The sequence below is a fragment of the Mesoplodon densirostris genome, chromosome 15 (genome assembly GCF_025265405.1).
Source record: "Mesoplodon densirostris isolate mMesDen1 chromosome 15, mMesDen1 primary haplotype, whole genome shotgun sequence".
Lineage (NCBI taxonomy): Eukaryota > Metazoa > Chordata > Mammalia > Artiodactyla > Ziphiidae > Mesoplodon > Mesoplodon densirostris.
Window position 1 is genome coordinate 55,540,435 of NC_082675.1, and position 288,358 is coordinate 55,828,792.

General features: G+C 36.0%; 1 protein-coding gene across 1 annotated transcript; it reads left to right on the forward strand.

The window, feature by feature from the left end:
• Positions 1-140,359: 140,359 nt before the first annotated feature.
• LOC132502499 (peptidyl-prolyl cis-trans isomerase A-like) lies at positions 140,360-141,044 on the forward strand. Its single transcript, XM_060118366.1, has one exon. The coding sequence runs from the start codon at positions 140,360-140,362 to the stop codon at positions 140,900-140,902; it is 543 nt and encodes a 180-aa protein (XP_059974349.1). The 3' UTR covers positions 140,903-141,044.
• The last annotated feature ends 147,314 nt before the right edge of the window (positions 141,045-288,358 follow it).

Consider the following 288,358-nt stretch of genomic DNA (forward strand, 5'->3'; position numbering starts at 1 on the left):
CTTCCGGGAATTTGATGAGTAGAAAAATATGCTGTTTCTTTGTAATAGCTTCATTTGAGGGAAAATGTTGGAAGTGAGCACATTTGCTGGCAGACAGATGTTAAAGGTCGTGGGAGAAAACAAACAAACAAACAAAAACAAGTGGATCCAGCATCTCCTGTCTCCACTTTCTTGCCCCCCTCTTGTTTATTAACCCTTTATTGTCAACAAATTGACACCTTGGACTAATACAATGTTATATGTCAAATATACCTCAATAAACTGGAAAAAATAAAGATCAAGAAGTGATCAATACATTTGGAATCTGAAGATCTGGGTTCAAATTACCCAGCTTTGATGATTTTCCTACAATAACTGAATAGGCCTCTTTATGCTACTAAACTAGGTTCATAATGTCTGACTTAGAGGTTTGTCATGGTGACACTTACCTGGGGCCTGCCACATAGTAAGCATTCCAAAAAATTATATTTAAATCTGAATCTTCATTGCCCTCCATCTCACTCCTTTAACTTATTGAATTAGATATCAGTAATGAGCTATTTCAAAGCTTTCTGCCAACAGCCATTATAAGGATAAAAAGTGGAAGGAAAGAAAAATCGTCACTAACTAGACAGCACTATTCTCTGTAGAAAAGAAGGGCACTCTGACTTAGTGCCCACCAAGCCCGGGGCCATTAATGAAGCCTGGCTTCTTTTTCTCCTCACTGTAACCATTCAAAAGGAGAAAGTTCTTCTTGGCAAGGAAGTGCTATTTTCAGAGACAAGATTAGGCTCATTTTGGTCAGGAACTGTGCTTCTTCAGTCCTGGCATCTCTGAAGATTAGGTTAAAAGGTAAGAAGGAATGACTCAGAATAATTGTATTGCTTTACTTGTGAACTTTAAGATCTTTTAGTGGAGGAGTTTTACAATCAGTGATAGGTAGTCATGGAGAGAGGAAAGGTACAATCCCAGGGGACCAAAGCGGCAATGCCTGACTGAATTTCTACACAAAATGAAGTGTGGCCAGCCTTGCTGTTTTTTTCTACCTCCCCCAATTTCACAGGAATACTTTTAATATACCATCATCTTCCCAGGTTCTGAAAACATATTTTTTTTCTTATTCACCTTCACTGTGTAAGTGCATGTCTTCTATAAAATGGATTTTAGAAATTCCATTCTGAGATCAGGTATATAAAAGTAAAGCACATGTAAAGTTCAATGGTTATTTTATAATTGGGAAAAATACATCCCATAATGATGTCTCTGAAGCAGACCCCAATGTCTTTCCCCTGAGTAATGATCAAGCCAACTACAGAAAAGCATTTATTGATCCCTTATTAGATTTTTAGCTTAATGCTGAGCTACTTGGAAGATGCAGAGAAATAAAACTATGCAGTTCCTAGACTTAGGAGTTTACAGTCTACTTGGATGGAAAAGGCATCGTTCAACTGCACACTTGACAATAAGGAATAATATATAATCATGGCTATTGCAGTGTAATACATAGCTATTTGTTCTTATGGTTTTCATTTCCTTACTTGTTCCCCTCCTGTCCTCTACCTAGGTCCCAGAGTCAGAGACTTGGGGGAATCCTTGATTCTTCCCTTTTTCTGATCTCCCATGTCCAATCAATTTGCTGGGTCCTATGGTTTCTACCCTTAAATATCTCTGGAATGTGTCTACTCTTATTTGTTCCATAATGCCATCATCCTGTTGAGGCCACCATCTACTCGTACCTGGAATACAATATTTTGATAACTGCTTACCTGACTTCCAGCCACATCCTTTGCCAATGCATTCACACAAATGAGCCAAAGTGACCTAAATGTCAAATACTACAATGTCCGAAGTTTCACAGATAACTTCAATCTTTCACACATTTCTTCCTCACGCCTGTTTAATTGATTCTCTTTAAAACCATATGATAGCTCACCCTGGCTCTTAAGGAGACTGGGCTCCTCATCATGGCTTTTAGGTACTTGCTTCTCTGGTCCCAGCTTGACTTACAGGACTTTTCTCCAAACACTCAACAGAAGGGTGTATAATCTGGGCCCACAGACTTCCTTTCTGCTTCTCTCCTGCCTTCCAGCCCCATGCCACTCTAGCCATGTTTCACTTATCTCCATCTTTGGAAGTTATGGCACCAATATGTTGTATTTCTATTGTGTTCTGCCCTTGGTTTTAACGATCATCACTTATGGTAAATTTGTATTCTGGTCTTTGTCCTCAACTCTATAGTTCAGTAAGAGGAGGGCTCAGTTTGACTTATTCATTTCTTACCATATGAGGCTAGATCAGTACCTGGCATTAAGTAAATAGCTGATAATCAATAGTTGTTTGAATAAATGTGGGACTGAGTGAAGGCAAAGATAAAGTTCTATAAGAGAATGGTAACTTTTATCTATAAACCAGCAGCAAAGGATTGAGGTTAGCTGGGGTTCAAGAGAGCCACACAGAGCATTCCATTGTGGGAAACCATATGAAGAAAAGCATTAGGAAAATTCTGTCAGCATAATAACGGAAAGCACTGGTCTGATAGAAGGAGTAGGTGAATGCTGGAAATACTGGGAAATTGACATAGGTGTTAGGGGAGGGGACATAGTTAGGAATACAGAAGACCTTGAAAACAGAACATATATTTATATTTAATGAGGTAATAATATGTAATATTTAAAACATTTGACCTATCATCTGGAACTTATCAGGGAAAGAAGGAGGAAAGCTTGTGTGAAGGGCACTAAAACTCTATTCTTTCCCCTATTCAGATACTAGAGCAGAAAGAGATCCTCTTTCTACAATCCTTGAAGTGGACAGGAAGTTTTCTTAAATCTGTGATTGGCAGGAAGGATGCCTCAAAATGTAAGTTCACAGGCCCTGTGGTCTGATGGATAAATCTAAAGCAATGTACTTCTATATCCCAGCTGTACAATATCAGGCAAGTTATTAAACCTCCCTGAACCTCAGTTTTCTCCTTTGAAAATGGGGATACAAATAATTGAACCTACCTCATACGGCTGTCATGAGGAAAAAGGAATATAGCTCAGGTAAAGTGCTTGACACATAGTAAACATTCAGTGAAAGTACCTATTATTTTCATGACATACCGTACTTCTTTTTATTATTTTGTGTTCGCAGTTTCCATTCTAAGATAAAAAGGTTCAGTATGAGTTATATACCCTTGTTAAATTAGTTTTCTATTGTGGTTTTTGATTAAATGTCATGTAAGAATCAAAGTAGAAATAAATAATCATGCAGACAAGATGTTACACCACAAAAGAGCTGCAGAACACAAATGAGGGAAATTTTACCTTTTGTGTCACTGTCTAATTCACCTGAAGGACTGTGAGACATTCAGAAGAAAATGATACTCTGTGAATTAGTAAGCGAGTTAACTCATTTGATCAAATATTCAAAGACGATAAATCAACAAATGTTCTCTATTCATTTATGACAAATGTGATTCACACAACACACGATAATTCAGATGACAGTAGACACACGTGGAGAGCCTGTTTAGCCCTCAAAGCAGAACTACATATAGGGCTGCATCAAGGTGAATTAACAGAAGCATGCTCTGGAATAAACCACAGCAAAGCTGGAGATTTTGTGGTGAGGACAAGAAAACCGAGACCCAGAAGAACAAGGGAAACAGAGTTGACAGAGAAATTGGCTCTGAAAAAGATGTTAGTTTTCTCCAAGTCAGTTTCCAAAGGAACTATCAAGCTCAGCCACAAGTCCATATGCACCAGTATAAGAAAAGTCCAATGATTGTGCAGAGCAGAGTCCAGGACAGAAATGTTTATTGTAGTTAGGCAGAATACCATCTTGTTGTGGGAAAATAATTCATTCATATCACACTCCCAGCCAATGCCTGGAGCCATGATGAGAGGAATTCATTCCCTTTGGGAAAGATCTAACAGGAACTAGATAGGGAAATAATATGCAATCCAAGTTGACTGACATGTAAGGAAACAGATTAAGAGCCTGTTTGCTTGTTTGTTTGTTTTACTAGGCAGGATAAAAGAGCAAAGAAAAGTATAGGAATTAAGTGTGACTTAGTAGCAGGATAGACCATATATTTCAATAGAATACTTTTACAGAATCTAAAGTTCGTTCTTATTCCACAAGGTATTGCAAATATTTGGTAGCACAACTACCAAGTTCCACTACTATGTTAGGAATTTGTAACTTCCCAATTCCTAACTGATAAACTTTGAATCTCTGTTAACACTGGCTCTTATAATAGGGCCATGGACTTGTGGTTCTATCCATAAGAAAGTTCAACTTCAGGGACGTGGAAAATGGCACAATTAATAGAATCAAAGCAGTGACTAGAAACCTCCAATGTACAAGTCAGCGTGGTCAGACCTATGTGTCATAAGACAACACCATGTTATTCACTAAGGAGAATGATGGAAACAACCATCTCTTCCCTCTATTATTATGAGTACTGGGAACATTTTTATTAAATTGTATGTTGACTTGAAAATGAGATGAGAGCTTCAAATGTTTCTGATTGAACTATAGTGCTTATGCACGGGTAGTTCTTGGAATTGTTATTCTGGTTATTTTACAGTAAAATATAAATTTTTAGAAAAGAAAGAAAGGCTAGTGAAAACCAAAGGACTATTTTTTCTTGTTTATTTGCTTCATTTGCAAATGAATGTCTGTGTTCTTAGGATGGTAAAACATGTTTAAAAAAACCTAACCATTACTTTTCTCTCACTTATTTAAAAACTCCTTTAGAGGAACAATATAGCTTTTGGTTTCTTCTCCATTGCTAGCATGTTTCTTTTTTTTTTTCAGTCTGGATCTGGTTTTTTTTTTTATTATTTTACAAATTTAATCAGTTATACATATACATATGTTCCCATATCCCCTCCCTTTTGCGCCTCCCTCCCACCCTCCCTATCCCACCCCTCCAGGCAGTCACAAAGAACCGAGCTGATCTCCCTGTGCTATGCGGCTGCTTCCCACTAGCTATCTACCTTACGTTTGGTAGTGTATATATGTCCATGCCGCTCTTTCCATTGCTAGCATGTTTCTTAAAAGCATTTTGTATGTGCAGAATATCCAAGTATATCCCTACGTAGTTGATAATTGCTATGTATTTTTACCCTTTATGAGGAGATGCATAATTAGGGCTCCTCTTGAACTCAATGGCTTAATGTAGCATTGAAAATTAAAATAAAATGCTATTGAACACTTGAGAGAAGCTAATTGGTGAAGTATAATGGTTCAATATCAATAAAAATAAATGTTGATATGATCTTTAGAAACCATCTTTAAAAGTAATCTGTCTTCATTAAAGGTCATGGCAATGGACTAAAAGGCAACTTCTAATAATTATTTTTCTTATCTTTAACTTATTTTAACTTTTCTTAGGTGATAATTTGCAAAAGAAGTTCACATTTCTTTATTTAGATATAAAGCTTTGTGAAACAAACAAACTGAAACCCTCTAATTATTTAGGTGTCACGTTCTTTTGACCAAATCTGTCCTTGTACGTCTATGTGAAGAACTTTTCTTATACTAGCAAGGAACCTTGTATTCCAGAAAACAAAATGTACAACTAAAAAAATTTGCAGTTGTTTTAAAGAAAAAACACACTTTCAAACTCATTTTTTTAAACTGCTTTCAATAATCTCCATTTTCAAAGTGTAGGAGTTGAGACTGGATGGGGGGGGAAGGGATTGTAAAAGCTCCACACAACTTGTCTCATTTGGCACATCTACAGTTGAATGTTTTAGCTTTCCTGCCAACATGGTTAAGTTAACACTTAATTAGTATGTGTACAAAGAAAAACATGCTTCTGGGCAGCACAATTTTGTATTTCCCCCCACTGCCCCACAAATAAATAGCCTGGTTTCTGCCCAAAATATTCAAGGAAAAGGCTGTGCTTGCCTGGGGCAGAGGCCAGATGCCTCAACTTCCAGCTTCCTTCCATCAAAGCTGTGCAGTTTGGAAATTAAAATCTACAGCAATAATGAAACATATTAAAATGCATGCAAAGTCTTGAGGGCTTATAATATGCTAAAAACTGGCAATGCATGTTTACATCCATATATCAACTTGGATGTGCTGAAAAGATTTAAAGTGTAAAATATGCAAATATGTGTCATATTGTCACACTTGGTCTCTCTAATGGAACTCCCTTTCATCTCAAGTCGTCTTAATTTCATGAATATTACATGTCCCTCACACCTTTTACTCCTGCTGTTGCTAGGCTGAGAAGATTATGAAAATATGTTAATAGTAACTTTCATCAAATAAAAGTTGCAATATTCCAAATAAAGCATTTCTCCCCTCCTCTCAAAATACAAATGGTGAAGTGTTTCATGCTATTTTGTTTCCCTGTGGGAGACTAGATAACTATAGGCCAATTAAATTAATGAGAAAAGACCATGTGAATAGCAATATTTGTACATAATCCTGGCTGGCTGCACATATAGACAGATATATGGTAGTCTTTAAATATTCTTGAGAAATGAAAAGTCCCAACTCTGGGGTATTGATAGTGTATAGAGATGATTTTTAAATTAGGTTGTCTTACATAAAAGCCCATGATTTTATATTTAATTGTTGAAACACTATGGGAAGTAGAAAGGGGAGGGGAAGTTTGAGGAATCTGTCTTCATTTACAAAAGTGAAGAACAATGATAATATTGGAATTTCAGATAATCCTCCTCCCCCAAAAAACACACATAAAAGGATATACTCTGTCCATTTCGGACACATTGTCCCAAAAGTTTCAGAATGACAGCCTTGTTCCTTTATCCTGACATCTGTTGAAAGGCTCATTTTGATGTGCCTTACTGACATCGTTATACTTGGTGGATGCAAAGCAATAAGAATCATTCTTTTCTAGACCTAATTCTCACCAATGGAGAAGAACTAGTAGCTTTGTATAAATAATAAGAATCTTATACTAAGTGCCACCATGGATTTCATAACAGGGAGAATATAAAAACAACAACTTGGAGTTTATTTAGAACTTTATTTTAGAAGAGCACTTGTTTTAATACATTTGGAGAAAAGATCATTTTTAACCCATGAACAGTTATTCTATACATATTTAAAGGATGGGAAACTAAAAACAGTGATATTCTGACAACAATTGAAATGAGGAAGTTACTAGGTCTCTGGCCCAGGAAACCTTCATATGTGCTCTGGTCCTTAAAAGTGTTTACACAGGTGATGAAAGGAAGGACACTCAAACAAGAGGGATGCAGACAAGAAGCCTGTTCATAAGAGGCTCACAATGAGAAGACTGAAGTGTAAAGTGTGCAAATACGACACATATTTCCTGAGATGCCAAGGAAAGCAAGAAGGATATTGGAAACTATGTTTTGAAAGAAAACTGCAGGAAGAATAAGCTGCAGCCAAAGACAGGTTGTCTTGTGCTGACAGGTGACAAAAAGAAGATAGGCCTCCATTACTGTGTTGTTCTTTTTATGAATTGTTGCTGTTGTTATTGCTGTTTGTGTTTTTTTCTCTTGTATTGTTGCTATCCCCTAAAGGAAGAGTTTATAGATTAGAACTGTTAGACGAAAAAAAAAAAATGGAAAATGCAACCCTTGTTATGTGAAGCCAGAGGAACTAAGCACACAGAACTTTTCATTTGGTTTTACTTTATTTAACAGATATTCCTCTTTTTCTCTTAAATAACATATAATCTTAGTTGAAACTTTGGATATTCCCCCAATTTGGATAGAAAGCGATATTCTCTTTCTCCATCATTCTAAGGCAACTTCTCCATGTATCATGCAAAATTTAGATTATACTCTTTAAACAATTTTATATGCTACATTTTAAAACTAAAGATTGTCTCCTGAATACATCATTAAGAATGGTTTATGTCTCAATCAGTTGCTACATAATGTTTCATATTACATGTTTTTCATCAATATTGGATTCTTTGTTTTAAAGACTTGTCAAATAATATAAATGAAATACAAAATATTGTTTATACATCTTTGTCCATATTTAGTTATAGCTTTGGACAAATTCCTTTTAAGGGGATCAGCACACTTTATAAAATAATCATATTTACTAAGTTTAAAAATGTAATAAAAGAGATAAGGTAAATTATCCTTTAAAATATATTTCACCCTGTATTACTTATTTTTCCTTATTGGCTGAAATGTATGAATTGGATTTTAAAAGAGAACATGGATAAGGCTTCCCTGACTGGTAACAGTGAGGTAGATTTTTTTCAAAATAAACACCTTTGAAAAGCAATGAAATGTAATGAAAAAAAATTAATGACATAAAAACTCATTGAACATGTGTCTAGCATTCTAGTTAAAAATAACACATCACTCAAAAGAACAAAGCAATATGAGTAAGGAGTAAAAACTACAGATAGGAGAAATATACCTACTTACACTTCATATACTGAAAATGCTTAACCCAGATTAAAAAAGGGCAGTTCTCACTAAGTTTAAAGAAATAGAAAGCAGGCTGACAATACCTGCATGACAAAAGACAGTTTATGAGAGCAGATATGAAGAAAACAGAATAGGACAATAGATATAAAATACAATAAAGCAAATTAAAAACTCAGTGGAAATGTTTAGCAGTAAAAATGACACATCCCAATTGAGAATTAATAAGATAGTTGCAAAGATACTGTTCATGAGAAAACACAAGGAGAAACTAAACACAAAATTCAAGAGAGAATATGCTTTCAGAGAATAGAATGAGTATAAGAATGATAGCAGAGAGAAGACTGGGTGGAGGTAACATGCAGAAAGATAAGGGCTGAAAGTTCTTTAGACCTGATAATAAACCAGTTCATAGATTCAACCCTAAGCAAGATAAATTAAATAGAAATTCATACCAGGAGACATCATAGAGAAATTGTTGAAAATGAAAGTCAAAGGAAAACCAAAGTCAGCCAGCAAATAAAACACAGATTTCCTTTAAAGAGTCCAGGTAGACTGACAACTGTCTTCACAAATGCAAGAATTAAAGCAAAAAAAAACATGGAATGTTATCTTCAAAATACCAAAAGAAACCAATTGCACATTGATGCTACATGCATTAAAAATAACTGTAAGGATAGAAGTAAAAATCAGGGCCTTTTAAAACAAAAGCTGAGAGGATTAATCACCAGAGATACTTATTAAAGGACTGTTAAAGTATGGATTTCAGACAGAGAGAATGTGATTCTTGATAAAAATTTCAGTAATATTTTATCTGTGATGTTAAAAAGCAATGAAAGTAGTACACATGTGGATAAATGTAAATAGATATGATATGTAATCAATAATAACGTCTGTTGTAAATTTTTAAATAGAAATAAAATGCTAGACATAATGCCATGAGACAAAAATCACATAGGTTTACAAAGGTATTCATAGGTAATGATAATCCAAAAAGAAAATACAAGATTTTATTAATTTTATACTTTGGTTAGTTATTTGTGCTGCTAAATTTTCTCAGACATAGTCATAAAAGAGAGTGCATAACTAAACAGAAAAAAAATCACAAAATAGGATCATGGATATAAACCTATATTGTATTAAATATAAAAGACAATCCAGGTAAAAGACAATCATATTCATGCCAGAATAAAAAAGCAAATGCTATTTATAAAAGATCCACATAAAGCATAAGATACAAAAAGTTTGAGATTCAAATTCTACATGTCAGACAAAATAGATTGTATAGAATAAAATACACTGATGATTGAGATAATTACTTTATCATGATGAGTTTCAAATGACCAAGAAGATATAAGCATTTAATATGTATGCCTTTAAAAACACAACCTCAATTTATAGAACAAATTTACTAACTTAAAAACAATTAAAAAATTTGAAAAAGTTAAAACTAAAAAAAAAATTAAAATATTATTCCAGTGTGGCAGATTCTTTCTGTGATTGACTGAATGAAAAATTGAAATGTGTCACCTATATTTCAAATCAAAACATGTGACCCAGCGATTGAACTTATTATCAAAGCCTAATGAATTCCCTCTAAACTCATTTTTGACTAATCAAAAAAAAAAAAAAGAAGATAGTACTTCCATCACAAATTAGCAATATGTTGCCTTTGTCATTAAAAATCATCTGTAAAACAGAAAAAAATGCACAGCCTTCGATGACTTGAAATTTTCTTCATCCATTATTATGAATTGCATGTATATTGATCATCTAAATCTAGGTTTGCTGCTTTACATTAATAAATAGACTCAGTATCAGTTACAACATTGACTGCTGGGGAAAAGCTGAAGGCTGCTGATTCTGGGTATCTCTGCTTCTTCAACATTTAGAACCAGTATAAAAAATAAACACGGACAATCCTACTCTTTATCATGACCAAAGTACCTGCTGAACCAGCTAGCCCACTGGGCCTGTTGATTAAGCAGAGATGGTCAGTGATGGCATGGTAGACTTTTCACTTAGAATCATGTACTTTTTCAAAGTGTTCCTTTTATTATCTGTCCTAAAACTTAACTACTTATAACTGCTCAGATTTATTATAAATGGAGTAGCAAAGCTTATAAGGTCATGCAACCCGGATTACAACTGCAGAAAATCAACCTAGATTCATTTTAATGAGATACATAATGTCTTAGTGGATTTTTTATCTTTCTTTTCTCCCTTCCTTTCCTTTCTTTCTTTTTCTCTTTCTTTCTTTCTTTCTTTCTTTCTTTCTTTCTTTCTTTCTTTCTTTCTTTCTTTTCCTTGAGGTGAGGTTTCGTCTCTTCACATGCTTTTCAAAATCAAGGTTTATTAATTGGTTGGAAGATTCTTTAGTTTATGTCTCCTGACCCTGCTCCTTCAAATTTCTTCTTGGAGTAAGTAAAGCGAGAGTCATTCTAAGAAACCAGAACAGACAGATTCATAGTGAATACTCAGAATTAAAAATGTACCTATAAAAAGTAGGTCATAGGTTTTCAGGTTTATTTTCCTTCTGCTAAATCCATCACCACAATATGCAAATAAGAGAGATGACTGCAGTCAAGTGACTTACCACTGATAATGGGAAAAGAGAAAACAACTGTCTGATTATGGAAGGAAGATGGACTGCTACCAGCAAAAAACTGAAAATTTTGTCAATTAATTGTGGGTTTTGTTTGAGTTGTATGAAACTACTTGTGGGGAAGTTTTATTATCCACCATATTAATTTAACTGAGCAACTCATTTGGCTATTTGTTGACACAGGAAATGTGAAAAGAGGAAGTAAAATATTATGCTTATGATTGATGATAATTTTTACATACCCAGAATGCCAGGTAGACAACTGGATGAATGCATATACAATAGTTAAAGCGAAACATATGGGCCAGCTACCAAAACTTTTTACCACAATTGTAGCCTCATATGATCCTAAGGAAAATTTGAATAAATAAGTAGGTGTCAATATATACAAATTATTCCCTTCATGAAGGATTAGATTGTCCCACTCTTTCTGACCACCATATCTCATGAAAAAGATATCAAGACAGACTAAGCTTTACTTTTTAGTGGGGTTTCTCAAGCATTAGCTTTTCTAATAATCCCTCATTTTAACACCAGGCCATACTTAAATAATTATTTCTATTATTATTATTAATATCTCATTATTCTTATAACTTAGCTTAGTATTTCCTTTAGATACTGTATGATAGATGGTACTGACCCAAAGTAAGTTTAGAATTGGTGTTTTATAATGTAAGCACATATCACCTTTTACAGAAGTCTATTATCAACAACAGCAAGAAGATCCTATATTCAATATTTAATTGGTCGCCATATTTGCTATAATTATCTTTACATATAATTCATATATATTTAGTCAGAATGTTATAGTATTGGGAATACTAGATATTGAGTGCAAACATTTCAATATATAGATGAAGAATCTAAAGCCCCAAGAAGTGACACTGGTGGCAAAATAAAAAATGGTACCCAATTATCTTGACCTCTAATCTGGTAATTTTTTAATAAAATATTAGTTTTGGTTATCCACCTAGAAGAGAGTAGCAAAAACAGAAGAAAGACCCAAAATAGTAAATGTCAATCACCCCAAAAGTCAGAGTATGAAGGTGAGTTTCACCTACTAAAAGATAACCTTTTAAAAAAGACCAAAATTATGTGCATGAAGACAAAGATTAACAGAGCCAGATCATAAACTGAAAACATAGAGACAGCAGAGAAAGGGATTTTTATTTTTCTACCCCATTCTAGAATAATACAAACAAGAGCAATTTTAAAATATTAAATAACTTAATTGGAGGCAAGCATTATAGTATACCTATTATTTTAATGGTAAGTATATCCAAGTATAATGACCCATCAAAAAGCAATGCGTTGAGGATATTATGCACTTAGCACTACATTTAGTGGTGGCATGAGTGTGTGTTCACTGGCTTACAATAGATTGTAAGCCAAACTCAAAAAAATAAAAACTTGTGAAATAGTTTTCTAAATAACTGTCAATTCACATGACATTATTTTATTAGAGCCACTGTGGTTCTAAACATCTTATTCAAACAGCTAAAATCAGCCTTACCGAATGATGCAAACAGAAAGGTTTTCAATGGGGACTGATGAAAAGCTATATGAAGGGAGAGAAGAGGATATTCCAAGGAAGGAAAGAGAATGGGCAAAGTTGAGTAGTCAGCAAGAGGGCACAAAGAAGACAGCACAGTTCACAGTAGAAAATATACTCTGAAGGCATTCAGAGTGAGCAATAGAAAAGCAGTTAGCAGGGCAGCCCAGGTAACCTAACTGGAGGTGTTTGTATTTCATATGTGATAAATACCTGAGAGATTAGTAAGGGAGTGAGGATTTTTGTAGGATATTGGTAAGTTTGTGTGCTCAAATCATTCCTTGATAACTCTGTCAGATTTCTGTGCTACATGGATTTTGATACTAAATTTAATGTCAAAGAATATGCTCTTCCATGCTGTCAATTGACATAATTAGCTATCCACTCAAATTTTTCCTTGATTGGACTATTTAAATATCTAAGAAGTACTCACTTTAAGTTGGTGATTATTGTTAGTCTTAAATCAATATTTAAATACATGTATTTAATGTATATCAGAAGAAACAATATCAGTGCAGACATTACACTAAAGTAAGACAAATAACCATGTTGACTGTCCAAACCTCAGAAAACTCAAGCATAGTTTCTCTTTTGTTGTTTTACAAGATACATATTTGTTAAATTAATATTCATAATTGATATATTTGCCCAGATATTTCACTCCTATATGTTTGTCCCATAGACAGTAAAACAAGGGTTCATTACATCTTTGTATAAGAATGTTCATAGCAACTTCATTCATAATAGCCTGAAATAGGAAAGAACACAAATGTGTATAAACAGGAGAATGGATGAAAAAAATTTGGCATATTAATACAATGGAGCACTACTTAAGAGTAAAAAAAAAGACTACTGATACACTCAATACCATTACACAAAAATATAATCTGAGTCAAAGAAACTGGACATAACCATAAATAATGTATATGACATTCTACAATAAAAAAAAGTTACCTATGATGATAGAAATCAGGTCAGTAGCTGCTTCTGTAATGAAAGAGCTTGCCTGAGAAGGAGCACAAGAGGGCCTTCTGTGGGGTTAGAACTCTTCTATGTCTTGATACACATTCATCAGCACACTAAAGATCTGGCAGTTTGCTGTAAAGTAAAATTCACCTTAATAAAAGTTAACATACATAGTTGTTTTTCTATGTGTATTTAACTTCCACTGGAACCTGTATTGGACTAACTATTAGAGGGTTTGCCATTTTACCTTTTCATCACTCTCTGCTTGATGAAGGGCTTGAAAGATTTTCTCTGTTATATATAATGTGTATTTCTTTATTGTTTTGACGTATTTGGGGAAATTGTTGTGGGCTTCCCTAAGAGAATATTTGTTTTTATCAGATATATCTTACAAATGTCTGAATAAAATTTATAATGGGATTTTGCTCTTAAACATAATATTAATACTTCAGTTATGAAGTGGATTATGAGCAAAAAACCTCCTGACCATCCTTAAACTACTCAAATGTATCCACATTTCTCTTAATATAAAATATAGCTTGGTATGCCTTTTCTGTATTTTTCCTTTTCCTCTTCACCACATGATGCTGTACAGTTCAAGGCTAATATTACCTGTAATTACAGTTCCTTTTCTCAACATATTGATCAACAACTTCAATGTTTGGGTCTTTTATTTCCTCAAATTCTGTGAGTTCAGCTCAGAAGGCATAGCCTTACCATTTTGTACTCAAATAGTTAGATTTGGGGAATGAGTCCTAATAGTACTTTTTAATTTTAAGAAATTCGACATGTTCATATTATATGCTATAGAAGATTCCTCACTCATTTAAATGGTTCTGGTTATTAGTGAGGATTAAATAGAATGGCTTTTAGTGTACTCTCTAGAAGCTCAGTGAGAATAATGCCCTAGAAATTAGGACATCAAGCTTCTCTTCCCAGTTACATCACAAATTCCTGCCCAGCAGTTAATTTCATTCCTAGAATAAGGTTTGTTCATATATAGAGAATGCTTGTATGAAAAATAAATCTAGGGTTCCTACTGGCTCTAATTATAAGGGTGTGCTTATTATAGTTGCAGTTTAAAAGTGAAATAAAGCAATCTAAAGTTAAAGACTCCAAATATGCAAACTGTATATAAATATTTTGTGGTTAAAGGTAAAACATGTATTGAACAATGTTTAATGAATTAGATTTTCCCCAGTACAGTGTCACTGTCCTATATAAACCTTGTTTGCTTGCTTGTTTGTGTCTTTCTTCTTCAGTTTTTTGAGATGCAGTTAACATACAGCATTGTGTAAGTTTAAGGTGCACAACACATTGACATACATCATGAAATGATAATCCCAATAAATTTAGTGAATATCCATCATCTCACATTGGTACAAAATTAAAGAAATAGAAAAATATTTTTTTCCTTGTGATGAGAACTCGGGATTTACTCTCTTAACAACTTTCATATATAACATACAGCAGTGCTAATTATATTTATGATACTGTATATTACATCCCTAGTACTTTTTTATCTTGTAACTGGAAGTTTGTACCTTTTGACTGCCTTCGTCTAACTCCCCCACCCCACAGCCTGCACCTCCAGTAACCACAAATCTGATCTCTTTTTCTACGTTTGTTTGTTTTTGAAGTATAATTGACCTACAACACTCTGTTAGTGTTTGTTACACAACATAATGATATGATATTTCTATAAATTTCAAAATGATCACAAAATGATAAATCTAATTATGATCTCTCACCATACAAATATGTCACATAATTATTCTCTACATCCCCCAGACTGTACATTTCATACAGGGCCTCATTTATTTTGCAGCTGGAAGTCTGTACCTCTTAATCTCCCACCTATTTATTTTCCTCCCCTCACTCTCTCCTCTCTGGCAACCACTGGTTTGTTTTCTGTATCTATGAGTCTGTTTCTATTTTCTTATATTTGACTCTTGTATTTGTTTTTTAGATGCTACATATAGCTAAAATCACAGAGTATTTGTCTTTCTCTACCTGACTTATTGCACTTAGCCTAATACCCTCTAGGTCAAATCATGTTGTCATGAATGACAAGATTTCATTATTTTTCATGCCTGAGAAATAGTCCACTCTGTGTGTGTGTGTGTGTCTGTGTCTGTGTATACACATACATATGTGTGTATATATATATGTGTGTGTGTGTGTGTGTGTGTGCATATATGTATGTGTATATACATATATATATATATAAAATATCTTCTTTATCTATTCATCTATTGATGGGCAACAAGGCTGCTTCCATATCTTGGTTATTATAAATAATGATACAATGAACATAGGGGTGCATATATCTTTTGAAATTGCATTTTTTGTTTTCTTTGGCTAAATACCCAGGAGTTAAATTGCTGGATTATATGGTAGTTCTATTTTTAATTTTTAAAGGAATCTCCATACTCTTTTCCATTGTGGCTGCACCATTTTACATCCCCACCAACAGTGCATGAGGGTTCCTTTTTGTCCACATCCTCACCAAAACTTGTTATTTGTTATTTTTGTGATAATATAGCCATTCTAAAAGATGTAAGGTGATATCTCATTGATTTGATTTGTATTTCCCAGATGTTTAGTGATGTTGAGCATCTTTTCATGTGAATGCTAGTCATCTGTATGCCTTCTTTGGAAAAATGTCTATTCAGACTCTCTATCCTTTTCTAAAAATCAGTTTGATTGTTTATTTATTTATTTTATGTTGAATTGTAAGAGTTCTTTGAACATTTTGGATATTAACCCCTTATCAGATATATTGTTTGCAAATATCTTCTCCCATTCAGTAGGTGGCCTTTTCTTTTTATTAATAGTTTCCTTCACTGTGCAAAAGCTGTTTAGTTTGATGTAGTCCCATTTGTTTATTTTTGCTTCTGTTTCCCTTGCCTGAGGAGCCATACTCAAAAAAATATTACTAAGACCTATACCAAAGAGAACACTGTCTATGTTTTCTTCTAGGAGTATTATGTTTCCAGGTCTTAGATTTGCCTTTAATTTATTTTGAATTTATTTTTGTGCATCATGTGAATGAGTGTTCAGTTTCATTCTTTTGCATGTAGCTGTCCAGTTTTTCCAACACCACTTATTGGAGAGGTGTCTTTTCTTCATTGTATATTCTTGCCTCCTTTGTCATAGATTAATTGCTCATAAAGTATGAGTTCAATTCTGGGTTTTCTATACTGTTTCATTGATCTAAGTACCTGTTTTTTTTGGGTTTTTTTGACAGGACCATACTGTTTTAATTACTGTAGCTTTTTAGTATAGGTTGAAATCAGGAAGCATGATACCTCCAGCTTTGTTCTTCTTTCCCAAGATTGTTTTGGCTATTTGGGATCTATTTTGTTTCCATACGAATTTTGGAATTATTTGCTCTAGTTCTGTAAAAAAAATGCCATTGCTATTTTGATTGAGATTGCAATGAATCTGTAGATTGCCTTGGGGAGTATTGTAATTTTAACAATATTAATCATTCCACTCCATGAACACAGTATACCTTTCCATCTGTTTGTGTCATCAATTTTTTCATCAGTGTCATATATAGTTTTCCGAGTTCAAGTCTTTTACATCTTTTGTTAGCAGACCAATATCATTGATGGATATAGATGCAAAAATCCTCAACAAGATATTGGCAAACAGAATTAAACAACACATTAAAAGGATTATACACTGTGATCAAGTGGGATTTAACCCAGGGATGCAGGGATTGTCCAATATTCATAAATCAATCAATGTGATATACCACATTAACAAATTGAAAGAAAAATTATATAATAATCTCAACAGATGGAGAAAGAACTTTTGACAAAATTCAATATTCATTTATGTTAACCACTCTCAATCAAGTTGGTATACAGGGAACATACCTCAACACAATAAAGGCCTTTATGACAGGTCCAAAGAAAACATCATACTTAATGGTGAAAAGCTGCAAAGTTTCCTTTAAGACCAGGAATGAGAAAAGGATGCTTACTCTGACTATTTACTCAATATAGTACTGGAAGTCCTAGTCACAGCAATCAGACAAGAAGAATACATAAAAGAAATTCAAATAGGAAAGGAAGAAGTAAAAATGTTACTATTTGCAGATGACATGATATATAGAAAATCCTAAGCACAACAAAAATAAACTACTAGAACTCATTGATGAATATGGTAAAGTTGCAGGATATAAAATTAATATACAGAAATCTGTTGCATTTATACTCACAAACTATCAGAAAGAGAAATTAAGAAAATAGACACATTTATAATCACATCAAAAAAAATCTAGGTATATAAAACTTGTTGGTCATCAAATATAAGAGTCTGAAAAGTAGACACTAACATCACTTTTTTCAAGGAATCTTACAACTTGAAATGCTATTGATTAAAGATACATTAAATACACAATTGTGGACACATATTTTTAATTATCAATAAATCAATAGGTTAAATTAACACTGAGTGAGGGCAAGAATAAATGTGCATTGTTATTCATGATGTAAAAATTATTAAAGTAACAAACAAACAAATAAAAACTGTATGGTTTGTGTTCTTCAGAATAGATCTTAAACAAAGATTTAAGTGAAAGTAATTCATTTTGGAGTGAATCTCTGGAGGGAACAGGGAGCAGAGAAAGAATGGTAGTTAAACAAATATGCAAAATCAGACCAGTTACTACTGTGGGGAGTGAAGCTCCATCCCACTGGGGAACTCTGGGAGCCAGTGTATCACACACTGCTGAAATATTCCAGTGCAAGTGTAAGGCAGCATCATATTTATTCCTCCAATCTCCTCAGTTGTTTGAAGGCAGATTCTGGAACACTCACTCTTCAGCAGGCCCAGTTTGCCCTGTGATTGTTATGAGAATGCTCTTGTGGCCAAAAAACAGCCTCACAGGCAGATTATCAGGGCTTCACAGCCATCTGCCTTCTGTGAGTAGATGTGACTGCTAAGAGGATATGGTTGCACACCAACAGCTACATCAGAATAAGTCGGTCCACAGCAACAGTTGTCTTGGATCAGGTGAGATGTCAAGTCCATGAATTGATGAAAATGCATAAGTTGATTTTCAGTGAAGAGTTTAAGACTAGTCATAGAATAAGTTTGAAATATTTCAATACCCCAGTTACTGGAAAACCCCAACCCCAGTATATTAGACTAAATCAACTTATTTTTTTCCTCATAGCTGAAAAATTATTGGTGAAAGAAACTCCATTCATTTTCTTGAAATTTATACCAAGCAGGACTCTGTGGGGTTCCTGGACACAAAACCCTTTCTGTGTCTCCCATTTCTTGATTACAGGAAATAGGCTACATTCAGCCTCCTTGACCTTCCCTGAGTTCCAACTAGTAAGTTCAAAGAGGGAAGGAGTGTGAAAACTGTCAAAAAACACAATAGTGCAGCTTTGGGATAGGGTGCTGATTCCCTCTCAGGAGATAAACATTACAATATCTTTAGCTGTTTTGCAGGTTCTGAAACCCCCACTAGATGGAAGAAGTTAAAGGAATGCTGCCCACAAGCACATAGACCCCATACCAGTTGGAACCAGAAGGTTGATAATGCTGACTCCCACTTGCCTCATCACCAACCAATCAGAAGAATATACACAAGCTGATCATGCCCTCTTTGAACCATTACTATAAAACTCCTAATAGGTCAGGACACACAGTTTTAAGGGCATTAGCCCACTGTGTCCCCCTTTGCCTGGCAAAGTAATAAAGCTATTCTTTTTTACTTCACCCAAAACTCTCTCTCTGAGAATTAATTCAGTGTTGGGTACAGAGATCAGATTTGGCTTCAAAATCACACCCCTGTATATTGTCGGTCTGAACTATAATACAAATGTTCTCACTGTCGGGAAAGAATTATACATTTTGTAGCAGAAATACCAGTGATTCTCAAAGTGTGATATCCAAAGTAGTGGCAACAGCATCAACTGGATACTTGTTAGAAATGAAAATTCTTGGGTCCCACTCTAGACTTACCAAAAATCAGGAACTCTGTGGGTTTGTTTTAGCTATCTGTTTTAACAAACTCTCAAGGTGACTCTGATGCATACTAAAGCCACTGATACCTTCTATTAAGATTTTATCTACATATAAATAGGAAATGACATTTCTCTCATTCTCCATCACCAAAAAAAAAAAAAATGCTAAGTAAATTTTAAAAATGCACTACATGCTGTATTTGTACTTTCTGGCTGATTTTTAAATATACATATATAGATAGATAGATAGATAGATAGATAGATATAGATAGAGATAGATAAATAGATATCTATACATACATACATATATATATATAGAATATTATATATACACATACATATATATATTATATATATATATATATTATATATGTAATATATATTATAAACAATGTATATTTTATCCCAATATTTTTACTTATAGGTCAAAATATTAAAATACGTCCCATGTAAAAGTAATCAAATTTGATAGCAAATTAGTAAACTAGATTAAAAACTGTGTTTAAATATATGTGACTTTCTGGAAGCCAATTTTTCTCTTTAGTCCTAAATTTCCTTAACTAAAGAAAAAGAGTCTTGAAGGTCCAGAGGAGGACCTTTAAGATAGCTTAGGAGTAAGACATGGAGATCACCTTCCTCCACACAAATACATAAAAAATACATCTACATGTAGAACAACTCCTAGAGAACACCTACTGAACAGTGGCAGAAGACCTCAGAGTTCCTCAAAGGCAAGAAACTCTACACGAACCTGGGTAGAGCAAAAGAAAGAAAGAAAGAAAGAAAGAAAAAACAGACAAAAGAATAGTGACAGGACCTGCACCTCTGGGAGGGAGATGTGAAGGAGGAAAACATTCCACACACTAGGAAGCTCCTTTACTGGTAGAGACAGGGGGTGGGTGCAGGGGGTAACCTTCAGAGTCACAGGGGAGCCAACAGCAACAGGGATGAAGAGGGCAAGTAGAGAGATTCCTGCAAAGAGGATCTGTGCCAAACATCATGCACCAGCCTGAGAGGCTTGTCTGCTCACATGCCTGGGTGGGTGGGGGCTTGGACCTGAAGCTCGGACTTTCGGAGGTCAGATCCCAGGGAGAGAACTGGGGTTAGCTGAGTGAACAGAGCCTGAAGCAGGCTAGTGCATCACAGATAAGCAGGAGGGAATCCAGGAAAATGTCTGGAACTGCCTAAGAGTCAAGAGACCATTGTTTTGGGGTGTGTGAGGAGATGGGATTCAGAGCCCCACCTAAATGAGTTTCAGAGACAGACACGAGCTGTGGCTATCAGTGCAGACACCAGAGATGGGCATGAAATGCTAACGCTGCCACTGCAGCCACCAAGAATCCTGTGTGCAAGTACAGGCCACTATCCACACCTCCCCTACCAGGAGCCTGTGTAGCCTGCCACAGTCAAGTTCCCATGAACCAGGGACAACTTCCCCAGGAGAACACATAACATGCTTCAAACTGTTGCAATGTCATGCTGGCCTCTGCCACCACAGGCTTGCCCCACGTTCCATAACCCTTCATCCCCCTGAGCATGAGCAAGCCAGAGCACCCTAATCAGCTGCTCCATTAACCCCTCCTGTCTGGGTGAAGAACAGACACCAGAGAGACCTACAAGCCGAGGCAGGGCCTAATACAAAGCTGAATGCCAGGAGCTGTGCAAACAAAGAAGTGAAGCAGAAATTTCTCTATGCAGCTCAGAAGCAGCAGATTAAATCTCCACAATCAACTTGATGTATGCTGCATCTGTGGAATACCTGAATAAACAACAAATCATCCCAAAATTGAGGTGGTGGACTTTGGGAGAAACTGTAGACTTGGGGTTTGCTGTATGTGACTGATTAGTTTCTGATTTATATATTTGTATTAGTTTAGTTTTTAGTGCTTGTTATCATTGGTGGATTTGTTTACCAGTTTTGCTGCTCTCTTCTTTTATTTATTACTTTTTAATTTTTTTATTTAAAAAATATTTTAATTTTTTTATTTTACAAAATTTATTTATTTTATTAATTTTTTTCTTGCTTGCTTTTTTTTCAACATTTTATTCTGAGCTATGTTGCTAATAGGGTGATGGTGCTCCAGCTGGGTGTCAGGTCTGAACCTCTGAAGTGAGAGAGCTGAATACAGTACAATGGACCATCAGAGACTTCCTGGTCCCATGTAATATAAATCAGTGAGAGCTCTCCCAGAGATCTCTGTCTGAATGCTAAGATCCAATTCCACTCAAAGACCAGCAAACTCCAGGGCTGGACACCCCATGCCAAACAACTAGCAAGAAAGGAGCACAAATGTGCCCATTAGCAGAGAGGCTGCCAAAAATCATACTAATTCACAGACACTCCAGAACACACCACTGGATGCAGCCATGCCAGCCAAAAAGAAAAAAAATACATCATCCACCAGAACACAGGCACAAGTCTCCTGCATCAGGAAGCCTACACAACCCACTGAACCACACTTACCCACTGGGGGCAGACACCAAATATAATGGAAACTATGAACTTTTCAGCCTGTGAAAAGGAGACCCCAAACACAGCTAAGCAAAATGAGAAGACAAAGAATTATGCAGCAGATGAAGGAGCAAGGTAAAATCCCACCAGCTCAAACAAATGAAGAGGAAATATGTAGTCTACTTTGAAAAGAATTCAGAGTAATGATAGTTGAGTTGATCGAAAATCTTGGAAATAGAATGGAGAGAACACAAGAAACATTTAACAAGGACCTAGAAAAACTAAAGAGCGAACATTGATGAAAAATACAATAAATGAAATTAAAAATTCTATAGAAGGAACCAATAGCAGAATAACTGAGCAGAAGAATGGATAAGTGACTGGGAAGATGAAATAGTGGAACTAACTACTACAGACCAGAAAAAAGAAAAAAAAGAATGAAAAGAATTGAGGATAGTCTCAGAGACATCTGAGAAAACATTAAACACACCAACATTCGAATTATAGGGATTCCAGAAGAAGAAGAGAAAAAGAATGGGTATGAAAAAATATTTGAAGATATTATAGTTGAAAACTTCCCTAATATGGGAAAGGAAGTAGTGAATCAAGTCAAGGAAGCTCAGAGAGTCCCATATAGGATAAATCTAAGGAGAAACATGCCAAGCCACATATTAATCAAACTATCAAAAATTAAATACAAAGAAAAAATATTAAAAGCAGCAAGGGAAAAGCAACAAATTACATAAAGGGGAATCCCAATAAGGTTAACAGCTGATCTTTCAGCAGAAACTCTGCAAAGCAGAAGGGAGTGGCAGAACATATTTAGAGTGATGAAAGGGAAAAATCTGCAACCAAGATTACTCTACCCAGAAAGTAACTCATTCAAATTCGATGGAGAAATTAAAATCTTTACAGACAAGCAAAAGCTAAGAGAACCCAGCACCACCAAACCAACTTTACAACAAATGCTAAAGGAAATTCTCTAGGAAGGAAACACAACAGAAGGAAAATACCTACAATAACAAACCTAAAACAATTTAAAAAATGGTAAGAGGAGCATACATATCGATAATTACCTTAAATGTAAATGTATTAAAAACTCCAACCAAAATACATAGACTGGCTGAATGGATACAAAAACAAGACCCATATATATGCTGTCTAAAAGAGACAGACTTCAGACCTAGGGACACATACAGACTGAAAGAGAGGGGATGGATAAAGATATTCCATGCAAAATGTAATCAAAAGAAAGCTGAGGTAGCAATTCTCATATCAGACAAAATAGACTTTAAAATAAAGACTATTACAAGAGACAAAGAAGGACACTACATACTAATCAATGGATCCATCCAAGAAGAAGATATAACAATTGTCAATATATCTGCATCCAATAAAGGAGCACATCAATATATAAGACAAGTGCTAACAGCCATAAATGGGAAATCGACAGTAACACAATCACATTAGGGGGATTTAACACCTCACTTTCACCAATGGATATACCATCCAAAATGAAAATGAATAAGGAAACACAAGCTTTAAATGATACATTAAACAAGATGGACTTAATTGATATTTATAGGACATTCCACCCAAAAACAACAGAATACACAATCTTCTCAAGTGCTCATGGAACATTCTGTAGGATAGATCATATCTTGGGCCACAAAACAAGCCTTGGTAAGTTTTAGAAAATTGAAAACATATCAAGTATCTTTTCCGACCACCATGTTATGAGATTAGATATCAATTACAGGAAAACAACTGTAAAAAATACACACACATGGAGGCTAATCAACCTGCTACTAAATAACCAAGAGATTACTGAAGAAATCAAAGAGGAAAATACCTAGAAACAAATGACAATGAAAACATGATGATGCAAAACCTATGGGATGCAGCAAAACCAGTTCTAAGAGGGAAGTTTACAGCAATACAATCCTACCTCAAGAAACAAGAAAAATATCAAATAAACCACCTCACCTTACACTTAAAGCAATTAGGGAAAGAAGAACAAAAGAAAAAAAAAAGACACAAAGATAGCAGAAGGAATGACACCATAAAGATAATATCAGAAATAAATGATAAAGAAATGACAGAAACAATAGTAAAATCAATAAACCTAAAAGCTGGTTCTCTGAGAAGATAAACAAAATTGATAAACCATTAGGCAGACACATCAAGAAAAATAGTGGGAAGATTCAAATCAACAGAAATAGAAATGAAAAAGGAGAAATATCAACTGACACTACAGAAATACAAAGGATCATGAGACATTACTACAAGCAACTATATGCCAATAAAAAGGACAACCTGGAAGAAATGGGCATATTCTTAGAAAAGCACAACCTTCGGAGATTGAACCAAGAAGAAATAGAAAATTTAAACAGATCAGTCACAAGCACTGAAATTGAAATTGTGGTGAAAATTCTTCCAAGAAACAAAAGCACAAGACCAGATGTCTTCACAGACGAATCTATAAAATATTTAGTGAAGAGCTAACACCTATCTTTCCCAAACTCTTCCAAAATATAGCAGAGAGAGGAATACTCCTAAGCTCATTGTACAAGGCCATAATCACCCTGATACCAAAACTGGACAAAGATGTCACAAAAAAAGAAAATTACCGGCCAATATCACTGATGAACATAAATGGAAAAATCATCAACAAAATACTAGCAACAGAATCCAGCAGCACATTAAAAGGATCATACACCATGAACAAGTGGGATTTTTCCCAGGAATGCAAGAATACTTCACTATACACAAAACAATCAATGTGATACACCATATTAACAAACTGAAGAAAAAAAAATCATATGACAATCTCAATAGATGCAGAAAAAACTTTTGACAAAATTCAACACCGATTTATGATAAAAACTATTCAGAAAGTAAGAATAGAGGGAATTTACCTCAACATAATAAAGTCCCTATATGACAAACCCACAGCCCACATCATTTTCAATGATGAAAAACTGAAACCATTTCCTCTAAGATCAGGAACAAGACAAGGTTGTCCACTCTCACCACTATTATTCAATATAGATTTGGAATTTTTTGCCTCAGCAGTAAGAGAAGAAAAAGAAATAAAAGAATCCAAATTGGAAAAGAAGAAATAAAACTGTCCCTGTTTGCAGATGACATGATACTAATCATAGAGAATCCTAAAAATGCTAATCAATGAATTTTGGTAAAGTAGCAGTATACAAAATTAATGCACAGAAGTCTCTTGCATTCCTCTGCAAAAATGATGAAAAATCTGAAAGAGGAATTAAGTAAACAATCCCATTTACCATTGTAACAAAAATAATAAAATACCTAGGAATAAACCTACTTAAGGAGGTGAAATACCTGTATGCAGAAAACTATAAGATACTGATGATATAAATTAAAGATGATACAGAAAGATGGAGAGATATACCATGTTGTTGGATTGGAAGAATCAACATTGGGAAAATGACTCTACTACCCAAAGCAATCTACAGATTCATTGCAATCCCTACCAAACTACCAATGGCATTTTTCACAGAATTAGAACAAAAAATTTCATAATTTTTATGGAAACACAAATGACCCTGAAGAGCCAAAGCAATCTTGAGAAAGAAAAACGGAGCTGGATGAATCAGGCTCCCAGACTTCTGACTATACCACAAAGTTATAGTAACCAAGACAGTATGGTACTGGCACAAACACAGAAATATAGATAAATGGAACAGGATAGAAAGCCCAGAGATAAACCCATGCACAAATGGTCAATTTATTTTTGACAAAGGAGGCAAGAATATATAATGGAGAAAAGACAGACTCTTCAATAAGTGGTGCTGGGAAGACTGGACAGCTACATGTAAAAGATTGAAATTAGAACACTCCCTAACACCATACACAAAAATAAACTCCAAATGTATTAAAGATTTAAATGTAAGGCCAGACACTATAAAATTCTTAGAGAAAAACATAGACAGAACACTCTATGACATAAATCACAACAAGATTCTTTTTGAGCCACATTCTAGAGAAATGGAAATAAAAACAAAAATAAACAAATGGGACCTAAGGAAACTTAAAAGCTTTTGCACAGCAAAGGAAACCATAAACAGGATAAAAAAACAACACTCAGAATGTGAGAATATATATGCAAAGGAAGCAAGTGACAAAGGATTAATCTCCAAAATTTTCAAGCAGCTCATGCAGCTCAATATCCAATAAACAAACAACCCAATCCAAAAATCGGCCAAAGACCTAAATAGACATTTCTCCAAAGAAGATGTACAGGTTGCCAACAAACACATGAAAGGATGCTCAAAATCATTAATCATTAGAAAAATGTGAATCAAAACTACAATGAGGTATCACCTTACAGCTGTCAGAATGGCCATCATTAAAAAATCTACAAACAATAAATGTTGGAGGGGGTGTGGAGAAAAGGGAATCCTCTTGCACTGTTGGTTGGAATGTAAATTGATATAATCCCTATGGAGTAGAGTATGGAGGTTCCTTAAAAAACTAAAAATAGAACTACCATATGACCCTGCAATACCACTCTTGGGTATATACCCTGAGAAAACCATAATTCAAAAAGAGTCATGTACCACAATGTTCAATGCAGCTCTATTTACAATAGCTGGGACATGGAAGCAACCTATGTGTCCATCGACAGATGAATGGATAAAGAAGATGTGGCACATATATACATTGGAATATTACTCAGCCATAAAAAGAAATGAAATTGAGTTATTTTTAGTGAGGTGGATGGACCTAGAGTCTGTCATACAGAGTGAAGTAAGTCAGGAAGAGAAAAACAAATACTGTATGCTAACAAGTATATATGGAATCTAAAAAATAAAAATGAAGAACCTAGGGGCAGGACAGGAATAAAGATGCAAAGGCAGAGAACGGACTTGAAGACACAGGGAGGGGTAAGGTTTAGCTGGTGATGGAATGGCATGGACATAACACACTACCAAATGTAAAATAGATAGCTAGTGAGACAGAGCCACTTAGCACAGGGAGATTAGCTCGGTGCTTTGTGACCACGTAGCAGGGAGGGATAGGGAGAGTGGGAGGGAGACACAATGTGGTGGGGTTATGGGTATATATGTATACATATAGCTGATTCATTTTGTTTTACAGAGAAACTAACACAGCACTGTAAAGCACTTATTCTCTAATAAAGATGTTAAAATATAAAAAAAAAATTCTGTCCAGCTCAATATTTTTCTGCTCCAATGACTAATTGTAATTTTCTATATATAGCCCTCCACAGTTCTGACTCCATTACTGCAGAATTGTTTTAAGGAAGAGAATAAATCAGAAATATATATAATCTGGGGTTTGAATGATAGAAATCTTTTAATTTTTCCTTTATGCATCAGCTAGTATGCCAAAGTCTTGACGCTGATAGTTTTAATTGAAGCTTGTTGACCCTTGGTCTGAGAAGGTGCAATCTGTGAGCTGGCACCCTCCAAGACTCTTTAAGACTGAGTCATCTTCTTAGGGCCAGAATATCCTGGCAGACGAGATCTAAGAATCAGGCAGCTGCAAAGAGAGGCTTCTCTAGGCTCTGCACTGCTTGCCTTGGCAACTCCTTTCCTGACCTATCAGAGCTTAGCTTTTCTGACCTATCAAAGCTACTCCTAATATTTAACTAACATTTTCCCTGATGCAGCTTCAGTACATTACAAGATGTTCTCTTATTTACAGTGTGAGTCACCCTCGCCATCTTAAGGAGGTGTTTAAGGAGGTGCAGTTGCTCCTAAATAAGACACAATCAGTGTAGTTTCCAACTGATGCACTGCAGCTCATTCCTCCCCCACAGAGAAGGAAGTAACTTTGAAAAGGACAGAATCATTCTTCTTGCCACAAAGTGTCATCACAGCAGAGCTCTACGGTAAGCTAGTGGTCAGTCTGAACAATAAGACTCATTTGTTGATTCATATGACTGATTTTCAAATATTACCAGAACTGTTAGAGATAAGAATATATAAGCAAACAAAAAGAGAGCCTGCAGCATGGCAACCTATAAATTCAGCTAATTGTCTATTTTGAGGCAATTGAAGAGACTGTCTCTTAACTAAGTGTTCTCTAGTCAAAAAGCACCTAATAGATTGCAATAACATACTAAATGCTTTCTTAGTAAATGAACAAAATGGCCAAAGCTTGAACACACACTTGACTCCTGTAAATGTCTGAGATACTTCCAAAGAAAAGCCTGAGTTTTATTGGCAGAGGAGCCAGGAAGGGTGGAGATTCTCTATCTCAGGTGGCACGGTCATTTCAAGCCACTCAGATATTCTCTTACATATTTTAAGAGTCATGCATACAAGTAGAGTTGACAGGCAAAATATTTAACTTTATTTTTATTTGCTAAATCTTTCAATGCTAATACAAGTCATAGTCTTCTTACTTAAAACCGAGAAAAGAGAGACAAAGAAAAAGAGCAATCACAGAATAAATAATTTGCATAGAAATACACACTTTATAAAAAAAGTTTTCCAATTATTTATTTCTTCCCGTATGAGGTAAACTTTACTTTTTTTGACAGATGGCAAAATAGAGAGATTGAATGATTTGATAAAGGTCCTGAACAATAGTAACAGGACTAATGCTCATAGCTTTTGATGCTGAGAGAGTATTCTACTCTGCCATGGGTCTCTAAAACCAACTTACAGGTTGTGGATGGTTCTTATCTGCCCAACATCCAATATTTCTTCACCCAGGATATAAGACTGATAGTTTCTATGGAAAGCCATCCTCATTTTATTTTTGAACTGGAAGTTTGGTTGGGACTTGCTCAACTACTAACTCCAGAGTTGACCATTATTAGCTTAATGTATCAAGACATCCCATCACAGTGACCACGACAAATGTTGTAGTGGGGTGCTCATGATCTAAGCTGCTTTAAATGTGAAGTGAACTTCACAACTTTTTTCTGAACTAGAAACAAGGAAACACTTAGCCCCAGTAGATACTGACAGCCAGGTGGAAACCATAAGGGAAAGTGCAGACAATGAAAGGAAGACAAAGGATTTAGAGATGAGAAATGTAAAGAGATAAACCAACTACTCTTCCCAATGTATAAGACCTCACTTTGTCTTGAACATGTTCACCTTAACTTTTACTGGACCATATTCTCACCCATTCTCACCACAGCTTATGTCTTCTCTACTCTGGGGCTTCTTTAAATGTAATTTGCAGTTCTCTTCCAGTTTACTTCCTTTATATTCTATCTTTGTGATGATAACCTCTGAACACTTGAATACAGAAACCTAAAAGGAGCATGGAAAACAATCTTGCTTATAGAACAAAGAAACATAGATTTCATTTTTGCAGAAGGACAGCTAGAGACAGTGTTAGCTTATTGCCAGTTCAAGTTGACCTTACCATACAACACAATCCCTGTTTTAAAAGTCTTTCTCCAGATTACAGTTTCTTCCTCTTCAAGGATTGTTTTCTGGCTGATACCAATTTCAATGACCTCTTGGTCAAACAGCCCCTATTACTGTGTATCCTAGCATAGAAGGAACTGACTTAAGTGCAAACAGGTGTTTTAGTCAGATAGGAAGTTGGTGCTGCTCATGGAAATAACTGACTATGCAGCCATATTTCTGGAGTAGTTGCAGTCAAATGCTCCTCTTATTTGACTAGATAAATGCCAGGACCAAAAACAAAAATTAGGCTGATGTTGGAAGTGAGACACACACACACACACACACACACACACATTGTGTTGGTATGTATATATATATATATATATATATATATATATATATACACATTCATCGTGCTTGTATTCTATTTCTGTTATGAAAGTAAATGCATTAAATAAATTAAATACACTATCCTGAGTTATAGTACTTAGATAAAAGGTACATTTAGATTTCAAGAGATCATATCTTTCTTTGAGCCATTTAACACTATTTGACACTTATTTATATTATATTTTCTTTTACACGTTTGTTGACTTGCATTATTTAAACTTGCTTAGAACAGACATATGCCTAGTACAGAGGGACAAAAAGCATTGATCCTTGTGTTTGAACACCTGAATGTAAATTGTCTTCCTAACACTTATGAGCTCTTACCTTATTTATTCTGTTCTCTCATGTATAAAATGGAAATAATGGTGACTGTTCCTCAGACTTCACTGAGTGGCTGAGGATCTAATAAAATAACACATGTAGGTTTATACTTCAATGCAAAACTGTGTGTTGGTTAAAGCACGCCCTTCTGATCCCTCAGATTATAGTCCAGTTCATTATTTTACACCACTTTGTAAATTGTAGGTAACTGATAAATAGACAAACTATCTTTTGCAGTTGTGTTTCCATTGACTTCCTTCCCCACTGTGGAAAAAAACAGTTTCCATCTATTTGTTGTTCCATGTAAATTTGTGGGTTTCTTTTTTTTTTTTTTTACTTTTCCTTTGAACAATGATATTATCTGCCTGATTCTCTCATTTGAGAAATATCAAATCTTTAACACTGTTCATTTTTTTTATATCTGCAAGAGACTCATAATTGTATCATTTTCTGAAGACTATTTTTTAACAGTTTCAGAGATCTTCCACCGAGGTGCCTAATGGATTCACCTACCACAACCAGGTAAACTTCTTCACCAGAGGAGGGCACCTTGTGGGTAGTTCCTGCCCAGGCACATCTTTTCTTAGTTCTCAGAGTTGACTCCAAAGATGTAATAGAACTTTAATGATGACTCTCTGTTTCTCTAATGTTAATATTACTCTCATACTAAGTTTGTGTTTTCCTTTTCTTTCTTTTTTTCCTAAAAAGTTATTCCCTGTTGCTGGCAGCAATGTTTGGGGATTTAGCTTTATAGTCTGATTATTTGATGATCTGTGTACAAGGATTAATTGTATTTAGAAATGTATTTTCTGTTGGGTAAGAGACAACAGAGACTCTGTTTTACTAATCTATGTGATTAGGAGTTGGGTTTCATGGTTTGACCACTTGGCAATTTCTAGTCTGTTAGATAAGAGACGACAGAGAATCTAGTTTGTATATCTTTTCTGTTCGTCTGTTTTGAGCTAGAATCAACTATGAGATATATATATATATATATATATATATATATATATATATATATATATATATATATATATATATATATATATATATTATTCTGCTGGGAAGGCTCTACAGTAGACTGGTAAGATTTTGTGGTTCTTTATTTACTCCTGATCCTTGGCTGATTTTTGAATTGAAGCTCTATATTTGTCTGTATGTCCCATTGTCTATAACTCAGGCCCTTGTCTCTGATTGTATAAATGTGTAATGTTTTTCTACTTTTAGATGATATTGATAAAATAGACTATAAAATCTCTTAAAGGGGGCTTCCCTGGTGTCACAGTGGTTGAGAGTCCACCTGCCGATGCAGGGGACACTGGTTCGTGCCCCAGTCCGGGAAGATCCCACATGCCGTGGAGCAGCTAGGCCCATGAGCCATGGCCACTGAGCCTGCGCGTCCGGAGCCTGTGCTCTGCAATGGGAGAGGCCCCAGCAGTGAGAGGCCTGCGTACCGCAAAAAAAAAAAAAAAAAAAAAAAAAAATCTCTTAAAGGAACTTGTTCTTGTTGAATTATAGAGATAAATAAGCACTTATATAAACTAAATATTCCTAACATTTCCAGAAAATAAGGAAATTGAACTTTAATAGGCAAAAAAATGTATTTTTACAAAAAACAGTTTAGGAATATTTAAAAAATTTAAGGGAACATAATTTAGACGTCTGGCGAATGAGACTACTTAAATATTTTTGTCTGAATGAAAATAGCTCTATGTTCTCAGATTTATCAGTGTTAAATATAATGCAAGTGTACATTCTTCTTTGTGTTTATGTTTTTCTTAAAGTAATACAATTTACTGATCAAATAAGCTAGGATTACTTTTACATAATGTTCAAGATTATGAAAAATGTAAATCTGTGTTTTGAATCTCTATTCAAATTAATTTTATTCTGACAGTAATTCTGCTTTGTAGTTGTCAGCTTGAAGAAAATTTCCAAAATCTTCAGATGGCTTAAATCCTTGGACTGATATTAGATCAAGTTAATTAGTGCACATTTGTTAGACACTTAGATCATTTCTGAGTAAGACAGAACACTGGAACATTGATTATTAAACATGAGTCTTAAGTTTATGTTCTTTTGCTTCTTATTTTTAGTTACCTAGAGGTTCAATCTTTGGGTCTGTTGATGACTGTGTTTATCGTGCCACTTTGAGTAGTTGCTCTCTGAGAGATATATGTGGCTACAGAAAGCTAGGTTGTGTGTGTGTGTGTGTGTGTGTGTGTGTGTGGTCTCTGCTACTCTGATTTAAATTGCTGGTGTCTGGCAGTTCACAATCATCCACCTCCATTTTTTTCAGTGAACTGGAAGTTACTTTAGTTAAAAGTTCTAGTTACTGTAAGTAAATGAGAGTGAACTAGGATTAATAATGGCAGAAACACAACTTTCTATGTAAAGTGACAAGATGTGTTCTTCTTTAACAAGATAATAGTTTAGTTCTAAAGTGAAGTAACTGTTCCACAATAAAAAGGAGGGTGAAGAAGGACAAAAGTCTCAGTGGGTATAGAAATTTGTAAAACGTTCATAGAAAGGGAATTTTATTTGCTTTGGATAATACTGTGTGCCAATAATGAGTGTGAAAAAGCTAGGAAATATGTTAAAATCTTAGCAAAGTTTGCTCAGTTTTGATGAGCTTGAGTTCTTAAATTGCTGTGTGTTGACCTTGGCCTAAGGTATGTCATTCTGTGTAATCTATACAGATTTTGTGTTTTATCAGAATAATTTTCTGTGCTTTGTGTTCACTTTACTATAATCTTGATTGTTTAAAATAACAACAAGAACAATAACAACAAAGGCTTCTTACTAATGAAAGAGCTAAGGTTCTTTCCAATCATGTTACTCTTTATGTTTATTTTTAAATGTTTCATTATCACTTACAAATGAGTAAAGAAGAATTTCTATCTTAAGTGTTCAAACATCATGAAAACTGTTTATTTTTTGGCATTCCCAAAATTGAATCCTAAATATAAAATGAAATAAAATAAAATAAAACTAAAAAGACATTTTTTGCACTAAAAAATATCATTGTGATTTCCCAGAGGGTTCCTGAAAAATCACAATGATTTGTTGAAGCTTATAAAGTCAGGTGCCAGAAATAATTAGATTTATTTGATATGCTAATATTAATATTTATGGGAGGAGTTGTCAAATCTAAAGAGATTCCTCTTTTTACCTAGATTAAATTTTCATGGGTATATTGTTGTTAATATAAGGAAACTATACCCTGTGTGGGCTGTACCTAGAGATGGTTAATGCCTTAGCTCTTCCAGACTTGTTTCTATTTATCAGAGTTCTAGCTCTACTTTGCCTCATGACATTAGGCAATAATGTTTTCTTATTCTTTGTCTCCATGTCTGGTCCCTATGGACTTTGGAACTACTTACTGAATATTCATACGTCATGGCTGTATGGTTATTTGCATAGATTCAATAAGAATTTACCATCTTTTTCCAGGATATAATTTGAGACATTGGTTACATGGCCAAGTCTTCGTCTAGAGTGTCATATTTGAGAATGTTGCTCATTTAATCAGATCTTTATTGGAGTATAATTGCTTCACAATATTGTGTTAGTTTCTGCTGTACAACAGAATGAATCGGCTATATGCATACATATATCACCACATCCCCTACCTCTTGAGCCTCCTTCCCACCCTCCCTATCCCACCACTCTAGGTGGTCAAAAAGCACAGAGCTGATCTCCCTGTGCTATGTGGCTGCTTTGTACAGGCTGACTATTTTACATTTCATAGTGTATATATGTCGATGCTACTCTCACTTCACCCCAGCTTCTCCCTCCCAGCCCCTGTGTCCTCAAGTCCATTATCTGTGTCTACATCTTTATTCCTGCCCTGCCACTTGGTTCATCAGTACCATTATTTTTTTTTTTTTAGATTCCATATATATGTGTTAGCATATTGTATTTGTTTTTCTCTTTCTGACTTCATTCTGTATGACAGACTCTAGGTCCATCCACCACACTACAAATAACTCAATTCCATTTCTTTTTATGGCTGAGTAATATTCCATTGTATATATGTGCCACATCTTCTTTATCCATTCGTCTTTCGATGGACACGTAGGTTGCTTCCATGTCTTGGCTATTGTAAATAGTGCTGCAATGAACATTGTGGTACATGACTCTTTTTGAATTATGGTTTTCTCAGGGTATATGCCCAGTAGTGGGATTGCTGGGTCATATGGTAGTTCTATTTTTGGTTTTAAAGAACCTCCATAATGTACTCCATAGTGGTTGTATGAATTTACATTCCCACCAACAGTGCAGGAGGGTTCCCTTTTCACCACACCCTTTCCAGCATTTATTGTTTGTAGATTTTTTGATAATGGCAATTTAAACTGCTGTAAGTTGATACCTCATTGCAGTTTTGATTTGCATTTCTCTAATAATTAGTGATGTTGAGCATCTTTTCATGTGCCTCTCGGCCATTTGTATGTCTTCTTTGTTGAAAGGTCTATTTATGTCTTCCACCAATTTTTTAATTGGATTGTTTGATTTTTTTGATATTGAGCTACATGAGCTGTTTGTATATTTTGGAGATTAATCCTTTGCCTGTTGTTTCATTTGCAGAATTTTCTCCCATTCTGAGGGTTGTCTTTTCATCTTGTTTATAGTTTCCTTTGCTTTGAAAAAGCTTTTAAATTTCATTAGGTCCCATTTTCTAATTTTTTTTGTATTTCTGTTATTCTAGGAGGTGGGTCAAAAATGATCTTGCTGTGGTTTATGTCAAAGAGTGTTTTTCTTATATTTTCCTCTAAGAGTTTTATAGTGTCTATTCTTACATTTAGGTCTTTAATCCATTTTGTGTTTATTTTTGTATATGGTATTAAGGAGTGTTCTAATTTCATTCTTTTACATGTATCTGTCTAGTTTTCCCAGCACTGCTTATTGAAGAGGCTGTCTTTTCTCCATTGTATGTTCTTTCCTCCTTTGTCATAAATTAGGTCACCACATGTGCATGGGTTTATCTCTGGGTTTTTTATCCTGTACCATTGATGAATATTTCTGCTTTTGTGCCAGTAACATACTGTCTTGATTACTGCAGCTTTGTAGTATAGTTTGAAGTCAGGGAGCCTGTTTTCTCCAGTTCCATTCTTCTTTCTCAAGATTGTTTTGGCTATTCGGGGTCTTTTGTGTTTCCATACAAATTGTAAAAGTTTTTTATTCTAATTCTGGGAAGAATGCTATTGCTAGCTTGATAGGGATTGCATTGAATCTGTAGATTGCTTTGGATAGTATAGTCATTTTCACAATATTCATTCTTCCAATCCAAGAACATGGTATATTTCTCCATCTGTTTATGTCATCTTTGATTTCTTTCATCAGTGTCTTATAGTTTTCTGCATACAGGTCTTTTGTCTCCCTAGGTATGTTTAAACCTATTCTTTTTGTTGCAATGGTAAATGGGATTGTTTCCTTAATTTCTCTTTCTGATTTTTCATCACAAGTGTATAGGAATGCCAGGGATTTCTGTGACTTAATTTGTTATCTTGCAAATTTACCAAATTCATTGATTAGTTCTAGTAGTTTTCTGGTAGCATCATTAGGATTTTCTATGTATAGTATCATGTCATCTGAAAACAGTGACAGTTTTATTTTTTCTTTTCCAACTTGTATTCCTTTTATTTCTTTTTCTTCTCTGATTTCTGTGGATAGGACTTCCAGGACTATGTTGAATAAGAGTGGCAAGAGTAGCTAACCTTTTCTTGTTCCTGACCTTAAAGGAAATGCTTTCAGTTTTTCACCATTGAGTATGATGTTTGCTGTGGGTTTTTCATATATGGCCTTTATAATGTTGAGGTAGGTTCCCTCTATAGCCATTTTCTGGAGAGTTATTATCATTAATGAGTGTTGAATTTTATCAAAATATTTTCCTGCATCTATTGAGATGATAATATGATTTTTATTCCTTAATTTGTTTATATGATGTATCCCATTGATTGATTTGCATATATTGAGGAATCCTTGCACCGCTGGCATAAATCTCACTGGATCATGGTGTGTGATCCTTTTAATGTGTTGTTGGATTCTGTTTGCTAGTACTTTGTTGAGGAATTTTGCATCTATGTTCATCATTGATATTGGTCTCTATTTTTTTTGTGTGTGTGTGTGATATATTTTCTTGGTTTTGGTATCAGTGTGATGGTGAGTTCATAGAATGAATCTGGGAGTGTTCCTCCCTCTGAAGTTTTTTGGAAGACTTTGAGAAGGATTGGTGTAGGCTCTTCTCTAAACATGTGATAAAATTCACTTGTGAAGCTATCTGGTCCTGGACTTTTGTTTGTTGGAAAATTTTTAATTACAGTTTCAATTTCATTACTAGTGATAGGTCTGTTTATATTTTCTAATTCTTCCTGGTTCAGTCTCAGAAAATTGTACCTTTCCAAGGTTTTGTCCATTTCTTCATGGTTGTCCATTTTATTGGCATATAGTTTTTTGTAGTAGGCCCTTATAATCCTTTGTATTTCTGCAGTGTCATTTGTGATTTCTCCTTTTTATTTCTAATTTTATTGATTTGCGTCCTCTCCCTGTTTTTCTTGATGAGTCTGGCTAAGGGTTTATCATTTTTGTATATCTTCTCAAAGGACCAGCTTTTAATTTTATTCGTCTTTGCTACTGTTTTCTTTCTTTCTATTTCATTTATTTTTGCTCTGATTTTTATGATTTCTTTCCTTCTAGTGACTTCATTTTCTTTGTTCTTCTTTCTCTAGTTGCTTTATATGTAGGGTTAGATTGTTTATTTGAGATTTTTCTTGTTTCTTGAGGTGAGATTTAATTGCTATAAACATCCCTCTAGAACTGTTTTTGCTGCATCCTGTAGGATTTGGGTCATAGTGTTTTCCTTGTCATTTGTTTTTATGTATTTTTTATTTCTTCTCTGATTTACTCAGTGATCTCTTGGTTATTTATTGGTGCACTATTTAATCTCCATGTAATTGTGTTTTTATAGTCTTTTTCCTGTAATTGATTTTCAATCTCATAGAACTGTGGTCAGAAAAGATGCCTGATATAATTTCAATTTTCTTAAATTTTCTGAGGCTTGATTTCTGACCTAAGATGTGATCTGTCCTGGAGAATGTTCTGTGTGCACTTGATAAGAAAGTGTATTTGCCATTTTGGGGTGGAATGTTCTGTAAATATCAATTAAATCTATCTGGTCTATTGTGTCACTTAAAGCTTGTGTATCCTTATTTATTTTCTGTTTGGATGGTCTGTCCATTGGTGTAGGTGGAGTGTTGAAGTCCCCTACTATTATTGTGTTACTGTCAATTTCCACTTTCATGTTTGTTAATATTTGCCTTATCTATTGAGGTGCTCCTATGTTGGGTGCATAAGCATTTACAATTGTTATTTCTTCTTATTGGATTGGTCCTTTGATCATTATGTAGCGTCCTTCCATATCTCTTGTAACATTCTTTATTTTAAAGTCTATTTTATCTGATATGATGATTACTACTCCAGTTTTCTTTTGATTTCCGTTTCCATGGAATATCTTTTTCCATTCCTTAGTGTTCAGTGTGTATGTGTCCCTAGATCTGAAGTGGTTCTCTTGTAGACAGCATATATATGGGTCTTGTATCCATTCAGCTAGACTGTGTCTTTTGGTTGGGGCACATAGTCCACTTACATTCAAGGTTATTATCAATATGTATGTTACTATTACTATATTCTTAATTGTTTTGGGTTTGTTTTTGTTCATCTTTTTTTCTCTTTTTTTTTTCCCACCTGGAGAAGATTCTTTAACATTTGTTGTAAAGCTAGTTTTGTGATGCTGAACTCTCTTAGCTTTTGCTTGTATGAAGGTTTTTGATTTCTCTGTCAAATCTGAATGAGATCCTTTCTGGGTAGAGAAATCATGGTTGTAGGTTTTTCTCTTTCATCACTTTAATATTATCCTGTCCCTTCCTTCTGGCCTGCAGAGTTTCTGCTGAAAAATCAGCTGATATACTTATGGGGATTCTTTTGTATGCCATTTTTTTGTTTTGTTTTTCCCTTGTTGCTTTTAATATTTTTTCTTTGAATTTAATTTTTGTTAGTTTGATTAATACATGTCTTGGTGTATTTCTCCTAGTGTTTATCCTGTATGGGACTCTCTGTGCTTCCTGGACTTGGGTGACTATTTCCTTTCTCATGTTAGGGAAGTTTTCCACTCTTATATCTTCAAATATTTCCTCAGACTCTTTCTTTTTATCTTCTTCTCCTGAGACCCCTATAATTTGAATGTTGGTGTGTTTAGTGTTGTCCCACAGTTCTCTGAGATTGTCTTCAATTATTTTCATTCTTTTTTCTTTATTCTGTTCCTCAGCAGTTATTTCCACCATTTTGTCTTCTATCTCCCTTATTTGTTCTGCTTCTGTTATTGATTCCTTCTAGTGTATTTTTCATTTCAGTTATTGTGTTGTTCATCTCTGTTTGTTCTTTAGTTCTTCTAGATCTTTGTTAAACATTTCTTGTATTTTCTTAGCCTGTGCCTCCATTCTATTTCCAAGATTCTGGATACTTTTTATTACTACTACTCTGAATTATTATTTTTTTAAATTTTATTTATTGTTTTATACAGCAGGTTCGTATTAGTTATCCATTTTATACATATTGGTGTATATATGTCAATCCCAACTTCCCAAGTCATCACACCATCATTGCCCTGCCACTTTGCTCCCTTGGTGCCCATACGTTTGTTCTCTATATCTGTGTCTCAATTTCTGCCCTGCAAACCAGTTCATCTGTACCATTTTTCTAGGTTCCACACATATTCTTTAATATACGATACTTATTTTTCTCTTGCTTACTTATGTCACACTGTATGACAGTCTCCAGATCCATCTACGTCTCTACAAATGAACCAATTTCGTTCTTCTTATGGCTGAGTAATATTCCATTGAATATGTGTACCACATCTTCTTTATCCATTCGTCTGTTGATGGGCATATAGGTTGCTTCTATGACCTGGCTATTGTCAATAGTGCTGCAATGAACACTGGGGTGCATGTGTCTTTTTGAATTATGGTTTTCTCTGGTCTGGGCATATGCCCAGTAGTGGAATTCCTGGGTCATATGGTAATTCTATTTTTAGTTTTTTAAGGAACCTCCATACTGTTCTCCGTAGTGGCTGTATCTATTTACATTCCCACCAACAGTGCAAGAAAGTTCCCATTTCTCCACACCCACTCCAGCATTTGTTGTTTGTAGATTTTCTGATAATGCCCTTTTTAACTGGTGTGAGGTGATACCTCATTGTAGTTTTGATTTGGCTTTCTCTAGTAATTAGGGATATTGAACAGCTTTTCATATGATTCTTGGCCATTTGTATGTCTTCATTGGAGAAATGTCTATTTAGGTCTTCTGCCCATTTTTGGATTGGGTTTTTCTTTTTTTTAATATTGAGCTGCATAAGCTGTTTATATATTTTGGAGATTAATCCTTTGTCTGTTGATTCATTAGAAAATATTTTCTCCCATCCTAAAGTTGGCTTTTCATCTTGTTTGTAGTTTCCTTGTCTTGCAAAAGCTTTAAAATTTCATTAGGTCCCATTTGTTTATTTATTTTTTATTTCCTTTACTCTAGGAGGTGGATCAAAAAACTTCTTGCTGTGATTTATGTCAAAGAGTGTTCTTCCTATGTTTTCCTCTATGAGTTTTATAGGGTCTGGTCTTACATTTAGGTCTCTAATCCATTTTCAATTTATTTTTGTGTATGGTATTAGGGAGTGTTCTAATTTCATTCTTTTACATGCAGCTGTCCAGTTTTTCCAGCACCACTTATTCAACAGACTGTCTTTTCTGCATTGTATATCCTTTCCTCCTTTGTCATAGATTAGTTGACCACAGATGTGTGGGTTTATCTGTGGGTTTTCTATCCTGTTCCATTGATCTATATTTCTGTTTTTGCACCAGTACCATATTGTCTTGATTACTGTAGATTGGTAATATAGTCTGAAATCAAGGAGTCTGGTTCCTCCAGCTCCATTTTTTCCCTTAAGATTGCCTTGGCTATTTGGGGTCTTTTGTGTCTACATACAAATTTTAAGAATTTTTTGTTCTAGTTTCGTAAAAACTGCCATTGGTAACTTGATAAGGATTGCACTGAAACTCTAGATTGCTTTGGGTAGTATAGTTATTTTCACCATATTCTTTCTTCCAATTCAAGAACATGGTATATCTCTACATCTGTTTCTATCTTCTTTAATTTCTGTCATCAGTGTCTTATAGTTTTCTGCATACAGGTCTTTTGTCTCCCTAGGTAGGTTTATTCCTAGGTATTTTATTCTTTTTGTTGTAATGGCAAATGGGATTGTTTGCTTAATTTCTCTTTCAGATTTTTCATCATTATTGTATAGGAATGCAAGAGATTTCTGTGCACTAATTTTGTATCCTGCAACTTTACCAAATTTATTGATTAGCTCTAGTAGTTTTCTGGTGGCATCTTTAGATTTTCTATGTATAATATCATGTCATCTGCAAAGAGTGACAGTTTTACTTCTTCTTTTCCAATTTGTATCCCTTTTATTTCTTTTTCTTCCCTGATTGCCATGGCTAGGACTTCCAAAACTATGTTTAATAATAGCAGAGAGAGTGGAAATCCTTGTGTTGTTCATGATCATAGAGGAAACGCTTTCAGTTTTTCACCATTCAGAATGATGTTTGCTGTGGGTTTGTTGTATATGGCCTTTGTTATGTTGAGATAGGTTACCTCTATACCCCATTTCTGCAGAGATTTTATCATAAATCGGTGTTGAATTTTGTCAAAATTTTTTTCTGCATCTACTGAGATGATCTATGTTTTTATTCTTCAATTTGTCAATATGAGGTATCACATTGATTGATTTGTGTATATTGAAGAATCCTTGCATCCCTGGGATACATCCCACTGGACCATGGTGTATGATCTGTTTAATGTGTTGTTGGATTCTGTTTGCTAGTATTTTGTTGAGGATTTTTACATCTATATTCATTAGTGATATTGGTCTGTACTGTTTTTTGTTGTTGTTGTTGTTGTTGTTGTATCTTTGTCTGGTTTTGGTATCAGGGTGATGGCGGCCTCTTAGAATGAGTTTGGGATTGTTTCTTCCTCTGCAATTTTTTGGAAGAATTTAAGAAGCATGGGTGTTAGCTCTTCTCTAAATGTTTGTTAGAATTCACCTGTGAAGCGATCTGTTCCTGGACTTTTGTTTGTTCAAAGATTTTTAATCACAGTTTCAATTTTATTACTTGTGATTAGTCTATTCATATTTTCTATGTCTTCCTGGTTCAATCTTGGAAGATTATACTTCTCTAAGAATTTGTCCATTTCTTCCACCTTGTCCATTTTATTGACATAGAGTTGCTTTTCTGTTAGAATGTTTTGTATTTCTGTGCTGTCTGTTGTAACTTCCCCCTTTTTATTTCTAATTTTATTGATTTGAGTCCTTTCCCTCTTTTTCTTGATGAGTCTGGCTAATGGTTTATCAATTTTGTTTATCTTCTCAAAGAACCAGCTTTTAGTTTTATTGATCTTTGCTATTGTTTTCTTTGTTTCTATTTCATTTATTTCTGCTCTGATCTTTTTGATTTCTTTCCTTCTGCTAACTATGCTTTTTGTTTGCTCTCCTTTAGTTCCTTTAGGTGTAAAGTTAGATTGTTTATTTTGTGATTTTTCTTGTTTCTTGAGGTAGGCTTATATTGCTATAAACTTCCCTCTTAGATAAGCTTCTGCTGCATCCCATAGGTTTTGAAACATCGTGTTTTTGTTGTAATTTTTCTCTACATTATTTTGATTTCCTCTTTGATTTCTTCAGTGATCTCTTGGTTATTTAGTAACCTATGGTCTAACCTGCATGTGTTGGTGTTTTTTACTTTTTTTTCCCCTGTAATTGATTTCTAATCTCATAGTGTAGTAGTCAGAAAAGAAGCTTGATATGAGTTCAGTTTTCTTCAATTTACTGAGGCTTGTTTTGTGGTCCAAGATCTGATGTATCCTGGAGATTATTCCATGTGAACTTGAGAAGGAAGTGTTTTCTGCTGTTTTGGGATGGAATGTACTATAAATATCAAGTAAACCCATCTGGTCTATTATGTCATTTAAAGCATATGTTGCCTTATTAATTTTCTTTTTGGATGGTCTGTCCATTGGTGTAACTGAGGTGTTAAATTCACCCATTATTTTTGTGTTACTGTTGATTTCTTTTTAGAGCTGTTAGCAGTTGCCTTATGTATTGTTGTGCTCCTATTTTGGGTGCATATATATTTATAATTGTTTTATCTTCTTCTTGGATTGATCCCTTGATCATTATGTAGTGTCCCTCCTTGTTCTTGTAACATTCTTTATTTTAAAATCTATTTTATCTGATATGAGCATTGCTACTCCAGCTTTCTTTTGATTTCCATTTGCATGGAATACCTTTTTTCATTCCCTCACTTTCAGTCTGTATGTGTCCCTAGATCTGAAGTGGGTCTCTTGTAGACAACATATATATGGGTCTTTTTTTTTTTTTGTATCCATTCAGCCAGCCTGTGTGTTTTGGTTGGAACATTTAATCCATTCACGCTTCAGGTAATTATCAATATGTATGTTCCTATGACCATTTTCTTAATTGTTATGGTTTTGTTTTTGTAGGTTCTTTTCTTCCTTTGTGTTTCCCACTTAGAGAATTTCCTTTAGCATTTCTTTTAGAGCTGGTTTGGTTGTGTTGAATTCTGTTAGCTTTTGCTTGTTTGTAAAGCCTTTGATTTCTCTGTTGAATCTGAATGAAATCCTTGCCGGGTAGAATAATCTTTGTTGTAGGTTCTTCCCTTTCATCACTTAGATATGTCATGCACTCCCTTCTGGTTTGTAGAGTTTCTGTTGAGAAATCTCCTGTTAACCTTATGGGAGTTCTCTTGTATGTTATTCATTGTTTTTCCCTTCTTGCTTTCAATAATTTTTCTTTGTCTTAATTTTTGTCAATTTGATTACTATGTGTCTTGGCATGTTTCTCCTTGGGTTTATCTTGCCTGGCACTCTCTGCATTTCCTGGACTTGGGTGGCTAATTCCTTTCCCATGTTAGGGAAATTTTTGACTATAATCTCTTTAAATATTTTCTTGGGTCCTTTCTGTCTCTCTTCTCCTTCTGGGACCCCTATAATGTGAAGGTGGTTGTGTTTAATGTTTTCCCAGAGGTCTCTTAGGCTGTCTTCATTTCTTTTCATTCTTTTTTCTTTATTCTTTTCTATGGCAGTGAATTCCACTATTCTGTCTTCCAGGTCACTTATCTGATCTTCTGCCTCAGTTATTCTTCTATTGATTCCTTCCAGTGTATTTTTTATTTCAGTTATTGTATTGTTCATCTCTGTCGGTTTGTTCTTGAATTCTTCTAGGTGTTTGTTCTTTAATTCTTCTAGGTCTTTGTTAAATGTTTCTTGCATCTTTTCGATCTTTGCCTCCAGTCTTTTTCCAAGGTCCTTGATCATCTTCACTATCATTATTCTGAATTGTTTTTCTGGAAGGTTGCCAATCTCCACTTAATTTAGTTGTTTTTCTGTGGTTTTATCTTGTTTCTTCATCTTGTACATACCCCTCTGCATTTTCATGTTGTCTATCTTTCTGTGAATGTGTTTTTTGTTCCACAGGTTGCAAGATTGTAGTTCTTCTTGCTTCTGCTATCTGCCCTCTCTGAATTCTTTTCCAGGTAGATTGCTTTTTTCCTCTTCATTTATTTGGTGTTGTAGGTTTTTAACTTTCTCCTTTATTTATGATATTTTTTCACCATCTCATTTTTTTTTTTTTTTATGAGTGGTATTGTGTTCCTGTATTATTGGTTGTTTGGCCTGAGGCTTCCAACAATGGAGTTTGTAGGCTACTGTGTGAAGCTGGGTCTTGGTGCTGAGGTGAGGGCCTTCGGGTAAACTCACTCTGATGAATATTCCCTGGAGTCTGAGGTTCTCTGTTTGTCTAGTGGTTTGGACTTGGAGTTCCCACTGCAGGAGATTTGGCCTGACCCCCAGCTCATGAACCAAGATCTTGCAAGCCATGAGAGGCAGCAAAACAAACTAACAAACAAACAAACAATAATAAATTAAAAAAATAAAATTAGACTAGGAAACTAACAGATATGTTTAGAAAGAATATAAAAACGAAAATATAGATGAAACAACAACCGGAAGGTAAAACAGAACCACAGTGATAAAAAAGAGGAGAAAAAAAAAAAGGTGGAAAAGGCCTTAACTGTGGAGAGTGGGGCTTAAACAGCCACAGGATTTGGGTTGTGAGTGGGGCCTATGATTAGGTCCCACAGGCCTTGAAAAGGCCCTGGATGGTGTGGAGGTTGGGGCTTAGGCTCAATGGAACCAAAGGGACACAGGCCTGCCTCCTGCTTCTGTTCTTAGAAGTCAGGGTACCTGGTCTCGTCACTTAGCAGGTTTTCCTGGCTCAAGTGTAGAGGACAAACATCCTCTGGTCTTCTCCTGCTCCTCCAGTCTTGGAGGTCACCTCCTGCCTGGCTCCACTTCTATCCCTTGGCCTCCCTCCTATGCTCCCAGGACCAAAGTGACCCTGAGGTGCCCTTGGAGGGCCTAGGAACCTGCCTGAGATCTGGGCTGACTTCCCTGGGCTGATTGGGTAGGAGAAACGCTTGGAATCCTCCACCCTGATCTGAGCTCCCAAGGGTACCTCCAGGCATGGGAAACCCTCCTCTGTCTCAGCCACCCTTCAGCGGTGCCAATCCTGTCTGGCCTCCACTCCTCTCCCCCACTCAGTCTCCGCAAATCCTACCTGTTTGCTTGGGTGTTCCTTCCATCTCCTTGGGCATCGATGTCCCCCACCACCATCTGGGAGGCACCTTAGTTTTAGGGACATGCAAACTCTGCATCTTCCCACACAGCCATCTTGTCTCCACCCTCATTTAATTAGCTCTGACCAGCCACTTCTAAGTAATTAAGTTTGACTCTATGGAATCAATGTTTACCAATCTCTCTTGGGAAAAGTGGCTTGACACCTGGTTTTTAGAGTTCTCATCCTTAAAAGTGAATATGGAAGGTCACTTTCAGGAAGGCCCAGGAAGCCTAGAATATTATGGTACATGGCAAAGTGATGCATTTACTCAAGTTATAGGTACTCTAAGTGAAATCTGGTAGAGGGTTTCTTGACTTGGCTTTCTAGCCATAAAAGTCTTTTAAAAATCCAATCTGACTCATTGACATAGAAAACAAACTTATGGTTACCAAAGAATAAAATGGGGGGAGGGATAATTCAGGAGTTTGGGATTAACAGATACACACTACTATATATAAAATAGATAGACAACAAGACTTACTGCATAGCACAGGGAATTGTATTCAATATCTTGTAATATCCTGTAATGGAAAAGAAGCTAAGGAAAGAATACATATATATATGTATATATATATATATACATATATATATATATACAAAACTGAATCACTTTACTATACACCTGAAACAACTAACACAGCATTGTAAATCAACTGTACTTCAATTAAAAAAATCCAGTCTGATATCCTTCACAAAAATTTCTAGAAAAGCAAATGTAAAAATGTCCATGTGGTATAGTAACATTTTCAATGTACCTATGTCAGTAGTCAATAATCAGGCCAAATCTAATGAGCTCAGTCTTATTTTGTAATTAAGAGAATTATTTGAGCTTATTTTTTTATCAAAAGATAAGAGACTGTAGAAAAAGATTATACTATTATGGAAAAATATACATTGTCTATATCACACTCTTCTGAATGGTCTGATTCTAGCCCTGTTCATTATATTACTGGGTTCCAGGACTTGCTGCCCCAAAATATGCCTCAATGGCATATTGATTATTTTGAATTAAAGGTACTTAAGAAATGGTTGATGCAAAAGGGCACTTAGACCCTCCCCTCATCTCACTGAAAACAGGAAATAATTCTGCCATGTGAAAGGTACACTCCCTGTACTGGGAGGTAGAAAGACATCCTTATCATAGGGAATTCTGGAATGAAAAACCTGTGTAAAGAAATCATGTTACTTCTTTACTAATTTACTACCCAAGCCCAAACTTTCCTTAAATTTCTTATTAATTAAGCACCCAAACCTAAGTTCCTTTGTCCCGTCAATTCCTCTCAAATATATTGTTTCTTTGTGAAAAAAGTATAAAAGCTGCCTTCTTTGGCCACTCCTTAGGTCATATTTCTATGAATCATTCCTGCTAAGCATTGGCTAGATAATACTTGCTTAATATCTGATCTGCAAGATGCTCTACTGGGTGCCAGGAAGATGGAAATAAAAATGAATTTCAAGGAGTTTACAGTCAAACTATGTAAAAGGACATACACCTTGGAATATTATTAGGTGTTAAATGAAAATAGGTGACATCACTGGATGTTTAATGTTTACTATGAGCCCAGTGATGTTTGGTGTGAGTTATAAGTATTACACCAATTTTCACCACAACTTTATAAGGCAGGTATATTAATGTTCCATTTTACAAATGGAGAAACTGAGGCATAGTCTGTCTATAACCTGTCTAAAGTAACATAGCTAGTGAACAGGCTTGCTAGGGTGTGAATCCAAGAGGTCTGATTGAGAAGCATTTGTTTTTAGCCACTTTACACATGGGAGAGACTATGTCTGCCTGCTTAGGAGTCAGGAGTATTATGTCCCAATGAACTGGGTCTCCCTAAATGGCTTCAAAAAGGAAGAATTGGGCCTCCCTGGTGGCGCAAGTGGTTAAGAGTCCGCCTGCCGATGCAGGGGATACGGGTTCGTGCCCCGGTCTGGGAGGATCCCATATGCTGCAGAGCGGCTGGGCCCGTGAGCCATGGCCGCTGGGCCTGCGCATCCGGAGCCTGTGCTCCGCAACGGGAGAGGCCACAACAGTGAGAGGCCCACATACCGCAAAAAAAGAAAAAAAAAAAAAAAAGGAAGAATTTATACGGGAATTTTAAGAATGGATAAAATATGTGGGAATACACTGTAGGAGGGACAAGGACATCGAGCAACTTGAGGGACAAAATTGTTGGGATACAGGAGTTCATTATTTTGAAATCTGAACATCCATCCTCTGCTATCCTCATTCTTCATCTCCATCTCACTTCATTTCTGAGTCTATGTCTAGTCACAGCTGCAGAATGAAGCTCTGCATCATGAGGGATGATTTAAGCTGCTGTAGGCTGGGTATGAGAGGTGAGTATGAGAGCTTATACCCTCTTCCTGCCATCTTGGGGTAAGGGATTGAGTCCAGAGGAATTGCAATATGAAAAACCATGGGATCTACAACTTTTGTTTCTACCTTATACAATTTCGGTAATACATTAGTTACCTAAAACTGTTAATTTCATATTTTTAAAATGCAAAATAAGAAAAGGTCTCACAAAGAATTATGCTTATATACTTTATAAACCCTGGAAACAGAGAGAGGTGAGGTGACTCATGTGCTAGACTGTGCTTTCTATGTTAAAAGCTAACCTCCTGGGCTTCCTTGGTGGTGCAGTGGTTGAGGTTCCACCTGCCGATGCAGGGGATGTGAGTTCATGCCCCAGTCCAGGAGGATCCCACATGCTGCAGAGCAGCTGGGCCTGTGGGCCATGACCGCTGGGCCTGCACATCCGGAGCTTGTGCTCCACAACGGGAGGGGCCACAGCAGTGGGAGGCCCGTGTACAGAAAAAAACAAAAAAAAACAAAAAAAACAAAAAAACTAACCTCCCTTACTTCAACTTCTTTATGGGAGTGTGGCCTTATCGCCCAGTAAGAATTCTAGAATCCACTTTATCTCCAATACACCTGGTGTAAAATAATCACAGAACCACAAACTTTTAGACCAGGAAGAAACGACAAGAATGATGTTATTTATTATATTAATGAGGAAAATGACTTCTCCAAATCACAGCTCTGGCTGGTGGCAGGCACATGATTGGAAAAATTTCCTCTGAAAATATATTTCTTAATGTATGTAGAGCTTATATGTCACCTAATCATGCATGCCTTGCATGGTGACCCTGATGTCCACTTCAAACTGACATTATTATTGATAACACAGTTTTCAGTAATCCTGTAAACTTCTAGAAAGACTCTACCCATCTGTTTTCATACACCATGGCGTCTAGCTGAGTGTCTTGCACCATCACTGCATTTGAAGAACAGACTGAGATGGGAAGCAGGAGGTGGGGGTTTAGTGGGGAGGGAAAGGGAAACCCGAATTACTTGCTTTTGGATAAAGATGTGAGAATCAGCAGATTCTTAATCTTGTGGCGTTCAATGTCTACTCCAAACCTAAAGATTTCTGTGTGGAGGAGATAGAATTTTAAAATTTACTTTAATCCTGACATCAAAAGGAAATCTGTGGAATGAAGCCTCCTTATTAAACGAAACTCACAATAAAAATAAATAAATAAAAGTTGGCATGAATACCCTTGCTAACAGAAGCTGCTGAATCTCCCACACCTCTTAGAGAGATTAATCCCTTCCTACAGGCCAAAATCTAATTATAAACCATTCTAATTAGTTAGGAAATAGAACGGCTGCTCCTTATTGAGGAAAAAGTCTAGGAAGAGATGCTACTACTGCATGAGAACATCAGAACAAGGCAAAGAATTTAGGTGTTAATGCAAATCTGTTGTCCTGTACCATAAAGCTTATTTGCTTGCATCAGTTGGCTACTGCCTATATATTTTTATGGGGCATCTGCAGTTTACTTTGCTGTTTTAAGTTCACTATAATTCCAGTTTCATTGTAGCAAGCCTTTAAACCTGAAATAAGCATTATGTAAAATATTATTTTGACTTATGTTATTTTGCCTTTACATTAAATGGATCTTCAGAATTTTCAAGTGCTCTAGGGCAAAAAGAAGAAAATCTTCTAGGGAAAAGCCTTAATATTCCAGATATAATGAGTTTGTTTTACATTATCTTGCTTATTTTTTTACTCTAGACTATTTTCACTTGGAATCCTCTCATATCCCAGTCAGCAAAGGAATTGACCAGAACTAAGAACAGCCCTAGAGCAATAGCTAAAATTCTGCTGTGCTTGTCAGATACTGTCTGACCACTGATTACTGCCCAAGGGGAATCTGTTTCCTTTATAAATTTTTTGGTGCATTCTCATCACTGTTCAAACAGCCTTTCTCTCTCTCATGAGAAACTTCTGGATGGTATTGAGGAAAGTGTGAGCTTCTTAATTTTCTTTTTATTATTTTAATCTTGGGTTTGTATGCTATTTTGAAGAGTGAGATGAAAAATAGTCCTCTTCATAATACAGAAATCAGGAAAACATCGTCATAATTGATGATACTAATATGATCTACCTGGAAACTTGCCTCAGGCAAATCAGCATGAATCAGGCTGGAGAAGTACAACAGGAATCTGTCATTTTCCTTACCTTTCACCTATGGAAAATATGCAAATTCATTAATTCTGTGCTATGGGGAAAGCTTGGGATTAAATAGATTGTATTAGTCAGAGTCTTATGAGGAAACAGAATTTATAGGTAATGAAGGGAATTTTTATAGAGGTATAGGCAGGTTTAGGGGAACAGAAAGAAGATAGGAAGGCTCCACTTAGAGAACTGCAACAATCTCTTGCAACAATTGCACAGAGACTGGCAGCCCTTCCTTAGGGCCAAAGGACTTCAGGGAGGCAATAGTGCTAGTGGTGCCCATTAGGAGCTGGAAATATGGAAGAAGGGATACACTATAGGAGCACATGGTGGGGCAGATGGGTATAGAGAAGTGTGTGTGTGTGTGTGTGTGTGTGTGTGTGTGTGTGTGTGTGTGTTGAGGGGTGGGGGTGGTTGTAAATGGAGAAAAACCAACACACAAGAAATGGGTCCATGTCTAGCAGGAATTCCCTAGATAGATTTCCTTTTGTCTATATAAAAAGGAAACTAAGAAATTATGAATTTCTATTTTATGCTTTAAACATTTCAAACTTAAAAAAAAATTTGCATCCTGGCCTTGATGATTCTCTGGTTTGTGCAGCTGCAAGGTTAGTGTCTGAAAGGGGGTGTCTCTTTAAATTTTGCAAACTACATGCCTCACTCTCTTTATCTTCATTTATGTCCTGTGGGATGAAATAGTTTATAGGTAAGGTCAAGTGGGAGTAGACCTAATAGTGAAATTACAGGTGCAAACTCAGGATCCCAGTCACATAAGCCTGGGATGTGGAACTCTATTCAAAAATTCAGACATAAGGATCTGAACAGAAATAATTACTTTAACCCTCCCAGTATTCCTGATGCTGATATTGTAGTCATGTGAACTTCCTATATCCTTCTCCCTGGCACCAAAGATTTCAGGCACTTGCATGGCTTGGCCTTGAAACTCTACTTTTTCTGCTTAATCTTCTCAGAATATTCTGCATCCCAGTTTCCATCCTGAGATTCCTAGTCCTCTTTAGAGGGTCAGCTTGAATGCTCATCCACATCTGTGATTCCTTTCTCAAAGAGAATCCTTAGCTGAAACAAAAATTCCTTTAAGTCTCAGAAGATGCTATAATGAGTACCTATTATGCTAGATAAAAAGTCAAATAACAAATAATCTGAATTGTGGCCTGGAGTGCTGGTCATAATTTATGTTGTAACTTTATAGTTCTTCTCCTTCTAAGACATAGTAGGACTGCACTTCCTTGCCCCTTTGAAATTGTGTGTAGGCATATTACTTTCTCTGGCCAATGAAAGATGATGGTAGGATATATGTGGCATATTGAAGTGGAAGACTTTAGAACTAGTACATGGTTCCCCACATTTCCTTTGCACTTCCAAAGTGTTACAGATGTTGTTGGAGCTCCATAGACCTGCCTGCTTTTGTTTGTTTGTTTGTTTGTTTTGGCCTGAGTGGCATGCAGGATCTTAGTTCCCTGACCAGGGATGGAACCTGTGCCCCCTGCAGTGGAAGAACAGAGTCTTAACCACTAGACCACCAGGGAAGTCCCTGATATGCCTATTTTATTTATTTATTTATTTATTTTTGCGGTACACAGGCCTCTCACTGTTATGGCCTCTCCCGTTACAGAGCACAGCCTCCGGACGTGCAGGCTCAGCGGTCATGGCGCACGGCCCCAGCCGCTCCACGGCATGTGGGATCTTCCTGGACCGGGGCACGAACTGGTGTCCCCTGCATTGGCAGGTGGACTCGCAACCACTGCACCACCAGGGAAGCCCTCTGATATGCATTTTTGAATGAGTAGGATGTGGAGTGAAGCCTCCCATTGACCTGAGATGGACATTTAGGCAAGTGAGACAGAACATTTTGTTTTAAGCCACTGAAATTATCCAATTATGACTAATACAGAAATTTTAAGAAATACCACTGTTATGGACTTAATGTTTGGATCCCTACAAAAGCCATATGTTAAAATTTTAACCCCAATGTGATGGCTTTAGGAGATGGGGCTTTTGGGAGTTAATGAGGTCATGAGGGTGAAACCTTCAGGAATGGATTTATTTCCCTTATAAGAATAGATATGAGAGCTTGCTTCCACTCTTTCTGTTGTCAGCCATCTACAAACCAGGAAGCTGGTTCTCACCACAACTCAACCATGCTGGCACCATGATCACAGACTCCCAGTCTCCATAGATGTAAGAAATACATATGTTGTGATAGCCACCCAGTCTACGGTAATTTGTCCTAGCAACCCAAACTAAGACCGCCTATATCGACTTTGATGGCATACTTTAAACCCCACTGGCTGAAAACAAAGAAAGAAACAAATAAAAAACCTTTATCAAACAACATCACCTAAAAGAGTGAACAAAAACAGCATAGTGGACCCTTAATAGGGACATCCTTCAAAGGTTATTAGTAAAAATCAAATACTTCAGCATGACCAAAGACATGGCTGTGCTTTAGTGTATATGTGGTGAAAGAGGGGAGTGGAGGCCATGAAGGCATCTATTTGCCTGTAAGAGAAATTTTGAGATGGAGAACTGTTCTGGAAATATAATTGCATAAATAAAGCTCTTCCATATTATCAAGTGAGCAGAGTTCATAAAATCCTAGCATCAAAGGATTGAGGAAGATCTTCAAAGGTCACTTGGTTCATTCACCTCCTTTCAAGTAGGATCACATCAAAACCATCCCAGAAAAAATGAGAAGCTACTCTATTTTTAATGCTTTCTCTAGAAAAAGATTTTCTTTGACAGAACTGTTTTTCAGTTAACGTTAAAATCTCTATTCTGAATGATATGCCTTGCTCACAATCAGGATACAATATAACACTCAACATCTCTATTAGTCTCCCAGGGTGGCCATAACAAATTGCCCCAAACTGGATAGCTTTAAACATAGAAATTTATTTTCTCACAGTTCTGGAGGCTAGAAGTCTGAAATCAAGATGTCAGCAGGGCCATGCCCCCTCTGAAGGCTCTAGCAAAAAGTCCTTTCTCGCCTTTTCCTCACTTCTGGTGGCTCTCAGGTCCTTGGCTTTCTTGTTGTGTAGCTGTATCACTCCAGTTTCTGCCTCCATTGTCACATGGCTTTCTTCCCTGCGTGTGTCTGTGTGTCTTCATCTCTCCTTATAAAGACACCAGTCATTGGATTTCGGGCCCATCCTAAGACAGTATGAGCTCATCCTAACTTAACTAATTACAACTGCAAAGACTTGATTTACAAATAAGGTCATATTCTGAGGTTCTGAGTAGATACAGTTTTTTTGAGGACACTATTCAACACAACACAGCATCCTCTGTGGTACTTGTTCAGAGTCTGAGCACATCAGTGATTTTTTTTTAATTGCACCCATAACTGATCTTTCTTGCAGTCAGTGTGAATTTTATAGTGCTGCTAATGGAGATTATTTTCATTTAATTATTTTTCTTGATGGTTTAAATTAACGCAAAATCATTTTCAAATGTCAGCATGAATATGGCCATTGCTGTGATGTTTGGTGGGAGGAGAGAAATAAGCCTAAGACACAGAAATTGAACTTGAGAAAGTAATAATATAGTCACATTAGTTGATTAAATGGATGAAATGAGCCCACTTGATACACACAATAAATCAAGATGTATCAATATTATGACATAATGCATACTGTGGGGTTCTTTTGGCCAAAAGTGATGCAAAAGTTGTGGAGAGAGGAAAAGTGGGACATGCTGAAGTAATTAGAAAGATTTTAGGGAGGAAGGAGAAGACATAAAGGTATAGGATTTTATGAAATGACACATATTATTTTCAGTTGAGGGAACTACATGATAATGCAGTAGAATTGGCAAAGACATAGCAGTCAATAGAATTGATGGGCTACAGAGGCCTGGCCATAGAACATTTGTGATGACAATAGCTGGGCTTTGGTTTATAAAGATAAATCAGGGCCTGAATGTGGAAGACTTTCAATGTCAAGTTAACTTCAAGCATTTTCCTAAAGGTAATGGAGAGGCCCTGGAAGTATTTGAGCCCTTAGAAGGACATGATATAGATGATGGAGGAGACAATGAACTTGGTGATAATAGTAAAGGTTATGTTTTATGTATGGGAAACTAAAGATTGTTGCAATGGTCCAGGAGAGTTATGGGGGCTTCTTTCTTATTGAATAATGGGAAGCAATAACATGGATGTTAGCACATGGAAATTATTTGATCCAGAGAAGATATGCCACTGAGGGATTTGTATTGTTTTCTAGTTATGGTCTATGAGAAAACTCACTTTCCTTTCCCAGATATTCCTTCATTCCTCAAGACAGAACATCAGTATCACTGCCAATATGTGAAATCTGCTGCTTAGGCTGCTCTCCACTAAACCTGAGTTTCATTTAAGAAAATAAAGAAAAGTACATTCTCAGCCTTCTCTGTTGGAAAAAATTTCCTTATTCAGCAAAAGATAATGTAAGGTTGCCCTGTTAACTCAGCCTTGCAGAAAACATTTCTATCAGTTGGCATGAGCTTTGTTCCTTTCACCTCAGGCAGGTGGTAAAGGCATTTTGCAAATGAGGATTCCAAATTAGGTTAAGCACCAAAATAGGGAAATGTCCTGGTTCACCCTGGTGGGGAGAGATTGGACTGCTGAAATATATCCAAATTCACCTCTTAAAGCTGCCATGTTTCAGTGCAGCTCTTTGGAGAATAAAAATGGAGAGAAAGGTTGACTTGATACCTTTAAAACATTCTTTTCATTGGCCATGCCCTAATGTTCTGGGGCCTGGACACCTCTGTAAATGATCACCTGCCTTATTCCAGCCAGACTTTGCTTTCGCTGGGCTGTCTGACACTTCCTTCTAAAAGTAATGGATGCTCTTCATCCCAGGGGCATGTGCACATGAACAAAGTCTTCTTGGAGGTAGAAACTTTCATAAAACACACAAAGATAACATTTAAGTGGTGAAATACCAGATCCTAGAGTGTGTATGTGATAGTATTAGCTATTTTCTTAACTTGATAAAAAATAATTTTCATGGGTTTATTTTTTAGTCATTATCTAAATTAAGTAGACTTACTCAAATTGTGGCATGTGACTGTAGTTCATTTTCACAAACGTATACTATTCCACTGTGTTATTATACACAGTGGAATTGTATTCTCTTGTTGATGAGAATTTGTGTGTGTGTGTGTGTGTGTGTGTGTGTGTGTGTGTGTTTCCCTGGGTTTTTGTTTTTATAAATGGTGCTGATATTAACATTCTGTTGTATATGTTCTGATGCATATGTGCAAGCATTTTCTCCTGGATTATGTATGAAAGAGTCAGATTGCTGGGGTTATATTTTACATAAGTGTTCAATTCTACATGATAATATCAATCCATTTTTCAAAGTGGTTGTAGTAGTTCTTACTCCCACCAGCACTGTTTAAAAGATCCTATTGATTTTTCAACATTTGATAATACAGACATTAATTTTTTCCAGTCAAATGGCAATATATGTCACACTGATTTGTGTTTTATTTGTATTACTCTCATTACCAAGGTATTTGAGTACCTCTTTCATGTATTTAATGACCGTATGTGTTTCCTCGCTGTACCTATATTTCAGTGAGTATACCAATTTATCTTTAGGTCTAATGCTCCTTCTTAGTGCATTGTCTGGGTTACAAAAGGCTGGAAACTCATTTTCATTTCTTTGGATTTTCCCAAACAGTGTCCACAGAAGTCTTGCCAGCAGCAGTTTCCGCTATAAGATGAATGGCTCCTGTGACTTCCTGTGTCTCCCAATCGGAAAGCCGATAGGAAGAGCTAGAGTTTATATGATGCTGTGCTGGGCACAACTTGCTGTGTTACCTAATTCCTGTTTTTTAGGAACTTGAAATTTTGAACAGATAGTCACATTGATTTAAACCCTCACCATTTCACTTACTACTTGTCAGTATATTTTTTTCTTCCAGGTTTTGTTTTATTCTGCCCAAAGTGGAAATGTTGTAATTTTCATTTAAAACCCTCAAAAAACTGAGACAATTATTAACACTTATTTTTAAATATATTAATAATACTTTTTATTTTTAGTAATAAACAAAATGTGGAAAATATTACTCTGACATATTAAAAATGGTCATCTCCAGGCAAACTTTTCAACTGCTTATTTGACTTCTCAGATACAGCCTCTGTCTGACCACTTTCCATATCACAGAGACTGAAGATGTATACCACATTCAAGATTCCTGAATTATACTTCAATTTGAGGCTTTGCAGAATCTAACTTCAAAGCTATTCAAAAGAAGAACTTTGTGGGTTACCCAACTTCAAAGTGTACTTGAGATTATTTAGCATCATTAAACAGAGCAATCTAAGAGACATAGACACAGGCTAAAGTCAAAGCAATTTTAAAGACATCACACAGGATTGTCTTTGCTATTACTTTTCCTCTCAAATTACTAAGGCCTAGAACATGCTACAGGGTGTGTGTGTGGGGGGGGGGCTAGGGGTTGAATGCACAGTTTTTCCTTATCATTTCCTTAGCTTTCTTTGCTCTTTCTTAAATGTTCCTTGATATGTCTACTTCCAGTTCATTGACTAAGCATATGAATTTCTTTTCAAACAAATACAAAAGCCTATTTCCAGAAGTCATAATATGAGGCACAGCTGTCACAACATCTGACATATATTCATAGTCAAGGATACGACCTAGCAGATCTGAATGCACTCTCTCATTTTTCTCATATTTTAACATTTATCTCTCCTTCATTCAGTAGCATTTGTCACCCTGCCTCTATCCATGGCAACTCTTTTTTTTTTTTTTTTTTTTTTTTTAACGGTACACAGGCCTCTCACTGTTGTGGCCTCTCCTGTTATGGAGCACAGTCTCTGGATGCGCAGGCTCAGCAACCATGGCTCACGGGCCCAGCCGCTCCACGGCATGTGGGATCTTCCTGGACTGGGGCACGAACCCGTGTCCCCTGCATCGGCAGGCAGACTCTCAACCACTGCACCACCAGGGAAGCCGCAACCCTTCTTATTTTAATGCTCTCACTCTTAACCACAAACTAAATTTACATTTCTTGCAGTTAATAATTTTTGCTTGTTGAGAAACATTACTTCAAGAAGACTGAAGCCCAATGAACTCTCAAAGACTAGACTTTCAGAAGAAAGAGCCCTCCATTTCTGATAGCCTAGAAAAGACGAGAACAAATGAAAAGAAAAAAATAATAATAAGACTCTACATCACTCTGGGAGGTTGCTCTGCTTAATCTTATCTATCTATCAAAGAGCATTGGTAGAGCATTAGAGGGGGTGTAGAGCAATGAGCCCTCTGAGTTGAGTCTAACTCTGCAAAGGTGTTTGGGGTTGTGAATTTATTGCATATGGAATATAAAACTGTTGGTTCAGTGTGATATTCAAATATATAGTATATGTTTAATTGTGTCTCATTTCAGATGTTTTTTTCAGTTAGTTCAAATTATAGAAATTTATGGAAGCAAAATACTCCATAGATTATTTATTCATGATCCTTACTTGAAAAGTAGGGTGACCATACAATTTATTATCAAAATATGGATACTTTTGAGAATGAAAAGGGATACTATTAATAAGTAGGCATTGACAGCAGGCATAAACAGGCACTATGACAAGCAATAAGGTGCAAATAGTCACCAGGCACTATGACAAGCAATAAGGTGCAAATAGTCACCCTAGTCTTAAGGTATAAGGGAGTTAAGTGGCTTTAGTCCCATGCCTTGTAAGTGACACACAACACCAGAAACCAGGCTCCTAGCATCTTAGGAATACATTGGAACTGAGTGAGCTACAGTCTGAAAATGTGCATTGATCATTTTACCTAAGGTCTGAAGATGAGTCACATCTAACCACTGACCTTAGATAAATGGAATTAATGTTGAAACTGCATTCTCCTATCTTCTCACTAGACTTAAGATCGTAAAGGATTCTGACAGCATGTCTTCCCCTTGGGCAAATCAAACCAAGCTGACATGATCCACTCTGATATGGTAAACTTGTTAATGAGAGGCATGATGACCTTCTGCACATATGTAGTCATCTCACTAACTCCCTGGCTGCAGGATAGTTGTGTCCTGAGTCTGATACAGTGAGGAGTAATCAGTTGAGGTGCTCTTCATTCTTCATTTTTCCTGTTTCCCTATTTAACACTGTTAATGAAAGGTATGTTTGCTATTCTCGATTCTGTTGTCTTTAGCATATACTGAACACCTACTGGGTACCAGAAATATGCTAGGGGGTTTCACATACATCACTGTTATTTATTATATTTTGAGATTTGAATAATTTTTCTTACCAGCAATTCATATGAATATGTTTTTGCATCTTATAGCCTGCCTGCCTCAGTATGGGTCCTAAGGTCACATGGAAAGCCCTCTACAAGGCTATTTCTGCCAGTTTTCTCATAGTCATGGAAAGACTTACTAAAATTTCTGTTTCAGAAATGACTCCAGTTATATTCCTACCTTCACTCACAAAAAGAAAGCAAAAAGTGAAATGCCGGCTATTTAAGAACAGTGAAGACACACTTGGATTTTCTTAGATACATTTTGTCAAAGGAAATTTGTAGAGGAGGAGTGCAGGATGAGTCTTTGGTTCATACTGGCAAAATCTATTGAAGAGTTATGGGGGAAAGCCTTCCCTAGACCTCATAGAGAACCTGCCCGAAAGAACATTAAAATCTGTGAGAAGGAATAATTTAAGGACATAAATGACTGTATCATAAGGAACAGGTATGTTGTAGCATAAAGAAATTCAAATACTGTGTTTTCAAAGTTTCAGGTAGTAACAAGGAGACAAATTTTTCATAAAGAAAATTAAATTTAAGGTGGGACTTGAAGAAATGAGTGAAACTCTGACAGACAAATACAAGGCAAGAAACTTTTCAAGCAGAAAAATATAGCATGCATTGCAGCATCGAAACAGGAAAACATACAAAATATATTATTAGGGAATAGGCAAAATCAAACCTTAGCTGGAATTTGGGGGCAAACAGCAAATGGTGCAAGATTAATGTTAAGTCAGATCACTTGTAAATCCCTTCTCAGGAGAAATTTAAAAGACACATTCTAGCATATTCAAAACAAACACTATTTTTTTTAATACAACTTCTAAGACATGAGGCTTTATTCTTTGTAAATCTGTGTCATGAACATTATTTCATTTAAATTTCATAACATATCTATGGTATAGGCAAGGCAATTATTTCCTTTTTGTGGGTTGGATAGCTGAGATAAACAGAGGTTTATTGCTACCCTGGTGGAGTGGGTAATGCTCTCTCCTTCCTTCCATCTTCCACTAGGAGCAAAGTGCTTAGTCCAAGAGAATACCTTTTCACATGCAGGAGGCTTGTTTTCCTGTTGAGATTTTATTTGAGTTTTGAAAGTGGGACAATGTATTTGTCAGGAAACTTCATTGGATTAAGGCACTGCTTCAACCATGCTAATAAGGCCACTGCACTCAAAATATGAGCAAGACTTTGCAACTCCAAATTGCTGCTGCCCAGCCATCTCATCAGTCCACCTGCTGTGCACCTAGTATTTCAGTCCCAGCTCCTAGGCCCAGTAGAATAAATATCAGCTCTGGCCTCAGGCCTTGGCCTCTTCCACACTGATGCTGCTGCCTACAGGCCCCTTTGCCATCTTCAGGCCCATTATTCATCCCCCTAATGCCATTGACCAGGTTCTGAGCTCACAGAGACCATTGTGCAGATGGGGTCAGTATGAATGTCAAAGTGGCAAATTAAAGCAAATGCAGATGGGAACACAAGGTGTGGATGAGAACCCTGGACCCAAATATAATGGGGGCTCAGAAATATTAAAACTGCTAATTAGTGACATTGGAACCATCCTCATTGGCTAAATAATAAATAAAAAATTATCTGAGTTGGTTTTACTAGTAACTTTAATTCAGGGACTATGGCAAAATGCAATGAATTCACCTAGTTTTAATCCCTGGTGCTCATAAGCAGGTGTATGAAGTAGCGGGACCATATGTTATTTGCATGTAATTAACATGTAAGTTACACTCATTAATTTAGACTTCACAGTTTGTTCTCAGTCTCTTTTTAAGTGAAAACTTCTTTAATTTTCTTCTTTGGGGATGATTTTGTTTACCTCTTCCCATGTTATGTTTTTTTCCCCCAAGTCTTAACAGAAATACTCAGGTGGAAGAATGTATCATGAAATCAACATGATACAGAGCAAGCCTCCTAGGCTTAAGCTCAGAATGTTCTGAGCTCTCTGAATTCCCCCTTCCCCAAATCTATTCAGAGAGCATCCATAAAAGGACATGATAGTCAGCTGGAGTGGGAAATATACTCCTCTGGCATAGGATTATCTAAATTTGCAGTTCTTTATGTTTCAAGCAAATGAGTAAATATCTGAGTTTCAACTGTCCATGGCAATCTCATGTGAGTAAAAATTACTGTCTGTGTTCCTCATATATTGACAGGAGCAAATGAGATAGGACATGAAAATACTTTGATGAATATTGATCCTGTCTTAATTTTATTGATATTTTTTTCATATGGAACTTTGCATTGATTTTTACTTTTTAAAATATTACACTGAAATAAATATTTATCTTGATTACTAAATTTTTTTGTTCCCCTTAAATTTTGTTTTTGAGTAAACGCCTTAATTGCCTCGTTCTAGTCCTCAACCTGGGCAAGCACTACTTGGTGGTACAGCCACAAAAAGGTTTCAACCAACCAGATACTGCAGCAAAAGGATAGCTGAAGAGAGCTATTGAGTGCACCAGATGTCTTGGTCAGTTCAGAAGAAACACTGGCACCCTAGGACATGTCAAAAAAAATATCGACACTGTTAACACAACGTTGTTAATCCTGAAGCCCTCTCCAGAAGAAATGACTAAATCTGGCCACTCATTTCCCTTGAGGATGAAGCCCCAACTTCTTAGTCAAGCTTCCAAAATCCACTGCAGTATGGCCCTCTGCTGCCCTTTTAGCATTAACTCTTAAATCCACAATTGATCTGTCCATTCAGTTGTGCATCATTACTGCTCAGATCCCACTTTTAATTCACATTCTATGTTCTTGACTTCCTTGTTCATTGTTCCTGCAATTTCTCTTTTTTTTTTTTTTGTCCTATTGAGCAGAGAAAAAATACTAACCAGCTTGCAATTTTGAACTGAAACTTTACTTTTCTGCCAGGCCTTTCCAGATGATTGCAATTTAAAATGGCCTCCCTTCCTAATATACACCTGAGTACTGCCTCCTAGTATAGGATTTAGGGACATCAGTTTCTACTGCTGCTTAAATCTTTGTGCATGTGTTTTATTTATTTTTTTTAAGTTTTTTTTAACATCTTTATTGGAGTATAATTGCTTTACAATGTTGTGTTAGTTTCTGCTTTATAAAAAAGTGAATCAGCTATATATATACATATATCCCCATATCTTCTCCCTCTTGCACCTCCCTCACACCCTCCCTATCCGACCCATCTAGGTGGTCACAAAGCACTGAGCTGATCTCCCTGTGCTATGTGACTGCTTCCCACTAGCTATCTATATTACATTTGGTAGTGTTTATATGTCCATGCCACTCTCTCACTTTGTCCCAGCTAACCCTTCCCCCTCCCTGTGTCATCAGGTCCATTCTCTGTGTCTGTATCTTTATTTCTGTCCTGCCCCTAGGTTCTTCATTTTTATTTTTTAGATTCCATATATATGTGTTAGCATACGGTACTTACTTCACTCTGTATGACAGACTCTAGGTCCATCCACTTCACTAAAAATAACTCAATTTCATTTCTTTTTATGGCTGAGTAGTATTCCATTGTATATATGTGCCACATCTTCTTTATCCATTCATCTGTCGATGGACGCTTAGGTCAGTTCCATGTCCTGGCTATTGTAAATAGAGCTGCAATGGACATTGTGGTACATGACTCTTTTTGAATGATAGTTTTCTTAGGGTATATGCCCAGTAGTGGGATTGCTGGGTCGTATGGTAGTTCTATTTGTAGTTTTTAAAGGAACCTCCATAGTGTTATCCACAGTGGCTGTATCAATTTAAATTCCTACCAACAGTACAAGAGGATTCCCTTTTCTCCACACTCTCTCCAACATTTATTGTTTGTAGATTTTTTAATGATGACCATTCTGACTGGAGTGAGGTGTTATATCATTGTAGTTTTTATTTGCATTTCTCTAATGATTAGTGATGTTGAGCATTGTTTCATGTGTTCATTGGCTATCTATACATCTTCTTTGGAGAAATGTCTATTTAGGTCTTCTGCCCAATTTTGGATTGGGTTGTTTGTTTGTTTTTGATATTGAGCTGCATGAGCTGCTTATAAATTTTGGAGAATAATCCTTTGTCACTTGTTTCATTTGCAAATATTTTCCCCCATTCTGAGGGCTGTCTTTTCATCTTATTTTTGGTGTCCTTTGCTGTGCAAAAGCTTTGAAGTTTCATTAGGTCCCATTTGTTTATTTTTGTTTTTATTTCCATTTCTTTAGGAGGTGGGTCAAAAAGGATCTTGCTGTGATTTATGTCATAGAGTATTCTGCCTATCTTTTCCTCTAAGAGTTTTATACTGTCTGGCCTTACATTTAGATCTTTATCCCATTTTTAGTTTATTTTTGTGTAAACATGCATGTGTTTTATTTTAATGTTTCTCCAATGAGATGGTAAAGTCCCAAAAGGCAGAGAACATGTCTTAGGATTTAATTCTCCCTTATGAATTTTTACCTATGAATTCTTATGCACACATTCATTCACTCACATGCACATTTTCTCTCTTTATGAAGATCTATATCTATAACACTCATATATTTCAAGCTTTATCATTCATATCATATATTTTTTATCTTTAAGCATTTAATTTACGTTATGGTTATACCTTGTTCTAAATCTTTCCAGTGGTTTCTTATGAATTAGTTGAGTTCCCTAATTTGAATATTAGCTCTTCTATGGCAGGAAATATGATTTTCCCTTCTCTTGGGTCATCTTTACTAACCTGCAAAGGCCACTGTATGTTTCTGACAATGTACAGCTCAGACTCCTGAGTAAATAAACAGATACCTCTTGCTAGAGTAGGGAATAAAAAAAAAAAAAAGCCGTCATTAATTTTACCATGGGTATTCTACCTAAAGTTGCTCCATATTTGAGGAATTCATTCTTCATAACTTGATTAAATCTTTGCCTTCACTGTGAATTTTCCTGAACTGTGTAGATAGTTGCTAAATGATTTTTATAGGCTAAAACAATTTTCTGATGTAGAGACAAAAAAACAAAAAAAAAACTACCAGGAAACTTTAGAATCATATATCTTTCCTTTATATTCTAAATCTTTTTAATATCCTATTTACAGAGTATAAACTCTCCAGAACTCTTTTGATGTTTCATAACACTTATAAGAAAAGCCATCTTGTAAGCTGTGCCCATTTTCATCAAGAGTTAGCCAAGGCAGAAAAATATTGGAATGGAGGATGTTGGTAAAGTACATCTATAATCAAACATCAAAAAATGTAAGTTATTCTCAAACTGGAATAGGATCTCAACAACAGAACAATGCAGAGGGTTGCAAGAATAGTGGTCAGTCTATTAATACTGTCATGGTTGTCAGGCATTATTTGTATCATGTTTATCTCCAACTTTCTTACAAATTGGTTTTCAGACTCCATGAGTTGCTGTGAAACCATTCTTCTAGAAGGAAATATGATTTCCTAAATCCAGTCAAGTGAGCTCATTTTAACAAGAAATATGAAAGAGCCCTCAAAGATGAATTCTTATGCTGAAATTTTACTTCCAAATTTTCATTGCATCATCTTAAAATATGTAGCTTTTAACTGGAGCATCACTTTTCTCCCATAGTGGGATTCATCTTTCTTATTACTGTGCTCCCATTTCATTATATTTTCAATGAAATTATTAAATGAACCAGTGGTGTATGGGATATACTGTCTCATAAGCACCAATTTTATAATTTTCTGGAATATTGAAAGTCAGTCATTAAAGGCATCTATTCTTAAAAATTAAATTACATTCACTTTTCTTAAATATATTATATTAAAAACAAACAAAAAATACACACCACATATCTTCCTGAATATTTTATTGCATGTTACTATTTATGCTTTTGAAGATAGTTATGTTTATTCTGTCTCTACAGTGGAAAAGCCATATAATGGTGTGTCACTGCTCACCTCTTCCCAACCCCACATTCAGTTGCATCATATCCATAGTTTGAAATTCACAGAAACCAGAAAACACTTCAAATTAGGGCTTGATTTATTGCTTGTTGACTAATAGTCTTGAAATAAAAAAGTGATGGAGCAAGCATTATTAACACAGATTAAACATTGACAGTGTCATGCCAGTAGACTTTATATTGTGAATAGCACAAAAATTGAGGAAATATTTTTTCCAGTATTGAAACTATTATCCAAATTAAATAAAGAATGCCATTTCTGAAGGTGAAGTTTCTGTATGTCTTCATTATTTTTGTTTAGTCTTACTTGTAAACAGACACAACATATCAACCAACAGTCCAAACTGTATTCATTAATCATTTGTAACCATAGATTGACCTCAGCCATGAGAGATCAGCAAAATCAACACACCATTCTAAGAGTATCAGTTGCCTATATGGAATCTGCAATAAGTAGTATATATTTTTTATAATTTGTAACTTACATGCCATATATATTTATTTTTACTTTTAAAATTTATAAGATAAATATGTATGTGTACACACACACACACACACACACACACGCACACAAGGTTTGGGTTTTTTGGAGGGAGAGGAGCCAAACCACATGTTTAACATTTGTCAGAACAGCACTGCTGATAACCAAAGTATTATCAGATAATTAAAACTTTTATCTAATAAAGATATAAGACGTGACCTCCTCATCAACCCCACGGATATATTTTGATTGGATTAGTGAATTTTGGATGTCTTAAAAAGCTTCATATAATTAGGCTTTATTGGTGAAAGCATAGTAGGGAAATTTCCTATTATTGGATAGTAAGATTGGAGACCTCCAGCACCTTAAATCAAACCTTATAAAATTTGACTATGCATATGTTACTTAACTAGTAACAGAGGATCAGAAAACAAGTGTATAATTAGGTGTAATTTCTTATAGAGCAAGAAAAAGACATGATCTTGACTCCCAGCTCAGTTATAGTTAAATGTTGTCTGTTGACAACTAATTTTACTTTTTCTGCAAATGCAAAATAAAGGAATTACATGATTTTACTAGTTCTCAAATAGCACTACATATCAAAATAACCTGAAGCACTGTTCAAATCAAAGATTTTTTTCCTCTAACAAGATCTACTGAAATGGAAACTCTAGAAGTGGTGCAAAGAAATTGGATCATTTTAATGATCCCATATGGCTTTTATGCTGGATCTGGAACCCCTCTATCACCAAGAACTTTGAAATCACACAATTATAACAGTAAGCTGACTAGTTACAGGTGAGGGTGCTAGATATTTATATTTACACATTGTCCTGACTCATGGCTGTTTCTTCTCACATATACTTCTTTTATATTTAACATGCTCTCCAAATAATTTTTGTATCTTAATAATACCCCCACAACAGCAAACATAATCAGTGTTGTTTGTAAGTAATTATTTAGCTACTTATAAAGAAGTTAAATGTATATATGTCAAAATTTCTAAAATCTTATGCATAAAACTATGAGAAATCATGGCAAATCTTTATTAAAACCAAGATTTGCTAAAGCTAAAGTACTCACCGAATCAATAGATTGATAACCATATAAATAAAAGAAAATGAGTTTTGATAAATTTGTTAGTGTAACTTGGTTAGCTCTTAATTCTTTTTTAAATTTTCAGTGCTGCAATCATTCTAATCATTTAAAAAATATTACTAACAGTGATACTGAAAATATCTCTTCATTTTCCCTTAGGTCTTATGATAGAATTCCTCATATTTTTGCATTATCATTATAACAAATATTTAGAAATTACTTTAAAATTTTGCACATATACCTCCAATAAATTATTATATTTATATTTAATTTTATAACAATCTCTAGCCAAAATATTATATCCTATATTTTTTATGAAAGGTAACTAAAGCTCAGATAGTCATTATAGAGAATCAGTTACAGAGATAAACTCAAAAATACGTACATAGCTCCAGATTGTGCCACAGAGTGCCAAGAGGAGGACTAGCAAGATATTGAAAAGGATAGAAAATCCCTTCTAATGGCTCATGAAACTTGTCACAGCCATGTGGCTGATTGGGTCTTGGTGCTCTGGCTGGATGTTAGGCCTGAGTCTCTGAGGTGGGAGAGCCAAGGTCTGGACGTTGGACCACCGGAGACCCCCAGCCCCATGTAATATCAATCAGCAAGAGCTCTCCCAGAGAAAGAATCCTAAAGATGCTACCAGAAAACTACTAGAGCTAATCAATGAATTTGGTAATGTAGCAAGATATAAAAGTAATGCACAGAAATCTCTTACATTCCTGTACACTAATGATGAAAAATCTGAAAGAGAAATTAAGGAAACACTCCCATTTACCATTGTAAGAAAAAGAATAAAATAACTAGGAATAAACCTACCTAAGGTGACAAAAGACCTATATTCAGAAAACTATAAGACACTGATGAAAGAAATTAAGGGTGATACAAAGAGTTGGAGAGATATACCATGTTCTTGGATTGGAAGAATCAACATTGTGAAAATGACTCTACTGCCCAATGCAAACTAGAGATTGAATGCAATCCTTTCAAACTACAAAGAATTTTTCACAGAACTAGGACAAAAAATTTCACAATTTTTATGGAAACACAATAGCAAAAGCACACTCAAGAAAGAAAAACAGAGCTGGAGAAATCAGGCTTCATGGCTTCAGTCTATACAACAAAGCTACAGTAATCAAGACAGTATGGTATTGGCACAAAAACAGAAATATTGATCAATGGAACAGGATAGAAAGCCCAAGATAAACCCATACGCATATGGTCACCTTATCTTTGATAAAGGAGGCAAGAATATACAATGGAGAAAAGACATCCTCTTCAATAAATTGTGCTGGGAAAACTGGACAGCTACATGTAAAAGAATGAAATTAAAGCACTTCCTAACACCATACACAAAAATAAACTCAAAATAGATTAAAGACCTAAATATAAGGCCAGACACAATGAAACTCTTAGAGGAAAAAACAGGCAGAACTCTCTTTGACATAAATCACAGCAAGATCCTTTTTGACCCACCTCCTAGAGAAATGGAAATAAAAACAAAAATAAATAAATAGAACCTAATGAAACTTCAAAGCTTTATACGGCAATGGAAACCATAAACCCAAAAGACAACCCACAGAATGGGAGGAAATATTTGAAAAGGAAGCAAGTGACAAAGGATTAATCCCTAAAATATATAAGCAGCTCGTGCAGCTCAATATCAGAAAAAAAAAACAATCTAATCCAAAAATGGGGAGAAGTCCTAAATAGACATTTCTCCAAAGAAGATACACAGATTGCTGTCAAACACATGAAAGGATGCTCAACATCACTAATCTTTACAGAAATGCAAATCAAAACCACAAAGAGACATTACCTCACACCGGTCAGAATGGCCATCATCAAAAAATCTGCAAACAATAAATGCTGGAGAGAGTGTGGAGAAAAGGGAACCCTCTTGCACTGTTGGTGGGAATGGAAATTAATACAGCCACTATGGAGAACAGTATGGAGGTTCCTTAAAAACCTAAAAGTAGAACTATCATATGACCCAGAAATCCCATTATTGGGCATATACTCTGAGAAAATCATAATTCAAATAGAGACTTGAACCACAATGTTCACTGCTCCACTATTTACAATACCCAGGACATGGAAGCAACCTAAGTGTCCATTGACAGATGAATGGATAAAGAAGAAGCAGCACATATATACAGTATTACTCAGCCATGAAAACAAATGAAATTGAATTAATTGTAGTGAGGTGGATGGAGAAAACAAATGAAATTGAGTTATTTGTAGTGAGGTGGATGGACCTAGAGTCTGTAGTACAGAGTGAAGTAAGTCAGGAAGAGAAAAACAAATACCATATGCTAACACATATACATGGAATAAAAAAATATGGTTCTGATGAACTTAGTGGCAGGACAGGAATAAAGATGCACCTCTCCTTGCTGAGGTGTAGTTTCTTATGCATCTTGATGGAGGTTCAGACTGTCCTGTCCTTTAACAAATTTCAGACAGCCTATTAGCAAGCATGGTAAATAATAATGATGAACTGAATTAGTCCTGTGTCCTTAGATGTAGAATAAGCTCTGATCTTAAGCATTGGGTGCTTCTTGACTTCTGTAGCCTTTGCTGTGTTGGCTTTTACCTGAATTTTCTGTGAAGCTCATAGGTTTCCACTGGAGTTACTTACCTGTGTTGAAACCCAGTTAATTTGACTCACTCCTTGGCATCTGAGTTGGCTTTCTATAATCCCTGCTCTCGCTGTTTTAACTTAAATATAGACTCATCATCTATCACTAGAACTTTGCCTATTTATTTAAATATTGTACCATGTGATACATCTCTCCATGACTATGAAATTTCATGCCTCATGGTACGCCCCTATCAATACAAAATAATGTGGGTGGACTTTATGTCCTCTCCTTGGTCTGATTCAACTGGAACACAGCCCACATATAAAGGGATGCAGAAATTAGGATTATATATAATGTCATTTAATGTCTATTTCCGCAGTAAGACTATAATTTCTCTAGGGTCAGGGACCATGCCTGTTTCTTGTTCATCAGTCTGTTTCAAAATTCTAACATAGTGTCTCTACAGTAGGTTTTAAAAATTGTTGAATGCTATCATAATTAGAAGAAAGTTTTATAATGATGTAATTAATTTAGTCTGTGTAGACATGGAAAATTCTAAAATGTATATATATATATACATCTGTATATCTATGCTTATGGATATACATACAGATATATAAATTTGTTCTCTCTCAGTTATAGGTTATTAGCTAAGCTTACATTTGTATTAATCAGAATCATCTACATCATTACATACCAGCAAACAACACAAATCTCAGTGGCTAAAAACACAGATATAATGTTTTTACTTATTATTCATATTACTCAAGTTGGTTAGAAACTGTGCTGAGTGACATCCCCACTTGGAAGCAGTCTGATGAAGAAGCCACTATTTAAAGCATTGCTATCCCTGTGACATAGTGAATGAAGCTCTGTAGGGTCTCAGATGTATAACTGAGTTATCTTGCCTTTGCTACTCAATGGCCAGAGCTAATTACATGGCCCCAGTGAACCATAAAGCCAAAAATACAATTCTACCATGTGCATAGGAAGAAAGAGAACTTCATGCATTTGGAAAATATCTTAATGTCAGCCAAAACATCTGCTCATACAAAGTAAAGAAGATATGCAACAATTTAAAATACAACTTTAGTTTAAGAAATTTTGTACTGGAATATGCTAATGATGAAATATAACATTTTAAACATCTCAAAAAATAGATATTTACTTTTAACATCTCAACTCTCTAAATATAGATATGAACTGAATTTCAGCTTAAATAAACATAAGATCACTCAAACACAAGTCTTCCATTTTGGGAAAAATGCAATCCAAAAAATAATCATGCACAGGGTTAACCTTCTCACTTAGATCAAGTCCAATCCCAGGGAAATATGAGACTTGGTCTGGAGCAAGAGGAGAAGGTAAAAACATTTTCTGTATACCAAGTATAGGAATAAAACATCTGAAAATGAGTTATACAGAAATGCATGAAGGAATTAATGGTTGTAGTCAGAAGTCAATTTAATACTTATTGAAAAGAAAGCATTATCCTCCATAATCAAAATTTAAATACATTAGGTGTCAGTGTTAATTTCATATTATTTCATAATTCTAACCATTGTTATGATAATTTAATAAAAAGAAAGGTCATTTTGCATGTCTGTGTAAATCAGCAACAGCTCCTATTTGGTTAGAGGGGATTGGGGAGGGGGTATTGATTCTTATTAAGGAAGTATCAAATGTGAGGGGGTGATTTATCCTTTGTTACATAAAATCCTTTATCATTAAGGAGCTCTAGATATCCAAGTTCATCCTTTTTCCCCTTAGTTTTTTTTTTTTAATTACTATGTTGAGGTATGATTGATATACAAAATACTGTACATATTTAATGCGTACAACCTGATGAGCTTGGAGGTAAGTATATATCTGTTAAACCATCACCACAATCTATGCCATGAACAAATCCATCATCTTCAAAAGTTTTCTACTGCTCTCTTTATTCATGATGAATGATAAGAATGCTTAACTTAAGATCTATATTTTTGGCAAACTTTTAAGTATACAGTACAATTTTGTTAACTATGGGCATTTTGCGGCACAGTAGACCTCTAGTTTTTAATTCATCTCATATAATTGAAATATTGTAACCTTTAACTAATACCTCCTCATCTTCCCCTCCTTCCAGAAATTGCCATTCTACTCTATACTTCTGAATTGGACTATTTTAGATTTCTTATATAAATAATATCATGTAGTATTTTTCTTTATGTGACTGGCTTATTTCACTTAGCAAAATTTTCTCCAGTTTCATCCATGTTGTTATAAATGGCAGGATTTCCTTATTTTTTAAGATTGAAAAATATTTTATTGTATGCATATTTTTTATACATTCTTCCACTAAATATTTCAGTTGCTTCGGTTATTGTGAATAATGCTGCAATGAACATGAGACTATGCATATCTCTCTGAGATCCTGATATTAACTCCTTTGGATCTATACTCAGAAGTAGAATTGCTGGATCATATGGCACTTCTATTTTTAATATTTTAAGGAGCTTCCATACTGTTTTCCAAAATGAAGACACCAAATTACAACCCCACAAATAATGTGCTAGGTGTCATTTTCCCTACATATTTGCCAAAGTTTATTTTTTAATTTAATTTAATTTAATTAATTAATTTATTTATTTATTTTGCGGTACGCGGGCCTCTCACTGTTGTGGCCTCTCCCGTTGCGGAGCACAGGCTCTGGATGTGCAGGCTTAGTGGTCATGGCTCACGGGCCCAGCCACTCCGCGGCATGTGGGATCTTCGCAGACCGGGGCACGAACCCGTGTCCCCTGAATCGGCAGGCGGACTCTCAACCACTGCGCCACCAGGGAAGCCCTTAATTTTATTTTTTTAGAATAGTCATTCAACAGATTTGGGTAGGTGGTATCTCACTGTGAGTTTGATTTCCATTTCCCTGATGAGTAGTGAAATTGAGCACCTTTTCATGTACCTGCTGGACATTTGTATGTCTTCTTTTGAGAAATCTCTATTTGTTCCCTTGACCCATTTTTTTTTTTTTTTTTTTTTTTTTTTTTTTGCGGTATGCGGGCCTCTCACTGTTGTGGCCTCCCCCGTTGCGGAGCACAGGCTCCGGACGCGCAGGCTCCGCACGCGCAGGCCCAGCGGCCATGGCCCACGGGCCCAGCCGCTCCGCGGCACATGGGATCCTCCCAGACCGGGGCACGAACCCGTATCCCCTGCATCGGCAGGCGGACTCCCAACCACTTGCGCCACCAGGGAGGCCCCCCTTGACCCATTTTTAATCAATGCTTTTTTGGTTTGTTTCATTTTGGGTTTTTTTTGCTATTGAATTATATGAGTTCTTTATATATTTTGGACATTAACCTTTTATCAAATATATGTTTTGCAAATATTTCCTCACATTCTGTAGGTTGTATTTTCATTTTGTTTTTTTGATTTTTGATTTTGATTTTTCCTTTGCTGTGCAGAAGTTGTTTAGTTTAGTTCAAAAAATTATTGCCAAAGACAATATCAAGAAGCTTTTCTGATATTTTCTTCTAGAAATTTTACAGTTTCAAATTTCATACTTAAGACATTAATCCATTTTGAGTTATCTTTCTTGTATAGTGTAAGATAAGGGTTCTTTTTCTTTCTTCTGTATGTGACTGTGCTATTTTCCCAACACTCTTTATTGAAGAGGTGGTCATTTCCCATCATGTATTCTTGGCATGCTTGTTGAAGATCAGTTGACTGTACATGTGTGACTTTATTTCTATGTTCTCTATTCTATTCTATTGGTGACTATGTCTGTCCTTAAGCCAGTACCTTACTGTTTTGATTACTGTAGCTTTGTAAAAAATTTTGAAATCAGAAAGTAAGATAGCTTCAGAATGTTTTTCTTTTTCAAGATTATGTTGACCATTTGGGGTCTTTTTCATATGAATTTGGGGTTTCATATGAATCTTATTGTTTTTCCTAATTTTTGTACAAATTTCCTATGCAATTTTGATAGGAACTCAATTGAATCTGTAAATTGCTTCTGGGTAGTAAGGATATTTTAACAATGTTAATTCTTCTAATCCATGAACATGGGATGGATTTCCATTTATTTGTATCTGCTTCATTTATCAGTGTTTTATAGTTTTCAATGTACAAGTTTTTTACTTCCTTGACTAGGTTTGTTTCTAAATGTTTTATTCTTTTCTTTTTGAAGTTACTGTAAATGAGATTGTTTTCCTAATTTGCTTTACAGATAGTCCATTGTTAGTGTATAAAAATGCACTGACTTTTGTATTTTTATTTTGTATCTTTAATGTTACTGAATGTATTTATTAGTTCTAACAGTTTTGTTTTTGTTGTTGTTATTGTTATCTTTGTGTGGAGTCCTTAGGGTTTTTTATATATAAGACCATGTCATCTGCAAACATATAATTTTACTTCCTTTTTTTTTGACTTTTTTTTTTATTTTATTTTATGTTTTTTACATCTTTATTGGAGTATAATTGCTTTACAATGGTGTGCTAGTTTCTACTTTATAACAAAGTGAATCAGCTATATATATATATATATCCCCATATCTCCTCTCTGTTGCATCTCCCTCTCACCCTCCTTATCCCACCCCTCTAGGTGGTCACAAAGTACTGAGCTGATCTCCCTCTGCTATGCAGCTGCTTCCCACTAGCTATCTATTTTACAATTGGTAGTGTATGTGTGTTCATGCCACTCTCTCACTTCATAGCAGCTTTCCTTTCCCCAACCCTGTATCCTCAAGTCCATTCTCTACATGTGCATCTTTATTCCCATCTTGCCCCTACATTCATTAGAACCTTTTTTTAAATTTTATATATATGTATAAGCATATGGTATTTGTTTTTCTCTTACTTACTTCAGTCTGTATGACAGACTCTAGGTCCATCCACCTCACTACAAATATCTCAATTTCATTTCTTTTTATGGCTAATATTCCATTATATATATGTATCACATCTCCTTTATCCATTCATCTGTCGATGAACAATTAGGTTGCTTCCATGTCCTGGCTATTGTAAATAGTGCTGCAATGAACACTGTGGTACATGTCTCTTTTTAAATTATGGTTTTCTCAGGGTATATGTCCAGTAGTGGGATTACTTCTTCCTTTCTGATTTGGATGTTCTTTCCTTTTTTTTACCTAATTATTCTGGTTAGGATTCCTAGGATATGAGCTATGTGAACAGAAGCAGTGAGAGTGGGCATGCTGCCTTGTTCCAGATATTAGAGGAAATATTTTCAGTTGTTCATAATTAAATATGATATTTTCTGTGGCCTTTTCATAAGTGGACTCTATTTTGTTAAGGTAAGTTCCTTCTATATCTAATTTGTGAGAGTTTTTATCATGAAATGGTGTTGAATGTTACCAAATGTTTTTAATGCATCTATTGAGAAGATCATATGATTTTTATCCTTCATTCTGTTAAAGTGTGCATTATATTGGTTTGCTGATGATGAAGCATTCTTGCTTCCCTAGGGGTAAATCTCACTTCATCATGGTGCATGATCCTTTAATGTGCTGTTGAATTTGGTTTGCTAATATTTTGTTGAGAATGTTTGCATCCATGTTCATCAGGGACATTGGCCTATAGTTTTCTTTTTTCATGGTGTCTTTATCTTTCTTTTGTATCAGGGTTATGCTGGCCTCATGAGTTTGGAAGCATTCCCTCTTCTTCTATTTCTTTGGAAGAGTTTAACAAGGTTTGGTATGGGACTTCCTTGGTGGCACAGTGGTTAAGGATATGCCTGCCAATGCAGGGGACACGGGTCCGATCCCTCGTCCGGGAAGATCCCACATGCTGCGGAGCAACTAAGCCTGTGTGCCACAACTACTGAGCCCACATGCCACAACTACTGAAGGTTGTGCAACTAGAGTTTGTGCTCCATAACAAGAGAAGCCACCTCAATGAGAAGTCCACGCAGCACAATGAAGAGTAGCCTCTGCTAGCTGCAACTAGAGAAAGCCCACACACAACAATGAAGACCCAATGCAGTCAAAAATAAATAAATAAAATAAAGATATATATTTTTTTAAAGAAGAAAGTTTGGTATGAATAATTCTTCTTTAAATGTTTGGCAGAATTCATCAGTGAAGCCATCTGGCCCTGGACTTTTCTTTTTTGGAATATTTTTGATTACTGATCCAATATGTTTATTTGTTATTGGTCTGTTCATGTTCTTTTTTATTTCTTCTTGAGTCAGTCTTGGCAGATTGTATGTTTCTAGGCATCTATTTTTTTTGATTGTCCAGTTTGTTGGTATATTATTGTTAATAATAGTTTTATGATATTTTAGAAAATTATGTACCTTCAGTGATAATGTCTCCTCTTCCATTTCTGATTTTACTGCAAGCCTGATAACTGTCTTCAATAGGAAAACAAATAAGAGCTGCATTTTTGAAAATGTGTGAGTATGAAATGTAAGGCAGAAAAGTGTGGAATTCAGCCTTGGACAAAGGGATTAAAAAGTTTTAGAAATTTCATCATCAACTTTTGATAAAATTTAACACCAGTTCATGATAAAAATTCTGAGTAAGCTAAGAATAGAATGGAACTTCCTTTACCTGATGAAAAACATATTAAAAAAATCTACAGCTAATATCATACTTTACTTTAAAATATTGAATGTTTTTATCCTAAAGTCTGGGAAAAAGGCAAGTACATGCCTTCTCAATCATTCTATTCTTTGTTGCAGTGGAGGTATTAGCTGTTGCAATAAGAGAAGAACAATATATAAAAAACATAAATATTTAAAAGGATGAATTAAAATCATTTCTATTTGCATATAACCTGTTTATTGGTGCAGATAATCCAAGGAAAATCTACAAAGCAATTATTAGAACTAATAAATGGATTTATCAACATTATACAATATTAGCTTAATATACAAAAAGCAAATGAAGATTTTTTAATTAGTGTTAAAAACATAAAAAATAAACTTATAAAATATTCCATTTATAATAGCATCAAAATACATTAACAGTGTATGTATAAATTTAACAAAAGATGTACAAAGCCTTTCTACTGAGAGCTACAATATATTATTAAATAAATTATGAAGGCCTGAAAAAATGGTAAGACACATTGTATTCAAGGAACAGAAGACTCAATATTGTTCAGATAAAAATGCTGTCCTATTTGAATGTAGATTTAACACAATTCTGATAAATATTCTAATAGGAACATAAAAATTGACAAACTTATTCCAAAATTGACATGGAAAGAAAGGAACCAAGAATTTACAAAGCAATCTAATTTAGAAAGAAAGGAAGAAAGAAAGAAAGAAAGAAAGATAACTTACACTACCTGATTCCAGTACATCATATAAAGCAGCAGCCTTCAACAAAGCGTGGTATTGCAATAAAGATTGACTAATAGATAAAAGTACTGAATAGAGAATCCAGTAATAAGTTCACATTTATATGGGCATTTGCTTTGCAATTGAGGAGCTAAAGCATTTCAGTAAGTAATGAAAATCTTTGTCAACAAATGATGCTGGTATAGCTAGATATTCTTAATAGAAAATATATAGAGAAAATATATATCTATACCTATATATATATATACATATATATATATATATAGAGAGAGAGAGAGAGAGAGAGAGAGAGAAATATATATATCTATATCTCATACCATATATAATAATTAATTGAGAATGGATTCTAGAGGTAAACACAACAGCTAAAATCACAAAGATTTTAGACAAAAATAGAAGGGACTATTTCCTGACTTAGGAGTAGTCAAAGCTTTCTTCAGCAGGACACATACCAATAACGATAAGATTAAAAAAAAAAAGAGAGAGAGAGAGAAATTATTACTTTTGGTTCATCAAAACTTACAGTACTATTAATCAAAATACACTGTTAAGAAAATACATCAACAAGTCACAAAGTGGGGTAAAATATTCAATAGAAAGATATCTGCCAAACTACTGGTATCAAGAAGAGATAAAGAACTTCTACAGCCCCAAAGTAAAAGACACAAAACTTAATTTGTTAGATGGCAGAATCTTAAAAAAATTATATATATGGGGTGCTTCCCTGGTGGCACAGTGGTTGAGAGTCCGCCTGCCGATGCAGGGGAATACGGGTTCGTGCCCCGGGCTGGGAAGATCCCACGTGCCATGGAGTGGCTGGGCCAGTGAGCCGTGGCCACTGAGCCTGCGCTCCACAACGGGAGAGGCCGCAACAGTGGGAGGCCTGCATAACGCAAAAAAAAAAAAAAAAAAAAAAATGGAAATGGCTTATAAGCACATGGAAAAGTTCTCGGCACAAATTAGTCATCAGAGAAATTAAAATCATAATGAGACACCAATACTTATGCACAAACATTAAAGAGATAGTAAACAGTGAGTGTTGACAAAGATGTGGAACAGCTAGAACTCATTGGCTTAGAGATGGGCGCCCTGGGAGGGTTGGGATAGAGGCAGGGGTTGACTAAGGAGGGTGTGGGGGTGCTTTCTGGGGTGTAGCTGATGTTCCATGTCTTCATAAGTTAAGGGACTGGATTACAAAGATGTATCCATTCATCAAATCCAGTCAATGTATACTTAAGATCTGTTTAGATGTCTTAGCTGAAAAGGAAAAGTCTATTAAAAAATTGAACTATAATTAATCATTTGAATGATGAAATACTTGGGGAAAGTGTATTGATAATTGAAATTTACTTTAAAATGCATCAAAATCTTGATGGTTGATATAAGGAATTCACTGTAAAGCTCTTTCAACTTTTCTTTATGTTTAAAATATTTACACTGGAACATTTTAAAAAAGCTAAATATATAGCTGTAGCTAACAATCAATAGATCACTATATGTCCTTCATTATCTAAATGCTTTATATATATAAGCAATTTTAAACCTTACAAGGATACTTTAGGATGGAATCTGTCATTATTCACTTTACAGAGGAAGAAACAGAAACATTGTTTAAATGAAAATTAACAGGGAATTCCCTGGTGATCCAGTGGTTAAGACTCCGTGTTTCCACTGCAGGGGTCACAGGTTCGATCCCTGGTTGGGGAACTAAGATCCTGCATGCCATGTGGTGCACTCTCCCTTCTAAAAAAAAATAAATAAATAACAAACAAATATAAGTCTTCATCTTTGTGATAAGGAATCTACATGAAATGGTATAGGATACATAGAAGATCAACGTGTACATTAAAGAGGTACATATACTGTAAATAAAGAAATATAAGTTATTTTCTATTTTCTCTACATTGCAACTAGGTAACATAAGAGTGGATGATTCTCCCCCCGAGAGCATAATAACATGGGAAATTCAGACAATGGAGTGTTTGTTAGTTCTGAAATATAGTACCCTTAGACATATTAGGATGGTTTTCTTTTTAGAGATACCACCAACCAATTAATCTCCTTAACAATTTTCTTCCCCATTTCACTGTCCCACTGGTTTACTTGTAACCCAACCTATTACCTGGAAAGTTTTGCAAAAATAGAAGGAGTGCACTGGTTCATCCTGGATAGAGTGGCCTGCAAAGAAATCTTTCCTAGGTTTCATTTCCTTACATGACTATCCATGTGTCCTCAATATTCTAAATATCATCAGAAAAACCACAATAAGCAATAACATGAATGTGCTTCTCAAAATATGGTATCCAAACCAGCAGCAGCAGCAGCAGCAGCTGTGAAACATGTTAGAAAAGAAACTCTCAGACCCTATTCTAGACTTACTAAATTCTGGGAGTGGGAATCTGTGTATAAGCTCCAGAGATTCTGATGCATGTTAAAATTTGAAAACCACTGAATATGAGAATCCATTAGAGCTTTCTGTACTCTCTTTCGGCTGTCATTCAGAGCCATTCAACTTTACAATGGAAGAAGTTTCTAAATCTGTAAGAAAATGACTGCAAAGTCAATTAGCAAGGCCTGGTCCGGTATAATTTCTCATATCTTTTTTTACTTTTCTTCAACCTGTGCCACTCTCAAGGTATTTACCTCAAAAGCCAGTTTCTCATTTTGGGCAATACACTTTTAGATAACAAAGGTTGTATCTGCATCATTGTTGTATTCTGTAGAGTAGAAAACTCACAGTAGGTCATCAATAAATATCAGTCAGATTAATAATTGAACCACTTAATAAATGAGTGAGTGAGTATGCCTGCATGTGAGTGATGAATTTCTGACTGGGAACTTATTACTTCTCAGGAGATAAAGAAAACATCTCCCATTGATTGGATCCATCCTAGAGAATAGCTAAGGTGTGAATAAATGCATGACACCTGGTAATATCAGCTTAAGAGCTTTCCTTTATTAGGGATAAATCAGAAAACATATGCTTTGGACTATTGATCTGACCCTTCTCTCCACACAGTATGTCACCTGCATGAGAGGAAGTATAACTGAAGAAGAGGGTATGCCCACTTAGAGGTGGATCAGAGATCCAATCACACTAGGGATTCTGACACCCAAATGCTGTCACATATAACCTGGGTTCTGTTTGTCAAGAAAAAGGTTTTGTTTTTTATAACTTTCTTCTATTAATATAAAATTTAAATTATTTCATGTAATTTGTTATAGAACCAAAACTACATTTTAAAAATCAAGCTATACTCTCAATAACACAGTATCTATTGATGTTAAAAAAGTAAATTATTCATTTTTAATATAGCACATACTTTCTTAAAAGGAAGAATAAAATTAATATTTCTAAGAGAAATTCTACCTCTCAACCGTAATCTGCCCATACCCTGTTTCTTTTCTCACTTTTAGAAAGAAACTAATTGAGTTGTCAGGTTGTGTAAGGAAAGAGAAAAGAGTCACCTTATACTTGCCAATCAAATCAAAGTAGGTTCCTTTAGTCAATGCTCCCTTCTCTTTCTCAGATACGAAAGGAATATAAGGGCTGGGGAATCATATAATAGTTAATATTTAATGACTTTATAACAATAAATATAAATATGCTGATACACAACTTGATTTATATTTCCCAATATTATTTCAAACATTCTGATCATAAAATAGCCTGCATCACATAGGTCCAGAAAAAGTGGGAGAGAGTGACGTATTACATTGTATATAAAGCCAGACAAAACTACAATTTAATATAATATACAGAGATTCATTGATTTGTATAAATTCAATTAATTTTTAATTAAATGACATTGTTATCAAGAGCATATACTGTTATATTTTTGACTGGTATCTACTAAACATCATAATTCTTATTGTTCTAACTTTAATTTTGAGAAAGAACATCTGGAAAGGCTTTCTGGAATGTTTTTCCACAGAAATTGCCCTGTATATACATGGTTCCAGAGTTTGCTTACTGGTTCACCAATATCTTTGTTAGAGTCTTGTTCCATCTTCCCATTTTGTCCTCATAATTGAGTGATAACTTCTCTTGGTCACTAGACAGCTTCTACAGCAACCCTCATCGTGGGTGTGTGAAAATGTCCAAAGAAAGGGGCATGGGGAGAGTTCTTTTGTGTTTTTAATGGAGGTAAGCTTTTTCCAGAGACTTCCAATAGACTTTGCCCCATGTCTTGTTGACTAGAATTGGTTCATATGGTCACTACTACAGAAAGAAAGGTCTGGGAACATGAGTATTTGGCATTTTCAGCCTCCATCTTGGGAGGCAGACTTTGAGAAGAAAAGAGAAGGGAATGGTGCCTACAAAACTGGCCAGTAGTAGAATAATGTGTCACATTTCTTACTTATAAGAATGAAGTGACTACTGGTGCAATTTCAAGGTTAAAGACCATGAAAACATATTTTTTTAATAAGGAGGACTTCCTAGTAACCCTAAAATTATCTATTACATTAGTCCTTCAATGGATCATTTCCTTTCTATTACTGATTTTCATTTCATTATTTTTTCTGAGTTCTCCTTAATTCCTAGAATAAAAATGGAAAAGCAAAGGAGATGAAATGTGATTATGAAACTACAATAGGCAGTTACAAGTAAATATAGACTTAAAATTATGGCAAAAATTCCACTCTTGCCTCCCCCAACAGAATAGTCTCTGGATTAAGGCAAGTTCCCGATCAGTAACTATAATTGATAAGTGTAACAGAGAGAAAGAGAATATGTGAGTTTTCTTCCTTTGAGTTGAGATTTGACCCTCAGTTTTTGAAAATATTTAAATATTATGTGCTCCCTGAAAGAAGTAAGAAAAAACTTAACTATATGAAAGCAACTATATATATGTATGCACATATCCACGGAGACATAGTCTTGTGTATATATATATCAACAAAACGTCACTCCCTTGATGACAGCTTGGTGAATATTTCTTTCCTTTAGCAAAATTCTGATGAACCGACATTTCAGGTTCATGCAAACAAATTCCCCATGGAATTAATTTATTATTTGTATCGTGATTCATATTACTCAGCCTGAGAATGATGCCTTCAAAATATTCCACTGCCCTTTGTTGTGTGCAAGTGTATGTGAATTTGATTAGCAAACCTGCACACCTAATCCAAGTTTCCTTCTGAGCTTGTGCAGTTAAAATAATTATAATAAAATCTATTAACTGCTTGTTACTGCAGGGGAAAAAGGCACTGCATCCAAGCTTCCACCTGCAACCATTGATTCTGAAGAGGTGAGTGACAGTTCCCTACTGCCTAAGTAGGTTATAACAAGCTAGCTTCAGGCTGCAACAGCCAGTAGAGTGCAGAGGAGAAACGACTGGCCTCCAAACTTGTCTTAAGCCTCAAGAAAGAAGGAAAAGGTGGGGGGAATCTCTGCCAATAACTGCAGTGCCTATTCTCACATTCAGCAGTGGGAGCTTTGTAATTGCTAACTCACTTTAATTCCCGCTCACACCTTTGGGGGACAAGGCAGAGAACTCTCTCTAACGGATAGTAATAAAACTATTATTCATCTAATCATCCACAAACATATGTGTTTCTTTTGTAATGACTCAGTCACCCTCATCCCCATAAAACACATTCATACACATCAGCCAACTCATGCAAATGAGAACACAATAATGCAGACAACTTAAACCAAAAAACACACTGCTTTGCAAACATACAAAAATTCCACCTCACATTCATTATTTATACATATAATTCCAATGAATTCCTATCTACCCATCCACAATGGATAATGCCCCATATGTAGTGATGAGGAGAATCGACACTATTATTTATATCTTTCAAATGAAATCACCCCTTTTGCTTTAGTGACCTGGAAGTTAGAGATGAAAGTGCATTTCCAATTGGAAGCTGGCCTCATTTCTCTCTTAGATTTTTCATTGGCCCATCTAGATGAGCTATAAGTCACACATCATCACTACTTGATTACAACCTTCTTTTTGTGTTTCATTGTGTGTATATATCATGGTACAAAAAAAATCTGATTTATCTCTGTCCATTTCCGTCAAAGAGACCTACACACATCTCTCCTTGTACCATGCTCCACAGGAATTGTATGTGTGCACACACATTATTTCTCCAGTATTTCTTATTAAAGAATAATAGGTCAATTCTCTCAACAGTGTGAGAGTATAAAACAATCAGATTATGATATGGTGTGGGCAGGGTACCAGATACATCAATACAGATTAGTGCTGCCCTCTAGAAAACAATTGGGGAAGATTTGCTTTTGTTACAAAACTAAAGTTTTATATCTTCGGTTTATTTTTTACAAATGTTTTTAAAAATCATATTGACAAAAAAACTGACCAACTAAATTAAATTTGATTCAAAATGATATACCTTGTTAGTTTTAAAATTTGTCTCTTAATAAATGTTCAGAATTTTTAAATGAAATTTATGTTTAAATAATTTTTACCATTGTGGTTTCTCAAGGGAATGTGCCATTGACTGTTACATAAATTTAATTGTATGCAACTATAAATATATTTGGATTGGACATTTTAATAGGCATATCTCTATGAGAATAACATTCTAGAAAATTGGTACAGTTACATGGATAATTCAAACAAATTATAACAACAATCATTATTACAATAATCAGTATTTTAACCAAGAGTAGGTTTGTAACAGAGGTTTGAATGGGCCAGTTAAGTTCTGTAAACATATTATGACTTTTTCACAGGTAAACACACATATTCATACCTTTGGACTATCTACACTATCTTAGAATTGTTGAAAGTTTTCATTATCCAATACTATTTCCATTGTTGTGTTACTATATTGTATTGAATGTAATTTTACAATAGATATATCAGCAGGATAAATTTACCAGAAATGAGGCTTTCCATTTATTTTCCTGAACTCCAGGAGGTGTCATCTATTTGAGCATATCCTGACCTACAAATCTAGGAGAGTTAGACAGTACACAAAAGGAACTCATAGGCGGTTCAATATCTTTTGTTTATCTTTGATAAGACCAGCATGACACCCCTATTTCCCTCCATAAGCATATGGAGCTTTACAGCTCAGAGTTTGGGATACATTGCAGTACTTGTTGCTTCCTATTCAGCCTTGGTCAAAGGAAACCAGAGGTTGATACCTTGATCAGTACAGTTGGGTGCACAAAGGAAAATTCTCATCTTAAATATATCTATTAGACAGTGAGCAGAGATAATATAGGTAATAAATAAACCCTACAAAAACCTGTGGCTGTAGACAGTATAACAATGGTTCATATTTTCATACATACATATATTTTAAAGGTACTTCTGCATTGCCTTAATAAGATTGTTTTGCCCAATTTCGAATTATGAGAGAAATTATGACAATAATTACCATCTAATCTAATATTCACTGAACTCAGCATGTATTTGCCATTCATTTTGCCAAATGCTTCACAAGTGTTATTTTACTAAGTCCTCACAAAATAATCTGTGAGGCAGGTATTATTGTCGCTTCCATTTTAAAGATAAATAAATGGAGGTTAAGAGTAAGTAACAATCCCAAGGGCACACTCCAGATAACTGACAAATCCAGACTGTCTTAATTTGTGTTCCCCTACAAAGAGACCCATCAAAGATTTGAGTAAATGTAGTCAACTGGGAAGTGCAGGAAATAGTATTAGAGGAGAAGGGAATTGAGAAGATGAAGGGAAGGTGGTCAGTAGTAAGTGCCTTATCTAATAAGCCATCACTATCCTTTACTGGAGATTTATCTTGTGGGGGAGCTCTTGGAAACCACAGACTACTTTCCTCAGACTTATCCAGTCGAGGTGGATGGGAACTGGAATGTGTATACATCAATTCTGCTGAGTTATTACTTGAGGGTTACAAGGAGGAGTGGCAATTCCCCATAACCATAGTCAGAGTAACCTTTCTCTGCTCCAGAGAAAGCCTCCAAACAAATGATGTAGATCCTGGTGCTTAGTTGCCAATCTTCCTATCAGTACTGAAATGGCAAGTTTCCAAGTAAATGGATCGGGGCATTGCAGTCAATTAAAATATAGATTTCAACAGTGGCTCCATGATTTTATCTAGGACAGAGTTAATCTGGTTGGTGTACTGGATGGTACATGTGTCATAAAACTGCATTTGCATAACAAACATACTGTTTTTACTAGTATTTTTATTGGAGTTTGTTTTGATTATGAGAAAAGAACTAATAAAGATTTGGGAATTTTCAAAGTTTCAAGCAACACCTTGAGCCATTGCAGCTTGGTTTGTGCCCAGATCTGTCTACAAAGCTCAAGCACTTAACTACCTTACAGATATCTCTGATAAAAGCACATCTCTCAACTGGGGAAAGTTGACTCCAATATCTCCTTTCAGAGGCTCTCAGGCTTCTGAGAGCACGATGCCCTTCAGGCTTCCCTGCATGCATTAAAGATCCTAAAGCACTTTAGGCAGTGACTACAGTAGAAATGTACCCATTTGATCTGTTGGGAGAAGAAGAGGTCAGTGGCCTCAGGGGAAGACACTTGTTAGCAAAACTAGCTCCCCTACTGGTCTGACACAATACTTGAAAATTCACCAGCTGGGTTTGGGTTCTTAGGGAAAAACATGTTGTCTGTGGGATTCCCTTCTGCCTGGTTAGTAATACTTTCATTGTAACTTCTTCCATGGGAATTTGCATTTTATCACTTTATTGTAAATTAGATTTTTAGGTTAATAAGTTTCTATAATTGTCCTGATGTCAAGAAATAAAAGATGGGGAAATTATGATGGAGGTTACTCAAGAAGGAAAACATGGGAAGTGGCTCAAAGACAGTGAGTCCTGCATTTATGGTAATATATGAGCTCTTAGGCAGAATTAGAGCAAGAAGGAATTGCATCCAGAACAATGATTTCAGAACAAGAGTCTGGAAAATAATTGGGAAAGGTAGCCCTAAAAATAAATTCCACCTAGCTTTCAGGTTTTCCCAAGGGCAAACCTTTCTTTAAGGTTTATCCTAGAGGTTACTTATACACACGGCAACTTAGACTCATGGACCACTGGGCATAAATATGACTTGAGACCACGAAATTCAACTGTAATTACAGAAGAAACTGAAACCTTGAGAGGGTAAGTTAACTGTTCATAAGACTGGCATAGATAAGGATTCCAGAGAAAGGGGACCCTAATATTTCTCTGGTCCTTCTACTCATCTCTGTCCACGAATAGAATTACAAGTTTTTTTTTTCTTTCAGATTTTCAACATAAATATAGGGGGAGATAGAAAGAAAAAATAAGTAGGAGCAATAAAAAGAAGAGAGATGGACAAAGAAAGAAAAGGATAAACAAATAATGCATCATGGCATGGTGGCTGTTCTGTTTGTAATTAGTAATTAGTGTATACTGCCTTTGAAAGAGCCTCAGATGAAAGGACTCTTGAGTAAGCACCTTATGATCATAATATTAGAAATCAGCTACTGAAAGCTTTCAAGAGCAGGAGTCTCCCCTTTGGCTTTCAGCTGTATTCAAGGTTGAAATATCAGAGGCTGTATATTAGGGAGATGGGGGTCATCAAGTAGGTATTGAATAACTAATATCCTATAAAAGGTCATCTCAGTCAAGTATCAGAAAAACAAAAGGCTAGATGACTTCTAAATCTCACATATATACAGATGTTTGAGCTAAAGGAGATTTTCCACTCAATGTAAATATTTTCTCATTTTGCTGTATTTTCTGGCTATGGATTTCTCTAGGGATTTTGATCCTATGGTGAAAGAATCAATTAAAAAATCATACAAAATGCTTACTGGTAGGAAATTTACTTACTCTAGAAATTAAAATCTGGAAAACACCACTTACAAATATTCTGGAAAATAAATGTCTCCATTCAATTCAATTATATCTCACTCAATTTCATTCAGTTCACTTCTTCAACTATGTATATCATGACATATGACCATATTTGTGTTATGTGCTATGAGGGCCAAAGAACAAATACTCACCTAATACCTACTTTTGAGGAGGTGTTAATTTAATTAGTGGGATCAGACACAAACACAGCAACCACCTGCCCAACAATGTGAAGTCAACATCATAGACTAGGGGACAGATGTCAAGGTCAGAGCAATGAGGAGAATACATGGAGATGGTGGGCCTCAAGTTGACGTTGAAGGATGAATTTTATTTGAAGGATGGAGTGAGGTCTTTCTGGATTGGGAGAACATGGCCAAAGGTAAATAAATCCAAAGAAGGGATAAGAGTGAGATACAGCGGAAGTGAGTTATTAACATTAGGTCAGTTTAAACGTCAGTACCACTGCATACGAAGGTCCCACGTTTTAATGAAAGTCAAATTAAGCACTTTTTTTTTTTTTTTTTTTTTTTTTTTTTGCGGTATGCGGGCCTCTCACTGTTGTGGCCTCCCCCGTTGCGGAGCACAGGCTCCGGACGCGCAGGCTCCGGACGCGCAGGCTCAGCGGCCATGGCTCACGGGCCCAGCCACTCCGCGGCATATGGGATCCTCCCAGACCGGGGCACGAACCCCTATCCCCTGCATCGGCAGGCGGACTCTCAACCACTTGCGCCACCAGGGAGGCCCAAGCACTTTTTGAAAGATGCACAAAATGAATGTAAAGACCTGAAAAGATATTCATAAGTTAACAATATAGTGATTCAATATGAACTGTTTCTTAGAATTGTGCAATTAACAGTGGAGTGTGAAAGTTGGATAATTATACCTTTTCAAAAACAGCCTGATGACATGTGGAATCTTCTTAGAGGATGGAAAATATCTCTTGCTTTTTGCTTCATGCACCTCACAATAAACCACTGAGAACTGTGGCATTTTGATTTAGATTCTTAGAAACCTCAGGATTCATTTCCAAATTTCACAGCCTGTGCTAGCAATGGATAACCATTAATGAAATATAGATATTAGGATAAAAATGCCTTTCAGTACAACATCTACCTGTGTTAGGGAAAGAACTGTGTCGTTTTTTTTGTTCCTGTATTTCAGAATTGCTCAGCATTTCTGGGCATCTTTTATCTAAGAGCTATATCTACACAAACACTGAAGTGAAAAGTTGGAGCAATTGCCCAGTATTTGAGACAAAACAAAGGACAGCAAACTCAAAATAAAGTTTAAAACAAACATTTTTAGATTGACTGTCCAGTCACCTTGGATGAATTGCCTACTTCGCAATGGGCAAGTTCATTTTGTCTCTCTAATTAGGCACAAGTGAAAGTTCACCATTATTAGTCAATGGCAGCAGAGAGCTATTAAAACTTACTAAAATAAATCCTGAAGAAAAGCAGTATTGAAGCACAAAATTTATAACAAATCTAAATTCAAAATTTCATGCAAACTCTAGACTTCTCTAATTTTACTTTTGCTAACTAGAGTGATTATTAACTAGGAACACTTAACCCCTAAATCAGAAGCAGCCTACAGAGCTCAACAGCACTGGGCTTTTATTAATTTTGTTTGTTTACTTTTCATTTCTTGCCATAAGTTTTTTTTTTCTCTTAATAACATTAATAAACATTAAATTGGACATTGTGATTGAAAAATAGTCTCCTGCTTTGAAAATAAATGTGACCGCTTCACCTTGATACTTATTTTCACCAACTATAGGAGATCATTATCTGGTCAGAGTATTCAGTTCTGTCCTTGTTACACAAGCTATTTTTGGTCTTCGATTTTAAGGAAAATTAGTTGTCAGAAAATCTGTGTTGACCAGGTCTCAGCAGACCATGGAGGGAAGATCAAACATGACAGTGTGCTTAAGAATCATGAATTAAGCTTTACACAAAACACATACTTTACAGCTCTTTTCTGAATTCAATTAAATATAGACTTTGAGAGCCTCTCACCAGTAATAGACCTTTATATCATGTGATTAAACCTGTTGAATCTCTACTGTCTCTGATTTGTTTCAATAAATATCTTTCTAATTTTAACACTGTATTTCTGAGTTATTTTGGTTTGCAACAATAGCACAATGTTGAATAGATGTCATATTGGTGGAATTTTTTATTTCATATTTTTCTGTAAACATTCCATGCATAATTAATTCATAATCTATTCTAATATCTTTAATACATAAAGTCCTTATTAGAGTCTACATTGGTTCTGTTATTATTGTTGTTATTGTTATTACTCTTGTTGCTGGTGACATGTATGTTTGGTGATTTTGAGTTGAGAATTATATTTTCTTAAAATTAATCTGTGGAATTCTGTACCTTTTACTCCAGAGAAGTTTTGCTTTGAGTTATGTTGGCAACAAGAGTGTGACACTGGACTTACCACTACTTTTATTCCCTTTGAGTAAACCAGATTAATTTTTCATCTCAAATTCAGCCCCTTAACATCACAGAAACCGTACACTTTTTCTGTGACTCCCAGAACTGGTGTCGCTTACCCTAGGGCTATTGTCTCCTATGTGTGCAATTCCTTCTTGCTTCAAGTCACTATCATTTATTTATCTAGTTAATTTTTAAATTTATTTATTTTTCCTTAGAGATTCCTTTTGCTTTCTTGTGAGCTCAGCAATACTTTCTGAATTGTTTGCAGGAATTTTTCCAGAATATTTCTTCAAATTTCTTAGTCCTCCATGTTTCTGCCATACACGTATACAGATTCATTATTCTTCCTTAAAAAAAAAAAAAGTTCCTAAATAGTCTTAATCACCTGGTCCTTGGAAGATGCTGAGTCCTTTTGTGTGCCAAATTAGTGATGACTGGGGAAAATGTTTGTTTATTTTGAATTATATTGAGGGCAAGTGTGTACTTTCTGTGTCTTAAGCTAAAGACTCAAACTTAATTTGCATACAAATAAAACAGACAGTACCTTTAGAATTCTGATTTTTGAGTATACTGAGAGAGACACATTGAATAGTTTTAAGGACAACTTGAAAATGTACATTTCTCATTAATACAGGTGATTCTGATCAAAAGTTTGTCCAAAGATCACACGTTGAGGGCCAACAGAATATACCTATCACATACCTGTGCTCTCTTTCACTGTTCCTTTACCTAGAATACCCTCAATTCCATCTCCTCATTTTCCTATTGTTTTTCTTAACTCATCACTCCATTTTTCATAGTTAATTCTACTTACCTGATACCTCACCTCAAATAACATCACCTCCAGAATGCTTTCTTTCAACCCCTTCCAAAAAGTGATATAATGTCTATAGCACCTCATTGATGCACTTCTGCATTGTACAGGTTATTTAACAATATATGTTTATTTACTTGGTTCATCACCAGGTAAAGTGTTCATAGCGGACTTGATTTTCTTGTATTTAATTTCTTACACTCAAACTTAGCAGATTGCACAATACATTGCAGACACCCAATAAATTTATTGTCATTGTGAATACTCCTGACAGAAAAATAAAACACATAGGACACATTTCTTTGTTTGAAAACCTAATTCCATCCTAACAAATTGAAGTAATTTTAATATCAGAGACATAGCTATAGGAGATCCTAATCCTAATTTGTATAGCTCCTGCAAGGAGTACACCGTATCTGTCTTTAGTCATCTGATTTTCTTAGAAACTATTGTAATAGGGAAAAAAAAAGAGACCTCTGTAAAACTGGGCTTAATTCTGAATACAGCAAGCACATGTGGGATTAATAGCCAACAAGCAAAATTAGGTGGTTAGTGTATGGAAAATTACTAAGAGGATACAGGGAAATTCTTGCTAAACAAATTTAATAAGATTCTTGCTGAAGATAACAAAGTGCTATCAGATATCCAGGATGGGTGATGAGGATTTTATCAGATATCAAGGGTACGGAATTCCTGCTAAACTGACTTCTAAAACTGCACTCAGCAGGCTGAAGAGAGGATTCAAGGATAAGGATAAGGCCTAGTCAAAAAGAGGACTTAGAGGAGCTTTTCTAAGGTTTGGTGGAAGAGAGACTCTTTTTCAACTTTACTGATTTTTTCTTAATGCTGCTTATTATAGCTGCTATCATATTATATTAAGCATCTAGGAGAAAAAATTACAGTTAAAACCATTACATATTTGTAATGGTTGCATCTATCTGCTCCCAAACACACTTACAGAAAAACTGTAGCCAAAGGCTAATTTTCTAGGTCAAAGGTGAATATTAGCTCTTTAAATTAAAGCATTGACAGTATATTCAGCATAGCTGAGGCACACAGTCTTTCATCTCTTTGCTGCTGCTGCATGTAGCGGCTTCCTTTGTGTAGAAAGATGAGTGTCTGACTTCAAAGGACTAGGATTCAGTAGGACTTCAAAGGTGATGTGACAGATGGTACATGAGGAAGCATGGCCCAATGCCTATTCTCACATTAAAAGGTGTTTTTTTTAAACATGAACTCTGTTGACATTTATACATGATAATGAATATGGCATTTCATCTGCCCATGCTTCTCTGTTGTAGTCCCACGTTAGTTATCCACTGAACACAAAATAATGCTGGGAGCCATCTTGAATAAATAGAAAGTTAGACAAAATGACATTCAACAACCTTTCAACAAATATCAGGCTTCATTTATGCTAATGTCTTCTTATCAATAAGGCAGACAATTCCAGGGTCATAAATAGTAATTCTATTTAATTGATCCAATTCAATACCTCTTTACTCAATGCTGGTCATGTATGCAACATTATATTAACCACTATTGGAAAGATATTTATTTGAAAGAAAGATATTACATAGTTCCTACCTAAGGATATCTATGTGAGATTTTAAAGACACATACATGTGAAGAAATTTGGGGACTAGCCAAGGTGCTCAAATCCATGATACACTCACTGGGACTTCACCAAGGGGAGGTGTATACAAAATATATTTGTCAGAGATTTCACAGAGAACCCTCTGCTAGAAATCTCATATCAGGCAGCTGCTGAGTTACTCTCTATCCTAGGCAGGTAGAATTCATGAGGGAAAGAGAACTGGAGCAGAACCCAATAGAAAGGAAAAGATGTAAATAATGATTCCTTAGTTTTCTGCAAAATCACAAAAAGAAAATTTAAAATTGTTGACCCTGTTTTTACTTTACATATTACTGAATTCCAAGCTAAAAGTTTTCAAAAGGAAAGAAAACAAAAGAAAATATAACTTTCTATAATAGTACAATTTTAAAGATTAGAAATTTAAATAAACCTTCCAGTTGTGTATTCTTATTGTGTTCCTGGCCATGGTAGGTTTGTAGGGAAAACGGTAGCTGCAAAGTCTCAGTGTGCAGTTATTTCCCCTCCTTCCCTACACATAAACACAGCAACGGTAACTAACACATTCTTCATTTTTGTAAAGCATGAAATGAAAAGATCATCCATGTCACAGAGCTTATGCATATGGACTATTTAAATTGTTTTCAGCTGATATTAAAAAAATAGCATTCTTAATTCATTTGGCATTTCATTATTTTTGTTCATCTAAATAAATGAATTCTGAAAGGTTACTGTGGCGATACCTATCAAACACCTTATCTGGAGATGAATTGAAGAAAAAATGGAGGCTGTGTACATTGCAAACTCTAATATAAATGTGTCATAAGACCAAGAAAAAGTTGTAGTGTCACCCTTGAAGTCAACCTTGTCAGAAAGAAATGTAGACAGTGCTCCATAATCTTCAGTCTGAACTATCTTCCAGACATTCCCATCACCCTTCTCCCAATGTGGAAATACATCACTACACTTAGCTAATGTTCAAAACATACCAAGCACACACAGTTTTTCAAACCAAGGGAATTATTGTGGCTACAATGGCCAGGAGGTGACACTGTCTTGAAAGGCTTATTTTGCTCAATGACCAAAATAAACAATCACCGTCTATGGAAAACTCCTTGAATATATTATAGGATTATATTATGAAGGAAAATATACCCTATATTCATATGTAAAGCCAGCCTGAGGTTAAAGGAAAAAGTTTGTGGCAGAAAAAACTTTAAAATGGTCGTCATGCTTGAGCTGAACAAGTGGTCCAGCTGGGAAAGAAAATTGTGTGTCAACTGACTTTTCCTGACTGCCATTGAAGTATTTGGGCAAAACACATCCTCATACATATTAGAGAAACTGAATCTGAGGCATAATCTATCCAGGATGAAGACTGAATCCTCTCTAAATAGAACTAGTGAGTGTTTTCTTAACATGTTAACTATTTTCAAGTTGCTGTATGTTTAAATACTGATGTACATCTGAATGTATTTATAATTTTAGCCACTGAAACTTCTTGATGAAGATTTATAAAATTATCTAAAACATTGAAGGAGTAGTCGGCAGATCTGGGTTTTAGAACCTTTTCTAAACTTTAGAACTATATGAATTGAAAAAGTAAATTATAATGTGGCTTCTGTTTAATCACTAAAATTGTGTGGTCATATTAAATCTCCCTAATCCTTTCACTCATTTCTTTAACAAATATTGTATTGTACACAAAGTAATGAGCATAATTACAAAATAAATATACATAAAATTTGTTTTCATGGAGCTTATAATCTAGTGGTGGAGACTAACATTTAAAAATCATACCTATAAACATATAAATATGTTATTGCAGAGACTGGCAAACTGTTCACCAAGCAATTTTCTATTCTTACTAGACCATCAGCTAGATCATGTACATATTACCTTGCAGTTAAGTGGCCAGTATAATATAAATGAAAGCAATATACACAACTTCCATCCCTGGCCCAAATAACTTTCCCATGCATAAAATTGTGCACATAATTGTGATTTTTCATGATCTCTCAATATTTACCACATTCACAAAAATGATATAGTGATTTTGGAATCATGTGTAGAAGATAGATGGTCACAAAATGAAATGACCCTGTGTCTTTAAATTACTGCCTGGAGAAAAGACACATGCAGATAGGAACATCTACTTTGGACTTCATATTACTGGAAATTTTGTATTAGTATAAACAATTATAATTTTGAGTTAGATTGATTCTGTAGGTAATATTCAATAATCAGTATATTACTTAGCAAAATACAGAAGTTTGTACCTTCAAGTCAGTAGCTGACATAATATAGAAATAAGAATAGTAAGATGTGTGGCACAGGCTTAGAAGCTGAGTACTTTTGTGCTGAGCAGTGATAGAACATGTTTCACAAACTAAAAAGTTGGAGATCCATTCTGTGCAGTGGCAAAATATTTGGTAAACTTCTCTTTGAAATAACTTGTAAGGAAGATCATGTGTGTATTGAGACTGCAGCTGTAAGGCAAGTTGTTAAAAAGAGCCTGAGATCTAGTGTGGCATAGCAATTATTGCCTGCCTCCATAAGATGTTATGATAAAGATGAGTTCAGGCAAAAATTCAGTGATTTTCCAACAGAATTATAAATGAATACAGATATTACACTCCTTAAAGTGTTGGAAAAGCCAACAACTTCTGGACTCCGAAGAGAAAGAAGGAAGATTGAAAGTGAACAGTGTACCATAAGACTTTTCAGCTGAAATAAAAGACTCAGCTCTGGATCAAATATCAAAGTAAGAGTATTATTTTCATAAGAAGCCTTTTATTTCAGATAGTTTATGTCACCATTAAACTGAGACAGTGGTAAGGGAATGAGGAAGCAAATAAATTAATCAAGCACAAGAAATGTGTTAGAGAAAAACATGGGCAGAATTATTGTCTACAACTGAAGGGTCTGAAGTTTTATCTTACTTAGAAGCTGACAGGTTGGTCACAGTTTCATGGATGCTAACAGAAGATGCAAGAATTATGAGTCAAAGGCAAAGAAATGTTTATTTATAGCAATAGCTATAGCTAAAGATTTAGCTTTTTTTTTTTTTACACCAATTCCCTGTGTCTCAGTTGCCACTAGGCAATGTAAAGACATCTGCATGCAAAGTGGGTTGCATTACAATACAGGAACCCTGAGCTTTGGGAATCCAAATAGTTTATAATGGGTAATAAGCATGCCAGACCTGTGCTTGGAAAGAGATACTCTATCTTTAAGGCTATAAATAAGCCTGTTCTTTGGTTCAGAGCTGGACACTATCTCCAACTGCCAAGGCTCTTTGCTATAAAAACATCCTTGAAGAGACAGGTCAGGAGCAAAGGCAGTCCATGACTCTGGTGGCAAGATGTGTAGAATCATGACATTCTTATGGAGAATGATTTTCCAACATGTAATGGTACATGAAAGTCTCTAAAAGTAAATAGATCAGAAACCTACCAAATTTTTGAGTGAATTATATTAACAAAGAAGCAACAAACATAGATTGAAAATGAAAAAAAAAAATATTTTCATCCATTAGGAAAAAGCAAACAAAAAATAAATAACAACATCAAACTTTAAGCCATCAAACTTTTGGAGTGTGAAAGTTCTGTGGAGATCCAAGGAGGACTTTTTGCAAAATTCCTACGTTTGATATGATTATGGGAATTAATGAAGAACAATTTACCTCCCAGAGTACAGACATAAGAGACATGATGAACATTAAAAAGAGTTCCACAAAAGAAACAGAATCAGTCTAATTAGGAAGTATCTCTACCTTTTGAACTCTTATATTTTCAAGATTTGTTTGTAAAGAAATAGCATTTATTGCAACTTTGATAATCATTACATTATAAACATAGAAATTGAAATGATATTATAACTGAGGGAAGTGATTGAAATCAGGGGGTCAGATTCTTCTCCTCTGAAAACTAGCCCTGATCTTAGAAAGGTGAGTAGGAGTTGGCAAGAAGAACAGAGATAAAACTACTAAAGGTGACTAAATATACTGCATTAGAAACAATCACAAATAAAACAGAGATGAAAAATAATCAAAAACAGAAAAAAATGTAACTGAGCTGTAGGACATATTCAAGTAGCCTAATATATATGGAATTGGAGTCCCCTAAGAAGAGAAAAGGAAGGGATTCAGAAAAATATTTGAAGAAATAATGGCCAGAATTTCCCCCAATTTGTTGAAAAATATAAAGCCACAAATTCAAGAAGTTCAATGATCTGCAAGCAAAATATATATTAAAAAAATACATTAAGAAATATGATTATCAAATTGTTCAAAACCACTTATAAAGAACAAGTCTTAAAAAGCACCTAAAAAATGTTACTTCTTCCAAGAGGAAAAAATAAAAGGATGACAAAGATTTCTCTTCAGAAAAAAGCAGTTGAGAAAACAGGGAAAGCATCTTTAAAGTATTAGAAGAAACACCCTCAACCTAGAATTCTATAGTCAGCAAATATATCTTTCAAAACTGCTGGAAATGTATAGCACTAAAAGACTATATTAGAGCAAAATCATCTTCTCAGATTCATAAGATTACCCCTCAAGAAACAAACAAACAAAAAGGAAAACAAATTAAAAATAAACAGAACAAATGAAATAATAAAAAAACCCAGAACTGAAATATAAAATAGAAAGCAGAAAAACAATAGAGAAAATCAGTGAAACCAAAGGGCAATTCTTTGAAAAGAATCAATAAGAATGATACACCTCTAGTCAGACTAATCAGGAAAAAATTAGAAAAGACACAGATTAACTATATCAAGGATGAGAGATAGAAAAACAGGAATCTTTCTAGTGTTTTTTTTAGACAAAAATAAGACAATCATTATAAAAGAATAGAAAATATGAGGAGAAAGTTTAAGCCAATATTCAATAATGTGGGTGAAATGAAAACATTTCTTGAGAAACATATAATACCAAACTAACTCAAAAACAAAAAGAAAGCTAAAACTGAATACCTCTATTTCCATAAAATAAATTTAATTTACAGTTTAAAACTATGCCACAAAGACACTCTAAGCTTAGATTTTATTGGCAATCTCTACCAAACATTTAAGGAAGATAGAATATCAATGCTACACAAACTACCAGAAAAATAGAGAGAAGGGAATAATTCTCAACTTATTCTATAAGACTAGCATTACCCTGGTAGCAAAAACAAACAAAGACATTATAAGTAAAATAAAGTACCAATCAACATCCCTCATGAACACAGATGAAAAACTTCTAAACAAAGTTTTAGCAAATCGAAGCCAAAAATATATAAAAATGATAATATAACATGACCAAGGGAGTTTTATTCCAGAAGTTCAGAATTTAACACTTGAAAAGTAATTCAAGGTAATTAATGAAATTAACAAACCAAAAAGAAAAAAGGAAAACATATAACTCAACATTCATTAATGATAAAACTCTGTTTCCTAAGGATTGAAGAAACTATCTTTGACTTGATAATGAAAACCTATATCTAACATTATACTTAATGTTTAAAGACATATATGACCTTTAAAGGGTAATACTTTTTTAAAGACTAACGTTTCCTCTGATGATCAAAATAACTTCTAGGGGAAAAGAATCTGAAAAAGAATATATATATATATATATATATATATATATATATATATATATATATATATATATACACACACATATGACTGAATCACTTTGCTGTACAAAATTATAAATCAGCTATACTTCAATAAAAAATGAATTGATAATTTAAAAAAACAAGAAAAAACGTCTGTTTCACCACATATATTCAACACGTGGTATAAATTCTAACCCATGCAATAAGGAAAGAAAATGAAAGACACCCAGATTAGAAAGGAAGAAATAAAAATATCTTTATTTACAGAAAGCTATATATCTACATAGAATATCTGATATTACTACATAAAAGTTACCAGAACTAATAATTGCAGTTGGCAAGATTACTGTAACTAAGATTAATATACATTTAATTTTATTTATGCATAATAGCAATGAAGAAACAAATTTAAATAAAAATACCATTTACAATAACATCAAACATATGAAATATTAGGAATAAATCTGATCAAATGTGTGTCAAACTATACATGGAAAACTTCAAATCTTTACTAACAAAAATTTGAAAAGTCCAAAATTATTGGAGAGATGCACCTTGTTCATGGATTGCAAGGCTCTCTATTGTTTTGATGTCAGTCTTCCCAAATTGAACTATAGGTTCAACACAATGCCCAACAAAATCTCAGCAACTTTTTTTTTTTTAAGAAACTGATAAGCTGTTTCTAAAATATATCAAAATTAGGGGAGGACCTTCAACATGGTGGAGGAGTAAGCCATGGAGATCACCTTCCTCCCCACAAATGCATCAAAAATACTTCTACAAGTGGAACAACTCCTACAGAACACCTACTGAATGCTGGCAGAAGACCTCAGACTTCCCCAAAGTCAAGAAAATCCCTATGTACCTGGGTAGGGCAAAAGGAAAAAAGAAAAAACTGAGACAAAATAATAGGGACAGGATCTACACTTCTGGGAGGGAGCTGTGAAGGAGGAAAAATTTTCCACACACTAGGAAGCCCTCTCACAGAAAAGAGAGTCTTGTCTGCTCACCCACTGAGGTGGATGGGGGCTGGGAGCTGAGGCTCAGGCTTCAGAGGTCAGATCCCAGGGAGAGAGAGGACTGAGGTTGACTGCGTGAACACAGCCTGGCGGGGGGTGGTTAGTGTGTCACAGCTAGCAAGGAGAGAGTCCAGAAAAATGACTGGAACTGCCTAAGAGGCAAGAGACCATTGTTTTGGTGTGTCAGAGGAGAGGGGATTCCATTCCCATGTGCCCCAAGTAGGCAGAGCACTGACTAAGCAAGCTCTAGAGAAGGGTGCGAGCTGTGGCTATCAGCTAGGACCCCAGAGATGAGCATGAAAGACTAAGGCTGCTGTGACTGCCACCAAAAATCCTGTTTACAAGCACAGGTCACTATCCACACCCCCCCACCCCTAGGAGCCTGTGCAGCTCCCCACTGCCAGGGTCACAAGTTCTGGGACAACTTCCCTGGAAAAACACAGGGCATGCCTCAGGCTGTTGCAATAGCCTGCTGGCCTCTGCCACTGCAGGCTTGCCCCGCATTCCAATTATAAGTACCATACCCCTCCCTCCCACCAGCCTGAGTGAGCCAGAACCCCTTAATCAGCCGCTGCTTTAACCCCCTCCTTTCTTGTCAGGCCACAGATGCCTGAGGGCAACCTACACACAGAAGTGGGGCAAAACCAAAGCTGAAAATCAGGAGCTGTGCAAACAAAGAAGAGAAAGGGAAATTTCTCCATGTAGCCTCAGGAGCAGCTGATTAAATCTGCACAATCAACTTGATGTACATGGCAGCTGTGAAATACCTAAATAGACAACAAATCGTGCCAAAATTGAGGTGGTAGACTTTAGGAGCAACTGTACACTTGAGGTTTGCTATCTGCAACTGATTTGTTTCTGATACTTATGTTTATCTTAGTTTACTTTTTAGCACTTCTTATCATTGGTGGGTTTGTTTATTGCTTTGGTTGCTTCTTATTTAAATTATATTTTTCATGTTAAATTTTTTTCTTTTATTTAGTATTTTTTTAATTTTTATTTATTTTTATTTATATTTTTCTCCCTTTTCTTCTGAGCCGTGAGGCTGACAGGGTTTGGGTGCTCCAGGCTTCTGTCATGACAGAGCCTCTTAAGTGGGATAGCCAAGTTCAGGACCTTGGACCACCAGAGACCTCCCAGACCCACTTAATATCAATCCACAAGGGATCTCCCAGAATTCTCCATCTCAACATTAAGACCCAGCTCCACTCAATGGCCAAGAAGCTGCAGAGCTGGATGCCCATGACAAACAGCTAGTAAGACAGGAAAACAATCCCACCCATTAACAGAGAGTCTGCCTAAAGTCATAACAAGTTCACAGACACCCCAAAACACACCACAAGACAGACAAGATCCAGCTCCACCCATGAGAACACAGGCAGCAGTCTCCACCACCAAGAAGCCTAGACAAGACACTAAACCAACCTCACCCACTAGGGGCAGACACCAAAATAAACAGGATCTATGAACATGCAGCCTGAAAAGGAGACCCCAAACACAGAAAGTTAAACAAAATGAGAAGACAGAGAAATACACAGCAGATAAAGTAGCAAGGCAAAAACCCACCAGACCAAACAAATGAAGAGGAAATAGACAGTCTACCTTGAAACAAATTCTGAGTAATGACAGTAAAGATGATCCACAGTACTGGAAATAGAACAGTAATAGAAATAGAAATAGAAGAGGAAATACAAGAAATGTTTAACAAGGAACTAGAAAAACTAAAGAGCAAACAAACAATGACTAACCACACAATAAATGAAATTTAAAATTCTCTAGAAGGAATCAGAAGCAGAATAATGGAGGCAGAAGAATGGATAAGGGACATGGAAGATAAAATAGTGAAAATAACTACCACAGATCAGAATAAAGAAATAAAGAATGAAAAGAAATGAGGACAGTCTCAGAGAATTCTGGGACAACATTAATGCACCAACATTTGAATTATAGGGCTCCCAGAAGAAGAGAAAAAGAGCAGGTATGAGAAAATATTTGAAGAGATTATGGTTGAAAACTTCCCTAACATAGGAAAAGAAATAGTCAATAAAGTCCAGGAAAGACAGATAATCCATTACAGGATAAATCCAAGGTGAAACTAGCCAAGACACATATTAATCAAACTATCAAAAATTAAATACAAGGAAAAAATATTAAAAGCAACAAGGGAAAAACAACAAAAAAACATACAAGGGAATCCCCATAAGGTTAACAGCTGATCTTTCAGCAGAAACACTGGAAGCCAGAAGGGATTGGCAGGACATATTTAAAGTGATGAAAGGAAAAAAGCCTACAACCAAGATTACTCTACCTAGCAAGGATCTCATTCAGACTTGATGGAGAAATTAAAGTATTTACAGACAAGCAAAAGCTAAGAGAATTCAGCACCATCAAACCAGCTTTACAACAAATGCTACAGGAACTTCTCTAGGTAGGAAACACAAGAGAAGGAAAAGACCTACAAAAACAAACCCCAAACAATTAAGAAAATGGTAATAGGAACATACATATCGATAATTACCTTCAATGTAAATGGATTAAATGCTCCAACTAAAAGACAGAGATTGGCTGAATAGATAAAAAAACAAGATCCATATATATGCTGTCTACAAGAGAACAACTTCAGGCCTAAGGACACATACACACTGAAAGTGAGGGGATAGAAAGAGTTATTCCATGCAAATGGAAATCAAAAGAAAGCCAGAGTAGCAATTCTCATATCAGAAAAAAAAAAAACAGACTTTGAAATAAAGACTATTACAAGAGACAAGAAAAACACTGCATAATGATCAAGAGATCAATCCAAGAAGAACATATAACAATTGTAAATATTTATGCACCCAACATAGGAGCACCTCAATACATAAGGCAAATGCTAACAGCCATAAAAGGGGAAAATGACAGTAACACAATAATAGTAGGGGGCTTTAACATCCCACTTTCACCAATGGACAGATCATCCAAAATGAAAATAAATAAGAAAATACAAGCTTTAAATGACACATTAGACAAGATGGACTTAACTGATATGTATAGGACATTCTATCCAAAAACAAAAAATACGCTTTTTTTCTCAACTGCTCATGGAACAGTCTTCAGAATAGATAATAACTTGGATCACAAATCAAGCCTCGGTAAATTTAAGAAAATTGAAATTTTACCAAGTATCTTTTCAAACCACCATGCTATGAGACTAGATATCAATTATGATTTAAAAAAACTAATAAATCCAAACACATGAGGGCTAAACAATATGCTGCTAAATAAAAAGAGATCACTGAAGAAATCAAAGAGGAGATCAAAAAATAACTAGAAACAAATGACAATAAAAACAGGATGAACCAAATCCTATGGAAAGAAGCAAAGCAGTTCTAAGAGGGAAGATTATAGCAATAAAATCCTTTCTCACAAAACAACAAAAATCTCAAATAAACAAACTAACCTTAAACTAACCTAAAAGCAAACTAACCTAAAGCAATTAAAGAAATAAGAACAACAACAACAACAAAACACCACATCTAGCAGAATGAAACAAATCATAAATATCAGATCAGAAATAAATGAAAAAGAAATGAAGGAAACTATAACAAAGATCAATAAAGCTACAAGTTGTTTCTTTGAGAAGATAAACAAAATTGATTAACCATTAGCCAGACTCATTAAGAAAAACAGAGTAGATTCAAACAAACAGACTTAAAAAAGAAAAAAGGAGAAATAACTACTGAGCCTGTAGAAATACAAAAGATCATGAGAGATTACTACAAGGAACTCTATGCCAATAAAATGGACAAACTGGAAGAAATGGACAAATTCTTAGAAAAGCACAACTTTCTGAGACTGAACCAGGAAGAAATAGAAAATATAAACCAACCAACCACAAGCACTGAAATTGAAACTGTGATTTAAAATCTTCCGACAAACAAAAGCCGAGGACCAGATGTCTTTATGCATGAATTCTATCAAACATTTAGAGAAGAGCTAACACCTATCCTTCTCAAGCTCTTCCAAAATTTAGCAGAGGGAGGAACACTCCTAAACTCATTCTATGAGGCCACCATCACCCAGATACCAAAACCAGACAAAGATGTCACAAAAAAAAAGAGAAAACTACAGACTGATATCACTGATGAACATAGATGCAAAAAACCTCAACAAAATATTAGCAAACAGATCCAACAGCACATTAAAATGATCATACACCATGATCAAGTGGGATTTATACCAGGAATGTAAGGATTTTTCAATATACACAAATCAATCAATTTGATACACCATATAACAAATTAGAAGGATAAAAAAAAACATATGATAATCTCAATAGATGCAGAAAAATCTTTCAACAAAATTCAATACCAATTTATGATAAAAACTCTCCAGAAAGTAGGCATGGAGGGAACCTCCCTCAACTTCAAAAGGTCATATATGAGGAAACCATAGCCAACATCGTTCTGAATGGTGAAAAAGTGAAACCATTTCCTTTACGATCAGAAACAAGACAAGTTCACCAATATTATTCAACATAGTTTTGTAAGTTGTAGCCATAGAAATCAGAGAAGAAAAATAAATACAATGAATTCAACTTGGGAAAGAAGTAAAACTGTCACTGTTTGCAGATGACATGGTACCATACATAGAGAATCCTAAAGGTGCTACCACAAAACTACTAAAACTAATCAATGAATTTGGTAAAGTAGCAGCATACAAAATGAATGCACAGAAATCACTTGCATTTCTATACACTAACGATGAAAAATCTGAAAGAGAAATTAAGGAAACACTCTCATTTACCATTGCAGCAAAAACAAAATGCCTAGGAATAAACCTACCTAAGGAGACAAAAGAACTATATGGAGAAATCTATAAGACACTGATGAAAGAAATTAAAGGTGATACAAATAGATGGAGAGATATAACATGTTCTTGGATTGGAAGAATCAACATTGTGAAAATGACTATACTACCCAAAGCAATCTACAGATTCAATGCAATAGGTATCAAACTACCAATGTCATTTTTCAGAGAATTACAAGAAATTTCACAATTTTTGGAAACACAAATGACCCTGAATAGCCAAAGCAAACTTAAGAAAGAAAAATGGAAATTGAGGAATCAGGCTCCCTGCCTTCAGACTATACTACAAAGCTACAGTAATCAAGACAGTATGGTACTGGCACAAAAACAGAAATATAGATCAATGGAACAGGATAGAAAGCACAGAGATAAACCCACGCACATATGGTCACCTTATCTTTGATCAAGGAAGCAATAATATACAATGGAGAAAGGCAGCCTCTTCAATAAGTGGTGCTAGGAAAACTGTACAGCTACATGTAAAAGAATGAAATTAGAATGGAACACCATATATAAAAATAACACCATACACAAAATAAACTCAAAATAGATTAAAGACTTAAATGTAAGGCCCGACACTATCAAACTCTTAGAGGAAAACATAGGCAGAACACCCTATGACATAAATCACAGCGAGATCCTTTTTGACCCATCTCCTAGAGAAATGGAAATAAAAACAAAAGTAAACAAATAGGACCTAATGAAACTTAAAAGCTTTTGCACAGCAAGGGAAACCATAAACAAGATGCAAAGACAACCCTCAGAATGGGAGAAAATATTTGCAATCAAAGCAAATGACAAAGGATTAATCTCCCAACTATACAAGCTGCTGATGCAGCTCAATATCACAAGAACAAACAACCCAACTCAAAAATGAGCAGGAGACCTAAATAGACATTTCTCCAAAGAAGATATACAAATTGCTAACAAACATGTGAAAGGATGCTCAACATCACTAATTATTAGAGAAATTCAAATCAAAACCACAATGAGGTGTCACCTCACACCAGTCAGAATGGCCATCATCAAAAAATCTACAAACAATAAATGCTTAGGATTGTGTGGAGAAAAGAGAACCCTCTTTCACTGTTGGTGGGAATATAAATTGATACAGCCACTTGGAGAACGGTATGTAGATTTGTTAAAAACTAAAAATTGAACTACCATATGACCCAGTAATCCCACTACTGATCATATACCCTGAGAACACCATAATTGAAAAAGAGACATGTACCACAATGTTCATTGCAGCTCTATTTATGATAGCCAGGACATGGAAGTAACCTAAATGTCCATCGAGAGATGAATGGATAAAGAAGATGTGGCACATATATACAATGGAATATTACTCAACTATAAAAAGAAATGTAACTGAGTTATTTGTAATGAGTTGAATGGACCTAGAGTCTGTCATACAGAGTGAAGTAAGTCAGAAAGAGAAAATAAATACCATATGTTAACATATATGTATGGAATTAAAAAAGAAATGATGCTGATGAACCTAGGGACAGGATGGGAATAAAGATGCAGAAGTAGAGAACAGACTTGAGGACACAGTGAGTTGGAAGGGTAAGCTTGGATGGAGTGAGAAAATAGAACTGACATATATACACTACAAAATGTAAAATAGATAGCTAGTGGGAAACAGCTGCATAGCACAGGGAGATCAGTTTGGTGCTTGGAGACCACCTAGAGGTGTGGGATAGAGAGTGTGGGAGGGGGACTTAAGAGGGAATATGTGGATATATGTATACATATAGCTGATTCACTATGTTATACAGCAGAAACTAACCCAAAATTGTAAAGCAACTATACTCCAATAAAGATGTTAAAAATAATAAAATAAATAAAAATTAAAAGGGTACAGAATATCCCAAGCCAATCTGGTTAAGAAGAACAAGATGGGAAGGTTAACAGTATCAGATTTCAAGGCTTATTATAAAGCTACAGTAATAAATACAATGTGTTATTGGTAGAAAGGTAAAAAAAAATAAAACAATTGAACAAAATAGAATCCACAAATATACCCACACATATACAACAATTCAATTTTGGCCATACTGCAAATGCAACTCAGGGAAGAACAGATACTTCTTTCAACAAATAATGTTTAAAAAATTGAGTATCACTATACAAACTAATAAACTTTGATCCATATCTTGCATCACATACTGAAAATTAATTCAGTGTCAATCATAGATCTAAAAGTAAAGCTAAACTATAAAACTCCTAGAAAGAAAAAAATTATGTCTACCCCTGGGTTAGGCAGAGATTTCTTAGCTATGACACCAAAAGCATGATACATAAAAGAAAATATTGATAAACTAGGATTCATCAAAATAATTAACTTCTGCTCTTTAAGACACAGTGAGAAGAATGAAAAGATAAGGTATAGATGGGGAGAGAATATGTACAAGCATATATGTGAGAAAAAAAGATTTATTCATAATATAAAATCTCTCAAAACTGAAATACAAGAATACAAATAACCCAATAAATGCTTAAATGTTTTGAATAAACCCTGCTCCAAAAAAAGATATATTCTCAACATAATTAGCCATTACACTAATAGTATAATTAACAACACAATTATGTATCTCTACCTACTTACTAGAATTACTAAAATTAAAGACTAAAATACATGTCTAAACATCAACTATTGAAGAGAATATTGAGAAACTAGTGTTCTCATATTCTGCTGGTGGAAATGTAAAATAATGCGACTACTCTAACCACCCTGAAAATAGTTTGACAGTTTCTTAACAAGATAAACATATAACTATCATATGACTCAGCTGTTCCATTCTTAGTTATTTACTCAAGAGTAAAAAATATATATATCCAAAGACTTATGTATGAATGCTTATAATAGCTTTATTTTTGATAGACAAAAACAAGAAAAACACACAGATGTGTATCAACAGATAAAGAGATAAACAAATAGTGGTATATCCATACAATGAAATATTATTCAGTGATAGAAAATACTTATTGATACATACACAAGTGAATCTCAGAATAATTGAATAAAAACCACCAGTCAAAAAAAAAAGTCCCTATTGTATGATTACATTTCTATAAGCTTTAGAGAATGCAAATTAATCTATATTGACAGAAAGCAGAAAAGTGACTCCTTCGGATTGGAAGAGGGGCAGGAAGGAAGAATTATGAATGATCACAAGGAAACATTTGTCAGTGATGAATGTGTTTATTATTTTGGCGTGGTGATGGTTTCAAAAGTATATACACATCAAAACTTATTAAATTGTGTGCTATATACAGTTGAGGGTATGTCAATTATACTTAATAAATATATTTTTTTTAAGTACAAAAAATACACAGAATAGCAGTTGCTATAAAGAGTAGAATCCCATAGTAAGATTTTTTACACTGCTGATCACCCAGTTTGGGTTGGAGTTTATTAATTTTACAGTGATGATAAATTTCACATTTGTTTACTTTTCTCTAGTACAAAAAAAAATCAGATTGGAAATTGCCAAGGAGAAGGACATGGTTTCATAAATTCATAGTTAAGGTTTCTAAAGGGCAGTGTATATAAATCAGTGGCTTACAATAATAGCTGGTAGATACTCTAATATCAGGCTAATGGAGCATCTTCTAGTGTTGTGACAGAAGTAAAAACAGACTATGTGACATGTACTCTTAAAGCTTCCATTCAGAAGTGGCTTCTGTTCTCATGGTATTTGTCAAAGCAAGTCACCTGATTAAGCCTAACATCAAGGGTAAAGATAAATATAAACTCACAGGATGGAGCATCATATAAACTCACAGGTTAGAGCACCACAAGTCAGATATCATGCCAATGTGACAGGAATATATAAATAATTACAATGCATAACAGAACATGGTTTTAAACCTGATCTTCCCTTTTAATAAAAACTATTTACTTACCCCATCTCAAGAAGAAACCACAACTATCCAATCCAATTACAGTGTCAGATTCAAATCCAGGATCTTAGGATAGTATCTACATTAGACTCAGATATGTTTCTTTTGGCTCCAAAAGTCATCTAGTCCCCTCATATGCATTGTTGAAATGAGAACATAATAACTGCAGTAAACACCCCCATCTGGAGAGGGGGAGTGGAGGCATGCAGTGTCAATGCTCTGTAGTAGCTCTGACATTCTGCTGAGCAGAATTATGAGGGGGCTTTGGGAGGATCCTTAAGTAGCTGATTTTGCTGTCTGAAAAATCTCTCCCCATTTTACTTTTCTTTGGGGAGTACATAATTATTGCTGGCTGAAAAGCTCTCTCATCCTGCTTCTTGCATTTAGAAGGTCAGAAAACCCAATGGTCATTTTCAACCTCTAATATTTAATCAGTGTTTCTTTAAGTTGTGGCTCTTTTTCAAAAACTTATGTCTCAACTCTAATGTACTAGACAAATCTGTTCACCAACAGTCACACACACAATTCTTTTTGTAATGTTTCTCTCTCTTTTCACTTAGTTATGAGTACATTTTGATTTCCAAAGGCCTCTTTAGCTTTTATTTACTTGTATTGGTGGAAGTTGGCACCCTATTGCAGCTTCATTATTAGAAGCTCTTAAGTCTCTGGACACTTTCTAGTTCCTTTTTCTCCTTTTGCATTCAGCCCTTTTTGGTTTGTTTGTTGTTTCTTAAGTCATTTCTTTCTTGTAGTCACTTGTCAATTATAGCTCATAGCAACCAAAGCATGCTAATACAATTCTAACTCCCAGAATCAGTTTATTTCAAAGACCAGGATCATATCTTCCAAGGTGACAATTTTATCATGTTTTATCATTTCATAATCACTTTTATTTCTTCAATAAGTGTTTCCTTAACTTTGCTACCATGTCCTGAGAGCAATATAATAGCTTTTAGGTATTTGGCTATAGCACAAGAGCTTTCCTCTCCTGTTATCAATTTATGCAGCAGTAAGCATAGGCTAAGTGATGCTTCAGTAGCCAACAGCTCCTCTGTGCTCAGCAGCCTGCAATGAAACAGTTTACTTATTCACTGTAGGTCCAAGGTGGCTGTGTTTCTCAGTGTCTTCACTCAGATGATGGAGTAGTCTGCCTATGACATTGCCAGGTTCATGGCTGAGGAAAAATGAGTATAATGCTGTACATAAACAAACAAACAAACAAACAAATATATATATATATTTACACACACCACTTTAGTTTCCATTCCTTGGCCAAAAGACAACAAGGAGGGAAAATAAAGTAAAACATAACCATTATCCTAGGAGAGTTAGCAAATATTGTAAACTATTAAGCAGTCTACTGAAGGGTATTTTGGAAAGAAAGATCATCCCCGGATTGTAATGATAGAATATGGAATTTAAGTTGGGTAAAAAAGGATGTAAAGCAAGCAGGTGGAGGCATCTTAAATCAATGTATTGAGAACTATACTTGTCCTAAAACTAGCAGGTGTTATAATAGGGCTATTTGAGAAAAGGAGCTAGAAAATACATGATAATTTGATTAGGAAAAAAAAAAAGTTAACATTTTTTGGTGGAAGTATTCTCTGATTAAATCATAATATCTTTCTCTTGGAGTTGGCATTCTACTATTTGTCACTATCTTAGAAAATCTGATGTTTAAAGTATGTCAATTTGAGTGCAATTAATGCACATTGGCATGCTGTTGTTATTTCCTAGTGGTTTTCAGTGACTCTTAACAATCAATATAGAGCTCTAAATATCTGTTTGAATGGACTGATAGATATTAATTGTAAGGACAACTGAAATTAGTGTATTGATCAGATAGAATTCTTTTTCATTTTTGAAGTACATTTGGCATCCTGATTGAGTTAATCCTACAGAAATCTCTAGAGTATAATCAGGTTGATGACTCTCCATTTCTTTTTCACTCAATTGTCCCTTTAAAAAATAAATAAAATTAAAATGTGAAGGTAATGCCCCAGAAATAATCTGATTACTAAATCAAGGGCTAGCTTTAGAAATTTTCTTAAGGCATGAGGTTTTAAATCTTATTCAGCAAACATAATACAAGTTTGCTCCAAATTTGCACTTCCTGAAAGACATAGAAATGCAGCACTAGTTTAAAAAAATTAATCCATAAATGTCAGAATAAAGTCACAAAATAGCTTCTTTTTTTTCCATAGAAAAGATAATTGTGAGAAAGAATAAAGTAACTGAGAGGAATTCATTGTATTTCAAGACCAAGAAAACTTCAACTGTGCTATTTATTAGTTTACACTGTGGCAGCTCTGCCCCTATTTAAAAGGACATAGAACTCATTGTGTAGCACCCCAGAAACATGGGACACTGGGAGAAAAAGGCAACCATCATCTAGAAAACAAACACTGAAATGAATTGCTATTTGTCACCTTTCTAACTGTTCTATTGACCCTTAGTCCCCATCTACTCTGAGTGGTTTCATGCATGATTCTTAATAGAGTACAAAAGAAAAAAAGCAATGCCTGTATTTTCAGAATGAGAGAGTCATCCTGCAAAGGTTGCCCCTTAAAGGTAAAGAATTGTAACTGTCATCTTTGTGGTTAAATTATTTTTCCTCTTGGAAATAAAAGAATGCTCTTTGAATGCAATTTTCTTTCTTTCTCATAAGCCATGAATAATGAATGACAGATACTAACAAATGAAATTACACTCATTCTGCCTATCCTTAGATCAAAAACTCCAGAGGTAAATCAGTTTGCTAGTCATTTCCTCCCGCTTAGAACAGAGAACGTAAGCTTTACATAATTCCTGATAAACTGCCACCTCAGCATAATTAGGGGTACGAATAACCAGCTGATCAGCTCGACAGTTTTGACATGATCTGTAGAACATATCAGTAATCCTGCCTGCACACTACATCCAATCCATTTATGTAATCCTTTTCAAGAAGGTGTGGACATGGGTAACTGGTGCATGGTATTTGCTTTTCATCAAAATATAGAATTTTTAAAGGTCTATCATGAGCCAAAACTTTGAAGAGTTATGTAATTCATCAACCTACATTTTTAAAATCCTACTAATGGGCAGATCATCAGGAGACACGTAGATGAAGAAAAATTTTATGGATACTTTTCGTTTCTATCAATTGTCCCATAGAGCCCAGCCTATAAGTATATCTTGTGGATGAAGGATGGTGAAGGTCTCAATTCTGTTCACACAGGTGTAGGATGCTGGTTAAATACCCACAAAGAACTGAAGGACATGAGAGATGACATCTTGTGAAAGCAAATTCATGTAGGAGAGATATTTCCTAATGTTAACTATATTACAAGTAGTGAGAGTTTTTTTTGTTTGTTTCACATTTATTTGTTTTGGTTTTCCTTCTTTAATGGAAAGAATGACTATATACTGAAACCACACTTTCTTCTCTTATTGACCCATACACTTCTGTGAGGTTTCAGACTTGGTTAAAGTTCAGTTTTACAGGCAAAATTCACGTTTAAGCTTAGAAATATATTTTGACTGAAATTAGAGACATAGTCTGTAAATGAATTATAGTAACCTGTATGGATATTCAATCCAAGATTCAGAAGCCATTTATGCTATCGTATAACCAAACTAGATACTCAGTCATGCCCTGTCAATTGACACAGTGATCACTTTCTAGGGTTAGTTCACAGTGACATCTTACTTTAGGTGATTTTTTTCTTCCTTATTTTCCTTTTCTTTTTTCTTTATTTCTTTTCTTCTTCTTCTTTTTTTTTTTTTTGATGATCAATTTTAAGTGAATATTCCCACTCCAAATTAATTCTCATTTACTTAACAGACTGGTCAGTTGAAATTAAAAATGGTTAAAAAAATCTGTTCAGCAACAGACCTAGATCATTTTTATTATATTTTAGAGTAGTAATTCTCAATATAAACTCCCATAGAAGGGATACCTACTAAAGGAAGTAATTCAAATAAAGACCTTCATCTAATTCTCAGAATATTTAATAAATGTAAAATTTTTCTTAATTTTAACATTTCTTTCCATAATTTCCCCCTTAAAACATTAAAGTTGGCTATACCTGAACAAGTCTCTTAAACATATTGTGTTTCCTCTCTTGAGGGAAGCATGAGTAATTGGTTGAGATGATAAAGTACATATACTAATATATGGCCATATGTATTTTTTTGTTCTTATAAATATACTTAAATTCATATAAAATATTGATTTTTATTATATTGAATACAAATCAAAATGAATTTAAGGCTGGCTACATGTCTAATTTGAAAGGATTTGTTCCAGTTTTCCAGGTATTTGCTTATCTAAAATATGTCTTCCAATTCCTATTCCTTTATATGTGTGGTCCAGGCTAAAACTATCTGAGTATGTTCTTTTTGAAATAGCATTTAAATTAAAAGTGCTACATATAAAGATGGGCATAGTCATACAACATCTCTACAAAGAATGAAATTTTCAAGATCAAACTGGTAGGATTAATATAATCAACATTACAATACATTTTGAATAGTCATGATTACATTTTCACTCATGAGAGTAACAAATTATGAACAATTGATTGACCACCAGAAATTTCCCTTAAAAAGAAGGAGAAAGAGACATAGCTAGAAAGAGGGAGAGGAGCTTTTTGGAGACACAATTCATTTCTATTGTCAATAAAATCTATTGCTATAATGTACATAGTCTACAATATTTTACTTTTTAAGAAAATTTAGTAGCTTACATTAGTATAGTTCTTGTATTATTACAGTTACAAAAGCTGTGAAAATACATTATGTGATTATGTAAATATTGATTAAAATAAATAGACATACACCAACATTTAAAATGTTTCTTCTCTTTTTTTTTCTTATAATTCCAAATGCTTTTTTTGTGATTTTGTGATGACATTTGTTGTAATGATATATATATACACACAAGAAAATTAAGGTACTTACTAGTTTTTAAAAAGTGTCAAAAGTGAAAATTAGACACGTTTACTTTGCCTGGAGAAGTTGGCAGGAATTGATCTAAATTCTTGGAAGCATATATCTTACAAACAAACAAAAAAACATATTAACTGGTGATGTGGTCTGAAAATATGTATTGGCAGATCAATTTAGCTCGGTAACTAGCCAGGAACCCAAGGTCAATAAAGAGATATTTAAGTTTTTATATCTTCTTAAAATTTGATAAGGTAATCTGCAAATTCACATTAGAAATAATAGAATATACTGGTATGTCACTCCTCATCTATCCTACAAATCTAGCAAATTAGTTTGTGATAACTTTATCTCCTGATTACATTATAGTAAGTTTTTGAAGCATATTCCTATAGCACAAAAAACAGAATGATACTTAAAAAGATGTGTAGTATGTAAGACACACACACACACATATATATATATGTGTGTATATATGCATACACACACACACATACATATATCTGTGTATATCTCACACATTTATATACACACAATCCTGAAGAAAAAAGTTTTACACGTTAACATACATCATCCATATGTTTTTATCATGACACAGAAAAAGACTGGGCCAAAGCTTTCAGAAATCGAATGTGAACTCATTTTGAAATACCAGCAGTGTTTGAATTTTAAATTAACCTATTTACAATGAAACTATGCCTGCTGATTGCCATCATCTTCAGGAAAATTAACAGTAATGATCAATGGTGTCATAATGCAATTTCCCCGCAAAAATCACATAGGCTTCATTACTGTTTACATAAATTGTCATAAATACCAATTATGGCTGAACATAAAATGTAATGCTCTTTTTTTAAATCATAATCAGACAATTGTTCTTCTAATTCATATGCTAAGGGAATAGGATTTTGATTCAACCTTTGTTGTGGAGGCAGTGTTTCAATGGTAGTTAGCTTTGGTCAAAGTGCTGGTTGGCTTCCTGTCAAATCACTCACTCTCCATTTGGATCATGTAGTCCTTGTCCCCGTTCAGTATGTCCTCTAATACACTGGGAAGAACGTGGAGCTGTGCTAATGGCAGATGAGGGAGATATACACTGAAAGTGGCCTCTAGACTTCAGCCGAGACGTGGCTTCCTGTGGGATTTATAACAACATTTGGTGTAATTACGCAGAGGCCCCCATAAAGGAATAATGCAATAACAGACCTGATAGAGGAGCCCATTTGCAGTGCTGATTCCAGCTTCCCCCATAGGTCAGCAGAACAAACAGCCAGTAAAGGCAATGCCCTGTTAAATGGCTAATTTCAAAACAAATAAGTGTTAAGTTGCTGGCAGGGGAGTAGAGGAAAGGCCAGGAAGAAGAGATTCAACATCCTCATCATTCTGGTCTCTAAGAAGGAGATAAATCAGCTAGAAAGGTTATTCAAACAGAAAGTCAGAGCAGGAGACAATTCTCTATGAGGACAGAAGCCTTATCTTTGCTTTCTATCATCTGGCAAAGCAAAGGTGAGAATCACGCTGTTTGGGTCTATTTTATCTCACCATAGAACACTTTCTACTTGTCTCCTTGGTTATTCTTTGGCCTTTCTTCTTCTCCTCTTGTTTACTCCTAAAATTTTAAAATAAAGTCTGTGTGAAGTTTCCACCCTTTTCTGATTCAGAGCAATCCTTAACAATTAGAATCAGAAGAAAAATCACTCCATTGATTCTGTGAGCAAAGCTATCCATGTGTGTTGATGACCGCACACAATTGCACATGTCTGGGAGTGGTAGTGTTTGATCTGTCCCTCCCCACACCTCAAGATTGGGCCATCTCTGTTATTTTAATGAAGCCTGTCAATTTGTCAAAGTTCTACCTGATTCTATCCTAGTTGATTAAAGCAGGTTAAAGTGATACATCTAGTCAAGTTTAATGAAACAAAATTACAATTCTTGATCTAAGAGGAAAATAATAAATAAAACTGGTAGGGATTTCATCTGTGTGAGAAATCAAAGTGGAACAAATAGAAGTCCAGTAAAATTAGCTGCTGTTGTTTCACTGTCTAAGCTGGGGAAATGTAAGAGGTAAGCAAACAGCATCAGTAGGGAATAGAAAATGAGACTTCTACTTTTTTTTTCATCTTTCATAATCTCATGCACTATCAGTAACAGGGTGAGACATTTTAATAAGGTGTGATCATCATTAAAAGGCAGATCTTTATCTTATCAAAGTGCATTAAACTCCCAAAGGAAGCAGGAAAAAAGAGAGAGCGAGTGAGAGACTCTCATGAACTACTTAATGAAACACTATGGTTGTAGCTTTTCTTGATCATTTTTCTTTAAAAAACACACAAAAAAAAACCCCTGATGCTCGACAAAACTGGTTCCAAACACAGACTGCACCCGGGGCCCATGCATTTTGAGAAGTCTCTACTGTGTTCTGACTTTGTTTAATAAATTCTAATTATGTTCTACAACACAAAATTAAATATTTCTATCTCCATTGTGTGTACTTATTCATGAGCTGGGCATTAATCGTAAAACAATGTATCTTGTTTATTTATACCAGATATAAGAATTTATGTTGCTGTGTTCAGGGTTCCCATCTAGGTCTTTATTTGTATATTGAGCCGTCTGGTTTTGCATGGAAATGGTTTCTGAGCTCTGGAGTTCATCTCCACCCTTGTGTTTAAAACAACAGCAGCAACAACTTTTTTAAAAAGAATAATTTATGAATAACTAAGAGATTTCTGCTGTGGCTCCCTTGGTCTCTCACCAGCAGGTCAGTAGTGTACGTTTTGTGGACCAAGAAAATTCAGTTTGGGATTTGCTTTACAGTTTAGGATGCTTGCTTCTTGCAAAAAAATCTGCCTGGGCCATGGAGAGCTTTTCTTCTAAAATATATTTGCATACTGCTAATTTTCTATTTATTTACTGAGTTTTAGAAACATATGAGTTTGTTGGGGTTAGAGGGAAAAATACTTCCAGTATGTCTTTCTGTGTCTGCCTTCATGTGATCAAAGTCAGTGATCATAATAATCCATGATAGATTTTTTTATAAAGGATATCTTGTCTTGATCATTTTATTAGTATAATTGACAATATAATAAACATAACTTATGGGATAAATTTATACAAATTGTAAAAAGCCTTCCTCCTATGATGTCCCTTACCTTCCCAATTCTCCTGTACAGAGAAACAGTTTTATCAATTTCTGTGTTCTTTAAGTGATTTTTAATGTTTACAAAAACTGAAAATATATATTTCTTTTCCATTTTAATGAAAATTCAGTATATTTACATTCTTCACTTTTGTCCCCACTTGACATTATATCTTGGAGATAGTTCCATATCAGGATATATAAACCTCCTCATTCTTTTTTTACTGCCATATAATATTCCACTGTATGGATATGTTTAAAGCACTTAATAAAGAGCCATGTTTTATTTCTAATCTTAAACCTACTATACAGAGCACGATGATTGTCCCATAGGACTTCTTTAATTACCATTTGCATAGCTACACAGATGAACAACTGGTTATGCATAGGAAATCTAGTGACAAGCTTCTTTGCCAGTGTGATTGCAAATCAGATAAACATGGACCATTCTTAAGTCCTGTGCTTAAAGATAATTATTTTCAACATGGAGAAATAAATTAGTCTGTAAAAAGCATCAAAGTGGGGAAAGTACCTACATCTTTGCTATAAAACAGAGGAGGCACAATGGGAGCCCCACCAAGGCTTGTTGTACCTGATGATCTAGCAAGAACTGGTCTGACTTCTTTCAAAACAATAACCACCTGGAGCTGAGTAGTACTGCTTTCTTCAGGCAAGAGCATGAGTGCCAGGATTCTCCCAGAGGTACCCTGGATGACTTAAGTCATTATCTGCTTGGACCCAGTATGCATTTAAGTTTTCTATACCTGAACTCAAGTATTTAAACCCACAGAGAGACTTAGAGTCAAAAGTCTAACACCATGTAGGATGAGTGTTCCAATAATGACAATGATTACTGAGACAGTAATACTAAGATACCTGGAGAACATAAATTCCTCATGTTACATAAGAGCAATATGAGCCCCACTGAGCATCTTCCCTCCTCCCAACAACTTCAAATACATTTGGTTTTACTCAATCATATAGAAACCGGGTATCATTTCCAGGTCATGAATGAAAACTTCTGTAACTGAAAATACAGAAAAAAATGAGGAACAAAATACAAGTGCATCATTATGGGGAGTCTAGTGTCAATCATATACGATGAGAAATTGTAACCATATTAGGCAAAATAATGTAGGAATACCAGAGGACTAAATCAACATGAACATTGAAAGATGTCATACCTCCAATTTCTATTCCAGCATGTAAGGAGCTTGGAAGATGTCACTCTATCTAAGAACAAGTAAAAAGCTGAACAAACTGAAAATCAACAACCCTCCTTATATCTGTCAGATAACTGAGGTCACAGGGCAAGCAGCTTTCCCCCAAATTGTAGAAACAGACAAGCAGATACAGAGAATTACCACTTACTAGAGTAGGAACCCATGAGCCAAATCTCCATGGGAATAAGGGCCAACGTAGGAAAACCTAAGCAGGGGCTGTTGTATTCCTGGAAGCTCAGTATAGACAAGTCTGAGAGTTAAAGCTTTCAGGGGCCCTGTGTTTGGCCAGAGGTACACAATTATGAGCCCTCCAGAAGGGCTTTTGTTTACTTCCAGGAAATCTATCAGTTTCTCTCAGTAAAGACTGGAGAAAAAGTCCTTCATTCTGCCTGCAGGGGAAGAGAAAAAGTAACCATTTTGACATTTGCCAGAGCATTCTGTTCTTAACAATGCTTGCCCTCAAGAGAAACTATTTACCTGAGTCTAACTGAAAGGGGTTTTATCAGAGGTTAACCAAACTGACAGAAGGGAAATACCCAACTCAGACTAGCCATCCTGTCCCACTGAAAGGAGTGAAAACCAAACCAAACCAAACAGAACAAAACTGAGAAGCATTTGTGAATTTCATAGGCCAAGGGCACAGGTTCACTAAAGGACTGAGACCTGGGTATAAAAACCATGGCTCTGGAGACAGACTGCTTGGGAGCAGATTCCAACTCTATTTCCTAGACGTATGATATGGGACAACACTATCATTGCTAAACATGTAAAGAGTTTTGCATGGACATTCATTTTGGACACAAATGAAATATGGGACATTTACCATTTAAAAATTATTATTGTGGAGGAGACCTTCAAGATGGCAGAGGAATATGACATGGAGGTCACCTTCCTCCCCACAAATACATCAAAAATACATCTACATGTGGAACAGCTCCTACAGAACACCTACTGAACCCTGTGGTGCAGAAGACCACAGACTTCCAAAAAGTCAAGGAAATCCCCCACATACCTGGGTAGGGCAAAAGAAAAAAGAAAAAAAAAAGAGACAAAAGAATAGGGACAAGACCTGTGCCTCTGGGATGGAGCTGTGAAGGAGGAAACGTTTCCACACACTAGGAATCTCCTTCACTGGTGGGGACAGGAGTGGGGCGGGAGATTTGGAGTCACAGAGGAGAACATAACAACAGGGGTGCAGAGGGCAAAGCGGAAAGATTTCTACACAGAGGATAGGTGACGACCAGCATTCACCAGCCTGAGATGCTTGTCTACTCAACTGCTGGGAGAGATGGAAGCTGGGAGTTGAGGCTGAGGCTTCGGAAGTCAGACCCCAGGGAGAGGATGGGGGTTGGCTGTGTGAACACAGCCTGAAGGGGGCTAGATCATCACAGCTAGCTGGGAGGAAGTACAGGAAAATGTCTGGAGCTGCTGAAGAGGCAAAAGACCATTGTCTCAGGGTGCACAAGGAGAGGGCCTTCCTGCTCCATGTGCCCACAGATGACAGAGCAATGCCTAAGTGAGCTCCAGAGGTGGGCGTGAGCTGTGGCTATCATCTTAGATCCCAGAGGAGGGCACGAAACACTACTGCTGCCACCACTGCCACCAAGGATTCTGTGTGCAAGTGCAGGTCACTACCCACACCCTCCCAAATCCTGTGCAACACACCACTGCCAGGGTCCTGTGATCCAGTGACAACTTCCTTGGGAGAACACATGGCATGCCTCAGGCTATTTCAATGTCACACCAGGCTCTGTTGCTGCAGGCCATGCATTCCAGTTATGACTACCATAACCCTCTCTTGAGTGAGCAAGAGAGACCTAATCAGCCGCTGCTTTAACCCTCCCCTGTCTGGGTGGGGAAGAGACACCTGAGGGTGGCTTACACATAGAGGTAGAGCCAAAAAAAAAGCTGAACCCCAGGAGCTGTGCAAACAAAGAAGATAAAGGGAAATTTCTCCATGTAGCCTCAGGAGCAGTGGACTAAATCCCCACAATCAACCTGATAAAGTTGATTGTGGGGATTTAGTTGCATGTGTGGAATACCTGAATAGACATCAAATGTTCCCAAAATTGAGAAGTGGACTTCAGGGGCAACTGTGGACTTGGGGTTTGCTTTTTGCGTTTGATTTGTTTTTAGGTTTATGTTTATCTTAGTTTAGTGTTTAGTGGTTGTTTTCATTTGTGGGTTTCTTTATTGGTTGGGTTGATCTCTTCCATTTTTTCCCCCTCTTTTTGTGAGTGTGTGTGTATGATTCTTTCTGTGGTTTTGTCTGTTTAGTTTTGCTTTTAAGCATTTGTTTTGGGGTTCTGTCTCTTAGTTTTTTTTCTTTTTTTTCCTTTTTTTTCCTTTTTTTCTCCTGCTTCTTCTGAGCTGTGTGGCTGACAGGGCCTTGGTGCTTTGGCCAGGTGTCAGGCCTGAGCATCTGAGGTGGGAAAGCTAAGTCCAGGATGATGGACCACCAGACCTACTGGCCCCATGTAGTATTAATCAGTGAGAGCTCTCCCAGAAATCTCCATCTCAACATTAAGATCCAGTTCCACCCAATGGCCAGCAAGCTCCAGTGTAGGATGCCCCATTCCAAACAACTAGCAAGATAGGAACACAACCCCACCAATTAGCAGAGAAACTGCCTAAAGTCATACTAAGTTCACAGACACCCCAAAACACACCATCAGACATGGCTCTGCCCACCAAAGGGATAAGATCCAGCTCTACCTGCCAGAACACAGGAACCAGACCCCCCCATCAGGAACCTTACACAAGCCACTGAACCATTCCCACCGACTGGGGTCAGACACCAGAAATAAGAGGAAACTATGAAACTGCAGCCTGTGAAAAGGAGACCCCAAACACAGAAAGTTAAACAAAATGAGAAGACAGAGAAATATGCAATGGATGAAGGAGCAAGGTAAAAACACACCAGACTAAACAAATGAAGAGGAAATAGGCAGTCTACCTGAAAAAGAATTCAGAATAATGATAGTAAATATGGTCGAAAATATTGGAAATAGAATGGAGAAAATACAAGAAATGTTTAAAAAGGACGTAGAAGAAGAAAAGAGCAAACAAACAATGATGAACAATGCAATAAATGAAATTAAAAATACACTAGAAGGAAGCAATAGCAGAATAACGGAGACAGAAGAACAGGTAAGTGACCTGAAAACAGAATAGTGGAAATAACTGCTGCAGGGAAGAATAAAGAAAAAAGAATGAAAAGTATTGAGGGCAGTCTCAGAGACTCCTGGGACAATATTAAATGCACCAACATTCGAATTACAGGGGCCTCAGAAGAAGAAGAGAAAAATAATGGGTATGAGAAAATATTTGAAGATATTATAGTTGAAAACTTCCTTAATATGAGAAAGGAAGTAGACCATTAAGTCCAGGAAGAAAAGAGAGTTCCATACAGGATAAACCCAAGGAGAAAAAGCCAAGACACATATTAATCCAACTATCAAAAATTACATACAAAGAAAAAATATTTTAAAAGCAGCAAGGAAAGAGTAACAAATAGCTTACAGGGGAATAACCATAAGGTTAACAGCTGATCTTTCAACAGAAATTCTGCAAGCCAGAAGGGAGTGGCAGGACATATTTAAAGTGATGAAACAGAAAAAAAAAAAACTACAACCAAGATTACTCTATGCAGCAAAGATTTCATTAAGATTTGATGGAGAAATTAAAACCTTTACAGACTAGCAAAAGTTAGGAGAATTCCGTACTCCAAAACTAGCTGTACAACAAATGCTAAATGAACTTCTCTAGGTGGAAAAAAACAAGAGAAGGAAAAGACCTACAAAAACAAACACAAAACAAGTAAGAAAATGGTAAAAGGAACATATATTTTGATACAATAATTACCTAAATGTAAATGGATTAAATGTTCCAACCAAAAGACATAGACTGGCTGAATGCACACAAAAACAAGACACATATATGCTGTCTACAAGAGACCCACTTCAGACCAAGGGACACATACAGTCTGAAAGTGAGGGGACAGAAAAAATATATTCCATGGAAATAGAAATCAAAACAAAGCTTGAGTAGCAGTTCTCAAATTAGACAAAATAAAGATTAAAATAAAGACTATTACAAGAGATAAAGAAGGACACTACATAAAGAGCAAGACATCAATCCAAGAAAAAGACATAATAATTGTAAATATTTATGCACCCAATATAGGAACACCTCAAAACATAAGTCAAATGCTAACAGCCATAAAAGGGGAAATGAACAGTAACACAATAATAGTTGGGGACTTTAACACCCTACTTTCACCAATGGACAGATCAACCAACATGAAAATAAATAAGGAGACACAAGCTTTAAATTACACATTAGACCAGATGGACTTAATTGATATTTATAAGACATTCCATCCAAAAACAAAAGATTAAACTTTCTTCTCAAGCACACAGGGAACATTCTCCAGGATAGATAACATCTTGGGTGACAAATCAAGCCTCGGTAAATTTAAGAAAATTGAAATTGCACCAAGTATCTTTTCTGACAATGACGCTATGAGACTAGAAGAAAAAAAACTGTAAAAAGTACAAACAAATGGAGGTTAAACAATAAGCTACTAAATAATCAAGAGATACTGAAGAAATCAAAGAGGAAATAAAAAAGTACTTAGAAACAAATGACAATGTAAACATGACAACATAAATCCTGTGGGATGAAGCAAAAGCAGTTCTAAGAGGGAAGTTTATAGCAATACAACCATACCTCAAGAAACAAAAAAAAACTCAAATAAACAACCTAACCTTACACCCAAAGCAATTAGAGAAAGAAGAACAATAAAACTTCAGGGTTATCAGAAGGAAATAAATCATAAAGATAAGATTAGAAATAAATGGCAAAGAAATGAAGAAAATGATATCAATGATCAATAAAACTAAAAGCTGGTTCTTTGAGAAGATAAGTAAAATTGATAAACCATTAGCCAGACTCATCAATAAAAAAGGGAGAAAACTCAAATCAAAAGAATTAGAAATGAAAAAGGAGAAGTAACAACTGATACTACAGAAATACAAAGTATCATGTGAGATTACTACAAGCAACTGTATGCCAATAAAAAGGACAACCTGGAAGAAATGGACATATTCTTAGAAAAGCACAACATTCCAAGACTGAACCAGGAAGAAATAGAAAATATAAATGGACCAATCACAAACACTGAAATTGAAACTGGTTAAAATTCTTCCAACAAACAAAAGCCCAAGACCAGATGGCTTCACAGGCAAATTCTATCAAATATTTAGTGAAGAGCTAACACTTATCCTTCTCAAAATCTTCCAAAATATAGCAGAGGGAAGAACACTCCCAAACTCATTCTGTGAGGCCAACATCACCCTGATACCAAAACCAGACAAAGATGTCACAGAAAAGAAAACTACAGGCCAATAACACTGAGGAACATAGATGTAAAAATCCTTGACAAAATACTAGCAAAAAGAATCCAACAGCACATTGGAAGGATCATACACCATGATCAAGTGGGGTTTATCTCAGATATGCAAGGATTCTTCAATATAAACAAATCAATCAATAAGATACACCATATTAACAAACTGAAGGGAAAAAAACATATGATAATCTCAATAGATGCAGAAAAAGCTTTTGACAAAACTCAACACCCATTTTTCATAAAAAAAAGCTTTCTAGAAAGTGAGCAGAGGGAGAACCTACCTCTATGTAATAAAGGCCATATATGACAAACCCAGAGTCAACATCATTCTCAAAGATGAAAAAATGAAACCATTTCCTCTAAGATCAGGAACAAGAAAAGGTTTCCCACTCTCACCACTGTTATTCAACATAGTTTTGGAAGTTTTAGCCATGGCAATCAGAGAAGAAAAAGAAATAAAAAGAATCCAAATCAGAAAAGAAGAAGTAAAATTGTCACTGTTTGCAGAAGACATGATACTTACTATACATAGAGAATCCTAAAGATGCTACCAGAAAACTACTAGAGCTAATAAATGAATTTGGAAAAGTAGCAGGACACAAAATTAATGCACAGAAATCTCTTGCATTCCTATACACTAATGATGAAACATCTGAAAGAGAAATTAAGGAAACACTCCCATTTACCATTGCAACAAAAATAATAAAATGCTTAGGAATAAACTTACCTAAGGAGACAAAAGAACTGTATGAAGAAAACTTTAAGACACTGATGAAAGAAATCAAAGATGATACAGACAGATTTAGAGATATAATATGCTCTTGGATTGGAAGAATCAATATTGTGAAAATGACTATACTGCCCAAAGTAATCTACAGATTCAGTGCAATCCTTATCAAAATACCAAGGACATTTTTCACTGAACTAGAACAAAATATTTTACAATGTATTTGGAAACACAAAAGACTCTAAATAGCCAAAGCAATCTTGAGAAAGAAAAACGGAGCTGGAGGAATAAGGTTTCTGGACTTCAGACTACACTATAAAGCTACAGTAATCAAGATAGTATGGTACTGGAACAAAAACAGAAATATAGATCAATGGAACAGGATAGAAAGCTCAGAGATAAATCCACACACCTATGGTCAACTAATCTATGACAAATGAGGCAAGGATAAGCAATGGAGAAAAAGCAGTGCCTTCAATAAGTGCTTCTAGGAAAACTGGACAGCTACATGTAAAGCAATGAAATTAGAACACTCCTTAACACCATACACAAATATAAACTCAAAATGGATTAAAGACCTAAATGTAATTACACTGTCAAACTCTTAGAGGAAAACATAGGCAGGACTCTGTATGACATAAATCACAGCAAGATTCTTTTTGACCTACCTCCTAGAGAAATGGAAATAAAAACAAAAATAAACAAATGGGACCTAATGAAACTTAAAAGCTTTTGCACAGCAAAGAAAACCATAAACAAGATGAAAAGACAACCCACAGAATGGGAGAAAATATTTACAAATGAAACAACTGACAAAGAATTAATCTTCAAATTATACAAGCAGCTCATGCAGTTCAATATAAAAAAAAAACAACAACCCTATCCAAAAATGGGCTGAAGACCTAAGCAGACATTTCTCCAAAGAAGATACACAGATTGCCAACAAACACATGAAAGGATGCTCAGTATCACTAATCATTACGGAATGCAAATCAAAACCACAATTAGGTATCACCTCACACTGGTCAGAATGGCCATCATCAAAAAATCTACAAACAATAAATGCTGTAGAGGGTGTGGAGAAAAGGGAACAATCTTGCACTGTTGGTGGCAATGTAAATTGATACAGCCACTATGGAGAGCATTACGGAGGTTCTTCAACAAAAGAAAAATAGAACTACCATATAACCCAACAATTCCACTATAATAAATGCTGGAGTGGGTGTGGAGAAAAGTGAACCCTCTTGCACTGTTGGTGGGAATGGAAATTAATACAGCCACTATGGAGAACAGTATGGATATTCCTTAAAAAAGTAAAAAAAAAAAAAAAATTACCATATGACCCAGCAATCCCACTATTGGGCATATAGTCTGAGAAAACCATAATTCAAAAAGAGACATGTACCACAATGTTCATTGCAGCATTATTTACAACAGCTAGGACATGGAAACAACCTAAATGTCCATCAACAGATGAATAGATAAAAAAGATATGGTACATATATACAATAGAATATTACTCAGCCATAAAAAGAAATTAAATTGAGTTACTTTTAGTGAGGTGGATGGACCTAGAGTCTGTTGTACAGAATGAAGTAAGCCAGAAAGAGAAAAAGAAATACTGTATGCTAACACATATATATGGAATTAAAAAAAAAAAGTTTCTGACGAACCTAGGGGCAGGACAGGAGTAAAGATGCAGAAGTAGAGAATGGACATTAGGACATGAGGGAGGGGGGAGGAGAAGCTAGGATGAAGCAAGAGAGTAGCATTGTCATATATACACTACCAAATGTGAAATAGATAACTAGTGGAAAGTAGCTTCACAGCACAGGGAGATCAGCTCGGTGCTTTTTACTACCTAGAAGGGTGAGATAGGGAGGATGGGAGTGAGGCTGAAGCGAGAGGGGATGTGGGGATATATGTATATGTATAGCTGATTCACTTTGTTATACAGCAGATACTAACAGCATTGTAAAGCAATTATACTCCAATAAAGCTATAAAAAATAAATAAAGTACAGCCAGCATAATTTTACTAATATTTAAAGTAGATTATAATTTTAGTGTTAAATCATGCAATATTTTTCTGGTAAGTTTTTTAATTAATGGAAATTAGATGAAAACAAAGCTTGGGGTATATTTAAAATTGTTCATCTAGAAATACATAGTACCCTAAAAATAAGGTATTGTGAAAGGAAATTCCAAGCCCCTTGTTTGTTATAATATAAAAAAATATAATACATCAGAGCATCATGTGATAAACAGTCTATTTCTATGAGAGTTTCTCCTTGAAGTGTACTACCACAGATTGCTATTACTACTATGAAAAGAATGATTCTAAATCATTTTTTAAGTTTTTCCAAGCATTTTCCATTTCAAGTTATACTATAATTTGTAGTTTTAAAAATACTGAGACATAGACCAAGGAGTATAGAATACCTCTGCCCACCACCCCCCGACACCTCACCACCACATCACTGAAGGCCCATTACAGCACTTCCTTTTACCCAGTATATCATGTCCAGCTTTCAACCAAAAATTACAGGGTTTACTGAAAGGCAAAGCACAGTTTGGAGAGAGAAAGCAACCTACCAGAATCAGACTCAGACATGGCAGGGATGTTGAAATTATTAGCCCATTCATTTAAAGTAATTATGATTAATATGTTAAGGGAACTAATGAAAGATGATGTTGCTTGATAATCTGGAATTTATGAATTGGGTAGGTAACCTGTATCCTATTGTCATATACATTTTCCAGTGTGCATTTTTGACTGACCTTGGATACCCAAGGTCAAAGAATCCCACTCATTGTGGCGAGAAAGGAAGGTATTCAGATAGGGAAGGAGAAGAACTATTCAAATGTGGGCACCCACAAAGTCATCCTAAAGTGTGAGGGTTCTGAGGCAGAGCTGGCTTCACAGACATCTACTGCTAAAATCATCTTCTTAAATACAGGGTGAGTGTAGAGATGGCCCTGCCACCTGAGAGCCATAAGGGGACGTACCTGGGAGCTGGGGCACAAACCTACCATTCACAGGAATTGCATTGTGTGTCTCCCCCTCCCCCAATCCATACCTTAGATAGTTCACTTCCTTTCTCTTCATGTAAGCTTCCTAGGTCTATCTGAAGATCTACTGCCTGAACCCCCTGGAACTAGAATCTTACAAAATACAGGGATTCCACATGCAAAGAAAATCCTTAAATATTTATTTTCACATAACTTAAGTGGTGTGATTTGAATTCTCTAGAAGACAGGTCACCAAAGCAAATCCCTTGTGTTCCTTTCCTCCTGCTACTCACCTGTCAAAGGAAAGGGAGTCCCTTATTGCATGTCTCCTATCACTGTACCCTCATAGCCACACTCCTTCATGGAGGAGGGCAAGGAAAGAGCCTCCGTGGGCATGCACCCCTAAGCTGGCTCTGAAATGAGGCGGAAAGTTGTGTAACAACTCACCACATTTTAAGAGACATATCAGAACACAGACCGTGTTTTATTTCTGACATCTTTTACCAGTAACAACCTCAGTAACAGTCAGGCTGTGAAGATGAGAACTATCAAAAAGGAATGCTAATACCACTTCTGGGAATACACCATGACAAAACTATAATTCAAAAAGATACATGCACCCCTATATTCATAGCAGCACTCTTCACAATAACCAAAGCATGGAAACAACCTAAATGTCTATTGACAGAAGAATGGGTAAAAAGATGTGGTGCATATATACAATAGAATATTACTCAGCCATAAAAAAAGAATGAAATAATGACATTTGCAGCAACATGAATGAAACTAGAGATTATCATACTAAGTGAAGTAAGTCAGAAAGAGAAAGACAAATACCATATGATATCACTTATATGTGGAATCTAAAATAAGGTACAAATGAACCTATCTACAAAACAGAAACTGATTCATAGACATAGAGAACAGACTTGTGGTTTCCAAGGTGGAGGAGAATGAGGGATGGACTGGGAGTTTGGGGTCGGTAGATGCAAACTATTACATTTAGAATGGATAAACAACAAGGTCCTAACATACAGCACAGGGAACTATATTCAATATCCTGTGATAAACCATAATGGAAAATAATATAAAAGAAGAATGTCTATATGTGTATGACTGAGTCACTTTGCTCTACAGCAGAGAGTGCCACAACATTGTAAATCAACTCTACTTCAATTAAAAAAAGGGAATGTTCTTCACCCCTACTCAACAAATCAGCTCTGGAAGGGGCCTGATACAGAGGGACTTTTACCTCCACATCTCTGGTTTGATTCCAGATATTAAAAGACTGACCAAACGTCACTCTAATTAGAAGGCAATAAAGTTCCATAAAAAAACAAATTCCAATTTGAACTCACTTCCAAGGGACATTTGTCTTCATTATGGGATGTGCATACTTGGGGTTTGGTGGGCATTTCTGCTTTAAAGAAGATTGTGCCATATGAGTATGAAGATGGAAAACTTTTCTCAGTTCTGAATGCCCAGGGCTTGCTCTGAACAAGGTGTCTCAGCCTCCAAGTGCCATTCAGCCAGGCCTGACTACCCTTCCAGACTGCTTTCCTATAATTGTTCCAAGAGAAGAAAGGAAAGAAAAGCAGTGCTGACAGATTGTGGAGGTGATAAAGTTCTTGAAAATTATACCTGCTACTGGGGTAAAAGTCTATTATTGCTTGAAATCTCCTAAGGTTCATACTTTTTATCCCCCTTCTCTCTCTCTCTCTCTATTTTTAATTGAAACACAAAATTCTGTAGGGGATATAGCCAATTGAGTCAATAACGAGTCCAAAGCTTAGGTGTGCAGCTTATTGTGTTCATAATAGATTTTTTTTTCCTGCAGCTTCCTGCAGGATCCATCCCCTGCCCAGTGGGATGGTTGTCATGGGATGCAGTGGCTTAGCCTTCTAGAAGAATTTTTGGGCCACTGAATCACTCAGGTCCAATAGCTTCTGGTAAATGCTCCCACTGGAAGTAGATGTTTCCTTTTTCCCCATTTTCTCCAATTCTGCTTCACTCAGAGTTACAATTTAAGCAACTGTATCCCAGTCCTCTTTCAGATATTCTGCATCTTGAGAGGACCATGTCAGAGCCAGATATAGAGACAGAAGAGAAAGTGAGAAGCACTGAGATAGAGGCATCTCCTGGTAGATTGTGATTCAGCCAACAGACAGTGCATGAGAGGCAGTAAAAATCAGAGAGCAAAGTTGGTACTGCATGACCCCAGGGTATGTCATTTTATTCTATTTTCCATTAAAATAAGAATTGTAGCTGATTTTTCTGTATTACAAGATTCTAGTAGGAAATAAATGCACTGTAATGTGAATGTGATGGGTAATTTCCTTTCTAATTGGGGTATAGTTGTTTTACAATGTTGTATTAGTTTCTACTGTACAACAAAGTGGATTCCCTGTGCTATACATCTGGTTCTCATTTGTTATCTATTTTATACATATGAGTATATATAGGTCAGTCTCAATCTCCCAATTCATCCCACACCCCTTTTCCCCCTTGGTGTCCATATGTTTGTTCTCTACATCTGTGTCTCTATTTCTGCCTTGCAAAGTGGATGTAGATGGACCTAGAGACTGTCATACAGAGTGAAGTAACTCAGAAATAGAAAAACAAATATCATATATTAATGCATATATGTGGAATCTAGAAAAATGGTACAGATGAACTGGGTAAATGGTTTAAAAAGGCAACCAATCACTACCTTACATCAAAAACAATGCAAGTATGGTTAACTAAAAGCCACAAATAAATTCAGAAGGCAAAAGTAAGAGTACATAAACTGAGGCTGTGTTCTAGATTTTTTTTCACATGTATACATATTCCACCTCACCAACTATTGAAGAAGTGGTGTGTCATGGTTGTAGTTGACATGTGCATCAGCTCTGGATCCAGGCTAACTGAATTTAAACCCTTGTTCTGTTGTGAAACAGTGAGTACTTGTTTCTTAGATCCCTTATCTGTAGAAAGGTAATCATTCTGGAAGGAATTTTGGGATGCTACCTGGACAGAGTAAGGTACAATTGACATTAGGTATTCTTTATTCCTCAAGTAAATCTCATATATCCCTGCCTCAATATTTTTATTACACTCTCTTCTCTTCTTTTGAAAAGTCCCCCTGGCTTGTAATATTGGCAACTGATTCTTTATTCGATTTCCTTTGGGTTCAGGAGGCTTTCCTTGACCTTTAAACCTATGGTGGCGTCTCTCTGCTCTGAGCTTGAAGCATTATTGACAGCCCCTGATTTGGAGGTTAATTATAGACTGCCAGTTGATATGATTTTTTGTTGTTTATTATCTTCTAGGAAGCAGCATGAACAGTGGAATTAAACTTTGGTATCAACAGAAAAGGGATTGAACTTTTTGTTGGCCCATTATCTTCAAGTACCTCATTTATCCTGAGCTTCATTATATTAACCTGTAATGTAAAGATGATCATAATAACTGCCTCATGATTTTGAAGATCTACAGAGGGACGATCTATGAGAGTTCTTGATAACAAGGAAAATTGATTTACTGTTCTTTTATGTGCTCTGGTCTATCCAAATTAAACATACAGTCTTGAAGAAATGAAATGTTATATATTTAGAGTCCTATAGTACCCGGCAGAATGTTCTGTGTCTGAGTGATACCCAATTAATATTTCCTGATTGTTAAGTTGATGTACTGAATAAATACATTAATTAACAGAGATGCAGATTGAATAAGGTTTCATGGCATGAATGAGAATAATTAGAAGAGAGACAGAGTAGGAAAGGCAGGTAAAAGGTGCCATAAAGTCATCCCAAAGAAAGGGATCAGCCTTGATTAAAGCAAAAGTATCTGTGTATTTGTGATGTGTGTATGTGTATGGAGAGAGAGAGATGAGGGAGATATAGGGGCAAAAGCTTAAGAACTAGGAAACTTAATTTAGAAAGGTACATATATACATATATATAAAGGTTCACCATAAGAAAAGGATGCTATGAGTAAATGTTCTCTCCTAACCATGCCAGGCGTAATTCAGAAATAGAACAGGAGAGGAAACAAATATCCTCTTATCCAAGAATAAGATGCTAGAAGAGATGGGATTTTGGTGACTTTCCCAGCCAAGAGGAGAAACGAGGTGAGTAAAATTTATCAGGAACAATGCAGCTTCATCAACTAACTGCTGCAGCCCCCAACGGTTGCTCAAAATTCTGACAGGTCCTGAGAGATAGCGTCCATCAGATTTTGACAAAGAGTGAATCATAATATGCCTTTTTGGGCTATGCTGAAGGCCTCATGGTAGTTCTGGTTCACAGGACCAGTCTTCTGGAACTCCACCACATAAGATATATGTAAGTTCAAAGCTTCTGCTTATAAGCAGTTTAACCCTAAAGGGAACTGAATACCTGGAAAAGGTTTAATTTTACACCTATTAATCAAGAAATTATTTCCTAATGGTAGGGATTGTAATGATAAAAGAAAAATAGCTTGTTTATTCCATTGTGTGATTCCTAGAATTTCAGTGATTTATTGCTCTCAAGTCACATCCCTGATCCTTTGCTAATGTCTAAAATTTCACACTTTAAAATAAGACTAGAGAACCATGATGTCCTTCAGTAGGTGAATGGATAAATAAACTCTGGTACATCCAGACAATGGAATATTATTCAGCAATAAAAAGAAATGAGCTGTAAGGCATGAAAAGACAAGGAGGAAACTTAAATGCATATTACTAAGTAAAAGAAGCCAATCTGACTACATACTGTATGCTTCCAACTATGTGACCTTATGGAAAAAGCAAAACCACAGATACACTGTAAAGATCTGTGGTTGCCTATGGTGGGGTGCAGGGAAGGACATGGACAGGTACAGCATAGAGGACTTTTAGGTCAGTGAAGATATTCTCTATGATATTATGATGATGGATACATTTCTTTATATATTTTCACAACCCAGAGAGTGTCCAGCACCATTAAGGTAAACTATGGACTTTGAGTAATTGTGATGTATCAATGTAGGCTCCTCCTTGGTAAAAGATTTACCACTCTGTTGAACGATATTGATATTGGGAGATGCTATGCATGTGTGGGGGCAGGAGGGATATGAGTAGTCTCTGCACCTTCCTCTCAATTTTATTGTAAACCTAAAACTTCTCTAAAAAATAAAGTCTTAAAAGATAGAGCTAGAAATAGTGTTCCTAACCTCCGTGACAAAGTATGACTAGTATCAGGCAAGCGTTTGGTGATCAGGGTACATGTTATGGGAAGGAAATAAGAGAGAAAATTACTTTGTGGAGAAATGAGACTTCACAGAGAAGTTGGGCATCGAGATCAGAGGCAGGGAACCCTCACATAGTCTCCCTCTGTGATCTGGACTGGAGGAAGTCATAAACTTGGGACATCTGAATTATTCTCATCAACCTCCTCCACACAGATTTGTACCATGTTCATTACTGTCTGGTACCTCGATGCTCACACATTATACTATCTGAACTCATGCACAAGCCTTTGATTATATACTTTGTGATTTTTGGATTTATGCTTTATCTAATGAATTAGAGTTCAAGTGAAGCAAGGAAAATGCCCTTTATCTTTTAATATTTTCCACAACATAAAGGACACTACTTAAAAAAATCAATGAATGCTTACTAAATGAATTTGTGATAGAATCAACAAACCCAAACAAAGAATGTGAAAACCAGAAGTGGATTTAGAGATTTGGAAATTCATAAAAGTTAAGCAAGGTCTTAACTTGCCCAAGGTCACACCAGTAGTTGATAGCCATCCAGGACAAGAATTCAGGTGTTCAAATTCCCAACCCAGTGTCCTCCACTATATCATGAGCTGTCTCACAAAGCCTAACAAATTCAGCCTCAAGAATGTTATCTGTTTCCTATTGTCTTCATTTTTCTTCTAAATTTGGCACACAATTTTTGTTCATTGGACCATCTAAACTTCTACTTTTCATTGTTCAAGGGAATTGTCCCTAGAACTATCAACAAAAATGACAGGGATGTCAATCCATCTGTTCATTTATCCATCACATGCCCCAGTGCAGTTATTTACATAGTGTCGTGACACCGTGAACAAACACATGTGGAGAAAAAGAGAAAAACGAGAGGAAAAAAAAGACATCTGGGATGTTTATGAGCCATTTTCCTTACAGTGTGCAATACTCAGTCAGCATTATGTATACAGTAGGTGTATCTGTCACGGTCTATATGATACTTTGGTGATAGTGCATTAGCCATTATCAATAAAGCCATTACAAAAGACTACCCCAAGTTCTGCTGAGATGTATACACTGGTACATTGCCAAATAGTTGCATGTGGTGTAGAAATCTGCAAGAGTTTATTATTATGCTTACAGAAGCTTCTTGCTAAATAAACACATAGATTTCCAGAACTAGGGCCTCTAACTCAAATTCTTAAACCGATGTCTCACACAAAGTTGTTAAAGAAAAGAATCCTGCAGTGTGGTTCTGTCTTGGTTTCATTCCTACCATTCTGTATACATAAACATACTCACATATACAGACACGATCACACACAAACACAGAACCATCACATTTTAAAGGACTTAAAGCTGGAATTTAACCCTACAAAGCTGCACTGAACTCAAAACACAGCCCACAGAAGACCATGTCTTTTCTCTCTCTTACATCCTCTCAGGACACCAATTAGATGACTGAACACATAGTCAGTACTCAGCAAATTGACTGAAGTATTGATTTTTTTAACTGTCACAATCTCTGCAGATTTTGTTTTATAGCCAAGGAGAAATTCTATGGTCATCAAATGATGATCAATTTCTTCAAGCAAGTGAGTTACATCCTAAAGAAAAGGAAGGTGATCTGACAGTTACAGGATTTTAGGTTGCTATTATATATATATATATATATATATATATATATATATTGCAGACAGTGTGTAAGGTGGTAGAGTTGAAGGAAGTGAGGATTCTATTTTATTAGTGATAATTGTGTTTTCATCCCATAAATCTGAGAGGGAACATACCAGCTCTTTACATGCTCCTCCTCCTAATCTCTCCTACAACACTATCCCTCCACCCAAATAAAAATGCATGGGGTTCTAAGCTGGACATTAGTCAGAGCAAACCAGAACAAAGACTTTTCAAATTTTCCACCTCTGGGGCTTCCCTGGTGGTGCAGTGGTTGAGAGCCCACCTGCCGATGCAGGGGACATGGGTTTGTGCCCCAGTCCGGGAAGATCCCACGTGCCACAGAGTGGCTGGGCCCATGAGCCATGGCCACTGAGCCTGCGTGTCCAGAGCCTGTGCTCTGCAACGGGAGAGGCCACAACAGTGATAGGCCCGTGTACCGGAAAAAAAAAAAATCTTCCACCTCTGTACACCTGTGAAGTGATGCCTACTTCTCCCTTTCATCCAGCTAAAGGAAACTTTTTTTTTAACCTTCTCTGATCCACTTCCCCTTTTTACTCCTTCTAAAAAGGAATAATTCTTTTTTGCTGGAAGGAGGGAGGAGAGAGGGAAAACAAATGCTATCTGTGGCTGGTCTGGAGCAGAAATGTCTGTGGTTTAGGGCATGTGGGATATTTTTAGTAGTTATGGTGTATAAAAAGATTGGAGAGGGGGAGTGATTTTTTCAGTTTTTTAAGTGGGTCATAAATTAGATCTCCTTTAACATCCTTCAAGATGTGTAACTAAATAATGGAATTATTTGTTAAACTTCTGGCTGCTGATCTGCTTCTTGAGTACAGTATTGTGGAAAGACTTGGCCGTACGATTCCTAAGTTCTGAGTATTTATATAGGAAGACTTAGAGGGGAGTCTTTACAAGTCATCCAATCCTAACTCTCACACAGGATTTGGATCTCAACTGCATGATTATTGGAAGAGCTTTGGCAGGCCTCTGTTTAAGTACTCCCAATGTTGATATTTCATATGCAGCTGAACTTTGCTTTGCTACAACCTCCATGCATTAGTTCTAATGGTATTCTCTGGAGAGGCATAGAATAATTTTACTTCCTTCTTCACTATCTGCCACTAAACTATATTGTCAGTAAGTTTGTTCTCACATCCCTCAGTAAATATGTTCTCCTCCACTCTGAATATCACTGTTTTTTTCAATAAGTCCTATGACATATGTCCACACCCTCTAAAATGACTTTTCCTCTTATCTGAACATATTTCATGTTGTAAATATCATACCTAAACTGTGGCTTGTAAGTAAATATAACACTCCAGGTGTAGTCTAAGTGTGATTCCAAGGGCTCAACAGAACTATTATTTTCTTTCATTTTTGTTTATTTTTTTCTTGACATTACACCACCTCATTTCTCCTCTCACATGCTGTTAGCCCTGGTTGAATAACTTTCCATGTCCTAGGATAAAACTTGCACACACATGTTAATCTGTACACTTTCAGAAAGAGTTTGCATAGCCGGTGTGATAATTAACTCTGGAGTCAGATCTAAACGGGTTTAGATCCCAGCTGGACCATCCACAGGTTAAAAGACTTCAAGAAAGTTTATTAATCAGTAAGTTTTTTCACTTATGCATTGTTTTTAAGCAATGCACTAAACATTCCTTTATGTATTATTCTCAATTACATGTTATCTTTTCAGTTTGAGCACATCATTGCAGATATTTAAGGTCGTTTTGAAATCTTAAAGCCATTCAAACTTTCATAATTGAAATGGTTCAAGAATTCATTCTTCTACTAGCTTTCCATCATCTACCTGTAAGAATAATGTCTTCTACAACATTTATCCTTAAAGAGTGACCCATGGACGAGTAATATCAGCATTACCTGGAAACTTGTTAGAAATGCAGACTCTCAGACTCCAGATCTACTGAATCAGAATTTGCTTTTAACAAATTACCCAGGTGATGCAAATTAAAGTTTGAGAATCTCTAAATCTTTATTCTCAGAGCTGAGAAAAATAGTAACCAATACAGTGCATTCGAGAATGACTTCTAAATCAGTAATGACCAGTTAATAAACTCTTTGTATAGGTTCAAGAAATATGAGAACACCTATTACTACTGTTATTTAAACAATGTTCCATCACTCTCTCAAAGTAGATTATAAGAATTTTAAACAAATATTCCTCTTGATTTCCTCCCCGTTTGATTCACTCTTAATCTGAGTGAATGTGTGTCAAGGCTAGGGAGCGGGAACACACAGCTTGTGTTCTGAAGGTTGGTGCCTGGCTTCAAATCTTGCCTTGGCTGCTTAACTCCCAGGTGACTTGGGCCATTTGCTTACCGTCTAAGTCCCAGTTTCCTGGTGACTTGGGCCATTTGCTTACCGTCTAAGTCCCAGTTTCCTGATTTGTAAAATGAAGATAATAACAGTACCTGTCTCCTAGCTTTATTGAGAAGATTAAACAAGGTAACCCATGTAAATAATTTAGAAAAAAAATGCCTTAAATGTGATAAGTGTTCCCTTTCTTTCCTGAATCCTTACAATGCTTTTATTTAGAGTGTTGGCTCTGGGTCATAACGGACATTTTTGTATGTTGTCTCTATATTTAAACTCTAAGTGCCTTGATGATACTATTTTATGCAGGCATTCCCTAAGACATAACCAGGCAATTTGTCTAATGTCCATACGTGAGACAGTTTGGAAGTTGAAATACATTTCTCAGTAGAATCTTAACCTAATCCACAAATGCTTATCCAAGCAATGATAAGGATGATAATAGTTATTCTATACTTCTATGACTGCTACTGCTAATCATACTATAGTGTCTAACTGCCTCTTATAGTGATATGATGTAACTCCTCTTTCTCTAGGGAGTTTGGAAGACAGAGGCTGGAAGGAAGTGAGGGTGGGATTCAGTGCTCCAGAAATCGAGTGAAACCAGTTGGCATGATTTGTGGACCAAGAATGTCACCATATCAGTAAGCAAAAATGTTGTGGCCATCAAGGTATCAGCCACTGCAGCAACCTGGATGATTCACGCTGAGGGGATTCAGGATATAGCAAAATAGGACACTGGCCCTAGATAATTAAGGTGAATATCAGGAGAATAATTTCATTAAGCCCAGATTCTTGCATCTTCCCATACATAGAAAAGTTCTAAATTCATTAACTTGAGATGTTTGTTTTTCTTTAATTAACATTAATCTTTTAATGTTCGACTACCTGGAATTTTTTTTTGCAAAAATTTTCTGTATATCCTGCGTCCTCCTTTATCTCTTTGGAACAGTCCTCAGAGCTATCCGAGAGGATTTATCCCTGGATTAAACCCTCAGTAAGTCTGCTGAATAAAACACATATCTCAAATTTAGGTTGTGCATTTTTTTAAGCCAACAGAGAACATATATGTACTGGTTATACTTGCCTTCCATCAAACTCTCTGAGGAGTAAAGATGGTAAATACTTGTATAAACAAATAGAAGCCCCAGCCTTGCAACTAAAAGTCTTCAATTTGAGTCTCAGCTTTCATATTTACTAAATTTCAGACTTTATTCAATTTAAATTATTTAGGCCTTTATTTCCCTTTTTGTAACATAAGAAGGATTGCCAATATTCTCACCAGGTGACTAAAAAATGAATATTCATTAGAAATATCTTTGTAAACACTTTATTTCTAGGAAAAGCATGAAGAAGAAAAATGATGTTGATAATAGAAGTATTTCCTTCCTTTGACTCTGGTGGTCGCTCTACTCTTACAAGATGTTATGCAAAATATATGCTTTGGATATGCTTTATGATTCTTCATGGAAATCTCTGAGACAGGTATTAGAAGAAACTAGTGGAATTGATTTCTGCCAGCACCACAATTGCTGTTTATTTCTACAATTGACACAATATGGAGACAACTATATTATATCAAAGACGTTAAAAGCTGCCCTTAAGTAACTCCCCCACTGGCCTGCCATGAAGTTAGGTTGCTGTAATGGTATTATTCCTTAAAGCCATCTAGTGGAGCTATCACTCTTTTTTTTTTTTTTTTTTTTTTTTTTAAAGCTGGGTCAAGGCTAATGTGTTATCCTAGGAGGATTCATATATTATCTAGTTAACATATTAGCAGGCGCTATTGTCTCTGAATAAACCATTACTACCCCCTGTCCTGTAGCAAAAAAAAAAAAAAAAAAGGACTCAAGGGGAATGGGTCACATGATGGACTCATTTTAATGAAAGAGAAACAAAATTAAGAGTTTGAGATTAAGTTTGGGGCTAGTTAAAATTTTGATTTCATGGCTTCCAGGCACTTAGTCATTGAGACTGGGTCTCCAGAAGAGGCTTCTAGAAAGCTAACCCAATTTATTATCACTTTCAAGGGTCAGGATGTGTTGTTGACACACATTGAGGCCAAACAAACAAAAACATTGGAGTTAGAATTTGGAGCAGAGAAAGGCTTATTACAGGACCAAGCAAGGAGAACAGGGCAGCCCAAGCTCAAAAGAGCCAAAATAGTTGTTAGTTGTTAGTTGATAGCTCTGGGGGAAGAGTTTTTATAGGCAAAATTGGAGGCAGGGAGAGGTCTTTATGGTGTGTGACTTTCTTCTGATTTGTTCGTAGTGAGATAACAGGGCAGTGCTCTGGGAATCTCAATCATCAGCCTTCTGGTTCCAACCAGTCAGGGATCCATGTGCTTGTGTTCAGCCTGAAGATACCATCCTCCACCTGGGTGTGGGTCTTAGTTCCCATAGAAGAATTCAGAGATGTGTATCAGATTGTCATGCACCCCTCTTGAGGAGGAACCAGGACCCTGCCCCACTGCTGCACTATTGTTTCTTGATGCCTTTCCTTTGTTTCTGCATTCCCTCACTCCTCTAATGAGTAACTGTTTGAATCTGCCCTTTGGAACTCAAGGAAGATCTAGGAGGCTGAAACCTTTTTCCTACAAACAAGAAACAAGGGACACAGAAAAAGGCATTGTTTGAATCTGCCCTTTGGAACTCAAGGAAGGTCTAGGAGGCTGAAACCTTTTTCCTACAAACAAGAAACAAGGGACACACAAAAAGGCTTTTGTACCTGGGAGGGCCAGGTCCTGCTCAGTTTCAATCCCCCCTTTTCTCTGATACTCCTCAATCTTGAGGGGAACAGATGTTGGACAAGAAAGGGAATGACATTTTAGATAGAGAGGTTAATCATAAGCTCAGCAGAGGAACTTGGTTTTAGGGGGACTTGGTTTCAGATTTGCTCACATGTTGGACTCCATGTGTAGTTCAGCTTGGGGTTCATATGAAAGTATTAATATTAAAGGCATTTAGGTTCCTTTATAAGACTTAAAAGTAGTAGTTAAACTTCCTCTTTATCAAAGATGTTGTTCCCTTTATCATCAGCACATGAAACACATTTTGGGAAATTTATTTCAGTTTCCCTTTAAGTTCATATATATATATATATATACATCCACATGTACATACATCTATTCTGGAATAATTTTTGATTTAAAATGAAACATCAGTTCTTCATGTTTTCTAATATTTTTGGGCCCCGGAAAAGTTTCATCTCATAGACCTAAAGCTGTAAGATGATAATATTGAAATGCAAGTCACAAGCTTCAATTAGGTACAATCAGAAATCATGCGGTGACTTCATTAAGTATCATTAAGAATGATCAAAATATTGCTCTTAGGAAAAATACATCAAAAGCATTGCATTTACACATTGATTAAACAGGATCTGCAATTTCTAAAATCTGGTATGGGAAAAAAGAATGGAGTAAATTAAGTGCTCATATCCCACTTAGCAACAAGGGAGTGCTTAGCAACTGGCAAAGGAAGACATAAAGGGAGATGGTGGAAAACAAAATATGATCAGCCTCTGAAACTGGGGGAGGAATCAAGAAAGGACAATGTAACTAATTGGGGCTGGAGGAGAGGTTGCTGTCCCAGGAGCAGTGGGCAAGTTCATGTTAGCCTGATTTGTATAAGATTTTTAGTTTTATTTTTAGCTTTAGGAAATTAAGCTTATAATTAGGGAATCAAGAGTACAGGAAAGACACTCACCAAAACCATGAGTGTGGCTAGAGTCATCTCTGGTGACATGCATGTACCCATTTACAAATATTTTTCCCTTTTACTCGTGTACTAAGGTGCATAGCCGAGTTCTCAGTTCCACAAGATTTTAAATCTTAAGGAGGTTTAAGGAAGACTTGATGTTATATCCCTTTGAGAACTCTTCAATAGTATTAGTTTTCTAATTACTCCCCCTGATCCCTTGCTTTGAATTTTATCTGCATTCCTTGGTAGTACCATTCATCCCATGACTTCAGCTCCTATTGTGCACTGATAATTCTCAACCCTTTTTATCCACTTAGAGACACCTCTTTCCTGTGTTTCAATCTGTGCCCATGAGTGTTCATGGGCCACTGAAACCTACCACAGTAAATCTCATTCTCCCCACCCTCTTGCTCCCCACTTTGATATACCATCTTAGGAAGACCATCACCCATGAAGTCACCCCATCCAGGACCCTCCCTACATCTGTCTCCTCATCACCCACATCCAGTCTGTAGCTAAATTCATTGATTCTTTCTCTGAAATGTGTGTCAGTCTCACTCTTCTTCACAATAACTCTAAAATAGAAAATGAAAAATAAATCATCATCCTTCACCAAAATCCAAATTCGTAGCATCAGATGAAGGTTCCTCATCATCTGGCTTTTTTGATTGACTGTTTTCTTTTAACCTTGGTTCTGCCATTCCAGTTTGCACGTAGCCCATGTTTGGGTCATAGCAAATGTGTTCTCATTCCTGGAAGGTGTCATGTTTTCTGACACCTCTTATCCAAAATTGACAGTGTGCTCTTCTTTTACCATGCCCTGACTTTATCTGAACCTTGAAACCTTCATAGACTTCTCATGATTAACTCTTTGTAGCATTCCTAATGCTGGGCTTATGGTAAAGTCATATTAATTATTATCAAAGAATTCCCAAAGGAACAGACATTTACAATCTAATTTCAGATATTACAGTAAGTATCACTGGAAATAGTAGACATTCAATAAATATGTTTAATTGAATTAAATACATGGACAAGAATCCAGCATCCCTAAAATCAGAACCCACAGATGAGGAGTTGAAAACATTTTTTTTTCTGTAAAGAACCAGATAGTAAATATTTTAAGCTTTGCAGGCCATATAGTCTCTGTTGCAACCACTAAATTCTTCCACTGTAGCATAAAAGCAGCCACAGACAGAAAAAAAAAAAAAAGCATTGCAGTGGTCTAATAAAACTTTATTTATGGACACTGAAATTTAAATTTCATATACTTTTTAGGTGTCACAAGAGAGTATTTTTTTTAACCACTTAAAACTATTGAAGCAATTTACTCAGAAACTATATAAAACCACCTAGCCAGCTGGATTCAACCCACAGGCTGTGGTTTGCTGATTTCTGCTATAGCTCATCACTGGTTTCAGCTCCTTATTTGGTCAACATTTTATACAAACTTCATTTGGATTGTTGCCACCACCAGTTAACATAAATCGTATCCATGCCATTGCTTTATTCTAGCAGTCATTTTAGCTATACCCCAACCTGGAAGTACCCCAGACTTATGAGGCTTCTTCTTAATACTTGTTATGACTGTGTATATCGAAAGGTAAAGAGCTTATCCCATTCTTTCTAGCAATTTTAGAACAAACACAGAGCCTCTGTGTGATCCAGTGTTTGACAACCATTTACTCCTATATTGTCACATCCCATATGGTCACAATTAATTTTTCACTATCAACTTGCTTCCTAAGAATCAATTTTTTCCCCCTGAATTGCCATCTTCTCCTCTGTCAAGGCAATTTCTTCCCTTATCTAAAGCATTTTAATTTTTTTTAACAGAGCATCACTTTTAATCTTACTAATATTACTAAATTGATCTTACTAACCTTGACTCGCCCTTCCGACCAATAGGAAATCATGAATTCTTATAATTTTCTATGGTAAGTCCTTTTTCTGTACTCCCAGTATTCCATACTTACTAAGATACATTATGATTCTTACTTAGTCTGTTCAAGCTGCTATTATAAAATACCATACATGGGGTCACTTATAAACAACAGAAATTTATTTCTGACAGTTCTGAAGGCTGGTAAGTCAAGGTCCTGGCAGATTCAGTATCTGGCAAGGGCCTGCTTTCTGTTTCATAGATGGTCATTCTCTCTCTGTGTTCTCACATGGCAGAAGCGGGTGAGGGGACTCTCTGGGATCTCTTATAAGGGCATTAATCCCATTCAAGAATGTGCTACCCTCATGACCCAATTGCTTCCCAAAGGTCCCAAGTCCAACCACTATCATATTGGGAATTAGGTTTCAACATAAGAATTTTGGGGAGGGACACAAATATTAAATCCAAACCAAATACACAGTACTTATATTCAAAACAAGAATGATGACAAGAGGAAAGAAGAAGAGGAGGCAGAGTAAGAGGATGAGAAGAATAAAGAAAGGGGAAAATATAGTAAGAGGGGATAGAGACTAAAAAGAAAGAAACAAATAGGAAGGTTATATTACATACTTAAAATGAGATTGTATGAAACTCTTTCACCAATATTATCTGCTATGAGCTAGGAAACTGGAAAAATTACTTTTAACCTGGAGAAGTTAATTAGTCAAAAAGAGAAAGGAGGCTAAAATCATATATTTTTAACCTTTTTCTCCTGAATCACACTCTATTTGAAAGTCTGATAGAAGATACTTCAGGCTAACAGTTTCTCAAGTTCCATCTGTGTTCAGGCTCTGGGCATCCTGGGTCTTTTTATATGGATAGAAATCAAACCCTAGTACAGCATCAGAATGTTCTAGCTTCTTGCAATGGTATTTACATTCCTCTGCTGCTCTTTCAAAAGATGTCCAGACCTATAAATATTAAGCTACATTTTGGGGCCCTAACCGTGAGTGAGGGCAGTTACCATTTAATATTGCCAAGGGAAGGGAATAGGTGCAGGAGTAGGCAAGGGAAAGAAACACAAAACCAAAAATGTCAAATCTGATTGATTTAAAACTAGGTAGGCAAATCAACAAGGGCTGATCCAGCATCACTGGAGAGTGAGGTCAGACAGGGCTGTTTTAAAATTATTTGGTATTTTCAGAAATTGATTATTTATGGAGAGCATTAAGAAGTAGCAGTGCACATTCATTTAATGGACCAGTGACTCTTGTACAGGGCTGGAGTCGTCCCATTCAATCTCATCTAATCCTTGTTAACTTGTGCTTTCTTCTGGAGAGTGTTTATTTTTTACAGATGCTATAAGCATAAACTACAAACTAGAATAATAAATAATGCCCTAAATGGGATTTTGCAAGCACCACCTTCCCACGCATCTTTCTACTCCCAGCCCCCAGTGTGACAGGCACCATTGTTTACAGGCCTGTGAATGTCTGTAGGGCTGAAGAACAAGCCCTTTTCTGTCCTAAGGTGCATTTCAGTGTGGAGACAGCCACTTATATGGAGATAACTTAAGGACACTGGAATGTCCTCCTGTTCCCCAAAAGTGCTCCTCAGTGGTCCATTCCTCGAAGGGACATTCCACTGGTTCTCTGAGTTAGTAATACCCTTTGAAGATATGAACAGTCTTGAGAGAAGTGTCATACATTACTGAAGTCCTAGATATACAATTTGGTATAAATTCATGTTGTTGGTCATTTCCTACCCTATCAGCTGGAAACAGGCCCCATAGGTAAAATTGAGATGGTGGAGAAACAGAGGGATGTTTTTGAATATGAACCATGGACAAGTGGGCTATATTTGGGAGTGGCACTTCAAGAAAATCTGTAGATCTGTAGAGTGAGGCAATAAGAGGGCAAGGATGTTGACATGTGTGTGAGTGGGCACACACACACACAGACACACACAGACTTCGCTCAGAATCAAAAATGGAACTTCATCTTTAACTTCCAATCTGATAACTGCCTAAAGGTGAGTCTCCATTTCTCCAGAGAGATCTTTTCAAAACTTCCCTTATGGCTTTGCAGATGCTCTCACCTCAGAACCTCCCACTCTACCCAACCATTGTCAACCCTACCATGTTATTTGACATCATCTTCGATGGCAAACCCTTGGGCCGTGTCTCCTTCGAGCTGTTTGCAGACAAAGTTCCAAAGATAGCAGAAAACTTTCATGCTCTGAGCACTGGGAAGAAAGGCTTTGGTTATAAAGGTTCCTGCTTTCACAGAACAATTCCGGGATTTATGTGTCAGAGTGGTGACTTCACATGCCATAATGGCACTGGTGGCAAGTCCATCTATGGGGAGAAATTTGATGATGAGAATTTCCTCCTGAAGCATATGGGTTCTGGTATTTTGTCCATGGCAAATGCTGGCCTCAACAGAAACTGTTCCCAGGTTTTCATCTGCACAGCCAAGACTGAGTGGTTGGATGGCAAGCATGTGGTCTTTGGCAAAGTGAAAGAGGGCATGAATATTGTGGAAGCCATGGAGCACTTTGGGTCCAGGAATGGCAAGACCAGCAAGAAGATCACCATTGCTGACTGTGGACAAATCTAATAATAAATTTGACTTGTATTTTATCTTAACCACCAGACCATTTGTTCTGTAGCTCAGGAGAGCACCCCTTCATCCCCATCTGCTCAAAATATACTATATTTTTTGTGCTGTCATTGCACTTCTTTGGGTTCCATATTTTCCTTATACCTCTCCAAGTTTAGCTGAATTGAAAAGTTAAGTTTATGGTTATGAAATAAAAACTAAACAAACAAACAAATATCTTCCCTTATGACATAGTGAGAGTCCCCACTAGAAACTGCTGGTTTATTCTTACACAGATTTTCTCTTTTAATTCATTAACACTAAGGACATACCATCCACATCCCTCTCTTTATAACTTTATACAACTTTTAAAGCTGATCTCAAACTGCAATCCCTAAACGCTGTTACCTATTTCTTTGACTAAAATTGTCTTACTCTGATTTCCCATTATCTTTTTATTTTTTTTTTTTATTTTTTAATTTTTTTGCGGTATGCGGGCCTCTCACTGCTGTGGCCTCCCCCGTTGCGGAGCACAGGCTCCGGACGCGCAGGCTCCGGACACGCACGCTCAGCGGCCATGGCTCACGGGCCCAGCCGCTCCGCGGCACATGGGATCCTCCCAGACCGGGGCACGAACCCGCATCCCCTGCATCGGCAGGCGGACTCTCAACCACTTGCGCCACCAGGGAGGCCCTCCATTATCTTTTTAAATGCTTAATTCTGTTTTTACAGTTGTATTCTCAGATGATTTTATTTATCTCACATAAAATACAAACTCTTTTATGGCAAGAACTCCCCTGCGTTTCTTGTATCCCTAACATATGGTTGCATCCAGGATGCAAACCCAAGTATAACATCAAAAAGTCACTTATCCTCCCTCCGTTTTTTAAAAAGAAGGCATTTGGGTGAGGTGCGTGTACTAGAATGACTGTCACATTCCCCATGCACTGTGTGGAGCTAACTAGTACTCCTGAGACTATAGCTTTATGGATTTTGTGTGTTTCTCCAAAGTGAATCTTTCAGGTATCTTTCTAAAACGGTAAGAGAATTCCTTTAGGATATTTATGTCATATGAGTAAAGATATAAAGTGCATCAATGCATGTATATCCACTGTTGAAAAATTCAGCACTTCCTAGGCTTGTGTTTTTCAGCTGTCCCACAATGCATTTACTGTCGTCTAATTAGGCATTCTAAGAACATAAAGTCCCATTGTTTTTACCCTGCAACAATTATAATCCAGTGTACCTGACATCACAGTATTTATCCCCAGAAATATTGACTCCATGGCAAAGGCAGCAATATGAATGCATCACAGGACCAAACAAAGCAGTGAGGGAGACCCTAAAGGAAGTACTCCATATTCAGATACAAATGGGGTTCACAATGAACACATCACCAATTTTAATAAACCTGATGAAAGGGAAGTAGATTGGATATGAAAGTCAAATATACTTGAGATCCCCTGCTTGTCTAAGAGCCCCTCTTTAAATTAAGACTTTTCCAGGTGATTAAGGAGAACGCCAGCACTTCAAAGGGAAGCAGAGCCTTGTTCTCTGCACCTCCACAGGCGACCAGCTCTCTTTCCCTTCGTCCAGATGGAGGATTTGTTCTCCCAAAGTTGGTCAGGTGCTGCGCCTGTCCAAAAAGGGGAAACGAGCGAGGCTTTAGGAGCCTGCACTTGTTTGAAAAGCAATGCCGCTCCCTTGGCTCCAAAGCTCCAAACATCAAATGCCTCCCTTTGCCAAGCAGCTTGGCTATTCCCCAGGCATTTTCAATCTAGTTGAGTAAAACAAAAATTGCATAATTTGTCATTATTTTCAAGGAATGAGATGTGCCTTCGACAATTCCTTTCGAGTTAAATACAGTGATACTGAGCTTCCTGTGAACGCCACTGCCTTCTTTCTCAGAAAGAATAAAAATAAAGAATGGTAAAAGAAACACCCAATTGATTGACTGTAATTTGCTCTGATATTTGTTATTGGTGTGTTCTTTGTATGCATTTTTATGGATAGGTAGCAGAAAAATTATTTTCCCAGGTCTTTATTAACGAGAAGCCAAACCCTCTGGGAAAAGCTGGGACTGGAAGCCAGGACTTCTGAGTCAACTACAAGATTCAAAACAAATAAATCACATTAATTTAGGAAAGTCACAAGTCATATAATCATTCAATTTCCTCATCTTTAAAATGCAGATTAAAATGATCTTCTCTAAATATATCCCATTTTATTATGAAACTAAAATTTTAAAAATTGATAAGAAAGTGCTTTAAAATGTTGAATATTCTCTGTAAATGTAAAGTAGTTTGAATGAGAAATAAAGAGTGGGGTAGGATTCTTAAACAGGAGTCCAACCACTCTTTCTATGGTGAAAGCTTCAAACCCAGGCAGAGAGGGGAATGAAGAGCAAGGAAAACAACTCAGAACAATCATCGGAAAGCAAGGGCATCCTCAATTTCATCTATTAAAAGCTGAGAAAAACACTTAAAAACCTCCACCATATTTTTTTTGTGTGTACAGTGCCTTTCTGCTGCCATTTGGTTACAACAACAGTGGAGAAAAATAGGCCCATAAAGCAAGATTGATTGCTAGGAAGATGATCAATTGCTGCTGTGAAAGGGGAAAAAACTGATAAATGTTTTTTTTTTTTTTCCCTCTCTTCACAACCTTTTGCTAAAGCTGTGCAAAATGTGTCATGCATAAAAAGTATGCAATTTTCATGTAATTAGAGGAACACAAGATGAAAATGAGTTCCATCAGAGCAATCAAGGATGGTAATGTGGTATGTATTTGTCAGTGCCTATTTGTCATGAAAGCAAAACCCAGTAAGTTAGATATTTTATTTCATTTTAACTCTGAAAAACATAAATGTCATTTTGCCATGGCCAAATTTATAAATTTCAATAATCTTCATTTTTTTTGAAAAGTGAAATTTTGGAACTGCAGATTAGATTATTTTACTCTTTTAAAGAATAGAATACCATCTTAAGAAAAACACTGAGATTATAGGAAAGATTTATTTCATGGAGGGTCAGATTTACAGTGGAAGGTGATAGGTTTACAGTTTGCTACACAAAAACACAATATAATTTATTTTCTCTAAAAATAACACTTACATATTACAGTAGCATATGCTTCTGATCCCATCCCCATACCCCCCAAACCACAGGTATTAAGTTTTTATATTCTTCTTGAGCAAGAGGACATACGTTTTTCTTTCTTCCTTTCGTACTCTTTCCCTTCCTTTCTCCCTTCTTTCTTTCCTTCCTTCCTTTCTGTCTATCCATTCACTTATTCATTTATTATGTTTTTGAAACAGTTTATTGAGCATCAGAATTGTGCCAGGCATCTAAATTCTGATTATGTAAAATTAAAAACAAAAAAGACATGACCCATGTTCTCAAGCTGATTTCACTTAGTGGGGTCAGTGGCAAGTAAGGAATTAATGCGGTGAGATAGTGTCATAATAGGGACAGATTCAGGAGTTAATGGGGAGTTGTGTAAGCTTCAGCTGGTAAAGCTTATGGGAAGATTACTGTCTGGTCAGTCCTGCGTTAGTCATAGGATAGACTAACTATACTACTATAAGTAGGATAGATGTGGGAAAAGGCAGTCCTGACAGATGAACAAGTAAGGCAAAAGATGTGAGGACACTGAAAACTTAGCCTGCTTGTGAAGGTGCAACTAGTTAATTATTTCCATGGTGGAAAGTGTGAAATGAATTGGAGAAGGAAAAATGAGGAAGATCCTCATAGGCCAGGCTAAGGTGTTTGATCTCTGTCTTCAGTGTAATAGGAATACTTTTCATGTTTAAAGCAGAAATACTGTATAATCAAATCTGATGGTAGAAGGACAGTCTAGCAGCAGCATGGAGAATGGATGTGAGTCGGTGGGACCAGTTAGGACTCTATAAGAACAACCCAGCTTAGAGATAGTGATGATTGGAGCAAGATGGGAAATGGATGGGTTTGAGATACCTTACAGAATAATTTACATGATTTAGAAATGGATTACTAATAGGAGATTAGGCAGACAGAGGACTTAAAATATTTAAGGCAGGACATTTGGTGGATAGTGATACCTTTTAGTAAGTCAGGGAGTACAGGAAAAGGAGCAAGTATTACTTGGAAAATAATGAGTTACAACTTGGACCTGTTTAATGTGATATAATGGTGGAATGCTTAAGATAGATAATTATGGTATACACAATCTACATATTTGGGATCCAGACATTTTCCTTTCCTGAAATATTGTGAGTTTGTAAAGTTGTCAGATCTAAGCTAAGACAATATTCATTCATTCATTTAATTTGAAAGTGAATATCAAGCATCTACACTGTCTAGTTAAAGTAGTGGTAAAGCACAAGGGCTGTCTACAATATTATACATTTTTGGACACAAAACATACCTCTTCCAGTTATGATCTTTTTGACACAGCGTATTTGCAAAAACTCCATTAATTCTCATTTTTCTTATCTGTGAAATTAAAGTTATTATATCCACTCTATAGAATTAATATGAGGTTGAAGGGAGATGAAACACACAGAGTAGTTAGCACAGTTCCTGACATGTAGTTATATAATTAGCATTATTGAGATCCAAGTCACTAATGTGTATGTGAAGTCAACAAATATGAAAAATATACAAATATCTCCAGGAAATTTGAGCTATCAAATTATTTACTTTTTAACATAATCTAGTACCAACTAATGCTAAATAGGTGATAAGTACATCTAAAAACACTTAAAAAATTATAATTTGATAGCCCTATATAACAAATAATCCTCATTATTATTATACTCACCTCTGTGAAAATATGGGCAGTGTTTTTGAGTCTGTGAATGTATAGTAACAGTAATATTAACTCATATTTCTGTAGTGTTTTCCCATTTACTGAATACTCTAACATACTGGGTTGGCCAAAAGTTTCATTTGTTTTTTTTCCATATGATGGCTCTAGTAGCACTTAGTTGTCTAAACTTCATTCAAAACAATTTTTGTTAGATTATACATGACAGCTGTCATATCAGTGTGCATTTTTAAAAAGACATCAAAATTGGTGAATTTTTGTGTAGCCATTTCAATATTGAAGATGGAAGAAAAACAGCAACATTTTCGACATATTATGCTTTATTATTTTAAGAAAGGTGAAACGCACCAGAAATGCAAAAAAAGATTTGTGCAGTATATGGAGAAGGTGTTGTGACTGATCAAACGTGTCAAAAGTGGTTTGCAAAGTTTTGTGCTGGAAATTTCTCGCTGGACAATGTGCCATGGTCGGGTAGAACATTTTTTTTTTTTTTTTTTTTTTTTTTCGGTATGCGGGCCTCTCACTGTTGTGGCCTCTCCCGTTGCGGAGCACAGGCTCCGGACGCGCAGGCTCCGGACGCGCAGGCTCAGCGGCCATGGCTCACGGGCCCAGCCGCTCTGCGGCATATGGGATCCTCCCAGACCGGGGCACGAACCCGTATCCCCTGCATCGGCAGGCGGACTCTCAACCACTGCGCCACCAGGGAGGCCCCGGGTAGAACATTTGAAGTTGATAGGGATCAAATCAAGACATTAATTGAGAATAATCAACATTATACCACGCGGGAGATAGCCAACATACTCAAAATATACAAATCAAGCATTGAAAATCATTTGCACCAGCTTGGTTATGTTAATCACTTTGATATTGGGTTCAACATAAATTAAGTGAAAAAACGTTCTTGACTCTATTTCCACATGTGATTCTCTACTTAAACGTAAAAAAAATGTTCCATTTTTAAAATAAATTGTGACAGTCCATGAAAAGTGGGTACTGTCCAATAATGTGGAACAGAAGAGATCATGTGACAAGCAAAATGAAACACCACCAACCACACCAAATGCCAGTCTTCATCCAAAGAATGTGATGTTGTGTATATGGTGGGATTGGAAGGGAGTCCTCTATTATGAGCTCCTTCTGGAAAACCAAATAGTTAATTCCAACAAGTATCCTTCTAATTAGACCAACTGAAAGTGGCACTTGATGAAAAGTGTCCGGAGTTAGTGAACAGAAATGCAGAGTCTTCCATCAGGATACCACAAGACCGCATATTTCTTTGATAATCAGGCAAAAACTGTTATAGCTTGGCTGGGAAGTTCCAATTCATCTGCTGTATTCACCAGACATTACACCTTCGAATTTCCATTTATTTCAGTCTTTACAAAATTATCTTAATGGAAAAAATTTCAATTCCCTGGAAGAACTGTTCCCTGGAACAGTTACTTGCTCAAAAAGATAAGTTTTGGGAAGATGGAATTATGAAGTTTCCTGAAAAATGGCAGAAGGTAATGGAACAAAAGGGAGAATACGTTGTTCAATAAAGTTCTTGATGAAAATGAAAAATGTGCCTTTTATTTTTATTTAAACACTGAAGGCACTTTTTGGCCAACCCAATATGTTGTCCTGTCATTCTCTTGTCTTATACAAGCATACCTCATTTTATTGTACTTCACCTTATTGTGCTTCACAGATATTGTGTTTTTTACAAATTGAAGCTTTGTGGCAATCCTGTATTGAAGCAGTCTATAGGCACAATTTTTCCAACAGTATTTGCTCACATTTGGTAATTTTCATAATATCCCAAACTTTTTTATTATTATTATATTTGTTTTGGTAATCTGTGATCAGTGATCTTTGATGTTACTCTTATGACTTGCTGAAGGTTCAGATGATGGTTAGCAATTTTTTGGAATAAAGTATTTTTCAATTAAGCTATGTACATTTTTTTAGACAAAATGCTATTTTTTACTTAATAGATTATAGTATAGTGTAAACATAACTTTTATATCTACTGGGAAACCAAAAAGTTCATGTGACTTGCTTTATTACAGTGGTCTGGAACGGAACCCACAATATTACTGAGGTATGCCTATAGTGTAGTTTTCTGGCTTTGATATCAGGGCAATGCTGCCATTGCAAACTCAGTTTGGAAGTGTTCTATCCCTTTTCTATTACTTGAAAGATTTTGAGAAGGACTGGTGTTATTTCTTCTTTAAATATTTGATAGAATTCACTTGTGAAACCATCTGGTCCTGGGCTTTTCTTTTTTGGGAATTTTTGTTTTCTTTTTATTATTACTCATTCAATTTTTTACTAGTAAATAACCTGTTTAAATTGTCTATTTCTTCATGATTTAGTCTTCATAGATAGTATGTTTCAAGGAATTTAACATTTTTTCTAGGTTGTCCAGTTTTTTAATATATAATTGTTCATAATAGTCTCATGATCCTTTCTACTTGTGTGGTATCAGCTGTAATGTCTCCTCTTTCATTTATAATTTTATTAATCTGAGTCATCTCTCTTCCTTTCTTGGTAAGTCTAGAAAAACCACTCAGTTTCATTGATATTTCCTATTATTTTTCTGGTCTTTATATAATTTATTTCTGTTCTGATCTTTGTTATTTCTTTCCGACACATAATTTTGAGTTTAATTTGTTCTTCTTCTTCTAGTCACTTGAGATGCAAAGTTAGGTTGTTTGAGATTTCTCTTTTTTCTTAATGAAGGCATTTATTGTTATAAACTTCCCTTTAGAGCTGCTTTTGCAGTTCTCACAAGTTTTTGTTATGTTTTATTTCCAAATTCAGTTTTCTCAAGATATTTTTATATTTCTCTTTTGATTTCTTCTTTGACCCATTGGTTGTTCAGGAGCATGTTGTTTAGTAGCCACATATTCAGGAATTTTCCAGTTTTCTTCTTGTAATTAACTTCTAGTTTCATACCACTGTGGTCAGAAAAGGTGCTTGGTATGATTTCAATTTTATTAAATGTATTATGATTTGCTTTGTGTCATAACATATTATTTATCCTGGAAAATGTACCATGTGCACTTGAGAAGAAAGAGTATTCTGTTGTTGTTGAATGGAACGCTCTGTATATGTCTGTTAGGACCGTCTCCTCTAATGTGTAGTTTAAGTCCAATGTTTCTTTATGATTTTCCATATGGATGATCTACCCATTGATGAAAATGGGGTATTAAAGACACCTACTACTGTACTGTTATCTATTTATCCCTTCAAATATGTTAATATTTATATATTTAGGTGCACCTATAGTAAGTGTATAAGTATTTACAAATATTATATCCTCTTGATGGATCGACCCTATTATCATTATATATGACTTTCTTTGACTCTTGATATAGTCTTCATCTTAAAGTATATTTTCTCTGATATAAGTATAGATACTTACATGATTTCATTAAAAGTAGGAGGTGACACAACTCTGGCCAATGAGACAGTGGATAATGTCTCATAGGCAACTTCTGGGAAAGATTTTCTTGACATTAAAAGGGAAAATACAAGAAAAAGAAAATGAGAAAGGAAAACTCATCATTAAAAACATAAATATAAATTTTTGAGTGGGCAGGTACCCAGATGTATTACTGGTACTGGAAATCCCATTAGCCCAAACTTTTTATCTGCTCATTATATGAGCATCTTTAGCAGACATTTGTTAATGGCTAACTATCTGGGACATTTCAATGATCATCCTATCAGTAATACAGCACCTCGTGCTTTCTATAATATTTTCTGACAGTTATTTATTTCTTCCTCATTTTTACTATTTATAATGGGAGACAGATTTGAGGAGTGGTTGTGTATAATGATTTTTTCACCATCTAATAATCCAATAGGTATTTAAGAAGTATCAGTTAGATATACTAGAGTATTGTCTCTAATTTAAATTCCTTTCCTACTTTCTGTTTTATTCTTTTCTGCAATGTGTGTAACACTTATGTTCTATTCCTTGTGAATGCAATTTTGACCACTCTCAAGATAATCTATTTTTTATTTTGGCATTTATTCATGCCTTTAAAAAAGACCCTAATTCATTCTTTCTTTCTTTCTTTCTTTCTTTCTTTCTTTCTTTCTTTTAAAGTTGCATTTTCTTTCACTTCTATAAACTGGGGGAAATGTTCCCTAAATTCTATTATGATGGAGCATCTTGAAACTAGGGGTTTTAGTGTCATATCCCCTCTTCTTTAGGATTAATGTTAGGATTTTTGTTTGTTTGCTTGCTTGTCAAATACCTATTGTTTTCATTAGCTACTTGTTCTCTAAAACATCAGGCATAACATTTTAATTTCTTTTGTTCTGTTAGTTATTTGTCCTTAATTTTTAGTCACTTAAAGTAGCTTAGATGACACTTTTTGATATCATTATTCTCTAACTTAGAGTCAGTAAACTTTTTATGTCAAAAAATCAGTGAAGGTCTTCCCTGGTGGCGCAGTGGTTGGGAGTCTGCCTGCTGATGCAGGGGACACAAGTTCTTGCCCCGGTCTGGGAGGATCCCACATGCCACAGAGTGGCTGGGTCCGTGAGCCATGGCCACTGAGCCTGCGTGTCTGGAGCTTGTGCTCTGTAACAGGAGAGGCCACAGCAGTGAGAGGACCGCATACCGCAAAAAAAAAAAAAAAAAAAAAAAAAAAACTTCCCTAAATATAGACAAGATAATATAAAGTTTTAAATCTTTAGGTTTAGTTCAATCAAGGTTTTAATATATTGTATGCAATTTCAAACAATATATATGTCATTGTCTCTTCTGTTTTCAGTTGAATCTGAATTTTTTTCTTATTTTCTTTAATCACAGACATATAGAAGTTTTTGACCTTATGAGTTTAACTAGATTCCTGGCTTCTCTCTGCATAATAGAAAATCATCACCAAAGGGTGGCTGAGTAGAGTCTATAAAAAATAAAGTCGTGAGAGAAACAGGATCTACTGCACCTGACTTTATTATTTTGTCAAAGTTTAGTTGACTATATATATGTGGGTCTATTTCAGAGGTCTCTATCCTTTTACAAATGCCAAACAGCCTGTCATGATTACTGTAGCTTTACAGTAAGTCTTGAAGTCAGGAAGTGTCAGTCTTCTAACTTTGTTCTTCTACTTAATTAATGTGTTGGCTATTGTGAGTATTTTGCCTCTCTATATAAATTTTAGAATCAGTTTGTTGATATCCACAAAATAAATTGGTGGGATTTTGATTGGGATGACATTGAATCTATTGATCAAGTTGAGAAGAACTGATATCTTGAAAATATTGAGTCTCGCTATCCATGAACATGAAATATCTCTCCATTTGACTCTACTTTCATTTTGTTCATCAAAATTTTGTATTTTCTTTACATAGATCTTATCCATATTTTGTTAGATTTATACCTTAGTATTTCATTTTGGAGGATGCTAATGTAAATAGTTTTGCTTTTTTTTTTTTTTTTTTTTTTGGCTGCACTGTGCAGCATGAGAGATCCCAGTTCCCCCAAACAGGGATGGAACCTGCACCCCCTGCAGTGGAAGCACAGAGCCCTAACCACTGGACCATCAGGGAATTCCCTGGTATTGTATTTTTAACTTCACATTTCACTTATTTTTTTAATAAGTGGAAAGTGATTAACTTTTATATAGGAAACTTATATTCTGCAACTTTGCCATAATTGCTTATCAGTTCCAGGAGTCTTTTTGTTGTTGTTATTGTTGATTCTTTCACATTTTCTACATAGATGGTCATGTCATCTGTGAAAAAATATAGTTTCATTTCTTCCTTCCCAATCTGTATATACATTTTATTTCCTTTTTTTGTTTATTTCATTAGCTGGTACCTCAAGTACAAAAAGGAGTAGTGAGAGGGGACATATTACCTTGTTCCTGATCTTAGTGGGAAAGCTTTAAGTTTCTCATCATTTTAGTGTAATGTTACTATAGAATTTTTGAGGTGTTTGTAAACAAGTTGAGGAAATTTTCTTCTATTCCTAAATTACTGAGCCTAACTTCATTCTTCTGGCTGAATTACAAATTCAGAGCAGTAGAAAGAAACTACATTATTCTTAAAGCTAACACACTTTGCATGAACTCAGAAACTCCCAGTGATATGAGACCTGTGAAAATCAACTCTTGTTTCTAACTTCACAGCAAGTTAATGGGCCCCAGATCTGACCTCTTTACCTCACTTTTATTGTAATAAGATAGGACCTGGATTTCTAACATCTTGTTTATTCTAAAACACAAGGCCTTCTTCCTCCTTAAAAGCTATCTGATCAAAAGTTTATGGCCGGGCTTCCCTGGTGGCATGGTGGTTAGGAATCCGCTTGCCAATGCAGGGGACACGGGTTCGTGCCCTGGTCCTGGGAAGATCCCACATTCTGCAGAGCAACTAAGCCCATGCGCCAGAACTACTGAGCCTGCGCTCTAGAGCCCACGAGCCACAACTACTGAGCCCGGGTTCCACAACTACTGAAGCCCGTGCACCTAGAGCCCGTGCTCCACAACAAGAGAAGCCACCACAATGAGAAGCCCGTGCACCACAATGAAGAGCAGACCCCACTCGCCACAACTAGAGAAAGCCTGTGCACAGCAATGAAGACCCAATGCAGCCAAAAATAAATAAATTTATTAAAAAAAAAAAGTTTATGGTCACTGACAGTTCCAGTTCCTCCTAACTTCCTGAGTTACCTTGGCTCCTTGTTCATGCCTATTCATAATCTTTAGCAATGGAAAATTCCCTAACCTTAGTTTATACACCCAGAATTCCAGTTCAGTGAAGCTCAACCCTTAACCTGGTATTCTTTTACTGCTGTGACTCCAGACCCAGTATAAGGAAAACAAACTTCATTTGAACTGTTCATCTTTCCACCTCTAACCTCTAAAGAAAGAGCAAACATCAAAGCAGATGAAGAAGTTTTACACACTGGAGGAGGACTCAGTGAAAAGTAAATAGAAGGATAAAGCATAGACTCTATATGCATGTGGTGTGTGTGTGTGTGTGTGTGTGTGTGTATGAGTGTTTGAACTTGAATTTTCAGATTAGAAGTTCAGTGAATGCAACAGTCTTTTTTGTGGTGAAGCATCAGTGAATAATTTATCTTGATAAGTGTTGGAAAATGGCATATTCCCAGAAGCGAAAATGTGAGGGGCTCTGAGGAAATTGGAAAGTAAGACACAGGTAGGTAGATTTGGTAGGTAAGATTTGGACTTCTGCCAGCAAGTCTTTACTAGGACAAGCATATCTCTTTTGAGGTCAATGACAATCAAATATATGTCCGTCATCTACCATTTAATGTTTATATCAAACTGAATGCAGTTAGGTGTGATTTAGAAAGGAGTGCAAATAAAATAGTATAATGTGGTATTTTGGAGGCTATAGGTGTACACAGATATAGATAAAATGGCTCTCATTAGAGTTCTCTTATTAACTCAGAGACAGTATTCCAAGCTCTGGCCTCCGGTCCATGCAAAAGTTTCAGGACTGTGTAAAGCTTATTTTAAAAGAAATATTCCAATTTTGAGATAGCAGGGTTTTTTTTTTCCTAAGACCCAGCTGGAAGATGTCAAGAATATAAACTTATTCCCCACCTCTATCCTTACCCCTTATTGATAAACAAACCTATACCACTGGGTTTGTTTATTCCAAAGTGAATAAGTATGTGCTCACCACCATCAAAACATTGCTGGCTTCACACACCAGTGACTCTTGGGCCATCTGGCCAGGTATTAAGTATTTTGATTCTTTCCTCAGCTCACAAAAGATGGTGATCAAGGATGAGCTCTTCAATCTCCAGCCACAGTGACTCCTGACTGAGGTAATGAAGAAAGGCTTAAGGCTCCATGCAGGAGAATCTGAGAACCAGAAATGACAGGAGACAATAAGAACACTTAGAAGGTCCACTAGATAGACTAGAGGCAGAAAATCTGAGTTCTATTGAAACTAAGGTACCTCTCTTTGTTTTAAAACTAGTTAAAAGAGGTGATTGAATGCAAGTAAACAGAATCCCTGATTGTCCATTGCACTATGCTAGATATCCCAGTAGACTTAAAGGCAGGTAAAAGTAGCCCATCACTTAGGAGGGTTTTCAATAAAACTGGGGGTGTCAGACAAGTACACAGTGTGGGATATAAACCAAGTCATCAAAAAGAGTGAGACTATGCAGAATGGATGAGAGACAGGGTAAAAACAATTGAGATTATAAAAGAGGGACTCAAATGTCAGTTGCACTTAATAAAGTATACCCACGATTCCCAGGTTTTTGCCAAGACTTTATAATTGATTTTCATGTGGGTTCTGCACTCCTACAGACCATCACATAAGTAAGAGGCTTTGGATTTTACGTGGCAAACAATACTAACTCCATTCCTTTCTTTCCTACTCAAGAAATCCTATAAGAATTGCAAATGAATAAAAATTATAAAAATGTGTTTACAACAAGGTAAATGATTTAAATATTTTGTGATTGAATTATTATTATTATTTACCATTGTGGCACACCTCAAAGTTAAAGCGTCCACACCGATTTAAAACATTGAGGCAACGTTTTGAATCTCTAAAGTTTTTCAGGTTAAAAATAGAAAAATAAGACACTGAATAATCATGAAATAATACTACTGACATTTTTTTAAAAAGAAGATAGAAGATATAATCAGCTATAATATTCAGAACTTGATTCAGAATTCAGAATTGCAAAAAATCTAGACATCTGGGTATAATCTGAAATATAGTTTTAAGTACTCATACAAAAAGGGATTTATAATATCATGGAATAAGCAGTTTGCTATCTACCTGATATGATTATAAAGCAATATTTATTTTCTGTCTTATCTTCTTTATCTTCTTAATGACATTTTTCTCAGCTACACATCAAGGAAATAGAAAGCAAACAAATTTTAGTTCATTGCTTGCAACTAGAGATGCAGATAGTTGATATCACAACTTGAATATATTGAATCATATTGGGGCAGTTGGACATATCTGAGATTCTCTCTACTGAATCCCACTCACTTGTCCCAATTTGGCCTCAGTGCCTGGGAAGAAACTTGGAAATGAGAAGTGCATGAATTTGTGAAACAAACAGATCTGAGTTAAAACATGTTTCATTCCTGGGTCATCTTGACAAGTTAATTATCTTCTCTGAGTCTCACTTTTTTCTTTGAAGGGTAATAGCACCTACGTTTTGGTGAGTATTACATATTTTGACCTATATGTGTCTATTGGAGCTGTATGTTAACTCACTGCATCCTGACAACACTGTTTGGAGATTAAATGAGATGGTATATAAATATCTATATTAAAAACACCCAATGTATTTTTTATTCCTTAATTTTATACCTACTTGACACTAACCCATCAATTTGATATGTTCCAGTTAGAGAGCAATGGGGGCATTATATATGTAAAAATACAACCTTTTGTCTAGGACTATAAAGAGTCACTTCATGATCAATGTATCTATGGGGCAATAGCAAAGGTTTAGATTCTCTTCTCCTTTACTTTGCTTAATGCAGTTAAAACTCTCTTTACCCATAACTTCTATTATAAACAGGCCTCCAGTGCTGTTCACAGATAAATAAATATGTAAATAAATAAATAAGTAGATTCCCAGAGCCAGCTTGGAAGAATGTTTGATAATCTGAACCATTACAGAGGTGAAATTTCATTACACAGATGGTGACATCCTGATGTCTATCATCAAAACACAGCAGGTAGAAACTATCAGCCAGGCCCATTCCCTTCTATAAAATTACACTTATATTAATGTCACTCCAAATTTTATTATGCGGAAAATGATATTGCACAGGTCTCCAGCACCAGGAGGACAGCAGGGGGTGGGGGTGTAGGGGTGGTGAGGGAAGAATAAGGATGTAGTGATGGGAGGGTGGGAAAAGAGACTGTCTGTGGAAAGACCATGAAAACAAGTTCAGATGAAGCCTGCTTAGGACTGGCAGATAGACAACAAAGAATATAAATATATACTTTATATATTTTAACACTGTTAATATATATAAATATATAATCTTTTTAAAATCCTTGTAGATTCTGCTGCCAGTTCTTGCTGTTTCTTGATTGACTCCCTGCCAGACGTCCCCTGCAAGCCCCCGATGGAATGTTTAAAAGGCCCTCCTGTGGGAGGCAAGGAGATTTACGGTTAATTTTTATTAATGAAGGATGACAGGCATCTCCGTTTAGCCAACAAGATGTTATATCAGTTTAATAAAACACTCCTGTGTTTGGAGCAGGCATCGCCACCCTCATCCCACCTCTCTCTCCTCTCTCTCTCTCTCCTTTTCTCACGCGTACACACACGCACATTCACATATACATATTTAAGCATACACATGGGAATTAATAGTACAATAAATTAAGAAGAAAAGGGAACATCTACTTATTTATATACCTATACTCTGCTACCAAAAGTGGGAGGAATGGGGATTATGTGAGAGTCGCACTGGGTGGGGTGCAGGTGGATGACAATAAATGCTACTCATTTCCACTGCTGTTTCCCACTGCTCCCTCTCTCATTCCTACATCCCCCCAACTTTCTACTTACTACCACCTTAGAGAAGCTAATGCCATTTCTTACATGAATTACAATGACACATCACTTTTCCAACTGGCCCAGCTATCTCTACTTGGGCTTCTGATTTACTTCCCACACTATAACAAGATTAGGCTTTACATAATACAAACCTATTGCATTTAGTTTCCGATGAAAAACCTTCAGGACGTCTTCTGACTTTCCAGACAAATGGAGAATCTTCAATGTGACACCTGAGACACCTTATAGTAGAGACCTTTCCCATATCTCCAGGCTTTGGTTTCTTTCGGTGTCTATTTGGTTTTCCTACAGTTTTGGGAGGTTTTCCTACTCACACAGATTTCTCATTTTTCTAAGGTAAGCTCAAGCCCTGATACTTTAAGGATCTCCTCCTTAAGGTGATGTTCTTCCTTCCACAGATGATTGTTGATCATTCATCAGTGTTATCTCCACCACAAAATAACAATTTTGGCTCTTAAATTCCATATCCTATTTAACCCCTTTGTGCTGGCCCATTGATTTAATACCACCCTTCACCTTTTTAATCTCACTGAAAAGGTACTGTATTCTGCTTTCATGACTTGCCTATATTGTCCCTTTCCTAGTAATAACCATCACACATATTTTGGTTTGAATCCTACCCAACCTTAAAGAATGTGTTTTCTGTTATCTTCTTTATGGAAATTTCTCCTCAAGTATTTTGAACTCTACTCATTTCTTCTCTATTTGTATTATATTTATATAGAGTTCTATAGACATTTACATATAACTTTTATTGTTTTCTAAGAGATGTATACCAGTCTGGTCTCATCAATGAACTGTAATCTCCATTGGTTATGGCATCTTTCTTAAAATTTTGTACAATATTAATATCAGAGTTTTAGAGTAGTCAGTAAGTATATAATGAGGAATGGCCGAAACAAGGAATGAAATTAACTAATCGTTCTGTTCATTAGGTAATCATTGGTCAAGTTTTATTTTTTTATTTTTAATGAACATATGTATGCTGTATTTAAAATGTGATATATATATATATATATATATATATATATGTACATATATAACATACAGTGTTATATATAGATAGTAGAATGCAGGATAAAGTACATCCTCAGTTGGCTTATAAGGAACAAATTAAGTTTCTAATTTCTCATTCATACAGTTTTGCAGTTTCAAGAACCACAATACTCTCAGTTACCCCTTTCCTGTGGTCATTTTTGCCTCAAGATTAAACAACTATAATGCCGTTCCTTCACTGTATGGACCCCTCAGGTATTCTTCATGGAGTTCCTTCATCTTTTTCACACCTCCTTTACAGGAAATTGGATGAATTAGATGACCAAAACTAGGACTTAACTTTTATAGTATGGGCTGCAGAACTTTAAAATTCCCTTAATATTTAAATGGATACAATCCAAACTGAGGTTTTCAAACTTTGGGGTACCTGTGAATGAATGCCTGGGGTGCTTGTTGACTCTCAGACAGAAAACTTAAAAATACCTCAGTTAAGTATGTTTGAAGGAATCTCAGAAATCACAATTTTAATACACATGATTCTCTGCAGGTGTGGTGCAGAGTGCATTTTGAGAAATATTAGTTAGAGATCAATTAAATAGAAGAGGATGAGTACGTAAGTGAAGTTATTAATCAGCAAAACTAAACACAAGCAGGCTGATGATCTCATTTCTCCTACTGCTGTCTATAACTCTATTTTACTTTCACTCATCAAGAAATTCTGAGTTTTAAAATCTGTGTCATTCCATTCATATTGTCACTGCCCAGAAGTAAACCAGAGTTACAAAATTGCCCACTACTCTAATCATAATTTTCATTCACCAAGTCATATAACATACAGCCTTTGATTTCATTAGTTGATTTGAACATTGGTAATACAATCTGAATGGCTATAGAGTGAGTTTAATTGGCAACTTCAAATTGTGCTCTTAATCCAAATTAAGAGCATACTTGTATTCTTTTTGTTATTTTCTTTTTCTAGCACTAGCTTTTTTCTAGCTTTTAATTCCCATAAACTCCTTTTCATTACCCAATTTCTGATACGACTAGTAGACACACCACACACACACACACACACACACACATCCCTGAATTCCAAGGACAAATTTATTGTACTATATCCTAGCTTTAAGTCTTACCAAACCCCTGTTCTTGACTATCTTCATAAATGACTTTGAACTTTACTTAAGATTGGTATCATGTAGTCATTGAGTAGAATATTGAATTGACACATTGTGTGCTTTTTGAAAAACATGGAGTTACAGTGAATTCAATTAATTTGAATTATACTCCTCATTCACAGGAAATCCAATTAAAAATTGAGGTGAAATGTATGCACAATAAAATTTCAGGCATGTTAAGTGTACATTTTGGTGAGATTTGAAAACTGTACACATGTATTTAACTAGCAACACAATTAATAAAATATTTCCATCAACCCCCCAAATTTTCCTGTGTATCTTCAAATTCATTCATTCCTCTTTCTTGAACACTCTGTGCCAGGAAAATACAGATATAATTGCACTCAGTTTGCATTTTATAGAAATTCATATTAATGTAATCATGTAATGTATACATATTCATACCTGGCTTTTAAACTCAGTGTTAAACTTTAAAGATACAGCTGTGTTGTTTTATGTCAGTGGTTTGTTGTGTTATTGCTGAGTAGTATTCCATTGTGTGGATGTATGACATTTTATTTATGTGTTCACGTGTTGATGAATATTTAAGTTGGGAGCTTCTTATAAATAAAACTACTATGAGCATTTGAGAACAAGTCTTTGTTTGGAGATGTTTTTATTTCTCTTAGGGAGATAACCTAAGAGTGAGATTACTGGGCTATATACTAAACGTATATTTACCTTTATGGAAAATTGCTAATTTTCCTATGTGATTGTACTATTTTACATTCCCACCAATAAATGTAAATGGTTCATTTGCTCCAGTCCTTGATTCTTTTTAATTTTAGCAATAATAATGGTTGTATAGTGTAATCTCACTTTAGTTTTAATTTGTATTTCTCTGATGACTAATAATGATGAGATCTTAGTGCTTATTGATCTTTTGCCTATTTTTTATGGATTTATTTGTCCTATTTTGTGTTAGAAGAGTGTTACTGACACAACTCTACATCTTTTAATTTTATTTTAATAATTGAGTTTTTCAAAGAACAGAAGTATTTAATTTGGAGGAAGTTCAATTTATTCACTTTCTCTTTTATGGTTCATATTTTTTATATCTTAAGAAATACTTGCTTATCCAAAAATTGCAATCATTTTCTCTTACATTTTATTTTAGAAATTTTATAGTTTTTAACTTTTACATTTATACTTTTCATCAATTTTAATTTGAATTTTGCATGTCTTGTGAGATAAGGGTCAAGGTTTGATTTCTTCTTTTTGGATACCCAAATGTTCCAGTGCCATTTGTTAAATAGTGTCATCACTACTTACTGCATTACTTTGTCAGCTGTGTAAAAGATCATTTTACCATATATGAATTGGCCTACTTTTGGACTCTCAATTCTGATTATTTTTATTTATTTATTTATTATTGTTGTTTTATTTTGTGGTACGTGGGCCTCTCACTGCTGTGGCCTCTCCCGCTGTGGAGCACAGGCTCTGGATGTGCAGGCTTAGTGGCCATGGCTCACAGGCCCAGCCACTCTGTGGCATGTGGGATCCTCCCGGACCGGGGCACGAACCCGTGTCCCCTGCATCAGCAAGCAGATTCTCAACCACTGCGCCACCAGGGAAGCCCCTCAATTCTGATTTTTTGATTTATATGTCTATCAATCACATTGTCTTATGGTTTGCTTGAATCAAGATCCAAACTAGGTCAATAATTTGCATTAGGTTGTTTCATCTTTTTAAATCTATTTCACAGGACTTCTTAGTGCTATGGAACATATGCATATGTCCTACATATATCCAATAAACTAACATTGACACCTGGAGAATTTATTGGATTCAGGTTCAACTTTTTAGACCAGAAAGCTTACAGTGTTGTTATAAACTTCAATAATTAATCTTCAAGAGAAAGTTGACAATTCAATTTTTTTAATTTCCTACTTCATTATTGGTATAATCTTATATTTGATAATTTGAGTTGAAGAGTTTACAGTTATTTTGATTTCAGGAGTCAAGGGAATAAAATGTTCTGAAAGTCTCAAAGCAGAAATAAATAATTTTCAGTGCAAAAACTAGTACAATAAACCCATTCTGAAGGCAGAGACTAGTCAGTAGATTTGACCCTGGGTCCTGGAGAACTTGATGCACAGTTCGATGTGTCCAGTCTCTTCACAGAAGTTAAAAATGCTTCTGGGGCAATACTGGAGAACAGTTGGGTTGAATATTGTTCATTACTCAGCATTTTCTTTCTTTGAACATACATAAAGCAACATTTTTAATCAGGGCTAGCCTCAACAAGATCCAAGTTAGAATATGCAGTCATGCAAGAAAAAGAAGAACAACTAAATATCTGCTAATGACAGTTCAATATACAAATTATCTCTTTTGATATATACAGGACCAGTTACATTACTTGCAAGGCCTAGTGCAAAATTAAAATGCAGATTCCCTTGTTCAAATATTATTAAGAATTTCAAGGTTGCAAAAGTAGAGCATTAAACTAGATGTGGACCCTTACAAGTGTGAGGTCATATGTGACCTCTTAGGTTACATTTCCATGGACCTTGCACTGAATTCATATGACAACCTTAATTAACCCAATTTTACAAATGAAGAAACTGCAGAAGTGTAAGTTGGCTTCCATAAGGTGATGAAACTAAAGTTGTGAAGCTGGAGAGGAGAGGCTTTCAGATTCTAAAGAATGTTTGACACTAAGACATGGGTTCTAAACACCATACCTTGTGATATAATAAAATAAGTTGAGAAAAGTAAGGAGGGCATAGGGAGAAAGAACGGGTAGAAGAATAGCTTTGAACCTCTTTGGTATAGTTTGAAAATTTGAGAACAAACCTTGCATTCAAGAGCCAATTATGAAGTACCTTGGATGACTCAACAATGAATTTGAGCATTATACTCTAGAATAGCATTCTTTTTTTTTTTTTTTTTTTTTTTTTTGCGGTATGCGGGCCTCTCACTGCTGTGGCCTCTCCCGTTGCGGAGCACAGGCTCCGGATGCACAGGCCCAGCGGCCATGGCTCACGGGCCCAGCCGCTCCACGGCATATGGGATCCTCCCAGACCGGGGCACAAACCCGTATCCCCTGCATCGGCAGGCGGACTCTCAACCACTGCGCCACCAGGGAGGCCCTAGAATAGCATTCTTGATGTATGTATCACCTACATCAGAATTACTTAGGGTACATGTTAAAATTCAGATTCCTGAGTCCTCAGATAGGCATACAGGACCAGAGTCCCAGGGGTGTGTCCTGGGAATGGGTACAATTAATGGACCTCCTGAGTGATAATTGTGTAATTTATATATCATTGGCAAGTCTAGACTCAAAGTCTGCCTCCACTACTGCAGGCATCCAGAGTTCTACATCTTAGCTCCAACCTCCTTCCAGATCATGCAAAGAGCCCAGAGTATGGAAAACAGTAAAGGCCATGACATTTTAATGAATGGTTAATATTACAAATACATAAAACCAAAGTAGACACTGAGGGAGTAGCAGCAGTGGAAAAATAAAGAGAAAGAAAACCAATAAAAGAGAATTCAAAATTTTCCGAGAGTATATCTGGCCAAAAATCACTTATAGGATAAACAGACTTTGGTATAAATACTTAGATGAAAAGGAAGGGATCAAAACGCTACTGAAAGTGATATCTACAGGGACGAATTTTACTCCACTGAATTTTGCAGAATTTCCTCTGCAACGATGCTTCAAGTAGTAAATATTTATTTCATCATTTTCTTAAAAAAATATTCATTTTGTGTTCAACTTTCTCAAAAGGGAAGATAAAGGTAGAAAAGGAAAAACAAAACAAAATAGGTAAATAAAATCACAATCACAACAGAACCTTTGGCTTAGTTGCCACAGAACCTTTTGCTCTATCACTGTGCCTGTCTTTGGAGTCTCCCACACTCACTGGGGAGAACTCAGAAGAGATGTTTGTCTGCCCAATGTGGAATCAAACACTCAGCCTCTCCTTGGAGAGGCTTTGTTGGCAGTCACACGTGGATCTGCTCCAGGATCAGCAGATTTCAGGCCCCTGGAGAGATGCAAGATTGCAAAGGGCAGGGAAGATTGGCAAAAATATTGACTTTGATATTTCATCACTTCACATTTCTAAAGAGTAGAAATGCACTGACAACTGTACCTTTCTAATCAAATGCTACCAGAGGTTTCTAGCACAGTACACACACTGAAGACAGCAATACCAACAAAGCCCTCAACAGAATGATTTATATTAGAGCAAAATAATCAGCAGCATTGTTGCTTCTCTCTCTGCTTGATTTCTCTGTTCCTCTATTTGGGTAGCGCTTTACCGCTTCCTTAATGAATATTATGGGACTTCTAAACTTCTGGCTATTTGCAGATGCTATTTTGGCCTCATTTGCCCTTTCAGGGTGTATACAGCTTCCCTGACTGTTGAGATCTGAATGGTGACAAGCAGCACCTCAACTTTTTTTTCTTTCACATCACTTGTTCTGATACCAGAGATTTCACCTAGGGAAAATTTTTGAATATTATTCAGTGCTTGACAGAATGCGTTTATCTGGGAATGGTATCACCTTGCTTGGGGTTGTATAATCTGAGGGAAAAAGGTTGTCAAGATCAAGAAAGGCATTTAAAGGGGTAGCTGGAGAAAACCAAAATCAAGCTTCCTCTGCTTCTTATTCTTAAATTTTGTTTTAATTGTGAGAGAGTTTGACTCACAAAATACCATAGGTGATAGATTGAAAACTAAATATTTTTCTATTCAAAAGTATGATATGTAAGAAAAATTTAATTTTTGTTGACTCATTTTCCAGTGTAAGTTTTATCTCCCGTTTTAGCTAGATATTATAAAAGCTCATTTTTTTTTAAATGTGGCTTATCCCATCAATAATTGCTGTAACTACCTTTCTATGGCATGTAACCATTATCCTATGCACCCCTCAGAATCTAGACCCATTGTCACCTCTCCTGTGAGGCCACTCCCATCCCCATGTGCTGAGTTATTCAGTCCCTCCTCTTGAGACTGTGCATCCCCCTTTTGGGCACTTACTACGCCATGTTAGAATTTGTATTTGAATATCTGCCTCTCACATAAGAAGTTTGAATTGTGTTTACTTCATATTTGACCTCCTGTGAAGGCTTTAGGTTTTGGCTTGGCACAGGTTAAGTATTCAATGTTTTGTTTTTTTAGTTGTTGTTACTGTTATTTTTTCACTTAGAAATGATTCTTGGTTGCAATTGAAACAGCACACTTTGACTTTGGCAGTTTGCTTTGCTGACATCTTTGCTAACATCATCCCCAGCTACTTATTCCTCATGTACGCATTACTTCTAAATCCATTTTGTCTCTCCACCTCAAAATCTCTCTTGGAATCTGTTTTCCTGACTAATTCTTATTGATATATGAGAACAGAAATTTTACCTAATTCTTAGTATTGTTATGAGGTTAAAACAAGATAATACTTTGTTTAATACATGCTTGGCACATGGTAAGCCCTCAATATATGCTACCTAATATAACATACAGAATAAGCATTCAACTATGGTATTTAGTATAAGCATTATTTGTAATATTATCTGATTTCAAAATCATTTTAAATTCGACAAAATGCAGCACTTCCTGGGTAACAACCTTTATATTCCAATCATCTCAGAGAGACATTCTACCCCCAAAATCCACTGTGACCTTGAAACCATCCATCACCGTGGAGCTCTGTGCAACCTCCAGGTTGTCAAAGAAGTATGATCAAGGATTTGGCTTTTGATGAGTTTTTTAACTCCTGTTTCTGTGCAGAATTCACTTGGGAATGGTGGTAGAGGGCCTGAGGCCCCCTTCTTGAGTCAATCCATGGTAATTACAGCAACTGCCATCCACTGGTTTGTAGTGTTCATTCTCTTTGCCATCATTAGAATCCCAAGGTTGTCTCACAAAAGAAACACACACACACACACACACACACACACACACACACACACAAACGTTACAATAGTGAGAAAAGCAAGTCCAGGACAGGCACACAAGAATGTTAATTGACTACTCATGTACTTTTTCTTTCAAAGAACCTTTTAAATTCATTCTTATCTGAGTTTCATAAAAACAAACAAACAAAAAATAGATCAAACCAATCAGAAAATACTTTATGAGTGAGGTTTTTCAGGAAATACTACCTGCACCCTAGAGAAGAGGAAATGGGAGGCAGAGAGCTATGTTTTTAAGGCCATGATACCTGACAGTGCAAAGATGCATTGAGTGCAGTACTTCTTGTACCATCTGTTTCACCTCACTGTGAATCCAAGAAAAGCCCTAGCTTTGGACCAGACCCTCAGAAGAATGTGGCAAAATGCACATGGGATCCAATGGTCAGGAAAAATTGAACTTGATAAGCTTTGGGGAACCATTTTTTTCTCTACAGTTTCCCCTTACTTTTTCTCAGACCCACATACTTACTGTTTGTTTTCATAGAATTTCCACTTATTAAAATCTGTTCTCCAAACCTACCATCTTGAGAGAATTTGGAAATGCCAATCCCACAGAAGTGAAACCTTCAGGTGAACTCACATTTGAGCGAGGAGCAATGATGGTGGGATTTTATGGATAAGAACTGGTTATAGAGGAATGTCTAAAGTAAGAAAACTACCTAGGATCTAACAAATCATCTGTTCTTCCTAACATGTGTAGTTCCTGGGGCAAGAATACAAATGGAGACCTGTAAAATACATGTTTAAATGTTCAAATTTTTATAAGTCAAGCCAAAAATTGTTAAATTATATTTGATCCTCCTACTTTGAAAAATATGTCTTCATAAAAACCTGGAATGACCCATTTGGATTTAGAATTATTTGGTTCTCCAGTGTAGTGGACCAGAAACATGACAGTGTGGGGAGATCTGACCATCCTGTTTTCTTCCCATCACTTGTTCTGTCCAGCAATGCAGGTATACACATGTGTGGACACTCAAGACTATATATCAAACTCCATTTGCACCTGTTGTAAATAGTCTCCCTTTGGCTGTCCCTTGGCCCTAGGGATGAGTACACTGGCTACTTCCTCAAAGGCAAGCCTTGGGAAGAGGTCTGCACAATCCTTAGAAGAGGGCTGGGGCCGTTTGGGCAGAAAATTCCAAGGTCCCATGTACTTGATACGTGGTCTAGAAGAGAAATTGGGGCTCCAAGTGAGCACATACACACACTTTCATGGATGCCTAACACTGTGCAGAGGCACAAGTGAGAGAAGAAGGGTCAGAAAGGTACTTTCCAATGCTGGGGTCCTGGTTCAGGGTTCCTCCCACCTGAGACTAATATGACGCTGCTTATCAACACCTACTGGGTTAGTCTAGGTAGAAAGCAGATTTCATGCAAGTTTCAGGAAAGAGAAGATATGATGAATATTTTGAGAGTCTAAAAAAACTAGGTTATACCAAACTCGAAAGAAATATTGATGTGATGAGAAGTCCTTTCCATCCACCAACTCTAAATCTCATCCATGTTTTAAAGAGGGAGACCAAAAAGGTTAGGGAAGTATTTGAGATCTCTCAGAGAATCTATTGGGGGAATTTAGAAGCAACCTTGACTGCTGGAGAGGGAGAGAAATGCTTTAGCGGTCTTCAGGGATGGTAGCACTTCTGCAACAGATGGGATGACTGACTTTTTTTTTAAATTATGGTTCTATGCTTTTGGCAGAAGTTTTCAATGTAATTTAGGAAAGAGAGAAAACAGCATGAAGACAATTAATGCTGTTCTTTAAGACTGAGAAAAGGACATCAAAAATTAGAGTTGTTAGATGTCCTCGGCTGAAAACACAAAATATTTGTGAAATTTTTATGAAAAGACTTGCCATAGAAATTGGTGGAATGAAGTCAGGTTTCAAATTCACCTTATACTGGGTCAGCTGCCGAATATGAAATTCCCTGAAAAGGAAATTGTCAGTAAATTGTGAGACCAATGCCTTTTATTAGCCCTGTCACTCCTCTCACTTATTTTATTACTTTCCCTGCCTGCTGATAGTTTACCCTGCTTCCTAAATCTACATATCGTTTACATTCTCTCAAAAATCTTTCTAGGGCCTCCCTGGTGGCGCAGTGGTTGAGAGTCCGCCTGCCGATGCAGGGGATATGGGTTCGTGCCCCGGTCTGGGAGGATCCCATATGCCGCGGAGCGGCTGGGCCCGTGAGCCATGGCCGCTGAGCCTGCGCGTCCGGAGCCTGCGCGTCCGGAGCCTGTGCTCCGCAACAGGGGAGGCCACAACAGTGAGAGGCCCGCATACCGAAAAAAAAAAAAAATCTTTCTAAAAGTGAATTTGAACATGTAATAATAAAGCATTTTTAGCTGCTCCTCATCAGTTGCATTTGAATTTCATATTCCTTAAAGCAACTCATAAAATGACACCTAGTACCTGGCCTTGATCACTTTTTCTAGTTTCTTTTCCCAACTCCCTCCTCTAAATAATCCACAGAAAATATTCCTATAAAATAACATGCTCCTTTAAGCCTTTATGCCTCTGCATATTCTATCCCTTCTACCTGGATTACCTCTTCCTGCCATACTTGCCCTTGATGTACTTCTATTTATCTATCAATTCTTATTTTAAAAAACTCACCTTTTCTGGAGCATTTCATAACTCCTCAAGGACAGTTGGTTATTTCTTCCTCTGTGTTTGCCCACATCTTGGGTACCTCCCCAGTAGGGCAGTGTATTTGCTGAATAGGTCTGCTGGTTCACCCTCATCATTTTCCTCTAAGTAAAGCCAGCAAACTCCTTTACATTTCAAATGACTGCCGAAGTTACATATATCCCAAGATAACAAAATAACATCTAGTAGAAGAAAACCTCATATGTTTCTTGTCTCTCTTTTTAAGAATGAGAATTTGTTTTCCTCAGAAGTTCCTCAACTGATTTACCTATTAGGTCATATGCTCACCCTTAAACTAGTCACTGGTTTTAAAATGTACTGGAATTAAAATGCTTAAAGAACTTGGAACAATGTTACCTTCTATGAGGGGCATGTAGCTGAAGAAAAGTGTGATTCTTTTGAGAAAATAGAATAGAAATGAGGATTGAGATTGGCAATCAACAGTATTTACTCCAGAAGTAAAGTGGCTTGATTCAAATGGGTTTCACTAATATTGTAGCCTATATAGGTATTATAATTGTATCATATATAGGTACTATAATTATAAAATTAAAACGGCAAAAGAAAATAAAGGCTACTAGAGACTTCTATAATGAGAAGATGAGCACTTCCTCCCAGATGAGCTTGTCTTACAAGATGTGGTCTGAGCTCTGAAGAAAGACATCATCTAATATTTGTGACTGTGTTTCTCCTGTAACAACACTTGAACCTGAGACCATGTTTTGGAGGCTTGTGTCTCTCATGATTATTCTTAAAAGGTAACTCTCAAAATCTCTGATTTCTGTTCCTCTATAGAAATAAAAGCCAAAGGAAGGATAATTCAACTCATGGCAAAGACAAGTGTTTGCTAAAATTAGAAATTGAAGCTTCATGTTAATCATCTCAAAACTCCTTAATTTCATGTAACAGGTGAAAAAATGTGTATGGTGCTATGCAGAAATATTAGGAGGGAAATTAATTTTTAGCAAGTAAATTAGAATTAAAGGAATTCTTTGTGAAGCTTCTTATATACCCAGGATCAGTGAGGAACATTAACAAAATTCTCCCGCCACATTCACGGACAATACCACCCAGTCCTTGGATTCCTAATGACCAAGCATTTGTCTCACAGCATTGGAATAACAGTACTGGACAAAGACCAAAGACTATGGAATATGTCTTGGGGAAAAAATTAAAAATAAAATACCTGCTAAGGTGCTGTAATAAGCAGTATAAATGAGGACTGTTGCTTTAATCTGTGCCCAGTTATTATTGCTGTTGTTCATATGTCTTCTAATAATTCCCTCTTTTTTACACAAAAAAAATGTTGTGTTGTTAACTAAATTTTCTATGGAATCCATAAATTATAGATGATCTGGTAACATCTGGGTGGGATTATGATGGAATTAGAAGATAAAGATAAAACATATGGAGAGTGTGGATTCCAAGACAAACAGCATTTAAAGGAGCCTGTGATATTCCCTGTGGACAAAGTAAACGAAGATGACTTTGAATTGCCTCCCTGCTGGAAGGCAATGATTGTGTTTATGTTTGTTCTCATGGATCATGTTAAGACAGGAACATCCTTGAAACTAGACATGTAAGAAGATGATAGCCAATGAGACAAAGGATAGAGCATCTGCAGCAGAACAGCAGAAGCAAACTGGAGAGTTCTCAGGCAGATTAGCACCTATGGTCAGCCAAGCTGTGCCCCAAATCTCTTTCTTTATGAACCCACCCTATCCACAGACCAGTGCTTGTGAAATAAATATTAAAGTGTTCTTCAAGTAGAAATTTTTATCAATTGAATCAGAATCAGACGCCCTTGTGATTCAAAGGTAACTGGACCAGATTCTGCATGATAAACCATACTGTGTTCAGGCATAAATGTCTCTAACCAGCAGGGTTAAAGGTAATTCAATATGTCAATCAGACCAGCTTCTTCTGTAACTTGGCCCAGAAGCATGGAGAATTTTAAATAGGCAGGAAATGGGCAAAGGCACAAGAGAAATGAATGCACAATGAGAAAAGTGAAATTCCTCTGCTCACTTTGTTTCAGGGATGGGAATTGTGTTGGAGCTGGGATCAAAAATGGATTCATAATCAGAGACTTCACTACGTGTTCTCTTTGGTAAATAAAAACAAAGAGATACAGAAGACTGAATTTACATTTTGATGGAGCCAAAAAAAAAAAAAAAAGAACTTTGCAAATAATCCCCTGAATAAAAATGGTCGCTTTAAAACAGCTATATTAAATTATGCATGTCAAAATGCCCTGGGTGATACTTCACTCCATATGTTAGCAAGAGACTTCTTGGGATAAGGAACTGAATCTAGAATAAAACATAAAACATTGGTGAGATACTGACCCTTCATTTAGAGGATACATGTAGATATGGATATCTGTTTGTGTGTATGTTTATGTACATATGCATATTTATCTCATTTAGCAAGTAGTTATGGGAGAACATTACTTGCTCTCACAGCATGTTGCCAGGACTTTTAGGAGATATACAAAGAGAAAATTTGTTCTCTGACTTCTTTTTGTAAGGCTGTTTGGATAACTTATATCACAAAGAAAGAAAAATAATCAAAGGAAAACTAGGCCAGAGCATGGATTTGAAGTCATCAAATTATACAATCAGAGATTTTCAAATATGGAAGGGAATCCAGGGGTCATCTCAATAGGTATACATGGAATGAATAATTAGACTAGTGAATGAAAGAACCAGTGAATCTAATAAGAGCCCTATCGAATGGATACATACTATTATTGGCTTGAATTCTTATTTACTTTTCACACATGTTAATATACACATCTGTACCTTCCTCTCAGTGTTTGCATCATGTTTTGTTTATGGGACATAGGTAAGAAGTGCTCGGTACGTCTTTATGACATTTAGATTGTCAGAATATACTTGTGCCAAATGGTTAGAAATGGGTATTTATTTTGTTTTTATCAAGGAATCAGTAAAGGTGTTTTGTTCAGTGAATGATAAAAGTGCAAGATAGTATAGGATAAAATGTGTATTTGTGGATAAACATCAAGGGAATTCAGAAAAAAATAATTTATCTGTAAATTCAGAAAAAAATAATCTGCACTAAACTATCAGAGAACTGTAATGCCTTATGGACAGCTGTTTTTGTTATAATAGGGTCCTAGCATGGACAAAGAATTGTATTTCCACTAAACAAAAATATGTCTTCCTAATTTCATTGACTTCAATATCTTCCTCTTAATATTCACCTTCCTAAAACACCTTATCAAAGGTAGATACAGTTGAAAAATTATTTATTCATCATATGTCCTTCCATGAATTCCATGCCACTTTTCTCTTTTTTTCTGTCCACCTGACTTCTTCTTCTTCAGTTCCCTCCATGGGAAGTTCTTAAAATTATCTTACCTGTGTTACCCAACCTAAACTCCCTAAGGTCAAGAACCATTTTTGCTTGTTTGTTTTCACTATTGTGTTCTCTGGGTTCACAACAAGGTGGCATGCATTTAAGAGCTTGATGCCTAGGTTTTAGAAAAATTTAGGGAAAGACTGTGCTTTTAGTCTTGAGCTCCAGATTTGATAATGCATGGACCAATGCTCAGCATAGATTTCAGCAGAATCCTCAGTCAAGATTTTTAAAACACAAACATCATCTTCCATTCAAAATAAATCCAAACATCTTCCAACACTACAAGTACCCTGATAAACTAAGTCTCTGGACTGCTTATACTTCTGGCCAGAGGCCCAGAATGTCAGAGGAAAATCATACAAATAGAACTCCAGTGACCTATCATAACACCACAGAGTTTCCTAAGAGGAGAAGTAACATTTACAGGATCTACCTAGATTAATTCTAGTTCCTTCTTTCCACTTCATAATGGCCTTCTGGAAAATGTAGTCTTGCAAATGTTCTACAAACTCTTAATTTTTAAATCAAAATCTGTTGCAACTTAATTCAGTATGTGCAAGCAAGAAAACATGCATTATTTTTTTTTCTGATATAGCAGGGACTATCATAAAATAGTTTTGAACAGAACTTTGAATTTTTTTGTCCAAAGAAGACAAAACACCCTGGAAACAAATAAGATATTTCACAATAACCCATGATTTACAATCCCTTTCCCAGATCGCCTGTTGCCCTTAGTGATTCCTAGAGCAGAAACAAACAAAATAAATTATTTCAGCATATCTTCATGAAACTGTCTGGGATGTGAAAAAACTTTGAGAAACTTTTGTGATAACGGTTTTGCACTATTGGTGCTTCTCCAGAGAAGGTGGTGAATGGCTGTTTTCAAATACATAGAGCTATCAAAGGCTAAAATCAATAAACACTTCTGTAAAATAATTGGGGAGGGAAGAAAAAGGGGGGAGCATAAAAGGAATGAAAAAGAAAGGAGGGCCTATAAATATAAAAGCATAAGGAGTATATTTTGGGGGAATGGATGATGCAAAACAAAATTGGGAATAGTTATTGGAGGACCAAGGATGGCAAATAAAACAATGAAATATATGAGGCCTGTCCTCCTGCCTCAAATCTAGATCATCAAACAGCTTTTCATTCCATTTTGTATATACAGGTTTCATCTGATTACTGCCAACAGAAAATGCTCAGATTTTGTGACTTTTCCCTTACTGTCAAAGGAAATAATAGATTGATGAGACTAAAAGGCAACTAATATAACATACTCTTCAAGAATGAGAAAAAATACAAGTTGACCTGTGTTAATGAATAAATCATTTCTATTTTTCATGTTCTTGAAAATAATAGTAGCACTAATGATAATAAATAATAAAATAGAGTATTATGTTAAAAAACTTCTCTAGGAGTCAGAAGGCCAGAATTTATTGAAAAAAGTGTACTTAATTGTACTGCTTAAAATACCATGGACTATAATATGCAAGAAATACCTGGGAATACCTGAGTGATAAATTACTGAAGAATAGCCCAGAGAATTGGCAGGGCTGATAACATGAGCTAACTTGGGTGGTGGTGACTGAAGTACAAGAATGACCTGTGCTGTATAAATGCACACAGAGCTGGGAGGCACCTTCTGTCTGGAAAGAATAACTCACATGAAGTGGGAAGGCAGGTTATTAAATCAGAGAATTCAAAGAGCCTGTTTATGATTTTCAAAGCAAGTTGGCTTAGTATAGACAGGCCAAAGCAAGAAGATGCCAGCCAACATGGGCATGTAGCCACTCAGAGACCTGGCTGGGACACAACTTTAAAGTCAAATTTTAGAATCCTAGAATTATTGAAGAGTGAAGAGAGCCTATACAATTGCCAGACACTGTGATTCTGACCTCTTCAAGGGATCAGAGAAAGATAATCACGAGTCAAAGAAAGTGAATGCATTGAGAATGTGAAGATAGAAACAATTTGATAATCTGGAGAGATCAGGTGAGTTGGAGATCTGGGAGTAGAACTTTAGGAGAAATAGAAATGGGTGATTCAATCTTTGGATTCATTTTTTGGCTCTGGCATCAACCAGTTTTGTGACTTTGAACAAGTTCTGTAGCCTTATAATACCCAGTTTATTCATCACTAACCTAAGAGGACAGGACTAAGTATTTTTAAGGTGCTATATTACTCAGAGACACTATTATTTTCTATTCATGATAGTGTTTACAATTATATGGTGCTCTGCAACTCCAAAATATATTTATGTAATAGTGTTTATTCTTTCAAACACTCCTGTGTAGTAGCCCATATAGAAAACACTATAGCTCATTTTAAAGATAAGAAAATGAAGGCTTAGAAAAGTAAGATGACTTTCTCAAGGTTGCCTAGTTAATTAGCATCAGAGCAAAGAGTAGAAACGTTGGTCTGCGGTATTTGTAACTACTTCACATTATTCCTTTCAGCAAAATTTTTTAAAGCTTTATGAAAGAAAAATAAATTTCTTACTTGCATTTTTTTCAATTGTCTTATATAAAGAGGAGTTAAGAACTTCCTGAGAAAAATAGAAATATCAAACAAAAAAAGGTCAAAAGAGGAAAAAAGAGAAAGCCTGTACATTTGTATATTGAAAGAAAATGTAAACAGTTAAACAAGCAATTATTTAACAAATTTGTATTGAGGATGGAGAATGTGCACAGTCCTATGCTCAGTATTGTGAGAGGCACAGAGATTTTGAAAGACAACATATTTACCCAGATAGGGCTTCTAGAATTTAACAGGAATATCAGACATGTCTAAGAGGAATCCTGTTATAAAGCATAAAATATGATGAATGGTTTAATATTGTATATATAATCTTAAGATGTATGATATATGATTATATATATATAAAATAAATTTCAGAAAAGTGTCAAATCGAGTTCAGTTCAAGACAAGTCAGGGAAAATCTGAAAATTTGGTATTTGAGTTTGGAAATAAAATCGAACATCTTGAGAATTGTCAAAGATTAGAAATCTGTCAAATTAAACAATGTATGTTGGTTAATGTACGAAAACAAATGAGTAAAAAGATAATTAGAGCTCTTTGCAGCTAATTGTAAAAATGGTGGGCACACAAGAACACATCACATCACATTGTTCACATCTTTTCTTGCCTCTCTTTCTCTTTTTCTTCACCTTTATTCTTTGTCTTAGTTCTGCTTTCAATGAACCCAAGATGAGATAATAATAACCTGTGTTTAATGATCCAGGACATCATAAAGGAAAAAGTGTGAGAGCAGAAGTTTTAGTGAAATAAGATACACTCTACTATAAAAAATTTGTAAAGAATTCTTATATTAATATAAAATACTATGGGTTCATATAACTAGGTAAATCCATCAGCATAATTATAAATCTTCCTCAATTGATAGTGTGTAAGAAAGACTCAACAAAATTACAGATGTTTAGGTATGCATAAATGTGTTAACACATATTCGTTAACCTAGTTGTAAACCTATTTAAATAAGGAAAAGACTCTGAAAAAAATAGCTATATAGATATGTATAACTGAGTCAATTTGCTGTACACCTGAAACTAACACAACATTTTAAGTCAACTATACTTCAATAAAAAATAAATTTTTAAAAATCATGAAGAGAGGGCTTCCCTGGTGGCGCAGTGGTTGAGAGTCCGCCTGCCGATGCAGGGGACACGGGTTCGTGCCCCTATCCCGGAAGATCCCACATGCCGCGGAGCGGCTGGGCCCGTGAGCCATGGCCGCAGAGCCTGTGTGTCCGGAGCCTGTGCTCCGCAATGGGAGAGGCCACAGCAGTGAGAGGCCCGCGTACAGCAAAAAAAAAAAAAAAAAAAAAAAAAAAAAAAAAAAAATCATGAAGAGAGCAGTGTAGTTATTTGTGCTAATGTATGTATCTTGTGACTTTAAAGAAATAATTGAATTAAATGGAAAAGCTTACAATATAACAATGTACTGAAATCAACATGTCATCTTATTATCCAACATGTACTGAAAAGAACAGTAAATTAGGGTCTGCACCCTTAGATTAAGATTCCAGCTCTGGCAAGAGTTACCCCTTTAAACTAGAATAAGTCATTTCACTTTCTGGACCTCAGTCAAATGTGCAACTTGGAAGAGTCACAATTTGCAAATTATGTACTATGGAGAAGAGTCCAGAAAGATACTCTTTGAAAAAAATGTTCTGCGACAAAATATATAGAAGAAACACTTGTACCTAATTTCCAACTTGTAGATTCTCAAGACGCAATGCATATTAAAGGTTCAGAAGAGCCCCATAGTAAAAAAAAAATCTGTTTAATTTAATCATAGCCTTTTCCAAATGTAAGATATTATAAAATGTGTTTCTCCATTGAAGATAAATATCTTACATAGCTTTCTGTGGATGTAATTTTTGGAAATGCATTAATATCAGTAGAGACTTAAAATCCTCAGATTCTAATGTATAATATGGTCTTACCAGAAAGATTGAACTGGAATTTGAGATCCCATGCAGCACCCTCTACCCAGAAGAGAGATAAACAGGTAACCCCCTGAGACTGAGGATTCAGGAAAAAAGAATCAAAGAAGTGTTACCTCCTAATGCAGAAAAGAGACATGAAGTATGCCAGGGCTTTCCAGATTAAAACCTGAAGGAGATGAGATGGTGATGAGTCTACTGATTATTGAGAGCAGGGTTTTTCCATTTCAGTACTATTGTCATTTGGGGCTGGATATTGCCTTGTTACAGGGAGGCTTCCCTGTGCATTCTGAGATATTTAGTAGCATTCTCGGCCCCTACCTACAGGAGGTTGTAGCAATGAGGAGGCAAACTTGAGGAAGATCCCATGCCCCGTACGTGAGCATGAAAAAAAATGTGCAATAGATATCTGGAGAAAACGAGAAGGCAGAAAATAGGAAAGGAGAAATGGAGTAAAAGAGAGAAGAACTGAAGGACAGTGAAGAGGGAGAGATGAAAAGAAAGAAGAAATGGGAAAGAAAAGATACAGGAAAATAAAGGAGAGAGAGAAGAAAGAAAAGTGGCTTATAAACTATTTCAACTCTATAGTCGAGGAGTTGAAGAATAAGGTTGTCTGGGGTCCTTTACAGCCTTTCTGTAGGGTGTGAGCTTTGGAGACAAAAAGACCAGATTTTATTTCATCGTTCTGTATCCTCCTAAATGTTATCTTAAGTAGTTCAGTTAACCTCTTTGAGCTTCTGTTTCTTGTCTGTAAAATGTGGATGACAATTTTATAGTTTTATATACTAGAGAAAATGTATGTAATGAGCTTAGTACATTGTTAAGAATTTAATAAATGGTAACTGCTTTTATTATTGCTATAGTTCATTGGAACTTAATCATGTGCTATCTTTTTTTGTCAATTAATTTCATATGTCCACTATTTTTACTCTTACCTTTTGTTAGCCAGTCTATGCTAGCTTATGTTTCCATAATAAACAACTTTAAAATCTCAGAGGCTTAAATTACATTTTACTTCATGTCTCTTTTAGGTCATCAAGGTCCCTTCTCTCATTCATCCTGGCTCACAAGCCCAGGGTGACAGATTTTCCATCATCAGGAAGGTCAGTGGGTACCATGCTACGGATGACTTGTGCAGCAGCTCTTAAACTTTTCCCCAAGAAGTGACACGTATCTTTGCTGTTCACATTTCTTTGGCTAAAGCAACACACATGACCACATGACCAACTTCAAGGTGGCAATGAAATGCAAGTCTGTCATATGCCCATAAAAGGAGACATTATGAAAACTAGCAAAAGCACCAGACCTCACCAACCAAGTTTCCTCACTGATAAAACAAGGAAATCAGGGCACCGATCTCACACAGTCATTATGAACATTACAGTGGTTAATACATGTTGAACATATAGAACAATGTCTAGCATATGGTAATCATGCAATTTTTGCTAGATATCAAGAACTATTGCTATTGGAAACCCTTCTAAGACCATGATTTGTGCAGCCTTGTCTACTCATCAACACTTTGGTACTTTGTACTATCTAGTTATTCAATAAATATTTGTTGAATTGAATAGTGTTCCAGGGACATGGCTGGGACCACCCACCAACTGGCAGACCAAGCACATGTAGGTTTATCTGTTCCATTTCCCCTGCCAAACACCAATGCACTCCACTGAGCATCCCTCAGTGGCGATTCTCCATTTAGGCAACAAAATTGACCTTAATGTAAATGTTCCCAGCCACATATAACATGTTGTGAAGTGAACAGCAGCAGTCGCAGTTGACTGCCAGCTGCCCTCAAACTATGTGTATACAAGTTATTCCTCCACAAATCCTCCTGAATATAACAAATAACAATGCCTTTCTTAGAAAACTCCCAACAGTCAACACATAGGATACTAGTGGCACATTTTAATGACCTCTGCAAAAGAAGAAAAAAAAATATCAAGATATATGGACTTTAAAAACAGCTGAATCCTGGTATAGAGACACTTGTTAGATTTGAGCCTAGGAGAGTGTTCCCACCTTTTAAAGCTTAACTGGACTTTGCTACCTTGCATTACCTGCACAGTTAAATATGAGGCCACCAGGGGAAAGCTATATTAGGAAAAAGGTAACTGAATTCTGGTCTCCTCTCTGCCACCCTCATGCTGAGGGACCATGAGAACCTCACTTAATTATTCCGGGCATTAGTTGATGTACTTTTCAAATAGGGAAAATAATGTGTGCAGGATCTTTTTGTAAAAGATGATGAAATAAATTGATAGAATAAGATATTAAAATTCTATGAATAGATAAAATTTTTATGCAAATAGTAGGGAATATCAGTAAAAATATTTTCTTTTGAGTTTTGGTATCCTCTTTATTTCTTGACTTTTCCATGTTTGATTTCAATCAATGTTCTCCTGTAGGGTTGCCCACTCTTCACTAAAGTTCATGTGTAATGAGTAGCAGTAAAAGCAGAATAAGGGCATCTTGATCTCAGCCTCATCCTGGAGAGGTGCTCTCCACTGGGTTTGTACTTAACCCCAAGATCCTGATGACAGTTGTCAGATAAGATTGTCTCAATCCATTAGATTTCTCTAACCTGAAATACATGAAAACTATAAAACTTGCTTGAGAACCAGTGAACCCAACAGCTGAGAACTAAACAGGATGTATGGGCACTAAGAAGTATGTGCATCTAAACGCAAATGCTCTGCAGTGGATTCTGAGGTAGATGCTAGTTATGCTCTACTAGTAACTTTGGGGAGAACCCTTAAACCTGTGGGTCATAGAAAACAGTCTTTTCTCTGAGCCATCTGGGATCATCTTGTCCTTGAGTTTCTGAGTCTTTTCTGTCTGTCACACACTGCTTTTATCTCATGCCAGTCTACACAATTAAGCAATTCTCTTGTTTCAGGGCCTTTGCTACTATTCACATAAATACCTTAATTATTCTTTAAATTGTGATCCACTTGTCTGAAGCTCCCGCATCTACATGACGGTGCATGACTTATTCAATTTATTTGTAAAAAAGTATTCTCTCTTAAACTTTTGCAAAATGCTGGCTGTTTTGCTTCTTATGTTGGGGTTCCTTTTCTCTATCTACAGGTGTTCAATCTAAACTGTCAATCACGCATAAAATTAGGTTGTAAAGTTAGTGACTTCACTAACTCCAAGAGATATTTGCACCACCAACTTTATTACATCATTATTTACAATAGCCAAGACATGGAAACAGCTTAAATATCCACTGATGGATGAATGGATAAAGAAACTGGGACATATATACACAATAAAATTTTATTCAGCCTTAAAAAAAAAAGGAAATCTTGCCATCTGCAACAACATGAATAGACCTTGAGTGTGTTATGCTAAAGGAAATAAGCCAGGTAGAGAAAAACAAATACTATATGATCTTACTTATATGTGAAAGAGAAAAAAAACAAACTTAGAGAGACAAAAAATAGATTGGTGGTTGCCAGAGGCAGGGCATGAGGGTGTAGAGGAAATGAATGAATGTGGTCAAAAGGTACAAGCTTCCAGTTATAAGGTAAGAAGTTCTGAGATGTAATGTACAGCATGGTAACTATAGTTAACAATACTGTATTGTGTATTTGAAAGTTGCTAGAAGAGTGAATCTTAAATGTCCTCATCACAAGAAAAAAAAAAAACTTTTGTAATTATGTGAGGTGATGGATGTTAACTAAATTTATTATGGTAATTATTTTGCAATATATATATTTATCAAATAATTATGTTGTAAACCTTAAACTGATACAGTGTTGTAGGTCAATTATATCTCAATAAAACTGGGAAGAAATAGAATGAACTACATAAGCATAAATTGAAAAAAAATATTATGGTGTTTTTCCTTCAGTACTAAGTGTTTAACTTATAATAATAAAGGCTCATTTTGTCCTAGACCTTTGGACATAACAATAACATAATTTTGATCTTACTACTTCTCATGTGTCCAAGGGAAACATTCATTCTGTGGGGATTATTCTGATAGTGAGGAGTGTGGGTTCATTCCTTTGTTCTTCTGCTTGTAAGAAATGATAATTAATCCAGAGAGAGTCAAGAAACTCTATAGATAGTTGAGAAAGGCATGGCTACATGGACAGATGGATGAGTGAATACAAAGACAATCATAAAAAATTATTTGTCTACAAAAGGGAAGGATGTCCCCATAAGACAACCCCATCAAGCATCTTGTCAAAGACATCACAATAGCTTTTTTCAAGAAATTATTGCACATTCATAAATAGATTAATATTTTAAAAACTTAGATGATTTATTATTAATATAAAATATACATTATACTATATAGCTATATTATAGTATAGCATATATAATAATATTAATATATTATATACTAATATATTATTATAATGTGTTAATATATTATATTAGTTTCAACAAAATATTTATATTATAAATTATAATATATATTATATTATACTATATAATATATTATACATATTTTATATATCAGTAATATTAAAGTATATATAATATTATATATACTTTATTAAATATATATATTATATTATATTGTATATTTATTATTATATATAATAATGTTTACATTTTATATTTAGTTGTATAATATATATATATTATATAATATATATATTAAATTTTATATATATTATATACTTTGTTATACATATATGCATTAGACTATATTATATGTATTATACATTGTATTATATATATAATATAATGTATTATATTATATATATAGTAAAATCTACATATTATTGATATAAATATTTTAAACAATATAATATATAAATATATATATCTGTATACACTATAACATCTATAATATATATTATTTTTATATATTATTAATATTTATATATATTATTAATATTTATATATTTCTATAAATATATATTGATATACATTTGTGTACAATATGATATATAAATATTATGCATATAATATTATATATTATATAAAAATATATTTATATAATATATAATATTATATAATATTATATTATATTAATATACATTAATATATAAATATATTAGTTAAATTAATTATTGTGTTAATGTAATATTTTATAAATGACATTTATATATTATGTATTTATATATATATTTGTAGATTATATATTATATATTATACATTTATGTATTACATAATAGTATGTAATATATATAATGTATATTATATTTAATAATATATTATATATAAATATATAATATATAATAATGAATATATAATATATAAATATATAATATATAAATATATCTACATTATTTATATAATATTATACTAATACATTAATTAATTTAAACAATATAATTAATATGTTTATATATTAGTATTTATAATATTTAATGATATTTTAATTATATACAGAAATATATATTATATATAAACATATAATGTATTATTTTTAAATATACTATAAATGTATATTATAAAATATTATTTGTTTATTACTTATAAATATATTATATACTTATGTGTCTAGTATTTATATATTTATATGTATAGTATAGTATAGTACCTCTTTGGCTATAATGAATCAGGTTGCTAGGAACTTTCAGTGTTCAGTTAGTTAAAGGAGGGCTCAGTTGAGTCTGGAAATACAGGAATGGAGCTAATAATATATGTGTCCAGCTGAGCTCCCTCCAAGCCCTGGCAGCTCCTATTCTAGACCTGTGGGCTGCAACAGATCTGGGAGCCTCTGTGCCAAGGCAACTTCAGGAGGCAAGAGCAGGTTTCCACAGAAATGAACCTCAGGCCCTGGATTTTCCCAAATTTATTTCTGATATTATACACAACTTTTCCCCAACTTCAAAAAAATCTTTCCGTTAGGGTAACACAGTCCTCAAAAACAGGCATTATTTTGTTGTTGTTAATAGTCATTTGCAACAAAACGGGCCAATTTTTTTTTTGGCTTTTAGTTACATAACATTTCAATTATTCATTTTCCCATGGATTCATAATTAAAGCAAAACTTATGTACAAAACAACCATTTAAGTTTCTCTCTCAACACCTGCCAAGTGCTAAATAAGATTTTCTAAACCAGGTCACGAAACTATGTTGACCATACCCAGGAAAATGCCTCAAGAAAATAGAGTAGCCAAATAAGCAAGCAAATATAAAAGAGTGAAATAAAAGAAAAGATACATATACATAGAGGACAAAGAGAAAGAAAAGAAGTAACACACGGTGGGAAGAGGGGTGGCCAATATAAAGAAGAAACCAAATAATCCAAACCAGATAACCCAGCCCCTGGTAGATGTGTCTTCTTTCAAAGTAGCAGGGAAACAAGGAGGGTACAGGAGGACAGCAGAACTGAGCAGTTGTCATTGTGCCATTTGAATGCCATTTAATGTTTTCATTTAAACATATACGTTCTTCAACATTGCATATTAAAGTTTTCTAACATTTATTAAGTATAATGAGATTAAGAGGGTAAAAATCATATCATAATTTAAAATACACTGCATTGAATTATGCTCCATTTTGTCCCCTTCTCTCTTTTTGGCTTTTAATCCTGCTATTTCCTCTGTCTATACCTTCTCTTCCAGGTCCAATGACAATCATTTTTGTCTCATGGAGCCTTCAGATAACTTCTCTTTTTATCATAATTTCAATACAAATTTAAAAATCTACAAGAGATCATAAGCACAGTTTATTGGCTGTGTTGTGTACTGTTTCCTGATTGTTGAGTGTGGGTTAGACCAAATGGAAGCAACTTTTATGCAAAATTCTGATTTAGAACAGTTCACTCAATGAAGCAACAAGTATAACAATGATCCTTATCAAGGTTCCTTTCCATTTGCTGCTTTTTTTTTTTGTTCTTCTTTCATATCTAATAAAGGAAGAAAAGAAGGAAGGTAAGAAGGGAGAAAAGAAAGAAAGGAGGGAAAGACAAAAGAAGAAAACATTGATTACAGACCTTCTTTGTTTCTGGTAAAAAAGAAAGTAATTCATATATCGTACATTTAACCACCCAGCAACACTGGAAGAACCATTATTATTAGTATTTACCAGAATAAAATACAGACTTACACAGGTTAGCCTGTATAGCTATCACATGGCTATTGAGCAGCAGGTTTCTGATTACAGACCACCATTTGTTAATTTACTGACATATCAACACCATGAATGATTTTAATTGTGTTGTTCAATATGGTATCCACTCATATGTCTACTCCAATTTAAACTAGTTAAAATCAAATAAAATTAAGAGTGCAATCCCAACAGTTGCATTAGCTACATTTTAAGTCTTCAAACTACTACATGGGCCAAGTAGCTATTGGAATGGACAGTGAGATATAGAAAAACCCTATCATTGCTAAGAATTCTGATGTCCAGAGCTGGTTTAGAATGTAGTAACATATCATGGGTCAGAAATCATCTATTTCTATTGACTTTTGTGAGGATTACCACTGTACATGTGTTGTGATTTCCTACGTTTTTTTGAGGAAAGTATTTTACTGGACAAAAAATGTCAATCTTTGATTATTTTAATGCAGAAGAAAATAAATTCCATGGCATTCAAGTCTAAATTCTTGGTAGACCTCTGCAAAGAGATTAGTGAAATTGATGGGCACAACTGGTTTACATTTGTAAAACCCTATACTTTTTAATGCAAAATGACATCTGTGCCTGTTAATTGGATACTTAGACACACACACGTAAATTGCCTGGGAACTAGAAAGGTGTATTTCTTAAGTCCTGCCCACATCTTGCCATTTTGAGAATCGTTCCTGGGATTCATTTTTCCTCCTTGTAATTCTTGTAGAGGGGGTAGTAAAATGCCTTCTCCTTGTTATAAATATTGCCCACTGGGAATACATCCTTCCTCCTCCTAATCCAGGTTTAATCCTTTAAAGCATTGAACTAAGTAAGAAACCAATGTCTGTTGTGGTAGCTGCCATTCTAAATAAGTTTGAGCTTTGTGATCATTGCTACCTGTCTAGTGAGAAAGGAAAAATCAAACCTGTAAATGCCACAGGCAACCCTGTATTTAGGAACTGGATTTGAATGTTACACCATGGCCATAGAAAAGCAGTGAGGACTAAGCCTTGTCTAGCCTGTGTTTGAACATTTCAGTCTTTTGCTGTTATTCTCTACTTTGCAGTGCAATGGCAACAATAAAATCTAGGGATGTTCTGTTATAAGTTTCATGCAAAAGTTTATTAAATTTGCTCTCATAATTATTGTGAGCCCTAGAAAAGGTGACTTGAGCTCCAGAGTCTATACTTCTCCCTCCTGAGCAGATTGATTTATTTTTCTTCTGTGCACTGGTAATTTCCATTAGAAAGCTTGCTAACCTGGTATTGACAATTATAAACCATAATCAGAAGGTGAGAAAGGCTCACCCACTCTGATCTGTGGTAAAGCCGATACCAGCTATCTGGGAAGAAAAGAAAAATAAGAAAGTAAACACTGAACTGCTGGTACATCTGCTCTTTTTATGTGAGCACTACAAAGTGTGAAACATGAATTCAAAGAAAGAGGATGATTTTCAGAGATTTAATCCCTTTAGAATAGAAAGCTTTGGTTGCAGTTTAAAGAGCCTTTTCACCTCAAGGTCACAGCTTGAATATCATCTGGATTTATGTACAGCATTCACATTCAATTATTTTTGAGCTCTTTCTGCAGTGTTGCCTCCTTGCATTGCATAAATTGTTTATGTCCACTGGTCCTTTTGCACATTTGTCTTGTTCATTCTTCTCTGTTTTTCTGGTTAATATGCCCTGATCTTTTAAATTGGCTGATTGGTTATAATGGATGGGTTTATCCTCCTTTCTCCTTTCTTCACCTAGATATAATCTAGTTGGAATCAGGCCTCCTAGCCCTTGATACTCAATAGAAAACAAAAACAAAAAAAAACAAAATAACCACAGCTCCTGGAGTAAGGTTGTGCTTTATGGACCTTGGTATTTGGAAATACATTTTCTGTCTTTCAGCTATTTTCATCCAGTGTAGAAGGAGAATCAACTGATTTTCTTTTTATCCTTTTATTGAATATTTAAAATATAAATATATGGGAAAATATGGAATCTATACAGATGACCTACATATACTTATTTTAAGATAACAGTAATTTTTATTAACAAATATTAATTATGCTAGACTTCCCCTTAATGGATTTATTTAATAGGAAGAAGCATCTATTTGTGAAAAATAAAAAGTAAAGTGCAGAGTAATGATGACAAAAAAGCAATATATAATAAATCCTTCAGAGACCCATAGTGACAGAAAGTCTGTTGTGGTCTGGGTTGATTAAGGAAGACTTCATACAGGAGGTAGGATGTGAAGAATATACATCAGGAGAATGAGACAGGTAGAGAAATTAACTTGTAAGACATTCCAGAAAGTTATGAGTTGAAAGTATGTTTAAGGTGGGCTGTGGAGAAGGTGAGATGATTGGCATGGAGCACAATGCCTTGGAGGCAATATCTGAGAGGTTTGGAGACAAACTGAGCCATCATTTGTTTATTTCATATATGACTAGTCAATCCTTCCCCTCTTTGTCCTCATTCCCTTGCTCCCTCAACTAATAAAAGGTAGCAGACTTAGGTTTGCAGCCCTGTCCTGTAGAATTCACCATATCTTGGCCCTGACATGCTGAGATGATCTTTGAAGTCTGCGAGATGAGGAGCCCAGCTGAAGATTCCAGCAGGAGGAGAGAACCAAGCCTAACAGTACTCAAATTGTGGTTTGGGGCTTTAACATTTTTCTTTCCTTTTCTCTTACAGCAATCAATTAATTGCCTTCTACAGACACTGAATTCACTTACAAAATTAAAGCAGAGAAATAAAGTGGAATGCAATGATGGGGAAATTCCATTTTTTCCCCTTCCTTTCATCATTTTGTTGAATGTGTGCAGAACTATACGAGGTTATTCATTTGTACCCAAAGAGGAATATACGATTTGCCATATTGGATCAGCCCATTGGTCCATCAATGTTGTATTCTCTCTTCCTCCAGCACCAGATGATACTTGAAGCACTGGAGGAGAATGAACTCCTCCTTACATACACAAACACAAGGAATTGAGTCAATTGTGCAGTGAAATATATGGGGTGAAAGTCTTAGCTGCTCTGGATTGGACTGTATAAGTAGAATAAGGATTTAAAGATGTCTAAATAGGGCAGAAGCTGCATCATTTGAAGATCAATGTAAACAGTTCTTACCTTTAGAAATTGTGTCCACTGTCTTTCTTATCACTCTCAATTATAAGAACTATTATTTATCTCACAATAGTAAATTGAAATAGTGAAATCAAAGTGCCCGATTGCAGGAAGATAAAAGCAATACTCTGTGATAACTGACACATTGCTCCTTTCTCTCTGGTGAAAACATAAATGCAGTCAAACTAGAATTTAACATAAAGCCTCAGGATCTGACCCTCCCCCACCTTACATTGGTAATTATTAAAATGTGTTCAGTCAGTTCAGTTATTTAACCTATTCACTCATCCGGAAAATACTTCTATCCAATCTGTGTTGAAATCTTCTATCTAATCTGAAGAGTGCTATAAAGAAGGACCCCAAGGCTCAGGATAGCTGGGGACTTGAGGCACCACGATGCCTGTAAGAACATGGATTGTCATAGGTCTGGCCAGATGAAATAAAACATGCATTCAGAGAACAGAGGGACAAATTCTAGATGAAATGAAATAGAACAAACCTTATGCTTATATTTTCTTTTTGGAGGAGAATTTGAACAAGACAGAAGATAATTAATCTCACATTCCTCAGAATCCAATAATTGTACAATTAAAAAAATATTCTCAGTTTTAACAACAAATTACAAAATGGGAATTGTGCTCAACTATAAATAAGATACAGTTTCCTGATCTGAATAATAACTTTGCAAAGTTATTTCTAGTTTCATTGGGGATTTTTCAAACTGAAACCCCAGCCCAGACCTGTTGATAATGATTATAATAATGATGGCAAAGCCAGCTACATAATCTGTGGAACTCAGTATAAAATGGAACTTCAGGGCCCCCAGTTCAAAAAGCAGTGGAAAATTGTTCATTAAAAACATTAACATATAAATATTTTTCCTTTAGAGTTTATGGTCTTTCATTCAGCTTGTCATATTGTGTTTTATTTGCTAATTAGTGTCATTCTAACTAGTGAAAAATTAAATTTAAATTACTGGCTAGATTTTTACCATTTATCTTTAGATTGTACAATGTCAGTTTTACATGCAAATATGAAAGCATTTAACTTGTATATGGAATCACCAAAATTGTAAAATTTGTATTCCAAGCTTGTGTATTTATATGTATTTTGTTCCTACCAGAACAGTGGAAACACTACACAAAACTAATTCAACTGTTTGCATTTTACTTTTTGATGGACATATATTCTACCAATACTGTCTACCTTCAGCTTAATGACAAGCAAGAAATAATTGAAAAGAAAAGAACTATGGGTAGCTCTATCTTTCCCTTTTCCTTCTAAGTGTAAAGGGTTAGCTAATACAAAGGGAGTAACTTGATTAAGAAATTATATAGTGGGGATCGTGGATTTGTCATGGTTCTTAGACTGCAACTGTCTTCATTCTGCATTCAAAGCAAGTTCTGGGTCAAATGGAAAGTGTGGTCTCTTGGGGAAGTGTGGCCTCACTTACTTAATTGTAGATGTAACACATTTACCTTGTACTTTTAAGTCTTACTGAACTCCATTTCACTTTGTGTCCATCAGAATTCTATGCTCTTGGTACCTTGCAAATTTTAAATGTAAGTAGTTGGCAAGGAATGTTGGTAATGGTGCATATTTCCAGTATCTCCTCTGGTCACATGCATGCCCCAGTTTCCCACTTATAAAACACAAGTTCCAAGGCAAAACTAATTATTTAAGATGGTGACAATGGAGTATTAAACCAAATATTAAGCACCTTAAAACTGAGCTCTGTGTAATGCACAGGTCCAAGCCCATAAAGCTGAGCTTAATAATGATATTAATAAAATGTCTAACACTTGATGTGCCTGGCTGTGTGATGAAGCCACTTTCTATGCATTATATCTTCAGTTTTCACAATTGTTCTATTTTAGATATGAGGGAATTGAAATTTTAAGATATTAAGCAATGGGTTTCTAGGGCCTTAAGACTCAAAGTATGGTTATCTATACAGCAGCATCATCAGCTGAAGTTTTTTGGAAATGTAGAATCCTGGGCCCTACAAGAGAGCTACTGAATCAGAATCTGCCCTTTCAAGAGATCCCCAGGTGATTTGTGTGCACATTAAAATTTGAGAAATACTGTCTGGATCACCCTGATGACAAGTGAAAGGGACCATGATTTATATTGTACGGGAGGGGAAATTTTCTTCTCTACCCCTCTTGGTTCTTTGGCTTGTTTAATAATTAAATTGACACATGACAGATTAACAGGAGAAAAATAGATTTAATTTTGTACATAGGGAGGCTCCGTAGGTATGAAACCTGAGAAATGACTGAAACAGGCTGTTTACATACCCTTTTAGACAAATAATCAATTATTTGTGAAGATTTGACAAAACAAAAGCATTTGGGCTTGGAGTAAGCATTTACTGAAGAAATAACAAAGTGTGTTTATATGGCTTCCTCTGCCTCAAATTCCCTTTCTCCAGTGATAAGGATGTTCTCCATCCTCCCGGCTAGGGAGGATAACTTGCCCTGGGGATTTTGTTTCCTGCTTTGAGAAAAACAAAACAGGGTCAGACTGTTCTTCTTGTACCAGATGTTTCTCAGGTAACTTTAATTCAAAATAATCAGCATATCACCTTGACATATTTTGAGGTGGCCTGCCCCGAGACACATTAATATCAAGCTTCAGAACTCACACATGAAACCACTACCCTACTGCCTTATATAATCCATATTTATGATGATGGGCCCCAGTCATATGGTTTCAAAGACAAACCTAAATTTCATGTTGACTGTAATGTATACCACTGGCAATAACCACAGGCTCAGAAAATAGTACTGTGCCTTCCAGTTTTATAAACTATGGTAACATTTATGAATCATATCCTTATAGGACACAAAAATAAAGTTGAGGGACACATAGGAAGAAATGTATTTCTGAGGTTAACGTAAGAGTCCTTAAGAGAAGATGGGTTTTGATGTGGACTATTTAGCTTGTTCAAGAGAAGTTGGGAAAGACACTTGCAAGAAACTTTTTCCAAATGTGAACTTCTATGCTCAATGAGCACTGATCAGTTAGTTTCCTGTCCTGGCAACACCATAAACCTCTAGGATGGATAGGCATCCCTCTTCCTCCTGGATAAAATCAATTCATATTCAGAGAAAGGAATTTTGCTGGGGGAAGTTAATTCAGAGCAATGCAATTATATTTTATGCAAATAAACATTACAGTGCATATATGTTAAGTGAAGAGCACTGTGTTTGGTGCTGTAGAGAATGATGGGGATGCAACATACTAGACCTACCATCAGTGAGACTCTGTTCTAGCAGATGTTTAGTTATTTAACAAATATTCTATAAGTGAGAGCTTTAGAGATATTTTTTATCCTGTACAACATTCCTATGAGGAATATATTATTTTCGTTATCTCATTCTTACAAATAAGGAAACTAGGCCCAAAGAGGTCAAGTACCTAGTCCATATTCACACATGGGTGGGGCCTGGATTTAATTGCAGGCCATCTGCTTCCAGAATCAGTGCTCTTATTGCTACTCTAGGCTGCCTCTAAACCATATTCACACATTATTTTGCTGTAATTTGTGACAAAATAAAACTACAAAGCAAGGTGGGTTGGAAGACAGGACAGGTTTGACACAAAATTTTAATTAGATTTACTGAAAACCTGTTATGACAAGAATCTGAGATGCAAAGACCAAAAGAGTTAGTGAGTTTGTTTTCTAAACAAGTATGAAACTATGTAATTTGAATATGAAATATATTCTCTTGAAATAAAATAGTACAAACTATGGGGATTACCCTATTTCCTGTTTTTTGTCTGTATAAGTGTGTTTGTGTGCACATGCGTGCATATGTGTATGTGTTTAATATCTATATCTTTATAGTTTACCACCAAGTAAAATGCTTTTTTTTTAATAATTTCAATTGATATGAGCCTTATATTCAACTCCTAGTTCTTTGCTAGGAGTTTTACGAAGCAGGTATAGGTAAGAGATAATTAGTTCTCTAAAGTCCACTCTAGAAGTTATTCTACCTAGTTATGTGAGTTCTAAATACATAGATTTAAATCAAAACAAAGGGTACATTTTATTATCAGAACCCTAGGCAATGGTCACATGACTCTGACTTCTTGTGCTTACTTTCAAGGAAGGGTCCGGAGATTGATAAAGTAACCATCAATGATGTGACTTGCTGTACCCTGAAAGTACATGTAAGCCTAACTATTCTGCAGAAGAATAAAATTGAGACTAAGTGGATAGGGGAATAAAATACCCAAGGACACCATCTTGTTTTAGCTTGAATTTTCTGTAAGTAGAAAGACCCTCATTTAACATCTATTGTGGGTTGAATTGTGTACCAGAAAAATCATGCCCACCTGAAACCTCAGAATGTGATCTTAATTGGAAATGTACTTAGTTAAGATGTAAATGTAGTTAAGATGAGGTCACACTGGATTAGTGTTGTGTCCTAAGTCCAATTGTTGATGCCCTTACTAATGTAACACACACACAGAGGGAGGAAAATATCATGTTCTAATGTGTACTAATGTGACACATATAATAATATGACACAGAAATACATGAAAAAGGAGAAACCATGTGAAGACAGAGGCAGAGATTGGAGTGATGCATCTTCAAACCATGGAATTCAAAGGATTGCCAGCAACCTCAAGAAGTTAGGAAATAGGCATGGAAAATACTTTCTATCTGAACTCCCAAGAATGAACCAACCCTGCTGACACCTTGATTCCAAATGTCTATCCTCCAGAAATGTAGAGAATAAATTTCTGTTGTTTCAATTAAGCCACCCAGTTTTAGTGTTTTTTTCATGGCAGTCCTAGGAAATTAATATACTACCATTTAGTTGATTACCATTGAGCATTGCAGATGTTGCTTTACTGAATATAATTGAATTTGTCTTTGCTTCCCTGTCTACAGGAAGGATTTTTCATGACCTCAGTAGTTAATTTTAACTACTCAATCTATTTCATATAGTAAAATATATTGTGCCCATTTGTAGTTTGAAAAGTAAACAAAACTAAACAAAATTCAAAATTATGGGCTGATTTGTTAATTGAACTATAGAGGTCAAGACTAAGGAAATATTTATGAGAAAATCCAAATGATTCCACTAGGACCATGACATATTTTATAAAAATGTCATCTAAGAGTATAATTTATTTGCATGAATGAATAAACTTCAGAATATTTTATAAAATGCACACTAGGGAACTTGATCATACATAAAATCCTAAAATGTTTGTAACTGCTTGGAGATTATTATGTTTATTATATGTCTGTTTACCTATAATGATTAACATTGAAATTCTCAAAATATAAAGTATCTCTATGCATTTTTCAGCAAGAGTAGGGCGAGGGGACAAGAGAAGGGTAGGTGGCTGGAAAGGTTGTTGTCCACCCCTGAGTTACTCAAGAAGAAGGAGCTCAAGAGGGTATGTGTGTGCTTGCAATGAGGTATAGAGATAATGTTCTTAGGGGCATTGGTACCAAAACAACAACAACAACAAAAGTGTGTGTGTGTGTTGTGGACCCAAGCACCCAAGGTCTTAATATTATATTTCACTGGGATTCTCTCATACCCAGTTTACCGAATGGTATGTTGCTTGCCTAGGAAGGAATGATTTTTCTATCTACCATGTCTTTACCTTCTCTTCACTTCCTTTCTTATACAACATCCTATTGTGAATTTTTTTATTTCTCTTTCTCTATCTGAATTTCTCTAGCTTTGTCTGAATTCCTGGTATGTAAATTCATAAATCTTGTCTTTGGATAATAAAAAGATCTGAGTTCTCAGGACAGAGACTAAGTTGATTGCTAAATTTGGTGGAAAAGATGTAGACTTCGTTTATGAATTTGCCTTGATGTAATATATGTGTGTGTGTGTGAGTGTGTGTGTGTGTGTTTGTGTAGAAACTGCGTGAGAGAGAGGTGTGGAGAGAGAGGAAAGAGAGACAGAGAGAGAGAGGGAGAAGCCAAGATCTATAGAAATTTAGAGTCAAAGGTATAGAATGAGCCACAAGTATTCAGAGCTGTGTTATAGACCTAAACTTCCCAGGAAACATCATCTACAGGATATCTTTGTAAATATATAAGGAAGGTTCTCTGCTTTAAACTGATCTACTGAAACATTTTTATACTCTTATTCCTATGAAGAAAGAAAATAAAAACTTAATCATTGGGGGTCTCTCTTTTCTTTTGGCAAAAATAATTGTAAATGCATAACAAAATATCTAACTCTTCTAGAAAAATCATAAAACCCCACCACCCAACAGAAAATCCACCTGTGTAAACAGTCTTCTTCTCTCCTCTTGTTACACAGAGGCCTGCAGTCAGCCTCCCAGCTGTAATTCTCTCCAACACCAGAGATATTAAGAATGTGAAGAAAATGATTGAGTAGGTTATAAATAATAGTGAGACACAGTTAATTATATTTTCTAATAATTGGCATTACATTATAGGACCGAGAGGGGGAAAAAATAAAGAATGAAAACAAAGAGAATGTGAATGCAGAGAATAAAGGATTTCTTGTCTCTTCTTAGAAGTGGGGGTGGGAGCAAAGAAACTAAAGAAATAGGGAAAGAAAGTAGAGAAATAGAGAGGAAAAAAGAGAGGGAGGGAGGGAGGGAGGGAGGAAGGAAGGAAGGAAGGAAGGAAGGAAGGAAGGAAGGAAGGAAGGAAGGAAAAAAGAAACCAAAGCTAATTTTGGGGTCAGTATTGATGCCCTGTCAAGCATCTAAGTAAATGGACTAAAGGACAAAGAAATGCAGCTGGAGCAGTGGTGATAAGGGTGTGTCTGCCATGCAGGGGAAGCAATTCCAGTTTCCATGGACTAATTGCAAATGTTACTTCTTCTTGAAGATAAAGAAGAAAATCATGTGTTTATTGTATATTCAGTGTCTCTATATCTGCTTATTTTATATAAAATTACTATAATGCAAACTGTACTATAAAGACTGAGAGAGATCTAGGTTCTGCCCTTAATTAGCCTATTATATTGTTGCCCATACTTCTCTGAAACAGTTTTGTCTCCCTGCTTACTTGACAGGATTTGGGGGTTTATCTAACAAGATAATACATGGGAAAGCATTTTTTTTATTTTTTTATTTTTTTTAATATTAACGTCTTTATTGGAGTATAGTTGCCTTACAATAGTGTGTTAGTTTTTGTTTTATAACAAAGTGAATCAGTTATACATATACATATACATATATCCCCATATCTCTGCCCTCTTGCATCTTCCTCTCTCCCACCCTCCCTATTCCACCCTTCTAGGCGGTCACAAAGCACCAGCTGATCTCCCTGTGCTATGTGGCTGCTTCCCACTAGCTATCTATTTTACATTTGGCAGTATATATAAGTCCACGCCACTCTCTCACTTTGTCCCAGCTTACTCTTCCCCCTCCCAGTGTCCTCAAGTCCATTCTCTATGGCTACGTCTTTGGAAAGCATTTTTTTTTAAATGTAAAACATGATTCCTCTTGGGATTTCAACACTTCTTGAGAGATAGCTGCTTTGAAGGATATTCCTCTTTTAACAAAAGAGAAAATACATTACGTTTTTATGGAGCCATTGTGAAGTGAGTGTTAAAGCAGGAATATCAAAAAATTAAGGCCCGAAACATAGTACAAAAGAGAAAAAGGGTATTTTTGTGAGTGGAGGTTGGGAATTATTTATCTAGATTATCTACATAGTCAAACTTGACCAAACAAGGACTCTGTTTATTGTGTTTACCTTGATACTACCAGAAGGTGAAGTGCAGAATAGAGAGGGACAGAACCATAAAAGTCTAATGGTGTTCAACATGGACAAATATTCACTCCAACTGACTCTGAAGGTTAAAGGGAACTGGGAGAGAAGAAACAGAGGAAAGAACAGGAGTCAAAGAGAGACTGAAAGGAAAAGAAACAAGTCTGGATGTGAGGAAAAGGAGGACAACAAGAAAAAATGAATGGAGAGGCCAAGAAGGAGTGAGAAGAAGAAGTTATACTAGAACAGAACATGAAATATGGAAAGAGTGAGGGAAAACCAAGACATTGATTCAGCAGTCCTATGCAAACATGTACTCAAAATAGTTAAGCATCAAACTTGACTTATCTTCAAATTTGCCTCTAGCAGAAACTATTGTTCACTATGAGATCCCTCTTCAATTTTCCAGTGCTTCATGATATCCTTGAAAAATCTTTATAGGTCCTTAGCCTGAATGAACTCAGGTATGAATAGAGAACCATCCCTGTACTTTGTTAAAATCATTCCTTTAGAGTCACAGCAGTGTATAACTCTACAGGACTCTGAATTAGAGTAATATAATGCTTATTCCAGCCTGAATTCCAAACTGATTCTTTTGTTCTCATTTCTTCTATTTCTGGACCAATAGACAGACGACTATTTAAATGGTAGATTTTCCAACATACATAAGAAGCAGTCAAGTGTTATAAATAATTAAGAGTTCAGTTCAGTAACGTAGTCATGAATTTATGAGTTTTATTGAATTTTCTCTACTCACTTCCCCTCCTCAATCTGCAAACTTATACATACTTATTTTCTCTTTAATACCTACTTATTTTCTTTTAATCCAAAGGTTAATTAACAAAACAAAAAATAACAAAACATCCAATTAGAGGTGGCCACAGAGTTGAGGCTGTGTAAGCAGAAAGAGCAAAGCCACAACAACAGTAATGTGCATCCTGGCATCCTGGCATCCTGATTAATTGAATACGTAGTTTAAAGAAAACTTTGGCACCCTAGCCCCCATCCTTGCTTCTTTCTTTATTCCAGAATTCTAATTTAGTTTGGATATCAAGTGGTCATGTGCTTTAGGGTATCCTGGCCACTACTCAGCCCCAGGGCATTCTGAATCACAGTGGTGATCTAGATCTGGTCCCTTACTTGGACCCAGAGGATCGTGATTATAGTGTGATCCTGGCCAATAAGACATGAGGAGAAACATGCTGTTGGGCTTCTGTGAATATTTTTAATGAGACCCAGAAAAGCTAATGTCCTTTCCTTATGTTCCAGCCTTGGATGTAGTTGTCTAAGACCTTCTAGCAACCAAGAGGGACAAGCCTATGGACAAAACTGATATCTTGAAAATGGAAGAGAGAATCTGTACACTTGATGATTAGGCCTGGAACTTCTAATTTCCAAGCTTCCAGAATTCTAAGAATGTAAGACTATAAAATATCTTTATGTTTCTGTTCGAATCTTAGCTGTGTTTCTGTTATTGCATCTAAGAATATTACAATACAAACATCTGCCATAAAATATAAATTATATATATATATATATATATATATATAGAGAGAGAGAGAGAGAGAGAGAGAGAGAGAGAGAGAGAGATCACATGAGTTCAAAGGCAGAATGAGGATGGGATACTCTTGAACAGAGGCATAGGTGGAAAAAAATTAGGAGAATGATAGGTAAATTATTGACTAAGTGATTCCTTTGAGAAAATTTATGGGGATGAGATTGAGTACAGAGAAGTGGAATTGGCACTGAAGAAGAGGAAGGATATTTTATACTTTGAAACAGAAAGAAAGCAGATAAGAATTGCTACTGAGTTATATTCACAGTTGTGGAGGCTGGAAGCTGATGGGTTTTATCAATAACTGTGGATTTTCTTTTCGAAGTGTAGTTTTTTGATCATGGGGATTGAAGTAAGGTTTGGTAGTTTGGGTACTTGTGAGGAGGGTAATTTTTCAGGAAAATTTATAAGAGAAATGAGAAAAGTGCATCAAAAGGATTGGTAAAATAGAGCTGAAGTTCCAGTTAGAGAGCATGGTTTGTTGGTGACTCTGCACACTATAGCAAAGGGTTTTTTCAGAGGCCATTCAGTAATTTGAGCAGAGGGGCAGAGAAGATAGACTTTGATTGACTTGGTTTGGAGGGTTCCCCAGGAAGAGTTGCTGAAAATGTGTGAGAAGATGCTGGCTTAACTCTTAGTGTATTTTTACACTGAAAGTAAGATAGGTTCACCCAACAATCATTTTCACCCCAATTTGTTTAAGTGTGACAGGTCTTGAGCTAAAGACTGATACACCTAGAAGAGGTCTTTAGAAGTCACCAAGTTCATTTCTATGTTTACAAAAACATTAAATACTCTTCCATATATAAACCTCTGCACTATTTTATTGAAATGAAAACTTTCATATTGGAAAGAGAAGAGCATTTTTAAAGGATGGAAAATATCATGCAAAATTCTCTTATCCAAAACAAATGAAAGTCAAGCTCCTTTGAATAAGAAGAAGGTAGTGGTCATGATGACCCACCCCACCTGACTAGCATTTACATTTCTCTTCTTTATCTTTATTGGCCCCCAGACACCTCCTTTGAACACTAGTGCTCCAATGAACACAGCTTCAACTGAAACTAAAGAATAAATGTAAATTAATTTGCTTGGTCAAGCTAGCAATATAACAAGATAATTTGTAACAAGATCACTCTTATAAATAGAATGGATGACTGTTTATCTGTTATAAATCAGGAACTACTATCATCCACTGCTCATGCTATTCCATTGTTTAATATCATTTCTAAACTTGTAATGGTGGATCCCATGGGTAGCTACTATTCACCATTTAAGCTGACCTTGGATTGGATTATGACTTTTCATTTTTCCTCATTCTTAAAAAACAAACAAACAAACAAACAAACAAAAAACCTCTTAAAAAACTAGTAAAGATGGGTATTTTACTAAATATTTAAAATTAAAATGTGGAGGAATTTAGTCTGCCCATGACATAAAGCTTGCTGGAATGGAAGACTCTTCTGTAAAGAGTAATCTGTATTTTGTCAGAATCTGTATTTTGATATTTTAGGAGGTTATTTTTTAAAAAATCCTGAGGTGTTGTATCTACTATTTGCAACAATCAGTTTCAGTGCCAGCTGAGAGCAAGATGTCTAGAAATGAAGATTCCATGTAGGTATACTTAGGTTTAAATATTTTGATTGTCATTGTCAGATCATAGGGTCAAATCTGGGGTTTGAAAAATATGGTCACAAAAATAATGAGTATATTATGGCACCAAAGATCTAGAGGAGTAGCCAAGGTAGGAAATGTGGGAATTTAACCTCCTTCCATAAAAACACAACAATAAAATTTCCTTCTTTCTAATGTTTTTCATGGTCCCCTTTACAAACTGCTTACATACACACCCACCTATACATTTTAATAACTCAAAGGCGCAACCTTTGGTCACATCTCCATATGTATTTTTGTTCAATATCTGTGACTACTTTCACTACAGTTTATCTATACTTCCTTTTTATTTCTCTCTCTTGTGATAAAACTGTTTTTCAAGGTTCTACCATTAGGCAATAGCAGAAGCATCTTTAAATATGGTCAAACATGTTCACCAAAGCTTTCTAACCACTTCTGTTAATGTTCAGTATTCTTTGACAAGAGAGAACTTACTTCCAATGGGAGGCCCACTATTTTCTGGAAGTTCTGGCGCTACCAGGTAACACAATACTGTGAACTGGGCTTCATCACTTCTTTCCCACCATTATTGGAACCTCTAGCAATGGACCCAATATGTGTTTCAATTCCAAATCTCAACACTATCCATATTCACTTGAGTATGAGTATGAACAATCAACCAACATCATCTTAGCTTTATCTGTTCTAAATCTTCTCAGGAATTTGACCTGGCCTCCCTTTAAATTTTTCACATCTCTGTGTCCCTGGAATATTGTCCTAACCAGGAATATTCTACATTAGAAAATAAAATCCCAAGTTCCCCTCCTCTGAACGAATCTTCACAGAAAGACTGAAATTCCTGAAAGATCTAAAGAAGGAGAAAAGGGGATCCTGTCTGACACTCTGTAAACAAAGCAAATACCACAGAAAGTCATTTGTTCCCTGAGGACAAAAGGAAAGGGCATCTCTTGCAAATTCTGCCCATCAAATCTTGATAAGGGAAGCAGTTATGGCATGCCTTTCAAGACAGGCAGTTGACAACAGTCAAGTCTTCCTCTGTCAGCTGCAGAGACTTCAATGTTACCAGTGTCAGAGAAAGAAGCATCCAGAAAATGGCAAAAGGTACAGGATATGGTAATGAGGCAGGACTGAACAATCACTTTTCTAATCTGTGAAATTGGTGGAGATTCCAAGATGGAAGGAATTTTGAATGTGGTCTATTGTGGTTCTGTCAGGACACCAATGTTGCCTTTCTCTGTTGGTGATTTGGAAGAAATACCTGTCAAGTGGTTTTCTTTTGGCTCCTGAGGTTCTGTAAAAGGGTATCAAATCATTTGCATTATTGTTTCCTGGCTCTGAGTTCTTCTACGGTTCCACACTAGGGTCAATACCCCACTTCTGTTTCTTCTCAGCCTCTGGAATTCATCCAGTTTTTAGACTGATGGACCTAAGAAGCTTAACATTAGTAGCTAATGAGCTCAGCAGCTCACAATCAAGTACTCCGATTCCTGACCCTTCCTACCCATAAGAACTGAACTTTTGTAACCTAACTGTAAGTAAATTGTTACATTATACCTTAGTTCCCCTAGCACAAACCTTTGCTTACTTATTAGAAAAGCATCTTGTGTGTGAACCTCACTCTTCCTAATTGGGGACGGGTTATTTGCAACTATGCATTCCTATTTATAAATGCTAGTCTTCTTAGACCTCCTGTTGTCCACTGTCTGCATTCATTCATTTATCCATTCAGAAATATCTACTGAGATTCTACTATTTGCCAGACACTTGTGGGGCTGAGCAAAGTTAGGTCAAAACAGAAATGCACCAGATCTTACAGAGCCTCCACCTTCTCCACTGGTTTGATCTCCAACCCGGAGACTGTTTTTGGTAGATAACTTGAGTATCCCCTTCCCTGAAGTCTCTGACCCAACTTCCCTCTACTTAATGGATCATAAAATGAACTTAGTAGCACTGGCATTGCCAATCTTGCTGATTCCTCACTGATTTTGTCAGCCCACAGAATCATTTCTTCCACTGCATCTTTCCCACACACAGTTGTTTTGTTTTGCTTTTCAACCTAACAAAGCCCCAGTCAAACCTCTGCCTTATTCAAAATAAGCCATTTGTGAGCAAGCTCATGCTAAAACATTTCACATTATTTTCCTTACAGATTTTGGCATTTAACAGAGAGGGGGAAAAATAAACAAACAAACCACCACCACCACAACAACAACTTTGTTACTAGGCAGTAAAACTCTCCACAGCTGAATATTCACGTTGTTCATGGATCAGCAAACACCCCAGTTTGTAATTGAAGAAAATATTTGGTACGTTTCTATTAAAAAAAATTTCCCTTCATGAATGTTTAAACAAATTAACCTGAACAAGAGGCAGTGAAATGCATACCCAAAACAATTCTTAAACCTGAAGTCAACTAAAGCATGGGGAAATCAGTGTGCTGGTAGGTATTTCTGAATTTCACACTAACAATTTCCTTAGTCCCCTTTTTCCACTTTTAAGCAAGCACTTTGGCATTTATCTTGGGTGCTCTTAGAGCTCTGGTCATTGCTAAAACTTTGTTGGTTTACTAAAAACCAAAGCTGACTTTGCATGACCATAGTCAGATGAAGCTGGGACATTATGTTCCACTAATCAGCCTACAGCTCTCTCACTGGTACTTAATAGTGTTCCATAGATATCTATTAGAGGACTCATTTGATGTATGTATCCAATGAGATCAGTTCTATTTGCATAATTGTAGTGGTACTCATCCTGTTCTGGAGGAAAGAAAGTATCAGTCTTGTATCCAACTAAATCTGTGGTTTCGGGCAAGTTTTCTCATCTGTAAAATGGAGCAAGACAGCATCCAGATTCAATTATCCTAAAAAGTAGTCATGTCTTTTGTTTTTATCCTAAATAATGCCACATCTGTGTACATGGCTTAAAAGACTCAGAGGTCACACATCAAAGTAAGATATATGTGCAAGGTATAGAATTTCCTCAGATACTTTACTTAAAGAAGAAATTTATATATTCTCAGTTCCAGGGCAGGCACATCCTCTGGGATCACAGTTAGAGACTCTCCACTTGTATTTTCTTTAAACACCAGGAAAAATCCTCCCATCCCCTGAGATTTGGATGCTGGAGACAGCATTTATCACATTGCAGCCTGGGTCTCATTAGTCTGGTACCTCTATACTCAAAGGGATCTACTTTCCAGAAAATGTATGCTGAGGTAATTGCTCTCTGATAAGTCTCATCAAATCCAGTTTAGATAAAAAGGGGGAGAAAAGGAAGGAATGGAAGAAGGAAGGAGGGAAGGAAGGAAGGAAGGGGAAGGGAAAAGAGAAAGAGAGATGGGAGAGATGAAAGGAAATAAAGTGGAAAAGAATGTTAGAAAGAAAGGTGGAAAAAAAAAGAATGTCAAAAACAATCCTTACCTCTCAGTTTGGGGGGAAGGTGTATGAATTAACAGTTTACACAACCACAGTTGCAGCAAAAATTATCCCCACCTTATAATTAGAATAAAACAATTTTGGACACCTTTTAAATTTCTTCCTCTATTTCTCCCCCTTGCCTGGATATCTTGCTTATTATGATTTTGTCTTGTTATTAATTAAAATTATTTCCCCTAATACCTCTTGAATACCTTCTTACTAAGTAAGGAAGAGACTTCTGAATCACCTTGATGTACAAATAGTCCTTAGAGATAGCTAAGTCTGTCCCTAAAACAGACAGATGAGGAAATGAAAATAGCTGGTAACTGGCAGAGTCAGAACTCATATCTTCTCCCCCAACACACATATCACTACCCCTACCACACAACATTGCACCATCTTCCCATATTTAAATGTTTGCTGTCTCCCATAACATGTAAGGAAAGGTCAAGTCATAGTGTAGGTTCAGAGAGAAAGAATGGTGTTCAGGTAAAAGGAGGATCAATCTTATGTTAACATTGAGTCAGAGGAGAAGAATATTAAAAAGTTGGAGCAGAGGCAAAGGAATGGAGAAGTTATGACATAAACATTTCAAGCCTACAGGAAATGAGCTAAGGGCTTTTTCCTTAAAATTCTCACAAACTCAATGTCTTTAAGGTTAGCTGACTAAAGAAACTTTTGTATTCATGTAGAAGTTTCTGGATGAAGCTGTCTTCTCTCTAGAAAATTCCATTTCTGTTTTGAAATCCTTTCTCTCCCTCCCTCCTCTGTCCCCCAATCTCTCTCTCCTTCTTTCCCCATATTGTACAAAGTGCACAATTTCAGAGAGAAAAATCAACCTAACTCTTTTGATTTCATTAAAAACATGACAGTGAAGGGCAAATTCTAACACTGTTAACTTTTTAAAGTTATAAAAATTGATTGCTTGTTTTACTCTTCATTTCTGTTTCATTATCCCTTTCTCTGAGAGATAAGTATTAAAAATAAATACAGATTTAATCTCTGGAATCCACCACCAAGGGGAAATGTGTAGTTCAAGTGAATGGAAGAAAAGATAGACATAAAAAAGACCTCTCTGCCGATCAAAGCTTTCATGTCCACACAGTAATAATTACAGAGATGGTCAGTGGGGAGATTTGAGCAATTTACAGAGGTATAACAGTGGTTCCTATCAACACAGTTTTATATTCAGGGCAAGGCATAGAACTCTAGGTCCTGAAGCATTGCCTATAATCTTTATTTCATTTTTAGATGTTATGCTGTAATAAAATGTAAAAAGGGAATACATAAAAAGTTATAGAGGTGGGAAAAAACATGGTTTGAAGTTGTATGGTATTTCTTGACAGGGCATGTTCCTAAGGATATGCAGAGAATAATAAATGCCATTTGAAATAAGTACACTAGAGATCTGAAACTAGATTGAAAACCCAAGTCAATTTTCCTGAGTGTCATTTGATTAGCTTTCTTATATAGAATGGAGGTTTAAACAATGCTGGGATTCTGAGTGCAGAGGTGCTTGGGAAAAAAGTGAGAAATGGGTTCCTCCCATCAATTTCATTCAGATGGTTTTACAACATTATCTTTTCACATTCCTCCTGTGTTTTTGCAGTAATCCATAAATGAAGCAATGTCAGAGAAAATGTGATTGATTGTGGTGAAGCACACATGCACATTCACATGCAGTAAGTTATTTTTCTATTCCCATTCCAATTTGTCCCAGACTTGCTCCAGGCAAATACCTATAGCCCTATTGCAGGTTTTTGGTAGGAAGATAGAAACAAAGTTCTCAGCCTTGAGGGGGAAGCTCTGCACAGGTAACAGACAAATGAATTGTGCCTGGTGGCTGTTTTCATATAGAGCGGATTTTCTCTTATTTTTGCCAAGATGTTTATTCTGGTTTCTCAAGACACTATAGAAAGGAGGCCTAGATAGTGTCTAACAATTAGGTTTAGGATATATTTCCTGTATCATTTCCCAAGCCTTTCTATTCACTCTGTTACGTCTACATTGAACAGAACAGAAAATTTGTGCATTATCATGACCACACTAGCCTCTAATCCAGGTGTAAACTGTTGATTTCATCACTAATTTAATAGGTTCTACCTTCTATAATATATGTATACTAAGAAAGTATTATTCCTGTTGCTCTGGTTTTCCCCCAAGAATAATCTACTTTAATCTTTTGCACCCTAAATTTACTCGTGTCTCCTTGTCTTGTAGCAATTATATTCCACTCCTGCCTTCAAAAGCTCTTCCACCATTTGATTAATTTGTTCCTGTCCCTAGGAATCCTGTTCTGAAAGGACTGCTTTTGGGTTCCTAATCTTGCAGAATGCACAAGATGACAGTGTGTGTCCAAATCTCAATACTTCTGTTCTGACAGTCTGGGAATATAAGTTGTAAACCAAATTTAAGTATTTAACGAGCAAGAGCCTATCTGCTATCTCAGTCTTCTATAAGGCATTTCAACAGCCAACATTTCTGGGCAGATCTTTATTGAGACAGATACTTTCTGAAGCATTCTGGTTTAGTCCAATGAATGGCTGGATATGTTTTTCAGGCTAAGGGACTTTAATGTTTTTCCTAGTGTCACTGCCCCTTAAGAAGCACCTAATAAAACCTGAGGATGCCATGTGTGTGTTTAGAACACCCAAGATTTTCTTAGACTGTGTCAGATCTTAGACACTCCATGGCCCTTCTTTCCCTCTTTTGCATTGGGTATGGCAGATGCTCTTGAACTCTGACAAGTAATAATACTCTTGATACTCTTGACCAAAATACTGTCACCTCACTAATACTACAAACATTTCAAAAGGATGTGGGATGACACTCCAATGTATGGAGGGGATACCAATGATATCATATTAACATAGATGTTTATTTGAAAATGAATGAGTTATGAACTCAAACACATCCTTTGTGGGGAAGAGTGGACTTTTGAATCTAAAGTGGTAAATTAAAGTAAGTGAATAATAGAGTGTTTGGATTATCTTGGAGAAAAACCTCCACAGTAAAATAATTTATTTGATGAATTTGGCTCTTTCTCGTGAATTGATTCCAAATAGTCTTTCAATTTTCCATTTTATTTTGATTATGTATGAAACTAAAATGTAATGAGAGGGCATGTATCCAGCTATCCAATAAGGTTGCCATGAATACTCTTCATAATTAGCACAGCCTGCTTTACTTATGTGAACCGTGCCGTGATTCCCAATCAAACTCTGACGATACCAAAGTCAAGTGTCCATACTGCTTGTTTAGGAATGCTTAACTCTACTGATATTTCTTTTAAATACAGTATCTCCATTTCCTTGTTTTCTTTCTTATGATACCTGGATTTCATTTCATTGATGCAATTCCTTAGGTTAATCTCTCCATTACCACCATTAGATTATAGTTTATGACTCCCAGAGAGAAAAATAAACATATACATGCACACAGTGCTCCAACACCCATTGAAAGCATTTCAGACACACTTTTTTTTTTTAATTTTAAATCAGTCTCAGGCTGGTCTCGCTAAGCTACAATTTAGCTGATACCTCTCAGTCTATTGTCCAATATAGATTATAAGGCCCTAGGGAAGTGAATGTTGCTGAGTTCAAGAGATTTCTGGAGTTTAGTTTAACTATAGATAAACCACTTATAGATTGTCTCAAGCCCATAGACAATCCCTCTTGCTTTTGTTGTTTTGTTTATAACAAAATATTACCTCCTTCAATTTCAGCCTTGCAAGCAAGAAGGACATGAATTATTAAGAATTTCTTCACTAATCATTCTGTCTTTTGGCAACAATTCTGAATTATTCTTCTGGAGCATTAATCCACTGGGCTGGCCCCTGACCCATTGCCTGAGTGTGTGCAATGAAACCAGAATCAGAGATAGTGCTACATGGCAGCTTAGAAAAGGAAATGACATCTCTAATAACAAACAGAAATGGCTAGTAATTAGCTGAAATGACAATAATTAAAAGAAATGACAAGTCTAATAAATTTTCACCTAAGTGTTGTCATACTGCACTTTGGGTTTTTAGCTTTCCATTTTAAATATTAATCTCAATGGAGTTTACTTTAGATGAAAAGTCATATCAAGTATGGAGATGGAAGTAATTCTGTACACACACTCCATCAAATTCTATTTTATCAATGTCACTTATGGTATGATCAGTAGAGATAGAGTTGGATTAAGACCTCATATTGTTCCCCTAAAAATATAGTATTTTAGTGTATACCTTATTTATGCAGCTAAAAAACATCCAGTCACAGGGATCAGAGGGAAAGTGGTTGTTTTTAATATTCTTTGATATCTTCAAAGATAAGAAGGTCTCACCCCTCCCTTTATTCCCCCTCTTCAGCAACAGACAAAGAAGGTTAAATCATATTAGCATGTCCTGTATAGCTAGCTGTAACCTAAGTGACCTGTCATGGCATTAAATGCCTACTAGAACTTCCTCTGTACTTGCAAGATGGAAATTTTACGCATCAACGCTTTTATGCATGCATCTGATTTGGGAAGTTCACTGCTTTATGGATATAAACATTGTGATCATGTAAATTGATCTACATAATGGGATTCTGTGTGTGTGCATGCATATATCTATATGGATATGGATGTATGCAAGTGTATTCTAAAAGGAAATGTAATACATGAAATGTTAACTCTAATGATATGAAATGCATTAAATTCAAACTACCTTGCATGTGTATGCAGATGCATTATGTCTCTATCATTGTGCTCTGAAGGAATTTAAAGTAGAAAAAATAAATTTATCATATACTCTGATGTGCCATGGTAAATGAGAGTGCAACATGGCACTATGGCACTATTCTAGGCAATAATTAATGTCCAAGGAAACCAAGACTATGAAGCTTTTAAGGACAACCTTTAGTAAAACGGCAATATATATATATACATATATATATATATATATATATATATATATATATATATATATATTTTTTTTTTTTTTTTCGGTAGGTAGGTCTTTCACAGTTGTGGCCTCTCCCGTTGTGGAGCACAGGCTCCAGATGCACAGGCTTATCGGCCATGGCTCCTGGACCCAGTCGCTCCGCAGCATGTGGGATCTTCCCGGACTGGGGCATGAACCCATGTCCCCTGCATCGGCAGGCGGACTCTCAACCACTGCACCACCTGGGAAGCCCCCAATAAAAATATTTTATTCACGGGCTCACAGCTCCTCCTTTCAGCTACCCTGGCTAATCTCCTTTTGTCTCTAAACTATCATCTACTGAAAACCAAGAGTTCTACATTTCAGAGTTCTGGTAACCAAAAGTACAGTAAGTTCTCAGATTTCTTCTCACCAAAATTCACCATTGAGTCTCATTACTTCAAGGTCTAATAGATAAACGGAATCAGTTAAAGGTTAATTCCTTAGAGACTTGTCTTTTTCAGACAACCTAGTACCTTAACCCCAGCAATAATTCAAATTACCTTTGATAATGTTAATCCTTGAAATTAATTGCAGGACTATGATAGAGTTGTGTTCCATATATTTATCACCTTCAAAACTGTCTTGCGTGCTTTTAAATGGCCTAAACAACATGATTGGTCATTTTTCAAAACTGAATTCAAATTACCCACCTTCCTAATTTTTTTTTTTTTTTGCGGTACGTGGGCCTCTCACTGTTGTGGCCTCTCCCGTTGCAGAGCACAGGCTCTGGACGCGCAGGCTCAGCGGCCATGGCTCACGGGCCCAGCCGCTCTGTGGCATGTGGGATCTTCCCGGACCGGGTCACGAACCCGTGTCCCCTGCATCGGCAGGTGGACTCTCAAGCACTGCACCACCAGGGAAGCCCCCCACCTTACTATTTGTCATAATCTATTGAGTACATACTCAATTCATATTTAATAATGATGCTGATGCAATGGATATTGATAATCTGCAAACAGCTGCTCTGTAGGTTCATCTGAACTACATGCTTACTTGTCACCTTAAGAAAAAATAATACACTGTACAGGACAAAATAAAAAATTAAAGCAGAAATTAGCAGGCTTGGGTTTCTGTTCCAGACCTGCTAGTTATCCAAGTATCAGCAGAATTACAAAAGCAGTTGTTCTGTGGATTCAAACTTAGAAAATCTAGTTGTCATTTGATCAAGAATAAGTGCATATATCCAATCAGTTTTTTTCTTTTGGAAAATACTTATTTCATATCTATTAACATATGGAGAAGACAAGGATGACTAAGAATTGGTCTTTATCCTCAGTTTTCATTTGTAACCTGTATATAGTATCAGCAATAAAAAAGAATACCAGATCCAATAGCATAGTTGCTTTTGTTTGTGACATTGGCCCAAAAACTATACAGATAATTTTTGAAACTACAAACTCTATTTAAGGCAGTGCTGCTGTGTAGGGTTTGATAGTGTCTCCCCCAACTCCAAACTTCATGTCCACTTAAAACCTCAGAATGTGGCTGGCCCTAAATCTAATGACAGGTTTCATTATAAAAAGACCATGTAAAGGCACACAGAAAAGAAAGCCATGTGAAAATGCAGATAGAGATTGAAGTGATGTAGCTACAAGCCAAGGAACACAAAGGATTTTCAGGAGACAATAGAAGTTAGAAAGAGACAAGAAAGAAATCTTCCATAGAAGCTTCACAGGAACATGGCCTTGTTCACAGCTTAATTTTGGAATTCTAACCTTCATACCTGTGAGGTAATAAAGTTCTGATGTTTAAAGTCACCCAGTTTGTGGTAATTAATTATGGCAACCCTAGGATATTAATACAGTTCATATGTTTGATTGTTTCTGATAAAAGTAGACTACATCTTCTTGCCCACCAAATATCTGGCTTAGATATAGAGATGTGCAGGGCTTTAGCTTAAGTCTAATATATATGACCAACTTAGAAAACATATTCATTATGATATATATATATATATATATATATATATATATATATATATATATATAGTAAATTTATTTCAAATACAGGATTTTTTCCTGTTTAGAGTTATTTAGATGTTGATCATGTCTATTAGTCAGTAGAGAGAAGGTTAAACTGTGATAACAAAAATCTCAGTATTTTGAAACAAAAATGGTTATTTCTTGTTTATGAGACATATCCATTCTGTGAGAACAGGATATTCTTCTTTATCCTCACTCTGAAACCCTGTTTAGAAGGAAAAGAGGTCTGGAGTGTCTAGAATGTTTTATTTACACTGACAACCTGCTGGAAAGAACTGGACATGTTATTTACTCAACTAAGAGACCAAGAAGAATGACCCTACCATGATTCCAAAGGTAGAGAGAAAAAGGAACATGGCGAACTATGCACATAACCACAGCACCATGCCCAGCTACTCTCAGATTCTTAAGACTATCCCTTTTACTGCTTCATACTGTAGGACAGTATGGTACTCAGATTTTGTTGGTTGATGCACTGATGGATTGTATTTGTAAAACTAACTAATCAAGAAGCATATTTCAAATCTCTGGATGAGATAGGTTTCTGTTTTACATTTGGTCACGTGATTCTACCTGCTTTAAAGATGAATTATATTTGGGGCTTCTCTGGCGGCACAGTGGTTAAGAATCCGCCTGCCAATGAAGAAGACACGGGTTCAAGCCTTGGTCCGGGAAGATCCCACATGCTGTGGAGAAACTAAACCCATGCACCACAACTACTGAGCCTGTGCTCTAGAGCCTGTGAGCCACAACTACTGAAGTCTACATGGCTAGAGCTCATGATCTGCAGCAAGAGAAGCCACCACAATGAGAAGCCTGTGCACCACAACAAAGAGTAGCCCCTGCTTGCCGCAACTAGAGAAAGCCTGTGCGCAGCAACGAAGACACAACACAGCCAAAAGTAAATAAATAAATAATTTTAAAAAGCTGAATTATATTTGGTAATATAGTGCCATTATGAGAAATAGCAACAGGAATTCAGAATATCATATAGAAACATGATATACAATGTAATAAACTTGTTTTTCCCCCCATTCTCTGCATTTATTACTTCACATTTGGAATTTTGCAATTATAGTTACATTTCTTAAAATGATGAGCAAATTAGATGCATTTTTAAAAACAGAAACACTATTACAGAGATACATAAGAAAATTAAATAAATTAGGTCACTATAACCAAGAAAATGCAAAAAAAAAAAAAAGGTGTTTGATGGCCTTCTTTTATTTATGACTATCTATGAACAGTGCTTTTCTGCAGAAGATGCTGTCTAGTGTTTTGTTTTCTGGTTTTTGGTTTTTTGGGGTTTTTTTATTATTCTGTTTTAGACTTAGAGAATATCGAAAATAAACTTATGGTTACCAAAGGAGAAACAAAGGTGCAGGGGAGGGATAAATCAAGAGCTTGGGATTAACATACACACACTACTATATATAAGATAGATAACCAACAAGGACCTACTATATAGTACAAGGAACTCTACTCGATATTCTGTGATAACCTATATGAGAAAAGGATCTGAAACAGAATGAATATATATATATATATATATATATATATATATATGTGTGTGTGTGTGTGTGTGTGTGTGTGTGTGTATAACTGAATCACTTTGCTGTACACCTGAAACTAACACAACATTGTAAATCAACTATACTCCAGGAAAATTTAAAAATAAATAGATGAATAAAAATTTTAAATATATATATATATTCTGTATATATATATTCTGTTTTATTTTCTTTTTAACATAGCATGGAGAAAGGCCTTTAAATGATGCTTCCAAGTAGACTCAAGGATAGCTTCCTAGCACTCAGGTGAAGGTCCTAATAAAAAAACTTGCAGTGCCATCACAACTGGAGTACTTCAAAGATTGGGCAACTTGGCTGATAGAAATCTCACCAATCTCTTGGCAAGAAGTCCACACCTTCACTTACTGACTCTCATACTGAAAGCTTCACTTGCTAATATTCTTTCACTGAGATGTAGCAGGATTTTTTCTACCTCCAAGTCCCACTCCATCACATGAGTTGATTAAGATATGAGTTTAAACTGGACAGGCATCCTTCCCAAAATCATGTCAAATTCTGCTTTTTATTTGGCCAACGGATTACTTGTTAAAGAGATAGCTATTAAATAAAAGTAACAATTTTAAGTTTAAAGTATGACAAATTTCAGGGAAATAAATAATACTGCTAAATGGAGGCTTGAAGAATGCAAAGGAATAAAAGTATAATATGAGAATGATAAACCCTGAGAGATAAACAGGTTTTATGTGCACATCTCCTTCACATCATACCATGTGACTGTCATCTTGTGTACATCTAAGTAAGACCTAGCCTTTCCTTCTCCTTACTTTGAGGACCTCACCTACTCACCACACAGCAAGATATGGTTGAAAATGAGTTTTTATATCGTTTTTAACTGTTAAGCAATGAATGGTCAGAACAGTAGAGAGTTGAAAATTTTTTCACAACACCAATTGTATATTAACTCATTATGCTGTGGCTCTAACTGAAAAAAAATATACTGTAAACATTGTCTTTTCTTCCTTCTTCCCTTCCTTCTTTCCCTCCTCCCTCCTCCCTCCCTTTCCTCCTTTCTTCCTTTTTCTTTTATTCTTTTCTTTTTTTTTTTTTAATATGGGACCTGGACCTGGAATTTTACAGCTTTGTTAAGAACAATGAATCAAAAAAACTGGTTCTAGTAGGGCACACAAAAAGAATAGCTTTTTCGGCTTCTATGTATACTTTTATAAGAACAGGTACATCTCACTAATAACTGTGTGAAGCATTGTCATATCTTTCAATTTGAGTTAAGAACAATATCATTTTAAATATAAAGTACAAAGCATTGTTATTGTTTTTACCCCAGCAAAATAACATAAGCATTTATGGCAGTATCAGGGGAAAATGAAATGGTAGAAAAAGGTGAGGCAGGGTTTAGAGGTCAGGTCTCTGGGAAACACTCTTATCTATATCATTTACTGCTAAAATGACCTCTGTCAAATCATTACAACTCCCTAGGGTTCACTTTCCACCCTTTCCAATGGCTGGAGGTAAGGAAACTGCTATTAAAATAACTTAACTAAATATCACTTATAGGATATTTTATCCTCTTCATTCACTCCTGTATCAGGGAATAGAGACTAAGAGCAATATAGTAAACATATTTAGAATTATATTTAGGAAATGTATTAGAGAAAAATTTTCAGTTGTCTTCTTTATTTTGAATTCATCTATTTAGGTACTTACATATATGTATCCTCTACACTCCTATGTAATTACTGACTATTTATTCTATTTCAGGTGGGTAAAAATACTATTGTTGCTATTAGATTGTATGATAAATGTGGTAAAGACATATATTTCTAGAGGTATAAACTTTCATAGGTATAAACATGCCTACCTTTAGAGCACAGTAGTCTAGTTCAAGGAGGAAGAGGAAGAGGGGAAGGGAGAAAGAGATAAGGAGGAAAGAGATCGGGAAAGTAGTAAAAGAAGGAGCAGTGTGTGATTCCATAAATACCCATAAGCCTAACGTAAAAACTCAACAATAAAAAAAGAACAGGGTGTTTTAATGTATCGAAGAAAATTCTACAAATTCTGCATGTCCCATTTAACTTAAAACAAATTGTACAAATTTTAGCTAGCTACTTTTCTAGCTCAGAGGAAATCAAAATCAGAAAATTCTAAGAACATTTTCAGAATTACTAAACGAGACATGACTAACTCTAATCCAGGCAAAAATAGCATATGTGGTGGGGAAGGGGCTGACATTTTTTTTAAATGCAGCCAGAGAGTACCATGAATTTTAATAAAGAACAGTTCTGTTTTGAGCATATATTTATTAATATAGATTTTCCAACCATATACAAAACATATACAAGTCATTATGAGAAGATACAAATATTGATGTGTCACTATCTATTTAGCCAAAGAAAATCAATTGAAAGTTAAGCCTGGACACAAAAAAGGTGCAACGATACATCTGGGTATATGCTGAGTGTAGACATACATTTGAGACTGTTGATGTAATCAAACTTGAAGTTCCTAATTCAAATGCAGGTTTTATGCTATGGATCATTTTTATAATCAAGGGTAACAGTGGGTTTTACTTGGGTATGACAGTAGGAAAGGCAATGATATGTAGGGGACAAGATATATGTGTTGGAGTTTCATTGGTCTCAATGACAAGGACCATGGAAACATGTCATGTATGTTCAATACTAGCAGAGCAGGGACAGAAGCAATTATGTTATTACTGGGGGTGCTGTGCAAGACTTCTAAGAGATTGCTACTCATTCTTCTGATCAAAAAGATGTTGGGGAGGTAAAAGGATGTTAGTGTGACATAGTTCCTTAAGTGGAAGGGCTTCCAAGGACTTTTCTCTAGACATCGGCAAACAGAGCTGTTGTTTGTATTAGAGTTTCTGGTTCCTATGTGTGAAGAATCCATGTGTAATGACACATGGAAGACAGGTATAGTATTGTAATGGTTAGCTATGCAAATACTAGAAGCCTAGTTAATCAAGTAAGGTTTTTGGAAGTAAAACCTCTACCACAGTGTCATTTGTCCATCATATTGAATATTGTAAGAACAATAGCTGAATCTTAAAATCATGGGCATGTGAAGTGGACTTTTTCAAAATAGAAAAGGACAGTTACATCTATAATGAGGCTTATTTTGGTTCAGATATCTAGCTACTTAACACCATTAGAGGGACAAAACCTATGGCATAAAAGAATGTCTAGAAGATAAGAAATAAATCAAGGAAACATAAAAAGTGGGGTCATTTTATCCATACTTCTCAAGCCTTCTCACAGTGCAAAGATCAGGAGAGTTCCAATAAAAAGTCATTGAATGAATTATTAGTAGTTGGAAAGGTGTCATAGCTGAATTGGAATCCATCAAAAAGTCTGGATTCAGTATTTAGAAAGTGTCCTTTAGTAGACAGAATACAGAGTTTGGATATATTAAAACAAACAAGAAAATAAAAACTCTTTCATTAAAACAGTTCCCGATCCTCTTCTAGATTTTATAATATTATTAGCAAAATAGTATATTTTAGACCCTTTAAAGTCTATGCACATTGAGTGTCTCAAGGCACAAAGGGTATAATAATAATAAATAAAAGAAAGATCTGTGAAAAAAAAAAAAACATCTCCTAATTGGGGATAAAGAGAAAAATCAGTGGCTGTCGTGGTTGTGAGTCACTGCACACCCTGGGAGAAATGGTTTCAATACAAAGGAAATTTCTTAGCTGTTTCCTTGCTTTTGCTTGTGTGCATACATACACATATATATGGAATAAAATCCCAGGTGATTCTATCCTTGTTTAGAGTGTTCACTATTAAGCTAGTCTGGAATCAGTCTTAGTTCCTATAATGATCATCACAGGGCCAAAAATTCTAACATGTAGCTAGTCAGACAAATCTCTCTCTCTCTCTCTCTCTCTCTCTCTCTCTTTTTTTTTTTTTTTGCATTAACTTAGAGCTCTAGAAGGATCACCACTATAGACAAGGGAGATAGAGGTGATATAAGATTGCTTAATTAGAATACACTTAACAAATCTTCTACTATCGTGCTTTCTTAGGCATCTTCACAATCTTTTCACTTACATCCAAGATAGGAGTGACTCATTCTTTTCAGCCAGTTTTCCACAAAGAGGAGGCAAAGTGTTATTTTGGTTTGCTTTTGTTTGTTTGCTTTTTAAATTTTGTTGTTTACTTCCTAAGAGTCAGTGTGTGTGCAAGCCCAGATAGAGTAAACCAGGTTGCCCGGATGTTTAGAAGCTGAGTAGCAGACTGGCCTCCTCCAAAGACTGAACCACTTACTCCAAGAACAAGTGACTCAGTTTTGTGCCTTAGCAAAACTGCAGATTACTATATACTATAGACCAATGGATTTCAACCTTGGCTGCAAATTAACATTCCACTGGGTGGTACTTATAAATACCAATGTTCAGACTCCTACCTGTGATATAAAACCAGATTCTTTCAAGTTGTTTCTCTAGTAACATGTGTGTGTGTGTGTGTGTACATGTGTATGTGATGGATGTGTGTGCATACGGGGGAAGGGGTGCTTGACATCCCAGGTGATTCTAATATGAGTGAGGGAATCAGATTTGAGAATTGCAGAGTTGTAGATGCATGCATCTTCACAGGTACTTGCCAAATACAAAATCTGAGACCATCTAATTTATGAATAATGCATATACTGTAACTTCATAAGAAATGAAGAATTAGGAATAACATTCTCTAAGAAAATAGAGTTTCATAATAAGTATTCTTTCATGAATAAATTGTATCTTTATTTCTGTACAGTGTTAGACCAAATGGGGACGTGGAGCAAGGTCAAAGTTTTTCTTAAAATGATCACCTGTGTCCATATAAATACATGATTCTTGATTTTTCATTAATAATCAGCATCCCCAATCTCTACACCAGAAATGTCAGAAAGAATTTTATCCTAAATTTCTTTAAAAATTGGAATTACCAAGTATCTACATTAGCCTGAGAAATATTTCCATAATATATACCAAATCACATACATTTAAAACACAGTTTTTCACAAAACACATTTCACTACATATTTATCTTGTATCTACACTTAGACAACATATGATATGCTCAAAAATTCTGATAGAATTTTGCTTTCTTACTCACCAAAGATCTGTGAGAGACTCTTTGCATACATGGTAATAAAAAAGAATTTTCCCTGGGTAAATTTAGATTTCTTATCTTCTAGAATCTTCTAAATCTTCCTGTGTCCTGCACAGCTGCTGTTTGGGAAAGTTTTCCTTGGGCAGCTATCACCTTGCTTCAAGATCATCATCACTTCTAGTGAGTTATTGTCAGTCTCAGCTTCCAGGACTGTGGCATGTACCTCAAAATGGCTCCTTAATTTGTTTATGTAAGTACAGCTTCTCTCTCTCCAACCTCAGAGTCCTTGTGTGGCTGCTCTTTGTCATGTGTGATATTCTCTTCTGTCCTATGGCCATGAGGAGAATTATATTTGTTGGAGAGAATTACCTTTTGATTTCACCCCAGTTAAACACTGACTCCCTTCCCCATCTCATGGAAGATACAATATCACTTACTTTACAAACACAATTGTAGGTGCCTCTAGAAGCAGTGCTATGCCACTTGCCCACAGTGGCAACTGCAAAGGTTCCACTTTCACATGGAAGTCTAAAAACCCACTTTAATATCATCAAGTGATCAGCCAATCATTTTAATATTTAGAAACATTGTCTTCCACATTACCAGGTAAGTGAAGGAATAAAGGTCACTAAATTGTCCATACTTTGCATATTACCCCTTTGGTTTATTAGCCTTAAATACAAATGATCTTGTACATTCAGACTTCACTAAGTAGGAAAGTCACCTCTGCCTTTATCATCGTCCCTCCAAGAAGAGCAAATTTGAGACAGAATGCAGACTTCCAGATGGGCTTCCATTACTGTCTCCTCAGGTCACAAGTGCAATATATCTATGTAACCAGCTCACGTGTTTATATAAACACTTCACAACACCCAATCAATCACTTCTTTCTAGCCAGCACTTTTCTTAGAGAACTATGTGCCCCTGACCTAGTAGGACTACATGGAACTCTTTTCTTTCATGAGCTCAGAATTTAATGGGTCAAACACAACAATGGTACAGATGAGCAATTTCAAGAGTTCTCATTATAACCAGGATCTGCATTACAGAGATTCAGAGGACACGTGTCAGAACGTATCTTCTGCCTTTAAAGGTATATTTTTTATACAAAACAATACAAATAATAAAACACACAATGCGGACCACTCTCTCTAAAGGTCAAAAGATGTTGTAAGTCTTTTTCTAACTGCAAAACACTGTGTGAGGAGAAATTTACAAGTTTCTAACTTCCAGAAAGTTAACTTGAGTAATGTTAAAATCTGTGCAGTAAGCTAGAGTGTCATCTGCAGTCTGGGAGAGTAAGATCAGAGACTTTCTGAGCATATATATCATTTTAACTAAATTGATAACTAAGTGATATTTTGTAATATTTTATATTTAAATGCTTTTATTTCTCAATTGTTCTCTGTAGATATGCCACATCTGGCCCCATCCCTCCTTAGTGCTTGCAGATTCGTTTATAATTGGTTTCCTTGTTTTAGACTGAAAACCACAAATGAGAGCTGGGATTAGTGAAGTGTGCTTTAAGGAGGCTTTATCAGGAAATACAATTTGCCCTCCATAAACACAATATCTGCAGAGACAAAACAGAAAATTATTTACCAAATCAACACTAACCACAGCATAGCCTGCATGGGGGAAGCAGACACACATTATCACAAAGCTAAGGAGCATAAAACCGCTGATCCCATAGTTGCAGAGTCATAAAATCCTGTCTTCTATTTGAAAAATGTTTAATAGTGGACTTTGAATGCCTCGTCTCAGAGAAAGCCTGGGTACCAGGGACTGAATAATTACATCTGGTAAAATATGGGGAGTCATCACGTCGGAGAAAGCAGACGGCCTCCCCACCACTCCAATACCCCAAATCCAAACAAGCTCAGTGTGTTTTGACAATTTGACAATTGATGGAGAAAAGACATTTCTCTCAATTCTAAACAGAAACAAGGATCTGAAAATGAACAAAGGGCTCTTCCATGAACAAAAGTGTGAGTTCCCATCAGCTGATCTCCACTGGGGTTAAGGGGATAGTACTGGACTGGCCACCCAGTGTGTTGTCATATCTCCTGTTACTAAATGGAGCTTAATGAAAAATTCTAAATAGATCTCAGGCTCATTAGAGGCAGTACGTCACTTTTGTTAGGAGAGTAGTAGGAGGATAATATTTAGGATGTCTGTAAATTCTTTGGTGCCTGAGAAAAGATGTCCTAAAACTTTATTAAAATTACCACCTGAAATACACATCAAACCAAAGAGATGATTCTGTTTCTAAGTTAAACACAATGACAGCATATGTGAGATCATTATCAATCATATACAGTTTCTTAGATTTTTAAAATTTCTCCCTTTGACAAGTAGTCAACTTCCTAGAGATATTTCTCAATATTAAAGTAGAAAAAAATATCCATAAAATTTAGGTTAAAATTCTTACTCCATGTGGGGAAAAAAATTAGAAAGTAACTGAGGTGTACTGGAAAGGACATAGGACTCGGAAATGTGGTGCTTGATTTGTCCTTCTGGATTTGCCACTTAGATTTAAACATATATGCCTCCATTCTGTAATACAGAAATGGAAGAAAAATAACTCTTACCTACAGATAAATGATGAAAATAAAATGCGGAAGTAAAAATTTTTAGCAAAAGCACAAAATTGTTGTTCAATACAAAATCTGCTCAGACATAATTCTGGGCTCCTATTTTATCTTTCACCTGTTTCCAGGCACAGCCATGTCTGTGGCTTCAGTCACCAAAAATATACTGAGAACTCCTGAGTTCTGTTCTGAGAAAGACCTTTTTTAAATACAAATATCTGACACCCCTGTTCTAGAGCCCTGCCTCAATTTCAGTATGCTCAGCCTTACGCTTGCTCTCTAAACCCACCAGGCCTCTGCAACTCCTACTTACCATAAGAGGGAGATGGGGATGAGGGGGTAAGTTATTATCATAAACACTAAGTAGTTTTTTATTATATTTTCCTTTTGTTTATTTTATTTTATTATTCTCTAGAGGCAAAGATTTGACACCACATTTCACAATAATCTAATTTATGGGTTAGGGTTAATTCATGGGAGTTGGAGTTGGTAAGGAAACTTTTGGTGACATTAAGGTAAAACATCCTATTCTCAAATAAAGAATAGGGAAAAAAAATGGTTCTGCATTTATTGTAAAATAGTGCCTTCATTCTGGGCTGACTTGTATCACTGGATATTAGTTTTTTACCTTAAAAATATTGTTTATTCTCTGGGACCAGATGCTGTTCAGAGAAGACCTCAAAAACCTACCTCTCTAGAAAGTAAGTTGACTTCTGGACTTTAGCAGGATGCCAGCAGGAACTGGGGCAGAGTCTTGGACTGGGGACCCAGAGAGCAGCCACATTTAATTCAATCCAAACTCTTCACGAAGGAATCTCACTCCACTTAGGTATACGATGAGATGATTTTATCTCTTCTAAACTTTGCCTCAAACTGTGCTATATTGAACAACTTCCTCTTCTTCCCTGATTTTTGTCAATATACGTGGAAGATTATATTACTTTCCGTCTAGTTCAGATATACAAATCAGTACGTCTACATGAAAAGCTTCAACTCTTATCTGATTCTAAACACTTTCCTTGCTATTGCTGGCCCAGGATTGGCTGGTACCTTTCACTCCCTCACCAGTACCCTTTTTCTACATTCGAACTCCCCAAGAATGAGGGACAGAACAAAGAAATGAAGGGTGAGAACAAATATACCTTACCTTATTGGGGATAATTTTAATCCCTTTCCATTGATGTCTGCTGCTTTTCTGCCTGCCCTGACCTGTCATCAATGATGGCCTCTGTGTGGGCACTGTTGCTCACACTCTGTGCAATGGCAGAGCTTAATGCAGCCTCCCGGCACTCAGGACACTGTCCAGCCTGGATGTTCCATCTGCCATCAGTTCCCACTTGCTTCTTGCAACTTGCAAGCATTCACTCAGAGGGCAACTCTGTGGAGCAGGGTTCAGGCAAGATGCCTCTACCTTCCACACTGTTGTACAAATGTCCACTTGACCTCGAGTTAACTTGTCTTTGTCAAGCCTAGGGGTGTGAGTCAAGGTTGCCATTTTCTTTCTCTGCCTGCATCTTCTCTCCAATTTTCTTTTCTACCCCTGGTGTGGATAGATTAGTAATTTGGCTATCTACATAGCCATCCAATCTGGAAAGGTCCTGTCACCTGCCATCAGCAGCATCTCTCATCTTCACTAGAGATTTTCTTGAGCATCTTTACATACACTGCTCATCACAGTAGTCTCTGCCACCGCCTAAGTGGGATGAAGACAGTGGGATAGAAATGCACTGTAGTAGGGTCAGTCCTGTGAACTTTAATAAACCCTAGAGAAGCTCCACCCTCAATCATTAGTGGCTTCTTTTAGATTGTGGCTATCTTAATACATTTTTGTTTTCATGTGTATAAAGTACTTACATCTCACATCAATTCTTTGCAATCAGCACTTTAATACCTTTTGCTTCCTCACTAATCCATTTCCATAAAGCAGCCAGAGAAAGCCCCTGAAATTACACTATAATGCCCAGCAAAATCAGGAGGCTCCACTACCTTTCTGAGGAATGCCACTTTAGTTATTCTTCTCTCTTTATGCTCTAATTATATCTAATTTGTTTATTCTGTGCAGTGCACTTTTTTGCCTCAGGCTCTCCCTCCTGGACTACACTGTTCCCAGGAGTAGCCTAAAATTATCACCATTTCACCTTAACCCCGCCCTCTAGCTACAGCCAAGGTGAGGTGCTCCTAGGGAGCTGGGGATTAATGACCAATGTCTGACTTACTCCTTATTCATTTGTAAGTTTTCAGGTTAAAGGACAGTCTTTGAGGTGCTTCTCTGTCTTTGTAATTAAGTTAGTTTGCCCATTTATAGCTCTCATCATACTTGAAATTACTTGCTCACTGACTATGTTCTCTGTTAAATAATATGGTTCTTGAGGACGGGGGTCAATCTCATGGATATATCTGGTTCACTGATCTATACTTATACCTAATGCATTTCCCTAACAGCTACTTATTTATTAAGTGAATTGACAAATGTATGGAGAATGGAACTACTGTCATTATTTTTTATTAGATTTAACAAATGATTGTTCAACCCTACATTTGAATCTGCCCTTGGAGCTATCAAGAACTTTATCAACTCCATCCTGTTCCATATCTATTGATTTGTCAACATATTTTTGGTTTCTGTTCATGTCAGAGTTTGTTTGAGATTGCCACTGTGTGTTCCTTTCTATTTGCACCAGAGAGGTTGGTGAAAAAGTGTAGTTTAAAAATCAACAAAAACGGAGTTTTACATGACTTTAAACTAGATATCTTTGAATTTTAAATGAAATAGTGTTTTGAGTTCTTAATGTCTTCTACATCTTAATTTTAACCTTTCTTACAGTTCATTCTTAAGTGCTTTTCTCAGGAGAGTTTAAGTGGCCTAACCTAACATTAATCATTGTTTCTAGGAAAAATTTTAGTTGTTAAGATCTCTTCATATGTATGCTTGTTTGGTTTTAAATTTTTACATATAATGGAACTGTTTGTTTTTCTAATTGCTTCCAACTTAAAACAATGAGGCTGTAGAGGACGCTGAGCCTAGACATACCTGCACAGAAGGGAACTTTGGCTGTGCTCAAACACCTTCCATCTGGTTCCTATCACATCAGGCTTACCCTCTGGACCCCGGCCACTGACATAACCTCTGGCATAATTAGTGCAACCTTCCACCATTCTGCTGAATTTCTCTGCTTGTTACTCTTCCCCTGGCAGTTTTGCTTAGCTAATATGGCTGTTAGTAGTAAAACAACAAATCCTATTACTGGGGAGTCACTGAAAGACCAAATACATCACCCCCTTTATTTTATAGAACAAAGACTCAAGATTTCCAGGACAATGCGACTCTCCTGTAGTTCATAAGTAGAAGAGACAAGGCTAGAATACAAGGCTCCTCCCACCCAGTCCAGTGTATATTTCCACTATAGAACATGGGTACATTGAGTCAAGCATTCTGGAAGTAATCTAGGTTATTTACTTAACTAAATTGCAGATTAAAATGGAAGGATTTGAACCATATCCCTATGAATACTCAAATCCCACTGAGGAGTAAATCAGTTTTACCAATGCACACATATAAGCAAGCTGAGGACCAGAAATGGGAAAATATTCAATTATGAATACCTTTGTAGACACAGCAACTGGATAATTTCAGGTAAAAACAGACAAAATTAAAAACAACATTTATCCTACTCAAATTTTTTTTCTGGGAGTTCTGTTGTGTTTTGGGTTTGATTTAACTTCAAACTATCAATTCCTCTGCCCTTACTTGGTCTTTAAATAAGACATCAGAATGCAGCAGCCAGCTTCTCCCCATCTCCCTTGCAGCTGCAGTCACACAAAGGTAATCATTCCCAAACTGTCAGAGAAATCCCTCCTCCCAGAAATGGTAGCTGGGCATATTTCTCTGAAGTTTTGTGGAAGTGGTCAGCTACTGTCACTAAGGATTAACTGGTCTCCGAATAACCAGAAGCAAAAATCAAAGTGGGAGCAAAAAAGACAGATCCTCCCCACCAAGTCTACAAAAGAAAGGGAAATGTGTCCTGTAGCCTTCTTTCATCTTCTCAGCCACACCCTCACGAGGAGAGTCAGCTGCATTAGCACAGTCATCTTCAAAGGCAAAGGACAGCAAAGCAAGAGAGGGGGGAAAAAAAGGAAAAAAAAAACATTCTAATGACTAATTGGCAAACCATCTGTCTATATGTGTTATCTCCCTATGTTACCTTCACAATTTTCCTTTTTAAGTTCTTATTGATCTAAGCCCAAAGACATTAAAGTGGATAATATATTCTGGGCTGCTCATCAGCAGAGTTATCCTAGTATATCAGGACTGGGACAGCTGGTAGCCCAAACCCCTAGTTTATCAATAAAGAAAACTGAGGCTCTAAGTGTAGGCAACTTGGCCAGGATCCTGTAGCTTCTTGGAAAGAGAGCCAGGACTAGAAATTCCATATTCTGACTCCTTCCTCATTCAGCATTCTTGGTAGGATATCTCATTACAAAATTATCTTCCCTTTACTGGAGGAAGGGAAGGCATGTTATTTTATGCCTTTTATAGCTGCCTTTCCCACCTTCCTAACTTATAGCAGGAGTCTTGGTTTTATCCTCTTCTATCAAAACTTGCAATGGGAAAATGTTTTACATCTGTCTTTTACCACTTAAGATAAATGAGAAACCCTGCATCACATTCCCTGAGGGTGTATTCATGTTCAGACATATATTCTGAGTTGTGGAATGGAAGATTTTTGTCCCTGTTAAAAGTTTTGGCACTGGGGCAGATTGCGGGAAGGGGTAGGATTTTTTTTTTTTTTTGACACTCTCGTCTCTGAGCTACTAATGTGTACTACTAGCAGTACAAAATTCACCAATCACTTCACCTTTCAGGAGACTATGTGGGGAATTTTTTTGTAACTGTAAGATGGGGAAGTTCAGTTTCATACTGTGGTAACCTCCTGGAAAATCTCTCCAGTTCAGAACAGCATTCACCAGTGTATGTGGAGTATTCCTACTTTTCCAGAAGAGACAGTAAATGGTTTCTGTTTTTTTCTCTCTCTCTTTTTCCTCCTTTTTCAAATCAGAAGAAATGTATCTTCAGTGTCATTGTTGTTGTCTCCACTTCAGCATGTCTCTGCTCTGCCTCAGACCCCCTGGGGACTCAGAAGAGGGAACATCTGTTTGTCTGTTTTTGCTCTTTTTCGCAGAACCTGCTAAATAGAGAAGAAGCTAAATTTTTAATGGTCCCGAAGCTCTGTGTGTGAAACGATGATATTGGGTTGCAATTGAACAAGAGTTTTAAGACAGGCAATTTTATCCCAACTTACATAATGCATGCCAAAGTGTGAGGCTGTTATAGAATCTCATCTGCAATTGTGAGCTGCATAATACCGCAATAGTATTTGAATATTATCAGATTCTCAATGGCAGAAATGCGGTATTAAGTGTTTGTGAGGAGTGAATTATGCCCTATTATATCACAGAGACCCTGGGAGCAAGGGAAGCAGCTGGCGAATGGCGGTTTTCTCTGATTTATTAACAGGGTTAGTTTACTGGAATTATGCTTATTTTTATGAGTGGAACGATTATCAGTTCTTAGGCTCTACTCCAAAGAGGACACACACAGTGAGGAGGGGTAACTTCGCATGTCTCGCCTCTCTCCTTCCAGAGCACTGGGAACATCCGGCACTATTTGGCTTTCTTTGGAAGGAAGTAGGAAAACTAGAGAAATATATCAAGAATGGAAACAAATCTCCATGAACTGGCAAGAGAGTTTGGGGAAAGCTGGACCCGTTGAAAAGGAAAGCTCAAGAGGGATATGATCTCAGACTGTAAATACCTTCAAGGTAGCACTATAAATGAAGGGTAGACATTATTCACAGGCTCAGCTGATGGCAGGAGTAAGTGCAGTAGCCTGGAGCTAAGAAAGAAGCTTGGACCAGATAATAAGAAAAGTTTATAGTAGCAAGAGTGACAGGGCAGAGAAATAGGCTCTCAAGAGTCATTGCAGGTAAAACGTTAGCAGGACTGATGAAGTGAGGGAAGCAGAATAGATGTAACACGTAGGATTTGGAGCCCTGTTTCTGGAGATATTGATGAAGTAATAAGTGCAAACATTTTCCCCCATTGAATTCAGTTTTGCCAATTTTGGTTACAAAATCTTCACTCTCATGTGACTACATCATATTTGAAAAGCAAAACCTTCAATTAGATTGTCATTAAGAAAGTCACAAACAAGTATGATGACCTGTCCTTCCTCTATAACCATCCCCATTCCTGATTTTGAAACTCTGATGTAGGGACTGCATGATAAATTAGGCTGATGCATTAGAAAAAGCTTATTGAAGGAGATGAATTCGAAAGGATGGAGAAGTTAGGGCATATTTTACATGATTTACTCATTATTTATAATATGATTATTCAAAGAAGGATTTGTGTCAGTACTTGAGGATTTAAATAAGGAGAAGGCAGAAAGATTATTGTTCTAGCTGGGCATGTCTCATGGATTTTTCAACTGTCCCCCAACTGAATGCAGCAGGAAATGGAACATTTGTAGCCAAGCAGCCCCTATCGGTTTGCTGGGTTTGAAACTGCTAACTCTCAAGGGTTGATGGTTGTTCTCATCCCACAGTTTGAAGAAATCACAATATCAACAAGTGTTAAGATCATGAAAATTCCGGAGATGTCCCCACAGCAGTAGTTAGAATGTTACATCTAATTTCTACTTTACAAATTCAAGAGGGCACACACAATACTGACTCTCTTTCCATCACCAATTCACAGTACTGTTAGAAAATGAATCCACAGCCATAGTGGAGGGGCAACTCCATTGGATGAGTAATATCTAAAATACGGATAGCAGCCTAAGGCAGACTACACACTGCTACAAAAAGTCAGAGGGGGGCTTCCCTGGTGGCGCAGTGGTTGAGAGTCCGCCTGCCAATGCAGGGGACACGGGTTCGTGCCCTGGTCTAACAATGTCATGGTATCAGGAGCAGGGTGAGGCTGAAGCAATTGCAGGGGAATTCGTTTGAGTGGCACAGGTGGGAATTTCTGCATCTCTCCTCACCCTCAAATCTTTGGGTAAGCACTGAAAAACAGTGCCTCTCCTTCACTCTAACTCTACCCAGACATCGATCTAAACCACAGTGATGAGACCTGGCCCCATAGCCCATGGAGTCTGTGCAGAGACAGCATTACTAAAAACGTAACGGTGCATCCTAAATCAAAACACGTGACCAGGCATAATCAGATAAAGACATAACTGAGCATAACCAAATATCTGGGGAGGGCCACATAATGAAGGAAAAGCACAAAATGCAGCAAAACTCACAGAAACAGTGAAGAAAACAGGCAAGATATTAGACTAAATATTAGTTATATATATCCTCTGAGAAACACAAGAGGGTATCATGATAATTTTTTTTTTTAAGATTCAACTTGAAAACTTGGAAACTGAAAATTTAATTCTTGAAAAACGTGAATAGAAAAGTTGAATAGTGGACTATTCAAATGCTAAATGATAATTGTGTCTTTTGGCAGCAAGGTGGAATTGAGGATTTCCCCCAACTCTCATGGAGTATAAAAGTAGAAGGATATTAAAGCACATGGGCAGATATTTGGACAGATGTAAATAAAGTTTGAGAAAGATATCATAGGAAAATGAGGGAGAAAAGTGTTAAATACAAAATTTCAAATTTTTCCATGACTGAAAAATATATGACTTTCTAGATTGAAAGTGTTCACATTTATTGTGACTTAAAAAAAAATGTGCATAGGAATATCATGGTGAATTTTGAAATTCCAAATATCTTTATACAAAGTTAGAGAGAACCCCCTAAGAGTGTTTTAAGTTTAAAAAAAACGAGTATAAAAGGAATTTGAAACAAAGCAACCTACCTTGTCCTCAAATTCTCATAAGTAATTCTGAGTGCAAGAAGTGCACTTCCTCAGGATTCTTAGAAAAAAATATGTTGAACACTATTATTATTTTTTTTAGAGAAAAATAAAGATATTTTCAGATTTTGTAGGACATGAATATTTTACCATCCATAACTCAAATCTGAAAAAAATTACTAAAGCTTACATACCAGCAAGTAAAATAAGTGAGTCCTAGTGAAGGAAATGAATTTTAAGAAACTGCAGTGAGCAAAGAAATTAACACAATGTATTGCTAAGTCTAAATGAGCATGGATTACAAAATATCAACCTAAATCTAAAGTCACATATGGTATTGATGTTAGATAACATCACAAAACATGCAGCAGAAACTGACTTACTGTGGAACCATTATTCAAAATTTTATGTTTGCTTTTTTTCTTTATTCATGAGCTTAAATATGGCCTCATTCCTCCTGGGATGATAGAGAGATCCTTACTTCTCTGAAATCCTGTTGTAGGTATCATCCCATTTTATTTTTAAGATGTTTCATTTACTCCTCTTTATCTAGTACAAGATAAATTATAAATCCCTTCAAGGAAGAGAGTTTATCAATTTATTTAAATTAATAGTTGTTAATGATCATTATTTTGAAGGTGTTAGTTAGACAAAAAAATATATATAGTATAGTTTTCTGTACTGGCTGGTGCAGGAGATACCATGGAATCAGTTAGGTAATAGAGATGATTATACTAAACCAAGGATAAATCATACAAACAAATCATTTTTTTACAATATAATTTGTATGGTGCTGAGGAAAAGAGAGCCCTTACAATACAAAAAGCACAGATGCCTATCACTGTTAGCTGGTAGAATTGTCTTTAGCAGAGACTCATACACAAAAACCTAGAGCTTATGATAAATTTCAGCTCTACCAGAAAAAGGCTCTGGGCCCTCAACTGCCAAAGGAGCCCACTGAAAATATCTGACACAAAACAAATTCACATCCTTCAGTGAAGATGATGAAAAGAAAAAGCACAAGATCCAGAGAAAGACATTAAAAGACAAAGAGGAAAAAAGAATACTACTAAAAAAGTGTTGCCAAGATGTAGATAAAAACATAAACCAAAAATTTACCATTGTTGAAGAAAGATACTATGTCTAACTCTGCTTTGAAGCAGATAATAATAATCACAATAACAACAATAATGATAATACATTAAAAACATGAGAGTGGGGCAAAAGTGGACATGGATATTATGAGTTGAAACAGGTCAGAAAAAAATAGAATAAAAAATAACATCATCACAGAAGTAGGGGCAATAAAGGGAACACAACTAAAATATAAGGACCATAAGACATAGTAATGAAAATATAAGAAAAATGAAATAGAAATAAAGGATATACAAAAAAAGACAGGAAATGGAGATTCAACCTACATATAAACAGAGTTTTTAAAGGAAAAAAAATTATAAAAACCAGATATTGAAATATTAACTCAAAAAATTCATACAATTAAAAATTATTATTTATACATATTAAAAGATACAACCTGTGGCAGAGTATAATAAGAATGAGCAACTGAAGCACATCATAGTAAAGGCACTGATGTTCAACCATAAAAAAATAACCCTTAGGGTATCATGAGATACAAGTGATTCATATACACAAGGGGAGAAAACAGAAGCAAGCAAGGCTGGCCACAACTTCTCCATAGCAACTGTCAACACAACAGGAGCTCTCCAGGCAAGACCTACAAATTTCTTAAAGATAGAAAGTGACCTAAAGATTCTATACCTGGAGAAAATGTCAACTGATAACATTAGGAAACAAATGGTTTTAACAAACAAGAACTCAGGAAAGATTTGCTCTCTATTTTTATTGAGGTATAGTTGATTATTTACAATATATGTGAGTTGCAAGCATACAATATATTGATTCAAAATTTTTATAGATTATACTCCATTTATAGTTGTTTTAAAACATTGGCTATACCCTCCATGCTGCACAATATATCTTTATAACTTATGTATTTCATACCTAGTAGTGTGTACCTCTTAATACCCTTCCCCTATCTTTCCCCCTCCCTCCATCCCTATCCTACCAGAACCCACTAGTTTGAGCTCTATATTTGGAGTCAGTTTCTTTTATATTATATTCAATGGTTGGTTCTGTTTTTTAGATTCCACATATAAGTGAAAACATACAGTATTTGTCTTTCTTTGTCTGAATTATTTTACTAAGCATAATACCTTCCAAGTCCATCCATGTTATTGCAAATGGCAAAATTTCATTCTTCTTTTGGCTGAGTAGTATTCTGTTTTATATATGTGTGTGTGTGTGTATGTGTGTGTGTGTGTGTGTGTGTGTGTGTGTGTGTGTATATGCCTATCTTCTTTATCTGAGGGACACAAATATCTTTCATATATAGGTTATCGTAAATAACACTGCTATGGACACTGGTGTTCACATACCTTTTCAAATTAGTGTTTTTGTTTTATTCAAAAATATATTGTACCTAGGGGTGGAATTGCTGGATTTAATAGTGGTTCTATTTTTAGTTTTTAAGGAAACTCCACACTCTTCTCAAGTGGCTGTAGGATTTGCATTCCCACCAACACTGTACAAGTTTCCTTTTCTCCACATCCTTGTGAACATTTGTTATTTGTGGGCTTTTCGATGCTAACCACTCTGGCATGTGTGAGGTGATATTTCATTGTGGTTTTGATTTGCATTTCTCTGATGATTAGTGATGTTAAGCATATTTTCATGTGTCTATTGGCCATCTGTTTGTATTCTTTGGAAAACTGTCTATTTAGACCTTCTGTCCATTTTTCAATCAGGTTTTTTTGGGGTTTTTGAACTGTGAGAGCTATTTTGGATATTAACCACTTATTGGTCATATCATTTTCAAATATTTTCATCCATTCAGTACAATGTTTTTGTTCTTTTTGTTGATGATTCCCTTTGCTGTGCAAAAGCTTTTAAGTTTAATTAGGTCACATTTGTTTAATTTTGCTTTTGTTTACTTTGCCTTAGGAGACTGATTTAAAAAAATATTACTACAATTTATGTCAAAGTGTTCTGCCAATATTTTCTTCTAGGAGTTTTATGGTTTCTGGTATTACATTTAGATCTTTAAAGTTTTTTAGTTTGTTTCTCGATATGGTGTGATAAAATGTTCTACTTTCATTCTTTTACATGTAGCTGTCCAGTTTTCCCAGCACCATTTATTGAAGAGATTGTCTTTTCTCCATTATATTGGGTTGGCCAAAAGGTTTGTTTGGGTTTTTCCATAAGATGATATGGAAAAACCCAAACGAACCTTTTGGCCCACACAATATATTCTTGCCTACTTTGTCTTAGATTAATTGATAATAATTGTGTGGGTTTATTTCTGGGATCTCTATTATTTTCCATTGATCTCTGTGTCTGTTTTTGCACCAGTGCTAAAATTGTTTGATTGCTGTAGCTTTGTAATATAATCTGAAGTCAGGGAACATGATACGTCCAGCTCTGTTCTTTTTCAAGAGTATTTTGACAATTTGGGGTCTTTTTTTTTTTCTGTGGTACACGGGCCTCTCACTGCTGTGGCCTCTTCCATTGGGGAGCACAGGCTCTGTACGTGCAGGCTCAGCGGCCATGCCTCATGGGCCCAGCCGCTCCGCAGCATGTGGGATCCTCCCGGACCAAGGCACGAACCTGTGTCCCCTGCATCAGCAGGCGGACTCTCAACCACTGCGCCACCAGGGAAGCCCTGGTGTCTTTTTTTGTTTCCATACAAATTTTAAAATTTTTGTTCTTGTTCTGTGGCAAATACCAATGGTATTTTGATAGGAATTGCATTGAATCTCTAGACTGCCTTGAATAGTATGGTCATTTTAACAATAAGAATTCTTCCAATCCATGAATACAGTGTATCTTACCATCTATTTGTGTCATCTTCAATTATTTTCATCACTATCTTATAGTTTTTTTGAGTACAGATATTTTACCTCCTTAGATAGGTTTATTCCTAGGTATTTTATTCCTTTTTAATGCAACTGTAAGTGGGATTGCTTTTTTAATTTCTATTTCTGATACTTTGTTGTTAGTGTTAGTGTACTTAAATGCAACAGATTTCTGTATATTAATTTTATATACTATAACATTACTAAACTCACTGATGGGCTCTAATCGGTTTTTGGTGGTGTCTTTAAGATTTTCTATGTATAGTATCAAATCATCAAATAATGACAGTTTTACTTCCTTTACAATTCGGATTCTTCTTATTTATTTTTATTTTCTGATTGCTGTGGCTAGAGACTTCCAATAATATGTTGAATAAAAGTGGTGAGAGTAGCCATCCTTGTCTTGTTCTTGTGGAAATGCTTTCAAGCTTTTCATCACTGCATATGATGTTAACTGTGGGCTTATCATTTATGGCCTTTATTGTGTTGAGGTATGTTCTGTCTATACTTGCTTTTTTGAAAGATGTTTTTATAAATATATATTGATTTATATCAAAAGCTTTTTCTGTATCTATTGAGATCATATGGTGGTTTTATTCTTCAACTTGTTAATGTGGTGTACCACATTGATTGATTTATGGTTATTGAAGCATCCTTGTGTCCATGCAATAAATCACACTTGACCATGTTATAAAATCCTTTTAATATATATCATTGGATTCCATTTACTAATACTTTGTTAAGGAATTTTGCATCTATGTTCATCAGTGATATTGGCCTGTAATTTTCCTTTTTTGGGGATACCTTTGTCTGGTTTCGGTATCAAAGTGTTCCTGGCCTCATAGAATGAAATCAAATATTATTTCCTCTGCAACTTTTTGGAATACTTTGAGAAAGATAGGTGTTAACTTTTCTCTAAATGATTGGTAGAATTCACCTGTGAAGTCATCTGGTCCTACACTTTTGTTTGTTGGGAAAATTTTTATCACTGGTTCATTATTGGTAATTAGTTTGTTTATAATTCTGTTTCTTCCTTGTTCAGTCTTAGGAGATTGTACATTTGTAGAAATTGTTTTCATTGCCTCTAGGTTTTCCTTTTTATTGACATATAATTTTTCATAGTAATCTCTTATGATCCTTTGTATTTCTGTGGTGTCCCTTTTTTCATTTCTGGTTTTATTGATATAGGTTCTCTCTCTCTTTTTGTGTCCGACTAAAGGTTAATCAATTTTGTTACCTTTTCAGAGTGCCAGCTCTTAATTTCAGTGACTTTTTTATTGTTTTTTTAAGTATCTATTTCATTTGTTTCTGCTTTGATTGGTAGGATTTCTTTCTTTCTACTAACTTTGGGTTTTGTTTGTTGTCTTTTTGTAGATCATTTACGAGTAATGTTAGGCTGTGTATTTGGGATGTTTCTCATTCCCTGTAGTAAGCTTGTTTTGCTATAATCTTCCCTCTTAGAATTGCTTTTCCTACATCCCATAGATTTTAGATCATTGTATCTTTGTCTTCATTTGTTTTCAGGTATTTTTGATTTCATCTTTGATTTCTTCACTGATCCATTGGTTGTTTAGCAGCATACTGTTTATCCTCTGTGTGTTTGATTTTTTCAGGTTTTTTTTTTTTTACTTGCAGTTGATTTCTATTCTTGTAGTGTTGTGGTTGGAAAGGATGGTTGATATGGCTTCAACTTTCTTCAATTTTTCAAGGTTTTTTGGTCTAGCATGTGATCTGTCTTGGAGAATGTTCCATGTGCACTTGAAAAGAATGTGTATTTTGCTAATTTTTGTTGGAATATTCTACATATTTCTATTAAGTCCATCTGGGCTAATTGTTATTTATGGTCAGTGTCTCCTTATTGATTTGCTGTCTGGATGATCTGGCCATCAAAATAAGTGGGGTATTAAATTTTCCTACTTTTATTCTGTTACTGTAAATTTCTTCATTTATGTCTGTTAACATGTACTTTAAGTATTTGGGTGTTCCTACGTTGGATCCAAATATATATATATATATATATATATATATATATATATATATATATATATATAATTAGTTTCTACTTTATAACAAAGTGAATCTGTCATACATATACATCTGTTCCCACACCCCTTCCCTCTTGTATCTCCCTCCCTCGCACTCTCCTTATCCCACCCCTCCAGGTGGTCACAAACCATTGAGCTAATCTCCCTGTGCTATGTGGCCGCTTCCCACTATCTATCTACCCTATGTTTGGTACTGTATATATGTCCATGACTCTCATTTGCTTTGTCACAGGTTACCCTTCCACCTCCCCATATCCTCAAGTCCATTCTCAAGTAGGTCTGTGTCTTTATTCCTGTTTTACCCCTAGGTTGTTCATGACATTTTTTTTTTTAAGATCCATGTATATGTGTTAGCATATGCTATTTGTCTTTCTCTTTCTGACTTATTTCACTCTGTATGACAGACTCTAGGTCTATCCACCTCATTACAAATAGCTCAGTTTCGTTTCTTTTTATGGCCGAGTAATATTCCATTGTATATATGTGCCACATCTTCTTTATCCATTCATCTGATGATGGACACTTAGGTTGTTTCCATCTCCGGGCTATTGTGAATAGAGCTGCAATGAACATTTTGGTACATGTCTCTTTTTGAATTATGGTTTTCTCAGCGTATATGCCTAGTAGTGGGATTGCTGGGGCGTATGGTAGTTCTATTTTTAGTTTTTTAAGGAACCTCCATACTGTTCTCCATTGTGGCTGGACCAATTCACATTCCCACCAGCAGTGCAAGAGTGTTCCCTTTTCTCCACACCCTTTCCAGCATTTATTGTTTCTAGACTTTTTGAGGCTGGCCATTCTGACTGGTGTGAGATAATATCTCATTGTAGTTTTGATTTGCATTTCTCTAATGATTAATGATGTTGAGCATTCTTTCATGTGCTTGTTGGCAGTCTGTATATCTTCTTTGGAGAAATGCCTATTTAAGTCTTCTGCCCATTGTTGGATTGGGTTGTTTGTTTTTTTGTTATTGAGCTGCATGAGCTGCTTATAAATTTTGGAGATTAATCCTTTGTCAGATGCTTCATTTGCAAATATTTTCTCCTATTCTGAGGGTTGTCTTTTGGTCTTGTTTATTGTTTCCTTTGCTGTGCAAAAGCTTTGAAGTTTCATTAGGTCCCATTTGTTTATCTTTGTTTTCATTTCCATTTCTCTAGGAGGTGGGTCCAAAAGGATCTTGCTGTGATTTATGTCATAGAGTGTTCTCCCTATGTTTTCCTCTAAGAGTTTGATAGTTTCTGGCCTTACATTTAGGTCTTTTATCCACTTTGAGCTTTTTTTTGTGTATGGTGTTAGGGAATGATGTAATCTCATACTTTTACTTGTCCCTGTACAGTTTTCCCAGCACCACTTATTGGAGACGCTGTCCTTTCTTACTGTACATTCCTGCCTCTTTTATCAAAGATAAGTTGACCACAGATACACCAGAAATACAGCTACACGTGGAACAACTCCTACAGAACACCTACTGTATGCTGGCAGAAGACCTCAGACCTCCCAAAAGGCAAGAAACTCTCCAAGTGCCTGGGTAGGGCAAAGCGGAGAGATTCCTGCACAGAGGATCAGTGCCAACCAGCACTCACCAGCCCGAGATGCTTGTCTGCTCCCCACCGAGGTGGGCAGTGCTGGGAGATGAGGCTCAAGCTTCAGGCGGAGTGCAAAGAGAGGACTGGGGTTGGCGGCGTGAACACAGCCTGAAGGGGGTAATGTGCCACAGCAAGCCAGGAGGGAGTCCGGGAAAAAGTTTGGACCTGCTGAAGAGGCAAGAGACTTTTTCTTCCCTCTTTGTTTACTGGTGCACGAGGAGAGGGGATTAAGAGTGCTGCTTGGAGGAGCTCCAGAGAGGGGCTTGAGCCGTGGCTGAAAGCACGGACCACAGAGATGGGCGCGGGACACTGGGGCTGCTGCTGCTGCCACCACAAGGCCTGTGTGCAAGTGCAGGTCACTGTCCACACCCCCCTTCCAGGGAGCCTGGGCAGCCCATCACTGCTGGGGTACCGGAATCCAGGGACAGCTTCCCTGGGAGAATGCACAGTGCACCGCAGACAGGTGCAACATCATGCCAGCCTCTGCCACTGCAGGCTCCACCCGCACTCCATGCCCCTCCCTACCCACTGGTCTGAGTGAGTCAGAGTCCCCGAAGTGGCTGCCCCTTTAACCCTGTCCTGTCTGAGTGAAGAACAGATGCCCTCTGGCGACCCACATGAAGAGGTGGAGCCAAATCCGAAGCTGAGAACCGGGAGCTGTGAGAACAAAGAAGTGAAAGGGAAATCTCTCCCAGCAGCCTCAGAAGCAGCGGATTAAAGCTCCACAATAAACTTGATGTACCCTGCATCTGTGGAATACACGAATAGACAACGAATCATCCCAAATTGAGGAGCCAGGAGTCAGTGCTGTGCCTCTGAGGTGGGAGAGAAAACTTCAGGACACTGGTCCACAAGAGACCTCCCAGCTCCACATAATATCAAATGGCGAAAATCTTCCAGAGAGCTCCATCACAACACCAGCACCGAGCTTCATTCAACTACGAGCAAGCTACAGTGCTGGACACCCTATGTCAAACAACTAGCAAGTCAGAAACACAATGTCACCCATTAGCAGAGAGGCTGCCTAAAATCAAAAAAAGTCCAAAGACACCCCAAAATACACCACCAGACGTGGACCTGTCCACCAGAAAGACAAGATCCAGCCTCATCTACCAGAACACAGGCACTAGTACCCTCCACCAGGAAGCCTACACAACCCACAGAACCAACCTTAGCCACTGGGGACAGACACCAAAAACAACGGGAACTACGAACCTGCAGCCTGCAAAAAGGAGACCACAAACACAGTAAGAAAAGCAAAATGAGAAGACAGAAAAACACACAGCAGGTGAAGGAACAAGATAAAAACCCATCAGACCTAACAAATGAAGAGGAAATAGGCAGTCTACCTGAAAAAGAATTCAGAATAATGATAGAAAAGATGATCCAAGTTTCTATTTCTAAGATTCAAAATCTTGGAAATAGAATAGACAAAATGCAAGAAACAGTTAACAAGGACTTAGAAGAACTAAAGATGAATCAAGCATCAATTAAAAACACAAAAAATAAAATGAAAAATACTGTAGATGGGATGAATAGCAGAATAACTGAGGCAAAAGAATGGATAAGTGAGGTGAAAGATAAAATAGTGGAAATAACTGATGCAGAGCAAAATAAAGAAAAAAGAATGAAAAGAACACAGGACAGTCTCAGAGACCTCTGGGACAATATTAAATGCATCAACATTCAAATTATAAGGGTTCCAGAAGAAGAAGAGAAAAAGAAAGGGACTGAGAAAATATTTGAAGAGATTATAGTTGAAAACTTCCCTAATATAGGAAAGGAAATAGTTAATCAAGCCCAGGAGACACAGAGAGTCCCATACAGAATAAATCCAAGGAGAAATATGCCAAGACACATATCAATCAAACTGTCAAAAATTAAACACAAAGAAATTATATTAAAAGCAGCAAGAGAAAAACAACAAATAACACACAAGGGAATCCCCATCAGATTAACAGCTGATCTCTCAGCAGAAACTCTCCAAGCCAGAAGGGAGTGGCATGACATAATTAAAGTGATGAAGGAGAAAAACCTGCAACCAAGAATACTCTACCCAACAAGGATCTCATTCAGATTTGATGGAGAAATTAAAACCTTTACAGACAAGCAAAAGCTGAGAGAGTTCAGCACCACCAAACCAGCTTTACAACAAATGCTAAAGGAATTTCTCTTGGCAAAAAACACAACAGAAGGAAAATACCTAAAATAACAAACACAAAACAGTTAAGGAAATGGGAATAGGAAAATACATACCAATAATTACCTTAAATGTAAATGGACTAAATGCTCCCACCAAAAGACACAGAGTGGCTGAATGGATACAAAAAAAAGACCCATACATATGCTGTCTACAAGAGGTTCACTTCAGACCTAGAGACACATACAGATTGAAAGTAAGGGGATGGAAAAAGATATTCCATGCAAATGGAAATCAAAAGAAAGCTGGAGTAGCAATTCTTATATCAGACAAAATAGACTTTAAAATAAAGACTATGAGAAGAGACAAAGAAGGACACAACATAATGATCAAGGGATCAATCCAAGAAGAAAATATAACAATTGTAAATATTTATGCACCCAACATAGGAGCACCTCAATACATAAGGCAAATTCTAACAGCCATAAAAGGGAAAATCGACAGTAACACACTCATAGTAGGGGACTTGAGCACCCCACTTTCATCAATGGACAGATCATCCAAAATGAAAATAAATAAGGAAACACAAGCTTTAAATGATACATTAAACAAGGTGGACTTAATTGTTATTTATAGGACATTCCATCCAAAAACAACAGAATACACATTTTTCTCAAGTGCTCATGGAGCATTCTCCAGGATAGATCATATCTTGGGGCACAAATCAAGCCTTGGTAAATTTAAGAAAATTGAAATTGTATCAAGTATCTTTTCCAACCACAATGTTATGAGACATCAATTACAGGAAAAGATCTGTAAAAAATACAAAAACCTGGAGGCTAAAAAATACACTACTCGATAACGAAGTGATCACTGAAGATTTCAAAGAGGAAATAAAAAAATACCTAGAAACAAATGACAATGGAGACACTATGACCCAAAACCTATGGGATGCAGCAAAAGCAGTTCTAAGGGGGAAGTTTATAGCAATACAGTACCACCTGAAGAAACAGGAAACATCTCGAATAAAATACCTGAACCTGCACCTAAAGCAATTAGAGAAAGAAGAAAAAAAATCAACCAAAATTAGCAGAAGGAAAGAAATCATAAAGATCAGATCAGAAATAAATGAAAAAGAAATGAAGGAAATGATAGCAAAGATCAATAAAACTAAAAGCTGGTTCTTTGAGAAGATAAACAAAATTGATAAACCATTAACCAGATTCATCAAGAAAAAAAGGGAGAAGACTCAAATCAATAGAATTAGAAATGAAAAAGGAGAAGTAACAACTGACACTGCAGAACTACAAAAGATCATGAGAGATTACTACAAGAAACTCTATGCCAATAAAATGGACAATCTGGAAGAAATGGACAGATTCTTAGAAATGCAGAACATGCCAAGACTGAATCAGGAAGAAATAGAAAATATGAAAAGACCAATCACAAGCACTGAGATTGAAACTGTGATTAAAAATCTTCCAACAAACAAAAGCCCAGGACCAGATGGCTTCACAAGCGAATTCTATCAAATATTTAGAGAAGAGCTAACACCTATGCTTCTCAAACTATTCAAAAATATAGCAGAGGGAGGAGCACTCCCAAACTCATTCTACGAGGCCACCATCACCTTGATACCAAAACCAGGCAAGGATGTCACAAAGAAAGAAAACTACAGGCCAATATCACTGATGAACATAGATGCAAAAATCCTCAACCAAACACTAGCAAACAGAATACAACAGTACATTAAAAGGGTCATACACCATGATCAAGTGGGGTTTATTCCAGGAATGCAAGGATTCTTCAGTGTATGCAAATCAATCAATGTGATACACCATATTAACAAATTGAAGAAGAAAATCCATATGATCATCTCAATAGATGCAGAGAAAGCTTTTGACAAAATTCAACACCCATTTATGATAAAAACCCTGCAGAATGTAGGCATAGAGGGAACTTTCCTCAACATAATAAAGGCCATATATGACAAACCCACAGCCAACATCGTCCTCAATGGTGAAAAACTGAAACCATTTCCACTAAGATCAGGAACAAGACAAGGCTGCCCACTCTCACCACTCTTATTCAACTTAGTTTTGGAAGTTTTGGCCACAGCAACCAGAGAAGAAACAGAAATAAAAGGAATCCAAATTGGAAAAGAAGAAGTAAAGCTGTCACTGTTTACAGCTGACATGATACTATACATAGAGAATCCTAAAGATGCTACCAGAAAACTACTACAGTTAATCAATGAATTTGGTAAAATAGCAGGATACAAAATTAATGCACAGAAATCTCTTGCATTCCTGTACACTAATGATGAAAAATCTGAAAATGAAATCTAGAAAACACTCCCATTTGCCATTGCAACATAAAGAATAAAATATCTAGGAATAAACCTACCTAAGGACACAAAAGACCTGTATGCAGAAAACTATAAGACACTTATGAAAGAAATTAAAGATGAGACAATTAGATGGAGAGATATACCAGGCTTCTGGATTGGAAGAATCAATATTGTGAAAATGACTCTACTACACAAAGCAATCTACAGATTCAATGCAATCCCTATCAAACTATCACTGGCATTTTTCACAGAACTAGAACAAAAAATTTCAAAATTTGTTATGATAAAGAAAAGACCCCGAATAGCCAAAGCAATCTTGAGAACGAAAAACGGAGCTGGAGGAATCAGGCTCCCTGACTTCAGACTATACTACAAAGCTAAAGTAATCAAGACAGTGTGGTACTTGCACAAAAACAGAATGATAGACCAATGGAACAGGATAGGAAGCCCAGAGATAAACCCACACACATATGGTCAACTTATCTTTGATAAAGGAGGCAGGAATGTACAGTGGAGAAAGGACAGCCTCTTCAATAAGTGGTGCTGGGAAAACTGGACAAGGACATGTAAAGTATGAGATTAGATCATTCCCTAAAACCATACACAAAAATAAGCTCAAAATGGATTAAAGACCTAAATGTAAGGCCAGAAACTATCAAACTCTTAGAGGAAAACATAGGCAGAACACTCAATGACATAAATCACAGCAAGATCCTTTTGGACCCACCTCCTAGAGAAATGGAAATAAAAACAAAGATAAACAAATGGGACCTAATGAAACTTCAAAGCTTTTGCACAGCAAAGGAAATCATAAATAAGACCAAAAGACAACCCTCAGAATGGGAGAAAATATTTGCAAATGAAGCAACTGATAAAGGATTAATCTCCAAAGTTTATAAGCAGCTCATGCAGCTCAATAGCAAAAAAACAGACAACCCAATCCAACAATGGGCAGAAGACTTAAATAGGCATTTCTCCAAAGAAGATATAGAGACTGCCAACAAACACATGGAACAATGTTCAACATCATTAATCTTTAGAGAAATGCAAATCAATACTACAATGAGATATCATCTCACACCAGTCAGAATGGCCATCATCAAGAAATCTAGACACAATAAATGCTGGAGAGGGTGTGGAGAAAAGGGAACACTCTTGCACTGCTGGTGGGAATGTGAATTGGTCCAGCCACAATGGAAAACAGTATGGAGGTTCCTTAAAAAACTAAAAATAGAACTATCATACGCCCCAGCTAACCCACTCCTAGGCATATACCTTGAGAAAACCATAATTCAAAAAGAGACATGTACCAAAATGTTCATTGCAGCTCTATTCACAATAGCCCGGAGATGGAAACAACCTAAGTGTCCATCATCAGATGAATGGATAAAGAAGATGTGGCACATATATACAATGGAATATTACTCGGCCATAAAAAGAAACGAAACTGAGCTATTTGTAATGAGGTAGATAGACCTAGAGTCTGTCATACAGAGTGAAATAAGTCAGAAAGAGAAAGACAAATACCATATGCTAACACATATACATGGATCTTAAAAAAAAAAAATGTCATGAAGAACCTAGGGGTAAAACAGGAATAAAGACACAGACCTACTTGAGAATAGACTTGAGGATATGGGGAGGTGGAAGGGTAAGCTGTGACAAAGCGAGAGAAAGGCATGGACATATATACAATACCAAACGTAAGGTAGATAGATAGTGGGAAGCAGCTGCATAGCACAGGGAGATCAGCTCTGTGCTTTGTGACTCCCTGGAGGGCTGGGGTAGGGAGGGTGGGAGGGAGGGAGACGCAAGAGGGAAGGGATGGGGGAACAGATTTATATGTATGACTGATTCACTTTGTTATAAAGCAGAAACTAATAAAAAAAAAGATAATTTCACCATATGTGTGTGGGTTTATCTCTGGACTTTCTATCCTGTTCCATTGATCCATCTTTCTGTTTTTGTGCAAGTACCACACTGTCTTGATTACTGTAGCTTTGTAGTATAGTCTGAAGTCAGGGAGCCTGATTCCTCCAGCTCCGTTTTTCGTTCTCAATATTGCTTTGGCTATTCGGGGTCTTTTGTTTTTCCAAACAAATTTTGAATTTTTTTGTTCTAGTTCTGTGAAAAATGGCAGTGGTAGTTTGATAGGAATTGCATTGAATCTGTAGATTGCTTTGTGTAGTAGAGTCATTTTCACAATATTGATTCTTCCAATCAAGGAATATGGTATATGTCTCCATCTATTTGTATCATCTTTAATTTCATTCATCAGTGTCTTACAATTTTCTGCATACAGGTCTTTTGTGTCCTTAGGTAGGTTTATTCCTAGATATTTTATTCTTTTTGTTGCAATGGTAAATGGGAGTGTTTTCTTGATTTCACTTTCAGATTTTTCATCATTAGTGTACAGGAATGCAAGAGATTTCTGTGCATTAATTTTGTATCCTGCTACTTTATTGAATTCATTAATTAGCTTTCATAGTTTTCTGGTAGCATCTTTAGGATTCTCTATGTATAGTATTATTTCATCTGCAAACAGTGACAGCTTTACTTCTTCTTTTCCAATTTGGATTCCTCTTATTTCTTTTTCTTCTCTGATTGCTGTGGCTAAAACTTCCAAAACTAGGTTGAATAAGAGTGGTGAGAGTGGGCAGCCTTGTCTTGTTCCTGATCTTAGTGGAAATGGTTTCAGTTTTTCACCATTGAGGACGATGTTGGCTGTGGGTTTGTCATATATGGCCTTTATTATGTTGAGGAAAGTTCCTTGTATGCCTACATTCTGCAGGGTTTTTATCATAAATGGGTGTTGAATTTTGTCGAATGCTTTCTCTGCATCTATTGAAATGATCATATGCTTTTTCTCCTTCAGTTTGTTAATATGCTGTATCACATCGATTGATTTGCGTATACTGAAGAATCCTTGCATTCCTGGAATAAACCCCACTTGATCATGGTTTATGATCCTATTTATGTGCTGTTTGAATCTGTTTGCTAGTATTTTGTTGAGGAATTTTGCATCTGTGTTCATCAGTGATATTGGCCTGTAGTTTTCTTTCTTTGTGACATCCTTGCCTGGTTTTGGTATCAAGATGATGGTGGGCTAGTAGAATGAGTTTGCGAGTGTTCCCCCCTCTGATATATTTTTGAAGAGTTTGAGAAGGATGGGTGTTAGCTCTTCTCTAAATGTTTGATAGAATTCGCTTGTGAAGCCATCTGGTCCTGGGCTTTTGTTTGTTGGGAGATTTTTATCCACAGTTTCAATTTCAGTGCTTGTGATTGGTCAATTCTTATTTTCTATTTCTGCCTGATTTAGCCTTGGCAGGTTGTGCATTTCTAAGATTCTGTTCATTTCTCCCAGATTGTCCATTTTATTGGCATAGAGTTTCTTGTAGTAATCTCTCATGATCTTTTGTAGTTCTGCAGTGTCAGTTGTTACTTCTCCTTTTTCATTTCTAATTCTATTGATTTGAGTCTTCTCCCTTTTTTTCTTGATGAGTCTGGCTAATGGTTTATCAATTATGTTTATCTTCTCAAAGAACTAGCTTTTAGTTTTATTGATCTTTGCTATCATTTCCTTCATTTCTTTTTCATTTATTTCTGATCTGATCTTTATGATTTCTTTCCTTCTGCTAACTTTGGGTGATTTTTTTTCTTCTTTCTCTAATTGCTTTAGGTGCAGGGTCAGGTTGTTTAACCGAGATGTTTCCTGTTTTTTAAGGTGGGATTGTATTCCTATAAACTTCCCCCTTAAACTGCTTTTGCTGTGTCCCATAGGTTTTGGGTCATAGTGTCTCCATTGTCATTTGTTTCTAGGTATTTTTTTATTTCCTCTTTGATTTCTTCAGTGATCACTTCGTTATTAAGTAGTGTATTTTTTAGCCTCCATGTGTTTGTATTTTTTACAGATCTTTTCCTGTAATTGATATCTAGTCTCATAGTATTTGGTCAGAGAAGATACTTGATACAATTTCAATTTTCTTAAATTTACCAAGGCTTGATTTGTGCCCCAAGATATGATCTATCCTGGAGAATGTTCCATGAGCACTTGAGAAAAATGTGTATTCTGTTGTTTTTGGGTGGAATGTCCTATAAATAACAATTAAGTCCACCTTGTTTAATGTATCATTTAAAGCTTGTGTTTCCTTATTTATTTTCATTTTGGATGATCTGTCCATTGATGAAAGTGGGGTGCTCAAGTCCCCTACTATGAGTGTGTTACTGTCGATTTTCCCTTTTATGGCTGTTAGAATTTGCCTTATGTATTGAGGTGCTCCTATGTTGGGTGCATAAATATTTACAATTGTTTTATCTTCTTCCTGGATCGATCCCTTTATCGTTATGTAGTTTCCTTTGTCTCTTCTAATAGTCTTTATTTTAAAGTCTATTTTGTCTGATATAAGAATTGCTACTCCAGCTTTCTTTTGATTTCCATTTGCATGGAATATCTTTTTCCATCCCCTTACTTTCAATCTGTATGTGTCTCTAGGTCTGAAGTGGGTCTCTTGTAGACAGCATATATATGGGTCTTGTTTTTGTATCCATTCAGCCACTCTGTGTCTTTTGGTGGGAGCATTTAGTCCATTTACATTTAAGGTAATTATTGATATGTATGTTCCTATTCCCATTTCCTTAATTGCTTTGGGTTCGTTATTGTAGGTATATTCCTTCTGTTGTGTTTCTTGCCTAGAGAAGTTCCTTTAGCATTTGTTGTAAAGCTGGTTTGGTGGTGCTGAACTCTCTCAGCTTTTGCTTGTCTGTAAACGTTTTAATTTCTCCATCAAATCTGAATGAGATCCTTGCTGGGTAGAGTAATCTTGGTTGCAGGTTTCTCTCCTTCATCACTTTAATTATGTCCTGCCACTCCCTTCTGGCTTGTAGAGTTTCTGCTGAGAGATCAGCTGTTAACCTGATGGGGATTCCCTTGTGTGTTATTTGTTGTTTTTCCCTTACTGCTTTTAATATGATTTCTTTGTGTTTAATTTTTGACAGTTTGATTGATATGTGTCTTGGTGTATTTCTCTTTGCATTTATTCTGTATGGGACTCTGTGTGCCTCCTGGACTTGATTAACTATTTCCTTTCCCATATTGGGGAAGTTTTCAACTATAATATCTTCAAACATTTTCTCAGTCCCTTTCTTTTTCTCTTCTTCTTCTGGAACCCCTATAATTCGAATGTTGGTGTATTTAATGTTGTCCCAGATGTCTCTGAGACTGTCCTCTGTTCTTTTCATTCTTTTTTCTTTATTCTGCTCTGCTGTAGTTATTTCCACCCTTTTATCTTCCACGTCACTTATCCATTCTTCTGCCTCAGTTATTCTGCTATTGATCCCATCTAGAGTATTTTTCATTTCATTTATTGTGTTTTTAATTGATGCTTGATTCATCTTTAGTTCTTCTAAGTCCTTGTTAACTGTTTCTTGCATTTTGTCTATTCTATTTCCAAGATTTTGGATCATCTTTACTATCATTATTCTGAATTCTTTTTCAGGTAGACTGCCTATTACCTCTTCATTTGTTAGGTCTGGTGGGTTTTTATCTTGCTCCTTCACCTGCTGTGTGTTTTTCTGTCTTCTCATTTTGCTTATCTTACTGTGTTTGGCGTCTCCTTTTTTTCAGGCTGCAGATTCGTAGTTCCCATTGTTTTTGGTGTCTGTCCCCAGTGGCTAACGTTGTTTCAGTGGGTTGTTTAGGCTTCCTGGTGGAGGGGACTAGTGCCTGTGTTCTGGTGGATGAGGCTTGATCTTGTCTTTCTGGTGCACAGGTCCACGTCTGGTGGTGTGTTTTGGGGTGACTGTGGCCTTATTATGTTTTTACACCACCTGTCTGCTATTGGGTGGGGTTGTGTTCCTGTCTTGCTACTTGCTTGGCATATGGTGACCAGCACTGTAGCTTGCTGGTCGTTGAGTGAAGCTGGGTGCTGGTGTTGAGATGGAGATCTCTGGGAGATTTTTGCCACTTGATATTATGTGGAGCTCGGAGGTCTCTTGTGGACCCGTGTCCTGAAGTTGGCTCTCCCACTTCAGAGGCACAGCACTGACTCCTGGCTGCAGCACCAAGAACCTTTCATCTACCCAGCTCAGAGTAAAAGGGAGAAAATGTAGCAAGAAAGAATTAGTAGAAGAAAGAGAGAAAGAAAGAAAGAAAGAAGGAAAGAAAGGAAGGAAGGAAGGAAGAAAAAGAAAGAAAGGATGGAGTGAGGGAGGAAAGAAAGAAAGAAAAAAAGAAAGAAAGGAGGGGGAGGGAGGGAGGAGGAAGGGGAGGTAGGAAAAAGAGAAAGAGAGAAGATAAAGTAAAATAGAATAAAGTATGATAAAATATAGTACCATTTTTAAATAAAAAAGTAATTATTATAAAAAAAAATTTAAAAAAAAGAAGGATGGATAGAACCCTGGGACAAATGCTGGAAGCAAAGCTATACAGAGAAAATCTCACACAGAAGCATACACATACACATTCACAAAAAGAGAACAAGGGGAAAAAAATCTTAAATCTTGCTTTCAAAGTCCACCTCCTCAATTTTGGATAATTTTTGTAAAAAGAGGAAAAGGCGAAAAAGTCTTAAATCTTGCTCTCTAAGTCCACCTCTTCAATTTGGGATAATTCATTGTAAAAAGAGGAAAAGGGAAAAAAATCTTAAATCTTGTTCTCAAAGTCCGCCTCCTCAATTTGGGATGATTCGCTGTCCACTCATGTATTCCACAGATGCAGGGTACATCAAGTTGATTGTGGAGCTTTAATCTGCTGCTTCTGAGGCTGCACAGAAAGATTTCCCTGTCTCTTCTTTGTTCTCACAGCTCTCGGGTCTCAGCTTTGAATTTGGCCCCGCCTCTCCATGTAGGTCGCCGGAGGGCGTCTGTTCTTCGCTCAGACAGGACGGGTTTAAAGGAGCCGCTTCGGGGACTCTGGCTCACTCAGGCCAAGGGGACGGAGGGGCACAGAGTGCGGGGCAAGCCTGCGGCAGCAGAGGCCAGCGTGACGTTGCACCAACCCGAGGAGCTTCATGCGTTTTCCCGGGGAAGCCGTCCCTGGATCCCGGGACCCCGGCAGTGGTGGGCTGCACAGGCTCCCTGGAAAGGGGGCGTGGACAGTGACCTGTGCTCGCACACAGGCCTCTTGTTGGTGGCAGCAGCAGCCCCAGCGTCCCGTGCCCTTCTCTAGGGTCCACGCCTTTATCCACGGTTCACACCTGTCTCTGGAGCTCCTTTAAGCAGCGCTCTTTATCCCCTCTCCTCGCGCACCAGGAAACAAATAGGGAAGAAAAAGTCTCTTGCCTCTTTGGCAGCTCCAGACTTTTTCACGGACTCCCTCCCGGCCAGCCATGGTGCACTAATCCCTTCAGGCTCTCTTCCCGCCACCAGCCCCAGTCCTCTCCCTGCGCTTCGACTGAAACCCGATACCCGAGCCTCAGCTCCCAGCCCCGACTGCCCTGGCAGCCGAGCACACAAGCCTCTCGGGCTGGTGAGTGCCTGTCGGCACTGATCCTCTGTGCAGGAATCTCTTTGCTTTGCCCTCCGCACCCCTGTTGCTCCACTCTCCTCCGCTACTCCAAAGCTTTCCCCCTCCACCACGCACAGTCTCTGCCTGCAAAGGGGCTTCCTAGTGTGTGGACACCATTTCTCCTTCACGGCTCCCTCCCACTGGTGCAGGTCCCGTCCCTATCCTATGTCTCTGTTTATTCTTTTTTTCTTATGCCCTACCCAGGTATGTGGGGAGTTTCTTGCCTTTTGGGGGGTCTGAGGTCTTCTGTCAGTGTTCAGTAGGTGTTCTATAGGAGTTGTTCCACGTGTAGATGAATTTGTGATGTATCTGTGGGAGGAAGGGGATCTCCACGTCTTACTCTTCCGCTATCTTCCCCTGGGATGGATCCATATATATTGACAATTAATATATTTCTTCTTGGACTGATCCTTTGGTCATTACATAATGTCCTTTGTCACTTGTAGTAGTCTTTGTTTTAAAGTTTATTTTTTGTGGTATAAAATATTGTTACCTTGGCTTACTTTTGATTTCCATTTGCATGGAATACATTTATAAACCCCCTCACTTTCAGTCTATGTGTGTCTTTTATCTAAAGTGAGACTTTTGTAGGCAACATATATACAGGTTTTTTGTTTGTTTGTTTGTTTGTTTTTGTGGTACATGGGCCTCTCACTCTTGTGGCTCTCCCGCTGTGGAGCACAGGCTCTGGCCGTGCAGGCTCAGCGGTCATGGCTTACGGGCCTAGCTGCTCCATGGCATGTGGGGTCTTCCCAGACCGGGGCACGAACCCATGTCCCCTGCATCAGCAAGTGGGCTCTCAACCACTGCACCACCAGGGAAGCCCCTGGTTTGTTTTTTTAATCTATTCATCTATTCTTTGTCTTTTGATTGAAGCCTTTAGTCCACTTACATTTAACATAATTATTGATATATATGATCTTATTAACATTTTGTTAATTTTTTGGAGTTGCTTTGTAGTTGTTTTTTGTTCCTTTCTTCTTCTTTTGTCCTATACTCTAGTGATTTCATAACAACCTTTAGTGTTATATTTGATTCCTTTGTCTTTTTTCTGTGTTTATCTATTACAGATCTTTTGCTTTGTAGCTGCCACGAGGTTTATATATAGTTAGCTAGCTAGCTAGCTAACTATAAACTGATCTATCTATCTGTCTATATCTAATTGTAATTGTTTCAAATTGCTGTTCTCTTAATTTCAAATGCATTTTAACAACCCTGCATTGGTACTCTCCTCCCTTTATGGTTACTTTCTGACATTATATTTTACATAAAATTGTTTTGTATATCCCTTAACTGCTTATTGTGGATATAGATGATTTTACAACTTTTGTGTTTTAAACTTTCTTCTAGCTTTCTATGTATTTGATTTACTATGTTTACTGTATATTTGTCTTTACCAATGAAAGTCTTCCTTTCATAATTTTTATATTTCTAATTGTGGCTTTTTCATTTTTGCTTAGAGAAACCACTTTAATATTTCTTGCAAAGCTGGTTTGGTGCTGGTGAAGTCTTAGCTTTTGCTCTTTTTGGATAGTTTTTGTGTGTGTGTGTGTGGTATGTGGGCCTGTCACTGTTGTGGTCTCTCCTGTTGTGGAGCACACGCTCTGGATGCACAGGCTCAGCGACTATAGCTCACAGGCCTAGCTGCTCTGTGGCATGTGGGATCTTCCCGGACCAGGGCACGAATCCATGTCCCCTGCATCAGCAGGCCGACTCTCAACCACTGCACCAATGGGGAAGCCCTCTTTTTGAATTCTTTTGATCTCTCCATCAAATCTGAATGAAACTCTTACCAGGTAGAGTATTGTTGGTTGTAGGTCTATCACTCTGATAAGTTTTAAAATGTTTTGACACTCCCTTCTGACCTGCAGAGTTTCTGTCAAAAAATGAGCTGATATACTTATGGAATTTCCCTTATATGCAACTTGTTGTTTTTCCCTTGCTCTTTTTAATAGTCTCTCTTTATCTTCAAGTTTTGCCATTTTAATTATACTGTGTCTTGGTGTGTTCCTCTTTTGGTTGATCTTATTTGGGATTCTCTACACTTACTGCAATTGAATTTCTCTTTCCATTCCTATGTTAGGGAAGTTTTCAGCTATTATGTTTTCAAACATGTTCTCACCTTCTTTCTCTCTTTTCTCCTTCTGGGACCCCTATAATGTGTATGATAGTAAGGTTGATGTTGTCCCAGAGGTCTCTTAAACTTTTCTCATCTTTTGAATTTTTTCTGCTGGAGGTCAATTATTTATACTACTGTGTGTTCCAGCTCGTTGATCCATTCCTCTGTATTCTTTAGTCTGCTATAGATTCTTTCTAGTGTATTTTTCATTTTAGTTATTGTATTCTTCATCTCTGTTTTCTAGTTCTTTATATTTTCTAACTCTTTGTTAAAAGCTTCTTATTTCTCTCACTGTGCATCCATTCTTTTCCCAAGTTCTTTTATCATCTTTACCATCATTACCTTGAACTCCTTCTCACAAAGATTACCTATCTCCACTTGACTTTGTTCTCTTCTGGGGTTTTATTTTGTTTCTTCCACTGAAACATATTCCTCTGACACCTCATTTTGCATAACTTGCTGTTTTTATTTCTGTATATCTGGTAGATTGGTTATGTTTCCTGACTTTGGAGAAGTGACCTTTCGTAGGAGTCATCCCAGCTGCACAATGCTCTCATCAGCAGAGCTATATGCTCTAGTGGTGCCTCTTATGTGGGCTCTGTGAGTCCTTCTGTAGTGGCAGCCTGACCACTGTGGGCAGTTTGGTAGACTTGGATGGTCCCTGGTCTGGTTGGTTACCAGGCCCTGACTTGTGTGGAGATCTAGTTGGTGGGTCTGGGTCATGGAGTGGCTGGCTGAAGTATCCCTATCGCCCCAGGGGCTAGTGCTGGCTTATTGGTGGGAAGAGGTGAGTCCTGGGTCTGACTGCAGCACCCAAGGGTCCTAGAGCTGGTATCAGACGGTTAGTGGGTGTGGCTGGTTACCAACACAGCTGGCTGAAGGATCTAGGCTGCCACAGACACCCATGTGTTGCTTATGTTGGCCAGCTCTTGGGTGGAGCCCAGTCATTCCCAATACTGTACTGTCCTGCTGTGGGTAAGATGGATCCAGCAGCTATGGGCCCGCTACTGTATTTTTAAAATTTTTTTAACAACTTTATTGTAGTGTAATTGCTTTACAATGGTGTGATAGTTTCTGCTTTATAACAAAGTGAATCAGTTTTACATATACATATGTCCCCATATATCTTCTATCTTGCATCTCCCTTCCTCCCACCCTCCCAATCTCACTCCTCTAGGTGGTCACAAAGCACTGAGCTGATCTCCCTATGCTATATGGCTGCTTCCCACTAGCTATCTATTTTACATTTGGTAGTGTATATATGTCCATGCCACTCTCTCGCTTTGTCCTAAATTACCATTCCCCCTCCCTGTATCCTCAATTCCATTCTCTAGTAGGTCTGCATCTTTATTCCCGTCTTTCTGCTAAGTTCTTCATGACCATTATGTTGTTGTTTTGTTTTATTTTAGATTCGATATATATGTTAGCATACGGTATTTGTTTTTCTCTTTCTGACTTATTTCACTCTGAATGACACTCTCTAGGTCCATCCACCTCACTACAAATAACTCATTTTCATTCTTTTTCATGGCTGAGTAATATTCCACTGTATATATGTGCCACATCTTCTTTATCCATTCATCTGTTGATGGACACTTAGGTTGCTTCTATGTCCTGGCTATTGTAAATAGAGCTGCAATGAACATTTTGGTACATGACTCTTTTTGAATTATGTTTTTCTCAGGGTATATGCCCAGTAGTGGGATTGCTGGGTAATATGGTAGTTCTATTTTTAGTTTTTTTAAGGAAACTCCATAGTGGCTGTATCAATTTACATTCCACCAACAATGCAAGAGGGTTCCCTTTTCTCCACACTCTCTCCAAAATTTATCATTTGTAAATTTTTTGATCATGGACATTCTGACTGGTGTGAGGACAAACCACATTGTAGTTTTGATTTGCATTTCTCTAATGATCAATGATGTTGAGCATTCTTTCATGTGTTTGTTAGCAATTTGTATATCTTCTTTGGAGAAATGTCTATTTCGGAATTCTGCCCATTTTTTTACTGGGTTGTTTGTTTTTCTGATATTGAGCTGAATGAGCTGCTTGTAAATCTTGGAGATTAATCCTTTTTCAGTTGCCACATTTGTAAATATTTTCTCCCATTCTGAGGGTTGCCTTTTCATCTAGTTTATGGTTTCCTTTGCTGTGCAAAAGCTTTAAGTTTCATTAGGTCCCATTTGTTAATTTTTATTTTTATTTCCATTTCTCTAGGAGGTTGGTCAAAAAGGATCTTGCTGTGATTTATGTCATAGAGTATTCTGCCTATGCTTTTTTTTAAGAGTTTGATGGTGTCTGGCCTTACATTTAGGTCTTTAATCCATTCTGAGTTTATTTTTGTGTAAGGTGTTAGGGAGTGTTGTAATTTCATTCTTTTACATGTAGTTGTCCAGTTTTCCCAGGACCTCTTACTGAAGAGGCTATCTTTTCTCCACTGTATATTCTTCACTCCTTTATCAAAGATAAGGTGATCATATGTGTGTGGGTTTATTTCTGTGCTTTCTATCTTGTTCTATTTAACTATATTTCTGTTACTGTGCCAGTACCATATTGTCTTGATTACAATAGCTTTGTAGTATAGTTGATGTTAGGGAGCCTGATTCCTCCAGCTCCGTTTTTCTTTCTCAAGATTCATTTGGCTCTTCGGGGACTTCTGTGTTTCCATACAAATTATAAAATGTTTTGTTCTATTTCTGTGAAAAATGCCAGCGGTAGTTTGATAGGGATTGCATTGAATCTGTAGATTGCTTTCGGTAGTAGAGTCATTTTCATAATATTGATTCTTCCAATAAAAGAACAAGGGAATATCTCTCCATCTATATCATCTTTAATTTCTTTCATTAGTGTCTTATAATTTTCTGCATACAGGTATTTTTTCACCTTAGGTAGGTTTATTCCTAGGTATTTTATTATTTTTGTTGCAGTTGTAAATGAGAATGTTTTCTTAATTTCACTTTCAGATATTTCAAAATTAGTATATAGGAATGTAAGAGATTTCTGTGCATTAATTTTTAATCCTGCTACTTTAACAAATTCATTGATTAGCTCTAGTAGTTTTCTGGTAGCATTTTCAGGATTCTCTACATATAGTATCATGTCATCTTCAAACAGTAACAGATTTACTTCTTCTTTTTTGATTTGGATTCCTTTTATTTCCTTTTCTTCTCTGATTGCTGTGGCTAAAACACTATGTTGTATAATACTGGTGAGAGTGGGCAACCTTGTCTTGTTCCTGATCTTAGTGGAAATGGTTTCAATTTTTCAACATTGAGGACGATGTTGGCTGTGGGTTTGTCATATATGGCCTTTATTATATTGAAGAAAGCTCCCTCTATGCCTACTTTCTGGAGTGTTTTTATCGTAAATGGGTGTTGAATTTTGTTGAAAGATTTCTCTGCATCTATTCAGATGAGCATATGGTTTTTCTCCTTCAATTTGTTAATATGGTGTTTCACGTTGATTGGTTTGCATATATTGAAGAATGCTTGCATTCCTGGGATAAACCTGACTTGATCATAGTGTATGATCCTTTTAATGTGCTGCTGGTTTCTGTTTGCTACTATTTTGTTGAAGATTTTTGCATCTATGTTCATCAGTGATATTGGCCTGTAGTTATCCTTCTTTGTGACAACTTTTTCTGGTTTTCATATCAGAGCGATGGTGGCCTTGTAGAATGAGTTTGGGAGTGGTCCTCCCTCTTCTACGTTGTGTAAGAGCTCTTCTCTAAATGTTTGATAGAATTCACCTGTAAAGCCAAATGGCCCGGGGCTTTTGTTTGCTGGAGGATTTTAAATCAGAGTTTCAATTTCAGTGCTTGTGGTTGGTCTCTTTATATTTTCTATTTCTTCCTGGTTCACTCTCAGAAGGTTTTGATTTTCTAAGAATTTGCCCATTTCTTCCAGGTTGTTCATTTTACTGTCATATAGTTGTTTCTAGTAATCTCTTATGATCCTTTGTATTTCTGCAGTGTCAGTTGTTACTTCCCCTTTTTCGTTTCTAATTTTATTGATTTGAGTCTTCTCCCTTTGTTTGTTGATGAGTCTGGTTAATGGTTTATCAATTTTGTTTATCTTCTCAAAGAACCAGCTTTTAGTTTTATTGATCTTTGCTATCATTTCCTTCATTTCTTTTTCATTTATTTCTGATCTGATCTTTATGATTTCTTTCCTTCTGCTAACTTTATGGATTTTTTGTTCTTTTTTCTCTAATTGTTTTAGCTGTAAGGTTAGGTTGTTTATTTGAGATATTTCTTGTTTTTTAACTTAGGTTGGTATTGCTATAAACTTCCCTGTTAGAACTGCTTTTGCTGACTCCCATAGGTGTTGGGTCATCGTGTTTTCTTTGTCATTTTTTTCTAGGTATTTTTTGATTTCCTGTTTGATTTCCTCAGTGATCTCTCGGTTATTAAGTAGTGTGTTTTTTAGCCTTCATGTTATCTAGTCTCAACGTGTTGTGGCCAGAAAAGATACATGATACAATCTCTATTTTCTTAAATTTACCAAGGCTTGATTTGTGACCCAAGATTTGATCTATCCTGGAGAATGTTCCATGAGCACTTGAGAAGAATGTGTATTCTGTTTCTTTTGGATATAATGTCCTCTAAATATCAATTAAGTCCATCATGTTTAATGTATCATTTAAAGCTTGTGTTTCCTTATTTATTTTCATTTTGGATGATCTGTCCATTGGCGAAAGTGGTGTGTTAAAGTTCCCTTCTATGATTTTGTTACTGTCAATTTCTTCTTTTATGGCTGTTAGTCTTTGCCTCATTTATTGAGGTTCTTCTATGTTTGATGCATAAATATTTACAATTGTTATATCTTCTTCTTGGATTGATCCCTTGATCATTATGTAATGTCCTTCTTTGTCTTTTGTAATAGTCTTTCTTTTTATGTCTATTTTGTCTGATATGATAATTTCTACTCCAGCTTTCTTTTGATTTCCATTTGCATATCTCACTTTCAGTTTGTATGTGTCCTTATGTCTGGGGTGGGTCTCTTTTAGACAGAGTATATATGGGTCTTCTTTTTGTATCCATTCAGCCAATCTGTGTCTTTTGGTTGGAGTATTTAATCCATTTACATTTAGGGTAATTATCAATATGTGTGTTCCTATGACCATTTTCTTAATTTTGGGGGGTTTATTATTGTAGGGCTTTTCCTTCTCTTGTGTTTCTTGCCTACAGAGGTTCCTTTAGCATTTGTTGTAAAGCTGGTTTGGTGGTGCTGAACTCTCTCAGCTTTTGCTTGTCTGTAAAGGTTTTAATTTCTCTGTCAAATCTGAATGAGATCCTTGCTAGGTAGAGTAATCTTGGTTGTAGGTTTTTCTCCTTCATCACTTTAAATATGTCCTGCCACTCCCTTTTGGCTTGTAAGGTTTCTGCTGAAAGATCAGCTGTTACCATATGGGGATTCCCTTGTGTGTTATTTTTTGTTTTTCCCTTGCTGCTTTTAATATTTGTTCTTTGTATTTAATTTTTGATAGTTTGATTAATATTTGAATTGGTGTGTTTCTACTTGGATTTATCCTGTATGGGACTCTCTGTGCTTCCTGGACTTGATTAACTATTTCCTTTCCCATATTAAGGAAGTTTTCAACTATAATCTCTTCAAATATTTTCTCAGTCCCTTTCTTTTTCTCTTCTTCTTCTGGGACCCTTATAATTCAAATGTTGGTGCATTTAATGTTGTCCCAGAAGTCTCTGAGACTGCCCTCTGTTCTTTTCATTCTTTTTTCTTTATTCTGCTCTGCTGTAGTTATTTCCACCATTTTATCTTCCAGGTCACTTATCTGTTCTTCTGCCTCAGTTATTCTGCTATTGATCCCTTCTAGAGTATGTTTAATTTCATATATTGAGATGTTCATCATTGCTTGTTTCCTCTTTAGTTCTTCTAGGTCCTTGTTAAATGTTTCTTGCATTTTCTCTATTCTATTTCCAAGATTTTAGATCATCTTTTCTATCATTATTCTGAATTTTTTTTTTCAGGTAGACTGCCTATTTCCTCCTCATTTGTTAGGTCTGATGGGTTTTTGCCTTGCTCCTTCATCTGCTGTGTGTTTTTTGGTATTCTAATTTTGTTTAACTTACTGTGTTTTGTGTTCCCTTTTTGTAGGCGGCAGGTTTTTCATTTCCTTTGTTTTTAGTGTCTGTTCCCAGTGGTTAGGTTTGGTTCAGTGTGTTGTGTAGGCTTCCTGGTGGATGGCCTGTGTTCTGATGGATGAGGCTGGATGTTGTCTTTCTGGTGAGCAGCTCCACATCTGGTGGTGTGTTTTGGGTTGTCTGTGGCCTTATGATTTCAGGCAGCCTCTGTGCTAATGGATGGGATTGTGATCCTGTCTTGCTAGTTGTTTGGCCTAGGGTGTCCAGCACTGGAGCTTGCTGGTCTTTGAGTGGAGCTGGGTCTTGGTGTTGAGATGGAGATCTCTGGGAGGTTTCCACTGTTTGATATTACGTAGAGCTGGGAGGTCTCTTGTGGACCAGTGTCCTGAACTTGTGTCTCCCACCACAGTGGCACAGCCCTGATACCTGGATAGATTACCAAGAGCCTATCCTCCACACAGCTCAGAATAAAAGGGAGGAAAAAACAAAAAGAACGAAAGAAGAAGATAAAATAAAATAAAATAAGTTATTAAAAAGGTAATTATTAAGAAAAAAATTAAGTAATATAAAAACAAACAAGCAAGCAAAAAAAAAAAAAAAAAACGGAGAGACAGAACCCTAGGAAAAATGGTAAAAGCAAATCTATACAGACAAAATCATGCACAGAGCATACACATACATACAAAAAGAGAAAAAGGGGAAAATATATATATATATATAATTTCTCCCAAAGTCCACCTCCTCAATTTGGGATGATTCGTTGTCTTTTTACATATTCCACAGATGCAGGGTACATCAAGTTGATTGTGGAGATTTAATCCACTGCTCCTGAGGCTGCTGGGAAAAATTTCCCTTTCTCTTCTTTGTTCGCTGAGCACCCAGTGTTCAGCTTTGGATTTGGATCCACCTTTGTGTGTAGGTCACCTGAGTGCATCTGTTCTTTGCTCAGACAGGACAGTGTTAAAGGAGCAGATAAATTGAGGGCTCTGGCTCACTCAGGCTGGGTTGAGGGAGGCATACAGAATGCGGAGCGCACCTGTGGTAGCAGAGGCTGGCATGACATTGCACCAGCCTGAGGCATGCCATGTATTATCCCGGGGATGTTGTCCCTGGAACATGGGACCCTTGCAGTGGTGTGCTGCACAGCCTCCTGGGAGGGATGGTGTGGATAGTGACCTGTGCTTGTACACAGGCTTTTTGGTGTTTGCAGCAGCAGCCTTAACATCTCATGCCCGTCTCTGGGGTCTGTGCTGATAGCTGTGGCTCACGCCCATCTCTGGAGCTCCTTTAAGCGGCGTTCTTAATCCCTTCTCCTTGCACACCAGGAAACAAAGAGGCAAGAAAAAGTCTCTTGTCTCTTCGGCAGCTCCAGACTTTTTCCCAGACTCCTTCCCCACTAGCCATGGTGCACTAGCCCCCTTCAGGCTACATTCACACAGCCAACTCCAGTCCTCTCCCTGGGATCCGACCTCCTAAGCTCCCAGCCCCCACTTGTCCTGGTGGGTGAGCAGACAAGACTCTCAGGCAAGTGAGTGCTGTGCCAGAATCTCTCTGCTTTGCCATCTGTACCCCTGTTGCTGCACTCTCCTCTGTGACTCTGAAGCTCCCCCCCTTTGCCACCAGCAGTCTCTGTTCATGAAGGGGCTTCCTAGTGTATGGAAACCTTTCCTCCTTCACAGTTCCCTCCAACTGGTGCAGGTCCCATCCCTATTCTTTGTCTCTGTATTTTTTTTTTTTACCCTACCCAGGTACATTGAGAGTTTCTTGTCTTTTGGGAGGTCTGAGGTCTTCTGCCAGCATTCAGTAGGTGTTCTGTAGGACTTGTTCCACATGTAGATGTGTTTCTGATGTATTTGTGGGGAGGAAGGTGATCTCTGCATCTTACACTTCTGCCATCTTGAAGCTCCTTGGGGCCACTATTTTCTTGAGGGTAGTGTCTGCCCACTGGTGAGTGAGGCTGGTCATGAGGCTAGAGCCATCTCACTGTTGGGCATGACCAGGAATTCCAGGGATGTTACCTGCCCACTAGTTGGTGGAGCTGATTCCTGGACTCTCTGGAGACCATTGTTCTGTCTACCTAAAACTGTGGACTCAGCAAGTTTTCAGGCAGCCTGCCTGCTGGTAGGTGGGGTCTCTCTCTCCACCCACTTAGTTGCTTGGCCTGAGGCAACCCAGTACTGTTGCCTACAGGCTCCTTGGAAGGGGTAGGTCTGTGTCTTGAGAATAATAAGCTAGAGGGAGTATTCCAAAATCACACTTGCCAGTATCTACTTAGTATAACAAGCTCCCCAAAATGGCTGCTGTCAGGGTCTGTGTCCCCAAGGTGAGCTGAAGTTGACTCCTGCCTGTCTGGGAGATTCTCCAAGAGCAGCAGGTAGGTCTGATCCAGGCTCCTTTTAAATTAATTATTCTGCCCTGGGTGCCAGAGTGTGTGAGATTTTGTGTGTGTCTTTTATGTGTGTGCTCTCTATTTTGGCCAGTCCCCAGGTCTCTGAAAGTAAAGTCTGCTGACCTGAAAGCTAAACTATTGGGGTCTCATTTTCCTGACACAGGACCCCCAGGGCTGAGGAGCACAATTGGGGTTTGGACTCCTGGTTCCTTGGGTAGAACCGCTGCAATTGTAATTTTTCTTCTGTTTCATGGTCAGAGGTATGAGTCTCAATTACATTGAGACTCTACCTGTTCTACCCATCTGGTTGTTTTTATTTTTTTTCTTTTAGATGTCATTATTTTGTCACAAAACAAAATTCCAACTCTACTAAATCCATGATATATAGACGCCATCATGACAAACATACACACACACACATAAAAATAATTCAAATATATTGAAAATTTTTAAATTGGTAAAAAGATTCTAGAAAAAGTCAAAGAAAAAGAAATTAAAGGTCAAAATTGTGACCAAAAAGCTCTAGAAAGAAAAAAATAATCACTTTTAGCTGCTAAAAGTAAAAATTCACCACAGAATATAACCAATAGAAATATCTATACTCCAAATAGCATAATACTAACACTTTTAAACAAAACACCAAGATATACTAGGAAAAATAAGTAAAAACATTAATAGCAGACTTTGTAATGTTATTCAGAACATTCAAAGTGGTGCTTTTGGAAAAGTTTGTTTAATAGGTTATTTCCAAGTTCAGAATATGGAAAAAAAACATTAAGAATTGTCAAAGTCCCAGGGCTAGTAACAAGCTTTTACTAACCCTAGATCTAAAATATCCAGAGATGTAAACCATTTCAAAATGTGGAAGCAGGTACTACCTGGTAGCCAAAATAATGTCAGTAGCATAGTTGCCTTCCTCTTGAATTTTTCTCCTAAAATATATAAAACATGGTGATAGTGGAAAACTAAAGTACAAATATTATATATTGTGAAAAAAGTTACATATTAATGTAAAAATTATATATGCTGTGACAGAGTAGAAATAATATAATTAGTAATGGAAAAAGGTGAAAGAGAAAACCAAAATAAATAGAATAAGTTCCTTGTTATATAGGCTATAGATCAGCATTAGAGGACACTGAAAAAAAAACTGATAAATCAGATAGAAAAGTGTTAAATTAGAAAACAGGAGGCTAACATCATTTAGCAAAGGTACAAATACAAATATTACCACTAGAACAAAAATATACACCTCCTTAACTACCACAAGAAAATATTTAATAAATCATGTAAGGAAAGAAATGTAGCAAATATAAAAAAAAATGTGTAAAGGCAAAATATTGTTGAACTCAAATATATAAGTCATTTTGATGAATGTGAACAGGCTCAAGTCATCTAATAAAAATTAATAATTTCATATTTGGTTCACAAAGCAGAACCAAATTTCATGCTCTCTGAAAGAAAAACACCTAAACTAAATAAACTCAGAAACACTAAAAATAAAGGAATGAGCAGAAGTGTACCATAAAAATGGAAACAGATAGAATGGTAGTAGTAATCCTAATAGCAGAAAAGTAGAAATCAAACCAAAAACCTTTAAATGTGAAAAGGAACACTTTTTTAAAATGATAAAACCACAGTTTACAATGAAGATATAATATTTATGAATATTTAAGCACCAAGTAACACAATGAATACCTTTATGAAACAAAAAGTACAGGAGAAATAAGGAGACAAAAATAGAAACTTTAATAATAGGATAATTTTATACATCATTCAAGAGAAAGACAGATGAAGGGGACAAAGCTAAATAAAAATAGAGAAGATAAAATAGTAACCATTAAAAGAGATCTTATGCATATATATTGACCTTTACACCATAATTACAGAGAATATAGATCCTTCTCAATCACCCACAACACAGTCACAAAAACTGATCATAAGCCAAGTTATAAAGAAAATATTAATAATTTCCATAAAGTGGAAATACAAACAACACTCTGATAGAAATGAATAAAATAATAAATTATCAACAAAAACAAAAAAAGACCCTTCCAAATGGAAAGCAAAAAAGCTGCTTATTAACCAGTTCTTTAATAAAATGTAGGATACAAACTGAAATTGCAAATTTTTATGAAAAGAATGACAATGAAAACACTACAGATCATAACATATGAGATGAATTTAGAGCAGTGATCACAGGAAAATTCATAGCATTAAATTATTTTATCAGTAAAAATGAAAGAATGATAGTAAAAGACATACATTCCCAGCTCAAAAAAAAAAGAACTAGAAAAACAACAAAGCAAACACAAAGAAAGAACAAAGATAAAGAGAATAAAAATAAAAAATAAATTAATGAAGAGAATAGAAAAATAGACAGAATGAATAAATAAAAAATCTGACATTAAAATTTTGAAAATTTTAACAAAATAGACAAACCACTAGCTTATTCAATCATGAAATAAAGGGAGGAAGCAAAAATATGCAAGATGTGAGAAATGGGAAATAACTGTGAAATAAAATTCATATTTTATGGCAAGGCAAGAAAAAATTAAACAAAAATTTTTCTCTGCCCTTTGGCTTTCTCTCTCCCCCGCCCCACACACTGTGCATTGTGTATCTGCATTATACACTGACCACAACTTTCCCATCGGCAGAAATACCTGCTCAACCATAAGCAGCAATATTCTCCTAGTATCAATAAGACAACTCCTTAAATATAGGATTCCTTCTTGAGCTCATAAGGGGTCACATGCCACTTAGATCTGGATTATGTAAACTGTCAGTAATATGTCCTTTGATGTACAGCCCTCTGTCTCAAAAAACTTATATAATTGTGCCTTAACTTCTAAGGGACAGGGCAGCTCTAGAGCTTTCTGAGATGCTCTTCTAGGATTATAATCCTCAAATTTGGCTAGAATAAAATTTTCCATTTCTTTCTTAGATCAACTGATTAATTGACATAACTGCAGAAACAAATAGACTTTTAAAATTTGTGGAACTATATTGTAGGCGTTTATGCAAGCAAATTTGAAAGCATAGGTGAAATGGTGTTCAGATAAAAACATACATAATACATGAAAGATATGGGAACATTATGATCTGGAAATATTCGATTAAGTAGAACACATATAAAGAATAAAGTAAGTTTAAGGCATGGTACTGTCTTCTAAAACCTTTTTCTGAAATATAAATATATAAATGTATGTTAAGCAGAAAAGTAGTCACACACTCACACTTATCATCCCATGCCACACACACCCCCCAACTAAACAGTATAATCAACATCAACCTATAATCCAGTCTGGGTTCTGAATATCTATCTGACCCTTTTTATGCTGCAATGTATCCCTACATTCCCCTTTCACCTTTTCTACTGCAAGATAGATGAAAGTGCACACAGGCTATTGTGATGAAGACCTATTGAGGAATGGGATGGATTCACCTTGCAAATATGCAAAGCATTAATGACAACTTATGTGAAATTCCCCAAAGGCTGTTCATTAAGCCAAAATCAGGCATCCTGCTGTGGCTCCTCTGAAAGAGATGACAGGCCACTGAGTCCTAGAAATGGGACTCCCACTGGGAAGGAAGGACATTCAAACTGACTCTGTACCCTCAGGGTAAGTGTCCCAAGAAAAACCCCATGAGAGGACTTGCCTTTCACATCTGAGTGGTATGAATATATTTGCCTTTCATTTCCATGTTAGTCAACCTACAGCAGTCTAATTACCACTTTCTAAAGACACTGTATAATACTGATGGTCATTAATCGTTGATGAAAATCTATTGAACAAAATGAAGTGAATCCTTGAATATAACTGATAATTATTAAATCATTACTAATACTTACTGAGCAGTTATTGTGTGCAAGACACTTTAAATGCTTTATTTTATTATCTCATTCAATCTTCACACAGTTTTATGAGGAAACTGAAACACGATTTGTATTGGTCCATTTCATGTTTTTAAGTAGATGACAGATTTTTATCTTAAAGAATATTCAGGACGACTCTAAGTTTACTTGTGACTCAACCTACCATCCTGATGATGATTTTTTCTGACATTTTATATCATAATTATCTACAGGGATTCATGGAATTTGTAGAGGTGGCACAGTCCTGTGATTACATTGAGCACACATTATAAGTCATGGGGCCACTGATACCTGTCTCCCAAAGGATGAATATTTGGCAATGTGTAACCCATGTTCCACAGAGTGATGATGACTTTTTTTCTCTTATTCTGATACTAAAAAATACCATGATTTATGAAAGACAAATGCTCACTGGATAAGAAGACAAAATGGACAAGAGAGTCTTCCCAGCTCTAATTCTAAGGATAGCAGGAAAATCAAGGCCCCGTAGCTACAGGTTTGTTCAGTTTTATGATTAAGGATAAAAGGTGAAAGAGTGAGGGGATTGTTCATTTTTTCTATGAAACATAAAAAAGATATAGGTGTTTATAATTTTAGCCCAATTTAATATTGAAAAAAACAGTTTATTATTGCTCTTACATGTTTTTATCTCCCACACAGTTTAGCATACTGCATCTTATGTTAATGAAAAACTACAAAAGAGTAAGCATTATATTTGACTGGTATTTTTTTTTGTACTTTCACCTAATATTCAATAAATCTTTTTTTTTTTTTTTTTGCGGTATGCGGGCCTCTCACTGTTGTGGCCTCTCCCGTTGCGGAGCACAGGCTCCGGATGCGCAGGCCCAGCGGCCATGGCTCACGGGCCCAGACGCTCCGTGGCATATGGGATCCTCCCAGACCGGGGCACGAACCCGTATCCCCTGCATCGGCAGGCGGACTCTCAACCACTGCGCCACCAGGGAGGCCCTCAATAAATCTTTACTTTAAATTTTATACATACCTAAACATTTTGTAAGAGAACGTCTCTGCTTAAAGTCTAGAAGAAGGAGGAAAAATAATGCATGTCAACCTTAGGTGCATGCAAGTGGAGCAGACAAGAACTTCCCATTGTTGATTAAGATCCTGTTTTGTTTAACTACACTATAATATGAGTATACTGTTCAGAAAGGTTCTAGTGTGACCAAGCCTTTGTGAAAATTGACTAGAAACAATGGGGAGGGTATGAATGTCCTTGAAGTGATACATCTTGATATTTCAGAGTCATCTCTGGTTGAAGCCACCGTAGTTTGGCAATATAACAAGATAGAAAGAATGTAGGGTTACAGCCTAACTCTTCTCATAGTACCCATGGCTTGAGCAAGTTATTGAATCTTTCTGACGCTCAGTCACTTCCTCTCTATAATAGGGTTATGATGTCCACATTACCTGCATTGTGTTTTAGGAATTAAATGAGCTAATGTCTATAATGTATTTAGCACAGTGCCTGATGTAATTGTGCATTGAAGTAAGTCTGTACGTAAAAATCAATAGTAAGATGATACTGTGTTTTTCTAAAAGACTTGTGAAGCTTGCTGTGGGAGCGGGGGCAGAGGGAACTCAGAAATGCTAAACACCAGGAACATTGTCATTACAGGGAACATTTAACACAGACTTAATGTATGTGACTTTTGGGGCCCTGCTAAATTCAGTAGTTCCATACATTCTACTATGCAGATTTATTTACTCATAGCAAAAAAGATATGTGTAACATTGCCTGGTGTACATAGAGGGTAGAAATACCTTTTCTTGTTTTTGATGGATCTCACTCCATCAGGCATGTAACAACTGTCTCACTTAGTCTTACTGTTTCCTGGTCACTTGTGTCTACAGTCACAGTTTTAGAAAATAACACAGTAGATCTCATTTTTAAATTGTTTCCATGATGTTACAGCTAATAGAGATGATTTTTAAATTTCTTTTTCCACACATAATAAAAAGGAAGAAGGAATTGTGGTGACTGTTCAAATTAGCCACAGGTGCTATGTGTGTGTGTTTGTGTTTCTTTGTGAATGTGTTTATTGGGGTTGAAAGGAGCATTAAGGTAAACAAGGGAGCAATAAAGGGGTTTCGTGGCAGTACAAAACTCAATAAATCTCAAAAATACTGAATGAGATTCTCTTTGTCATCTGTCTAACTAATGAGTTTAGACACCCTTTATCAGAGCTATATTCCAGCATATATAGCTTCATCAGAGCTATAGACCCTGGGTATCCTGGGATCCAGGGTGGCCTAAGAGCATCTTCTTTCAGTGAAGGAATTTCTTGGGAGAAATTTTGTTTTGAAGAATCATTACAGCCTAGATATCTGCTTTTCATTCTATATCTTTTCAGTTTAATCAAAAAACTTTTCCCTGGGCAAAAAAGTGACAACAGAGTTTATTTTCATTGTCAGCAACAGTGGGGAGTTATTAGTTCTTGTAGTCCTGATCTAAGACTCATTTCTCCTTTACCTTTTAACCTAGTGGAGCTAGAGAGGAACACATACCACTTCAATGTCTTTGTGACCTTGACCAGTGATTCTAAAACTTTATTTTGCCTAAGAATTAATAATGAAACTTGCTATGATTCCAGTTCTAATTTAGCAGACAGGGGGGTGTGCCTGAGATTCTACATTTCTAAAAATCTCCCAGATGGTACTGATGACGTTGGTCCTAGAACTACACATTAAGCTATAAGACTATAAACCAGGAGCTGATAAACCTTTTCTGTGAAAAAAAAAAGATAGTAAGTATGTTAGGTTTTGTTATAACTACTCAACTCTGCTGTCGTAGAACAAAGGCAACTCTGCTGTCGTAGAACAAAGGCAACCACAAATATTACATAAACCAAATGGTGTGGCTGCATTCCAATAAAATGCTAGCACTGAAATTTGAATTTTATGTAATATTCATTTATCAGGAAATAATATTTGGGGGGAATTTTTTAAAACTTTAAAAATGTGAAAACCACTCTTAGTTTGTGGGCCATACAGAAACACTCAGTGCATCAGTTATGGCCTGTGGGCTGAAGTTGCTACTACCTGACCTAGACAAGAGTCTTGTCTTGTAACTAGGACTTAACATGTCTGTTACTATGAGACAGACTTTCTCTCTAGCTCCTGGTTTAGAAAGTAACACATTCATAGGGAAATCTGTGTTCTTCCTGAAAGATAATCATTTAACTTACAGCCTTTGACCTGAGTCTGCCACACTAAAACTCTATGTACCTAGCCCTATTTCACAGACAGAGTAAGCAGGGGTACCTCTTTATTCAGGGACTTTAGGTTTATTAGGAGTTTAGTTACACCAAACTTGAGATCTACTTTACCATCTATTTTGGGAGAAGCTAGAATTTTATATCTTTTGTTAAATCTCTAGTGATATCTCAGCCTGAAATTATTAAAAATTTCACTTAGACAATCTGTTTCAATAGTAGAATTTAATTTTTCCCCTCCTAGTGACAATGGATTTAGAAAGAATCCACAAAAAAAAAACCCTATTTTGGGAAAGTATTTCTCCAACTTTTTCACTGATTTATCTATGTCAGCACAGAGAAAATGATGTGTGCACCCAGGGCTCTGAGATCTAGATTTAACTGACCCATAGCAAGTGTGAACTTTCTTTGAAGTCTCTTTTTATCTTATAAATGCATGCACCTCTTGCATTTTATTCCATAATATATTGGTGTTTTTTATAATATAAAAATGTTTAAAGTTACTTCTCACTTCACTTTCTTAAAATGTTTATGCTAAAAATTGAGAGTCCCAGGAAGTTGGTCAATGTTTACTATATTGATTCACATATTCTCTCTGACACACTGGTGTGTGTACACCAGTTTGAGAATTTTTCAACTTAGCAATGGTCCATAATTTTCCCTGGCAGGGTGCTACACTCCATATACCTATCCTTTCCATCTTCTATTAGCTCCCCACCCCAACCACCAAGCCCTCTGCCATATGATATAAGGACACGTGCATCACAAAGTTCATTAAGGATTTTCTACTTAATTACTTGACACAGTGCAAAGTTGCCTTGGTGTGATTGTCACTTGAACTTCATTTATCTGTTCACAGGCTTTTTATTGGTCTTCACATCAAGTTAGCAATGGGGTATCTTTAATATATTTAATAATATTATATGTAAAATGCAACAGGTCAGAATGACCTGATTGCATTAATAACCATAACCCAGTACATACTCTGTCTCCATATGCCTTCAATTTATCTCATACTGTATTTTATTGAAAACATGTGCTTACATTTGTATGGATTGCTTTTAATAACAAATTAATGCATTTTATCAAGTAGATATGATTGAAAATCAGTGGTCTGATGATGTTTTAATGTTTGTCTCTCCTCATCTTCTTCATGGAAATCATTTATTCAAACTCCCGACATCCTAAAAGTGTGAAAATTATGAGCAAATCCACCACTATAAACGCTGCCCTAATTTTCAAGTTTCACATTTTTCAGGTAACGAGGTCTGGGAAAAAGCACAGAGAAATGTTTTGGGTTGGCCAAAAAGTTTATCCATTTCATACATATTACTGTATATATGTCAATCCCAATCTCCCAATTCATGCCACCACCATCACCACACCACCTTTCACCCCTTGATGTCCACATGTTTCTTCTCTACATCTGTGTCTCTATTTCTGCCTTGCAAACCAGTTCATCTGTACCATTTTTCTAGATTCCATAGATATGCATTAATATACAATATATGTTTTTCTCTTTCTGACTTACTTCACTCTGTATGACAGTCTCTAGGTCCATCCATGCCTCTAAAAATGACCCAATTTAATTCCTTTTTATGGCTGAGTAATATTCCATTGTATATAGGTACTACTTCCTTATCCATTCATCTGTCAATGGGCATTTAGGTTGCTTCCATGAGGTGGCTACTGTAAATAGTGCTGTAATGAACATTGGGGTGCATGTGTCTTTTTGAATTATGGTTTTCTTTCAGTATATCCTCACTAGTGGGTTTGCTGCATCTTATGGTAATTCTAAATTTCATTTTTATAAGGAACCTCCATACTGTTATCCATAGTGGCTGTATCAATTTACTTTCCCACCAAGAGTGCAAGAGGGTTCCCTTTTCTCCACACCATCCCCAGCATTTGTTGTTTGTAGATTTTCTGATGATGCCCATTCTAACTGGTGTGAGGTGATACCTCATTGTGTTTTGATTTACATTTCTCTAATAATTAGTGATGTTGAAGAGCTTATTATGTGCCTCTTGGCCATGTGTATGTCTTCTTTGGAGAAATGTCTGTTTAGGTCTTCTGCCCATTTTATGATTGGGTTGTTTGGTTTTTTTAATATATATATTGAGCAGCATGGGCTGTTTATATATTTTGGAGATGAATCCTTTGTCTGTTGACTCATTTGCAAACATTTTCTCCCATTCTGAGGCTTGTCTTTTTGTCTTGTTTATAGTTTCCTTTACTGTGCAAAAGTTTTTAAATTTTATTAGGTCCGCTTGGTTTATTTTGTTTTTATTTTCATTACTGCAGGAGGTGAGTCAAAAAAGATCTTTCTGTAATTTATGTCAAAAAATGTTTTTCCTATGGTTTCCTCCAAGAGATTTATAGTGTCTCGTCTTACATCTAGGTCTTTAATCCATTCTGAGTTTACTTTTGTATGTGGTGTTAAGGAGAGTTCTAATTTCATTCTTTTACATGTAGCTGTCCAGTTTTCCTCACACCATTTATTGAAGATACTGTCTTTTCTCCATTGCATATCCTTCCCTCCTTTGTCATAGATTAGTTGACCATAGGTGTGTGGTTTTATCTCTGGGCTTTCTAACCTATTCCATTGATCTGTATTTCTGTTTTGGGGCCAGTACCCTATTGTCTTGATTACTGTAGCTTTGTAGGATAGTCAAGTCAAGAAGTCTGATTCCTCCAGCTTTTTTTTTTTTTCCCCCTCAAGATTTCTGTTTGGGGTCTTTTGTGTCTCCATACAAATTTTAAGATTTTTTGTTCTGATTCTGTAAAAAATGCCAATGGTAATTTGATAGGGATTGGATTGAATCTGTAGACTGCTTTGGGTAGTATAGTCATTTTCACAATATTCATTCTTCCAGTCCAAGAACATGGGATATCTCTCCATCTGTTTGTGTCATCTTTGATTTCTTTCAGCAGTGTCTTATAGTTTTCTGAGTACAAGTTGTTTACCTCTATTGGTAGGTTTATTCCTAGGTATTGTATTATTTTTGTTGAAATTGTGAATGAGATTGTTTGCTTAATTTCTCTTTCTGATCTTTCATTGTTAGTATACAGGAATGAAAGCAATTTCTGTGCATTAATTTTGTATCCTGAAACTATACCAAATTCATTGATTAATTCTAATAGTTTTCTGGTGGCATCTTTATGATTATCTATGTATAGTATCATGACATCTGCAAACAGTGACAGTTTTATTTCTTCTTTTCCAATTTGTATTCCTTTTCGTTCTCGGATTTTCATGGCTAAGACTTCCAAAACTATGTTGAAAAATAATGGTGAGAGTGGACATCCTTGTGTTCTCCTGATCTTAGAGGAAATGCTTTCAGTTTTTCACCATTGAGAATGAAGTTTGTTGTGGGTATGTCATATACGGCCTTTATTATGTTGAGATAGGTTCCCCCTCTGCCCACTTTCTGGAAAGTTTTTTATCATAAATTGGTGTTGAATTTTGTCAAAAGCTTTTTCTGCATCTATGGAGGTGATCATATGGTTATTCTTCTTCAATTTGTTAATATGGTGTATCACATAGATTGATTTGTGTATATTGAAGAATCCTTGCATCCCTGTATAAATCCCTCTTGATCATGGTGTATGATCATTTTAATATGTTGTTGGATTCTGTTTGCTAGTATTTTGTTGAGGATTTTTGCATGTATATTTATCAGTGATATTGGTCTGTAATTTTCTTTTTCTGTAGTATCTTTGTCCGGTATTGGTAGGGTGATAGTGGCTTCGTAGAATGAGTTTGGGAGTGTTCCCTCCTCTGCAAATTTTTTGGAAGAGTTTGAGAAGGATGGGTGTTAGCTCTTCTTTAAGTGTTTGATAGAATTCACTTGTGAATCCTGGTCCTGGACTTTTGTTTATTGGAAGATTTTTAATCACAATTTCAATTTCATTACTTGTGATTGGTCTGTTCATATTTTCTATTTCTTCCTGGTTCAGTCTTGGAAGGTTATATGTTTCTTAGAATTTGTACACTTCTTCCAGAATATCCATTTCCTTGGCACAGAGTTGCTTGTAGTAGTCTCTTATGATGATGTGTATTTCTGTGGTGTCCATTGTAATTTCTTTTTCACTTCTAATTTTATTGATTTTCATCCTCTCCCTCTTTTTCTTGATGAGTCTGGCTAAAGGTTTATCATTTTTTTTAATCTTTTCAAAGAACAAGCTCTTAGTTTTATTGATCTTTGCTATTGTTTTCTTTGTTTCTATTTCATTTATTTCTGCTCTGATCTTTGTGATTTATTTCCTTCTGCTAACTTTGGGTTTTGTTTGTTCTTCTTTCCCTAGTTCCTTTAGGTGAGAGGTTAGATTGCTTATTTGAGAGTTTGTCTATTTCTTCAGGTAGGATGGTATAGCTATAAACATTCCTCTTAGAACTGCTTTTGCTGCATCCCATAGGATTTGGGTCATTGTGTTTTCATCGTCATTTTTTTCTAAGTAGTTTTTTTATTTCCTCTTTGATTTATTCAGGGATCTCTTACTTATTTAGTAACGTATTCTTTACCCTCCATGTGTTTGTGGTTTTTACATTTTTTTCCCTATAACTGATTTCTAATCTCATAATGTTGTGGTCAGAAAAGATGCTTAATATGATTTCAATTTTCTTCAATTTACTGAGGTTTGATTTGTGACCCAAGATGTGATCTATCCTGGAGAATGTTCCATGTGCACTTGAGAAGAAAGTGTAACCTGCTGTTTTCGCATAGAATGTCCTATAAATATAAATTAAATCTATCTGGTCTATTGTGTCATTTAAAGCTTGTGTTTCCTTATTAATTTTCTGTCTGGATGATTTGTACATTGGTGTAAGTGAGATGTGAAAGTCCCCCATTATTATTGTGTTACTTTGTATTTCCTATTTTCTAGCTGTTAGTGTTTGCCTTATGTATTGAGGTGCTCCTATGTTGGGTGCATATATATGTACAATTGTTATTTCTTTTTGAATTGATCCCTTGATCATTATGTACTGTTCTTCATTTTCTCTTGTAACATTCTTTATCTTAAAGTCTATTTTATCTGGTATGAGTTTTGCTACTACAGCTTACTTTTGATTTTCATTTACATGGAATATCTTTTTCCATCCCCTCACTTTCAGTCTGCATGTGTCCCTAGGTCTGAAGTGGGTCTCTTGTAGACAGCATATATACAGGTCTTGTTTTTGTATCCTTTCAGCAAGATTGTGTCTTTTGGAGCATTAAATCCATTTACATTTAATGTATTTATCAATATCTATGTTCCTATGACCATTTTCTTAATTGTTTTGGGTTTGTTTTTGTAGGTGCCTTTCTTCTCTTGTGTTTCCCACTTAGAGAACGTCCTTCAGCATTTGTTGTAGAGCTCGTTTGGTGGTGTTGAACTTTCTTAGCTTTTGCTTGTGTGTAAACCTTTTCATTTCTCCATCAAATCTGAACCAGAACCTTGCTGGGTAGAGTAATCTTGGTTGTAGATGCTTCTGTTTCATCACTTTAAGTATATCCTGTCACTCTCTTCTCACTTGTAATGTTTCTGCTGAGAAATCAGCTGTTAACCTTATGGGAGTTCCCTTGTATGTTGTCATTTTCCCCTTGTTGCCTTTAATAATTCTTCTTTGCCTTTAATTTTGTCAATTTAATTACTATGTGTCTCAGCAGGTTTCTCCTTGGCTTTATCCTGCCTGGGACTCTCTGAGCTTCCTGGACTTGGGTGGCTATTTCCTTTCCCATGTTAGGGAAGTTTTTGACTATAATCTCTTCAAATATTTATCAGGTCCTTTCTAGCTCTCTTCTCCTTCTGGCACCCCAATAATGTGAATGTTGGTGCATTTAATGTTGTCCCAGAAGAGCCTTAGGCTGCCTTCATTTCTTTCTTTCTTTTTTCTTTATTCTGTTCTATGGCAGTGAATTCCACCATTCTGTCTTCCAGGTTCCTTATCTGTTCTTCTGCCTCAGTTATTCTACTATTGATTCCTTCTAGTGTATTTTTCTTTTCAATTATTTTATTGTTCATCTCTGTTTGTTCTTTAATTCTTCTAGGTCTTGTTAAACATTTCTTTCATCTTCCTGATCTTTTCCTCCATTCTTTTTCAGAGGTCCTGTATCATCTTAACTATCATTATTCTGAATTCTTTTTTTGGAAGGCTGCCTATCTCCACTTCATTTAGTTGTTTTTCTGGGATTTTATCTTGTTCCTTCGCCTGGTACATTGTACTCTGCCTTTTCATTTTGTCTGTCTTTTTGTGAATGTGGTTTCTGTTCCATAGGCTGTAGGATTGTAGTTCTTCTTGCTTCTGCTGTCTGCCCTCTGGTTGTTGAGGCTATCTAAAAGGCTTGTGCAAGCTTCCTGATTGGAGGGACTGTTGGTGGGTAGAGCTGGGTGTTGTTCTGGTGGGCAGAGCTCAGTAAAACTTTAATCCACTTGTCAGCTGATGGGTGGGGCTGAGTTCCCTCCCTGTTGGTTTTTTGGCCTGAGGCAACCCAGCACTCGAGCTTACCTGGGCTCTTTAGTTGGCTAATGGCAGACTCTTGTAGGGCTCACACAAGGAGTACTTCCTAGAACTTCTGCTGCCAGTGCCCTTTTCCCTGGGGTGAGCCACAACCTTCCCCCGTCTCTGCAGGAAACACTCCAACCCTGGCAGGCAGGTCTGGTTCAGTCTTCTGTGGGATCACTGCTCCTTCCCTTGGGTCCTGATGCACACATTACCTTGTACATGCCCTCCAAGAGTGCATTCTCTGTTTCCCCCAGTCCCGTTAAAGTCCTGCAATCAAATCCCACTAGACTTCAAAGTCTGATTTTCTGGGAATTCTTCCTCCTGCTCCAGGTCTGCAGGTTGAGAAGCCTGATATAGGGCTCAGAACCTTCACTCCAGTGGGTGGACTTCAGGGGTATAATTGTTCTCCAGTTTGTGAGTCACCCACCCATCTGTTATGGAATTTGATTTTATTGTGATTGCGCCCTCCTACTGTGTCATTGTGGCTTCTCCTTTGTCTTTGGATGTGGGTTATCTTTTTTGGTGAGTTCCAGTGTCTTCCTCTCGATGACTGTTCAGCAGTTAGTTGTGATTCTGGTGCTCTCACTAGAGGGAGTGAGCACACATCCTTCTACTCTGCCATCTTTTAACGATCTCCATAGATTTTTAAAAGCAATCTCTACAAAAGTTTTCAGTATTCTTAATTGGTATGAAGATACATATCATTACTCTACTATCTGACCCTCGCAGAACTCAAAGAATGTATTGTTGAATGACTGTTGGAAATCACAAGGGAACAAGAAGAGGAGATGAAATTGGCATTCATTACTACAGGTGATGGTCTCTCCATATTATGTGTTCTAGGAAGTATTTACTAGGTTGTTTAGTGAGGAGAAATAATCATCCCCCTCCCACCTTCTATGAGAAGCACGATCATTCCAACTAATGGATTTTTAGACCCAAATGCAATTTGAAAGAAAGGCATACAGTTACTGAACAGGCTGGTAATCTCAGCGGTGTCAAGATAGTGAGTCATATTTTTAAGTTTTTTGCACCAAATTTTTCAGTTTCAGAGTTAATACCTTCTTAACTTTTTCACCTTAGCTGGCTCACAGTCCTCATCCTAATTCCAGTTATGATCTCAATATACTTGCCATCTAGATTAGATATCTCTGTACAAGGAAGGAGACAGACTGGGGGAGGGTTCAAGACAGTGGAATTGGAAGATCCTGAATTCACCTACTCCCATTGACACAACAAATCTACAACTGCATATCTAGTCATTCCCTCTGAAATGGACCTGGAAACTAGATGAACAGAGTCTCTACAACAAAGGTTAAAAGGACTGCATTGAGACAGGTAAGAGAGGCAGAGATATTATTTCAACAAAGATAAAACCTATACCCCAGCTGTGGTGACTTACAATCAGGAAGGATCACAAAAGTACAGTTTTTCTTTTTTTTCCCTGAGGAACAAGGGATTTGAGCTCCACTTTAGGCACCCAAACCTGTAGATCCTGAACAGGAGAGACAGACCCCCAAACAACTGGCTTTGAAAACCAATGGAGAATACATTCAGGAAAACTATAGATCTGCAGGGAATGGAAAACATGTTCTTAAAGGGTTCACACAAACACAGACCTCACTCAGCGTGAAAACCAGTACAAAAACACCATATCTAAAAGCTCATGAACAATAGTGAAGGGGACCCACTTAATAATCTTGAAGCTTCTTGCAGAAAGGCAGGAATCAGCTGGGATGCTCCTCAGGAACTGAGACCTTTGTGGGAGTCATTTTTGCACCCTCAGGCTACGTTGTTAATGGTGGTGCTGGTGAGCACCATTTTGCAATTCTCCCTCTAATCTGCTAGGGCCAATGGGCAAGCCCACTGAGAGCCCTGCTCACCCATGCACCTTGGCTGAGTCTCCTCATTGGCTGGGCAATAGTCCCACACACCAACATGCCACAGCCTATGTGGCTGTGCCACATGGCTGGGCTGGGGGCTCCTCTGACTGACCAGTGCACTGAAGCAGTCATCATGCAGGCCAACTCCCATCTACCCGTGTACCATAGCAGCAGCCACAGCTCCACCATAAAGGGACGACACATGAAGCCCACATACATGACACCTCTTGAGTACCTGGCTCTAATAGTCAGGTTGGATTGCCTCACAGGACATCTATGTAAGGCCACTTCTCCATGGCTGTGAAATGTAGCTGATTTACCTAATACTTAGAAACAAATACAGAGATTTGGGCAAAATGAAGAGACAGAAGAATATGTTCCAATTGAAATAATAAGACAAAACATCAGAAAAAGAACTAAATGAAACAGAGATAAGCAATCTATATGATAAAGAATGAAAAGTAATGACCATAAAATGGCTTGGGAGAAGTTCACAGTGAGAACTTCAACAGAGACAGAAAATATAAGAAAGTACCAAATGGAAACTCTAACTGAAAATACATTAGAATGACTCAACACTAGACTGAATGAGGTAGAAAAATATACCCATGAAATGGAAGACAAAATAATAGGACTCACCCAGAATAGCAAAATGAAAAAAGAACTTACAAAATAAAGATACCCTTCCCTAGATCTTTGAGACAACATCAAATGGAATAACATTTGCATTATAGGGGTCCCAGAAAAAGAAGAGAGAGAGAAAGGGCCAGAAAAATTATTTGAAGAAATAGTGTCTGAAAACTTCCTGAACCTGGGGAAGGAAACAGACATCCAGGTCCAGGAAGCCCAGAGATTTCCAAATAAGATGAACCCAAAGGTACATACACCAAGAAACATTATAATTAAAATAGAAAAATTTAAAGATAAAGATAAACTTCTCAAGGCAGCAAGAGTAAAACAACTTGCTACATACAAGGGAAACCTCTTAAAGCTAAAAGCAAATTTTTTGACACAAACTTTAAAGGACAAAAGAAACTGGCATGACCTACAGTCATAAATTCTCTACCCTGCAATATTATCATTCATAATTTAAGGAGAGAGTAAAAGTTTCCCAGATAAGCAAAAGCTAAAGGAGTTCATCATCACTAAACTGGCCCTACAGGAAACATTAACAGAACTTCTTTAAGCTGAAAAAATACAGCATTAATTAATAATAACAAAACATACAAAAGTAAAATTCTTACTGGAAAAGGTAAATATATTAAAAAGGTGGTGGATCCATCACTTACAAAACTAAAATGAAGGTTAAAGACAAAAGCAGTAAAGTTAACTAAAATTGCAATAATTAGTTAAGGAATGCATAAAATGAAAAATATTTTTAAAAGTCACCAAAATTATAAAAAACATGGAGGAGGGAGTAAATGCAGACTGCTTTAGAATGTGTGCAAATTTAAGCTGTTACCAATTTAAAATAGACTGCCATTTACAAAGTATATTATATGTAGACATTATAGTAACCACAGGAAAAAAAAAAACTCATACCCAAAAGAACATGAGAAAGGAATCTAGACATAACATTAAAGAAAACTAACAAACACAAAGGAAGAGAGAAAGAAGAAAAAAGAACAGTTACTATCTACAAAAACAGCCAGAAAACAATGAATAATATGGCACAAGCACATAACTATCAATAATTATGTGAACTATAAATGGACCAAATTCACTAATCAAAAGACATAGAGTAGCTGAATAGATTTATTTTTTAAAAGACCAGTATATATACCTACAAGAGATTCACTTTAAAGGTAAGGAAAAATGGAAACTAAAAGTAAAGGGATGGGAAAATTTATTCCATGGAAATGGAAAGTTAAAGAAAGCTGAAGTACCTCTATTCATATCAGATAAAATATAACCTATAACAAAGACTGTTATAAAAAACAAAGAAAGATATTATATAATGATAAAGGAGTCAGTCCAGCAAGAAGATATAACATTTATAAATGTATATGCACCCAACAAAAGGGGGCCAAAATATATAAAGTAAGTATTAATGGACTTAAGAGAAATCTTTAAAGCAATACAATAACAGTATTGGACTTTAACATCACCCTTCCATCAATGGATAAATCATTCAGACAGAAAATCAATAAGGAAACACTGAACATAAATGACACATTAGAACAGATTAACTTAATAGATATATACAGAACATTACATATAAAATTAGCAGAGTACATTCTTCTCAAAAGCACATGAGACATTCTCAAGGAGAAACCAAATGTTGGGGCACAAAGTAAATTTCAATAAATTTAGGCTATTGGAAATATATCAAGCATCTTCGCTGACCACATTGGTATAAAACCAGAAATCAACCACAAGGAAAAAAATGAGAAAAACTACAAAAATGTGGAGATTAAACAATGTATTACTAAAAAAAATGGGTGATTGAAGAAATAAAATTAGCTAGATTAACCAAGAAAAATAAGAGAGCTTAAATAAATAGAAAAGGAAATGAAAGAGGAGAGGTTACAACTGATACCACAGAAATACAAAGGATCATGAGATCACTATGTACAATTATATGCCAACAAAGGGGACAACCTAGAAGAAATTGACAAATTCTTATACTCATACAACCTTCCAAGACAGAATCATAAAGAAATAGAAAATTTGAATAGATTTGTTACTAGTAAGGAGATTGAAACAGAAATCAAAAATCCCCAACAAATAAAAACCCATGACCAAATGGCTTCACTGGTGAATCCTATCCTATAAAACCTTCAAAAAATATATAATACTTATCTTTCTCAAACTCTTCCAAAAAAAATTGAAGAAGTGGGAAACTTTCCAAACACATTTTATGAATCCAGCATTACCCTGACAACCAAAACCAGACAAGGACACAACAAAACATAAAATGACAAGCCAATATTTTTGATGAACATAGATGTAAAATTCTTCAACAAATTATTAGCAAACAGAATCCAGGAGTACATTAAAATGATCATACACTATGATCAAGTAGGATTTGTCCTGGATACAAGGATAGTTCAACATTTGCAAATCAATCAACATGATACAGCATATTAACAAAATAAAGAGTAAAAAAAACATATGATCATCTTGATAGATGCAGTCAAAGCATTTGACAAAATTCAATTTGTGATAAAAACTCTCAACAAAGTGAATATAGAGGGAATATACTTCAATTTAATAAATATATGACAAATCCACAGCTAACATCATCCTCAATGGTAAAAACCTGAAAGCTTTCCCTATAACACCTGGAATAGGACAGGGGATGCCCACTTTTGTCCAACATAGTATTGGAAGTCCTAGCCACAGCAATTAAGGAAGAAAAACAAATAAAAGACATAAAAAAAAGGAAAACTAAAACTGTCACTATTTGCAGATGTCATGCTATTACATTTAGAAGACCCTAAAGACTCCTCCAAAAAACTATTAGAACTCAGTAAATAAATGAATTCAGTAAAGTTGCAGGATATGAAATCAATATACAGAAGTCTGTTGTGTTTCTATTCACTAATAACAAGCTATTAGAAAAAGAAATTAAGAAAACAATCCCATTTACAATTGCATCAAAAAGAATGAAATACCTAAATACCTATGGGCTTCCCTGTTGGCACAGTGGTTGAGAGTCTGCCTGCTGATGCAGGAGACACGGGTTCGTACCCCAGTCTGGGAAGATTCCCACATGCCACGGAGCAGCTGGGCCCATGAGCCATGGCGGTTGAGCCTGGGTGTCCAGAGCCTGTGCTCCACAATGGGAGAGGCCACAACAGTGAGAGGCCCACATACTGCAAAAAAAAACAAAAAAAACCCCAAAAAACTAGGAATTAATTTAACCAAGGAGGTGAAAGACCTATAAACTGAAAATTATAAAACAGTGATGAAAGAAATCAAATAAGACACAAATAAATGGGAAGGTATTCTGTGCTCATTGATTAGAAGAATTAATATTGTTAAAATGTCCATACTACTGAAAGCAAACTGCAGATTCAATGTAAACCATGTCAAAATTTCAAAGCCATATTTCACAGAACTAGAAAAAATAATTATATTTTTTTATGGAACCACAAAAGATCCCAAATAACCAAAATAATTTTGTGAAAGAAGAACAAAGCTGAAGGTCATGCACCCTGATTCCAAACTATACTACAAAGCTATAGTAATAAAAAAAAAAACATGGTACTCGCACAAAAAAAGACACACATATTAATATAACAGAACGGAGAGTCCAGAAATAAATACACAAATATATGGACTATTAGTTTATAACAAAGGAACAAAGAAGATACAACTGAAGGGACAGTATCTTCAATAACTGGTATTGGGAAAACTGGACAACCACATACAAAATAATGAAACTGTACCACTATTTTACACTAAACACAAAAATTACCTCAACATGGATCAAAGACTTAAATGTAAGATCTGAAACCATATTATTCCTAGAAGAAAACAGGCAGTAACCTCATTGACCCATGTCTTAGTGATGTGTTTGTGGATCTAACTCAAAGTGAAGATAAGTAGAAGTGAAAATAAACAAATAGGATTGCATCAAACCAAAAAGCTTCTGAACAATAAAGGAAACCATCATCTAAATGAAAAGGCAACTTACTAAATGGGAGAATATATTTGCAAATTATATATCTAATAACAAGTTTTTATCCACAATACATAAAGAAATCATACAACTAAACAACAACAACAAACCAACCTAATTAAAAAATAGGCAGAGGATCTGAATAGATATTTTTACAAAGTAAACATACAGATAGATGACCAACAGGCGTGAGAAAAAAAAATCTCAACCTCACTAATTATTAGAGAAATGCAAATAAAAACCACGAGATATCACTTTACCCTCTTAGAATGCTTATTATTGAAAAGACAAGAAATAATGAATGTTGAAGGGGATGTGGAGAAAAGGGATTCTCATAAACTGTTGGTGTGACTATAAATTGGTGCAGCCTCTATAAAACACAATATGGAGGTTCCTCAAAAAATTAAGGGTAAAACTACCATATGATGCAGCAATTCCACTTCTAGATATTTATCCAAAGAACATGAAAACACTAATTTGAAAAATATATTGTAACATTATTTATAATAGTGAAGATATGGAAACAACCATTGTCCATCAGCATCCATTGATGGATGAATGGATAAAGAAGATGTGGTGTGTATACACACACACACACACACACAATAGAATATTACTCAACTATTAAAAAAAGATGAAATCCTGCCATTTGTGACAACATGAATGGACCTTGAGGACATTGTACTAAGTGAAATATGTCAGATGGAGAAAGACAAATACCATATGATTTTACTCATATATGTAATCTAAAAAAATAAAACAAATGAACAAACAAAATAAAACAAAAACAAACAGTAACAAAGAACAGATTAGTGGTTACCAGAGGGGAAGGGGGATGGGAGTAAGCAAAATAGGTGAAGAGGGTCAACTGTATGGCAATGGATAATACCTAGACTTGTGGTACTGATCACTTTGTAGTGTATAGAGATGTTGAATTATAATGCTATACACCTGAAACTTATATTTAAAAGAAAAGAAAAGAGACACTCTGTATATTTCAAACTGCTTAACCTGATTTCTTATAGCTCTCTGTGCATGGATATGAGTACTCTCATCTTTCACAACTGCAATACATTTGTCTAATTATGGTTCAACCAAATGAATAGACCCCTTGCCATTCCTTTTACACATTTTTTTCCTTTCTTGTCTCTTGACCTTTGTTTATGAACTTTCTTCTTAACCTTTGAAATCCTATCCATTCACAAGACAAAGACCTTCTTCATTATTACTTCTTCCAGAATTACTTCCTTATAGCAGACACTGTGTTGTGCCACCCATCTTTCATCCTCCACCCAACTTACAAGATTTATTGTCTTAGCTACTTAGAGAGTTGATGGCTTACAGATTCTCACTGAAAACTCTCTTCCAGACATTACCCTTGGCCAAAGAAAGCCATCTTACCCAAAGTTTCATCTTCTTCTCAGGGATATCTTGCATCCAGTGACTGGTTAGTGCAACAGTTTAAGTCTCTCCCTCTTACTCTAATTCAGGGCAATTCTGAAGGGCTATCCCAACTTCAGACTCCCTCAAAGACTGAGATTTATAATATAAATTCATTATGTCCCAGTTTAACCTTGTACTTAATCCTGTTTTTAACTGCCCAACAGGTGTCAATTCAAGAATGCTTACAATAAAACTCTATTTCAGAAATCTGTTTCCTAAGGAGTTCTCACCTACAACGGTTGGTGTAAGAGTGGTCCAAGAAAGTAGAGTATGAAATGGAATTTTAGAGTAGAATCACTCACTAGCTGACTGGTAATGAGGACCTGATCACTGATGGGAGACAGAGCACTGATAGTCTCTGTCATGTAGTTTTGTTAAATATTTCATTGGTGCTAATATGGAATGGCATAGTGATGGAAAGGAATGCATGGCCTAGGATAAAACGTCATTCTTTTGATAATTTCAGAGGGAGATAATAATTCTAAGCACCATAGAATTTGAAGGCTGTTGAGGGCAGTAGATGATTTGGTGAAAATCAATAAAAGGTAGAAGGTAATTAATTATCCATTAAAGGCTAAGGATGAAAGTCAGAGGACCTCCTTAGTAGGCTGTAAAATGGCTCATCTCCTGTGAACAGAGGACCAAAAAAGCTGATAACAAGGCTCTGGTCTTAAACAGAATTGTAAAAGAATTCCACAGAAGGGTAATTTTGCAACCCCTGAAAATCTGATATGTCAGGGTCAGGGTGCTGATTGGGAAGGAGACATGGAAAGAGGACACCCATGTATTTGTATTGATATACTCATAAATCATAAATATCCAAATTTCCCTGAATTCTTTGGGTTTAAAATAGTGGCTTCATCCTCCCCATTATTAGTTAGAATCCTCTTTTCCCCACTCCCATCTCTCTCACTTGAAGGAAAATAAAAATCCCCTTCCTCAAAAAACAACAGATGAAGTACAAAAACCCTTAGGATTTATCTCCTTACCCTTCTTGGTCACTAGACAAAAAATATGAGAACTGTAGGTGGTAGGCAATATCCAGCTGGATACCTATTTCTGTTAATAAAATTTTATTAGAATTTGGAGTAAGATGTAAACTGTTTTTCTTTTTGGTCTCATATGTATGCCAAATATGTCTGATCCTTCTTTCTGACAGGAATAAATAAAAATACATGCACCAGTTAAATGACAGCATACCATATATGTGAACAAAGATAAGCATGGCAGCTTCATTTGGGAATAAAATATTATTGAGCTTGGGATAGTTTAATATTCTCCTCTAGGTTCTCTCTAGCCTCTGCAAGATCCACAATATGCAATAAATAAAGATATAGGAGAACTGCTATCCTGTGTACCTTAGATCTTTGAGGGGCAATTTTTGATTTGTCATTTTGCCCTAGGGATGGGCAGTATTGGAAGTTGTCACATGACCTTTCCTTTTATCCCACAAGCCGAGGAGCTAATATGGGTGTTCTTCCAACAACCAGTTATATTTTAAGTATACATTTAAGCACCAGAGAAATGACCACTGAGTGGGTCAATGGAGCCAACTGATCCTCTGTGACAAAAACCTGGTCGAATATTCTATTTATTTCCCCTTTTGACCCAAATTTAATGGTGCAGTGGGGGCATGATGAAGCTTTCAGCTTCTGGGTATTGATGATAGATAACTTATGATCAACAATCTCAAAAATGTTTGTGTTTTTCTCTTCCATCATGTATGTTACTTATGTAAATGGCCATGGATTCTTTTTGGTAAGAACTGGGAGAATCATCGCCACATACCCTTGCTGTGGTACACCTTCCTCCTGGGAATCTAGTCCTCCTCTCAGACAATAAGTTCTATGTTTGAAAACTGAATTAAATTCAGAACTTGACAAAATTCTGTTTTGTTTGTTTTTTACTTGTGTAACTGCCCTTAGTTTCCTGATTATACATTCTTATTTCATTTTGTTGTTTAAATTGAGAAATGTTCTTTTTAGTCATCTGTTTACCTTGCACCTAGGGCTGTCATGTTCTATCAACCAACTCTGCAGCTTTTTGCAGATCAGCAGCGCCTCCCCCAGTTGCTACACCTACCTTGCTGTTCATTACATTTTTGCCCATATCAATCTGGTTTCCTTTTTCTTTGGAAGAAGCACAACCCCTGGAGCATACGTCAATTTCATTTATGAGGCAACTTTGAGAAATATGCTATCAATTTTATCAAACCAACTATGGATCGATTGAGATGATTTGCCAAAATCAACTTTTAGGATAATATTGGTATTATTCTTTTTATTTGTTTTAGACCAGCATTACTCTTTTTACCTACTACTGATACGCAAATTATATGTTAATTTTATTCTTGCCTTAGATCTGACACAGAGTTTGAATGTTTTATGGTCTGTTTTGTCCTTCCAAATTCCCATCTGTACCTACACAGATTTTTTTTGTAACAGGTGAGACAGTGCCCTCAGAATTAGACACTGATAGCAAATAATTTATCACATAGAACCTGATCATCTTGACCATTGTCCTAATTACAATCATTTTTCTGACAATTTATCAGGACTTGAAAAAATTATAATTCCTTATTATCATTACTTTTTACTTTTGGAAATGCATATAAATACTCTGCTTCATTGGTAGATAGCTCCCAGTTCTATTACCATTTGCTTTTTAGCTTCCCAAGGCTTGAATTGTATAGGCAATAAGAAAATTTTTAAATTTTATAAAACATCTATTGTTGAATAATACATACACAAATTTAAACATACACAAAAATTGTATATTAAAATACCTATTGATGACATCTAACATAAACTTCATTGCTAATAGTTGATACAAAACTGTGTAATTTACCAATTCTCTTTTTTCTTCCTTGGAGTTAGAGATGTAACCTTCTGAAGATCAGCTAACCCTTCAAAATCCCAGGAGCTGGAATCAACAACATCATGCCTCTTCCAATTAAACTTTGGAAATAAGTGTCAGTGATGTGCTGGAGTCAGCTCATACCAGCTCAAAAGAACTAATTCTTAAATATTCAGGAATTTTGCAAGCTGATTTTTGAACACAGCCAGGATTATAAACTAAATTATATTAATTTACAATTAAATAAGCTATAATAAAAGCAAGGGTAATAAATACTCAACATATATCACTTTCTAATTATTTTAATGCATTTTATGTTATCTATGCTCTTAAGTCTATTGTATCTCTTTGTGGGGTACTATACAATGGTGGGCTAATACCTATCTCTTCCATCTCTACCTTCAGAAATGTCACATTGACAGAGTGAAACAAACCATGGTGGTAGTATTTACACCACAGAAATTGGCAAATGCTTCAAAGCAGTACTCTCTCTCTCTCTTCTTTTTTTAGAAACCTAGTTGTTTAACATTTAACAGCACACCATTGACTAAGCCCCTCCTTCACAAAGCTGCAAATCAGGAGCTAAGAAGCAATTTCACAATTTAGCTAATTGAGTAGAAAAGCAGAGATTGCTCAGGTATATATAGGTGAACAAAACTGTTTATCACGGACATACCAACAAGGGAAGAACTAAGAAGTATCTGGTAGTGAAAAAGAGGGCACTTGGACAGGAAAAGGACACATATCATTCTATTATAGAATAGTGAAACCACAAAGAACCTAAGGGAACTTCTTCAACATTTCAGTTTAACAGATGAGAAAACAGAAGTTTTCCTAATTTCGCAATAGTTGACTGAGCCAAAAATGATTCTAGCTTTAAATACTGTCATAGTTTTTCTTTTTCTATACTATGTTGTTCATTCAGAAAATCATGTGTTCAATTTTTTTCTTTCACCCATGTTTATTTACCTCTTTTTTTAAACATAAATTGATGTTAGGATAAATATATGATAAAATGATATTTATATTTTGCCAATTAATTAAGACTATTTCCAAAATCTTTGTTATTCATGTAGTTCCTGTAGTCTGATTTTTCTCCTCTAACTATTTGTGTCTCCAGAATAAAACTTTATCCTTATAAGGAATTATTGACTTTCTATTTAAATAATAATATGTAAATTTATTGAACACCTGATTTGTGTTGGGTTGAACAACTTGGTGCGTATTCATCATTATACCTATTTTATATATAAACTAAAGCTCATGGAATTTATGTAACCTTTCCAATGTGATGCAATTAGGTAGAGTAGGGCTGAGATTCAAAACCAGTTCTGCCTCACTCCAAAGAGTGTTTTTGTGTCTTCCCTCTCCCCTACTATGCTACTTTATCTTATAGACATTTGTCTATAGAAAAAACAAAAAATAATTTGCCATAGTTTTGTGAAATTTCCAGATCATATTTTGCCTTTTGGCATTTTAGATCACATCCAAGCAAAATTAAAATTTCAGTCATTTTCAAGGTCACTCATCATTGTACATATTTGTCATTGTCATGAACTATGTAACCCAGAGTTGTTAAACTGAACTACTGAACAACTGAAACTTAAAGTTATCTTCTATAAGACAGATATACTGGACTAAAGTAAGGAAACTGGGGACAGGGTAAAATCACACTTAAAGTAATGAAATATGGAGTCATTAGCACTCTAACAAAGTAATTATAAGAAAACAGACAGCATGAAAAAAAAGAAAGAAAATTCTATTGTACTTTGGTACAGCCGGAAAATAAGATATTAGAGGTAAGGTAGAAGGGCTGGCAAATTTGAAACAAATTAAAGGCAATAACCTTAAATATAGTGATAATTGATCTGTGGGATTCACTACTGTAGGACATTCTTAAATGAAATAACAGTGTGGACCATGGGGTAGATAATTTAATGAAAAATAACCTTGTTGGTGTTTTAGCTAAAAAAGATACACAACATCTCATGGACCTGATCTGATCAGCCCAAGGACAAGGAGAATTTAATTTTCCCATGAACCAGATAAAGTATTCATCAGAGTAACTAGAGCTTGTTTTCTCATATTACCGGGAACTGCTTGTGAACTGGATTACAAGCTCGGGTATTAAACAGTACTTTGCAATGGGCCCCATAGAAAAGTGATAGAATGGTGTCAGTGTAAGAGATCACTCTAATTTTATTCTCCAGTAGTGGGGGTAAATTGCATTGAACTATTCTAATACCCTCTTCTAGGTGACAAAATTTACTAAATAACTGGATCAAGGGTAAGATTTCAATTTATGACCTTAGGAAGATGAAGAACACTAACCAAAATGATTGTTTTATGCACTAAAAACAAATAAACATCGAGGTTTATGTTATTCTTACTAAATGTATCTTCCCTACCCGTCCATCTTAGCACATAAAGAAACACGTTTTTATAGTCTTCTTAGTATTCATTATGTAAATAAAATGTTCATATTAGGAAAAATGGATAGCTAGAGGGAAATCGTCAGTGGAAATAAAGGATATTTCACAACTCTTTTCTTTAACCATTGATAACAAACATTATTGCATATACATCTCTGTGCAAATGTACAAGTATATTTGTATAATAAAGTCCTTTGGATGGGATTACTAGGTCAATGGATAAATTTCTTCTCAATATTTGTATATGTTGCAAAATTGTCCAGTAAATTGGTTACACAAAATTGTACTCCTACCAAGAGAAATGAGAGCACATGTTTCCCTAACTCCAGGACAACTTTTTATTTGTTTTCCTGAATATTGAAAGTTGAAGGTAATTATTATTATTATTATTATTATTATTATTATTATTATGCTGATGTTTAATTGTGCATGAGGCCAAGCACCATTTCATATGTTTAAAGCCACTTCTTTTTCTGTGACCTCATCATTTAAGTCCTCTCATTTTTTCCTATTTGGTAAAAACCTTTCTCTTATGAATTTATAAGTATTCTTTAAATATTTAGTATATTAGTCCTTGCCTAGTCTTTCTGGGCATTAATTTTATCTATGTATGCCTAAGATTTCTTAACATGTTCCTATGCAATAAATTAAACTTCCCAATTTACTGAGATATTGAAGAGTTAAAATTAGCAACATTTGGCTAATGTGAGTCTTTTTTCTTTCTCTACCATCTGATAGAGATGAGATGTAAGAGTGCCAGCACAAAACATCAGCTATTAAAAGGATGAAATTAATGACACTGGGAGAGAGTAGAAGATTAATTTATTAATTTATTTACCCACCAACAGATTCATTCAACAAACATTTCCTGATTACTTACTGGGTTTCTGTCTTTTACTAGCTCTAGGGAGAAGATCATTTTTACTTTAGCATATTTAATCCATTTCTAAGCAGTTCTTAATCACAGAAAGCATGATTTTAAAAAAGTATACATCTTCACGATTTCTACATTTAATGAATGTTGCATTCCCCTTGTGTCCATTAGAAGTGCATGCTCATAATAATTTAAAATAACAGTAGGAATTATTTTCCTTGAGGGAGATTTTCACATAAAATACAGACCTAAACAGTGCTGGGCTGGTATGGTAGGTTTTGAGTTACCAAAGTTCCTTTTGTCTTTCTGCTTTGCCAGCCTTATGCATGACTTACATTTTCAATTATCTTTATTATAGCTGCTGGATCTCCAGCTATCATATCTGTGTTCCAGACAGCAAGCAAAAGGAAGCAGGTGTGAGGAAAGTATCATCTGCTTTCAAAGAAATCAACTCCTTTTAAAGAGCTTTCCAGAATATCCTACCAAATTGTTGCCATTTAAATCTCACTGGATGCTTTAACGAACAGGATTGTAGCAACCATTTTGAAAATGTATCAAATTATCTCATTGTATACCTTAAATATATATAATTTTAGTTGTCAATTATACCTCAATAAATCTGGGGGAAAATCTCACTGGTCTTTTTATTAGCAAGAAAACTTAAGGTAATGGATTATTAATGTTGATTTTGTTGTTTTACTGGTTTTCTTTTTCTTAACCTGGCACCCACATTCATAGTAAGGAAGATGAGAATGGACATTAAATAGCAAACTCTGCCATGCAATAGGTTGCTTAATTCTTAAGAGGCAATCTTCCAGTTTCCCTTTTCTTCAAAACACAAGCAAGAGTGAGAAGTTGTACACTACTCCTAACTTTGATGCCAGAGCTAAGGCTGCCATGCCAGAAAGATCCACCACCTGAGATTCAGAACAGGAGAAACTAGCTTGAAGCCAAGGCCTTTGGAGCACCAGTCCTAAGTGTTTTCATATCTCACCTCTTATCTCTCTTTTTCCTTCCTCCCATGCCTCACACAAAATAAGACACTGAATTCAAGCTACTTTTTCTTCCTTTTTTTCTGATAACAACCAAAGTTTAGATCCTTGTTAATTTAAAGACTTTCCTGCCTCTTTTTCTTCAGGCTTAAATTTCATTCTTCCTAGTTACTACAACAAGATCAATCTTCTAAAACATCCCTTTAACTCTAAGGATCCTTCCTTTCAAAAAGCCCTCATTAACTTTATAAGACCTATATTACAAATGAACAAATGACAAGTCTTATTCTTGTGTATGAGACCCTCTACATTCTAGTCTACCTGGTCTTGCCAATATGGTACTCCAAAAGTATCTAGCTCATCCTCACTCAGTATCTCTCCTCCTGCTGATCCCCTTCCCCTCTTTTCCAATCCTCCAGGGACTAGTTCAAGTTTTTCTTGCTGAACAGAAAAAGAATGATGTCAGGGAGCTTCCACCCCATGACATATTTTCCATAGTAAAAGTCAGCACTTCTGTCCCTGGACACTTGTCTACAGCACACATTGACATAATCTGACTTCCAGCCATCTTTTTCATGTTTGCATTCATTGTTTGCATTATTTACATCTTCTACAATAGTTATGTTTACTCTCAGATGAAGCTCTAGCCAGCTATTTGAACACATAGTACACTCTTATATCCCTTGGTTGAAACTAATATTTCTTTTTTCTCCTATATACAATATTTATTTTGTGATCAAAAGTCCCCTTTCTCATTATGCCTCCCTCTCAATTTCTAACCAAAATTGTGTCTGGGCCCAAACTCCCAATCTGATGTTGCACAGAGCCAGAAAGCATCTTCCACAGAGGTCAAGACATTCCACAACTGGCTGACTATTAGCATAAGGCCTGGGATGGAAATGAATTATCAGCTTATTTTTAACTGGATGATTTCCACTGGGTTTTATTTTCTGTTTGCTTGTTAATAGAAATGCCCATAGACAGTGGCCTCAGATCAAAAATATGGGCCTAACGGAATCTAAAAGTTCATGTTTAATTTTAAAATGAGACTCCCTTTAGATTCCCAGCATTGCCAAAATTCATCTAAAAAGCAGAAAATGTCATTTTCTTTCCACCTTCAAAAGCAGCTGAACAAAATTTAAATACATCTGGTTATAACAAACAAACTAGAAAGTGCACCACAATTGGGACAAGCTTGCACCCAGATCCAATTTTTATGACTGAGTTAGAAAGCCCTTGATAAATGGGGCTCGTGGTGCAATCCCTGCTGGTGCATTAACTGGAGCCACTATGGCAAGAAAGACTGAAGTAATAAGTATGAGTGACATTTTCCCAAAGCAAGTTAAATATCCCAGTAGAAACCTAGAAGGAATTATTCTTAAAGGTTCTCCCAGGCAGCTTGAGTCATCTTGACACCTCTTCTTTGCATGTGAATTCCCTGCATGACAAATCACATATACAGTTTGTGGGCTGAATTAGATGCTTTTATGAGTGTTAATGCCACAGATTTGGAGATAAATCATTGTGACAATAATGATTAAATTCTGTTTATTTCCTAGTTTGTTTAAAATTTTGCCTCTAAAATGTAAGTTGAGATTATTTGAAGGAAATTTCCCCATTGGCCATGCTCATCTTTACAACTACAACTTGGTAATAGCTAATGACAGCAATGATCTGTATCCTTCCCAGTGGGTTGTTTGAGCAGAGCTCATGTTCATTGTTGGGGTGGATTGCTGTTCCTAGGGTAATGAGATGGGTTTAGTTTACCTTTTTAAACTTTCAGAAGGTTCATTACTGCTTGATCCTTATTTCATAGCTACTAGATGGGCTGACAGGATAAGTAAGGCTTTTCACAGAAAGGATAATCACTTATTTGGTAACAAACATTTTCTACCATATTTGTATTGATCTGGAAAACTTATGTAAAGTTAGACCATAAACTTGAAACTCAACCCACTCAATTTTGAGATTTGTATAAGTCTGTGTTAAGAGATGAGTTTTGGAGCCGATTTCTCAGTGGTAAACTCTGAGCTCTACTATTTACTAGCTACATGACCTTGGGCAACTTTTTCAAGCTTTTTGTGTCTTAGTTTCTTCACAATAAAATGAGCTTAGAATAATGCCTGTATCATATTATTTTCTTTCCCTAGTTCCCAATAAAAACCTTCTACTGAAGATCAGTGAGGCCTACTCTCAGAGTTGCCTAAAGTCCACATTTGGAATATACTTACTTTGGTGTATAAGCCTCTGTTGATGCTATTTCTCTTGTCAGGAAGTTCTCCCTTTTGCCCCCCCGCCACCTTATTTATACATTCTTATCTTTTAGGATCAGACTTATTAAATGACTTTTTCCCTGGCACTAACTGGAGACTCTTGACTTGTGTCAGTCTTGTCAGTCCATTTATGAGACCAGTCCATATTTTAGTTATCCACCTTGTGTTAGATGAAATTCCCTTGGATGACCTTGCACTTATCCATTGCCTCCATGATGATCCTATACTTGGAAGCATTGTTTTACCATGTTTGCTGTGACTGGGCACTCTGTTGTTCTGTGCACTTGGTCAATATTCAGTGACTTCTTATTAAGGATGATTCTTATGCCCCTGATAATTGCTCTGTTTTTCTGAAATTATTTTACCACTTTAACTCAGTCCCTTTTATTGTATGGCCATCTCCACCTGGTAAAGTGTTCTGTCTCTCTCCTATGGCTAACATTATTTAACATTATTCAGTGAATATCTTGAACACTTATTATGTCCTTGGTAAAAAAATAAATAAAAGCAGCAAATTCTCAGTTACTGGACTTTCTATTAACAGAAGCTGTTTATTAAATGGTACTCTGCACTCTCCCAGAAAATTATATTTAAAGCTCTTAGGAATATTTTATCATTGAAAGAACAGTATGTGCATTTGGAATCTGTAAGAGAAACAATTATTTTCAGAATAGTTTTAATTATAGTTGCTGTATACTAATTCTAAGTGAATTACTACTCCATGCATATATTGTATAACAAATATATTAACCTGAATATTTTAAAAACTAAAATCCTATATGAAAAAGCTCTTTTCAGAGCCATGTGACATATTTGTAGCTTGCCTTGTATCTTCTGAGTCTCAAAAGTCTTTATATCACATTAAAACACACATTTATAAAATGAGGTAGATATAGATCATGATGAGGAAAGATTAAATCATGGAGTTCATTGAAATGCTAAAAGATGCCACTCTCAAACTTTATGCTATATTTTCCTTTATCATAAGCCTGTATTAACATGCCCTTAACGTTACCACACATTGCCCAGTCCAAGGGAAAAAAATCTTATAGGAAAACAGCAGGCATGTTTAAGTGAAATGCTATGATGCACTTAGCTTATTAGTGGCTGTATTTGTCTGTTGAGGTGATTTTGGTTTGGTCATTTATTGGAATACTTTACCTTTCAGTGTCCTGTCTGCATTTCTCACATTCCCTTTTCATTTTTGTTTCCTCCTCTTCTATGTTTTTTCATTAAAATATTTTTCCACTAAAATGAGACTTAAAATACTAAAGAGAATGAAAATAAATGGTGGGAAGATGCATCCATAGCATTTATGTAAAGATAAGAGCCTTGGAGTTCAACAGTTATCTCACATGAACAAAAATGTGACCAACATAAAGGACACTTGAGTAACAAATAGAGGGACAAGTAAATATAGATAAATTTGGGGTCTGATTTTTGGAATGATAACAAGGAGAAAATTTTTATCCTGACTATAGAAAGAGTTCATCTCTTTTTGAGAATTTAAATTAGGACAAGGAAGGGAAAGAATGTCTGCATGTATTCAGATCAAGAAACAAAGGGAGATAAGATTTTGGAATAAAGTTCACTATTTAAAAGTTCAACTGGCTGTGAGTCATCCTGCACAGTTATAATAATCCTTTGTACTTACCAAGTGGCTTTTGTACAAAGATCTCACAAGGCAAAGAACTGCAAAGAATACCCATTTTCATTTTAGAAAGATGACAACTAAATCAGAAAGAAGGGGGCAGAATAGAGGTAAGTTTTGAATTCTTCATTATTGTCTCTCAGTAACATTTTTTTATTAGTTTCTGCATTATAACAAAGTGAATCAGTCATACATATGCATCTGTTCCCACATCCCTTCCCTCATGCATCTCCCTCCCTCCCACCCTCCCCATCCCACCCCTCCAGGCGGTCACAAAGCACCGAGATGATCTCCCTGTGCTCTGCGGCTGCTTCCCACTATCTATCTACCTTACGTTTGGTAGTGTATATATGTCCATGCCTCTTTTTCGCTTTGTCACAGCTTTCCCTACCCCCTCCCCATATCCTCAAGTCCATTCTCAAGTAGGTCTGTGTCTTTATTCCCGTTTTACCCCTAGGTTCTTCATGACATTTTTTTTTAATTCCATATATATGTGTTAGCATACGGTATTTGTCTTTCTCTTTCTGACTTACTTCACTCTGTATGACAGACTCTAGGTCTATCTACCTCATTACAAATAGCTCAGTTTCGTTTCTTTTTATGGCTGAGTAATATTCCATTGTATATATGTGCCACATCTTCTTTATCCATTCATCCGATGATGGACACTTAGGTTGTTTCCAGCTCCGGGCTATTGTGAATAGAGCTGCAATGAACATTTTGGTACATGTCTCTTTTTGAATTATGGTTTTCTCAGGGTATATGTCTAGTAGTGGGATTGCTGGGTCATATGGTAGTTCTATTTGTAGTTTTTTAAGGAACCTCCATACTGTTCTCCATAGTGGCTATACCAATTCACATTTCCACCAGCAGTGCAAGAGTGTTCCCTTTTTTCCACACCCTCTCCAGCATTTATTGTTTCTAGATTTCTTGATGATAGCCATTCTGACTGGTGTGAGATGATATCTCATTGTAGTTTTGATTTGCATTTCTCTAATGATTAATGATGTTGAGCATTCTTTCATGTGTTTGTTGGCAGTCTGTATATCTTCTTTGGAGAAATGCCTATTTAAGTCTTCTGCCCATTTTTGGATTGGGTTGTTTGTTTTTTTGCTATTGAGCTGCATGAGCTGTTTATAAATTTTAGAGATTAATCGTTTGTCAGTTGCTTCATTTGCAAATATTTTCTCCCATTCTGAGGGTTGTCTTTTGGTCTTGTTTATGGTTTCCTTTGCTGTGCAAAAGCTTTGAAGTTTCATTAGGGCCCATTTGTTTATCTTTGTTTTTATTTCCATTTCTCTAGGAGGTGGGTCCAAAAGGATCTTGCTGTGATTTATGTCATAGAGTGTTCTACCTATGTTTTCCTCTAAGAGTTTGATATTTTCTGGCCTTACATTTAAGTCTTTAATCCATTTTGAGCTTATTTTTGTGTATGGTGTTAGGGAATGATCTAATCTCAAACTTTTACATGTCCCTGTCCAGTTTTCCCAGCACCACTTATTGAAGAGGCTGTCCTTTCTCCACTGTACATTCCTGCCTCCTTTATCAAAGATAAGTTGGCCATATGTGTGTGGGTTTATCTCTGGGCTTTCTATCCTGATCCACTGATCTATCTTTCTGTTTTTATGCCAGTACCACACTGTCTTAATTACTGTAGCTTTGTAGTATAGTCTGAAGTCAGGGAGCATGATTCCTCCAGCTCCGTTTTTTGTTCTCAAGATTGCTTTGGCTATTCGGGGTCTTTTGGTTTTCCAAACAAATTGTGAAATTTTTTGTTCTAGTTCTGTGAAAAATGCCAGTGGTAGTTTGATAGGGATTGCATTGAATCTGTAGATTGCTTTGGGTAGTAGAGTCATTTTCACAATATTGATTCTTCCAATCCAGGAGCATGTTATATCTCTCCATCTATTTGTATCATCTTTAATTTATTTCATCAATGTCTTATAATTTTCTGCATACAGGTCTTTTGTCTCCTTAGGTAGGTTTATTCCTAGATATTTTATTCTTTTTGTTGCAATGGTAAATGGGAGTGTTTTCTTTTTTTTTTTTTTTTTAGAAAAAAATTTTAACATCTTTATTGGAATATGATCGCTTTACAATGGTGTGTTAGTTTCTGCTGTATAACAATTGAATCAGCTATACATATACATATATCCCCATATCCCCTC

What these genes read in the sequence shown, in the direction of transcription:
- LOC132502499 (XM_060118366.1), top strand. Translation starts at nt 140,360, where the DNA reads ATGGCTTTGCAGATGCTCTCACCTCAGAACCTCCCACTCTACCCAACC.